Genomic DNA, 280,334 nt, shown 5'->3' on the forward strand with positions numbered 1-280,334 from the left:
ATTGTAGTTCTACATGCGTGGATGAGAAGTATAAACGTTTGCGAGTGTCAAGTATGATAGTTCGCGCGTAAGAAGTATAAACGTTTGCGAGTGTCAAGTATGATAGTTCGCGCGTTAGAAGTATAAACGTTTGCGAGTGTCAAGTATGATAGTTCGCGCGTACGAAGTATAAACGTTTGCGAGTGTCAAGTATGATAGTTCGCGCGTACGAAGTATAAACGTTTGCGAGTGTCAAGTATGATAGTTCGCGCGTTAGAAGTATAAACGTTTGCGAGTGTCAAGTATGATAGTTCGCGCGTACGAAGTATAAACGTTTGCGAGTGTCAAGTATGATAGTTCGCGCGTTAGAAGTATAAACGTTTGCGAGTGTCAAGTATGATAGTTCGCGCGTACGAAGTATAAACGTTTGCGAATGTCAAGTATGATAGCTCGCGCGTTAGAAGTATAAACGTTTGCGAGTGTCAAGTATGATAGTTCGCGGGTACAAAGTATGCTCGTTTGCGTAAAGTATGCTAAGTTGTGAGACAAAAGTATGAGATATAGTAGAAAAGTATACAATAGTGTGAAGTAAGAATTTTGTCCGGTTTGGCGTGCCATAGTCGTGTTGGCCCCATTTCGCATTAATTCCAAGTTTTTCCTATTTGGCCCATAGAAATAGAAATTAGACTAGAAGCACGATTGGATTGGGCGGGGACGTACCAGCTAGAAGGCTGCCATCAGAGTGGAATCGCGATAGTCGCGCCATCTCATAGAAACAATTTAAACTAAATAAGTAAATATGGTCACGTGGAATAACATAAAACAGATCGTAGGCAAAGAATTAAAAACTTTTTTTTATTTATCTGACATTATATTAAGTTATTTAAACAGCTTTAGGAAAATCATAAAAATCTCAAGAATCTACTATATCTACCGTGTCACCCTTAAAGTCACACGTTAACTTTGCGCAATCATTGTAAGTCTGAAATACCACAAATCATCACAGTTTAACTTAATTTTAATTATTTCAGTGTGATTCCAAAATCTTGGTTTCAGTGTCTTTTAAACTATCATCAGTATTAGCAAAAGTAGCATAAGACCCAAAAGTGTGTCAGAACGGTATAGTAGTTAATGAGAGTTTGTCGCAAAGTAAAAAAGGGAAACGAAGGGGGGTCGGAAAAAACGTCATCAAAATCGAGGTGCTCCAGCGCCGCCGAGTGAGGCGGTTTAGAACGTATGTATACGGGCGAGCAAAGATAATATAACCTAGGAAGATGAAGACTACGCATCATGGAATAGAAAATTGTATTACCCCAATACGGGCTCCCCCGATCTCTCTAAGGCGACTCAAAACCTTGGACACACGACTTTTAGCGCCATCCCATGACAGCCAGAGCAATTACTTTTCTTTTGGTTCTAGTTGTTCTAAACTTTGATAATTGCCATAGTGATTATAAGAATATAACTTTTTACCCAGTTCCTGGACCCTCGTTGGAATAATAAAAATTTAAGTGTAACCAAAAAATGGCTTGAAATTATTAACCGTGTGACTATTACTGTGCAAATTGCATCATTACGTTTGCAATAGGCGCTTCAATAAAAAATCTTCAAGGAAATTGCCAATAAGTAATATATCCGAGAGCCAGGACCTGCAAGTCACTGTTTATATAGTGCTTGTTAAAATAATAGAAACTTTGCACGAGCACAACGCTCAAATTAATAATCCTTTAAAAACAAATAAACATTCCCAGCCCAATTAAAAGAACCGAAGCAAAAAAGTTGTAAAATTTTTACTTATGTCCAAGAGTTTAAGGTTGGCATTCATGCTGCACCCCGATTCCACTCCAGAAGTCCACTTTCATCCTCCTAGATATAACTACGTACCCTAGATTCGAAATCAATCTCCTTGCACGTAAACGCAGGCTCTTACTGAGTTCCCGGCGGAAGTCGGAAAAAACTGCCTCCATGGAGTGAAAATTGCACCGTGGTTTTTGACTCGCGGTTTTCAAGATACCAGGTATTTTTGCGTTATATTGTTTTAAAACAAAAATGTTTCTAAACGAAAGAAAACTAAAGGTGAGTAATATAATCTTGGGTTATCTATTGAAATTCCTTATTTCTCACCCTGCTATGGAGCCCGATTTTTCCGACTTCCGGCGCGAACTCAGTAAAAGCCTCAAGAGAAAACGCGCTATCGAGAAACGCCGTAATTTCGAATCTGGGGTACGTAGTTATATTATCTTTGGGGCGAGTAAATCGAAGAGAGATAATCGCGCCAGACTATAGACTAAATATAATGTTGCTAGTACTATTCCAACTAGTAGATTATGTAGTCTATAGTGTGACTAGGTCTCACTAGAAATTTTAATAGGCGCGAAGGTACAGCTGACACACTTTTGGGTCTTATGCTACTTTTGGTATTAGTCAAGTCAAATTGAGTGGTTTCCGGTAGTTCACTTTTGCCGTAAGTTTTCTGAAATAACCTCTGATAAATAGGGAAACTAAATAACAATTACTAAAATCAATCAATTGCATGGCATACTCTAGAAGATGTAAATATGCTTTGTTCTGGAATAGATATTTTTGGGAGCTCTTTAAAATTCTTGTTTTAATAAAGAAATTATTCATATTTCAGTTAGTTTTTTATTTAAGAATGTATAGGGTAATTTTTACTTGTGTAGGTACTGCATTTGCTTTCAAATGGTGCCTTCCATTTTGAAAGTAAATTTCATCCGGCAGAAAATGTTTACTACACACAAAGTCATATCAAGTAGTTGAAGATGGAGTCCAGTTTTCGCGATTTACCGCTAAAACCCATTTTGCTAGTAATTCAGCATTTCTCAGAGGAAATCTTAGTGTAAAAAAATCTCTTATTCCGAGATTATTATAAAATATTTACTATAATATTACATACTTATCTTTCCCAGATCTCTCTTTACAAGCGCAGTTTTTAACCATTTTTGCGGATATGCTTTTAGACGCAAAAATTTAAACACGAAAAGACCGCCGCTGCACACGACGTGATGCGCAGTGGATCGCCTTTTTTCCCCCTCTTCGAAATTCGCGTCGTAACCATGGCGACAATGTTTAATGCGTTTGTCAGATGGCGCGTACATCGCGATTCCACCATAATGTCAGCCTTCTAGCTCGCCTATTTCCCTTGGGATTGGCGGAAAGGGCAGTGCTTCTAGTCTAATTTCTATTTCTATGATTTGGCCCCCAATTTGAGTTGGCCCCGACCTGACCGGCGATCGCCGGTTAGCCGCCCGGGCCGGTCCGGGCCTGTGAGTAGCGACACGAAATTTAACAGAACATTTCAAAGAAGAGCAGGCATAGACCGAATATCAACAAACCTAACTCAAGACGTTAAATCGACCGATAGGTAGATTTAGAAAGCCAGTGGGTGAGAATTTGCGTGAAGTGAAGTCCAACTTCCCCTCTCAGGCCCGGAATTAGTGAGTGTGGGGCCCTAAGTAGTGAGTAGGGGCCCCTTCTCTCAACGCAATTGAAGGAAAAGAGAACGGGCACACCAATAAGTGCCGCTAAGTACGGGGGGAACCAAAAACCCCTGCTAAGTGCGGTATACCAATAAGTGTCGCAAACTGCGGGATCCCAAAACATGTCGCTAAGAACGGGGGAAACCAAAAACCCCTGCTAAGTGCGGTATACCAATAAGTGTCGCTAACTGCGGGATCCCAAAACATGTCGCTAAGTATGGGGGAACCAAACACCGCCGCTAAGTGCGGGATACCAATAAGTGTCGCTAACTGCGGGATCCCAAAACATGTCGCTAAGTATGGGGGAACCAAACACCGCCGCTAAGTGCGGTATACCAATAAGTGTCGATAACTGCGGGATCCCAAAACATGTCGCTAAGTATGGGGGAACCAAACACCGCCGCTAAGTGCGGTATACCAATAAGTGTCGCTAACTGCGGGATCCCAAAACATGTCGCTAAGTATGGGGGAACCAAACACCGCCGCTAAGTGCGGGATACCAATAAGTGTCGCTAACTGCGGGATCCCAAAACATGTCGCTAAGTATGGGGGAACCAAACACCGCCGCTAAGTGCGGTATACCAATAAGTGTCGCTAACTGCGGGATCCCAAAACATGTCGCTAAGTATGGGGGAACCAAACACCGCCGCTAAGTGCGGGATACCAATAAGTGTCGCTAACTGCGGGATCCCAAAACATGTCGCTAAGTATGGGGGAACCAAACACCGCCGCTAAGTGCGGGATACCAATAAGTGTCGCTAACTGCGGGATCCCAAAACATGTCGCTAAGTATGGGGGAACCAAACACCGCCGCTAAGTGCGGGATACCAATAAGTGTTGCTAACTGCGGGATCCCAAAACATGTCGCTAAGTGCGGGCAAGTGGCGTAGACCAGGGGGGTTCCGGGTCCAGACTTCGGCCACCCCCCTGGCCTTGACGGATTTATGCTGGCCCCCAATAAGTGCCGCTGAGTGCGACGCTCTAGGCGGTCGCCTTTGTCGCCATGCCCTAGCGCCGACCTTACTTCCCCTACGTCATATCGTCGACTGCTTCGTCGTCTTCCTTTATGATAGGATAGTAGCGGAAAGATGGAGAAACACTTAACTCAGTGGTAGTCACCATACTTTCCGTATTAATATAGTACCGACACATTTATGCGAAATACTAATTAAATTACATTCATGACGGCAAACGACGATGTCCGTCATGTTAAGAGTAGGTGTTTCTTTTAAAGTCTGACAAGGGGTGGATTGGGCCGGTGGGCTGGTGAGCGTTATTTCACGGGGCCTCGACCAAAATTACCCTTTAGTTCGACTGGGGACCGCTTGAAAAGTGATTTGGGGGGGGGGGGGGCGCAAGCCTACAGTACCCACTTCACGAAAAAGGCGCCTGTCCACCCCTGAGTCTGACTCTAGCGCTACAAACGTTAATAATGCTCAGTGTTTCTCTCAGAAACGTAACCTCGGGGGAAGGTAACTAGGCTCAGGGTGGTTTTTACCAGACAAACGTGTGTGTGATGTCCATTAGCAAGCTCTTAACGCCCGGGAGGTAGACATTCCCCCCGAAGAGGTGCCTGATAGAAACCCAGATAATGCTTATTCAAACTAAAAACATAATTACGTTCGTTTTCACTCTTTGTACCTGGTACATGTTTTTATCGATGTATTAAAATATAACTACCAAAACAAGAAAGATACATATAAGGAACGTCGCAGATATAGCCCCTCAAAAAAGATAGATACCGAAGGACAATAATTTAGATACATAAGATACATTCTTTGCAAACAGATACGGAAAAAAGGTATGTGTAAGAGATTTTTATATATCTGTGTTCGCCTGAAAATAAATTAGTATCTTTTACCCACAATAGTATCTTGTACCTAAAAAAAAAGTACCTAAAAACGTAGCTAGATCCGTATCTAGATCATATCGTGTATCTAGATATCGCTGCACACTGTGACGCATTGAACCCCCATTCCCTCTTCCAGAGTGGCCAGATGTACGATCTGGGTCGTATTTGTACGATATTTAGGCGGTCGGTACGATATACGTTCGAAAAGTACGATCCGAGAATCAGGCTCGTATATCCGCTTAGGCATATTTAGTAATATATCAGCAGAGCTCCGACTTCTACCGGAGAATTAGAGAAATTCAGGCATAGCCTAGTTCCAGGGATCGGAGTAAGTGCAGCTCGTGAAAGGTAGCCCGGTAGTCGTTGGTTTATAATTAAACTAATAAAACGATTGATATATCTATCTCGAAAACTGATTGTATATTTATTGTACATATAGGAAAATTAAAATATTGTAATTTAAAGTGTCATTGCTAATTTGCGTTTTTTATAGAGGAAATACACGACGTATGAATTCAGTTATTGTGAATACTAATAAAAGTCGTTTTTACTCTGTGTAGCCGCGGAGCGAGTGAAGCGAGCTCGGTTACTATTATAGACCTCAAAATATGCCCTACCATGGCCGCACCTAATTTTTTGGGCTGGTTCATGCAGTTCAGTTTATGCTTAAAAACAGGGTGCCTCGTCGAATTTATTCTTAGGTCCAGGGGGCTTTTCGTAGTAAAACGTCATCGATACGTCACCAGTGACGCAACAGCAACATCAAAACAAGAAGGCCAATATTAGTTTATAGAAAGGCCTATTCCTATTAGCGTATTTATGAACCTTGGGCCTATTCAACGTCGCAGTGAAGCGTTGAAAGAGCTTGGAGGAGAGAAAGAGCGTTGAGCTTGATTTTCAATTGGGTTTTGTCGTCTGTCAAAGCGTCTAATCCATAAAAATGTCGGCACAAGAGAAAATTTAGACGTCACGATTCTCAACGCTGGAGCGTTCCGTTCAACAACTGATGACGTCACGATTCTCAACTAGTTACTGAACGTACCTAGTGTGTTTAAGTGTGTTAGGTTAACTCACTTAAACAAAGTCATTCTCCATAAACATAAATAAATATATTCTTTTAAAATACTTACTTTGACGAAGTTTAGCACGAATATTCCGACAAAATTAAATTTTACTTTCATTCGCAAGATAACTTTTTTAAATCGATACTATTTCTAGTCTTGATTTTCGGTACAGGGTACCTCATCATGCTCACACTGTCTCACAGCCAAAGACTATATAGTCTTCGCTCGAATCGCTCATAGCACGGATTCTTTGCACAGTTAATAGGACGGTATAAGCGGCCGTAATAAAAAAATTACTAATGTCGGTATTATTTAGTGGCGAAGAATCCTCGGTAATTAATAGGAAAATTAATGTCAATGTGTTTAAAACTGATAGCTCTAAAATACGTGAAAAATACGAACTTTCGAGATGTTGCAAGTGGATTGAATTAATGAAGTTTTCAAGGGTAAATGTTTGCCCCTAAGCCCCCTATGCATGACAAGCTCAGGCTTAATTAACTGGAATCACTGTTATTTCTTCCAGATTGCCCTGCAATTTCCCGATGAACTCTTGCCAGACTCATTTGATATTGCCAATTTTATTGAAAACGAAACAGGGAGCATAGTTTTCGTCTTAGGTGATACCTCATATGGAAGGTAAAAACTGTTAGGTAGTTTATATAATTTAAAACTAATTACATCTTTGGTCCAGTTGTTGTGTGGATGAGATTGCAGCGCAACATGGGTCCGCGGATGCTCTTATCCATTTTGGACGGGCTTGTTTAAGTCCAAATATTCGTCTGCCAGTTTTATATGTTTTTGGATCCAAACCTATTTCATGCCAAAAAGCAGCCGAAGCGTGTATAAAATTTTGCAAAGATAAAACTGAAACCATTCTGTTATTTTACGATGTGGTTTACTCGTATTCAATGGGTAATTATTTTTTATAATAGATATGAGAGACACATTCATCTGAACATTTAACCTTCTCAGGCTTAACAAACTGCATACATTACCTCACGGCTTAAAATTTGACTCTAGTATTACACTTCCAAATTAAGTAAAATTTACAACGTGTAGCAAAATTTATTTATGTACTATATTTTTCAGGTTAAATGTTTTTAGTAAATCAGTATAACAAATTTTTACTAAACGTTTATTGTAAAATTATCGCGAGTTTGAGAAGGCATTTGTAATGCTCAAATAATTAGCAGTATGGGAAGATGAATACTTCTCTCTTAAGTTGCAAAGAAGTATATGTAAATTACCTAATTGTCATACTTTTCTTTTAAATGCAGATGAAGTGGCCCAGTTTTTAAAAACTCACTTCACAAACGTAATAGTATCGCAATTAGACATTCCCAAAAGGCCCGAGGAGCTTGAAAAGTATAATGAAAACCATGATAATAAGAAAATTAAAAAATGCGGGAGAGTATTCAAATTGCCAGATGGTGTTTCTTTAAAAGACTGTTACCTTTTTTACATTGGTGAAGAGAGCCTGACTCAAGCCAATCTGTTCCTAACATTCAATAGTTGCAATTTGTTTAGTTTTGATCCTGTCAGGGAAGTGGTGAATCAAGACTCTATAGATATCAACCGAACTTTAGGAAGACGTTATTATTTGGTTGAAAAAACTAAAGATGCAAAAATAATTGGCATTATAGTTGGTACTTTGGGCATAAACCATTACCTCGCGGTTATCAAACATTTAAAAGGGCTGATAAAATCATGTGGAAAAAGATCCTACACTCTAGTATTCGGAAAACCAAATCCAGCTAAATTGGCCAACTTTTCTGAAATTGACGTTTTTGTATTAGTCGCTTGCCCTGAAAATTCTCTGCTAGATTCCAGAGAATACTTTAAACCTATAATCACTCCCTTTGAATTGGAAGTAGCTCTCAATAAAGCAAGAATTTGGGATGGCCAATACATAACCAATTTTGCCGAAATTCTTTGTGGTAAATTTTATCTATGATTTTAAAGTAGGTATTAGGAATTAAAAATAATGATATTTCTAGGCGGTTCCAACTATATGGCCCATGAAGTATGGGATGTGGAGGTCATGGACATGTCTTTAGTCTCTGGAAAGATGAGGAAAATGGGTACTGATGATGTTCAAGATAATGAGTCACCTACTACATTGGATCTTAGAAATTCTATGACTGTTGCTCCTATACATCAAAGAGGAGCTGGTAATTTACTAACTAAAACAATCCTGAAAAATTAATTTGGAATTGTTTAATATGTATTTGTAGGAGTACATTTATCTGAAAGAAGTTGGAAAGGCTTGGAGCAAAAGCTGGGTGAAACACCAGTTGAGATTGCTAAGGAAGGACAACAAGGTGTTGCTGCTGGTTACGAAGGAGAAGGCAGATGATCTTAGTCTCAACATTATTGAGTAGAGTTCATACTCTAATAACTAGTTGTAAAAAACTTCGCCATTATCATGTTTTTGTACTCATCTTTTCCAAAATAAATGTCATGGTTGTTTTACTATGATGTAAAAAACTAAAAATCTCAAAAGTTTGTCAACTCATTGAAAAGAGTAAAAAATAGAAAAGTACAGCAAATAGATGAAAGAAAGTGATGGAAAATAAAGAAAAAAAGGCCCATAGTTTTAATATTCAAGAGATAACTACAATAGACTAGCAAAAGACAAAACAACAGCGTATAAAGAGAAAAAGGCTGGAAGGTTGTACCTTGTGAAAAGGAAAAAAAATGACAACTAAAGAATGATAAAAATTAAATTTGAGAAAGTTTTTGAGAGAATAGAGAGGGGATAGGCTAGAAAATACACTTATACAATAGGAATCATATGAAAAGGCTATTTTTTAAGAAGTATACAAAGTAGTCGCACGTATAGGGTTTGATTTGGCAACGTTAAGTATTTTTTTAAAGGTATTCCTTAATTTTGTTACTTTTCATCGAACCACTTACAAATTTTCGAGTCTTTGTATTTTTTTAATTTTAAGTTTGTATAAAAAGTTTATTCTAAACTATTATCGTTGATGTTTTTTATCTTTACATTTGTTTCTTTGCTAGGTTTTGCCATTGGCAAGTTGAACAATTTTTTTTAATATATATAAAACTGATGGAGGTAAAATATCTACCTCTTTGTTTGACCATTTTTCTGGTGGTTTTCGTGTTAAGTCTCAACAATACTTTCTCCTTTCTTATGTTCAGAACAAAGGCACAAATTGTACAAATGGACAAGTTGATATGTGGTCCTTAATTTTAACATTAGGGGTTCAGAGATCTAATATTAAATACATGAACACTTGATTTTGACTTATTCCCCCGACAATCAGCAAAAATTTGAATTTGTTTTTGAAACAGTAAATACAGCAACTACATTTGTGGCCTCTTATGATTTTTTATAATTTGTTTTGTTTTTAAGGCTTTCGGACGTAAAAAACATTTGTTCTAGCCCTAAGTTTTATAAATACCCTCTCTGATACAAAGGTTTTTTTTTAAAAGATTAGAAAAAAATATGGGACTTCCTTTTAACTGGTTACGTTAGCAAAAAACATTGATGAACACGAATAAACACTAAATGACAGAAAAGTGTTGGCTATGAAAATTGTTTTAAGATTGGTTTCCTTTTCTTTCTGGTCAAGGCACAGACAGTATAGATAGAATTAAGAATGATATACATGAGCTCGTTAAACTTTTCCATTTTTTAAAATTTACCCAAAGAAAAATACATTAATGCAATTTTTGTTTAAATATTTCTTCCTCCTTTGCAAAAAGTTGACATTAATATATAGTAGGAATAACAGTACAAAATAGTATATGCTCTAAAATTCTCAAGAATACTGCTTCACATTTTTATAATTTTTTATATCCTTCTTACCGAGGAGGTGTCAATTGGTTTCAAAAAGTGCCAAAGTTATCAGGAGGGGAGAGCCAAAGGTTTTCCATAATAGAAATGATAAATCTTTTATGATTTAGTGCCTCTTTAAAGATTTAGTTATACCACGCAAAACAAAAGAACCAAATATACAGAAAAAAAGCTACGTGGAATGTCACAGGAAAATGTTACAAACTGCCCTTCCCAACAAAATGCAGTTTTCTACTTTTCATAATGGACTATAAAAAGTTCCCAATCTTTCACATAAAACGTTGTTTTACATTATAATTACTGAGATTATTCAAATTAGTAGAAAAATTAGGAAGGGCAGTTTTCTCTAGGAACACAAGCAGCGTGAATGATGATAATAATAATATTAACAGATCTTTGTTCTAATCTAATTCCAAATACCCTAAGCCACAAAAAAAAAGAACGAGGTCCAAATACCACTAACCTATTTAGAAGCACTTTATATGGAAAAATAGACTTTTATAAACACCTGCAATTTTACATCTATTTGAAGCCATATTATGGCGTGTTAAAAAAATGGGCAGGGCATTGTGAAAGATTAAACAACGATTAAAAAAGGGAATATACTGGAAATAATGCAGTTTAAAAACCAAGAAAAATATGGACATACACAACTATACCTAAAAAATAAGAACTAGTAATATCAAACGAAATAATGAAATTTTGTGGTTTCTCAAAAAAAAAAAACTTGCCCAAAGTATTTTTTATATAGACCATCCTTAAGATTGTTTTTTACTCCAAAAGGGCCAGTCTTCATTACATTTTTGGAAACCAAATTTTTACCACTTTTAAAAGCTAACTATCTAGAATTTCTAGATCTAATTAAGTCTACTCTTTATTACTGTATTCTTAAATATCTTTGGTACAAAATTACCAAAATAAATGTTTATAGATCCAACTAGATATACGTTGTGCTTTAAAAAGTGGTAAATTAATTTGTATCATTGTAGAGTAAAATGGATAATAATTAAAAAATAGTTATGGCCCCATAAAAGGAAAAAAACTTTAAATCTCTAGGAGAGAAAAATTAATCTATATAAAGCGATAACACAAAAATTTCAAAATCAGGGTGGTTTTCAATTTTTGCCAGTTCAAAATGCGGGATTCTTTACCTTCTTTTTTGGATAATTAAAGTGAAAAAAAATGAGAAAATACGAACACTTCTGTTATCTTTTTAAAAACAACTTTCGGTTTCACTAAATGCAAATGTTCAATAGGTTCCATTTTTGGCATTGATTTTTTCTTCAGTTCATTGAAACTGAAGCTCACATCCAATAATCTGAGAAATATTCTCATGAAATAGGATGTAGCTTGCGTAAAAAAGTTAATTTTCAATGGAGTTTTCTTTTGTTAGATTGTCGATTTTGAGAAAGAAACTCTCAAATGGCTGGAATCACTCAGCTGGTAGTTGTGCATGTTCTGGTCAAACAAACATACGTATATACCCACACTCAAGACATGTTTAATAAAATGTATAAAAAATAAACTCACTATCAAGGCTACGACAGCTTCTTCCACAGATCCCATCTGTATCAGGGCCATTTTTCTGTCTTTTCTGTTACAAGAATAATTATATTAAAAAAAAAATTCAATTGCATATACAAAAGGAAATTTGAAATACATACGGGAAAAATTTGAAATTGACAACATTGTTGCCATTAGCAGTGAAGGCTTCTTTGATTTGTTCTTCCGTTACACTTGGCCTTTTAATTGTTTTAAAGGAATTGATATAAATTTTGAGTTTTTGGTTTAAAAAAACTAACAAATAAGCTCTTACGGTATATTAGACAAATGCAATGTGGACGAAGGTGGATAAATATTCTGGTAGTTTTTGGAGCCTGGTTTTTTAAACCGATGAAGTGGAGAGTTTGAGTAATCTTTGGTAAGGCCCGCGTCCTAGTAAAGTTAGTCAGTTTTAAAATAAGCTCTAAACCTATATTAACAAGCTAAAACTATATGCTTACAGGTTGTCCTTCCTTTGGCATTTGAACAACTTGATGTTTGGAAGGTGTGACACGAATTTGTTTGTTGAAAAGCTTCACTTTATCCAGGTGCGTTAACGCTGCAAACGTTATTCAAAAAGAGTTGTATAAATGAGAAGTTTCCAAGAAATTCTTAAACAAAAGCTTACCTAGCTGAGCTTGCTGGGGTTCGGCCATCTGAATCAAGGCATTGTCCTTTTTGTTATACAGAATTTTAACCCTGATAACATCTCCGTAAACACCTAATTATAATAAAGAAAACCAAAAAGGGTTTTCACGCACCATGTTTGCATTTTGATGTTTCAAATAAGTTTTTTTAATAAATTAAAACGTTAAATTACTTTAGACAATTCTAAAAATCTAATCTTTATAGGTAACAATATTAAGATTACTCGAAAACAAACACAAAAACACACACAAATATATAAGTAAAAGGTTAAACAAATGAAGCTCAAAATTAAAATTAAAAATTGAGGGGATAAAAATTAAAAAATTCATTCCCTCCAAATAAAGTCAAGTGCTTTTTTTGAAAAAAACATACCAAAAAGGGTAAAGAGAGCATCGGGCGTGACCGTCTGTTTTAGATTGTTTATATGGTTTAATTTTCAGAGCGGAGAGGTGTGATGGTAGCACAGCAGAGGCAGAAGTACGGAAGAAGGAATATTCAAAGTGAGAAAAAATATGAAAAAATTCAAAAATAGAACAAAAACAAAACAATCAGTCAAGGTTTGGCTCAATTAATCAATGAAAGTATTTAAAATACTATATAAAATTGAATAAAAACTAGTCTACTATTACGTAAGCTTTTCAAGTTACTTTAAAAATTGGCCACTGCCATATTTTAAAGCTTAATTATTTTCAAGCCCTAATTAATTAAGGGCTGTCTTACGCGATTATCTATAAACATTAATTTCTGAAAATAGGGATACATTTAAATATTTGAAAGTGGGTATAAAAATAGCAAGCTTAGTAGTCAATAAGGATTAAACAAAAAGTTAAAACCAACAAAAGAAATATAATGAATGGAAATAGACGTACCGATACCCGCATTTTAGTTAAAAATGAAAATTTCGTAGTCTTTAAATGCAATATTTATCATAAATTAAAACTTTTCCCTTTCTTCCAAAATTTAAAAAAATTATTTATGAGCAAGTAATTACGTATGTATCATATTTTGCGATGTAGCGCAAACTTGAAAATAGTTTGCAAATACACAAACACAACAATACATAAAATTTACAAAATATTTTTAAAATTAAAATAATAGAAATTAATCCCTTAAAATGTCAAAAAGGATTGAAGAAATTAAAGCAGTAGCAGTAAAGACTAGGACAGACATAAAAATAAGTTACGTCATTGCCAGAAACTCTGAGTTAGATCAGCTCTGCTTTTGACAAACGCTTGTCCTAATTACTACTTCTCTGGGAGTTTGAGTGTGTCCAACATTACATTATGGGGTGATGAAATTTAAAAGTAACAAAATTAAATATGACCAAATAATCACCTGCTCGTTCAAATTGCTGACCAATAAGACACATCCGATGAAGCTCTGACCAGGTAATCTGATTCCAGCAACACCCAAAGCTGCCGTTGACCCACCGGCAGACGGAGGTAGAGCAAAACCTCCAATTGGCAGTGCTAAATGATAGCCAGAAAAGGAGGAATGGAGAAAACCAAAAATAAATCTACCTAGACTACACAATTGTCTTAACAATAGTAATTAAGAGTGATTAATCTTTTTGCAATATAAACGCACACGCTTAAAAACAGATCTAGGAAATAATTAAACAATTTTGGAGCTAATATTATAGAATGATTATCTATCGAAAGAGGGGATGGACAAATATTTTATCATTTTAATAAATTGAAAACCTCCGGTATGGATGATACACAAATAAATTAATTCATTTAACTCCATAATTGTTATAATTATAATTTAATTGAAGAAGTGAACCAGAGAAAAGTACTAGAGACCAATTAAGAAGCAAGGATTATCAAAATGAAAAAAGCATTTTTAATATTGTGTGACCCCTACCTCCAGCAGCATAGGCAGCAGTTAGTGGCGATCCCAGGCTTTGGGGAGCACTGGCAAATGGGGAGGCCAACATTCCCATGGAACCTTTAGTGGTTTTCGCAATTGATTAGGGAAAGGTGGAAAAGTTGGGGTAGATTTTATTAAAAGGTTATATATTACACGAAAATTAGATATGAGACAGGAAAAAATTAAGATCCTAAATCTATACCATGATTTAAAAAATTCAATCTTTTATATAGCTAACATTTCCTGTGGGTTAACATTCGTTAGTTACATAAGTAGGACTGATAGTCAAGGACAAGTACTCACCAGAAAGCCCTAGCGATTCTAAAGATGTCAAATCACCAGTTGGTAGATTAGGATTTGTAAAGTCTCGACTTTTGTCATTGTTGTACTTGACATTTAAGTTGTTCATTTTCGAATATTCTATCCTTAATGTACAGCATGCATTGTAAATGTTTTGACCATCGAGAGACTAAGTAGAAAAGTTTTTTTTTATTAAAAATCAAACAAATATCAGACAAACTATTACCACAAATATTTAAAATTATTTACTAACCAATTTGGCAGCCTGAGCAGTTATGACATCTGGGTATTGTATCAGTGCCTGGAATGTGCCATTTTTTTGAAATGTTACAATTTTTAATACTTTTCCAACCCGAGAAAAGATCTAAAAAGCCATGAAAAGTCATTTATTTAATTAGTTGACCTTTTTTGCTTTGAAATAGCTATAAAACAGACCTGAAAAAGTACGTCTAAACCAACTGGGTAGAGCTGATTATCTACAATAACTCTGAGTACAGTATTGGGGCCTCCCTGAGTCTCAGTTTGGTTGACCAAAGCTTGGGCTGCCTGGAGAGCTGCCTGTGTTGTGGCCTGCTACACCAAAAACATAATTCATCATGTAACTAGATACTTGGGAAACCAAATCAAGCGATTCCAGCAAAATTAAATAAATCTTTTTGGAATTTTAAATATACTTTTAATGCAAAACATTGTTGAATTTCTTAAAAACCGAGATCAATTGTGAATAATATTTAATTAAAAATATCATAGAGACAGACGTAGTAAAATATAAAAAAAAAGTTGAGACAAAAAGTAGTGGCATTATAAAACTTGTCCTTGGGATTTTTTTCTCAATTCTGGTTAAAGAGGAGAGGAAGCCAAACTGGTTTTCTTAGTCAGTGAAGCATCTCGAAATGTAAAGGAAAAGAGAAAAAAATACTAAAGGGGCCCATCTACATCCACTTGAAAACCACACAAGCATGTTATACTAGTACATTCGCTTTTTCCATACAACTCCAGGGGCAAGGAGGGAGAGAGAGGGTGGATAAAAGTTACAAAACGTGACATTTAAATCGCAGACGCCATCGACGAGTGCGTTAAACCAAAATTATTCGCTATGAAACCATTACGTACTGCGTTGGAGTGAGTGCTGTCTGTTTTTAATTCCTTGTGGTTAGAATACTGAACATAGACAGTTCTTCCCCTGACCAAAGGCGCCCCGGAGTTTCCAAAGTAGTTGACCATTGATGTCGCCGCAACTTCATCTACCATCTCCAAAAATGCCTACAAAAATAAATTTATGTTAAGCAAAAAGTGACATGTACATACTAAAGTTCAAAATAAATAGAAATTTATTTAAGAGTCAACAAAAACAATACAGCTATGGTCTTCAACATATCAACCTAGACCCACGCTTACGCCCATAAGAAATTAAATTTAATTTTATTCACAAAGGATTGGCTAATTTACTTCCATTAAAATTTACTATAATAAGATTAATATTCTCAATTCAAAGACGAAACTCCCAATTAATATTGTATTCAGATTTTTTTGTCCATCAGCTGAATAACTATTAAACACTTCGAAGTCATGATTGAAATTTGGAATATTTAATTTATAATATAAATATAATTTGGCCATAAATAGAGTAAATTCAATTTACGGACTGTTTTTTTAAATGTATTACAGATAATGTTTTGTACAATGTAATATGCAAAATATTTGTGGCGCAATATATAAGAATGGCAAAAATTCATAAATTTCTAGTCTACCCTTGAACCAAAAGCCCTCTATTAACTTCTCATTTTAACTATAGTAGACAGTAGCTATGGTAACAACGGCTAAGACTATTGAGATAAAAAGGTTTACTAGCCTTCGTTATAGGTAACAGGTAGGATTTGTTTCATGATATCTAACAACTGGATTTATTTATTATCTTTGATTTTTATGTTAATAAAACCCATATGAACGGTTTAGTAACTGATCAAAATAGTGTTAGAATTCTTATATAAAATCTGTGAAAAATGAATCCTAGCATATGAACAACATTTTAAAAAATGCATTTCTATAGGGGTCAATGAAGCTATAACAAATTCAGGCATAAAAAAAATCGGGTAAAAAGGGGAGCGAATGGATGCAAAACCCTATTGAATGAACGCAAAAAATATCTTATTTTGGGTCTGGAATGGGCGGACGCAGTCATCCAAATAGGGCTATAGAAAAATGAGCATGAGATCCTAATACGTTGAAATTATAGCAAACATCTTGAAAAGAGGTATACGCGGACAAATATCCAAGAGCCGGGTTCAAATATACGCGGCAAAGAGAGGGCGAGAGAGCAAAGGAATGTAGGCAATATTTTTTCCTTTCCGCCGAACATGATTCCAAGGAGCGATGGGGAGAAACGAAATGGGCCGAAATGTCTGGAGAGGAAACGGAATTGGGGGTGAGGGGTGTTGGAAAACCGGGAGAGAAAAACATGAAAAGGGAGGGACACGTGATCGAAGATGGGGGACGGAAGAGGCTAGATCTAACGCCGGTGAATCATCGTTCCTCCAACAAGGTCAACTGGGATTCGAAGCGGGGCAATCCCAACTAACGATAACCACCGCGTCAAATACTAAACCCTTTCCCCCTCAATGTGGAGCGAATGGATTTAACATAACTGACGCGTTGGCGAACTAAATTAAGTAGAAACACGAAGGACGAAAAATATGTTCGGGGAGAATGAGCTTGTAATTGTCTAAAACGAAATATACGCGAGATAAAGATCTAAGAGTACACGAGGTGGCTGTACGCGCGTAGTAAAATAATGAAAAACGGCTGAAAAAAATTAGTTCGTAGCTGACAGAAGTCAACGATGGGGAACGCGTCACGATAACTTAGTAGCGCGTATTTCCTTTCGGAGAAAAATGCCAACATTCATTCGTTCAAAGCAAAGACACCGAAAGCCCCATATTACACGTCGCCAAGAAAACGGAAGAGGTCCTCCACTCTCATTATACTTCAATAAACAACGCGTACACCCCGAAATAGGCCTCTTAAGTCGAGACAAACGAACTAACGTTAAATTTCCATCGGACAATGAAACACTGTAGGGTTCAGATACTCCCCACCATTTATACGGAGCTAATTCCCCCCCGAGCATCTACAACGAGTGCTTTATGGATTAAAGCTAAGAGTGTGAGACAGACAGAAGGGGACAATTATGGGAATTCCTTCCCCGAGTCAGTCCGCCGACGATTATTTCTAATTACCAAAAATAAAGAAACGACTCCAATTAGGAAAACTTTTGGCCTACCAGAGTTTCTTCGCGTACTTATTTTCTGGTTATAAAAGGACAGGGTTTATATTCGTGGAACCTACTCTTCTCTCTGGCTCGCTTCGGAGGGATCATTATTTCTAAGAGGGTGGTGGCACCAGCGAGTCGCCGGCGAATTTGTTGGCCTTTCCCCCTCCCACTCCACTATATATATATTCCAGATCTTTCCGCTTCGAAAACTACCCATTGACCAGACCACCCGCTCGACGAAAGACTGAAAGAGGGCAGAGAGAGGAAAAGCTGAAAAAAATAGCTCTCAAAGCTAAAGGCCATCTGGTCCTTATACTAAAAACTGGCGAAGAGAAAAACAGCACCTATCAGAAAGGAATTCTCTCTCGGAGAGGCTTGGCAGAAATTTGGCCTTTGTGCCTCTTATCGAGAGGGAGCTAATATAAAGGAATCAAATAACGCGGCTGGAAAAGAAGAGCCGGCAATTAAAAGAATTCCGCTTGTCTTTGGAATTGACGTTGTTTCGGAGCGTCAATTCCAGACTAAGATTGATGTACGCGTATAAGAAAGAATGAGATTAATTCGGGGGAAAGAGAGAAAACGAAATTCAAGACCATTTGACATTTAGTCGCGTCAAAGAATTCAAAGTTCCAATAATATTTAATTACTTCGACTATGTAATTTATTTTAATTATTTCACATCTACCTCAAAAATAAGCTATTTCAATTACATTAATAGGTTAAACTCACATCTATCTCAAAAATAGGCCAAAACTCAAGTAGAGTGTAGGTGTTCATATAACCTTTACAGACGGGTCTCAGAAAAATCGGGTTAAATAAACCCAGTTTTATTGTTTGATAGTATATTTTCGTATAGAAAGTTAGCTTTGGTTTTTTAAGTCTCGTCTGAAAAGTGAATAATGGGCTAAATCCAACAGCGATATCTGTATCGTAGGCTAATGAATACGTTAATTTGTTTCATGTTTTATTCCATGTTTTAACGTAGTACTATCGAAGGTGTAAATTTAAAAGAAAATACGCACCTGCTTGTAGATTTAATAGCGCATTTTTTTCATGGCCAAGATGGCCGCGCTTTCGAGTACCAGCGAAATTTAAAAATGACAGCGTGAAAAAAACACGCTATCATTAAAATGCACCCGCCCAACCAGTTTCTGCCGGGATTTGAACTTGCCGGGAATAAACTCTTTCTATTTTTTGGAATCTTCTAAAACATTCTTTTTCTATCTTCGAACATCCAATCTTAAGGGTGAAGAGAAACGCGGGGAAGTGGCGGGGAGGAAATGTTGCATTCCCTCCCGACAACGCCACATAGAAAACGTCTGCGTCGAGTCTGATTTTGCCAGCCGAGAAAGTTCGGGCAGAAATGCTGAAAAAAAACGCGGTAGCTTCGTAGTTGCTTAATAGAAATTTTTCGGTGAAACCCTGACGCTCTAGCAATAACATTTAAATATTATCTATTGGCCCGGGGTCGTTCTCTAATTTAAACGTTACGATGTTAATGTCATTACGGAAATGAAGCTATTTACCTGATTTTTGCCCTTCAGGAGGAGAGCGTTGGTGACTCGTCCGAAAGGGATGCCCAGGTGGATGACGTCCGTCTCCGTCGCGTCATTGGGAATGTTACGGATGTGCACGACTCGCGAAGGCTTGCCAACTTGGCCCTTCTCGATTTTGTCCAATTTGACCTGGAATCGGCGAAAAACTATTTTAATACATATATATTGAATGATTTGTATAGTCGGAAGATGGCGCTGGGAAACACGCCCGTTTACCTTCTTGGCATCGTTATTGTTCTCAGAGTGATTTGATTGAGGGCTTAAAACCGCTCCGTTGCTCACAGCTCCAGTTTGAGCTAAAAGCTCGTCTGACCCACGCTAGAAATAAATACACAATATTTAGTTGAGCGTTTTTGTTCGTATAACCAGAAGTATATATAATGTAATACATTTAGAACGGAAAATTAAACTTGAGACAATTTTCAACGACGTAAAGTGGGAAATTATACCGCTTAGAGATATTTACTTATGTACAAACCATATTTTTGTAAAAAAATTAAATAAAATTATAATTATGTATTTTCTTCGAAATTAACGTATCTTAGGGTTGCCACAGTTTTCACATTCAAATTACCCTGACTTTTCCAGGTTTTCCCTAACCATCTGACCATCTCCGGAGATTTTCCTATAGTTATTTTGTGCCAATTTTTTTATATTTTAGGGAAGGTTTCTTATTTGCCACCAAAATGAAATTTACTGATATTTAGACTAATTTTAAAATTTCTTGAATTATCCAGGTACCGGGGCAGCTCTGTATTTTGAAAAAGCAGCGTCAGTTTATCAAGGTTTCGCGAATAATTTTAGCAGAATAGGTAAATGAATAATATTCTTTGAGAAAAATATTAGATACGTCTGATATAAGCAATAGATAGTAACGATAAATGCGGAAATTAATAACGATAGAAATAAAAGGAGCCCACGTACTGAACAAAATTAATTAGGTAAATAGCTTCGCGGTAAAACGTAATAGCCCGCCGATAATGACTCCTCATAAAACGAGACAACTTAATTAAAGAATTACCAAATGAAGGAAACTAATAAACTCTTTCCTGGACCAGCTCGGCCCGACACCATAAAGGACAGCGGGAGGTCGTAATTCGTAAACTCGCGCCTAGTGAGAGGGCGATTTTAGGGCGAAAATCGCCGGTCGAAGTCATAAGCGATAAAAGGTCCACGCGAGCATCCGAGACAAAAATAAACGGGCACGAAAGAAAATTGGACGGACGGAAGTGGATAAACGCAGCAACGACTCCTATTTTCACTGGCTACGGATTACGTCATTTCGCTTCTTCAGGGTTGCCACAATAATTTCAGATTCAAATTCCCTGTTTTCCCAGACTTTTTAAAACCAAAATTAGACAATTTTTAGCTTTATATTTTACTTTTATCAGAAGTTTATAAATTGAAATCAACCTACATTTCAGTACAAAAGTATTATTGCAACGTTAAAAAAGTTAGCAAAACTTTAAAGGAAATAAATAATAATCATAGAATTTGTCAGATAACTAGAGTAAAATTAACTTCAAAAAGTGTCAAGATAAAATTGAATTCCGTGACTTTTTAGGCTCATTTTTAAATTCCCTGACGTGTGGCAACCCTGTTCTTTTCCAAGGTCTATATAATTCGCCAAACGAACGTTTTCGCGGTGTTTAAGTTGATTCAGGTTAAGTTTGTGTAGATTAAATTTGGTAACTACTAAGATCTTTTTCTTGATCAAATACTTTTTAAACAGATCAATGAAAATTTAGGAATCGTTGCTACGTTTAGTCACGCGTCGGGTGAATTCGGTATTATTATTATTAGTAGCAAATATTAGACGTTATTGAGTTTTCCTTGGGCAAAATATCTAAAATGTGGGGCGATTACAAATGGAATTCGGGCTGTATTTTTCGTAACTAGAGAGAGATGAGAGAAATATTATAGAAGTAATATAATTTGAGCGTACGCACGCGAGAGAACAAAAGAACTCATTGCCTTTATTTGGGAAAACTAATTAAAATACTAGGCACGCTAATGACGAATACGGGTTCCGAAAAAGGCGGCCCAAGAAGTTGGTTTTCTCAAACAAAATTATAAAGGTAATGAACGCGTTTTAATACGTCGCGCTAGGAATTGCTCGAAATACTATTTAATGACACTCTCGAATTCAATTAAAATTGATTATCAAACGTCATACGGAAAAAAAATGTTTCAACAGGTTGCCGCTAAAACCACATTAATTCGATATTTTAATTAAATTAAATGTCGAGACAGTTAAAAAGAAAATACCGAACTAAACAACGTATCGAAAACGCTGAACGTATTGGCTGACGATTTGTAGCCGGCTTACGTAACGCGGTGATAATAATATACTTTTAAATTTAATAAAGAATACGTTATTGTTTCGGACCCCCGCGGTTTCTTTACGTCCGCAAATCATTCTCAAATTGGAGGCGGGGTCCTTTCACCCTTCGAGAAGGCTTAGCCAGAGGGGGTAGGCAACGGGTAGGATTTAAAAGCGATAACAATGAGATGACATCACCATCGCGGGTTGAACGTGCCGATTCATTGCCAAAAGAATGTACGCTTTTTCGTTTCCCCGCAAAAAATAAACGACAATCAGTCACGTACGCGTTACATACATATATATCCCACTACATCACATGGCCCGGACCGATTCGCGGGTTTTTCGGAAATGATCGGAAGGTTCCCGAAAGAAAAGGTTTCGGAGGGAGCGAATTTACACGACGCCCGCGTGGGTGTCAAGGCTGTCTATTTGACACCTGTTCGCGCGTACAACCTTTCTCTCCTTCCGCCGTTCCAAGTTTTCAATTCGAATGAGATAGATTCCGTACAAAGAAATCCGGCCAGAAATGCGACGGGAAATCGAGAAATTGCAAAAAAACGACGAGAAATCCCAAATCCAACAAGAAATCTAGAAATCCAGCGTGAAACCGCGGATTTCAAAAGCACTTATCACATTTTTTACGAACGTCTGACCCCATAAGCGTGTTTTATTGGCCGTGAAGGGCTTGCCACCACCCTCCTACGCGTTGTAACCCGGCCACCTAATATTATTGGCTTTATAAGTCGCTTGATGACTTAGGCCTAAGGTCGTGCCTTGGGCATTAGCCTAGCTAATTATTATTTATTTATTTACTTACTTACTTAAAGGCAGTGTCGTTTTAAGACCTTCGTAGGCCATCGAAGACTATATATACGCTTCGCTTACTAGACAGGCATGTTCCTAGGAAAAGCCTGTTAACACCTCTGTAGCACTGTAAAAGCTGGGTTAATATTTAGACCCGCGGCTGGAGGCGCCACTAGTAACACAACACAGCTCAAGCTAGGGGAAAATTTTGACCAGCGTCGAGATGGAGCCACAATCGGTATGCAAGTTGAGCCATAGAACACGCCTGTCTAGTAAGCGAAGCGTATATATAGTCTTTGGTCAGCCATATTTCTAAGAAAACATCTTTTAATCGGATTTTTTCTTTCTCATAAACTTTCGTAGGCCCCTTTGAACCTTTCTGGCAGATGGTGACCATTGGATAAAAGGGCCCTGGGGAAAGGCGAATGACACGAGCCTTACATTATAAAGAAGACGAGAGGGGTCGGACTAGGCCAAAATCCGGTTAAAAATTTTGCTAAAAATCAATCAATCCAAGATTTTATACGGAAAATCCTTGATATAAAATCGCGGATTTGGTTAAAAATTGCGTAGGCCCAAATACAAATGTCCGACCCCTAGAGAAGACGTCATCCCGCGAAAGCGACCTGTACAGTGGGAACCCATTTCAAATGAAGTAATTAATCAGGGTTCGTACAAAATTTCCTGACATTTCCAGGTTTTCCCTGACGAAATTGCCAAATTTCGCTGACCATTTTTGTAGAATAAATTAATGCTTGAGGTAAAATCTTGAAAAATATTTATTGTTTTTTAAAGGGAATATAACCTCAGGTATTTGGTGTGGAACACCAACGCTTGCAGCTCTGGCCGCTCTTGCCTTTGGCTTTAAAAATGTTTGGCGCCACTGTACAGGGACATTTGAAAAATTGAAGGGGTCTTCCGTAAAGATTGCTTTGCAGGTTATATTCCCTTTAATACATCTTTCAAAAATTTATTTGCCGGATTTTTTGGGATATTTTAAAATTCCCTTTCTTTTTAGACCATTTTCAAATTCCCTGAAGACCCTGACTATTCCCTGACCATTTGGAATCATTTTCAAATTCCCTGACCTTTTGGAAAATTTTCAAATTCCCTGACTGTTTGCATTCTTATAAAATGTATTCGAAACCGAAGAATTTTCACGCAGAACGTTTTTTTTTAAATATAAATTAAGGTCCACGATTTAGTCAACTTATTCTAACCGTAACTACAGCATAGTATCGATAACTTTCCTGACATTTTTACAAAACTTTTCTTCGAACGCATTCGAAAATTCAATTAGACGCAACTCGGTGATTCGACTACGCGATTAATATTTTAATCGGGAGCTCTTCCATCCATTCCATAAATACTAATGAGAAATTTTAGGGATTCTAATAACGCGCGTCGCGAACCAGTCAACGGTAGCCGCAATCAACGCGTTCGCCGAAGGCTTTCGATAATTCGAGTTACGGCCGGCGCGGCTCGATAACTCCCAGTCCAATCGCGTTACGAAGTCGCGTCGGGCGAATAGCTAAGGACAACGAATGCGCTAATCGAAATGACGTTGTCCGGAGCAGCGTTGCCAACCGTACTATAATTATAGTACATTTCGATAATTTTACCTTTCGAAATTTTCCGTACTATAATTTCAATCGCCTACTATATAGTACGCTTTTTACGATAATTGTACTATAATTTTACTATATTTCCGATATTTAGGCGATAATTTACAAAGTTCCTATCTGTTAACATAAGAACGGCGTTTCCAGTTTATTTTGTTATTCCTAGTAGGCTAAGAATTGAAATATTGTACTCCTTGGAGTGTTTATTTTGTACTCTAAAATACGGCTGACTTGATCAAACGTGCTGTAACCTAACGAAAATGAAATATGTTAGTAACGGCCTACTATGATAAAGTGCTAACACGCTCTAGCGAGTAATCAAAGTTGGCCGTACTTGTGTACTATAATTTTCTAGAAAATTCGATAATTTTTCGGCTTCGATACCATAATTTCAGTTTTGGGACCTGGCAACGCTGGTCCGGAGTCCGACGGCGCGTCCGTTAAACCGACTCGAAGGGGGCGGGGCCTCAATCGATCAGATAAGCTTTTAGACCACGTTGTCTTCGGCGGATAAGCCTCGGCTACGGAATGAAAACGGACGAAGAACCACTACTTTAAGCCTCGTCTCAACAAGTTTCAACGCCTACGCCGACGATAATTATTATTGGGAAGCGAGCGAGACGGGTGGGTGGAGCGAGAGCGTATACGCTAATCGGGCCTTGGACGAGCCAAAGGGGGATTCAATTAAGAAAGCCCTCCATTAGCGGCGAAAGGAGCGACAGCCGATGGCGATGTAGGGAATAGACAGAATTTCCCCATTAAAGCGCCAGTTCCCTCAAGGAAAAGTGAAAAAACTGGATGAAAGCGCGAGGGCCGTCCGGAACGCGGGGAGTCCGCGTCACGCCACCACGAAGGTCACCCGCTCCTACCCTCTGTACGCGTACATTCAACAACAATCAGCTGGTATTCGCGCGCGCAACAGGTTGACCCGTGAACGGCGTTTACTTAATCAACTCGAACACTATACAAAATCGCTCGCTGAAACAAAAAACGAAACCCTAAACAAATTAACAAATTGAGTGGATGCGCGAAAAAATAGGTCACCACTGTCACTTACAAGCAGAAGACCCGAGGTGATAATCACCGATTTTGTTCCAACTCGGGTATAATGTACACCTCCATGTACGTTAAAAAACCTGCGAGGGAAAAGCCGCGACGGGCTTTCGTTTTGCCATGGCAACCGAAGACGTTTTTGACAACATGATTTCGAAATTTTTCAATTGAAAATAACATGGGAATCTGAAGGATTTTTAACCTTTTAATAAAAGAAAAAAAATTGAAATTTTTAAAAACGTTAAAAATACATTTAAATTGATTTTAAAAATTAAATTTGATCAAGTTTAAATGCAATTTGGTTAATTGGGGGACCCTTAAAATCCTTCAGAATCCCATGTTATTTTCAATGGAAAAAATCCAAATCATGTTGTCAAAAACGTTTTCGGTTGCCATGGCAATACGAAAGCCCGTCGCAACTTTTCCCTCGCAGCTTTTTCAAGTTACATAGAGGTGTACATTATACCCGAGTTTGAACAAAATTGGTGATTGTTAGTCGAGAAGCGAAATGAATTATCAAAACTAAATCTTTAATATTATTATCAAATCATACTTTTATTTGAAACAAGATGTCACGGACATTTAAGTACACACAATTCCCCGATGTTTTCACTATATTTTAAATATTAAATTTAAATTCGAAATATTTTTCAATCATTTTGTACATTAACTTAACAAACCCAAGAGGAATTTTATCGAAAATTAATTCATCGAATTACCTGGTTTAGGATATGAAGTAGCGAAACGCGAACACGTTAATCTAAATTAATTTTTTTACAAACCTTCGAGTTACCTGGTTTTGGAAATAAAGTAGCGAAACGGGAACACGTTAATTTAATTTTTAGACAAACCGAATTTTTCGAATTGCCTGGTTTTGGAAATAAGGTAGCGAAACGCGAACGAGATAGATAACGCCTGTATCAATTGGTACGAAATTCAAAGATCACAATAGGGTGTACGCGGGTTGTGGGGTACCGCGAATTGGCCAGAAATCTCACTTAAAATTAAAATTTCTTATTGCAACAGAAACCTTAGTTCAGAAATAATCAGTACTAACTAAAAATATATTTTTCAACCAAGTCGGTCTTAATTTAAAAAATGTATGTATATTTAAGTCGAATATCGCAAAAAAGCATTAAAATGGGCAGATGACCAACTTGCGGGCCCCCGATCTCCAAACTTCATAGCGGGCTACCGAGGGCATATTTCCTTTCGATTTAGATATCCAAGGCCCTTCTAAGCTTAACTTAGCTCACTTTGCTCACTCCTATAGAAATAAACAAGTGCGTCGAGAGGGGCAAACGAATTTCAGTGAGCAGAAATCGAATTTTACTCACTACAGGGTTGCCACAAAATTTTCAGATTCAAATTCCCTGACTATTCCCTGTTTTCCTTGACTATTTTAACAGATTTTCCCTGACTTATTCAGTGCAAAATTTTTCTTTTTTATTTTACTTTTATCAGAAGTTAATAAAATTAGATGAAATTATATTTCAGTTAAAAGGTCATTGCAATGTTGAAAAAATTAGCCAAACATTCAAGGAAATAAATGATAATCGTGGAATTTGTCATAGATCTAGTGCCAAGATAAAATTGAATTCCCTGACTTTTCCCTGAATTTTTACCAATTCTTAAAATTCCCTGACATTTCCCTGACTTTTTGGCCCATTTTTAAATTGCCTGACTTTTCCCTGTTTTCCCTGACTTGTGGCAACCCTGCACTAGTAAAATAATAAACAAGTGCATCGAGAGGGGCAAACGAATTTCAGTGAGCAAAATCGAATTTTTCTCACTAAAAAATTGGATTTTACTCACTGGGCTATGTGGGAAAGCTACCTTGCGGGGGAAGTGAGCAAAATCGAATTGGGGTGGTTTTTCAAATGTACCAATTCCGACCAATCAGAGAAATCCTCTTTTTCGCAGGTTAACGCGGGGGAAGTACTGATGGAAGTCTCCTCGTAGTATAATATTTTTATAGGCCTATTAGGATCCCCCAATTAAAACTACACCAAAATAGCAGTTTTTAATTACAAATATATTTTCAACACCATTATTATTATAAACCAAGAAAAAACCAGTCGCGAGTATCAACCGCTCTCCAAAATAATACGGGCCCCTAGAAGTTCGCTGCTCCCTGATCCCGAGTACTCCGGTCGCGCCGAACCATCTACAAACATCCGTAGGGATTCGCGCTAAAAAAAGGGCATCGATTTTGTTACATTTCGTAATATAACACGGAACCATTACCGCATTTCCAAACTAGGCCTAACGGAAATTTAGCAACGTTGACTCCAAAGATAGAAGGAAGAAAAATAAATTGCGCAAAACGTTGTTTACAAATTGTTCCGAGCGCGCGGGAACGCGTCGCCAGAGAACAAAGATAAAACTTTCGCATTATACCGTATATAAAAAAACTTGAAGGGGGGGGGGGTGGTAAATATATTTTATAACGTACAAGGGTCCGCGTAGGCGCTTCCAACTAAAACAGTATACGCTCTTTTTTGCTCTAAAAGCGCGTACTCCGGCGAGAAAACAAGAGGGAAAAGTAGAATAATAAGCCTAAAATATAGCCCAGATATCCTTATTTTACGAGTAATTGCGCTTTTACGACTCTCCACGGAAGAGAAAAAAATACGATGGAAAAGCGTCGCGTAACGATATGGAACTCGAAACGACTTCGGCTAAGGGGTAAAGCCGGGCCAGCGGGTGAAGTCAACGGGTGGGAATGACGGCCCCGAATCCAGAAGAGAGACTGCGCTGTCAATTCGAGTACAATCTGGCGAACACATGGGCATTTCGAACGCTTCTCGATATAACGCGGAATAAATAGCGAGCTCTCCTCGTTTCGAAGCGCCAGGCCGTTCCGGACCATCCGAAAAAACGATCCACAAACCAGCGTGAAAAAGATGATATTTCCGGAGAGTATTTCGGGGTGAAAAGGCGCGCTGGTCAACATCTCGACTCCGCCCCTTCTTTACACGTCAAAAGCCTCTTTTACGCGTTGATTGTAAAATTAAGAATTTACCCTGACCATTTTATGAGATTTTCCCTGACTTATTAAGGCCAAAAAATTTTCTTTTATATTTTACTATCAGAAGTTAATAAATTTATACGGACTTATATTTCAGTTAAAAGGGTTATTGCAATGTTGAAAAAATTAGCCAAACATTCAAGGAAATAAATGATAATCGTGGAATTTGTCATACATCTAGAGTTAAATTACCTTCAAAAAGTGCCCAGATAAAATTGAATTTCCTGACTTTTCCCTGAATTTTTACCAATTCTTAAAATTCCCTGAAATTTCCCTGACGTGTGGCGACCCTGTATTATCAACGAGCCCGAGATTGATAGAATGTAGCCTGTTCTTTGCACCTGGTCTCTCACTCTCTCGGGGCTCATCGTATTAGCGAGAAAAGAATAGGAAACGGGGAATAATATCCATTTCCGATAGAATAGTTCTTGACTGGTGATCAATTTAACTACGGGGATTTTAGGGACTACCCCCAAATAATAATAATAATACGCTGGACGTTAGAAGCGCATCTCGCAGCTGCTTCACGCTAAATCAAAGTGATACGAGAAGTCACTACGAAAACGCGTTACCTTAGTTTAAAATAATCCTCACGCAAGCTTTACAGCAGCCCAAGTTTCGACGTTATTTAACTCGGGTAACGAAACGTCGTTCGATTTGTAAATCCTCGCGTGATTCGTAGTATTATTCACACTATTCAACCGGAAAAAACACTAACAATAGAGGGGAAATAAATAGGCAGGGGAAGTATGGGAATAGCCGTACCGTGGACCACACAACGTCAAAAAAAACCTCGTGGTTTTGCGAAATTCGTTGACACCATCACCGCTCAATAATCGGCCTTGAAAATTGGGTAAACGGGTTTTCCTAACTGACGCGAACGCCACTTGGTAATATTGGATTCCTCGTACGAGCCATTGATTCAATTATTAGGTACACTGCCATTAAAATTATTTACAAAAATTTCGATCACTAATTCTCGGAAATTTCATTAATGACGGAAAAGATAACCAGGGTTGCCACAAAATTTTCAGATTCAAATTCCCTGTTTTCCCTGACCATTTTAACAGATTTTCCCTAACTTATTAAGGCCAAAATTTTTCTTTTATATTTTACTTTGATCAGAAGTTAATAAATTTAGACTAACTTATATTTCAGTATAAAGGTTATTGCAATGTTGAAAAAAATTGCCAAACATTCATGGAAATAAATGATTATCGTGGAATTTGTCATAGATCTAGAGTTAAATTACCTTCCAAAAGTGCCAAGATAAAATTGAATTCCCTGACTTTTCCCTGAATTTTTAGTCCCATTTTTAAATTCCCTGATTTCCCTGACGTGTGGCAACCCTGATAACGTTCCAAATGACAAATTCGAACGCGCCCAAAACGAAACGTGCTTTATCAACAATTCGAAATACCCAGAAAATTTACCTACTACTAAATACGTGGCGAAAAAACAGCGTCGCGTTCATTTTTCCGAAATTCTGTTGATTTAACCAAAATGAAACGCATTAACCGCTAATTCAGCGGTGAAGAAAAACTTTAAGGGTGGCTAAGGTACTCTCTCTGAGTGACGAGAGAATCCGCGGATTAGTTACAAATTAACATAATGGAAGGGATACATCGTTGATGGGTGGCTGGCTGACCGCCTGCTTGATAGGCGTAATCAATAGGAGTGCGTGTCTCTATTAACCGGCGATCCCCCCCTACGTATTGATTAAGCATTAGCCCGAGAAGCGTGTACATACACTAGGCTCAAGAGGCGCGATCGTTAGGCCAAAGAAAAAGCCCCGTAATGTAACGGCTAGTTAAACATCACTCAAGTAAAAGTTAGCGAAATTTAATATACTTTCAAATACACTTTTTTTATCGCTTAATTGAGTATACATACGACTGAAAATCACTATAAATCAACGAAATTCGCGTGATAAAATCAGTTATCTGATTTCCAAGATTTTCCCGAGCGGTTAGCCCCTCGGTTTACGACGCGTAACGTGGCACGAAATCGTCCATCTGTCAATGTCACTTCAGCGCGAGTTGCACCGTTTCCGAGCGAAGAAATATCGTTGGGAAGTGGCAGTGGGAGGTGGTCTCGATCGCGCATCTCGCGAAAAAAAACATCGCTCGGCCGAACAAAGTCCTTCAAAACGAATCGAGAATAGCAAACGCTTAACGTGACATTTGACCTTACTCACCCGCGATAGATCAACTCGGTATATATATATAAAAAAGGATGGGCCGAACCTTTAACGTTCGACGCTTTGTCCAAATAACAAAGAGCTCATGGTGGGTTGGGGTAGTCGATGGTCAGCTGGATGAGCCGCTCCGAGATTTGCCACATCGGAAGAATTTGTTCGCTCGCGTAAAATACAGCTCATTACCGTAAATGCAGGGCCCCCCCACTCAAATTTTAAAAAAGTTATAGGAAAAATAGGATTATATTTCTAAAAATGTAGGACTATTTTAACAAAATTATAGGATTTTATAAGACTATATATGCTATTTAATTTACTAACTTTATGCATTTAAAAACAAAAATATATATTTAGATAAATAAATCTTTGATTTTCACTTAAAAAATAGAAACTATTTAACCATTTTAACACAAAAATATACTAGTAACTAACCGTGTTAACAATAACAAAAGTATAGACTATTTTTATTTGTATAGGAATTTATCCTATAGCTAAATCTAGAAATTTAACTAAGTGGCGAGATTTGAAATGGGCAAAATATCAAAATTATAGGATTTCATAGGACTTTTGGGGATTTTGCTAAAAGTATAGGATGTTATAGGACATTTTTGAGAATATAGGATTTTATAGGACCTCTGGAGGCCCTGCCGTATATGGATGGCGGGGGGGGAGACACACGACTCTTAATCGGAGTAGCCCACATTTGGGAAAGCGCGAGCCATACCCTCGTTCCTATTTCCCAGGCAAAACCTAATTGGAATAAAAGGAATTTTAAGAGCACGCGCCCACTGTGGCACTTTACGGCGAAATTAGGGTTAATGGATGCCACGATAACGATTGCCGGGGGAAAAAACAAACACGAAATGTCTACTAATCATATCTGTACATTTCTGTTTCGTAAAAAAAAAATGTTCCGAGGCAATATTAGTACAAATCGTTATTTCCCGGAAGGTAGAGAGGAACGGTACGGAACAGATGTCAAATACGGGCGTAACTATGGTAACCGTATCTCGCCTCTCAATTACCTCGAACCCCTAAACTTAGAAAGAGGTTGGACTATTGTTTTTCTCGTGTCCTCGACATTTTCTCATGTTTAAAGTCGCAATTTGACGAATACATCTCGCAGAACGACCCGCCTCCACTTGGCCACCGTAGATCTCCCCAACCATTAAAAATAACTTTAAATTAAATAAAAATTCGTAAAGAATAGAAATTTCAAAAATCGTAAGCCTTAAACGGAGTTTTAATTCATACGAATGTAAACGAGAATGTAAGGATGAAAACGCGGTGGCCATCGTTAAATCCCACATCGCAAATTACCATTTAACTCGTTTTTTATACTAAGTTCAATCCGGTTTTAAGAGGGTGCTGGGTGGAGCGAATAAAAATGGTCCGAGTGGGCTCGTATCACGTCACACGAAACGGAAAACGTTTCGAGGTTTTGACAGAACAAAGAATTTCCTCAGTACCGTATAAAAATTAAAAAAACACGACCTAAACTTAACGAAACTCATTGTAAGAAAACAAGCTTCCACCATTTTGACTGTTCATTATCAAGTATCGCGTAACGGACAAAAAAAAGGGTTCTTAGAAAATTAATATAACCATCAAGGTTGGCTGATTTAAATCAATTTTTATATAGTATATTTGAAAAAGAAAAAATCTCGCCAATTGCTATAATTTAGGTTTAAATATAATCTTTCGTGTACTCCCCCCTAATGTTGCATTGGATTCGCTGATTTGTTTTTGTAAAGTACCAAAATAGGTTTTAAAAATAAAAACTTCTATATGATTATTAGCTTAAATTGAATAAATTCATTATACATATGTATAGATTTAGTCTTTAAAAAATAAAACATTTGTTTTAGGTAAAATTAAGATACTAAATTATATTAAACTTTGAAATTTTAATTAAAAAAACCATAAAAATAAAAAAAATCAATAAAAATCCGATTTTTTAAAATCTAAAAATTTGTCAACCCTGATAACCATATGAAAAAATATCCCCAGTCACGAGAATCAAGACGCACGCGACCGTGTCACGAGGTTTTTCGTGATAATGAAATATCTCGCTCAATTTAATCTCTCCCGCGATTTTAACACGAACTGGCATAACGTCATCAGCCGAATTCCTCCCCTAAAGATAAAGATTAAACGACTAATCGGAAAAAATACAAGCGGCTAAAATACACCTTGGGATGAACAAAAAATAGAATCTGACTAGTAACCGATTATTCATCACCCATAAAAACTAACGACTATTACCGAAAAACGTCCAAAGGGGAAAAAAAAGCTCATTTCAAGGTTAAACGTATTAAACGACTATAACCTCAGAATCCGACTTCGCCCACGGTAGAAACCCAGGCGATCAGCGAGAGGCGGTATAAGGCGAAACCTATCATTAAGGGGCATAGAGAAGAAAAAAAAATTAGAAGTAGCCGAGTAGAGAGAGCGAAATCACAATGGCAGAAAAGCGTAAAAAATTAAGCCGAAAAAAAGCAACAATGGACGGAATCGAAAGAGTAGAGAGAGAAAATCCGCCATTAAGGGCCTCCTTTCGCCATTAATAACGACGCGGAAGAAAAAAATGGAACGAGATTCCCTGCGACGTTATTGTTTTCGCGTTGGAAGTCTAGCGGAGATGGGATTTGTTGATGGAGCGAAAAACGAATAGAAGCATTACGCTGTCAAGCCCAAGTACGCGAAATTTTCAAAGCTACGTTTATCAACGGCTACGAGCGACTATTACTATTACTTTTTCGTTAGCCGCTTTTCACGACGAAATAACGCTAATCCCTCAGTTGACAATAGGCCGCTGATAGGGGTCGGCGCGACGCGATAACGTATTCTGGCACTCGAGACAAAGTCGAAGGGATATAGCGCCAGAGGAGGCTGAGAGGAACCGAGAAGCGTAATACCGCGGGGATACCGCTTTGAAACTGAATACTGATATTGGCGGAAAGGCCGTAAGCCGCGCCTCGGGGTCAGAAATTGTTCGCCAGTACGCCCAAAAAGACGCCACGATTAGCTCCATCGAAGACGCGAAAATTCAAAAGAGGCCCGTTGAGGGGGACCGCCCCTTCCCCGGATGAAAACCTAGGGCCCCATATGGGCTTAGCCGCTTTTGAAAGACCATCCACCCCCTCTTGTTACTTCTTGTTGATCTTCGGCGTCCCATTCCGCGACCTGACGCGGGACCCCGCTCGGATGACCTCAGCCGGTACAAAAGATGGTTTTTTTCGTAGCGAATGTGTCCGTTTCGAACCCAGCCCGGAGGAAGAGGCCAGCACGGTGGTGCGCGAAGGAGCCCCGTGGCTTTTATTCCGAGGGCTCAGCGGGAAATAACGCGTACGTTAAAAAACAGTCGAAATATAATTCGATAGGCGCGTAACCCGAGGAATGCAACCACTACGCCGGCCTTTGCTTTTTACAGTTACGCGATTTTCAACTCGACTATAGACGTAACTTTATTTCCACACTTATTTTGGCGCTTAAAAATGCCCCCCCCCCCTCATTACATATACGAGCGACTATACAGGAAACCGGCACCCCTCCCACCCCCTTCCATTTCCCTCTCCGCCCCCCTCTCTCTCTCTCTCTAAGGTCGAACGGGGACCATCCATTCAGTTTAGAGCGCGTTTACGTCAATTCCTAAAATATTACGTTACTGTATCAATTTAAGGTAATTCAACGTAAGATATAACCTTAAAATATTCAATATTGCTCCGCGTGAAGGTTTGGTTGTTCAATCCCTGCCAACATCCCGGCAGACGACGTCATATTTCTCTCTCAAACACGCACCGATGCCCCAAAGCTAAAGATGGAGAATTCGTTTTCTTTTCTTGACCTATTTTTGGGGAGCGTTTAAAAGTCGGCTACAGGATGAGACAAGGATGCCCGCTATGTACCAGACGTTCGCGTTGGAGTTTTTAAAAAATTATGTAAAACGTATTTAGGTTTTAAAAAGAAATGTTTTTCAAAAATGGCCACGTATATATTTCGTTCCCAAAAATCTAGTCAGACGCGTTTGTTTTTTCTATTTTGAAAACTTCCTCGAATTAGGGATGACGTGTTTAAAGGGTGGAAATTACATGGCGGGTACAGTTTCGCCGCAAAGACAACCAAAATGAGAATGCGCGGGATTACGAAAACATTTTTCTCGTTGAAATGTACATACCTCAACGACCAACAAAGAAATTATATATTTTACAACGAATTGACAGGCAAAACTAGAATTTCAGACGCAAGTTTATAATCCGCGTATCGTAGTTATTTAATTTCGAAAAATAATAACCCTCGGTTATCAAAGTTCGAACTTTAACTACGAAATCGGCCGGCACGTTGACTCAGCAATCGGCGCTTAGAACATTCGTTACACCGAGTGTCGGTGGCGTTATTTCAACTTTCTAAACCATTTAAGCCTCGGTTGACGCGTTTCTACCCGCCGAAGGATGTGACAGCTTGTCAGATAACAAAAAACAAGACTACCCTATCGCGTACGCCCCAACAAACGCAATCTAATCTAAAACACCTCCAACTTTCTTTTATATATATATATATAAAAAAATAAACTCACCATTTGTAATTTGATTAAAGATTCCAATTTGACGATTTAAATAAGCCGACCCGACGACGTAGTTTCAAAAACTCGGAACAATTTTAACTCGCGTTAAAAAAAACTTGTAAAATATTTAAATAAAAAAATTAAAAACTGGTGGTCGAAACAAAAACCGACATTAACAAATATTTAACAAATAACACTTTTTTCTAAACTCCACCAAATGTTTTATAAAGCGTATAAATTAAAAAACACGCGGGTTTTAAATTAATTTTATTTAAACCCGATTAGGATGAATGAAATAAATTACGATTTTTTTTAAGTTAGCGATGGTGATTATTTAAAACGATTGGGAAAAGTGGCTGGTTCGAATCCCAATAAACGATAAAATAGTCTTAAAAAATAGTAAAATTCGCGGGATGACGAGCAAAAACAGTTCGCACCGCGACACAAAACCAAAATGAACGCGACAAATACCCGATTTTTGGGCGATTGAAGCGAGAAATATCCCGAGTCCTCTTCGATATTTAGTAACGTTCCGTCCGTCGTCCGAATCGTGGTATATCGAAGCACAAACAAACGCGCGGCCGAGCGAGTCAGAAACTCCCGAAGAGAGTCGCGAGAGAAAAAATCAAATCTTCGTATAGTCCGTAGAAAAATAAAATAAAGGAAAAATAAGAAGGGGATATAGGGGAAAAGAGAGAGAAAAGAAAAACGCAGGACAGCCCTTTTGGATGGCAGTAGCGTTCGGAATCCGCTCCCCGACTGAAACGGCGCACCGCCGAGAGGCTGCCTCGCCTCCCTCCGCGGCCCCCCCCCCCCCCGCGCCGCCGTCAACACGCCGCCTCATCCACGACGGAGAGCCCCTTCGACGCTCTCTTCCCCTCCCCGCTCTTTTCATTTCTCGTTTTAAGTGGCGAAAATTAATCCCCGCTTCGGGTAGAGTGTAGCTGCGGGTTTGGAGGAGGCTGCTCCGAAGGTAATGATCGCTCGAACGAAACAGGTGGTCTTCGCCGTACGACAAGGACCGCGAGAGAATGGCGAAACAAAAACGTTAATTTGTTGTTGTCGAAAATTAAACGCGGTGACGCCATTATTAGATTGTATTCGTTAATTCGTGGAAGGCAAACGATTTATATTCCCGTCACGAGTTCTTTAACGAAAATCGAAAGATTGGACGGGGAAAAAACTACATTTTACGAATTTGACGGTATATTCCATACGTCCGAATAAGTCGGCTTCCGGGTGATACGCTAGCGTCGCGCGGGTGGAACACTTCTACAGGCGTCGATAGGTCAAAAATAGACGGGCTGACTTCGCGTATTTTCACTTCGAGCTTCGGCGCAGTATAAAGCTAATCTTGGAAACGGAAATTGGAGGTACAATAAAACGCCGCTACCCTTCCTTATCGAATTTCGTCTTTTACGACTTTCGATCAAACCGCGGCCCAGTTGAGATAAACTAGCGAAGAGACGACTTCTTAGCTAACTTCGTTAATACTTCCAAGTAACGTTAAGGACGGGATTATAAACATTGTCACGTCTTATCCGTCATTTCGCCTTCGACAAGCGATATCACTAATTGAGGATTTTTTACATAGAGAATGAGAAACGTTTAACACTTGATAATTCTAGTCCATACATCGATAAAAATATAAAATAACGAATGAAGAGGACATACTTCGAGTCGTAACTGGCAAAAGCAATCACGTTAATAAGGTCATTTTGAAAACAAATAGGAGTAGCAAACAAACTGAGACGAAACCATGGCAACTAAGCCCTAATGAAAATACGAGAGAGTGACTGACGAGTAATCCTACATCGATATTAGAAACGCGGAACCCAAAATTAAGAATTTCTCAGAAACGTTTTGATACGATTCAAATCAAGACGTACACGCGAGTGTAGCCAATTAGCTAGAGAGGGAAAGGGCGTTCTATACCATCCGACAGAACTGCCAACAAGACGGATGAGTGGCGTGACAATCGCCTATCATTTATTCAAAGTCGCGACCCGAAAGTTCTTGTGACGTTTGAAAACAGAGCGCGGTTAATATTAGGGTAGAGGCGGGTTAAGCGTCGTATTACGAGTCGAATATCCCGGAGGAAATAGCGTGTATCGTGGAAATTGACGAAAAAGCGCTTCTTCGTTCAAAGTTTCATCATGGTCGCGATACGAAAGCGATACCCCCGGGGAATACGCGCGAAATACAAAACACTGAATAATAGTTAATATTTAAAAATGAAGACACTCATTATATACAACGAACGGAAAAAAACGACGCGAACGTTGTAATAAATTCGTCTCTACTGAAATATTTAAGCCCGACCGTTTTCAAGCACTCAAATATTCCAACTTTGATTAGGCCTACTGCTTTATTATTACCAACGAACATTCTCGATATATACGTGTCAAAATAAATTTATTCTTACTCGTTATTTCGCGTAAAAAGTTTGAATTGCCATAGATGTTTTGATATTCTAATAATCTAGCACTTTAGGTAGAGCTAAACGGCCTTTAACGCCATACGTTTCGTCCTCGTATCAGGCAGATTTACAAAAATACTGGGCGGATATTACACACTTATATTTCCACCGATTATAAAAAATCGCGAAGTATCTTCCTATAAACAATCATTGCGGGGGCATCTTTGACTGGATCCTTGGAAAAAGCGAGATTTCGAAAGAGAATAAAAGGTGTAACTATATAAGTATTCTACGGGGTGATGATGATGATGATGATGAAAAGAGAAAAAGGCGGGAAGATCCTAGCGAAAACGATAAATAAAAGGAGAAAGAAAACTTGATATTTCAGGTTTTAAGAAAAAAACGTGAACATTAGCAGCCAGGAGCGAAGAGGCAAAAAAAAAAAGAGGTGGATGCGGTGGAAGGCAGGCGCAGACCCAGCCCAAATGAATATTCAAATAAACCCTCGCGCTTCAACTGACAGTTCGCGGCAAACCACGAAGAGGGTACGGTCCGTTCCCGTCACTTCGTACAGTCGACTATCACGTAACGCTTCGATCTCGGAACAAATTTATACGATCGGCGAAGGGAGAAGGTAGAAAAAATTAACCTTGAATTTCTACCGGTACTATAGTCGGGTTGATGGCCACTCGATACCGGCGCCAAAGGCGAAGGCAACGAAATGTCAGCGGGGAAACGAACGGACGTCTCCCGCCGTTCGCTCCGCCGCTACTTTACAGTCAAACTATCAGGGAGGGAAGGCATTACTTACATCAGTAACGCGTAAAAAGCATCGGTTCCACGAGGCATGCCAGCATCCCGCCTTCGTCAAATACGCGCGGAAAAGAGCCGCCGTGATTTCGCCACTCGCTCCTGCCCGGCCAGTCACTAGAGCCTTCTTAATTGGTTCCATCTCCCCCCACCTCTGTACGTATTGATAGAGAGATAGAGAAAGCTAGGTATGGGGGTCCATTATTATTACGCTCTATAGAGCGAGCGGATCTGCCAAATAATTCGCCTTTGTATAGCATCGTACAATGACGCGGGACTGATCAAAGCGGCGGGGAGACGGGAAAAACACGCGTACCTATATAATGGGATCCGTCTAAGTTTCCAAGAGCCGCCATCATTGTCATAAGGAGCCGAGAGACAAACGTACGGGCCAACTTAGCCGGCTTCGTGAGCGCCTGTTTCTGTCAATGGACAACTACAAATTACATTCACTTCGATAGAAGATTTCATTTCGCAATTTTGCCGCAGCAAAACGATAATAAGCGATAGCTCATTGCCATTAAATTACAATTAATTTTAATAATTTATTAACTTAAAAGGATATTTCGTATATCTGACTATCTTGGATTTCTAAGTAAACAGGGTTCGTACTAAATTTCCGGAATTAAATTCCCTGGCATTTCCAGGTTTTCCCTGGCCAAATTGCCAAATTTTCCCTAACCATTTTTGTAGAATAAATGAATGGTTTGAGGTAAAATCTTGAAAAATATTTTATTTCAAAAATTTATTTGCCTGATTTTTTGGGGTCATTTTAAAATTTCCTTACTTGTTGGGACCATTTTCAAATTCCTTGACTTTTCCCTGACATTTTGGTATTATTTTAAAATTCCTTGACCTTTTAGAATTTTTTTCAAATTCCCTGACTTTTCCAGGTTATCTAGGTAGTGTTAAGAGCCCTGGTATATCTGACTATCCGTCATCAAAAATCTCAGCAGCAGCTAATCTTATTCGAATTGAATAGCGCGACGACTCTGGTATTGAGAGGGTGACACGTAGGGTTCGGCGTTCGGAAAAGAAATTTTCCGTTCATTTCTTTTATATCCATATCCGAAAATTATCCGAATAAAAACTTATTTGTTGCCTATTAAATCGTATAATAGTCGCGAATAATATCCATAAATAAACAGTTAATAATTTTTTTTATGATTAATTGAAATTTTGGCGGTTAATTTATCCGTTTCCCCGAGCTCTAGTGCCTCGGAATCTAAGGAATTATTAAGAAAAATATCCGGTAGCAGGCGAGTGTTCTTAATATAGAAAGAAACTCTTGGAAATACACTTTCTCTCTCGATTTTCAGGGTTACGCAAACATCGTTATTTCTCCACCATTGAAGTCTTCAAGATCCCACTCGTGGCCCTTCTCCGTCGGCACCCCCCCCCCCCCCTCGAAATTGTATAAACTATCGAAAGAACTAAGAGGATTCATCCCTTTACGGGAAAAAAAACTGCCCTATTTGCAACGATCTCCCGAACGCCTCAAGTACAATCAAAATAAAACAAAATAGTTAGAACGGAAAATCTAATCAAATTTACACGTACGAGTATAGTCTAGCCTTCGATACTATTTCAGGATTGACACGATAGTTTCAGATTCAAATTCCCGGACCATTTTCACGTCAAAATTAGACAGGGTTCGTATAAAATTTCCGGAATTAAATTCCCTGACATTACCAGGTTTTCCCTGACCAAATTGCCAAATATTCCCCGACCATTTTTATAGAATAAATCAATGTTTTGAGGTAAAAATCTTATTATCTTTCTAAAATTTATTTGCCTGATTTTTTTGGGGTCGTTTTCAAATTCCCATACTTTTTGGAACCATTTTCAAATTCCTTGACTTTTCCCTGACATTTTGGAATCATTTTCAAATTAACTGACTTTCCCTGACATTTTGGAAACATTTTCAAATTCCCTGACCTTTTGTAAACATTTTCAAATTCCCTGACTTTTCCCGGTTTTCCAGGTCGTGTACGAACCCTGTTAGACTAATTGTTTACTTTATATTTTACTTTTATCAGAAGTTGGCAAACTTCTTTTAGCTTATATTTTAACGTAAAGGTTGGTATTACAACGTTAAAAAGATCTGAACAATAATCACAGAATTTATCACCGAACTAAAATAAAATTTAATTAATCCAAAATTTCCAGATAGATTTTAATTCCCTGACCTTTACAAACGCTTAAATTTCCCTGACTCTTTGGGCTTATTTTCAAATTCTGACTTCCCCCCGAGCAGTGGCAACGTAGTAGTAGCGATTAAGGTTTATTTACAATAAAATATTTAAATATTTTCCCATGGAACAGCAGATTAGGAAACCTAATATAATAAATTAGAAACGTTTTGGAAACATCGTTGTCAAGACGACCAAAAAATACACAAATTCGAATTCGCTAGAGCGTCTAAATTTGCATACTTTTTAAGATTTATACCGTCAAAATTTTAGAACAGTTTGGGAAAACACGGTCGAAAATGTGTTACTAACTGTCCAAAACACTGTCAATTTACGTCCGTGGTTTCATTAACGATTCTGGTCACTAGCTGGCCGGGACGAAAGCAAAAAGCTAATATTATGCGGAAATGTATATTTTTTAAACAACTAAACTAAAGTTAAAACGAGCAAACAGGGCTGTTTTATTAGTTTTCGTCGCTCAATATTTTGCGAACTGTCATTTGCTTTCTTCACTAATGGAAACGAACGCGGAAAACTCGAACATATTTTTACTAATTTAAAGGGACAAAATACACAATAATCGCGTGCGACCGAAAATGAGATTTTGGTCGAAAATAAATGATGGCCGAATCGATATAGGAAGCCTTTTCCAACGTATCATCTTTACGAGAATGGATTTGCGTACTAGCACAAAGTATAACATTGACGAAAGTAATTTTAATATACAACTTTCGAAGGACACGTTTAAAAATAACAAAATCCTAGCTACAAAATAGAGCAGCGGTTCAGCGTTAGGCCTGTCCATTGTACATGGTCCATAATCCCGCGTCATACAAAACTGAAATTCCTAAAAACCTTCTTAAGATAGTAAAAATATCCAAATCTTAGACCAAAAAAAAATTCAATACAAGAATTTTTTCTTTGTTAAAGTGGGCGAGAAAAGTTTCACCAAGCGTGAAGGTCAGCCCTAAAACGACAGAAAAAAATCCTCCTGAAAAAATCCATTAATATTTGGATAAAAAAAGTTCCCAGTCAAAAATAAAAAGAGAACCACTTCCTTTTCTCAAAGAACTATAAGCATTGGACATCATACATCAAAAATGAGATTTCTTTTTATAGTTCTCCCGTTCTTCGGACTTTCTCTCCGGAGCAAGCGCGAATGAAGAGATAAAGAGAAAACCATTTTCGGTAAGCCTACATTGCATTTTTTTAGCGCGCAGTTATCGATTCTGGCGACGTAAAACTACTTGTTGCTCTCGACGCGACCTGTTGAGTCTTTTCCCGACGGAATATCGCCAAACAAAAGCATTGAACAATCCGACTGCGACAATGTTTCTAACAAAATGAATATGTAGTGGTATTCATTGGGATAATTACAAAACCCATCAACCGATCCAATAACTGTTTACTTACTTCGTTTACAGCAGGGTGTCACCGTTTTTCGGATTAAAATTCCCTGATCAGTTCCGCAGATTTTTCCTCAACTTTTTACCTATATTTTAGTAACAGCTTTCCGAAATTAAATTCCCAACCTTTCCCAGACTTTTTTTACTTAATTTCTGATTTTCCTTGACTTTTTTACTAATTCTTAAAAATTTCTCATTTTACCTTTTTTACTATTCTTAAAAATATCTCATTTTACCTTTTTTACTATTCTTAAAAATTTCTCATTTTACCTTTTTTACTATTCTTAAAAATTTCTCATTTTACCTTTTTTACTATTCTTAAAAATTTCTCATTTTACCTTTTTTACTATTCTTAAAAATTTCTCATTTTACCTTTTTTACTAATTCTTAAAAATTTCTCATTTTACCTTTTTTACTAATTCTTAAAAATTTCATTTTACCTGACTTTATTTACTAATTCTCAAATTTCTGATTTTTACTGACTTATTACTAATTCTTAAATTTCTGATTGTCCCTGACTTTATTTACTAATTCTTAAAAATGTCTGATTTTCCCTGACTTTATTTACTAATTCTTAAAAATGTCTGATTTTCCCTGACTTTGATTACTAATTTTTAAAAATGTCTTATTTTCCCTGACTTTTGATTACTAATTTTTAAAAATGTCTTATTTTCCCTGACTTTTGATTACTAATTTTTAAAAATGTCTTATTTTCCCTGACTTTTGATTACTAATTTTTAAAAATGTCTTATTTTCCCTGACTTTTGATTACTAATTTTTAAAAATGTCTTATTTTCCCTGACTTTTGATTACTAATTCTTAAAAATTTCTGACTTTCCCTCACTTTTCGACCCTTGGTCAAATTTCCTTTAGTCCGACTTTTCCAGGCAGCCCTGTACAGGCTGTAAGCGCAGCATTCGAGGCACGTATTCAGGATCGTGCAGCCTTTTCCGGGACAAAGGAGGTAATAGAGGGGTCTACTGCTTGATATCCCCAATGGACAGACAATGTCCATATAAAAATATGGACAACATCCTAACGGGCCCCTAGATCAGGGTTCATACAACTATTGCCCAACGATTTCCCAGATATTTCAAAATTTTCCACTGATATTTCCAGGTGCAAGGGCGCCTAATGTTGTAAGATAATAAGAAAAAATCTTAGTTTTTATTGGTGTTAAAAACCGTGTTATGTCGCAAACACTTTCCTAGTATAAATCTACGCGTTCTTGCTAACTTAACAAATTTGGACAAAAACGTGGTTTTCGTCATGTTAACGATTTTGCAACGTGTAGTGAAATAGCTAACGGGATAATTCGGAATCTGAATCTGCCACTTTCGCTGTATCGCCCCCTTAAAGTCTGCTTATAGCAAAGCGGATACAATATCTAATGAAACCTAGGAGCAACAAACACCCGTTAAAAGTCGCGCATTTCCTTGCGTACATTTTTCATTGGTTAGACGCATTAACGCCTGCCGCCGTCGGAAGGGGGAAATTAAAAATTGTCTCCCCCCCTTTCCGTAAAACGTTCGGCTTTGAGGCTCGTCCAATGAAATTTGTACACAACACTGCGTTCTCCATGTGTTTGTTGCTCCTAGATGAAACGAAGCGAGGCTCTCGTGAAATTGGCAATTTAGTTTAGATTTTTAATAATTCCAAATCTATGAGAATAACGCTTCATTAGATTTATTTTAGAAAGAAAGCTAGGAAAACGCGGATAGTGAAGCCAAAGGCGGGGGAATAATAAAGCTATACTTTTCCTCCCAAGTCAGCTTTCGGCACCGAAGGGTCGGACATTCGAAGAAATATCGTACACTTTCTAAAAAATCCGAAATTCCGCCTGGATTTCTTATAAATAACGAGATTTTTAAAGATCTCAAAATCCCGACGAATAATCTCAAAATCCCGACGAATAATCTCAAAATCCCGACGAATAATCTCAAAATCCCGACGAATAATCTCAAAATCCCGACGAATAATCTCAAAATCCCGACGAATAATCTCAAAATCCCGACGAATAATCTCAAAATCCCGACGAATAATCTCAAAATCCCGACGAATAATCTCAAAATCCCGACGAATAATCTCAAAATCCCGACGAATAATCTCAAAATCCCGACGAATAATCTCAAAATCCCGACGAGTAATCTCAAAATCCCGACGAGTAATCTCAAAATCCCGACGAATAATCTCAAAATCCCGACGAATAATCTCAAAATCCCGACGAATAATCTCAAAATCCCGACGAATAATCTCAAAATCCCGACGAATAATCTCAAAATCCCGTACACATTTTTGGTGAACGTTCGGCACGCTATAGATGTATAGATAATAAAAGTCAAATCTTTAATAAAAAAACAAATTTTAGGTGTAAGTATCGTGTCTCTTGCATAGAATTTTATATACAATTCCCTGATATTTCCAGGTCTGTACGAGCCCTGGGTCCTGCAGGTTCTCCCCGCACGGTGTATCCAAACGCCGCACTGACTAGAACCATCATCTAAATAATAGTCATTCGTTTTTGATGCGAATACGCGATCGAAACATAGGCGTCGTGTAACAAGCATTATTTTCTTTTCTGCAAAATCAACTCTCTCTCTCTCTCTCTCCTGCATCGGGCTCGGGGCTGATCGAAAAACACTTTTGTAGAGGGCGAATGCGGGCTTGGTTAACGAACCTAAATCACGCGAATGTACCATCCGGGATATACAAGGGGGGTGAAAAGTAATTAAAAAAAACATAAACATCCTGAATTTCAAGTGGATCGCGCTTTTACCCCCAAGACGCTGGAATTTAAAACGCGTTTCTAATTCAATCGTCAATTTTTAATTTGGCAAAGATGCAGTCAACGGCTTAAATCGATCCCACGGTCCGCGCCACTTCGACCTTAGAAGCGATAAAAACACTCGTGTCGCGTGCGAAACGAGTGTTTGACGTTTCGAAAAGATCTTAGTCTAATTGGCCTTTCTATAAATTCATCTACGCTTGCCGAACTTGTTTTTATGTTGCTCCTACGTCACGATGTCCTAGCTTTATTAGAAAAGTTTTGACACGCGCGGTTTGCACGCGCACGTGAAAATCCGAGGTTTCTCGCGCCTTAAGCGCGCGCTCTTAATATTACCGAAGTTAAAGCAGTGACGTAGTAGCTAAGTTAAAACAAGAAGGCCACGTTAATTTATAGAAACATCTATTAAATTATTTAATTATTATTGGATGTACGCCACTGTCAAGTTGATCTAACCTAGGAGCAACAAACAAAAGGAGAACGCAGCTAGCCATTAAACACGCTAACGCGGTGTTGCGTACAAATTTCATTGGACGAGCCCTTACCGTAAAGATTTTAAGGAAAGGGGGAAGACAATTTCCGGATTTCCCCCTTCCGACGGCAGCAGGCGCTAAAGCGTTTAGCCAATGAAAAATGTACGCGAGAAAATCCACGACTTTTGACGGGTTGCGTTGTCCTTGTGTGGGGTGCTGTGTTTGTTGCTCCTAGATCTAATAATGGAGAAAATAACGAATAGTCTTTATTTAAACTTCATGGAAAAAAATAAGCTACGGCACACCTTTTAAAAGCGGGTCTCTTAGAAGTTTTAAGGATTATTAAAAGATTCTTTAACGTGACAGGCATTTTGTAAATTCCAGAAGAGCGAGAAACTCCGGAATTCGCCGCTCTAGTGTTACGTATGGCGTCAAGGAAAATGAAACTCGCCCTTGACAACTAAAGCGAAAAAGCCAAGGACTAGTCGCCAGTAGAAACAAAGGCGGAAATTGGGTAAAATACGAATAGGAACGGTTAATATCGAAACCTCGGTTTCTCCTTTAAAAACAAATATCAAATTCCGAATATTTATTCCAAAGGGCGACTGAAAGAAAAACCAAAGTTTTTTTTTTTCAAAGCGGGCCGGCCGATTCTTGGAATATTTTAAAAAGCCCGGTTGTGTGGTTTTTTTTCAATCAAAATATCAAATTGCTTTAATACGCGTGGACTCTTTTTTTGGAAGTTTTGTTTGAGCGGTTTCGGAGTCTGCTTATTTTCCGGCCAAAAAAAAAAAGCTTTGACGTCAATGGCGCGAGGAGAAAGCGCGGAGAATTCGAATAATTGGATACTTTAAAATTTGATCTTTACAAAGAACAATATCCGAGTGAAAATAGCAATGAGAGTGGCGTACTTTTGGGAAAAGGATCAAGGTCTGGAGACCTCGCGGGGGGCTAGAGGGGGATAAAACTGGCGAAGGTGCGAAACAAAAGTACGCTTTGATAATTGTCCTGGCAAAAGCGGGTTCGCGGCAGATAAAAAGGAACTTCTTTCATACGCTTTTCCACCGGAATCGGATACGTATCCTGTTTTTTTAATACAATTTGGACAGTTTTTTTTCTAGATTATTGTTATCCGAATTTATTTTTAAACATCTTTTTTCACAAACCCAGTTGGTTTTTTAAAGATAACCGAGGTGTTTGTTACAATATTTTCAGAATGAAATTCCCATCACTTTCCCCGTTGACCTTTTCAAGGTCAAAATGGGAGAATATTTATCTAAAAAACCTTTTGTCGCAACGTTCCATGGAGTACAGAAGGTTTTAGGGAATTAAATAATTACTGACTTTATCACGGGAGCTATAGTAAATTTACATACATAAAATTTCAACCTATTGGGGCCTATTTCAAAATTCCCTGACTAGTAAGTAGTAACCTTGTTTTAATACGGGTAGTTATCTAGCCAAAATTAAGCCATTTAAAATAGCTAATTATCTACGCGCGACCAAGTTCTCGTCTTAAAAAAAGAAAGCAATGCAGGGTTGGCAAAGTGGATACCAGTCCTGTTTAATCCACCCGGTTAAATACGGTTTAAACCACTTTAAAAAATCCGGATTTTACTAAAATTTCGGCCACTTCTGCCAACAATTTCCCGGACAAATATTTCTATTCGGTGGCTTATACCCTGGGCGCAATTGCTTTATCATTTCCGTAAAATAGGCATTATGATGTCACTGGCATACTAATAAAATACTGAGAACAAAAATCTCTGAAAGAGAAGTAGTGAGCTAAGCCTAATTTCAACCAAAAATATGTTTCAACTGAGTGTAAAACGAGCGCGAAAATTCCCGAAACGTTCTCTCAGGCGGTCTAGAGATAGGAACTATAAGCAGACGACGATTCACTAGTTTTACGTGCTTAAAAGGGCTAGAAATAAGTTAAAAAACGCATATATTATTTTTTTTGGAAAAATCCCGATTAATCCTATAAAACCCGGTTTTATCTAGCAAAACACCATACCAGAGGATTTTTCTTGAAAAAACCGGTTTTTTGCCAACCCTGAAGCAATGTTTTCGGAAACAATCAAATCAGTTGTTCGCGAGTGTGAAAGCGAAAAAAATATATGTGATTCCTCTAATCGAAATAAAAAAGTTTCGCTTCGTAACCGTGGAATCGAATCTCAGTCACGATTCGTAATTTCTTGGCATTGGAAAGAAAGCGGCCAAACGCCACTGACCCGTAATTCCTCGCCGAAACAGATTTTCCGAACCTTGAAAAAGAAAAAGCTAGACTTTGAAATTTTACTTCTGTTTGAATTTTACGCGATGCTTCTTTCGTGTTATTTTTTTTTTCGTTTTCAATATAGTCGTCACGCCCGAGGAAGTTCGATATCGTGTTTCCACGTTGCGAACGACTAGATTCGCAGTAAATTTCGGAGCGAGCCCCGCCGCAGACTCGATTCTTGATTTGAAGGGTTCATTTGGTGACTACGATCAAACGAAACCGATCGTCTGCTCGGACACTTTCTTTCGCAAAAACCTAAATCAGTTTCGCCCTCCCGACGCGTTCGTTAATTGTCGAAAGAAGAAAAATATTTCCAAGGAGCGCTTGGAACACCACCGTCCGGAACGAACTGGGATAATTCGAGCGGACAAACGCCCAACTATAGCCGCGTTCACACTAGACACTTTGGAAACGTTTTAAAACGGTTTCGAAAGATCAAAAAATTTTGGTGTCGAATTGTATTTATCGTACGCCTGTTGATACAGCCGATAATAACAAAGTTATCTATCATAACACTAGTTTATATGATAAAATCATTGTAAAAGACGGTTCAGTACACTGTTATACCATTTCATTCTAATTTTTCATTTCATTTTACGTGATACATATTTTCTATCACAAATCGAATATCGTTGTTTTTTATTTGCTTACACTCGTAACCCCCTGTCTAAAAAAGTATGATCGATAATTTTCTTATTTTTAAATGTTTTTCTGAAAATATTTTTCTAATACCGGTATCGTCCAATATCGACTTCGCTTAAGCCGATATTGGACGATACCGATATTAGGAAAATAAGCCGATATATCGGTGCATCCCTAGTTGACACCGAAAATGTTCAATTTGATTTTTCGAAACCGTTGTCTAGTGTGAACGCGGCTTATATGTTTGTTGTTCGGATTTGAAGGCGAAGTCGCTTTTGTTATTCGATTTCGTTGTTAACGAGCGACGCGAACGCGGACAAAAAAAATTGCGGAGTTTTAATCAGAAAATGTACGGGATAACGCGAAATTTGTAAATATTTTATTAACCTATTTTCCAAAACGAAATCAAAATATTTGATCGGTTCAACTGGCGATAGGTTGTTATTTTACGTTAGGTTCATTTCAAATTCGTGGTTATAGTTCATACAAAATTTCGAGGATAAATTTCGCTGACTTTTTCAGGTTTTCACAACCATGTTTGTAGAATAAATGAATAGTTAGTTAGAAGTCAAATCTTGCAAAAGGTATGAATTCTATTTGATTGACTTTTTGGGGCCATTCTCAAATTCGCTAATTTTTTAGGGCCATTCTCAAAATCGCTAACTTTTTAGGGCCATTCTCAAATTCGCTAACTTTTTAGGGCCATTCTCAAATTCGCTAACTTTTTAGGGCCATTCTCAAATTCGCTAACTTTTTAGGGCCATTCTCAAATTCGCTAACTTTTTAGGGCCATTCTCAAATTCCCCGACTTTTTAAAGTTACGCAGTTCGTGTACGAACCCTGTACGTATCGAGATTCCAACTTCTCATTTTGGTCGAATAAATGACTTAAATCCCAAACAACATTAGGGAAAACGTCACGAACAAAATATTTGGATCACGAAGCTCCAATTTCCGAGACATAAAGCGTTTCATTCCGTCCATTAATAGCCCCATTTACAATGATATAAAAGGAGGACAGAGGCGGAAATGTCCAATCGATGCGGAACAATTAGAAACTTCGCCGAGCGATTGGTCGACGCTCGCGTTGAGCGCGATTCTCGACCAATGGCCGAAAAGGCCACGACCTTCGAAACTATATATTCGTCAAATTAGAAGGAATAAATTTACATAATGAAGTTATCTCTGGAGAAATTATCGATATTAACGCGTTTCGTAAACTAAGGTGGACCGAAGTAGAGGTAATAGACGCTACTGTAGCGGGCTTTTTTGGCTCGACAATTTAAACCTTTCTGGCGATAAGTATCCGAGATTAGATAAAACTTCGACGTCATTACCAGGCTCAAGCTTCGTCAAACAACTCGAGTTAATCGCGCCATCTGGTCAATATACAATACCCTAAAAATACGCGACGGGACGAGCTTATTTCCAACGTTACGCAACCTCAACGAGCGCGAGTGAAAACGCCAAGTACGCCAACCCACGACGAAAACGAAACGAATCTTCCCCGTCAAACGCCATATTTTCCTTCAAATTTACGGTCTCTCGTGACCTCTTAATTACGCTCGGCTGGAATTTACGCCTAAGGCTAGGAAACGGTAAAGTCGACGCGCGACTAACTATGGAAAATATCCCCCTATAATTGGAGTAAAAAGCGCAATTTATTAACGCGGTAATTTATGATTAAAATTCCGAACGCTTTGAGAAGCGATACGCGTTTAAAAAGAAAGCGAGAGCGACTGTTTCCGCAGCTTTTCAAACTCTGGACTTTTGAATAAACTAAAGCTAAACAAAGTTGGCTTAATACCGACAATTCGTATCCACTTCGACAGACGAAATATGTCAATGAACGTCCAATAGAAACCTTCCTTTTCCCTTCATCGCCTATAGGCTAGTCCAAGAGGAATCGAAAGCGCAGTCTGGGCCCGATACGAAACGGGACACGGCCACGAGCCTCTCCCTTCTCGAAAACAGGGACGCGGACGTTGTCGAAATACGGGCTATAGTCTCTTTTTCATGGAAATAGCGGGCCCGTCAAGAGACGAGGAGAGAAAAGAAAAGAGAGGATAAACCCTGACCAGATGGCTTCCCCATCCGCGGCGTCCCAAATTTAGCCTTTGGGGAGAATCCGAAACCGCCCCGTCCGGGAGCCGTCTCCTTTTGAAAAGCGCCGGGTGCGAAAGGGACGCCGTGACCCAAATGTTGCCCGTTTCGTACGCCAGATTCCCATTGGAAAAATAGAAGGCACGGGCGAGGGGGCCGAATACCCCCCCCCGCGCCGTTCGAAAGAGAAAAACAACCTTTTTTTTACGATCGGGGGAAGAAGTAAGATAACAAACGATCCCAGCGCAAACAAATCCAAAAACCGTTGATGTATGAATCCAAAGGGACCATACGCGTACGTTCGTTCCTACGTATACGTGTATTATCCGCGTCCCCGGCGAGAAACACTTCACCTCGCAGCGCCAAATATGACATTCCGATCCCGAGCCGCCATTTTCCTAAAACTCGCGAAGTTCGAAACTATGTTTATAAACGATTCTCGGAGGGGCTTTCCCTCCCAGTGGAATACCCCGGCTTACAAACCCTCACTCACACTCTCGCTCGTTTTGCAAAAATCGCCTCGGAAACTTTAACAAACAACGTGTGCGAAAATTCAGTGTTTACTCAAAATATATTAATTGGAAAGATTCTTCGCCTAAATTGCATTTTTAAATAGTTTTTTCACTTTTGCTTTTTCCACCTATTACAGTTAGGTTTTCAACCTGGGGTTCCGCGGAAGCATTTAAGGAAAAATATAAAAAAGTTTAAAAACTTAAAAAACAAATTTCTACTCTAAATTATCTAGTCTAATCGAGGGGTAAGACACTGCGAACTCGGTGTACACTGCCGTACCTTTGACAGTGCTAAATGGAACTCGCGAACTCTTGAAAATATGTACCTTTAACAGTGCTAAATGCACGAACTCAATGTACAGATTATCTGAGACTGTCTTACCCCTAAAGTCTAATCTACTTCACATTTGCGATGTTTTGATTAATAAATTTATAATTCTACAGTTTTGTTTATAAAGAATAATTTTATTTCTATATAATTAAAAAAAAATCATATTTGAAATCTGGGGCGATTTGATTTTCAAAAATTGGTTTTCCAAACACTGAACCCACCAACCCCTTTGATAATATTTAATTAATAAAATTACAGGGCTTGCGCGGATTTTGATTCCGAAATCAAAATCCAGAAATCTAATCGTCTAAGAAATCTAAGTGAATTTTAAAAGCCAAGTTAAGAAATAGGGAATCCCGAAAAGAAATCAAGAAATCCAACTGAAAAGTGAAGCATTCGAATGTATTTCGTAGTATCCTATCCTGTCTTACGTCCGACCAAATGTCGATATAAATCTCCATACAGAAAAAGCGGGAGCAATCAACGAATTTTTCAAGCTTCTAAATATCGCCGTGAACTTATGGATTCTTCAGCGAGCGTCCGTTTAGAGCGAAATAGGTCGTCCCGGCAGGCAAAATTTTCACTGAGTTGAGAAAAGTTTCAAAACTTTTAAATAATCAAACGGAGCCTTGTAATGATCCGGCCTAATGATGCAGCGGGGAGATTTCGGGAGGGAAATTCTGGAAAACACAATCTGCCGCTGGTACATACCGAAAATAGAAGACGCGTACGTTCAAACAACATATTTTGCCATTATATACCTTATTATTCAGCGCGTACCAGTCGACCGATTAATAAAAGCAATAACTATTATCAACTGAAAATATTCACCAGAATTAAACAGTAGCGACATCTGTCGGGGGTGTGTTTAAAATGTTTTTTGACACAATTTATAACTTACTATTTTGATATTTATGATGAACAAATAATGAAAACTAAATTCAATGATTTAATTTAAGTTCAACCATCTAAATTTAAGAGTGAACTTAGCTTTTGGGTTACTAATTGCACACGGTTTGTGGAAAGAAAGCAAATTTCTAACGACAGATACAAGATGGCGCTATACAAGAGTTAACATTAAATAAAACAAAAAAAATTAAAATCATATGTTTTTCTCAGCGCCACGAGCAAGGTTGGACATAAGGCACTAGTCACGGCATCTGACTACTAAAATTAATCGAAATCTGGGGGCTCACTAGTCAATTTGCCTAGTAAAAAAATTTACCTAAATATTCATGGCGAATATGGCGTATCATAAATTCATCATCCATCAATCCCATTGTTTTACTGTTAGGCTGTAACGAACTTTGACCCTTCCCAGAATTAAATTCGTCGTTTGAAGCTTGCGAAATAGTTCAACCAACATTCTTGTAGAGTAGAGCTAGTAGAAAACCAAGAGTTCAGAGTCCACTGCACCTCATACAAGTTCTGATTCAGAATATCAATCTCAAATAATGCGTCATTTGATGATATTATCAATGCAAATATTTTTAACTAGATCGTGAAAAAATTGGGATAGGCCAAACTCCTATTTTAATTCTGATGGGTAAATCAAAATGTTGCCTGTCCTTGTTTTTATACCACTGACTACTACAAAAAAATATCCTTATGTCCAATACTGGTTACGAGCTTAAAGGCCTAGGTTTTCTTCTGCCTGTCCCCCTTTAAATTAGGCCAACATGTTCAGCGGTTGGCCTACCACCAGGGTATTTGTACTCCACTAACAATGTAAGTTAATTTAAAGGGGCACAGGCAGAAAAAAACCTAGGCCTTTAAGCTTTATAGTACTTAATTGTCACGAGCGTTTCGCCCGTGGACTTCAAATTCCCAAACCTTTGTCGACTCGAGCGAGCGCTCTCTATCTTTAATAACTATAGATAGTGACGTAGCAAAAAAAATTACGTGATCTCCCGTATTTTATAGAAACACCTATAGCGTAATTTCACCTCGTAACTTTGGCTATGGCCGCCATTTTGTGCGGGTTTTTTTTTTACGCTAAAAAGCATGACTGAAATCACTGAATTGCCCGTGAATTGGAAAAATGGATAATAATAAGGCACCATCTTAGGCCTAAGTCATCAAGCGACTTTTAAAGCCATAATCTCAGTCCGAGGGAGTCTCGTAAGTTCTTAATAACCTAAATACAATCTTGATGTTATAAGTAGCTAAGCTACGTTATTCGGGTATCTCTGCACACTTTTTTTCCGTGAAATATTAACAAAATAATCGTCATTAAATAGGGAAAATTAATGACTAAAACAAAGCCGAATGCCGTGCGCGTTTGCCCTCGTTTCAGGGGAACGTTATTCTTATGACTAGATTTCCTAAAATGCCTGTAGCGATGGCATTTTCTATAGTTTACCAAATATTAAAGATTAAGAAAACAAAAATCAATGAAATATGGAATGTTTGCTCTATTTGAAATACCCATATCACAGTCTGCGAAAATTTCAGTTGAATTTCGTGTAATAACACCAAGACAAATCGCGAATTTAAGGACGCAGGGAGGGATGAAAACGAAGGGGCAGGGGGGAGCGATTCGGGTAAATACTTAAAAATTATTCAACGCTAGAACCGGCGATCCAACAAAACCACCTTCATACCGGTATTGGGGATAGAAAATGTTGCAGCTTATTAAAGGGAGATGAGTCTAGACTGCATTTTTTCTCTTAAAGAAACGCGAAGAATTGAAAATAAAGCAAAAACTTGCAAAGCATGAAAAATACCAACAACTTTGGTTCGGTGGTTGAATATATATAAAAGAGTATAACCTAGTCTCGATTGACGGTGAACGCGAAGGCGGGGAGACTGCGCGGTTGGCGCGTCAGACGGTACTTTAGTCTTACCTTCGACTACGAGCCATAAACTCGATCTCTAACGACGCGAGTATTTATTTTATAAACACCGCCGAGTGAGGGTCCTCTCTTCCTCCGGTTAGCAACACGATGTTTTTTCAAGGCCAACGAAACCTTGAACTCGGCTTGAACTGAGACAATGGCGGAGGAAAATCACGTGATCATCTCGAAAAATCCGCCCATTTAAACGCGAAGGGAACGGCGGGGGAAAAAACCCAAAAAAATGGTATATATTGGAATGAAGGGGCTGCGGAGGAAAGCGAAGGTAGATAGATCTTCGGCGGAGGGGGTCGCCAAAAGCGCGGGAATGTAGGAGGGCCGCGAAGAGAGAAAAGAGAACCTTTTTATGACGAGAGAAGCTCCTCTTAGTTCCGCCAGTGCGAAAAAAAGGGACACGAAAAACGCGTTTTCTGCCTGTCTTGTTTTTATCCGATAAATCTCGGCGGTAAATCGAGATTTACCAGTATGGAGGGGTTCTTCGCTAGTTTCGTTTTACATGCCATTTTCCCCTCCTCATTTATCTCGCAATCCGAGAGAGATCATTTTTTCGTTCGAAGGCCGAGCGAAGAAAGTGAATATCTTAAAACCCCCGACGTACCTTTGCAAGCAGAAATTACAGCCTTCATAAACACGTTTTACCATCGTTTGAAAAGCCGCTCATCGACGGTGCGCCTAGGACAAAATTCTTCTAATCAGATATCTCTCGCTCGAAATTATTTACTTAATTTACATAAACAAAGCGTTGTTGATATTTATAAAAAGTAAAATCTTGTGTGAAAATTACAGACAGACGCGATGGGCGTCCGTAAATCGCGTTTAAAACCCGCGCGTAAAAAAGGAAAAGAGCGTCTAAAGGTGGAGTCTAGAAATGATTTTTCGAGGCAGTGGCGCCATCTATCTTACAATATACCAACTATAATTTCTTAGCGTAAAGAAAATTTAGATAGAAATTAAAATAGTAAGAAATTAAATTTAAAAATTAAGTTTTTAAACCGTATTAAATACTTTATAACAGCAATACATTTTAAGTGCTTCATCGATTTTATGATAGGTGGCGGCACTTCCCATTCTATTCTTTCGATCCCCCCTCTTCGTGAAAATCGATAAGGACATTTGAGATGGCCTTCAAAAACGCAAAATAACGAATGCAATCGCGCAAAACAAAGGTGTAAAATTAATAAGCGTATAAAAGTAATTGATATTTCCTTTCTCGGATAAAAACAACGGTAAATTAATTCTTGTCGGGTGAATTCGATGAACAAGCTCTGAAACATCCGGAATGTTTCAATACGTCACACTTTTCTGATTTCATTTCCCGACGGAAATAGTTCGTGGAACGTAAAAGGCGGGGATAACAAACTGGACTTGTTTGATAAGACGAAACAAGTTCACATTATCTATAAATGACTAAATGAGTGTAAGCAAATCAGGGCCTAACAGGGGCGCTGGGAGGAAGTTCAAATGCGAAATAAAATTATTACATTATACGAGGGGCATTGTGTCCAGGGCCTACGAAGGTTTTTGAGTACGAAAAAGTTCAATAAAACATTTCTTAGTAGAACGTCTTAAAACGGCACTGAAAGTACATCGACATTGCAAAAAACAACTCCACGTAATATAACTTAAGTATAATTGAAATAGCTAAAGAAACAATAAAACGTTAAAAAAGAAACGAATCCGATTAAATTTAATATTAGATAATCGATTTAAATTATAAAATTAAAAAACTGCAATATTTTAATTAATAACCAAGATGGCCCCTCCCATGACCGTGTTTTACCGTATAAAACTTAAATCTTCAACCCTGTGTGTTAAATTTTTTATATATGTTTTATGTCGCAACATATTGCCTTGACTAATCAGTTGGTATTCGCCTGACGACGAACAACAACGCCGCCAGCAGGGTTCGTACAAAATTTTCGGATTTCAAATCCCTAACTTCTCAGCGATTAATTTTGGGCAATATCCCATACCTTTTTGGCAATATCCCTGCTAATTTTAATCATTTTCGGTTTTCACGTGTAAAATTACAAAAGTAAAACAATATATTTTGAATATCACAAACTGAATTATATTTAATAAAATCATAATGCTCCTCTCTCGATAAAAGGTGCCAGGCATGAGCGCGCAATATAACGGACTTCATTTTTTTCTGGGATGCAAAGTTTTTTTTGACTAAGAAAATCCCCGACTTTTTACGATATTAATTAAATCCCTGATTTAGCCCTGACTTTTTTCACCAATTTGGAAATCCCCGACTTATCCAGGTACGAACCCTGTAAAGCGTCGAAACAGCAGTAGCGTTTTAAATAGTAAATTATATTTTATTGTACAATAGTGTTTTATTTGAAGTTAGTCAATAAAACATTAGTTAATTAATATATTCAAAGCCAATGTTTATTTTATAAACCCGACCAAATAGAAGTGGCAGCAAAATAATAATCAATTCCATAACGTCCAGAAGCAAACGACACCACACGCTCGGAGAGGGTATAAAATGTTCGATAGGGGCGGCAACCATTTACCACAGTATTCAACACCGCTCGCAATCAGCGAGGCTGATCTCATTTGTCGGGGCGAGCCGTCGCAGGCAGCAGCGCCGGAGGAGGATGGAAGGGACGAAATGAAAAGGAAGATCATCTCGAGCGAGGAGATAGTAGAGAGCCGGGCCGACATGACAGGGGAGGGATGGCTCCAAATGACGAACGCGCGGGGAAGCGCGAGAGCGAAGGATGAGGACGGATAAGGATCATCCCTCGACGGCGCCCCGAGAAATCATATTTTATTACCCGTGGCCCCGATTTCGTAGGGCCCGCGTGTCTGTCGCGGGATATTGACGTTCGACTAAATGTCTGTCTGGACAACAGATCTACAAATTGGTGATGTCCGCGGCGTGCTAGCTTATTACGCTAAAGCGAAACTAGCGCTACTTACCTTAGTCGAGAAAACGAAATCCGAAATATATTATTAGGTTAAAAGGCTATCTTTGCCGCGAGAAAGGATTAAAAAGCTTCGAAGAATAAACACTAGTGGCGCTGTTACGGGTCCGGAGCTACTTTTATCAAATATAATCCGAGCCACGGTCTAAATGGCGCGATTTCCTTTAGGCAGAGAGCGCGGGGGGGAGTTCAAAACTCATTTATATAAAAGGAGTAATCCGAGCGGAATCGCCACGAAATCGAATCAAATCTCATCAGCCGACGCTTTTTTCTCCGGGCTTTCAATATAAGGAATGTAACGCTCAAATAATAGTACAGACGGAAGCCCGAGACGTTTTCCGAGTCGGGCGCGCTTATAATACGGTACAACGGGGCGAAAATCACTCTTACTATAAATTAGTATGTCGCGGATCGAACAGGCGTGGGAAGAAATACATTCTATCAAAAAATTGGATTTTCGAGGGACTCCGAATATTCAAGCGCCCACGGAACTGGATTTGTTCGATTGGATTTTTTACCTTCTCCAACGCCGAAAATATAAACTACAAGATCTTTTTTTTCTCAAGAAACTACGCTCTATATAAATAGATAAATCTGTAGAGCTGTAGAATGTTATCGTATACAGGATGTTTCAAAAGGTTATGTAAAACTTTGAAGGAGTTGTAAGGGGCGAGTTGAAAAGTATGCCTGTTTTTCCACTGGGAAAAACAAGCAGCAGGGACTTTAAATACTGTTCAAGTTTACTTTTATACGCTGGTTACCTCGATTGGTTTACAAAGTCCTTTTTAACCTATCACACGAACCCAAACCTTCATGTTAGCGTTTCCCTTGGTTTTGCGCTTGTTGCAGCCTACTTCCAGGGGCTAGTAGGCCACACTTCGAAGCTCTCTGGCGCTCTTTTAACTCATCGTAGGAAAATGGGGAAAAAACAGGCACACTTTTCAACTCACCCCCTACAACCCCTTCAAATTTTTGCATAAACTTTTGAAACACCCTGTAAAATTTAGCTCAGTCACGAATTTTCAGCTTTTATAGATTTAGAAGACGAAATGAGAACTCTAGAAAGGTTTGTTTCGTCTGAGGGATTAAATTTAAAAGCGACTGCTCAAAAGTAAAAAACGTAATTTTCACAAAAGATGGCAGGCCATTAAGGGTATTAACAATGGGAAACGCTTGACGACAAAAAAATCCACTTCCACGGAAAGAGGTTTCGCTTGTTTGAATTTAAGTAAGAACGGAAATTCGAAGTACCTTTCGAACCAAAACGAAATCAAGTCTGAATTCTAATTCTGTCTATAAACAACCGCGATTTTATTTAAGGACCAAATAACTTGATTCCGTGGGAACCCAAAGGCACAGCGCCTTCCACTGATCACTAATTAAAAGGAAAAATGATTTCCATTGACGCGTAAAAAGGAAGGCGGTAACGAGTGACGGGGTGGCGCGTACGCTTTGGAAGGGGGGGGGGGGGGCGTTGATGGAGGGAAATGGAAGATGGTTACCACGGTAACAGATGGATTTCACCTACATCTCCCGATTCCCCCTTCCTCTTTTCCAGTTGAGGAGGAATAATTAAGGATGAGCTGGCCAAAGGTTTCCGATAACTGGGCAGAACTGGCGGGCTTAGTTTTCTGGCAAAGCTCGTTAACTTTAATATCCCAAAACTCCTTTTCCGATTCGTTTTTCTCGGAAGCCAGATTCTCTATGATCAATTTTTAATTCGATACTCGCGGGCTTTTCCCATTTGGAAAATCATAACACCCGAAAGGTTTTATATTTCCCGCGTTACAGGTTGTTGGGGGCAGATTAGACGAGAAGAAAGAACTCCAAGTTCCCCAAGAATGTAAAATTCCATTATCGAGTTCCTTCGTTGGAAAATATTGGGATCATATTTCGTTTTTTTTATCAAGATAGGGAATATAAAAAAACGAATTCTAGTTTAACAAATTATTTCGCAAAATTGCCAAATGAAAAATTTTATATTTAATTTGAAAATTTTACGTTTTACTAGAAATATATAACCTCTCTCTTACGCGAGATCTTAAAAAAAAGTTGGTCCTTTTTACAACCAAATAGGGATGAATGTAAAACAAAATGAGATCTTTATTGGAACTAAATTCCAAAACTAACTTGCTATTTATTTATATTTTTTAATTTTCCAAGATAACAGGGAGGCTCTGCCCTACAATTCAATAATGTTACCAAGATTGCGGCGCTACCGTCCTTATGTACTATGTTCGAACTATTTTATCGTTATACCTAGGGTTGTTAATTTTCCGGAAAAATAAAATGCGGAAACATTTCCAGAAAATTTTCCGAATTGCGGAATATTTTCCGCAAATCGGAAAAATAAAAAATTTAAACATATATTACTTTTCAAGGGTTTTTAATGTTTTAAACTTTTTATCGATTTAAAATGACTAATATCAGTAAACATACTACAAAACATTAATAGTGTTACATTTCAACCAGTTTAAACTAGTCTATAGGTTTAGTTTTACTTTTAGATTAGAAAAAATGAGGTGAAAATGCCGCTTTATTTAAATTTGCAAACAATATATTAGACAAATCATGGAATGAAAACGTTTTTAATATTTTTCGGAAAAATACGGAAAATTTTCCGGAAAAAAGGCCTCGGTAATTTTCCGACTTACAACACTAGTTATACCTCAGATAAACAGTCCTTGAGCAGATGTATAAAAATATTTTCAGCCTACGAAAATTGTGTACTTTAGAGACCAAATCCCGATTTTAGGGTAGATTAGGGACCTTGGAAGAAAATAAGGACTTTCGGGTATTTTAGGGACATGGTGGGAACGTTTCAAAAATTATACGTTTTTAATGACCACGTTGTCTCGCCTCAAGCTGTATTATTCCACCACAATTTACAAACGAATTAAAGGGAATATAACCTCAAGTCTTTTTTAAGGTTTTTATGTTTTTTATGTTAACAATATGGGCGGGAAATCACTAACCAGCGCCAAAAATTTCTGAAGCCATAGGAGGGAGCGGAAAATGGTCGAAGTGTTGGTGTTCCACACCAAAAAACCTGAGGTTATATTCCCTTTAAATTAACTATATCCCGATTGAATACTATCTCTACGATACGTTATAAAATTTTGGTGTTACCAATTGTTATTTATAAGGGTAATAAGTTTGAGAAATATAATGAAATGATAACAACGGTACTACGAAATCAACCAATTTGGCAAAGGAATAAAACCTAGGATTGAATAATAAAATTTATTAAATGGCATTATAATAGTTTATACGCGATTGTAGAAAACGGTCCAATTTGATAGGGTTAGACTGAGGCGCACTATTTCGCCGAGGGGGGGGGCGGACAAGATGACGCCTAGAAGGTTGAGAGGCCGTCATTTATGGCTAATAACGTTTGAGGAGTTCTTGCAGGGGCCCGCTAAGTAGATGGGACCGTCTCTTCCAGGTCCACTCCTCTTCGTTCTCGAGGGACGGGGACGGAGACGGGACGAACAACCCCGGAATAAGTCTCCCTAATTCTCGGAAAAGGCTCTCGTCGTCATGGCAACCCCCCAGTCTCGCCGTTCTAAAGCTCTCCGGGGACCGCCGCCGCCGAGAAGAATAATAAGAGACGAGGCTTGTTTGAAATTAGTTACGACTCACCCGACATTAGGATCGTAGTTTCGGCGACGGTAAAGTCCCACTCTTTCGACACGCAACGGCCCCTAGCGGGTCAAGCATCCCTCCAACCGTATTGTTTACCGAGGGATGTATTTAGTAACTCGTGTAAAGCGAAACGCGCCGGAGGGAGGGGAGATAAACATCGGTTCGCTCCTATAAATAAACAAACAAGCTCTTGTCGAAGCACGCGGTGCTAATGAAATAATCTCAAGGACTTTAAAATTGCCTAATACGACCAAGGTCTACCGATATTCAATTTTAACCTCATATATCAATATTTACCTTTAATTTTGATTGATGAAAGTTACATACAAACCAAATTAGCCGTTCAATTGAACGTTTATAAATCGGATGCAATAAAGCAATAATTACACTAAAGATATTTCGGTGAATTACCTACCGCTGGCCAATAAAGAGCTATTTTCCGCCAATCTACGGTTGGCACTTTTCTCGACGTTACGCCTTTTCACGCAATCCTATTTTCGGCAAATCTACGGTTTGCGCTTTTCTCGACGTTAAGCCTTTTCACGCAATCCTATTTTCCGCCAATCTACGGTTGGCGCTTTTCTCGACGTTACGCCTTTTCACGCAATCCTATTTTCCGCCAATCTACGGTTGGCGCTTTTCTCGACGTTACGCCTTTTCACGCAATCCTATTTTCCGCCAATCTACGGTTGGCGCTTTTCTCGACGTTAAGCCTTTTCACGCAATCCTCTTTTCCGCCAATCTACGGTTGGCGCTTTTCTCGACGTTACGCCTTTTCACGAAATCCTATTTTCCAAAATCTACGGTTTGCGCTTTTTTTCCGGCGTTATGCGGAATTTTTATGTCCTCGGAAGATGGAATTCGCAAAATATGAGTAAGATGAAAAACCCAACAATAGGCAAACCCTTATCGTTCTGAAAAACCAACCCAATCTAGATAAAAAATTTACAATATAAAAAAAGGCCAACTTATTACGGAAAATAACCGATACATTACGTTACTAAATTGATAAAACCAAACTTGTAAAAAGAGCCGCTAGTGCATTAAAAAAATTTAGATATTTTTTACTTTCAAAGACGCTTATAGCTTTTACAATACAGAAAAGATAAAAAGGCTCGTAAAATTCAAAATTTAAAGGCATTTTATACAGCGTATCGGATTTAAAAATGTACACAATTTAACGGCCCTGTACACCAGGTAATTTAGGCTATCCCGCAGGCACGTTACCGCGTTTTATCTTTGCGAACTCTGAAAAAATGAATGTTTTGGTTTCATCAATTTTAAATTACTAGCGAAATAGGAGTATCTTCAGGGTTGCCACAGTTTTTTCTCATTCAAATTCCCTGACTTTTCCAGGTTTTCCCTGACTATCTCCGGAGATTTTCCCTGACTTATTTTGTGGCTAAATTTTCTATTTGTTTACCCTAAATTTTAGTAAAGGTTTCGTATTTGCAACAGAAATTAAATTCCCTGACATTTCCCTGATTTTTGACTAATTTTGGAAATTCCCTGACTTTTAGACCAATATTGAAATTCCCTGACTTTTCCAGGAATTCCAGGTTTTCCAGGTACCGTGGCAACCATGATCTTACAAAGAGAATCTAAAAATCAACGATAAATACCTTACCAATTAACTTTTAAAATTATTTTTTTAAATTAAAAAATACCCAACATAACTCGAAGATCCGTTTAACGTTGGCAGGGCTTGGCAGATACATTTCGGGTCCCGGGGCTAATTATACCCTTCTAACCGTAATTTCCAACGAGGGGGTTGCTGGTGAAGAGCTAGGCGACGGATCCCTATCGTACCGGGCTCCCAAACAAGCACGATTTTGGGGGCCCTTTTCAACCGGGCCCCGGGGATTTTGTCCCCTCTCTGTACGGCCCCGAATGTTAGATAACTCCACGCGAAATTTACCGGTATCTACAGTAACAATTTTGGAGGAAATGGATCTAAACAAAAGTCCAACCCGAAAGATATATTACGGAAACAAAAGGAAATTTAACATATCTACCTCCCACCCTCGTACGCTTATCGTTATTTTTCAGAGTAAATAGCCGCGAAACGGAAATCGGGTAATTCCAGAGGGAGAAGGTAGCGTGCGCTGGACGGCGTCATATCAGCCCTGATATTACCTACAATACTAATATCATACTAGATGACTAAGGTCTATTGTCACCTCGTAGCACGCTATCGCGGCGTCAGCGCTCGCGGCGAGCTAAAGATGAAAGGGGGACAGCGGACCCCCGAAAATAAGGAACGCATCCATCCCTAGACTTACACCCCTCCCCCCCCCCCGCATTGACCCCAAAAATCAGACTCGAAGCCCCCGGTCTATTCTTCGCCAAAGTCGATTGCGAGATGACAGTTCGAGACCGCTGAGATGAAGTAAACTCTACAATGCGGCGCCCTTTCGGTAACACTGTCGGGTTAGGTACGAGGATCCCGAGCGCGGACGCAGATGGTCTATTGAAATGAATGGCGTTTTATTTTGGAAGATCCTTCCGCCGAATGGTTTTCTGCAACATCCTCTCGCCAAACTTTGTCCCCTTGTTAAGATTGCCTCGTATTTAGGTTAGGAGTGAACGCACCCCGGGAGAGTTAACGGCTATGCGCATTTTCTACGCGTAAGAGCCGCAGACACCGAAAAAGTAGGGATGTCGCAATACGGAATTAAATTAATACGTGACATTAAACCCCAGTGGTAAGCGCCCCCCCCCCCCGCGGATGCCCTGCCCGCCACCAAAAAAACTATTCCATCTTCCTCCTCCAATTTAGAATTTTACGCGTAAGCCGGGCCCCGGGAGAGCCCCGTTAATCAATAACCTCTGGCCCCCTGACACCCGTTTCGCCGCGCGTTATACGCGGGAACGAATTTACGAACATAATTAAAAGCAACCAATTTAAATAACGGCCTTAGAAAATAAGAGTTACATTTTTACGTTTAAATATCAGTCTACGCTATAAAAATTAGCCGTTTCCAATGGGTGGGATTTTCACGGCCCCACTATAGTATTTTCTCCCTATGAATCAAAAGATTTACGTTTAATATAAAGCACTTTTTTTAATAAAAATCAAATTAAACGATCTTAAATAAATGTAATTTCTTTTATATATTTTAGTTTGCTCAGATTTTCTATGTATTTTAAATATTTAAGAACCTTTTTTTGGCATATTTTATTTCTCCATTGAAATACATTGAGTGATTTAAATCAATGATATTTAATAAAAAACACTATTTAAATCAGCCAACCCTGAGAAATATATACTTCCGTAATAACCCATCAACCAGTGTTTCCACTCTGCGGTCGAGATTTTCGCCTATTTTAGGGGAAATTTTACCAGTTTTCGCCGTTTGTATAGTCGATTTTCGCCACAATTTCCCTCCATAGATTTACCTTAATTTCCTTTAGTGTCGCTGCATATATTTCTTCTCTTTATTTCCAATCTTAGATTTAGGCAATATATATATATTTTTTTTTACAAAAGGTAACTATTTGTTTTAGATAAAGTTTACCTCTGCCAAAAAATTTAATGAGTTGCCATTATGGACACAGTAGGGGGACTACAGATACGATGATTTTTTAGTTTTTCTGACTGGAAATATTTTCGCCACAAATTTCGCCGTTTTCAATGGTTTTAAAATTTCTGGTGCTCACCGAGACAGTTTTCTCCGAAAACGCCATTTTTGTGGAAACACTGCCATCAACATATATATTGATTTATCTAAATCGTTTAAGAGGAATAAACCCAGTATTTTAAGCGGGTCGTCAGGGACTATTCACTCTTAATAAATAGATGATAAACTTCTGGTATTATTGTAAATGATGAGACTTGATAAATACTTCAATGGCAACCTTGGGAAGATGCAATTCTTAGTACGAAGCCAGTAGAGTTTATTAATCGCGGTTGAAACAAGGGTAGTAATCAAGTGTAGATTCCCCGAGAGATGGGCCCGATAATTCGCAGTTTAACATTTCAAAGGGACGCTTCGCCCGCCGAGATCAATAGCCTTATTAAAGTCTCCCTTTTCGAAATTTCTCCCGAGCATTAAATTAAACGGCGGAACTTAGGCAAACATCCGCGGGTGAAAGCGAGGATTAACGAAGACCATTTTAAAGGCTGTCAATTCCAGTTTAAAACAAATAAAGCGGCTTTAAACCAAGAAAATAATTATTTTTAGAAACTGGCCGAAACTTTTATCATTTTACTTTCTTACAAAAAGGGCCAATTTCACCCGATTAAACAAAGACAATAAAGCGACTCTCTAATTATAATTACGAATTAAGGGGGTCTTTCGGTTTTAGGGAATAGGCGAGAGGCGGAAGCTAAACGAGAACCCCCCCCCCCCCCCCCACACACACACACACCAAATAAACGTCATTAAAAACGAGGTCTTCGCATTTTGAGAATGGCAAAAATTTGCCGGCGCGCCGAAGCCACCGTCGATTTGGACTGTTACCACGCTCGTCATTAAAAGATCGTTAGGCCTCGGTATTTTTCGGAGCTTCACAGATAATTAAGCGGCAACAACAGCACCCCCTTGGAAAAAAGAGGGGGCCCCCTTCGCCAGACTACAAAAACCAAATCGACTACGCGGCATCGCGCTTAGACGGGCATTTTTCGTCCCGCGAAAGAAATATCCGCTAGTTAGCCCTAATAACGGGGAAGCGGGCGTGGAGCCTCTTAAGAGGAGACCCACCCGAGTCGTATGTTTGTTTCGGTTTTTCAGCGTCGATGCTACTCCGCGAAGGTCGTTAGAAAAGCTTTCAAATAAATTAGGAAGCATTTTTTGGGGATTTAGGTCATCTTACCAACCAACAAGCCGAAAGTCATTGGAGGTCGGAGGAATCCATTTTCTAAAATACGATACGATTCTCGGGGGGTGTTGTACCAACGGGAGGAAGGGAATTGTTTACGGTACGGTACCGCCATCTATTTGCGCCTTTTCGAACTAGGCGATTTCGAGTCGGAAAGTTTTCCGGAAAATTACCGAGGTCTTTTTTCCGGAAACTTTTCATTCCATGATTAGTGTAATATATTGTTTGCAAATTTGAATAAAGCGGAATTTTCGCCTCATTTTTTCGAATCTAAAAGTAAAACTAAACCTCTAGACTAGCTTTAAACTGATTAACAATGTAACACTATTATTGTTTTGTAGTAGGTTTACTGATATTAGACGAAATATCGGGAACTTTTTCCGCATTGTTAATTTTTACGGAAAGCGAGCTTCGAGGGGCCCCACTCACTATAAAAAATTTGAAAAGGGGGGCCCCATTGTGATTTTGGGGGGGGGCTCTGATTTCTCAGCTACGCCACTGACTATGATTTCGAGATAAACGTTCCTAGACGTGCTAGGTCTCCCGAAGCGAACAGCCAAGGCCATTTTATCCAACGGGCACAATGTGCACTGTGCCTACGAAATTATGTGTATGAAAAACTTCAATTTTAATACATTTCTTCGTAGAAATAGGGCCTCCGAAAGTCTTAAAACAGCACTGAGCGAGCTTACTTAAAATTAAATTAAAAACTTTCAAATTGAAAAGTTCTCGAAAGATGATGCTCAGGGTAAAATGACGCTACTCGAAATTGACCTTTACAAGTGGTCTGGAACAAGAAGTTCGCTAATTAATAACAAGATGTCACGGACTTAATCCCCCCGATGTATTAAATATATTTCATTATATATCGAAACAATTTTCCGAGATACCTGGTTTTGAAAATGAGGTAGCGACACGCGTACAAATTTTTTTGGGAGTTAGGGGGCGCCTGTATCAATTGGTACGAAATTCAAATATCACAATAGCGCGTACGCGGGTTGTGGGGTCCCGCGAATTGGCCAGAAATCTCACCTAAAATTAAATTTGTTAACGGAACCGAAAAAGTATAATTTACAACAAAGTCGGTCTTAATTTAAAAAATTACGTGCATTTTAAGTCGAAATTTAAATCGCTAACAATTACTAAAATGGGCAAATGCCCCACTTGCGGGGGCCCAATCTCGGGCATTATATTTGCAATTAATTAACTTATTGCGTCTTTGCACCACTTACGTACCGCGAGACATCGACAGCGGCGGCGGCGGACCCTATACGTAGTAATACACACAAATCCTCTAGGATTGGGTGTAAAAAGCGCGCTTCGGAAAAAGGAAGTCCGCTCAATCTCGAGCGTGGCCCGTAAGGTGTCGCTACGAGCGTTCGCGCGAAGCGGAGCTAGCGACTGCCCAAAATACGATTACCTACGACCGAAATCACTCGACAGTTCTGTTAAAGTAGGGCCAGCCTTTCTCATACCTTACCATCCGCAAAAACCTTCGGTGAACTTTGATCAAGGGAAGTAACTAAGCATTGAATAAGCGTGTCCACTCCCCCCCCCCCCCGCCGTCATTTTTATCTGTAAACCAAAGGGGGGGATCCTGGCGTTGATAAACTAATTCGTTCGAGAGACTTGATTTAAAATTGCCGCTTGGCAAGGCGCCATTAACGAACAAAAGGGGAGGGGGGGGGCAATGCCTTTGAGGCAGACGTCCTTCTAGCCATTTGCTGGACATTCTCTTTTCATCGCGAAGCTCGTGACATTAGCATTACAATCGAATCAATTTTGTGGAAAAAGGGCCCACTCAGCCGAGGAAATACCGCTTCGAAAGAAAAAGCCATTGTAGTTTCGAAATAAAAGATTCGTTAGACGATGACTGCACCCCCCCCCCCCCCTCAACCAACTACGGAGTACGCGGAAGCAAGGAAATGTAATTTCGTAAAACCAAATTAAGCTTAGCCAAAATAGGTTAAAAACATCCCACGATTTTGGCCCAAAAAAACCCCGTAGAAGTATTCTTCAAGAGGTACTTCGGTGTTCGGGGAGAAACCAACATTGGGCCTCAATGCCATTTTAACGGAGCCCCCGTAAAGGTGGCACGTACGCGATACACCTGCCCAAGAGAGGGCGGATAAAGTCAATTCGAAAGAAAATAACGAGGGGTCGGACACTTGCCGTTATTTTGTACGGGATTTCGTAGAGATTTTGGCGATTTTATCAGTACTTTTTGAAGTGATTTTGGGATTTCAATGTTAGTTTACCATAGAGTTAAAAGATTTCGCGATTTTAGACAAAGTGTAGGGGCTTTTGATAAATGTCCGACCCCTCGGAAAATAATCTTTAGAATCGTTAAATCCATAAAAATGGGCGATATTTAGCGAACAATAAAAATAATGATCAAAGCCATAAAGAAATATTGAAATTGAACGATCTAAGGGTTATTATCCGCGATTAAGATAAAGGCGGAGGGGTATAGGGCTTCTCGTAGCGTACATCTCGGGTAATAAGATGTAAACAAGAGGAAGGGAGATTCGAAGGCAATGCCTAATGAAATTCCAAAGGCTGACATAAATAGAAAAATATATAGTTCCTTTTACGAGGAAGCGCGCTAGGGAGGGAGAGGCCAAAATAGTACTTTCATAGACCAGTTGCGGTACAAACGCGCGTAGGGATCCCGATCGAATCTAGCCGACATTTTAATCAAAGGCTGGAAAGCGGGTTAAGTCTATACGGTCGAACTAAGAACCGAATTACCAGATTGAGCGGAAAACTTGGAGTAGAGCTTAGAGAGTAACAGCGTTTACCGTTACCGATAGACAAAGATGACGGCGGCCTCGGTAGAGTCGCGCAATGGGTCGTGCGAGAATTGCAAGATCAGGAGGCCCCGAATTTCCAATTTTGGGTCGGCGTACGTGCCGGCTGGCCGCGAATAAAACTCGTGAACTGTTTCCGAAAGAGGAAATCAGGGGAAGTGGATTTCTCCTGGCGGGAGGGGTCAGACGTGGGCCAGACGGTTCCACGTACGATGCGCCAATATCAGCGCCCAATCTCGACAAAATCAAACGCGCGTGGGAAAGGAAATAGGCTTACCAAAAGCTTCTTCTTAATACCGAATTCCTTTTACCGCTCTCAGAGTGCTCCGAAATCACTCTCGGATCGCTCTCGTAATGTAATGGAAATTAGAAATGGAGAACGAACACCGATTCAAGATCGCTCAAAGAACGTTAAATGGAAGAAATCGCCAAATTAAAAAAAATACCGAAAACTTCACTTAAACGCGAAATATTTCCCGACACACTGTTGTTTTGATCGGGAAGCTTAAATCCAAAATAACCGGTCTCACCAGATTCCGTTAGCCGAACAGTAATCTAACTAATAAATTAAGTACATATATTTATATAAATTAATTAAAATTAATTTTATCGAACATTTCCTCACACAATCCCCCCGATGTTATAACTATATTTTAAATGTTAAATTTAAATTTGAACCAATTTCCAATCATCTTGTACATCAACTTAATAAGTCCAAGAGTTATTTTATCGAAAATGAATTTTTCGAGTTACCTGGTTGTGGAAATAAGGTAGTGAAACTCGAACACGCTAATTTAAATTTATTTTTAGGAACGCCGAATTTTTCGAGTTACCTGGTTTTGACTTAGATGGTACGAAATTCAAATATCACAATAGTGCGTACGCGTTTTATAAAATGTATTTACGCTTGCCCAACTTGTTGAAATGTTGCCCTGGAATAGTTCAGCCAATGTTTAAGAATGAGTTCATAAGCTCTTTAGTGGGAGAGAAAACGGATCCACAGCTGAAGCGAGGAGGCAACATTTCAACAAGATGGCCAAGGTTATTTTATAAAAAGAACTATTCGCCAGAAATCTCACTTAAAATTAAAATTTCTTAATGAAACCGAAAACTTAGTTCAGAAATGATCAATACTAACTAACAATAGAATTTTCAACCAAGTCGGTCTTAATTTAAAAAAAGTATGTAGATTTTAAGTAAAAAATTGCGGAAAACCGCTTAAATGGAAAAATGATTAACTTATTGGGCTCAGATTTAAAAAATATATTGGGATACCGAAGCCGGTAAATGTAGCGTCGAACTACAACCCTAACTGGTGAAGAGTTATTACACTGTACGTGAAACCAATCCCTTGGATTGTCACGCGCTACCTTAGAGCAAGAGTCAAGCAAGTCTGAAAATCCCTATTTGAGATAAACCAGTTTAAGTTCGAAAATCTAATAATTAAAATTGATAAAAATAAAGTGTTACTTATTGAAAATTTTGTACCGAGTCATCTTAATTCAAAAACACTCGAGGATTCTTATTTTGAATTTATTTCAATAGTCACGTACTTGATTTTTGCTCTCAGGTAGCGTGTGTGTAAAAATTGGTGGAAAGCAGTAAATTTGAAAAAGACAGTTTTTTATTTTTATTTTGCTGGTAACGTTACTAGGGAAATTAAGGGGCCAAGTTCATCCCGATAAATTAAAAAATGTAACCCCCCTCCAAAAAAAAAGCCGTCAGAATCCGGTCATAGTATGGCAATAAAATATGGATGAAAAAAACTTGGGGTTCGAAGATGGAAAATATTTCAACTTTCAGCGCCGACGGATTTCCGAAATCCGATTGTGAAAAGTCGCGCAAAAAGTTGGGAAGCGAGCGTAAAAGTAGGATAGAAATGTACGTGAAACTAGTCGCTAGAGCGGAATGGGGGAAAGGCGATTTACGGCTGGACATGTAGAGATGGAACGGCCGGGTTTGGCCAAGGAGGAAAGGCTTCGACGACAAATATTAAATCACCCAAGAAGGAATAATAAAATGTGGCGCAAATGGGCCGCTCGCCTTCGTTCGCTGGAAATGTCATCTCGGACGAAGACTAAATCCTTTTCCCTCCCCTCAACATATTTTCACGACTTTCGTGGTAGACGTAAAAGACCTTAAGAAAAGATGGAGATAGAGAGAGAAAAGCTAGACTAAAGGGACACGCGCTCAAAAGAAGGTCAATGAACTTGTGTCGAAAACAAAGAAAAGCCTCGACGCGCTAGAGAGGGTGACACCGGATAGAGAAAAAACCCAATGGACGTGTCATAAAGGCGGCCGCGCCAGACCACCAGCCGCAATTGACCCTTTCGACCCCTCTCCGACTCTGGTTCCGTTCGCAAATTAATAAAATGAAGAGACCAACATCCCATACCAGCATCCAACGTAAGGGACTTTACGCTTCTAATTAAAAACGCGGTCAAACTAATATAACGGACAATCAACGGCGAAAACGTTAAAGCGCGGATTAACTTTGATCTCCTAAATTCACTTTATTCAGAATCCTCGCGATTTCGCCGTTTAGTAGTTCAAAGATTGCGTATCAATAAACTGGCATTAGCAAAAGTATAATAAGCAATTTAAATAAGTCATTTGATTTACATCGCCATTTAAATCAGACAATCGCTCTTGTAATAATAATGAAAAACTTGTCAAACGAAAATTTTGCGGTTTAGTGATCTTCGCATCGTCCGCTAGATGGCTTTACGATTACTCAAAAAGGTCAATTCAATAAAGCTAACGAAAAGAATGACGAACAATTATCAGAAACGAAATCCAACAATCGTGACGCGGGGATCAAAAGTCCCGGGTTGACTAAGCCACAGAGGAAAGTTACAAAAAACCTTCAAAGGCTACTGCGGGTCAAGATCGAATTTAAGCATTTTCCTCGAGCGTCAAATCAACTGGCAAGGTTCTTGGGAAATGAGTGGACACGCGAGGTACAGTGTTGCCAGATGTACGATCCGGATCGTATTTGTACGAATATTGAACCCGCGGTACGATATACGATACGAAGGCTGGATCGTACGGCAAAAATACGATCTTACGAGAAAATACGATCCGTGTAAAAACTGTTTTCTTTAGAGCGGAAAACTTTATATATCTTTAAATATTGCATCTTTAGCAAAGGTTATCTCCCAGATTCCAGACTCGAACTTCCAAACACGCTCTCGCGATTAGTTGGGGGCGTTATAATTGTTGCCACGAATCGGAAATATTCTCAAAATATTTTCTAACGTGTTTTTTCGTACATAAAAGTGAGCGAAATTAATAGGTTTAACAAACTTTTTTTTATCTTTAAATATCTTTGTTTTCAGCCGTACGATCCTTATTTAAATTAATCTAGTACGATCCAAATCGAAACTGTACGATAATCCCGCGCTTGGAATCTGGCAACCCTGCGCGAGGAGTCGTTAGTTCGTGACTCAACGCTGTCCGTCGCCCGTGACCGAATAAAAATCCCCCCGTCATTACGCTCGCAACAATTTGGGCTCCGATGACGGCGCTCAGGTGCGAACTACGAGCGGCGGCAATATTAAATCGATACCAGACGTAAATACGGCGGCGTGGACGGCAAAAAAGAACAGGAAATCGTGACACAGGCTGCCCCGCGGATGACTCAAAAACGCGAACACGTCCGTCAAAAACCCAAACAAAAAGGGATGAACAGGGCGACACGGGCCACGCTCGATAACCTCGTATTACCGCCAACGGCGGGCGCGGGGTGAAATCTTCACGCGGCGACAATATGCCACCGTAGAGGATCCAGATGAGAATATACAGATCGTAAAACGGAATGAGATTCACGTGGGGGGGGGGGGGTCCGAAATGAAGGGAATTTATGATCGCGTAATACGCGAAAGAGAGCGCAGCTACACAATCGAGGATGGCTCTCTAAATCAATTTTCTCCTCTCTCCCCCCTGGCCATCCTGCCATTCCACCCCCGTTCATTGTAAAGATGGGGACAAAAAGGGGTGACGAAACGACCCGGGGAAAAGGAATCGATGGATATTTATTGCGCAAGAGTCCCTCTCTATTTCTATAAGCGGATAAAATACCCCAAAAATTGATTATAAAGGGAGGAGGGGGAGGATAGTTTGGCCCGTGGAATGCCAGCTTTGATTCAGTCCCGTTCCCCAACAGATCCAAGGGGGGGGGGGGGGTGCTATATCACGTTGACAGCCTATTTAGGGTAGTTTATTTTTATGAAGAGACTATTATAAAAGGAAAAGGTTGAGTAAGTTTGGTTTCGTCATGCCCAAAGACTGCTTGGGATTGCAACGACGTCCGGATTCTCTCATTTTGGACGCGATTGGTTCACATCGGGAATGTGCCCAGGCAACAAAATATGTATAACGAAAATACGGATTTTTTTCATTTGTTTTACAAAAATAAAGGAAAATAGGTGAGAATTTCAGTTAAACGGGGTTCGTACGTATTTAAAATCCCTGACGTTTCCAGGATATCCCAGACCTTTGTTGGTAATATCTCTGGCAATTTTATTTAACTAATCAGCTAGGCTAAAAGTAAAAACTTATCAAGCGACTTCTAATGCCATTAATAGGGTGACCAGGGAAAGGCTTGGAAAATTTTATAGGAAAAATAGGAATTTTAGAGGTGAATTATAGGAAAATATAGGTATAGAAATAAGCGAATTATAGGAAAATATAGGTATAGAAATAAGCGAATTATAGGGAAATATAGGTATAGAAATAAGCGAATTATAGGAAAATAATAAGGTAATTACTGCATATCGGTATACTTTGACTCGAATCACCTAGAATATTGATAATGGTTTGTACACAATGCTTTCTTGCATTATTGGATCACTTAGCGGATTTCAAGATTGTGTTCGAAAGGGGGTTTTTTCACTACATGTTCTATGACACGTACTTCAAAATATATATCATTTTCAAAAGATCGTGAAATTATAGGAAAATAGGTGAAAATAAAGGAATTTATAGGAAGGCATTAAAAATATAGGAAATATAGTTAGTCTGGTGACCCTGCAATAATTTAGGTGGACGGGATAAATTGCGTAGGAAGGTGGTGACGAGCAAGCCCTTCGTGGCACGCGAGTCAACAGCTCTCTACACCTACTATCACCATTAAGCTTAACAAGTTTCTATGGAAAGCGGAAACCAAAAACTAGGGGGAAAACACCTTTAAGAGGGAAGAATACAATAAAAGCCTCTTTTTCGTTCAAGTTGAACGTTTGTTTTAACAATTACATAATTGAATATTTTTCTTAAGCTGAACCTTCCTCTAGTGCTTAAAATAATTTTGATAATTCTGATATTAATAGTTAACGAGATATAAGGTCCTAACTGAACGGTAGTTTGGGCACTTGCCCAACTTGTTTAGCTGCGGGGGTCCGAATTAAAACGTAAAAACTTTATTACTTTTAAATTTAAAATTGTCAAAATTATTTTGATCACTAAACAAGAGGCTTGTTCTACACTTAAATATTAATTTCATAAGTTAAAATACGAAATTAAAAGAGTTCAGCTTGAAATAGCGCGAAAGTAGACAATGGCCACAGTAGTCTTCCCCCGTAACTTTCAAATTCATCGCGGAAGGAGTTTTCACCCAGTGCCACAAGCTCGGATACTTATCCAGGTTTTACAGATGGCGCGCTCAGCCCTATTAAAACTAACGCTTTAGAGGGAAATTTGTTTCGATAATTCTTTCCTACTAGTGTTAAATAATTTAACTTTACCAAGAATTGGAAAATTTTAAACAAAATGTTTAAAACCAGTGTTTTAATCCAACCTTTTAAACAAAACACCATATGTTTAAATCGTTTTAAACAAAAACAAACTGTTTTAAACATTATTTTATCCAAGGAAGATTTTTACATACTCTTAGAAGTTTTTTTTAAGTAATGAAAAAATTGCTATTGTGACAAGTAAGGTAAAGCACTTGATAATAAAGGACTTGATAATAAAGGGTTTGATTCAAAGGTCCGCTATGAAATTGGCTCTCGTTTAAAGCCTATATATATTGTTTTATTGAACTCCAGGGATTCTGGGTTTTGTTAGAATAAAATTCATGAAGTCTTTCGTAATGTTGTGAAGTAATATAGTTTTCTATACGCCACATGTTGGTGCACTTCGATAGTCACATTGTGTAGAATATTCCTGACGCCATAAAATATTAAAATTATAGACACTAGCAGAAGCTTCTAGCTAGGAGCAACAAACCCAAGGAGAACGCAGCTAGCCTTTAAACACGCTAACGCAGTGTTCTGTACAAATTCCATTGGACGAACCTTTACGCTGACAATTTCCGAATTTTCCCTTCCGACGGCAGCAGGCGCTAAAGCGTCTAACCAATGAAAAATGTATCCAAGAAAATGCATGACTTTTGACGGGTTGCCTTCTCCTTGTGTGGGGTGCTGTGTTTGTTGCTCCTAGCTTGTAGCACATGCATTTCGGGTGGGAGTAAGTATCTAATTTAACTACTCGTTTTTCATTAAACATCCTTTTGACGAGTTGTGACTCGCAGTTGTCCAACTTTGACCAAATAAAATTAGTAAAAAATAGTGGGTCCCTAAATAAAAAAATTCTTTATCCAGCGCATTTAAGTCATGATTAATTCCAAAAGGAGAATTATATAAAAACTTAAAAAGGTCCCGATTCAGATAAAACGTCAAGACTAGCAATCAACAGTAGGATCTACGTTTACAAAAACCAACAAAGAAAACTACTCCTCCTAGAGTGAGTTCGAGACTTTTCTCGCAGCTGGATATACTTATCGAACTTAGATGCTTCTATGATTTTTCATTAATTCAGATTATTTACGGATTTGATTTGTCTTATTCTGGTCCATTTACTTATAAAACGTGTCAGGCTTTGATTAAATTGAACAATATCTTTTTCAACGTTTTTCCTGATATCTCCTACTACGCTTATATAAGCAAGGTCCGTACAAAATTTCCAGGTTTTCCCTGACCATTTTTGTAGAATAAGTTAATGTTTTGAGGTAAAATCTTGAAAAATATTTATTATATATTTTTAAAACATCTTTCAAAAATTTATTTGCCGGATTTACCTGTTGGAAACATTTTCAAATTCCCTGACCTGTTGGAAACATTTTCAAATTCCCTGACCTGTTGGAAACATTTTCAAATTCCCTGACCTTTTGGAAACATTTTCAAATTCCCTGACCTTTTGGAAACATTTTCAAATTCCCTGACCTTTTGGAAACATTTTCAAATTCCCTGACCTTTTGGAAACATTTTCAAATTCCCTGACCTTTTGGAAACATTTTAAAATTCCCCGACTTGTACGACTAATTTTTAAAATTCCCCGACTTGTACGACTAATTTTTAAAATTCCCCGACTTGTACGACTAATTTTTAAAATTACCCGACTTGTACGACTAATTTTTAAAATTCCCCGACTTGTACGACTAATTTTTAAAATTCCCCGACTTGTACGACTAATTTTTAAAATTCCCCGACTTGTACGACTAATTTTTAAAATTCCCCGACTTGTACGACTAATTTTTAAAATTCCCCGACTTGTACGACTAATTTTTAAAATTCCCCGACTTGTACGACTAATTTTTAAAATTCCCCGACTTGTACGACTAATTTTTAAAATTCCCCGACTTGTACGACTAATTTTTAAAATTCCCCGACTTGTACGACTAATTTTTAAAATTCCCCGACTTGTACGACTAATTTTTAAAATTCCCCGACTTGTACGACTAATTTTTAAAATTCCCCGACTTGTACGACTAATTTTTAAAATTCCCCGACTTGTACGACTAATTTTTAAAATTCCCCGACTTGTACGACTAATTTTTAAAATTCCCCGACTTGTACGACTAATTTTTAAAATTCCCCGACTTTTTAACTAATTTTTAAAATTCCCCGACTTGTACGACTAATTTTTAAAATTCCCCGACTTGTACGACTAATTTTTAAAATTCCCCGACTTGTACGACTAATTTTTAAAATTCCCCGACTTGTACGACTAATTTTTAAAATTCCCCGACTTGTACGACTAATTTTTAAAATTCCAGGACTTTTTAACTAATTTTTAAAAATCCCCGACTTTTTAACTAATTTTTAAAATTCCCCGACTTTTACGACTAATTTTTAAAAATCCCCGACTTTTACGACTAATTTTTAAAAATCCCCGAATTTTTAAAATTCCCCGACTTTTTAACTAATTTTTAAAATTCCCCGACTTTTAGACACATTAAATTTCTTGACTTTTTCCAGGTACTGGAAACACCTGAAGTAAGAAAACACGCGTAATTAATCTAATTTTTTAAAATTACAGGACGACACTAAAAACATGGGAAAAATGATAAAATATGGAAGTTGCGGTGGGCCTACAAGTAAGCGGAACGTCAAATTCGATTATTAAGTGCAATTTATAATGCACGCTTCGCCTTAAGACACGCGATCATTCGCGGCACGATTGTGTCAATGCAACAAGTGTACGCTGGCCCTTCTATTGATATTTTTTGCACATTTTATCGCCAAAGAACACGTAAAAATGAAATAAAGCGCGCCGTATGAAGGAAGTGTCGACTATAAAAGAAATATTCATTTTCAGCCCAAATACCTGTAAGGCCGTCGAACACTTTCACCAGCGCCTGTAAAGCCGTTTCAACCGTCGAACATTTGTCAGGGGAGAAAAACCAACAAAGGGTTTATTCGAAGTGACAGAGCGGCCTCCAACTAGATATAATTCAGCCCAGCTCATCGATATTAAACTAGTCTAATAATAGGTTAATAAGAAAATATCCGAATCAATAACGTCAAAAATAAATTGATAAAACGTGTATTTTCTTCCATAATGGAGAGTTACAAAACGTTTTTTTTTTTTAAGTTAAAAAATTCAGTATGGTTTAAACGGTTAAAACCACTAATAAAAAATTGCGCATTACTTCGAAAATACCGATTTCAAAATTACGTTTTTGCGCATGACAGTACCTTTACATTGTGAGGTATACAGGGTTCGTACAAAATTTCCGGAATAAATTCCCTGGCATTTCCAGGTTTTCCCTGACCAAATTGCCAAATATTCCCTGACCATTTTTGTAGAATAAAGAATGTTTTCAAGTAAAATCTTGAAAAATATTTTCTTCCAAAAATTCATTTGCCTTATTTTTTTTAGGTAATTTTGAAAATCCCTTACTTTTTGGAACCATTTTAAAATTCCCTGACTTTCCCCGAACCTTTTGGAAACATTTTAAAATTCCCAGACTTTTCCAGGTCGTGTACGAACCCTGAGTATATCAGTCTTTTTTACTTGCTATTAGACCCTAACATGACAGCGTATTTTCACGCGTAAAATTAATTTTAAGATCTCCCAATTGCTTATATCTAGCTCTCATTACTTACGACAAAAAGTGAAGGTTAAGTTTTAGTTTCGTTTTGGAATAAAAAATTCTGCATCTCTTTTATTTGAAATATTTAAAATTTTCAATATGTCTAATTCATTTCGATATTTTTTTAATTAAAAAAGCGGTTTTAACTATGGATTTTTTCGGTGGTTAAAACCGGTCTGGTTCTTACCAACACTGATTCAAGGGGGAGGAACCATGGACAGTAAATTAAGAGGACAGGTTTATGATAGCCTTCCACAGTGCATTTTATTTCTCCCCGCGTATCAATCAGCTCGAGGAACTCCGAGGGAGTCTTGCAAGGTCGTTTGTACCACGTGATCTTAAAATTTAAAAATGGCAATCTAATGCGGTTGATATTGTTACGTAATTTTGTACGCTTTATATTTTAGTAATTTTTAATTTGGGTTTTTTAATTCAATAAAAACTATCAACTGATATTTAGTATATCATATTTAATCTATAAAAACAGGAAAAAATACCTTTTGGCGTAAAAATGTACTTTGTTTATCTTTTTCTTTTTTCGAACAGTATCGTCCACTCTTAGCGATACTTGTTTTTTTTAAATAACCTTGGCCGACTCCCTTAGTGTGATTAGTTTACGGGGGCTAAAAACCAGGCTTTTTACCGATCCTGTAAAATCTACTATCCATGGAGGAACCAGCCTCTATCACTAAAACGTCTACGCTCCGAGACGAAACTTGTAAAAAAGCCTCGCCAAAGCGTACACTTTGTTATCGCTAAATAGAGAGGTTAAGCACTTTAAGAAGAAAAAAACGGGCGTGTCGTTTAGGGCGTACGCGCCAAGGCGACCTCCGCACTCCTACCCGTTGCTTAACCTCACTCCCGAGACAAAGGTGAGCATTCGTTTAATTTTGACATCTCATTACAAACATGACTATCATCGGAAGAACACACGTACGTCAACATTGAAAACTAAGATTCCAACAAGGAATTAATTGTTTCCAGGGACTTGGCAAGATATAATGACCACCTTTCTGTCAAATACATTACGTACCCAACTAGGCGTTCGCAAATAGATGAAAAGGAGCCAAGAAATAGCGAAACAAATACCCCCGCCTCTCTTTTCGAGGAAATAAAAAAAGGCGTTGAAAATTAGAAATGTTTCGGCGCGGGAAAACTAGCAAAAAATAAAATAAAGTATCATCGAGTTAGGTGAGATCTACGTTTAATATTTCTTAGCAAATTGCTTTCTTTCCCAGCGAACAAAAGGAAAAAATGGCGAAACCTTTCCATCATTTTTATATTAGTAAAATAAAACAGAAACAGCGATTTCTGTCAGCCGGTTCTTAGTGACTATTTTCCCACCCTTTATTTTGGGTTGACTGCAGTTTTTTTTTTCCATACGCGTACCCCGTCAAAGAAAGAAAAAGCTTAAAGAAAAAAGGCGAGGGTTTCAATGTTCCAGTTGCCGCCTACCGTGACAGCTTCGATATTTTTTTAAATAATTTAAAAAGGCCCCTTACTTTACGCTTAGGAGAGTTAAAGGCGGGGAAGTCACCCACGCGGGGCATTCTATAAGCGAGCAACGAACGCCACTTCCGCTAGAAGGCGCCACGTGTATCAAATGATGAAAATAGCGCGTGCCTTCGAAACTAATCGTGGAATTTTATCTGACACGGAGAGTTAGCGATACTCCGCGGCTGAAAGAGAACTTTTTGAAAAAACGCTACTTCGACAAAAGTATCAGGTTAGGTCCCTTCCAATTTAAAAGGCGAGACGTTTCTTGTTTTTGGATTCGTGGCTGCTTCATTGTCTCTATCCAAGCGCCCAAAACGACATTGTCGAATGATGATCGCGTAGTTCGCGACTACTGATGGGTTAATAGAGTTGATTCGTACGCGAGTTTTTACAAACAATTAGTGGCGTAGTAATACGGACCAAATGACGTAGACGTGTAACCTAACGTCATACGATGACGTCATCGTATAGGGATTCCGGGTGGCATAGCGGTAATTATCCGCATTACCGAAATGTTTAAGTAGGGTTTCGCCTGGAATGACTAGAAATTTCGACATCGATTCAAAACGTTTCGAAGGAATAGGCGCTTCAATAAATTCCGCTCTTTTTTTCTCCTACCCTACGCGCACGCGCGAGTCACTGAATAAAATAGTCACGTGTTTATGTTAGTTTAGTAAGGCTAAAGTTGATAGCGCGCGGGCAATGTTGTGTACAAATTTCATTGGACGAACCTTTTCGCTGAACGTTTTACGGGCAGGGGGGGGAAGACAATTTCCGAATTTTCCCCTTCCGACGGCAGCAAGCGCTAATGCGTCTAACCAATGGAAAATGTACGCGAGAAAATTGACGACTTTTGACGGGTTGCGTTTTCCTTGGGTGGGGTTCTGTGTTTGTTGCTCCTAGCTGCCACTACTTAGAATTGAACACAATCGATAGTTTGATAATTGCCATTTGTGACGGATCGACATTTTTTGATTTTTAAATAATAGCCTTCCAGTAGGGCCTAGCGCCGCCGATCCAAAGCCGCCGTCGCCGAGTTATTTACTATTCGGCGCGCCGCCGTCATCGCCGATAAATTTTGTTCAAGCCGTTGAAATGTTTATAGTTTTCCTTCGTAACTTCATTTTTTTTCTTTCACTTTTGGAATTTTTTCTTAAATTTACAAAAACGGGGGTAATTTTTCCCCTTACCACCGCCGCCGAAGATTTTTGAAAAATCGGCGCTATGCTTTACCTTCCAGACCCCCCTAAAAAATATTAGCATAAACGATTCTTAAAAATCACCAAATAATTTATTTTCCTTCTCTCTGGCTAATTCGAAGTGATATCAAAACAAAAATGGAAGAGAACCAAAAAAAATGGGGGGGGGGTATATATTTTTTCCTTCATTCGAGGTCCTCCCCCTCAAAGTACAACCATTAATTTAAAGGAAAAAAGAGAGAGGGAAGCTACACCCAACTTCAATTGGCAATTTCGTCCGCTTTGAGGCTTTTTGACTTTTCGGATATATCTACCCACGCCGAATAAGAGTAAAAAACTTTTCAGAATTCCTTTCGTTTCTCCTATCCAGCGCGCGTTTTTTCGCCAAAGCCGTTGCCCCCGTTACTGCAAATCCGTGGACGGCGGAGATATCTCAAATTCAAAGGGAGAAAATACACTTTTAACGTAACGACCGTTTCCGAGGATTTGGCGCATCCGTTTTAAATAAATTTGGAATAGATCGTCGTATAAATCCTATTAGTCGCTCCGATGGATCGAAAACGAGGACAGTTTCGGATATTTTTACGAAATGTCCCGCGAGTTATAACAGAGCCGGCTTTAGCCCATCATTTATCGTAATAAGGAGATTCTAAAGGGAGCCCTCCCCTCCGGCCCCTTATTAAATTTTAGCTGGGAAACCTTTGTTAAGAGATCCAGCTGTTCTTTTCATTTAAGAAGAAAGATAACGCGACTCCGAGATTATTAATTATAAAGCGGGAGGGGGTGGCGAGGACAAACCGGAAGCAGACTGGTTATCCCTCGAAAGGTGGCATTCTTTTCAAGGGAGGGAGAAGACAAAAACACACCGCCGAATAATGTAGTCGCTAGATGATGATAAAACCTAGGAGGATTCAAGTGTACAATATTTCCCCATAATTAAATTTAAAACTTGACATTCATTGCAACTTTCTTTGAAATTATATAGTTTTCGGGCAAATTTCTTCGACGTGGCCTAAGCTAAAAACCGTTAAAGTTCGAAATACTGTCTAGCAGACGAATGTTTTGGTAGCTCCTAGGTTACTTTGAAGCTTTGTAGGTGGCGCTAAAAACGTTATGTCCAAGTATTTGACACACCAGGCGACAGCTGTAGCCAAGCCGCGAGGCATTGGTCGGGGGAATAAAAATTTCTTCTCCAGGTACACTTGAATCCTCCTAGATAAAACCAACTAAACCTTCAGCGTTGCCAACCGTACTATAATTATAGTACATTTCGATAATTTTACCTTTCGAAATTTTCCGTACTATAATTTCAATCGCGTACTATATAGTACGCTTTTTACGATAATTGTACTATAATTTTACTATATTTCCGATATTTAGGCGATAATTTACAAAGTTCCTATCTGTTAACATAAGAACGGCGTTTCCAGTTTCTTTTGTTATTCCTAGTAGGCTAAGAATTGAAATATTGTACTCCTTGGAGTGTTTATTTTGTACTCTAAAATACGGCTGACTTGATCAAACGTGTTGTAACCTAACGAAAATGAAATATGTTAGTAACGGCCAACTATGATTAAGTGCTAACACGCTCTAGCGAGTAATCAAAGTTGGCCGTACTTGTGTACTATAATTTTCTAGAAAATTCGATAATTTTTCGGCTTCGATACTATAATTTCAGTTTTGGGACCTGGCAACGCTGTAAACCTTTAAAGACAACCGAGACGAACATTTGAGCAGACGGACGAAAAATAGGAAAACAGAATAGGAACGGAAAACAACGACCAAAATTATTGTTCCAAAGCTCAGTTCTGTTATAATGGAAAATATAAATTTTGGATTTTGAGAAGGAAAAAGAATATCTTTTATCTCTGGAAATATTCGAACCCTTACTAATCTAAATTGATAAAATGTCTCAACGCGAGACGTCTTATATACTTTATTTCTTTCAGAATCTATAGCAGTCTTTAAAAACTGACGTTCCCCGTCGAATATTCTTCGAATGTCAAAATATGTTTGCGTGAAAAACGAAATTTTTCCAGAGAGGCGAACAAACTCGTAGTCTAGACCCATTATCGAAATAAAGCAAATTTTACGAAATACGTCAACAACATTATATAAATCCGGATTAGAGCGTAATTACCGCATCTACCGCTTATAAACGGGGGAGGGAAGCGTCATAATGAGGTTCTTGAAATGTTTTTAGATAAAAGGGGGCGCTGCGCAACATTAGGGGAGCGAATCTGCCTTCTGGTTTGTATAAACCGCACGAAACATCGCGCGCTGATTTTTTATTTATTTATTACACGCGCTGTATCGCGCGCGAGTGGCATAAAATAGCGAAGGTTGAATCCCCCTTTAATCTAAAAACATTTCAAGAACCTCATACGTACATCTAGAGAGAAAAGTTTCTAATTTCCAGCGTTAGTTTCCCTGTAGGCATTTATCATACTGGTCTACATTCAGTCACAATGGTCTCTAAAGTAGCGGCGAAAGACAGAAACCTTGGTTTTTTTCTCTCCACGAGGGGCGCAAAAAACGTAGGAAATAAGCTTTTGGCAAAAGGATCGTAAGTCGTCTTTGGGGGGCAAACGAAAAGCCTTGAAAGTTCTTAACCCAGAGGGAAAGGGGAGCGTACATCTACCAAAGACCCTTGAAAATTTCCACCGAACTTTTCGAGAAAGGGACCAAACGGGTTTTTTTTTCTCGTTGGTTGGCAAGGTAATCTAAAACCTTCCGCATCAATGGGGCCGTAGTCGGAATAAACATTCGATACCGCAGTGAGTGACCACGGATCCCCTAGAAACAGGTTTAAGTAATAATACTCGTACGGAAGATTAATCTAATGAAGGCGTAATGTAATTATCAACGCTCGCCAATTGTAATGAATGATTAATCAACTTCCATTAAAGATACGGAACTATCATTATTGAGAATGCGCGATGGGATCTTTGCTTGACTTGAGTCGTTTCCGAGGTGACGAGGGACAAATTCTTCCCAAGATACGGGACCGTGCCCTACATTTTTAATTTATTTTTTTGTTAGATAAAAATGGGGTAGAGATATCGCCCTTGACCATTTATAATGAATTTCCTTCTTTTTTGTATGATAAAAAATGTTTCATTGAAAGTAAAGAAGGTAATACCAGAGGTGGTTTTCCTATCAAATATAAGTAGAGTATATTTAAAAATAAGAGTGAAAAATGCCTTATATGGAGGCAGGAAGTTAAAAGCCTGTCGCTAAAACAGCCAGCTGTTTAGCAAAGGGAGTAAAGGAGTTCCAAAAACAACGATTTCTCGCAATTTCATTTAAGACTAACTCGCAAGATAAAGAAATTGGCTCAATCAACTAGTATATTTAATACCTAAATATTTGCATTTGCGTAAAATTGGGCTGGGTGTTGGCAAATTTTTTTATAGTGTCTCGTGACATTTCATTGGTTGAAATTTTCATTATCTGGCCCTTCCAACCATTGAAAGGGTTGGTTTCATGAAATTAAGCTGCCAAGCGTTTAGAGAGATAAATACTATAACCACTTTATAAGTAAGTCATACGGTAATTGTTTACAATAACTCTTCTTGGGAAATTGCCACACTGTCTAAAAAAATTAGGACTTAATTCTTTGAAGTTTTACCCCCACTACCCTTCGTTAGGCGCAACGAAGAAATTGTCTCTGTAAGTTCCCTTTATTTAACAAATTTAATAAAAAGAATGGTGTGGTACTCACTTTAATCCCCGTGGTGACGATATCCCTGTAAAAAAATAATAATTTATTGAACATTCAATGTTTGAGTTTAATCACATTTAAAAAGAAATATTTCAGTCTTAGCTAATTGAGTACTACAAATCAAGTTATAAAATAAGTAAAATGAAATTTGATTTAAAAAAAATTATGTAAATCCATCCAAAACAAAACAAAAAATTACGGCTCGGTAAAAATACTTTAATGGTTTCAGACTTTAGCGAGAAATCATTGCTTATAGAGTAAAGAATCAGAGCGATAGGAGTTTTGCAGGCCATAAAGAGAAGTGAAAAATAAACATTTTAAGAGAAGCGCAGATGCAAAAACAGCAAGTATGTATCCTAACAAGAAGGAGATACTCAAAGTCAAGATGTTGAAATTTATAAGAAGTTAAATATCTTTGGCAAAAAACAAAAAGTATGCTGTGCATTAGAAATTTCATTTAAAGGTTCAGGATAAAAACTTTATATAGAAGAATAATCAACAAAACTTATAGTGATAGACTGAAGTGTGGAGGTTTAAAAAAACTTATAGTGATAGACTGAAGTGTGGAGGTTTAAAAAAACTTAGGAAAATGATTAAAAAAAAAGATTAATGCATGTAAAGAAACAGTTATAAGTTGTATATAAATTATATGACCAAAGCTGGATAGGGGATGATTCAGAAGAGAGAGAGATTGAAATACTAAATGAAACCATCAACAGAGAAATATAATAGAACTCTTAATAAAGCCGATTATGCGTAAAGACAAATTTAAACATACATAAAAGATGTCATAGAACTGTTGAGATTCATGAGAGAGCCCAAAATACACAAAAAAATGATGTCAGATCATAATATCAATTCGTTATTAAAAGGCAACAAAAATGCCCAAATCTCAGTCTTAAAGTTTAGGACGGATTAAAACCTACCGAGACAAATATGCTGCGGCAGATGTTTTAGGAAGCCTCGTTTCTACTTTCCAAAAATGTGGGCTAACGTTGGGAATGAGTGTTGGGACTCGGTAATCCACGAGTCTAAAAAGATAAACACAAATCATGTAGACGCAGATCCAGGAAATTCAAACTAATTTAAAACTTTTATACAAGATTTAAATATAATATTCGCCTTCCCCATAAATAGCTATGAAATCGAATTGACAATTCACAAGTTGATAATAAGCATGACCACGTGACACCCAGTTGGGGTATTTTTTTTATCGCATCTTGTGACATTTCATCGCTACCCCAGCCCAGTGATAATGAAATGGAATATATATCTTTTCATATATTTATCTAATGTTACTGACAGCCTTTGGTTTAACGGAACAAATATTCCCCCGCAAAAAATGCTCTATAAAAACTATCCAATAACTAAGAAAGAACGTTTAAAATAAAAGAAAACCATCTTACCCGTTCATTGTCCTCGACGATGTTGTTATAACAGACCAAGGCTTAAGTTTTCGTACGGGCACGCGTTAGGCTTAGTCACTTTCGCGCTTCTACATAGATCAGAGCCCGCCGTGGCATTAACCACCATTCAGCAAGGTGGTTGAAGTTGTTATGACTTAATATTATTCAATTTAACTACTTATCTTTTGGCGCAAAAACGTACGCTTTACACCAATTCCGCTTATTTATGTAAGGAAACTAGACAATCAAATAAATAGATACCGCGAAAACATAGAAGGAACAAAATGTTGTAACAACAAAGAGTCAAAGGAGAGATCGTACGTTTGAAATGCTTTCTGGTGAAACTCATTCGTGGACTTCACTTTCAAAACATGTACTGCCATCTATATATGAACTATCCGAAAAGTCGATACGTTTTGAATAATTTTGGATAAGTAAATCAATGAAAGGAAGTTTTAAATAAAACAGTTTTTCGATTATTAATTTTTGTATTTAATAAAGTTTATTCTTTTTAAAATTGGTTTAATTCAACCTAGGAATCCTCCTAGATTCAACAAACACATATAGGTGGCGGCTAACGCGTTTTATAATGGCGACTTCATTGTAATGATTATAAAATGCGATCGACATTTTTAAGGTTAGTAAATTGTTTAATGGTGTTATATTAGATTAATTGAAATTACACTGCACATAAAACTTTCCTAATAAAGTGAGTTATATTTATAAGATAAAAATGAGTAAAGATGTTCATAAAACAGCGGCTTTGGCCAGCTTAACGGAGACTTATACAGATTCAGAAGGCAGTGCTGTTGAATATTCAGATGAGGAAGATGATTCTCGAAGTGTTAATAATAATACTAATAATGCATCAAATCGATATTCTCTAACAGTTCCAGACGTTTCAGATGAAAAATCAAGTAGAGAAAGTACGCCCCAAACCAAATGTAAACTTAAAATAAAATAATCTACCTCAAATGTCCATCTAATTGGGTTTCAATATTTTAGCATATTCTATCGCTTCTCTCGAGAATAAAAGACCAGCTTTATTGGTTTCATACTCAACTAATGAAGGGATTGAAGATGGGGATAAAGAAGTCAACATCAGTACAAGCTTTGACAATGAGCCTATGGATGAAAGCCCCGTAATGCACTCTTAATTTCTTACCATTACATTCTGGTTACATTTTTATTGATTGCATCTTAATTTCAGCCATCAGAAAGTAAAAAGAATGAAAATGAATATAAAAGAGCAGTTTCACCAAGTAGGACTACCAATCCCCCCCATTTACAACTGTAAAAATTTATAATGTTTCCTTCTTAGTAACATTCCACCGTAGTTTGCTTTTGACAAAAACTGACGAAATAGAGCTACCTCCTGACTATCCTGGGCGGTGTTCCAACGCATTACAAGAAAAGTTTGCAAAGCATTATGAGAAGAAGGTAAAAGAGGGCAAAAACATGAACGACTCTATACAAAGAAGGAAAGACTTCAGGAATCCCAGGTGAACTGGTGTCAAAGATACGTCATAATTATCCAAACTACATTTTCTTGTTATTTATAGCATTTACGAAAAACTCATTGCGTATTGTGGGATTGACGAGATGGGCACAAACTATCCTCCAGAGATCTACGACCCTCACTGCTGGGGAGCCCAATCTTTCTACGATGAACTCGCAAAGAGGCAAAAAGAAGAAATGGATAAGAAGGAAAAAGAGCGTAAGGAAAAAACTAAAGTTGAATTCATCTCTGGAACTGCTAAGAAACCTCAGACTGATTCCGCTAATTCGGCAATAGGTAAAAGGCACCACGTTCACAAATCAAAACTGTTTGAAAATATCTATACATTCTTTCTAGAAATAGCGATGAAACGTAGAAGTAAATGGGACATGGGTGCGACTCAAGGAACCGCTTTACCAGTCCCTGTGAAGCCCGCAACACTCGTAACACCTAGCGTTGTTCCTATCGCTACAGGAACAAAACCTACCATTATTAGCGCTTTTGGCACAATAACCAAGAAGAAGGTTTAATATTTAAGTATTTCCTTTTGTAAATACGTTATTCTTACTATGAATTCAGTACTTCCATTTCTGTAATCATAAATACTTTGTTTGTTTTACTTTAAAAAATTTTCATTGCCCGCAAATTAAAAAAATGAAGTGGAAAAAATTTGATAATTTTTAAGATCATTCATTGCTGGTGAAACAGTAGTAAAACGTCAGGAATAAAATATTTTTAAACAATATTTATGTATTTGATTATTTAATTTTAAGCATAAAAAAATAGATCTTAATTATGAGAACAATGATTTACAAGCTAGCGCGCGCGTCGAAACGTTTCAGCAAGATACTTGCTACTCTCTCGAGGGACTGGCGCTTATACATAAAAGGAGGGGTACAAACGCGAACCAGCCGCGTTAAATCGTGTATCTGGCCGACAAAAGCGTATAAAAATAACCTATTCGGCTGCTTTTCTTAATGTACCTTTTAAAGGCTTAAAGCTTTTGCATAGTTTTTTTTCTTCTGGTGGCCGCTTTTCACCAACGAATCTTTATTTATCGCGTTCGCACTGGCTTCATGGGTGCCAAGAACTTAGTCGGTGGCCTCTCAACGTCTTCGTCAAACTCTTCAAGTCCAAATAAAATCGCTACAATTAGATATTTTATCGTTAATTACCAACCACCGCAGTTTTTGCCAGAGATAAAGAGAACGGCAAATAAAAAAGGATGTACCAATGATTCACCCTTTTCCTAGCTCTTTCGCGACTACATCATCTACTACACGCTGTTCCTGTTCCTATTTAAAACACGACGCTAACCCTAAATAATCCCATAAACAGATTTCCAATGCTGATAATATAGGACCACAAATCCTCATTGAACGTAATAATCTATATAGGGACCTAATATCGCTATTTAAATATATTTCAGTCGTATTAGTTTACCATTCTATTTGGTAATATCATATCGATTCTTCAAAAACTTTATAACATTTTAGAGATAAAGCAACGAGCTAATTAACCTTTATCTGAGTGTTCAACGAGAGTTATAAAACCATAAGTATATAATACAATCTTAGAGAGAGAGATTTATCTCCATGTACTGGTAATGTTCTTCAGTTGTAACACGTACTTTCGCAGGCTCCCGCTAATGTTTCCAAACTATTACATCGGGGAAATATAGTTTATAAATAGGTAATAAGACATTGTACACTGTTAGGCGGAGTAATATCGGCGGTAAATGTTTAACCGTGATGTTTTGGGCGCATTCGGCTACATGTTTCTTTGTTACATCGTAGAATAATACTTATAGAAGAATATATATTATATACTGCTGATAAAACGCGTGTAACACCAGGGAAATGGATGAATCATTATTTGCATACGCCGTAGAAGGGTGTTAAAATAATTAGGAGCTTATTATTTATACTCACAAGACAACGTTCGACTTCCAGGTTTGACAGAGGAAACCGGGAATTTGAAACTCGACTTGTACGCTGCTTGCCAAACTATTTTTGGATAAAAAAAATAAGAAAGCGGAAACAGATAAAGAAATGAGGCTTCGTAAATATTCATATACTACGAAATAACATTAGAAAATATAGAGAAACAACTCTACTATTTTCTAGAACTCTACAATAGCGTTAGTAAAATTTACCAAAATATTTTCTTTCTTGGAGTTTTGCCGCTTTAACGTTTAAGAAAACTACCAAAAGAATCACTACAATATGATTTAATAGAACGAAACTGGCTAGTTAAGCAATACTCCCAAGTGTGAAGGAATCGTTATAATATTGACACTTAAGAATTTGTAAATTTCTGGGGATTCGCAGATAATGCGGTATGAAATAATCGTACTTGTTTGCAAGCTCTCTTTTTGGTAAGGATCCAACTGTTCGAGGTTTTTATCGCTTTGGTTCATGAGACTCGATACTCCGTAGAGCATCATGACTTTTCTACAGTCTATAAAAATACAAAACAAGAATAAAACGTTATTTTCATCACGAAATAATAAACAATAATTTTCAAGGGCGTGTTTTTTTCACGCGAAGAATAATATTCGTATTCGCCACTTCGCGGTAGCGGTTCGAAGATGAAGAGAATGCGTAGAAAACGTTGCGTCATTTTATTCAGTGAGGTGTAAAAATTTAATTGAATTTAGTTCAACGTAAACTTTAATACAAAAGGATTCGTGCTTCGAATTCGGATCCATACAAATCATAAATGCCATAATTTCAGAAGCTATTGAGATACCGAGGTAGAATAAAACTAGAGCAGCCTTTATAGAAACGAATGGGATGGATGGAAAATAGGTTCCCTTTAATAAATAAATTATAAATTTCTGTAAATATTAGAAGTGAGGAATTTCCCCAGATGTATAATGCAGACTAATTTTAAAATATCTTTTTGCTGGACTTTATTTTTCTCTCAATTTTTCCTCGAGTTGTAGCGGCAGAAGATGTTACTTTGGCGCCGCGTTCCCTTCTGACCTCGATTGATTTCTGCCCGTGGACAATTCCTTTATTCGTTTATGTTCGCAGACTCCTATTTATCTTCATTTAAAATTGGGATTACAGAGAGGCTAAGCAACCGACGTTCAGAATTCGAGCGTTTAGGCTTCTTAAAGGTATCGTTGACGTTTCGTCAAATTAGCTAGGCAGTACTATCAAAACCGTTCTACTTCGCTTTGCTTAACTTCTATATCGCATCGGCTTCTATTTGGGAATTGTTACGGGCTTCGCTGTAAGGTACTAATAAAGGTCGATTTTTTTTTAATTTTCTAGTCCGATTATATTCAAAATTTTACAACTCGCTACCCAAACGACAGAATAAAAACCATGAACGTAATAACTATAAAACACTTTTCAAATATTTCGCTGTCAAAATTCTAGGGGTCGTTGTATGAAAAAGAAAAATTTAAAAAAGATGCTATAATATTACAGAATGCGAGGCGCCCCTATATGACGTAACTTGGGTAAAACTATAAACGCCTTAAATTAAAAAAAACCTACAAATTCCATTGCCATTTCTCCCCGATGTTGATAATTACCTGGAATTTCGGAATTCCTGCAGTAATCTCCGACTAAATGCATCAAGGAATAGAGAATGCGGCCCATCTAAAAATAAATTAATAAAAGCCGATTTTAATTAAGCATATCCTGTTATTTTTTTCTATTCGAATCAAATTTAAGATTGTTGGATTGATTTATGGCAAAATACCGCGCGCGTGCCATTAGTTTTTCATAAATTATTATCAGGCTATTAATATTCGAGCGGTTTTTTTTACAGCTCGAGAATTATTTTCCATCGAAAAATAACGCGATTTTAATCGTAAGAAATTTTTCGGTAATTACTTCCTAAAGTAATTATGGGTTTTTATATATAGTTAGTCAAGGGTAATTTGCGTAAAAACCTAATTCAGGTATCGAAATTTCATTGACTAAAATTTGTAGAAACACTGTAAATGTGATAACGAATAAAACGAACTTATGGATATTTAAATTTTGGACGATCTGACTCCGTAAGTAAAAAAAAAGGATTTGAAAGAAAAAACCCCGCAACGTCGAAATTAGGACAAAAGGATGATAATTATTCGTTGCATTTTCTCCAGCTAAAAATGAAGTTTTCGTCCCCTTCGTTGCTCAATTTCCAATTTTCGTCGATACCCGGCGAGACACGCGTCGTAGTCAGGGTCTTCTTTCTTTCAATGCGATTTCCGTTTGCTCACATTGCAATGACCCAAATTGAAATTAAAAGAAATATTACTCGTTTTAGAGCCTCTCTCTCTTGGCGCAAAAAAAAACACCTCAAACTTTTTAAATATTCGCTTCCCAAGTTCAACGCGAAAAAACTTGGCAAGTTACGAAATTCCTCGCCAGGATAATTATTATCCAGTTAACCTTCTTGGATTCGATGAACGGGGAGGGGAGATTGTGACAAAATGTCTTATCTTCGGCATAATTTACCACTCAAAAATACTCGCGCAATAATAAAATCTTAACGTTACTCTTTTTAACGTAATGTAACGTTTCACCCGATTTTATTAGCTATTATTCGCCCTTTAGCAACATTTGATAAAATAATTAACGATTAATTTCCTATAGCGGGTATACTATCTCGTACGCCTAATATTTGATTTGCTAGTCCTAGAATTTCCTCAAGAAATATATTTAAAAACTGTATAATTACGTTATTTAATTTTTGATAATAAGAAATAAAATTATTTAATATTAATATCGCCAAGTGTTACAATAAAAATATTTAAAAGGCATAATATTTCGTGATACAAAAAGTTTTCAAAACGGAAAACATCGTAAAAATTCGTCGTACCGGTATAGTCTTACAAAGTAACGTGGAACCGACGACGCGTGAAATTATGGAATAAAAGAAGGAAATGAAATTACCCTTGAAACTAAAATCGACAATAATTTAGCACCGCTTGAAATGTGGAAGTAATCTTCCATTGTGATAATTTTCACATTCTATTTCTTTTAAAAGCCAATTCCTATACTTCACCAGCACTCCACCCCCTCCCCCGGGGGATTATCTAATCTACAACAAATTCCGCGCCCGCTAACTAAACATTGACATAAATAAACACGTAGAAAGACCACAGGAAACTCTCGTAAGCTAGTCAAAAGATAAGAAGTGATAGTTAACAATAACGACGTATTCAATAGCCTATCTAAGCGTTTTTAGGGGGCCTGTCATAATATGAAAAAGTTGTCAAGTGCAGTGTACCTTTTCTTCGTAGGTGAGCATCTCCCAGATGGGCATGGCGCTTCCGCGTGAGACGGTCGCTAAGCAACAAGCCGCCAAAAACAAACCGAACATTTTCGCGTTCGCGGGCATTTTTGAAACAATTTTATCGATTTATGTTTTCTTTCGAATTAAAAAAAAAATACTTAGAACATTTAATTAATATCCGCGATAAAATTGAGAAATTAAAACGCCTCTTATTAAAGTAGTGGCAAATTTAGGCGCGTTTCCTTTTCGGAATCCAGAGAGAAGGAGGCGAGACGCTTCTTCCAAACGCCAAACCAAAATTCGTACAAAATACGTATTTGTATATTTATCTGTGAACTTTAGCGAAGCGTTTCGGGGTTCAAACTGCCGCGCTTAAGTCGGTCACGCTTTTATATCTCGCTTCAAAAATACGTGTACGCAGCGAGAGAGGCGCGATGGGGGGACGAAACGCCGACGCCGGATTGGCCCGCGCAACTGGAGAGAGGAAAAAAATACGCGATGAGCGGGGTGAGGGGGACATATCCACAGGGGGACATCATTCAACAAGACCGTTTTACTACACGACGCTACCGGTTTCAAGCACCGCGAAGCCCAATGCCTCTAATTACCCGTTATATCTCGGTATCAGCGTTACTTAAATATATATATGGTTAACATCATTAGGTCAATTTTAGACTGAACACGAATAAAAATTAAAAGTGCCCCAATGAATTAATGAATTTTTATATGCCAAATTCCTTTTCGAGCAGGAAGGAGCAAAGCTCACAGGCTATAATTATACAAGTTAGAAATATATATCTTTATGTTGGAACATATATTGAAATTGTAAAAAAAAAATTATGTATATTATATATACAAATTAATTACAAATGTTTCTATATATGGCGGTTTATTGTTAGTTGGCCCGCTAGATGTCATTTCTTTGAAACCACCACCGCTTCGGGAGGTACTTCGTGTTTTCAATTAGATGGCGATCTCCCACATTGTCGAAGGCAAATAGGGTCACCATGGGTAACAAATAAGGTTCGACAACTCTTTCCTCGTCGAACGCTGGACATTCACGAACGATATGGCACAGGTCTTCGTTGGGTTCCCCACATAAGAGGCACGCTGGATCATTTCCAAAGATTTCACGGAGACGTTTTCACAAGCTACCGGTGTTCCGGGAGAAGCGACTTTCCAGGGGTAACTTTCGAATTTGCCTAATACTTTAGACCAAGTCTATAATATTGTTCCATAAGTTTGTCACTTTGGGGAATATTTTACTGAGCGCTAGTAACGAAGTGAGGTCATCACCAGAAGAAAATCTCCCCCTAGCGAGGCGCGGTCAAAGGCTACGTGTGACGCGGGAGCAAGCAAAACCGCAACGAAGCCAGTAATGCAGTCTGTCTCGCGAATAGCTCTCAGTAAAACTTTTTCATGGGAAGTGTCACACTTATGTTACAAAATTATACACTTATGTAATGCGAGGAAAACCAGCGTTAAGGGTGGGATTAATCATTTCATCAATGCGCTTAGCTTTCGCTGATTACGTCTTCGACAGATATAATTTTATTTCGGAAATGTGGAGAATTGGTAGTTCAATAAATACGTTAGGCGTTTTCAAAATCATTTTGTTTTTTGTTGAAAGTTTCATAAAAATAGGAATAAAACTGAATGCGGGCTGCCAGATCATAGTGGTCGAAATTGTGCGTAAATTTCGCAATATCTGTCGGCGCGTAATTCGCAAAATGCTCGAAAGGCTTTTCCAATCGACGTAAAAAAAGCCCGAAAAACGTTGGAGCCAGTAAAAGCCCGCGTGGTTATATCTTCTCGATGACTGTAGTGGAAAAATAAAAATTCGCGTTTAAAAGTCTAACCGGTTCTGATTTGACGTTCCCTGTGTATATCTTCTACGTCCCCAACCCTCTTCCGTATTCGTCTAAAGAAGCGGCGGACTATATTCCTAACCAGAGTTGCCACATGGGCGGTTTTCCCGCCTGATTGTGCTCCTTTTCAAAGCGCTTGGCGGGGAAAAAAGGCTTGGGCGGGAGGCTGATTTTTGGGCCTTTTTTTATGGTTATCAGTTATCACCAAATAGCGATTGCCTAGCTGTTTAGGGAATAATTTTACCGTAAAATGTGTAAAACGGAGGGAAAGTTGAACGAAAACGAGGTGATAACGGAATCGCGGAAGTCCAGGGGGTAAATATTACGCGTGACTATACCTAATATTAGACAGCAAATCTGCTAAAAACAAAAATTATATTTTTTTGGTTTGGTTATTGTTTATATATAGTAATTATTTCACCGAAAATTCGCGCTTAGAACTATAAAAATTCCTAATCTATTTTGTGAAAATTTGACCATAAAATGGTCAAAAATTTGGGCTATTTTTCGGAAAAACATTTTTTATGGTGGGGGCTTTTTTGGGTTAGTTTTAGTGGCGTAAACAAGGGGAGGGTTTCCACGTCAACTCCCGTCCCCTCTTGGTCGTATCTTTGACCAAAGAATATAAAGCCCCAGGAATGGAAGGATTGATATTATTGGCCGTGTGTTTTGGCTGCGCTAGAAACTTCCGGCAAAGCAAATCAGAGTAACCGGAAACGGTTACCGCAACCCGGTCTCTCTTTAAAAACGAGAGGCGCAAAAGTTCCACTAGACGGAGCTACACTTTATATTCTTTGCTTTGGCTGTACTAAAATTTCATCCCCTTCTCGACCCCTCTCAGGGGTTTTACATAGTTTGAACCTCTCCCTGGAAGGATTTCTGGCTAGTTTAGTTTTCGATTGGGCTGCCAGACGTCATTTAAACCCGGCAACACTGCGCCTAACCTGCCTTTTCCTAGTGCTCGGCATTCGATTAATTTTTATTCATGAATAAAATAAGCTCGGTGATATTTAAATAATATTTATTTAAATAACCAATAGTTGAATAAAAATTGTAAAATGTTAAAATAATCGAAAGTGAATAAGCCTATTATTTAAATAAAACAAACAATTATTTAAATAAATACCACTTTTATTCAAATAAATGCTTGGTTGCGTAAAAAAAACATAATTAAATAAGTTAAAATGATATTCTTTTTACCAACGTTTTTTAAATAAATCGGAAAATTTGTGGATAATGAATAAACAATTCCGAGCACTACCTTTCCCGGAACTATCAGGCTAGAACTGATCCTGAAAACGAGAGGCCTCCCAAGTAAATTATTCGAGAGAAGCTTCTTAATTAACGCTAGATTGAGATGGTCGATCGTTTAATTCTTCCTCAAAAAGCAACGGCTTTTTGCGTGGGAATCTATGACGTCATTAGCTTTCGCCATTAAAAAACGTAATTACGTCAGTATGTTATTTTACCACTACGCGAGAAACTGTGAATGAAAGTTTCGCACGAAAAGGAATACTCGGTAAGCGTCTAATTATCGAGAAAGCGTATTATTCCACCGCGAAATAATGAATCTAAATTATCTGTTATTTTCTTCCACTAATCAATTTAATTTAACGAGTTTTATAGTCAAGGACAATTTTAAGGAACGATCGAATAAAAATGACTAGCGACGCTATTGCCTGAAGTTTTCGCCTCGACGCTACCTTAGAGCAAGAGTCAAGCGAGTCTAAAAACCCCTATTTGAGAAAAACCAGTTTTAAGTTCGAAATCTAGCATGATAACAATGATAATCTACTAATGAAAATTGATAAAGATAGAGTGAAAATATATATTGAAAATTTTGTACAGAGTCACTTTAATTGAAAAACACTCGAGGATTCTTATTTTGAATTTCTTTCAATAGTCACGTATCTCGACTTACTTGACTTTTTCTCTCAGGTAGCGTCGAGTACAAATTGACATTTCTCTCTAGATAAACGAAATTTTCCGCCCTCGTATTTTTCATTTTATTGTTATTTTAATTTACATTTTCTATATCCTGGAAGCCGAAGTAGCCCTACAAAGAAACCTCAATTTATCCAATCAACCCAATAATATTTTAAATAAATACTCTTAATACGAGTGGCTGCCACGTACGAAGAAGGGGTTTCAGCAAGGAGTTTTAAAATATTTCAGGAATTTCCAACTCGGGAATTTTGGAAAGTTGATCGTGTTGGGAAAGGCGTCTGGAAGACGTCGTCCCTGATCCGAGCCCTCCTCTTGACCCCCGAAAGTGAAATCGAAACTGCCAGTGACACGCGATACAATTTTACTGGGTATCAAAAAAAAAAAACCCCGAATCTCCGATATCTATCGGTTGATAAATCATCCAGCATCCTTTCTCTTTCTTTTGAATCTGTCGAACGAAGTTTCTAGTATACGTCAACTTCAATTGGCTAAATGAGAATACGAAGAGAAAAATTTCGTCCAGTTGAAGTTGGGAGAAGACGTCATTGATAAGTCAAGTGGATGGATGCTATAATCATATTTTGATTGTTTTAAATAGCTGAATATATGTCTCGGGATTTCCTTCAATAAAATGGGGTCATACATTCTATTCGCGTGACGAAGTCTTCGGAGACCAACACAACGCGTCAAAATAACGGTATTGGTTGTCGCAATTGACGGATTTTAAAATTCATTTTGCACTTGAAAATACCTCTACATGTTATGGTCAAAAAAGCACGCAAAGAAGGTTGTGTCATCTAGGAGCAACAAACACAAGGAGAACGCAGCTAGCCTTTAAACACGCTAACGAAGGGTTGTGTACGAATTTCATTGGACGAGCGTCACGAGCCTTTACGCTGAACGTTTTACGGGCGGGGGGGTAGACAAATTCCAAATTTTCCCCTTCCGAAAAACGTACGCAAGAAAATCCACGACTTTTGACGGGTTGCGTTCTCCTTGTGTGGGGTGTTGTGTTTGTTGCTCCTAGGTGTCGTAGACTAAGAAAGGTTTCACCTTTACTTTCTTAGTCTATGGTTGTGTGCCCAAGACAGTGTCGCGCGCTAAAACGTCATTTAAAACTACGTCAATAGTTGATTTTATAAAATAAAAAGTGGTCTCGCTCAACTTGTTAAAATGTTGCTCTTACGTCACGAGACCCGGCTTTATTAGTATATTCTTCGCACGAGCTATTTGCACGTGCGCTAGAAAAAGTAACGTTCCTCTGGCGACTGTAGCGCGCGTTCGTAGACTTGTAAAAGCACGACCAACTTTGATCACGCGCTGTTCGCGCTACAGCGGCGAACACATTCGTCGAAATTCCGCGAGCAATGATTTCCCCCTATAAACTGTACTATAACGTGTAGGAGTTCAGCGCCACGCTCGGTTTTTATATTGGCTTCAATGTAAAAGCTATTCTAAAAATAATAATCCGCTAGGGGCGCTCACGTCATACACATCTTTTGCTCATAGGTTAACACAGAAACGTCCACGAATGAGATAGCCGCTGTAGCGCGAGAGATCAAAGTTGGCTGTGATAAAAGCAAGAGACTATGACGTAAGACCCAAATTTAAACAATAAGGCCACGTTACTTTATAAAAAGAACTATCGCGTTGAAAGATCGAAGAAAAATTGGTTTAGGAAAACCCTGAAATTCTAAACAGAATACACCAATCTTATCAGGGGTAGCCGAGTATAGGTACCCCATCCTCTTTATATAGTAAGATATCACGTAATAACTTCGGAATATATCCCGAATAAAAAGAAAATATATAGACGAAATTCCGATCATTCTTTGGTCGCTGACGTCATTAGGTGGGCCAATCGTAAATTAGAAGAAGCGAGTTTTCTTTAGCTACACTAATTCGCGACAAGAAGGCAATGTTTAAAAGAGAATCGGTTTCGGGGAAATTTCAAATCCTGTCGAAGGGGTGGAGGTTGTCGGAGGGGCGGCGAATCTGGTTCTCGACCTGCCTTGAACCCGTCTTGACCTTACGTTGACGTCCTTGTCGACATTCAGACGCGACAAAAACGAGCTTTCCTACAGAGGTTGAATGTTTACCAAAAGAAACCCTTTTTTTTCTTTGACTCGTAAGCTCGTCCATGATGTCAACCGCCTCGAACCGGCTTTATTAGCATCGAGACCGAGAAAACCCCGGGAAATTCCGATATTATTGAAAGGGGGGGGGGGGGGCATTAAAATGGATTTATCTAGACCCGGCCGAACAAACTGTTGGATAATATTGGGCTGCACGTGAAACAGATGGCGGATGCCGTGAAGACCTCGGCTAATTTCGATTTGCGAACTGCGTTACGTCACTGCACGTTATCAGCGGAAAATAGAATTCGAGAAGTCGCGAGTTTAAACGACACGTTTTTCGGTTTCCGAGCGCTTAGTTATTTTATAACTTTATTCATAATGGAGTTTTGGAAACGCAACGTCTCCGACGCGAGTTTCGATACTCATTAAAAATATTATCCTTGGCCCACTGAAACTCCGCGCAGTTAGATTTGCATATTAAAGTATTCTGCCTTATTGGTATCGGTGTTTTAATAGCCACAGACTTACATTATTAAGTCTAAAAACCTTCTATATGTTTTATAGAAATAATGCGAAGGGTTATGTTGGTTAATCCTAGTCAAATATCCAAAGTTCGTAATAAATATCTTACGAAAGCGGTATTCACCAAGGCTAGTAAAATGAAACACGTAAGTATAATTATAATTAGCTAAGCACACAGGCCTAAGTCAACTAGTGACTTGGGAAGCCAATTACCGATGACCAGAATAAATTGCGCAAGAGGGTGGCGGCAAGCCTTTCAAGCCACACGAGTCAACAGCTGCCTACACTTACTATTGGGTCATTCCATGACAAATCGTCCAAAGGTATCCACCCTACCTTTTTAGATTTGGATAAAAATTTGCCTTAAGGGTTATTTTGGTCGTAAAAGCCGATTTACAAATTATTTTTAATGTGCGATAAGCGGTTTTTGAGATATTCGCTATAGAACTTTAGCAAAAAAGGCCAAAAAGGCCTCAACACCAAAAACTTGGAAATTGATATCTCCGTCAATAAAAGTCTGATTTTAATGGGATAAAGCTTATTGTAAAGCATTTTTCTTATACAAACCAGCATAAAATTTTAAAAATTCTATATTGATTTTCTTAGTCTCAAAAAACAGTTTAAATTGTATGACCTTTGACCTTTACCTGTTACCCCAATTTTAGTGAAATATAAATATTTTTTTTCGAATTCCCCGTTTATGATTTAGTCGGAAAGATCAAAATCCCAAAGTAGTATTTTTAGTTCTTTAGAAATAAATTATTTTGTACAACCCCTCGTGCAGTTTTAGAGACATGGAACTTGGTAAACATATCTTGTTAGTCCAGTCGATTTAAATTAAAAAAGGGAAGTAACTAAAAAAAAATTGAATAGAATTTTTCTCTTTTGCAATGTGTTCCTAAAATCGGTCTGAACAGCCCCTGAAAAATTTCCATGAATCCCACCATGGGAAAGTGGTCAAAAGTGGTCACCGGTGGTCAAGGTAGATTTTATTTGGAAAATACGGTCGGGGAAAGTTTAAAAAAGTTATTCTGACTTCATGCTTTGAGATAAAAGGCTGAAATTTGGTGAATATACTTCATATAGCAACCCATCAAAAGTCACGCATTTGCTTGCGTACAGTTTTCATTGGTTAGATGGCTTAGCGCCTGTCTTCCCCCTTTCCGTAAAACGTTCAGCGTAAAGGCTCGTCCAATAAAATATGTACACAACACTGCGTTAGCGTGTTTAAAGGCTAGCTGCGTTCTCCTTGCGTTTGTTGCTCCTTGATGGCACAAACGTAACTGCGCGTTCCACTTTGTCTGGCATTGTAAAACGTAAAGATTTCTCTGTCTTCGAATAATTAATTAATTATTAACTACATTTATATGTAATAATTTTAGAAACTCATTAAATTTGTAATTCTTAACAACATTTTTAAAAAATAATGGGAGCCTGCGAATGTACGAGTTTCAAGCGAATCACATTAGCACTAAAAGGAGATACTTCTGTTACTGGTATTTAGATATGTAGAAGATAATCAGATTATTTTCCGGGGATTTCTCGAGTCAACAAACAAAGTTCGATAACCGAAACGTTAGTAAATATCCTATAAATTTTTCCATTTTGTCGCTGTCAACCAAAATCTAGCTAAAACGTCACAGTCGAATATTTGACCTAGACCTACATTTCCTTAGAAAAAAATTATCTTTCAAATTATGTATCGAAATCTAGATAAGGCTTTAAGATGTGGAAAAACAAAACTGATCCGATGATGTGAAGTGCATATTTTATATAACTAAATCGCGGAGCGCACTGTTGAAAACCATCCTGCAATCAATCCACGACCCATATCACGGTATTATAAAGCTTATCTTTAGCTGATATTTTCGTAATCCTAGGGTTTCCCTTTCGATAACGCAATCGTCACCGTTATGACGATCCTCCGTTGGGCCAAAGAGCCCAATGCGAGTACGAGCGAACTCCGCTTCAAGGTTCGGATTCGCCCAATATCAGATCACACCCCCCACCAACGAAAATTATTCGCTAATAACCGTCATTTTCGAGAAAGCCAAATGAAATGAGTTTGAAAAACACTCGACTATCGAAGAGATTCAAGGTTCCTACGTATCATTTCCCCACCCCCGAATACGCCGATATGATCACCAAACAATAAATATTTCGCGAATAAATGAAAGGAAACTTTCAAAAGCTTATCATTTCTAATACTCTCTCCTAACGAACTCTATAAATAAGGGTTTCGTGTACAGTATCCGCGCATTTAGGATAAGGGTACCATCCAATAGCATCGCTGTTGGTTTTTAATAGTGTAAATATATATTTTTTTAAAACAAGTAGTAATATACAAATATTATACAACATGACGGGGAATTTAGTATTCGCAATTTTCACCATTTGTTTCATCGGAGTAAATTCGTCCATTTTGAACGATTTGAACGTTTTTACTGGACCGTTATTTGGGAATAATTTTATCAACGATATGAATAATCCATTTTTAAGAGAATTAAAAGGTAATGTAAATATTTATAATTTATCTACATAGATAAAACTATTCAATGCCCAGCAAGTCACACAGCCTCGTCGTATCAAACTATTACTTTTGATAGTTCGTTAAATCTCAAAAAGAAAATTAGAGCTTTTTTGAAACCGATTCTTACGAGCTTTACGAATGAATTGTTAATGGCATATTTTAATCATTTATATCTCAGCTTCCGAAATTATTTGTATGGATGAACTGGGATGTTTTTCAACGATAGACGAAGGGTTTTTCCACCCGGAAAACCGACCAATCAACGTCCTCCCTTTTCATCGTAACAAGATCAACAGTAGGTTTCTGCTTTACACGCGTATGAATCCGGAGGAACCCTTCCTGTTGAGCGCCAAGAACTCTTTCAGCCTCACCAAATCGACCTTCAACGCGGGCAGGAAGACCAAGTTCATCATCCACGGTCTTTTCGATAGCATCTACCTCGTCGATTGGATGATGGTATAAGAGCTTTCGAGAACTTCAAATCAAAGTTTATTTTCTAAAGATCTCAAATAAAATTTAAGTTTTTAATAATGTTTTAGAAAATGAAAGACGCTTTCCTACAACGTGGTGACTATAACGTAATCGTGGTGGATTGGAGCTGTGGTAACCAATTCCCGTACACGCAAGCCACGGCTAATACTAGGGTGTTGGGAGCGGAGATAGCTTTGTTAATCAGGCTTTTGGAGGTATATCGCAAAGTTACAAATATTGCAACAAAAACCAAAGTGCGAGTGAATCACAAAAATACTTATCTATTTATGACAGAAACGAATGGGCATTACGCAAGAATCGGTTCATTTAATCGGTCACAGTTTGGGAGCGCACGTTGCGGGATATGCCGGAGAAAGATTGGAAAAGCTGGGAAGAATTTCAGGTCAGTATTTCGCAATTATTTCTAAGCCACGCGACCCATATAACCAACTTGTTGTTCTTCTCTCTAATCAGGGCTGGATCCAGCTGGTCCGTACTTCATAAACATGCCCCCCAATGTTCGATTGGACCCGAGTGACGCCTTGTTCGTCGACGTTTGGCACACGGATGCGGACACTATCCTCACTTTAGGTATATATGTTTTCGCTGACTAACAGCCGCGGAACTCGTCACATTCTCTACTGATAATGAGAAGTGTCATTTAAATATCGCGTCATGTTTTTCTTTGCGCAGCCTTGGGATCCACTGACTCATTGGGACACGTTGATTTCTTCCCCAACGATGGACACAACCAACCCGGATGCGCTAAGACCGATCCCAAAACGATAGAGGGAAACGTGATAAACGGTACTTGTAATATTTAAGTATCAATTTGAATTTAGCCAGTGCCATCCGTAGTGAGACTTTCCCGAACTCTGGTAAATGAGTTATTTGAAAGAAGCGTTGGCCGCACGAGAATGGTTCCCCCGAGCCCTTTTTTGGGTTAGGCTAAAAAATTGTTGAACTAATATTCAAACCCATACGGGTTCCGGACCGTGGTTCGCCTGTACCATCTTAGACCACGGTTCATACGCTACTGGTAGATGGCTCTGGTTTCTGTTAGTAGTTATTTCTCGGTTACGGGGTGTCTTAAGTTCTTTCTTTCTCTTTGTTTTTCTTTTTTGCCGTGGCCTTTTTTGCACGTTGGTTCTCTCTTTTGCTCCTACACTTCAAGTAGATTGGTTGGGGATATTTTCATGGGGTTTCATTATCTCAGGAATAAGGACGTTGATCGTTTGCAACCACGATCGGGCCATAACACTTTTCATCGAGTCCATCAACCGAAAAGCGGGACGGTGTAAACAAATGGCCTACGCGTGTCCCGATTATTCCGCCTTCCTCTCGGGGAAATGCGCGGATTGCGGTTCGGACGGCAAAGGCTGCGCCCTCATGAGCTACGACATGGAAGACACGCGAGATAGACTCTTGCAAAGGAGGCTCTACACCCAGTACGGAGGTGTCGTTGAAGGAAACCGCACAGTTTCCCAAAAGTACTTCATCTCAACGGCAGCTAGTGAACCATTTTGTCGTAAGTATTCGAGCGCGTGTACCACCCTCCATGCAAAGGAAAATTTAAGTTTTATTTCCCCCCCGCTTATAGTGTATCACTATCAAGTGGCGATCGAACTTCAGGGTCAAACGATCGAAGAAGGGACATTATCTACGCGTATCGTCACGACGGACGGCCAAATTCTCGATTTGGGCCTTAGGAAAGGGTAGGTTCGAATCCAAATCCGTTTTTCATGATAGATTTGATAAATTATTATCAGAGCGTGATAGAAGGAAATTATTATCTCGTTTACAGAGTTGAAACGTTCATTCCGGGCTCGACACAATTATACTTGATAACGAGTCCCTCGAAACTGACTCCCTACAACGTCGTGTTGGCCTCTTTGAGTTGGACTCCGGCTTATCAATGGTCGGCGATTGAAAGGAGGCTGCACATCCGGAACGTCAAAATTGTTCCCATGGAATACTCAAACAGAAGGTGCGTTGCAAATCTATACGACACTTCCGATAGCATTCGAATTATTTGAGTGTTCTAATTATAATTTCGTCCTACAGCGCTCAGAGTTTCAATACGATCGTTTTTGGCGGAAGTGGTCCCGCTGGCCATCCTCCCGGACAACAATTGTTGGTCAACAAGAAGACTACTAGTTACTAATTTAGTAATATCCTTAAATTTATCTACCGTAAAAGCTCGTTTGTGATAAGAACAATTATAAGTATTTCGGCGTGGACAGCACGATTCTGCCTTTATTATTCAATACAATCTCGACAGTGGACTTAGTCATTTTTGCCCTGTTTAATACTCGTGTTTCTGCTCGTGGAATCTTTGTAATATAATGTACATAATCATTATCAAATACATACGTATTCACTCAATCATCGTGTACATTCATTCGTTCAAATGAAATTAATTTAAAAGAATGCGCAACTGAAATTCGATTCTAACATAAAAGGATGAAAATGGTAATAAAACTGAGATCCAAAAGTAGTCTAAAGATGCAAATTAATCTATTTTGAAGGTAAATTGCGCGATGCCTCTTACCCAAATTACAAAATGGCATTTCGGCTAGAGCAATAGTTCCTTTCGGAATATATTTCAATGTGATCATTAAATGGTTTAAAGTGACCAAAAGACATGCTGAAAACCAGCATATGGTTTTTAAAATGCATAAAGTAACATTTTCTCTCAAAGTGCGACGAGGTTCACAAATTACTTAACACTGTAACAAGGAAGGGGTGTTCATACAAACACGATTAAAGGTTACAGGGGGTAGGAGCAGGGGTCGCTGACATGTACTCCGGAACGTAGATTATCAACAATTGTAAGGTACATTACTAATTAAATTTCTAATTAAATTTCTAGAGGTAAAACAATAAATAATTCTAAAATAAATTTCATAATTATAAGGCTCGTGGCGCTATTTTAATTCAGGGGTCTTACCAAATGTCACTCGTCGTTACGAGAGGTAGGGGTGGTGTCGAAAAGGTTGTTTTTTTTGGTATTACAGATAATACAGAATCTTCTACATTGTCGATGGTAAAGCTACCACGTCTCTTTTTTTATTCTCAAAGATCTCTGAGTGCGCTATAGGCGCATCAATAATATCATTCCCCGACTGTCTTGCCCCCCTCACCAGCATACTGCCAGACCTTTGATAGGTAAAATTCTCAACTTTGCCAGAACTAAGAGAAACCACAAACAAACCAGTTGTTCGTCCAGTCCCCGTAGCACAAACCCTACATTTGACTTTGAAGGGAATTGTATAAAATCACCTATAGGGTATTCATCTGAAAAACAATGGAATACAACAACATACGCTAACAGACACACTTAAAGAACATATTAGGTACTTATGGTAGTACTTTTACAAGAGCAAATAGTTTGAATTCGGTGCCTAGTAGGCCTAGTCCTTAATTCGGCACTGGGAAACGAGACTGGTGAATTTCAAAATACAATACGTTAACATGAAAATATTTAACTTTAATTACAAAAGGTCATTCCTTTCCATTTTTACACACAGTCAATAAAGGATTTGTGGGTACAGTGTGGCCCTCGGTAGCCCGTTATGATTTTTTTAGATCGGGGGGCCACAATTTGGTCATTTGCTATATGGCGATTTTCGACTTTAAATCTAGATACTTTTTTATATTAAGACCGACCTTGGTTATCGGTTCCATTAAGAAATTTTAATTTTAAGTGAGATTTCTGGCCACTTCGCGGGACCATAGAGGCCGCGTACGCACTAGTACCAATTGATACAGGAGCCATATAACTCCAAAAAACATTTGAGTTTCACTACCTTAATTCCAAAACCAGCTAACTTTAAAAATTCGGTTTGTCTAAAAATTAATTTAAATAAAAGCAGAAATCGCGCTTTGCTAATTTATTTCCAAAACCAGGTAACTCAAAAAATACGTAAAAGATGAGATGGAAATTAGTTCAAATTTAAATTTAATATCTAAAATATATTTAATACATCGGGGGGATTGTGTGTACTCAAACGTCCGTGACATTTTGTTAAATACTACAAACTATTTTCAGTACCGTTGGAGAGGCTGCCATTTTTTTTTTATTTCCCCTCCGCTCGAGTAGGGTTGAGAAAGTGTAGCACTAAAGTTACACTTTTTAACAAGATTTTTGATTTTTGTTTTGCAATCGAAAAAAACATTTATTTAATTGAAATCAGAATTTTATTTATTTATTTTCATTGTTTTTGAATTTTATTGATTTTAATGTACGTGTAAATAACGATATTCTTATACCAGTTTGACAAATTATTTAAAAAAAGGTTTTTTTCGAGATAAAGTAAGACTTGAGATAAAGGAAATACAATTGTAGATTAAATTAAACCCAATAAATATAAATATAAAATATCTGTACATTTTTGTTCACTCAACGGCGTGGAGTCAGAAATTGGACACTTCCTCACAAAAGTGCGGCTGCGGGCCTTTACTAAATGTTTCACTCAACGCGAGCCAAATAAAAATACCGGTGGTTAACAAAAGTGTTTGGATATTACTGGTTAATTTTTTTACACACTTCATCAGCACCTTTTACCGTTAGGTGGAGTAAAGTTAATATCCAATAGTGGAGCCTGGATGTTATTAGGGACTGCGTGTTGGACGAGTCAAGTCTAGTCGCACAAAAAAATAATCAAATTTAACAAGCCTTGGCCCAGTTCACTTTGTCCTGAAATCTAGGTCAAGGGGTGCACTTTCTGGGGCGCTTAAACAGGTTGTTGGAAATTGGCACTTGTTAAGCTCAAAATTGGTTTGGAGATCAACCGGTGAGTTCCGGCTCCAGCTGCGCTGCAGTGTGCCCGTCAGAACGTTTTTTTAGGTACTTTCTCTAGCGGGCGATGACTCTTTTGGGCTGGGTGTTTGTCGATGATGAGACATCAACCATCCTTGAACCCTCCATGAAAATCCGGCTGTGTGCGAAGCTCGGAGTGGTCGTCACATTGCTGCACCTTTCGCAGGGTTAGATGGCTCGCGTAAGGGGTGCGCCTGGCAGCACTGGTATTCTACCGCGGCCTATAGCTGTTGGCCACCCGTCCTGGCAATATAATTAGAAAACTGGTGATATGGGTTGATTGATATACAAGGTGTACCGGTATATAAGTTCTGACCTGAAATCCAAGCATTTCTATAAACGCTGTCACTTATATCTTGGAATTATAGCAATAGGTTATACAGGGTGTTTTTTTTTTCGCTCGAAAAAGTGATGATTTTCAAAAACTATGTTTTCTAGAAAGTTGAAATTTGTACTGTACATTATACGTACCGGGGGACACTTTCTACCAAAATTGCATCTAAATCGAAAATTATTTTCACGTTTTTTGAAAATTTAAATTTTAACCGCTAGGTGCTATAAGAAAATTGTCAATGAGAAAATTGTAGAACGTCACCGAAAACGCACAAATAGCGTTGGCGGACAAAATACGACTTGAAAAAGTGACAAGTTGGGCAAGCTAAAATAACTTTTTTTGAATTCCATTGGGAGAGTAGTGTAACTTTATGAAAGTCAGAAATTTTTTAATCTGGTGTTTAATGCAATAAACACCGCTGAAAAATCGAGGAGACAATGGCGAAGAAATTAAATTAATTAATTAAATTATTAATGGCGATTTAAATTACGTAAGATCTGGCGACCTTGCTTGCCAATGTGCCGAACGGTTTCACCCTATTCATCGTTTTGAAATACAGTATTTCACATTTCGGGGGTCATGAGGCGTGGCCGAGGGGCTAACCACTCTTAGAAAATCTGTACACCGAATACGCCGGATTACGCTTAGATTAGCACTGCCAAAGGCAGGGACTTCAAAGATTACGCATAATCCCATTAGTACAGTCAAAGGTACGGCTCTGTACACCGATTACACGGAGTGATCAGCCCCTCGGGCGTGGCACTCTTTTTGAACCACAATCTGGCTCATTAACTGTTGACTTTTCCTATTATTTTTTTAATCTAATAGGCCTGTGTTTGCATGTAGTCGTATTCGAAACCTATTTTAACCCTGATAGGCGAGAAGATAAATAGACCACAGGTTTAAAGGTCAGTAAAAACCTTAAATTTATTTAGTATTTAAATAACTGTAATACATACTGTGTAACATTATTGTCGTAATCAATCTTAACAATCATGCCTCAATATTCCAGAGCTGATCGTACGGAACTAGTGGCCATTTACTACGCGGAAGGTGGAAGAAATCTACGACGAGTGAGTGAGATCTTTGAGCAACTACATCCAGATAGAAGACCATCCATAACTACTGTAAGGCGAGCTGTAAACAGGCCCGGACTGGCCAGGTCGGCTGATAGGCGATCACCGAGGGCCCCCGGCTCAAGGGGGCCCCAAATTGCTTATAATAAATTTTCCTAAAGGTCCGTTAGACGCGTTTGACTTTTCAAATTAATGTGCACGTAGAATATAGTACACTTTAAACGTTTTTTGTTGTCCTATAAATAACCTTTAGATTTTTATTCCATACCCCCACACCGCCCGATAAGGGGGCCCCTCTTCAGTCTCTAGCCGAGGGCCCCCAAAGGAGCCAGTCCGGGCCTGGCTGTAAATGACTTTCACCAGTATGGTAACGTACAACCTCGATTTCGTGGACCTGGTCAGTGGGATTTGGACTTTGAAAACACCGTTTTAGCCTATTTTGCCGCATACCCACGTAGTAGTTGTGCCGCGGCGAGTAAGGATTTGGCTTTCAGTAAAACTCGCATTTGGGAAATTTTACATAGGCATAAGTACCATCCTTACAGAGCAACGCTTCACCACGGCTTACGAGATGGAGACGCTCAACAACGGCTGGATTTTTGCAACTGGCTGCTAAATTCCGTGCACGACGACCCACAATTCCTCCGCAACATGCTATTCTCGGATGAATCCTCGTTTGCAAGAGACGGCCCTTACAATCACCAAAATAATCATGTTTGGGAAGACACAAATCCACACTGGGGATATGAACACCGTCACCAATTTCAAATTGGGCGCTTGAGTGTTTGGATTGGTCTTGTTGGAAACCGGTGGATTGGTCCAGTATTCTTACCGCAAAATCTAAATGGCGAGAGTTATTTATATTTCTTGAGAAATGAGCTAGAACAACAACTTGACGAACTGCCGTTGGCGCAACGAGCAAGACTGTGGTTTCAGCAAGACGGTGCCCCGCCTCATTACCACAGAGCCGTGAGAGATTACCTAAACAACGAATTTCCGCAACGATGGATAGGGAGAAACGGTCCCGTACACTGGCCAGTAAGGTCGCCCGATCTGACTCCGTTGGATTTCTTTCTTTGGGGCTTCATCAAGGACAAGGTGTACGCCACTCCGGTTGAGACCCTTGAAGAGCTGCGTCAACGAATTGTAAGCGCTTGCCGGGAAGTAGCCCCGGAAATGATTCAAGCCGCCTTCGACAATATGATTGTTCGAGTCCAAGCCTGCATCGCAGCCGAAGGTGGTATTTTCGAAACGTACTTCGCATTTTTCATCCTACGAAATTAAATCGTGTAATACCTTCTTCGCCATTGTCTCCTTGATTTTTCAGCGGTGTTTATTGCATTAAACACCAGATTAACAAATTTCTGACTTTCATAAAGTTACACTACTCTCCCAATGGAATTCAAAAAAGGTATTTTAGCTTGCCCAACTTGTCACTCTTTCAAGTCGTTTTTTTTCAGTGAAAAAGACGTCTATTTTTTCGCGCAAACGCTATTTGTACGTTTTCGGTGACGCTCTACAATTTTTTCATTGGCAATTTTCTTATAGCACCTAGCGGTTAAAATTAAAATTTTCAAAAAACGTGAAAATATTTTTTCGATTTAGATGCAATTTTGGCAGAAAGTGTCCCCCGGCACGGATAATGTACAGTACAAATTTCAACTTTCTAGAAAACATAGTTTTTGAAAAAAAAATCACTTTTTCGAGCAAAAAAAAGCACCCTGTATAGTAATCTTATTCAGAGCTGTAGTGAAGTTTACTGGGGCAGCTTTGGAGTAAATAATTATCTGATTAAAATATTTAAAAAGGAAAAGACCTATGTAATTGTTTTTATTCTATATCCAAATACTAGGGAACCCTTAATTTCACCCCCTCTAGGACAGTGATAAACAAGACGTACGACGGTCAGAATACACAATCCTTCTAATGTGTTAAGTTTGTTTGAGCTATTCACAGCAACCTGCAACGCCGGTATCGCAACCAAAATATATCCACGGTCACACATACATACATATTTACACTTATTTGTTACTTCTAGTCATACTTTGAAAGCATCGAAGATTCCTTCGATCAGTGTCGCTTATTAGTTACTTCTGATCACACTTATTTGTTACTTCTGGTCATACGCCGAAGACTAGGCCGATCAGTGTCATACTTAATTGTTACTTCTGCTCATACGTTGAAAGCGCGGCCCACTCTGAACGGCCTTGAAAAACGCCAGAGGGAAACACGCGGATTTACAATGTTGGAAATTGCGGGGGTCCGTATACGCTGCCCAAAAAACCTTACTTAGAATTAAATTTAAGGAAAGTATTTGCAATTCCAGGTTAAATGTAAACCACAGCTATTCAAAAATATAACTTTCATGAAAATCGGACTTAAATTAAGGAACGTTATGTCGACTTTCAGGCGGAAATATAAAACCACGAACATTGGGGTCCGGTAAATAACCCCGAAAACTATACTTAAATTTAATATTTACTGATATAACCGAAGTTGTAGTTTAACTGAATCCTAACCTATCCAATAATATATTTTTTTAACGTTATCGGAAATCACCGAAAATAGTAAATTGGGCAAATGCCCAACTTTTTGGGCTCCGATTTGAAAACTTTATGAAAGGTTATCAATGGCGATGTCTGTACATTCGAACGAGATATCATTGACTCTTCTAGCCCTAACCGTTGAAGAGGTATGCGTGACACGGCGCCATCGGTGGCATCGGCGGCATCGGCGGCATCGGCAACGGCTACACTGTACGTGAGGCTAATACACACAAATCCTTAGGATTGTGTGTAAAAAGAAGCATGTGCAATTATTTTAGGACAAAATCACCAATTATTATCTTATAGTGTTTCTCCAACTACACATTGCAAGGGCATATTTAAAGGGACACACCCGTGTTTGAATTTAACCAGTTTCCCATGCTTCTTTTCAGAATATGATTGGTCGTATCTGCTACCACGTGGTAAATCCTTTCTGAATTTTTTCAAACGCACTTTAAGTGTCAAAGCGGTTGCAAAATGAAGGTGACACAATTTGTATTAGACAGGTTGAATATTAGTTTATGAGCTTCTCTCGTTGGTCGCTACGTGGTTCGGCGTCAACTAAAAATGCCAATTGAGCGATGTACAGTGTTATTTTCATTGTAAAACTTAGTTTCCTCCATAGTTGTCCTTTTATACTTACAATTGTTTGATCAAACAGATTGTATAAATAGTAGTTACAATGGAAATTTTGTGTATATCGATAAAAAAACCTATATTTTACAATCTTGCTAATTAAAAATCGATTGTCACAAAGTAAGCTTTCGCTCCAACCACTTCAGCCTTCCTAATATAAATTAATTATATTCAATAGTATCGGCTCCGAGTCAGGCACAAAATGCTCGTCAATGATGTTTAATCTCAAATATTTGTCTTAAAATAACAATTAATTTCAATTTGATAAAATGTCAACCTTTCAACTAGTCAACAATAGATAAAGCTCGTGTCTTTGCGTTTAAAGATGAGGAAGAAATCGAACAACGATATATTTTGGCGAGGGGATCGTGAGGAACTAGAACGGCGACATTTCTCTGAAATAGGACTTTTAAACCTTAGTAATTATGTATTTTGGGGCTATATTGTTAATTAGTTTGACGGAGATAATTTCATCTCTACCAAAAGGTAACAAAGGTATCGTAGGGTCTATAAGCGAATCAATAAGTCATCAAGTCAACTCAATAAATCATCAAGTCAACTCAATAAATCATCAAGTCAACTCAGTGAGTCACCAAGCTGGGTCACTCTTAACTCAGCAGTGGGATGTAAAAAAATTGTACCCCGGAACAAAGGGTCAAAACATAAAGGATCTGGAAAAAGGTAAGCACGTGTTTACAAAATTTAAATTCAATTTCAAATGATTCAAATGAATATTAGCGGCTCCACTCTCAAAATGTTACGAGGGGCTGGGTTGCTTTACAAACGACAAGGACTTTTTTGACTGGGTCAATCGGCCCATCAATCTCATGCCACAGGACAGGGGCACTATCAACACAAAATTCTTGCTGTTTACCCGTTCCAACAGCCTAATGGAGAGAGTCTTGAGGGCGGACGACCCCGATAGCATTGCCACGTCGTTCTTCGACCACACTTTGGAAACCAAATTTATCGTTCACGGTTACGTGGACAATCAAATGTTTGGCAAATGGATGAAGGTGTGGGTTGTTGTTCAGAATTAATCTTATTATTGCGGTCACAGTTAAATTTTATTGATCCATTTATAGGACATGAAAGACGCGTTTTTGGCTTACGGAACCTTCAACGTGATAATTGTGGATTGGAGCGGAGGAAACAAACCACCATACGCTCAAGCTACGGCTAATACTAGAATAGTGGGCGCCGAAATCGCCCTTTTGTGCAAAGTTCTTATCGTAAGTTCTAAAATATTGGTATTTGACCTCCTTAAGTTGATCACGCGTTTCTATGTATAGTCCAAATACGGAATGAAACCCGAAAATTTCCATATATTGGGCCACAGCTTAGGATCTCATATCGCCGGATACGCTGGCAACCGAATTGAAAATCTGGGACGGATTACTGGTGAGTCAAAAATTCCGGTCCACTCAGCAATTTTTATCGAACAGTACCTTAAACTTCTTTGAACTCGTAGCTATGGACCCCGCTGACCCTCTCTTTGGTGGAATGCCGATTAAAGTCAGGATAGACCCAACTGACGCCAAGTTTGTGGACGTGGTTCACTCGGATGCCAAATCCATTCTTCTTTTAGGTTTGTTTCAAAAGAAAACAGTTAATTCCAAATACAGATATATTTTATTGTTCGATGTAGGGTTCGGCATGAGTCAAGAAGTGGGTCACGTCGATTTCTTCCCCAACGGAGGCCGAGATCAGCCGGGCTGCGGAAGGATCGAATCGGGAGTAGTTTCGACGGTATTCGACGGAATCGGAGAAGGTAATACAAAATTAACTGCTAAAGATACTAATAACCAATGTGACTTTCTCTGATTATAAGGCGTTAGACGTTTCGTGTCTTGCAATCATCATCGTGCCGTCGATTTAGTGATCGAATCAATTAAGCAAAAAGAGTGCCAAATGGTGGGTTTCGCCTGCACCGATTACAAGACATTTCTCGAGGGAAGTTGCCACGATTGTGGGTCGAGTAACGAGAAATGTGCCACGATGGGACCGAGAGCCATCGAGTATAGAGACAGGGTTCAAAAAACCATAAATGAGAGCGCTGTACCCACGAAAATGTTTTTCAAAACGTCTAATAAATCGCCTTTCTGTCGTAAGTAAAGAAATTCCAAAGAAGGGTGTTTTCAAAGAAACATTGGAATCAATAAAGTTAGTTCCCGCTTTCTAGTTTTTCACTATCACGTGGCTTTGAAACTCAAGAGCGAAGGAGCGAATCAAACTGGAGAATTATATCTGAAACTACTAGGATGTAGACAAAGTAGCGACCGGATACAACTCGGAGTAGGGTATGTTTAATTGCCACTTAAGACAAGAGTCTTCAACTCACTTAATTTTAATTCGTTAAGAATGCTGCACTTCGTCACCGGACAAACTCTCCATTTTGTGGCAACAACCGAGAAAAATTTGGGAGATTTAAAGTCGGTGACGCTGGAATTCATCGGCAAGTTCTTTAAGGTCCTGTCCAAAAAAAAAGATACGATCAATGTTGAATCACTCAAAGTTATTCCGATGTTAACCGACGACAAAACGTAATAATAAAAATAATTATATTTTTGTGTAGTAAAAAAGCCATAGTTCGCTGTTCGTTATGCCAAAATAACTTTTGAAAAATCTAAAATTAATCTTTCTTCAAAGGACGCAAAATTCGACCACTAAAATATTTTGCCAGAAGGTATCCAGTCTCTTGACGTCGCGAAAAGAACAGGTCTTTGAAAGTTTGGGGCAATGCAACTAAAATAAGGGTTATTTAATTAATTTACTTTGAACAAATGAATCCAACTTTTAATAAAGAATCATACCCATTATGTGGTTAATTATTTTATAACATACAAATGATATTCTATATACAAATGAAACTCTATATACCAATGAAACTCTATATACAAATGAAACTCTATATACCAATGAAACTCTATATACAAATGAAACTCTATATACCAATGAAACTCTATATACAAATGAAACTCTATATACCAATGAAACTCTATATACAATTGAAACTCTATATACTAATGAAAATCTATGTAAAAATGAAATTCTATATACCAATGAAATTCTTTATACAAATGAAATTCTATATACCAATGAAATTATATATACAAATGAAATTCTGTATACAAATGAAATTCTATACACAAATGATATTCTATATACCAATGAAATTCTATATACCAATGAAATTCTATATACAAATGAAATTCTATATACAAATGAAATTTTATATACAAATGAAATTCTATACGCAAATGAAATTCTATATACAAATGAATTTATGAAACTCTATTTACAAATGAAATTTTATATGCAAATGATATTCTATATGCAAATGAAATTCTGTAAACATATGAAATTCTATATATAAATGTAATTCTATATACAAATGAAATTCTTATACAAATGAAATACTTGATAACATACAAAGTAAATATTTTATAACATACAAAGTAAATATTTTCTAACATACAAAGTAAATATTTTCTAACATACAAAGTAAATATTTTCTAACATACAAAGTAAATATTTTATAACATACAAATAAAATACTTTATAACATACAAACAAATGAAATATTTTATAACATACAAATTAAATACTTAATAACATACAAATAAATTAAATACTTAATAACATACAAATATTATGGAATATTTTATAACATAAAAATTTTATATTTTATAACACAAAAATTTAATATTTTATAACACAAACATTTAATTTTTCATATCATACAAATGTGATTATTGTACTGTCTTCCATAAGAAACCTGAAACTTTATAGTTATCGACGAAATGATTTTCGCCGAAAAAGCAGTGATAAACTAAATCCTAGTCATCGTTTTCAGAATATATAACATCGCTATTAAAGATATTTAAGAACATCGTAAATTTCTTCGAAGGGACACCACAATGTTTTTCGGGTTTGTATGCACCATTCTACTTGGTTACCATAATCAAGAGTTGTTGCCTCAAAAAACACCCTTGTTCAAAAATGGTTCATCCTCCACAACCCCGTTATATTTAGGACCGTCTGTCGAAGAACATTTCCCTGCCAAGTTACCGCTGGTCGATTACATTCCTGGCTTACAGCAAGTGGGATCCTATATACCCCTGCATTTAGATGTAAAAACATTGTACCCCGGAGCTACGGGTCAAAGCATATTGGATCTCGAGAATGGTAAGAGCCTATAAAGGTCTAAAAAGATAGCTTCCAACAATAAAATGTTCTCAATGAATATTAGCGGCTCCACTCTCAAAATGTTACGAGGGGCTGGGTTGCTTTACAAACGACAAGGACTTTTTTGACTGGGTCAATCGGCCCATCAACCTTTTGCCACAAGACAGGGGCACTATCAACACTAAATTCTTGCTGTATACGCGTTCCAACAACCAAATAGAAAGAGTCTTGAGGGCAGACGACCACGATAGCATTGTCACGTCGTTCTTCGACCACACTTTGGAAACCAAATTTATCATTCACGGTTACGTGGACAATCAAATGTTTGTAAAATGGATGAGAGTGAGGATGGTTATCCCGAATTAATCTTGTTATTCCTATCAGAGTGAAATTTTATTGATTCATTTATAGGAGATGAAAGACGCGTTTTTGGCTAACGGAGACTTCAACGTGATAATTGTGGATTGGAGCGGAGGAAACAAACCACCATACGCTCAAGCTACGGCTAATACTAGAATAGTGGGCGCCGAAATCGCCCTTTTGTGCAAAGTTCTTATCGTAAGTTCTAAAATATTGGTATTTGAAATTTTTAAAATGATCACGCGTTTATATGTATATTTTGTATAGTCAGAATACGGAATGAAAGCGGAAATGATCCATATATTGGGCCACAGTTTAGGATCTCATATCGCCGGATACGCTGGCAACCAAATAGAAAATCTGGGACGGATTACTGGTGAGTAAAATGCCCAGTCCGTTCAGCAATGTTTATCGAACAGTACCTTGAATTCATAGCTATGGACCCCGCTGACCCTCTCTTTGGTGGAATGCCGACTAAAGTCAGGATAGACCCAACTGACGCCAAGTTTGTGGACGTGGTTCACTCGGATGCTAAATCCATTCTACTTTTAGGTTTGTTTCAAAAGAAAACAGTTAATTCCAAATACAGATATTTTTTATTGTTCAATGTAGGGTTCGGCATGAGTCAAGAAGTGGGTCACGTCGATTTCTTCCCCAACGGAGGCCGAGATCAGCCGGGCTGCGGAAGGATCGAATCGGGAGTAGTGTCGACGGTATTCGACGGAATGGGAGAAGGTAATGGATAATTAATCGACAAAGAGAACAGTAAACTAAGATGACTCTCTCACTCATTTTAAGGTGGAAGACGATTTGTGGCTTGCAACCATCAGCGCGCCATCGACTATATGACCGAATCTATCAAACAAAAAGAGTGCCAAATGGTGGGTTTCGCCTGCACCGATTACAAGAAATTTATCGCGGGAAGTTGCCACGATTGCGGGTCAAGTAACGAGAAATGTGCCACGATGGGACCGAGAGCCATCGAGTATAGAGACAGGGTTCAAAAAACCATAAATGGGAGCGCTGTACCCACGAAAATGTTTTTCAAAACGTCTAATAAATCGCCTTTCTGTCGTAAGTAAAGTAATTCCCAAAGAAGGGTGTTTTCAAAAAAACATTGGAATCAATAAAGTCAGTTCCCACTTTCTAGTTTTCCACTATCACGTGACTTTGCAACTCAAGGACGAAGGAGCGAAACGAACTGGAAAATTACATATAACACTACGAGGAAGTAGACAAAGCAGTGACTGTATCCAACTCGGAGACGGGTAGACGTTTTAGCTACTTAGTACGCAACCCTTCTATTCACTTAATTATAATTGGTACAGAATCCTAAGCTTGGCACCCGGACAAACCCTCAATTTTGTGGCAACCACCGGGAAAGATTTGGGAAATTTACAGACGGTGACGCTGGAATACGTCAGCCAGTTCTTTGCGATCTTCTCCTCTAGCAAAGACGCGATCAATATAGAATGGCTCAAAATTATCCCGATGTTAACCGACGGCAGAAGGTAATTATAGATAGAATGAGGTTTTAAAGATTTCGTTCCTGGTTTCATATCAAAGAAAACGTTTTCTTCAAAGTGCTCAATTGCCGACAATATTTTGTCAAGACGTGGACAATCCCTTGACGTCGCGAAGTGAAGTGGTTCTTGAGAAATGCAACTAAAGGCGCAGTTATTTAGAGGACCTCAACAACGTTTTAATATTATTAACTTCGCGCCAATTGAAATAACGATAGACACTTTCCGCTCACTCCAGATTGTCGACCCATTGAATTGGGGGAAAACCTAAAATTGTATCGTTCAGATCTCATAAAAGGTAATATCGTGCCAAAATTAAACAAAATTGTTGAAACGTTGATGAAGCCCTTTAATTGGATTACTCCATAATGTAAATTAACGAGTTAATTAAAGATTAAACACATTACGTTGTCAATTTTGCAAGTTATCGGCGATATAAATTTATTTGAAGTGGCAGAGATAATTAAACCTTAGTCATCGTTTTTTCCAATACATATATCTCGATTAAAGATTGTTAGGAACCACACACATTTCGGAAAAGTTCTCTCGAAAAGAGAGTGCGCGCGACAATGTTTATCGGGCTTTTATACCCAATTCTAATTTTGCCATCGGTTTTAGTTCCACACCCCAAGCCACATTACATTTATAACGAAGATTTATTACCCTCAAAGATAATACAGTCCGACGATAGTTTCTCTCGCGCAATCCTATCCGACTTAGCGCCGCAAAACATACCCACCGAGGAAGACCATTTTCCAGGCATACGTCCCTCCGCCAATGCTCGTAATTTCAACTTAGTCGGAATAAGAAAGGAAAATGGTGAGATTAAATATAATTTAGAGCTGAAAAAATTTAACGGAAGTTACAATTTGGTTCCTTGCGCAGGTAGCTCATTCAAAGATTTCGGAGATCTAGGCATCATACGGAACGACGAAGATTTCTTCGACCCGACGCGAAGACCAATCAACCTGCTTCCCTACGACAGGGAAATGATCAACACGACATTCAAGCTGTTTACGAGAAAAAATATCAAACTGAAACATTTACTGGTAGCCAAAAACCGTCACAGCATCGAGGCGTCGAATTTCGATCCCGAAAAGGAGACGAAAATTATCGTTCACGGTTTCGTGGATAATATATTATACGCGCAATGGATGGTGGTACGTACGCCTTTACTTTCGAAGGTCGATACATTTAAATACAACGTAGTTAATACTCTTCAGAGAATGAAAAATGAATTGCTGTACCAAGACTTGAACGTTATCATCGTAGACTGGAGTGGGAACGGGTTCCCGTATACCCAAGCCACGGCCAATACCAGGGTGGTTGGAGCGGAATTAGCCCTTTTGATCAATTACCTTAAGGTAAATTTAATGGAAGAATTTCGACAACGATAGTTTTATCGAATATATTGTTTATTTGAAGGACGAGTTCGGATTAGATCCTGGTAAAGTGCATATTATAGGACACAGTTTGGGCGCTCATATTGGAGGATACGCCGGGGAAAGAATAGACAAGTTGGGAAGAATTACCGGTAAATCATAAATAACAGCCGTAAGGATAACATTTGTTGTCCATGCATTTTTAAAGGGAGTATAACCTCACTTGTTGGGTAGGGTGCGCTTAGACTATATCGAGTAGCTTCCACAAGCCTTCCTAGCGACGGGTGGCAAAGAGTTAGTTTGATGGGGTTTTACCCCCAGATTCCGAAAACATGTATACACCCTAACTAAACTAACTCCTTGCCACCTCTCGCTAGGAAGGCTTGTGGAAGCTACTCGTTATAGTCTAAGCGCACCCTACCAAACAAGAAGGGTTATACTCCCTTTAATAGATTATCTCTTTACCACCGACAAATTAGGAAATTTGAGGGTTGCTTTTTCCTATTGGTCCGAAAAATATTACTTGCAAAAACTAAGCGAGTGTTTTAAATAATTGTGTTCTGCTCAGGGGCGTATTTACTTAATTGGCGAAGTAGGCGTTTTGTGGGGTGCTTTGGATTTCAATATATTCCCTAAGCGAAAAGGTCTAACAGACATTGAATGTGAGTACGCCAAAAAAGCAGTATTTTACGCCGCAACAAACGCCCACAAAAGACCTTCTAGTAGGGTAAGTTCCTATATGTATACGGATATACTTTAGGTTAGGTTAATGATCTAAAAGTGATTGGTGACAAAACACGGGTACATATCTGACCAGTGCTTACTACTGGTATAATTTTGTAATTTTATTGGTATAAAGGTGGGGGGAGTGTCAAAATTTTCTTCACCTATATGCGCGCCCAAAGTCTAAATGCGCCACTGATTCTGATTTCATAATTCCAAGAGCTAAAATAAGGATTTTTTAGAAGTGCAAAAACAATATACAAAATTAATGCCAAAAACATAATTTCAAAGAGCTAAAGCGGTTGGAATTCAGAATTTGTAGCAGACGAATATTTTAACAAAATTATGAGAGAAAAAGGGGCTGTAAATAAGTAACTTAATTCAGCAAAATTGGCTGCGTTTGTCGATATGTACCGGAAAGACCAGTCGACCGGTGGGGTGGCGGAGTGGTTAGCACTTTCGCCTCGCAGCAAGAGGAGCCGGGTTCGATCCCAGCTTGTGTATTGGAGTTTTAAATCCAATGTTAATCAGCAAAGCTACCCTACACTAACTAACTAATGAAACTAGTAAGAAAATCATAACGTAGTGATTTAAAAAAAAAACAAACGTTTATTAAGAATGAGTACTTTACAAGATGAACGACATATTAGGAGTGACGGTAATAATAAACGCTGTAAGCGAATATATATACACATAAGGTTAAAAAATAGTAAGATAAGATTAGTGATTAAAAATATATCTTATTTACAATAAACATTTTTTAACCTATTAAAAAAACTAAACGAGAAAAGCCGATAACGTTTTTTATCTTCAACACTCGCCCTCGTTGACGACTTTCTCGTACTGCCGTAAACTGAGATTCTGACGGTGGCGGGTGAAGACTTCTTTAGGTAGTGGCTTAGTGAAAATGTCGGCCAGCTGTTCTTCACTCGGGACATACATAACGTCGATGACACCCTCTTCGACCAGTTCACGAATGTAGTACTGACGAATACTGATATGTTTCGTTCGGCGATGAAACTCAGGATTTCTGATGAGTTTAATGGCCCCTGCATTGTCGACTCGGAGTACGGGTACATCATCGTCTACGTTGAGACCCAGGAAAGACTTGATTCGTTCAATCCAGACGACATCTTTCGCCGCTTCAGTGGCAGCTACCAGTTCAGCCTCCGTGGTTGACAAAGCAACAGATTGTTGCTTTCTGCTCGCCCAAGTAACTGGAGTTGAACCAATTAGGCATACGATCCCAGACGTTGAACGTCTTGTTTTCTCACAACCACCGTAATCAGCGTTGCTGTAGGGGATGGTTGTCATGGAATTCTCGGACTTGAATAAGAGACCCAGTGACTTGGTCCCTCTGAGATAACGAAAAATTCGTTTAACTCCATTCCAGTCAGCGACCTTTGGATTCGCCATTGCTTGGGACGCTCGATTGACTGCGTATTCGATGTCAGGTCGTGTTCCTGTCGCTGCGTATCTGAGACTTCCAATGGCCGAGGCATATATGGTCGTTGACTCGAAACTCTCCTGACTTTGGTTGGTCGTGTCTGGACTGCCGATAGGAGTGCTCACTGGTTTACAGTCTTCCATGTTGAACCTTTCAAGAACCTTCTCGATGTAGGCGCTTTGGTGTAAGAATACGGAGCCGTCGCTTAACTGATCGATTTTAAGTCCAAGATACGTTGACGCTTTTCCGGTTATGATTTCGAATTCATCGCTGAAGTCGTGAAGAAAGTCATCAACTGCTTTGGTGGTACTGCCGGCAACCAATCCATCATCGACGTAGAGGATCAAGACCAAGAAAACGTCATTGGTTGAGTAAATATATAAACAGTGATCTCCATCAGCACTCTTGAAGCCATGGTTCTGAAGCGATTTGTCAATTCGTTCATTCCAACATCGTGGAGACTGTTTAAGACCGTAGAGACTTTTCTTTAACTTCCAGACTTGTCCACTACTATTGTCGAAACCTTCAGGTTGACGCAGATAAATTTCTTCGGATAGCTTCCCATGAAGGAATGCGGTCTTTACGTCGAATTGCCTGAGGTTGAGATTTTTCTGGGCAACTAGGTTGAGAAAGATTCGTAGTGTCTCAAATCGGCCAACTGGAGCGAAAGTCTCATTGAAGTCGATTCCCTCTCGTTGCGTAAAGCCTTTTGCGACAAGCCGGGCTTTGTGCTTGACGATCGTCCCATCTTCATCATTCTTTGTACGAAAGACCCAACGATTTCCGATTATCTTGCGACCAGGTGGAGGATCAACCATTTCGTAGACGTCGTGTCTTTTCATTGCCGAAAGTTCATCTACCATCGCTTTCTCCCACTCGGCGGATTCGTTGCTTGAACGTGCTTCTCGTGCCGTTTGTGGTAACATGTCGCAGATGAGCTAGGAATGCTTTATTTGCTAGCTGGCAGCTCTGACATGGTTGGACTTTCCTTAGTGTTGAACGATCTCTAAGGACTGGTCCACTCTTCTCAGAGCGGTTGTCTGACATTTCGTCAGAGACTGTTGCCTCATTGCGTCCGGTAGCCACGTCTTCCGACGCTTCGACGGATTTGGTTGTCTCGTCGTTTGAGTAGTCGGCAGCTCTGGTTGGCATGCCCGATGTTACATTAGTGGCTCTGGCTGGTCCGTCTTTTGATGAGTTGGTGGCTCTGGTTGGCCGGTTTTCGCAAACGAAATCGTCCCTACACTAACTAACTAATGAAACTAGTAAGAAAATCATAACGTAGTGATTTAAAAAAAAAAACAAACGTTTATTAAGAATGAGTACTTTACAAGATGAACGACAAATAATGAGTGACGGTAATAATAAACGCTGTAAGCGAATATATATACACATAAGGTTAAAAAATAGTAAGATAAGATTAGTGATTAAAAATATATCTTATTTACAATAAACATTTTTTAACCTATTAAAAAAACTAAACGAGAAAAGCCGATAACGTTTTTTATCTTCAACATTGTGGCACTGGGTGAAAACTCGGAACAACTCCTTCTGCGTTGAGTTTGCAAGTTCTCTCCCCACTGGTTTAAGGGGTTTTCCAACGAGTTCTTCGGTTTCCCCTTCCATAAAAACTTGTCTAGGTTAACGGTAATATTTAGTGTAGGGAGCTGTTGGCTCGATCTCGTGGCATGCAGGGCTTGCCACCACCCTCCTACGCATTGTAACCCGGCCACCTGAATTAAGGGCTTCAAAAGTCGCATGATGACTTAGGCCTAAGGTGGTGCCTTGGGTATTAGCCTAGCTGATTATTTTTTATTTATTTTACATCTCCCATGATGAGGTAATCAGCTATTTTACATTTTTCATTTTTTTGCGTTAAATTCGCGATAAATAGCACTGCCCAAATACGATTTTAGAACTGCAAATCGGAGTTTTAGAACTACCCAAAGCTGCCAGAACTGCCCACTATTTTAGGGCCTGCATAATTCTTCACTATTTTGACAAAATAAGATATAGTTTTCATCTTGAAAGCATTTTAAAGTTTGCAATGTCCAAAGGCAGGGTGTCGCCATTTCGATAATTTTAATCCGCACTGTGAAGAAAGCATGTATTTAAAAAATGTAAAAGTGTCATACGTATGGGTAATTATGGGGAAATATATGGTATTTTCCGGTAAAGCTTTGGATCCGGCTGAGCCCTACTTCGAAAGAATGCCACCCAGGGTAAGGATAGACCCGACGGATGCCGAATTCGTCGATGTCATCCATACCAATTCTAAGAGCATTTTTTCAGGAGGTAAGCGCCTCCGTGATTCCAGAATAATAATCAATTTACGATATTAATCTGACGCGCACGAAAACTATAAAAAGGATTTGGAATGAGCGACCTGGTAGGTCATGTCGACTTCTTCCCAAACAACGGGAACGATCAACCTGGTTGCGGCAGGTTAGAGTCTGGAATGGTGGCCGCGGTTCTAGATGGCTTAAACGAAGGTACGACCATTAGATTTCGTATAATTTTGATACTGCAGACAACTCGACACTAACCGTTCTTAAATGAAAGCCGTTAAAAGATTCGTATCTTGCGACCACCAACGAGCGGTGGACTTCATGATGGATTCCATCAACAACGAACAGTGCCAGATGGTGGGATTTACTTGCAAGGACTACAACACCTTCCTTTCGGGGGCTTGCTATGACTGCGGAAATAACTCTGAAAATTGCGCCATTTTTGGAATGAAAGCCATCAACTACAAGCCGAGATTGAAGACGGATATCGACGGTTCCACGAGGCCCGTGAAACTCTACTTTAAGACTTCCAAAGAGTCGCCTTTCTGTGGTAAGTCAATTATAATACAGCCTGACATTAAAGAGAGTACAGTATATATGAGAATTTCGTACAGAATTTCACTTCCGAGTAACGTTGAGTGTTAACGGTCGTAGTGACGAGACTGGGGCGTTGTTTTTCCTCACTCTCCGCGGAGACAAAAGGAATCAAACCTTTCAGTTGAATGAAAAGTGAGTGATTTGTTAGACCACTAACAATTACTAGGCATTGGTGAACAGCAACTCGCATTTTCAGACAAATATGGCTGACAAAATATATGGGAGGGAGGTTCAGTTTTCTCATAACCACCGCGCAGGATCTAGGCGAAATCAATTGCGTTACACTACTGTGGAAGAAAGAGTGGACAATCTGGAATACGTATAATTACTACACCAATAGGAAGCTTTACATGGACTGGATAGAAATAAAGCCCATGAACAGCGACCTCAAGCGGTAAGAAAAGTAGCTAAACTCCGAACTACGCTGTGTCTTATTAATTCATTCATTTTGTAGCGAACAACTCGAAAAGACCAGAACATACTGCGATAGCTCAAAGCCCACGCTAGTAGTCGACTCTCGAAAACGGAATTTGCCCAGAAAATCAGATGAAGAATGCTACTATTTTCTTTAAACGCTTATGTATTACGTGGTCATAAAATTAAAATAAATAAACATCCGCGATGTATTAGATTATTTTTGTCAATTTAAAAAAATCGGTGATAAAGCCCCGTATTATTTCTGAATATAACTATCAGATGATCCAACTTGGAAACTTCATATCGAAATATCTATAGCGCAGATGATGCCATTTTGATAAATCGCGTTTATACAGTCGCAATTAACTAACAGTTCTTTGTTCATCTGCATATTTCTCACATAAGAAACAACGGATGCGTTTTTAATCTGGCATAATTGCGTTATTGTGGGTGGTTTATCTCGAGGCCCGTTATCTACCGTTTATAACCAAGGTGCAGAAGCGATGGAAATGACAGAAGCGAAAACGTATAAATTATCCGGGTTAACGTTCGCGACTTTCTTTGCGAAAATACCTCTAAACAGTACAAGATGTTGGCCCAAATCTTGGGCTTCACGATCCTTCTGATCGCCCACTCGGCCGGGGAGGACGAAAAATTCCTCTACAACGAAGAAGATCTGGTTAATGCCAACAATTATCCAGAATTGTTTCGAGGAGCCGAAGTGAAGCATTACAATCAAAAAAGCGAGTTTAAAAATTTCCTAACCGTAATTAAAACTAAAGGTACAACGTTTACATTTTCTAGGGGCGCTGGCAAAGTGCTACGAAGATCTTGGTTGCTTTGAAAACGACAAGGATTTCTTCGACATCCTGAAGAGACCCTTCAAATTGTACCCCCAAGACAGGGAGAAAATTAACACTAAATTCCTCCTCTACACCCGCAAGAACATCAAACAGCACCACGAACTGAAGGCGAAAAACCCCAAAAGTATCGAAAGCTCCGATTTCAACCCCGAGTTGGACACGAAAATTATAGCTCACGGATACCTTGACAACCAACTCTTTGGAGAATGGATGAGGGTAAAAAAATATTCGTCTTTAGCATAAATGTTGTATCGAATAGCTTCCCTGATGATGGTGACTCTTTAACAGCAAATGAAAAACGAATTCTTGATGCACGGAGACTACAATGTTATTCTGGTCGATTGGAGTGGTGGTAACGGACTGCCCTATGCCCAAGCCACAACCAATACTCGAATTGTAGGTGCGGAAGTGGCTCTCTTGGTCAACTACTTAAAGGTAGGAATACTTCGCCATTTATGGTCGTAAGACAATCTGGGATTTTATATCTATCTCGAGATAAATTTATTAAACTCGACAGTCAATTAACAACGTAATAATGAAAATAAAACTTATAATACCTCACTTTGATACAGGATAACTACAAGTTAAATCCAGAGAAGGTGCATATTCTGGGACACAGTTTAGGATCACACATTGCCGGATACGCCGGAGAAAGAATTAAGAATTTGGCGCGAATTACAGGTGAAACATCGAAATCGTATATTACCGAAAGAATAGTAAATTAAAGCTGTCCGTATATGTTAAAACAGCGATGGATCCTGCCGAACCTTTCTTCCAAGGATTGGCACCGCGAGTTAGAATCGACCCAACCGACGCCCAATTCGTTGATGTCATTCACTCGGACTCAAAAAGCATCTTGCTCCTAGGTAAAACAAACAGAAAACGGCACGGAGTGCACCATTTTTAAATTAATTATATTTCCTAGGTTTTGGTATGAGTGACTTGGTAGGCCACGTAGACTTCTTCCCAAACGATGGCAAAGAGCATCCTGGTTGCAAAAGGGTCTCTTCGGGTCTCATATCTATCGTCGTGGGTGGACTTGGGGAAGGTAAGTACGTTCACGCCCAAACCATAAGTGGAATCTGACAAACTGTCATACTCCTTTAGCCGCCCGACGATTTGTGGCTTGCAACCATCAGCGATCCATCGACTTCATGACCGACTCCATCAACAATTTGCAGTGTAAAATGGTTGGTTTCGAGTGTAAAGACTACTCTTCTTTTCAAACGGGCGTCTGTTACGACTGCGGAAAGAGCTCGGAGAAATGCGCCACTCTGGGTCTGAGCGCCATCAACTACAAACCCCGGTTACAAACGCTGACTGACGGCACTACCAGCCCCGTCAAACTGTACTTCTCCACTTCGGACAAATCACCCTTCTGTTGTAAGAATCCGTGCCTGAATTATTTATTATTAATTAATTAATAGCCCAAACCACATTCATATTATGGTGTTTAAGTGTTCCACTACCACATGTCGCTCAAATTGAAGAAAGGAGAAGGCATAACAAGAAACGGAGCGCTGCACGTCACCCTCAGGGGCAAGAAAAAAGACGAAACTTTTAACGAAGTGGGAGGCGAAGAGTAAGTTAGATAATCAGAAAAGTCGAAGAATATTTTAACGTACCATGCCATCCCGCAGCAAAATAACTTTGACACCTGGTGCAACGTACACTTTCTTATTGACAACTACTAAAGAATTGGGTGACATAGAAGCCGTCACATTCGGATGGAAAACCAAGAAAATCTCCATCATAACCAAACACACCATCTTCCTAGAGTGGATAAAGATTATCCCCATGAACACCGAAGACAGAGGGTCAGTTCTAAGTCCTTCTTAGACAAAACTGGATTAGCGAAATAATATTTATTTTCGATCAACAGGTTACAAACGTCGATGAGCAAATCATTCTGCTCGGCGTCATTAAACCCGATTACCTCCGGAAAAGACGTCAACATCGTAGCCTCCCAAAAATGCTAAACTAATATTACTATTTTATTTCATGTAAATTTGTAGAATAATCACGTTTGTCAAATAAATCTTTCCTTGAAATTACTCGATTTTTTTTTTTAAATTTGATCTATCTATTGTAAAAAGCTATCGTATTTTGAACATGTGTCTCTATACTCACACAAAGCGGTTGTATTGGCAATAAATATGCCAATTGACGTAGATATGAAAAGTTGACATGTTTAAATTTTCCCGAGAATTGGAGGTTGAATATCGACTGATCAGTAACCTTGAAATTTCATAATCTCTACCTGGAAATTATCAGACACTCCCGCTTAGGCAATAATAATACTAATATGTACCCACGTAAGCGTACTCAAAATAACGAAACCTAACATAATTTTCCACGTACGCCTAACCAGGATGTAGGCTTAATTACAAATAACGAATTAACGTTAAGATCGTTGACAATCGAACACCTATGCATTTTCCCACGCTGTTAGACTAGTTATCGGTGATATTGTATATCACTAAAATAGTAAAACAATAACATTTATACTCTGGCGTTAATACATAAAATGTTGGTGCTCAAAGGGCCACATTCAATAAACGCGATACTTCAATCAACATGTCTCCGCAAAGGATTCTGCTACTTGCGGGATTTCTGTGGATCCTGGCCGTGTGCGCCCACAGCCGAGCGGTAATCAATGATTCCGAAATTTTAGAGGTCCACCACCTCGGGAAAAGTAACGTTCTTGACATGGTAATTTTAAACTCTTCGTAAACTAATATCGTGAATTGTTAGGGGCCAGTGAGAAATGTATGGGAGAATTAGGATGCTTCAAAATCACAAAGGATTTCTTCCACCCTTTGTACCGGCCCCTCAACCTGTTGCCCGCAGACCGGGAATCCATAAACACCAAATTCATGCTGTACACTAAGAAGAGCGTCAAACAGCCAGAATATATCAAGGCCAACAAAAAAGACATTGATAAATCCTACTTCAACGGGGAAAGGGACACCAAAATGATGGTTCACGGCTGGATCGATAACCAGTTTATTGGAGCGTGGATGAGGGTCGGTGCTTTTTTACAATTACTCTGTTCATTACCATAAGTGCAATAAGAAATGAATGGATTTTTAAAGGAAATGGCCAAGGAGTTTCTTTTGCACGGTGACTACAACGTAATCGTCGTTGACTGGACGGGTGGAAATTCTCTTCCCTACACTCAAGCCACCGCTAACACTCGAGTCGTTGGAGCGGAAATCGCCCATCTAGTCAATTTTCTAAAGGTGGTTTTTCTTTAACTACCAAAATTTCTCTGGGTTGCTACTTTTTTTGGGTAATAATGTTAATTTGGTGCGATTCTCTATTGTATATAGGAAAATTACTCTTTGAACCCAAAGGCGGTGCATATAATAGGCCACAGTTTGGGAGGTCAAATCATAGGGTACGCCGGTGAAAGGATTAATAATTTAGGCAGAATTACTTGTAAGCCCGCGTTTTATATAACGAATACGGAACGTTACTTTACTCACGAAATTTGACGCGTACAGCTTTGGATCCAGCGGAGCCGTACTTCCAGAACATGCCACCATCAGTTCGTATTGATCCCACTGACGCCCTTTTTGTAGATGTCATCCACTCAGACTCTAAATCCATTTTACAACTCGGTAAGACAATCCTGAAACGAAGTCAAGGTCAGCGCCGTACCATTGAATTTGCGGGACTAGTACAAGATTGGTAACCCGGCCCCTATTTTTCAATCAGGTTAAAATGTGCTAAGCTAATTTACAAACGAACTTGAAGGTAAGGGCATTTACCATTAGGAACTGCCCGCCCGGTAGTATACTAGTCCCGGACACTGGTGCGACAGAAAGACCTTACCAACTGTTCGTACGCTACTGGTCAAGGCTTAAAACGATATAGAAAATAGACACCTCAAAGAGTACGCATTCGGAACTATTGAAAACACGTGGATCGTTCCTACAGGTCTTGGAATGAGCCAACTTGCTGGGCACGCTGACTTTTTCCCCAATGACGGGCATAGTCACCCTGGTTGCACGATCGGTCAAGGAGGACTTAAAATTCTGACAGAGGGCTTGATCGAAGGTAAAAAATACAAGTTAGAGAGTGAACTTTTCTTACTAGTAAAACATTTCGCTCCTTAGGAGTCAGATCATTCGCAGTTTGTAATCATCAAAGAGCCGTGGATTTTCTTATGGTAACTATAATAGTTAAACCGAAAATAGTAAATTCTAGACATTGAAGTTCCTATAACTACATCGATACCACTTAAACGTGTCTAATAGGATTCCATCAACGAGCACCAATGTCGTCCACTGGCCTTTGCCTGTTCCGACTGGGAAAGTTTTAAAGCCGGACTTTGCACCTCTTGCGGTGCGGAAGGTGAGAAATGCGCCGCGATGGGTATACACGCCATCGACTACAAACCTTTGGTCAAAAGAAAAGAATCCGTTAAATTTTACACCATCACCGGACCCAAGTCGCCTTTTTGCAGTAACTATTTCCACTTTGTTTTTCTTGTCGTTTCCACCTTCTAATTAAGACTCCATTTTCTCCTTAGTGTTCATGTACCAAGTTCAAATAAAACTACAAAACGGAAAGGGCCAAAACCGTAAAGGAAGCGTGAAATTGACTATCAGGGGAGAGAGAAAAACTGAAACTTTTAACGTTGCTGGAGGGTAATGGACAAGTTTAACGTTTTTCTGTCAAACACGTGCGCCAACTTGGCTAAATCGTAGCATTCCTTACTTGTTAATTTAAAGAAACATAGATCTCTACCCGGGAGCAACCTACATCTATTTGCTGACAACCAATCAAAATCTGGGAGGAATCGAGAGCGCCTCTTTCAGTTGGGACAGATCAACCTGGATCATCGGATCAATTTTCAAGCATTCCATTTTCGTCGAAGACATCAAAATCACTCCACTCAACGAACCGGATGCCAAGTAAGTACCAACATTGCGCGGATCATTTTTCTAGAGTGTGAAGTGATTATTCAATAGCGCTCTACAAAAGAGTTAACTATCCTCTAAAACCACGATCATGCTAGACTTTATGTCAGCTTTGACGAACAAAATTGGGTCTCATGCATAGAATAAATGTTTTGTTACACCAGTGAAAAATGTAAAAAGGGTCAGAAACTACGTAACGCATTAAGGGGGAATGAGGTACTTGCGCATCTGAGCATTACTAAATGTTACAGGGAGGGAGAAGGTCATTGAACTATGTTATAGGACACAGATCATAATACTACATCGGAACCTAAGTTATCAATTATTTTAACGGACACTAGTAATTAAATACTTGTTTTATTAATATCCATCCAGGGTACCCTATGTATATCAGGTTTTCTGATATAGGCAGGTTTCCGAGGGAAGCCAGAGTTCCTAAACAGTACTGAAGAGCCCCAAAATGGCGAAACCGGTCTACCCTTGAATTCTCTGGCTGAAAATTTAACTTTTGATATTGTGTAATTACTTATAACGGTATGATTAGACGCAAATCCAAAAATAGGTGGGGTGGCGGAGGGGTTAGCACTTTCGCCTCGCAGCAAGAGGAGCCGGGTTCGATTTCAGCTTGTCACACTGAATGAAAACTCGGAAACACTCCTTCTGCGTAGAGTTTGCAAGTTCTCTCCCCACTGGTTAAACGGGTTTTCATCGCTGTCTTCGGTTTCCGCTTTCCATAAAAACTTGTAGAGGTTAAGGGTAATAGTTAGTGTAGAGAGCTGTTGGCTCGTGTGGCATGAAGGGCTTGCCACCACCCTCCTACGCATTGTAACACGGCCACCTGTTTAAGGCATAGAAAGTCTCTAGATGACTTGGGTATTAGTCTAGCTTATTATTATTGTTATTATTATTATTATTATTATTATTATTATTATTAAATATAATGAATTATGAATATAATTTATCCAATTTTAGGTTAATGATTCTACTATAATATAATGAGTGCAGAGTATTTGTTACGTAATTTAGGGGGCGGGATAATCACAATTGTTACTTTCGGTTTCGAGGAGGTAGGGGAAGTCTAAATAGTAGCTTTTGCGTTACGTAATTTGTGAACATCCCCCAAGCCACTCGGTTTTTGTCTGCTCACACAAAACTGACAAATCAGGCAATAATACTGAGTCAAACAGACGAATTCAATGCATTTGGTTCAATTTTATAGATTAACGATAAAAGTAATTACAATTTACTGGTCTTATAATAATAATATTTAGGCTTAACTGTTAAATATAACGATTTATACACGAGCGTTTTCAGCACTCTTAACCTTATTTCGTGTCATTACAAAGGCTTCGGGAGGAAATGAGCAGGAAATTCTGCGCTAAGGAAAAAGGCGAATTGCAATCGGGGAAATCGTTCAATCTGTTGCCAAGCGCTAAAGCCTGTTAAGTAATTGAGCCCTTACAAGAGCTACACTGTTTAAACTCTGTAAAACAATATATAAATTTGTTTGATACGAAAGTCGTCGTTCATTTCTAATCCGTTATAAGCTTACATTCGTTGAAATTAACGGGGACTCGAAAGAGCCTTGAAGTTAAATAACTTTAAGAGGAACATATTGTCAGCTGATTTAACAAAATAATATAATACTAGTGGAGATAAAATAGCTCCGATTCTTGGTAAACTAATTCGTTTTCCCTTCATTTCGAGTTCTAATGTATGTTCAATGCATTTTGAAAGATTTTTGAAACACGTACAATCTGAAGCAAAACCTAACATAACCTATTTTTCCGAGATATCGCCAATAAGCAAGCTTTCGAGGCGACTAGACGTTTTTTAGCATTTGGAAGCTTTATTAACCTTCGGCTTTCAAATAAGCGCGGAGTATTTTAAACTAAAGACGCGGCTTTATCACCATATTTCTTTTAAGGTCTAAAGTACGGGGTAGTGTAAATCAGTAAACAGATGATGATTTAAAGGCAACCCAAAAGCGGAGCACTAAAATGGTATTTTTCTCTTTGTAATACGTAATAGAATATGATATATGAATAAAGTTTAAAAAAGTGTATATCAATAATGCACACTATAGATTAAAGTTTTACACATACGTAAACACTTTCACCGGGAAAACTTTAGCAGTTGTGGCTTTTTTTTCCGGGAAGCAAGCATTGTCCCATCTGCCGTTTATTTAAATTTACACACACGTCTATTTGTGTAGCGCAGATTCTCAAAAACAAGCGTTTTAAATTCCAAAAGAAAGAGCTAGGTGTCGCGGTGAGAGAAGATTGTACCTTAAAAACGTGGCTACGAATGTCAGGGTCTTTTGGAATTGTCCCGGTTCGCCAACCTTGACGAACAAAAAAACTCTCGAAGGGAATACAACAGAGGTTTCCATTCTCAAGATGTAAAGAGTTTAGATTAGATTATAGCTATTCCTTTAGCTTCGCCGAGGGACTCCGCTTAACGGAACCAACAAGCGCCTTATAAAGGGAAAAGTTACGGATTATAAATTACACTTATCGATTGGGCGTCCGGCGCGAACGAAAACAGCGTTTCACCCATATTCAAGTTCAAAAAACTTGATATTGCGCTCGGGATGAAGGGAGTTATCGCTCTGCTGTGCGCTTTGGGTTTAGCGATCACGTTGGCCCATTCGTACAGTCTTGAGAAAAATGGGAAAAGAAAACTCTACCTTTCTCTCTCAAATTCGACCAAGAAGTACAAATGTACGATATTCGAAAACTTTAAACGATTAAACGGAATAGTTTACATATTGTTTCTTTGAAAAATAGTTGGGGTCTCCGAAGATAAGATGGAGAAATGCATCAAGGATTTAGGTTGCTTCCGAATTGACGGTGAGTTCTACGATCCCGTAAACAGACCCATCAACTTATTACCTTACGACCGCGAGTTCATCAACGTCAAGTACCGCATCTACACGCCTAAGAACACTACCAATTACTTCTTGTTATCGGCCATCGATGTGAAGAAATACAACTTCAGTAAAACGGACATCAACCCGAACTACAAGACCAAGATCATCACACACGGATTCATAGATAACCAGCTTTTCGGGGAATGGATGAAGGTATGTGAAATCCAAGCGAGACCACTTACAAACTGGTTAAATCCATATATTTAAAAACAGCAAATGAAAGACCAATACTTCAAGAAGGGCAATTACAACGTTATTATTGTGGACTGGAGCGGAGGTAACGCACCACCTTACACTCAAGCTGTTGCAAATACTAGAGTAGTTGGTGCTGAAATAGCTCTGCTAGTCAACACAATGAAGGTACATTGTTAGGATGTAACGCGCCAAACTTTCGTCTGGCGTAACAAAATTATTCTTTCAGAGAAAAATAGGAATCAAAACCAAAATGGTTCATATTCTAGGACACAGTTTGGGTGGTCAAATCGTAGGATACGCCGGAGAACGTATTAGAAATTTGGGGAAAATTACCAGTATGTTTAATTGTCGCGACTGTGGTTAATTTCTACTTCAAACTGACTCTTTGAAATTCAGGTTTCGACCCGGCCCAACCATTTTATCAGGGAATGCCACCATCAGTGAGAATCGACCCAACCGACGCCAAGTACGTCGAAATTATTCATACGGATTCCAAACCGATTATCTTTCTTGGTATAGTCGTGAAGTCAAAGACACCAGGCTCTGAGAACTCATAATTAAAACCCATTATTCAACAGGTTTGGGTATGAGCCAACTGGCTGGTCACGTGGATTTTTTCCCCAACAATGGACAGGAGCAACCCGGTTGTTCTGTAGATAGATTTTTCAAAGTAATCACGGATGGGCTCGTGGAGGGTAAAACTATATGACGCTGAAAATAGACCAATGGTTAAATGAAGTCAAACCTTTTAACTTTAGGTCTTAGAAGAATAGCCGCTTGCGACCATCAGAGGGCTGTGGACTATTTCATGGTACTATCAGAAATTACTGTGATAGATAATTCGAAGAACCTAATTGCAATTATCGTTAACAGGAATCAATCAATAGCAAATGCAAGTTTATAGGCTACCCGTGCGAGGATTGGGAATCATTTGTCGAGGGGAAATGCTCCGATTGTGGAGAAAATGGGAAGAAATGCGCCATTCTTGGGTCAGGATCTCATCCGCTTCAAAAGGAAATCAATGAAACGAATTCTTTGAAACTATTTATGAAGACTCATCACAGTGCTCCTTACTGCTGTAAGCTGGAAAATACCCAAAATAAGACGAAGGCTTAACTTATTCACTCTTTAATAGCGTACCACTACCACGTAGAAATGAAAATGCACCCAAATGCAACTAAAAAGCAAAGGGGAACACTGTTCTTGACATTGAACGGCTCCAAAAACAAAGAAACACTGAAAATGGGAAAAGTGTACATAAAGTTATCACCCAAATGATCAGATATAAGATGATATTAAATTTGGGTTATTCATTGGGTATAGGTACGAAAATTTAGAGCCCGGAGCGGTCTATGATTTCCTGGTAACAACTCCGAAACTTATCGGAGCTATAGAAAGCATTGATTTCAAATGGAGATCTTCAGATATATTCAGTATTTTCACCACTGATACGTTACTAGTGGATTCCATTACAATATTTCCAATGTTTGAACTTAATCAAAAGTAAGATTTCAAAGCAAATTCCAATCATTTTCTGCATTTTTTGCGCAGTTTTATGGTAAAGATAATTTATTTTTTTAGGAAACGAGAAGTTGCTACGTTAGAATTCTGCCTCAAAGGTTTTGGAAATATTGAATCAGGGAAATCAGTTACGGCTAATTCCACAGCATGTTAATATAAAACACCCCAACTGGATTAAATTTATTTATGGTTCCTTTTAACACTTTAAAAAATAAGTTATTGATATTTGAAATACTGTTGGCTTTTACAAAATGTTGATAAACAAAATTTTGTAATAATTAGTCTACCTACAGTTGGATATGATCGATTTTAATAACACTTAAATCCTAGATTTAATAAAAGATTCCCAAGAATAGAAATTGAAAGTTCGTGGTTTTGAATCCTCGCGTTATTGCGCGTTTTAATTGTATCGTGAGAGATACATGTAATTAATGTTATTTTTAAGCAAAACACTATTAATGACCTTTTAGCAATATTACAGCACCGCATTTCCATCTCTGAAAGTTGCGCTAGACCTTTTAATTTGGGTTCGCCCAACTCATGATTTGTAGGACACCCAATAACATCGTTATTTGCCATGCTGCGCGCAAATATTTTCCCTATAGAATAACATGTGTGACATACAACCACACACTATTATATCGCTTACATTGTTAGTGTAATTAAGGCTAAAATTTGTTTCCTGGGGCAAAAAGCTATACAGCGACGGGCAAAGCTACCTTCCTACAGCGAAAGAATTAGGAATAGACCGATACGCTGACTGAGTAAGAAGATCCTTTCACAGGCACATTTTGGTGTTTATTTTTAAGCCGAATTTTTACGAGTTGATCTTTCATATATAGTTCTTATATAAAACTTCGCTTAAAATAGTATTAAAAGTTGTCTTTGCGATAAATCGGCAAGTATTTATTAACCTTCATGGTATAACATTTAAGTTGGCTAATACAGCTAAAAACATTAAAATGGTACCTCTAAGGACCTTCGCCATAATGTTTGTTTCTCTGTAAACAATTATTCGAATCTTTCTATAACTTACCTCGAAGTTTCGATTAAAGCATGGACGAATTACTGCAATTCGTCCATGATTAAATTAAGTGTTCAACATTGTTGATACGCAATATATAATAATAATAATAATAATCAGCTAGGCTAATACCCAAGGCACCACCTTAGGCCTAAGTCATCTAGCGACTTTTGAAGCCGTTAATTCAGTTGTCTTCATCTAATGTCATCTACCCTCGCAACTTTTGTACAACATACGAAGATTGAATTGAGGTAGAGTCTAGCGCCGATTTGATTTTTGTCGTCGGCGGCGGCGTTTGGCGAGAAATACGCGGCGAAATTTTTCAAAATTCCTCGGCGGCAAAGATTTTCTCCTTTTTGATAAAAAATTCCAAAATGTTTTTGATAGAAAACAATTACGTAGAAAAACTCAAAAACTTCTCGGAACGGGATCATGGCGGGATGAAATTTTTACGGCGGGGGCGGCGGTCGAGAGCTTCAGCCTAGAGACTTTTCAATCCAATTTAGTTGACGGTTATTAAGGCAGATGGTGCAATATTTAACAAGCTCTTTCGAAGAATTATTGTAAATTAGTAGCGGAAGAAGGCGATAGAGCTATTGTTCCAAATTATTTGACCTATAAATTGTATTTATTATTAATTTTGCCAATTAAAGAGGCTTCGTCACGATGAAGCGCCTAAAATAATTAAAAGTTGTATAAAAGACTGATACTTTAACGAGCATCAGTCTTTTATAAAACTTTTAATTATTTCAAAATAACCATGGATCAGAATTTTAAAATTTATAATGAAGCGCCTAAAAGTTTAAGAAATATGTTATTCTAGTTCTAGGGCAAGGTTCATGACGGAATCGCTTTACAGGAACCCGCGCCACCAATATAATATTATTATTATTACTAAATCTAAAACATTATATATAAAATTCTTTTAAATATCCAAATTGCTTAACAGTGATTATTTTTATCTGTGAAAATTATAGGTCTTAGGGTTAATATCAAAATATATTCAAAATGATTTTATAATTTCAATGCAGTTCTACTCTGGAACTTATAAATCTACAATAATTGTTTATATTCATCTATTCAAAATCAAATATGATTATCATAAAGTTGTTTATATCGGTATCAAAATAGAAAATTACGCCTGCACAAATAAAGTGTCTCGTGATTAACTTTATACAGGAATCCAAACCTTTACTTGAAATGCTTATCCTGCCGTATCGCGTATGGTAAGATCACTCGGACGGCTTTGGCCCCGCCTACGAGAGTAAAAATCCCCTTTGTGGGCGCTCCCCTCTCACGTTGTTGTTTGTTAAATTAATATAGTGACGTCAAAAAAACCGTCAGCCACATCGAGACGAAAATCTGCCGCGATAAGCATTCCAAGTAGAGTTATAGAAATAGTAATCTATATGCTACGCTCAGAAAAAAAGGAGCTATCTTGGGAACCGCTTGTCACTTCACTGCGCCCGAGAAGAAACCGTTATTTGATAATCTGAAAGGATAGTAAATAGAATTTTAAGAGGAAAAAATCTGGATCAGTTATTTGCTTCACATTCGAATGATTTACTATAATTGTATTAAAGTTTCAATTCAGTTTACAAGACCAGTTAATCCAATGTATTAGTGCGCGTGATATATGCATGCTTAAGAATGAATTTAAATTAATACTGAACTTGAGTAGGAAACTTACACAAAAGCGTAAAGGAGTGTGTTTAAATGTTACCGTACATCTATTTTGATTTTCATTAATAAAAGAGAATCGACGAAAGGCAGGGTGTAGCCTAGAAAGCCAAGCTGAAATACCAAGAATTTAGACTGTGACCATAGATAAAATAACTTCGTATATAGATAGGAAACTTCAATGGGGCAAACTGACTCTCACGAGATTGCCCTGACACCTAGTGATTGCCCCAGTTGGCTGTGTTCTCAAGAGCGCAGAACGTATTGAGGAATTTGAGGTCGGAGTTTTGGGAATAAACGTATTTTGCAATTAAATGTCTTCAAATATACCAGAAATAGCGTTTAAAACAAACTTGAAATCTTTACCGAATGCTATTTCTTTAAATTTGCTCTCAGTACGAGAAAAAGTACTTTTAATACATATAGCTCGCTTAAGCCTTTGCAATTGGGATTGCGTTACACCAAGGTTCTAGTACGGACTTCGAGTAGTGCGAACTTCACCAAATAATATTATTCGGGTGCCGCCGAAAGATGTCGGCCAAAACACTGGCGTCACTTCTACAACATGAAGTTTCCTATCTATATACGAAGTTATTTTATCTATGACTGTGACGTTTTACACTCCCCCTCCTATCCCCTAACTGAAAACTAGACCATTATCGTCGAGGATCGTCTCAAGATAGTCCTTCTTCTTAAACATAAATAAATACATTCCTGGGAATACAAAAGGAACTATTGATGCTTAATACAGTTTTAGTAAATCGTTTGAATCTAAAGCGAAAAACTCATACATATCGAAATTTGTTTCCTCTAAAAACTCAATTTACTATCCTCTCAAATAAATTTCCCTTCTTGGGCACAATGAAATCAAACGGTTCCCTTCACATCTTATTTTTTTTATCAGAGGTACACAGACTTTGCCTGTACTTGGTTATAACACGCATAATCTTATACCACGGTATAAAACGCTATTTTGATAAATATAATATTAATATAATAATTTTATACTAAAATATAAGTATATATTATATAGTAATATTTTAGCGCTAAATTTTAGAATATAATAAGTCCTTTAAAAACGATATAAGTTCAATTTAATTAGTGGCGACAAGTTGGTAAACTCATCCAAATATGAAGCTTAAAGTAAGACTTGTAGCAGGAGTATTGTAGAAAACGGCTGAACTATATGGAAGGCTGTAGCATAACCAAAGCCCACTTTTTTAGGGCTGCAGATTAATCCAATAACGTTTGCTGTTTTAAAAAGAGAGTATGTTAGATAAAGCAAACAAAACCGTCTCCAGTAGTTTACCGCGTGATTTAAAGCTTGATTCAAATCATCAAGCAGATCTTGCTCTGATTCTAAACCCACAGAAAGTCTAATTAAGGAGTCAGAAATTCCCAATGTCTTCCTCTGTTCTGCGGGAACGGTCGAGTGCGTCATAATTCCCCTGAGACATATAAACACTATTTTGTACGTAATCGGAAATATAATTTAGCTAGCCAATTTTCATTATAAAACACCACTTACGGTAATTCAGCCAGACTTTCAACGCCCCCTAAGCTTTCAGCTAGCATAAATACATTTAATTTCTTGAGGAATTCTTCAGCTTCCTTAAGTCCGCCCTTCAAATAACAGCTGACCATGCCACTAAAGCCAGAGCATTGTCTAAGGGCTAGTTCGTGTTGAGGGTGGCTTGGAAGCCCTTAAATGAAAAGACTAGTTAGAATCTTTACTCAGATGTACGGAATATCATTTCCTCAATTAATTACCCGGATGCAAGACGGATTCCACCATGGGATGTTGCTCCAAAAATCGGGCTACTGCTAATCCATTACTCATGTGCCTGTCCATTCTAACGTGAAGTGTTTTAAGGCCGCGATTGACTAGAAAACAATCAAAAGACGAAGGAATGGCGCCGATAACTATTAAAAACCAATTACATAGGTTAGTATATATATAAATTATTTCAGGAATCCATAACGCTACTTGGAATGAGTATCTCCCCATATCCCCTGTGGTATTTTGTGGCGGAACATTGTGGGAGGGGCTAAAAACACTTATACCGCCTTAAATGACGTCAAATTCAGTGACAAACAAAGGCTTATAAGCTCCGCCTACTATGTTCCGCCACAACGGCGGGGAATCGAAGCCGTTATTCATTCCAAGTAGCGTTATGGATTCCTGATTATTTCTATAACTCAACGTACTGTGTTGGAAAAATACAACTTTTTTGGATAATTCTGAATTATTAGTAACTGCGGCACCCATCACGACGTCCGAGTGTCCTGGAAAGAGTTGTTGCTGAGTTAAAAGATCCTCCACTTTGTGTTTCAACAATTTAAAACCCACCATTCATGTATTTGGTAAGAGAATGCATCACAATATCAGCACCCAATGTCAAAGGTTTCTATGTCAGGCAAACAATTATTTAGATCGACGTGTCCGTAGAGCGTTTAAAAATCCCGACAACATTATGTTTGTTCAAATAGGGTTGCCACACATTATTTCAATTCAAATTCCCTGACTTTTCCAGGTTATCTAGAGTTTTTACCCTGACCTTTATAAGCTAAATTTTTTTAATTTTTAATTTATCACTTACAAATACGTTTCCCGCCCAAATAACTTTCGTGGCTTTCTTAACAGTCTTTCAAAGCGTTTCCAATTTTACTGCTCGAGATTCGCTCTGAGTCCGTCTCTGACCAGGTCAGGCCCATATATAAGGGGGCGCCATGGGACGCTCAGCATCCTCAAGTGCCGACTTGGGCATCCACAACTCGTCCGACCAAAGAGGTACTTCGAAGAAAAATATTAGACGATATTTGCTAATTTCTTGAGCTAAGTTATTAGAATTTGTTAAGAATAAAAAAACTTCTTTAAATTTGCATATATGAAATTTTTAATTAAAAAGGCATTAAGCCTTGTCTTACTCGGTTTCGATCTGCTTAGCAGATCATCTTCTATCTAATTTTATTCCTACTACATGTAAGTTATTAGAGCATCGCCCAGTTTCAGTCACTGGATATGGGCCTGTACCAGGTGGTTTCTTTTCACCTGTTCTCGGACTAAAAGTGTACTCTTTTTTACCCTAAACCGTCCCCAGTAGCAATTGTCGCCTGCCCGACGGCGCCGATTTTCGGTTGGGCCGACTGTCTGACGGCGACTATTTCGTGGCCAAAATACAGTCGGGCAACTACTCTTTTGACTGGTACTATGTCCGACCGAATTAGAGTCGGGGAAACTATTTTTACGGCAAAGAAATTACTTTCCGACTAACAATGGTATAGGTATTACGACTCAATATTGCAATGATACCCAACTTCATTTCGGATTCGTAACCGACCCCGTTTCGGATTCATAACCGACCCCGTTTCGGATTCAAACCTGACCCCGTTTCGGATTCATACCTGACCCCGATTCAGATTAATACCCGACCACGTTTCGGATATCCACCCGACCCAGTTTCGGATACCCACCCGACCCCGTTTCGGAATCATACCCGACCCCGTTTCGGAGTCATACCCAACACGAATTCTTTGGAATATTAAGATGTCTCTAGACGTATAATTCTGGTATGAACCTTTAAAAACGTATTATATTAATACATCCAGAATTTAAACAGTTCAATATTATCAAAATTCAAAATTTTAGCCAGAGCTTCCAACAGTAGACCGCTTTCGCCCTTTTTGGGGCTCAGCAGTACTGTGCAGGAACTCTGGCTGAACTAGGAAATCTGCCGATATCAGTAAAACTAATATACATTCAGAGTGCCCTATATTTGAGCAGTCCATTGCAATTTATAGTGAAATTCTTCACCAATTATTGCATGGCGGTCGCTATTCAGCAGACATCTTTTACGCTCGTGCTTCCGTTGAATTCCAACGTTAAGATATTTATATCAAAATTAATTTTTTTTTAATTTTTTAATTATGTTCAGATTTCCAACATTTCGGTAATCAGGCCCGAAACTAGTATACCACCGATAGTTATTTGAACAGTCGGCCAATTGTACTTTTTACCGTCTAGAAACTTTGGACTCTTACCCCAAGGGGAGCGCATTCACGTTTTTGCCCGGCGTTCCTTTTGAGAAAACTCGCTAGCTCTCTTTCTACCGCGCGAGTGACGTAGCTGGTTGACGGTTTTCCCGTAGACACGGAGAGTAGGGTGTCTTATAAGTACCGTGTAGTTTGTCTGTCATGGGTAAAAAAAATATGTGCAAAAATGTGGTGAAATTGCATAATCTTGGGAGAATGTGAAGAATATAAATACGTTGGAATTATTTTTGGGTTTTTCAATTATTGTGGTCGGACGTGGTCAGAAGAAAGAACTATATTTTTTAATAAAACTTTTATTAAAATAAAAAATAGGAACATTTTAATATTGAAAAGGCACATTTTTAAATTCATTTAAAAAGAATTATATTGTTCCGTTTAAATCTGTCAACTGAACAAAAAGGCAGCTTATTTTTAAAACTTAACTACTAAATTTTTTAGTTTTCTTATATTTTTTCCTGTCTTGGGCCTCAGTAATACTTTTTGAATTTAAATATTTAATTCTAGTTCTCTATTTTAAATAAAAAAAAACTATCTTGGATATTTTTAAAATAATGGCATACGTTCATTAGTTTGGTTATTGAAAAAAATTTAAATCTTAATTTCCTTTCCAACTTTACCTTAAAACTATCACTTTTACAATTTCACTATTAATTTATAATAATATTAGGCCTAGGCCCTATGCTATAAGCTTATAAAAGTTCTGGGTTTAATGTCAGCTAATACTGGAAGTTTTAATAATTTAGAGAATATAATACTTACAGAAATTTATATAAAGTGCCAAAAACAAGTGTAAAATTGAAGGGAAAACGACTGCACGTATTTATTTTCTATACCGCATTTTTTCTGGTTTCTTTTATTAGGAATTAGACTGATTTCTCTAGTCTCTCCTCTCTTCGCGCTCTACTACCCTCCCCGCGGCTTGTTTCTGGTTTCCTGTCAACCAGCGACGTCACTGAAGGTGGGCCGGTAGTTGCCAAGCCCCCCAACGTACCCGCTGAAGCGCTTCTCTACAGACCCCGTCGAAAGAGCTAACCTTATTATACGCAGTATTTTACCAACCTTGCTCTTACCCGACACATGGACTCTTAGCCAACTGTATTTCGGCGCCTATGTGCTACTGGGGGTTTTATTCGCCTGTTCCGGGGTTGAGAATTACTACGCCCCATAAACTATTCGCTTGTTCCGGAGTATAGGGCTACTCTTTTTACTCCTTTTGAAAAGGAGGTGTAAATGAGTAAATCGGATTTGGTCGTCTGCTAGCGAGAATTTATCTGTTAAAAAGGCTACAGGCAGCCAATTTGGACTCACTATTCGCCAGCACAGAATAGCCTTACTCTTCTTACCCTACTCCGAAATATCGGAACAATCGAAAAAAAAACCACCTAGAGAGAGAAATCGAACACACGTAAAATAATCAGAGCAGATCCGAGCACCCAAATGAAATATGAAATGTTTATCATCTTGACCACCTGACAGCAGTCAAATGAAAAACGCAAACAATTCCTGAACTTATTAGGCTTATTAATTTACATATTTCTCCTCCAAAAACCTGTCTGTTTTCATTGGTCTGTGACAACGCTGTCAAAGGTGTTTTATAGATATTATTTTTAATAACACGGTGCGCCTAAACAGTTCTACTACAAACAGAAATCTACTTCGGTTTATAGGTTTATTTTTCACACGAACCTGAAAATAGGCGGACATAAATGTGTTGTCCACCACCAAAAGGGCATCTCCCTTGATATCGGCTACAGCTCGAATGTCAATCAGTTTCAACGTTGGATTTGACGGGGTTTCCATCCAAATCATCTATAGATAATTAAATTTACTTGAAATTTCCCTAAGCACAATGCAATATCTGTAAATCAAATGGTCTAAATACCTTAGTATTTGGCTTAATGGCAGTAACTACATTAGTTACGTCTCTGGCATCGACGAAGGTCGTTTTAATGCCCATTTTAGACGCGCAAGTTCGGAAAAATTCATTAGTACCTAAATAAGGAAATCGGATTTTTAATTTAATTACAACTTCAATTACTTTTTTCTTGGTCATTAGGGACCTCTAGAGTAGGAATACTATACATTATTTAGTCAAGAATGAATGAATAAATTTATTTATTTATTTATATATATAGAGATAATGAATATGTCGAGCACACCATGCTCTAGTTTCCCGCCGTCACGAGAGGGCGGGACGGAAAAAAGGAGGCTCAGCTCCATTGGATTCCCAATTCGATTTTCTATCTGGAAATTTGTTTTTCAGAAAATTCCGCTACAATTCTCAGTAGTCATTGCACATGGAGAAAGGTATGATTGCACAGAAGACCAAACTTTGGGAACCCTCTACCACCATCTCTATATTCCATACTTTGAAGAAAAAAAAATGTCAAAAACATAAATAGGTTGGTATTACCTAGACTATCATGATTAATCATAATATTGATTATTAGTACAATCTGTAACTAAGTAATTTGCCCCTGAGTCAATCGCGTTGGAAGATGAGTACGTTTTAGGTAACTTATGATTTAACGGGCCGATCAGGAAAGTCAGCGGGTGAACGTTTCATTCCCCCAAGCTCGCTAACACCGACTTCCCATTTTGGTAGAGTGGAAGATAATGCGACGGAACATACGACGTTGTGACATAGGAGAAGTGAGTCTTCACTCGAAATTTTCACCGAGCTACTGACTGAAAAATATATCAAGTTACAAAATAACGGGAATAATGTCAATGTAAGAATTATAACTCTCGGCGACAGTTGCATCGGCATATTTCGAACTCTCTGCCGTTTATGCACGTACTAATATAATTAATAAAGAATAAATCGGTTTCGATAGTACTCTATTTGCAACCGCTGTATCTAGATAAGGTCTTTCGAAGCTAACGTCTTCAAAGCTTTATTGACGCCTAGCTTCAAAAGACCTTGGACCCCATTCTATAAACAATCGAATGAGATTCCGATTTCGATAGCTCTGCTGAATTATGATCAATCGCCATTTTAACAGAATTTCATTAACCGAGTTCTTGAATTTCAAAATCTTGATGTGCTTACGGAATAGGGCTCCTTCGGTTTACGCGTGTCAAGGATCAAACTTATCAACGCATAATCTACAATATATCCAAGAGGAAATTATCTTTATCTTGTAAAACACTTAATGGGCCAAAAAGGCATTTCAATTTCAGCTTCCCACGTGAGTTCCTTAAATAGGGCTGGAAAATCCCAAAACATAATTGTCCAGATCACGAGGTACCGAAGAGGAGGAACTCGATTTTCAATCAAATTTTTCAAACGCCGGTATGGCCCATTAAGCGAATTATGCCAAGTTGAAGAAGTGCGATAACCCTTTTAATTTCATTGTACCGTTGAGACTTTAACTACGCATTAACTGAATGTAGGTCAATGGTGAAATAGGCATTGTTACCTCCGTAGACGTCATCGCAGCAAACGATGTGATCTCCGGACTGGAGCAAGTAGGTGAGAGAAGCGGTGACGGCCGAGCCGGATGCGAAACAGGTGGCTGCAAAATGGATCGACATAAATTCAGAGCGTTCAAGTTATAAACTTCAATATAGTTAACGAATATTTCGCAGTCTTTACCATATTTGGCCCCTTCCAAGGACGCTATGCACTCTTCCAAGCAATTTCTTGTTGGGTTTCCACATCGTGAATAATCGAAACCCTTTTAATTAGAGTGTAAAATTATTTACTTATTTAAAAACTGTATAGTTGTCAATACATTTCCCTTCAAATTGCAATGCCCCGGGGTCGCCACTACCCTATCCCCAAGTACGTGACTGTCAAAACACCAGAAGATCTGAAAACACTGCACTATAAGCGCTTCGATAAACGTCCGGAGGTTACTCAAAGAGTCAAAAATCTCAATTCTTGAGTTCAAAGTACAAAAATTAACTATGTCACCAAGAACACTGAACTAAAATTGTTTTGCTACCGGTTCTAGTGACGCCGATTCATTCCACATTTCAAATTATTGCGTCCATTTTTATTAAAATAATGTAATAAACCGACAAAATGTACTTGAGAAAATTTGGAGTAATCATTGTGAAGCAAATAAAATCCTTCACAAATTTGACCAATCAATGGAAACACTAGCAAGGTATAACCATGGGGTAGGTACATTTGTTCGAATTTCAATCGTCCGAACGGTGGAACAAATGTTCGAATTTCATTCGTGCGAACCGCCGAAATAACAAATGTTTCAATTGTTCGAATTGGACAACTTGATTCTTTCATTCGTCCGAATCGGACAACTTGATTGTTTCATTCGTCCGAATCGGTAGCATCTCTTGTCCGAATTCTGTCGCTTAATTAGTATTTCTTATTGCTGTTTTTTCTGGTCCGGACTATTTTTTGGCCGATATAGTAAGTGAGAATTGCGTTGAATGTTGTGGATATTTTAGGTTAGGTTATGTTAGGTTAACGTTAATGTTACTATTTTATTAACACTATTTTATACTAACAATATTTAAAAAAAAACAATTCCTAATGTTCGAAAAAACGGACAAACGATTATTCGCCAGTAAAGTTAACATAAATTGAACGACTAAATCACCAACAAAAGTTGTGATAAATTTTTCGGGCAAACGAAATACGTTTTCGGACATACGATCCTGTTTTCCGGCATTCGGACATTTGTACCACCGTTCGGACGAATGTACCCAAATCATAACCATAATTAGCATAATTGGCTTAAAGAGTAAGTTGCAAATAGATTTTAGGAATAGAAATCCAACTATTTTTTCTTGTTCATTTGATCATGGGATTTCCGAAAATGTCACTCACTTGATGAAATACCGTCGTTAAGTTTATTTAATATTAAAATTAAATTAAATTTATTTTGAACGATAGTTTTATCACGCCTAGTTTGTGACGTCCTTGACTATGATTTTGTCTTAATTATTCCCACTGCATCTGGTAGATTATATAGTTATCACTATCACACCAGGGACCTACCTAGATCTTGCAATATCATTGGGAAATATGGCGATGTCAATTAAGCGCGCCGTTTTTTAAACTATGTAAGCACTAAATTCAGTAGTAGAATCCCATGGTTCTACATGTATATGAGATTTTTCTGTTTCGGTCACGGAATCAGTAGCATCTACATTTTATACGCAAGCCTAAACCAATGGTGGGGATAGTGGCCAATGAGAAATAACGTGTAGTCAATGACGTCAATCACCACGCTAAAATTGGAAATTGTTTTGGCTTTCTACTAAATATTTCCAATTAACCATGGAAAGGAAAGCAACGAAACATTATATTTGGGTATTTTAAACGTAAGTGCTTCATTAAATAACAAAATCAAGGCGGTAACAAATAATTTGCAACTTACTCTTTAGTTAATTACACTGACTAATTTCGATTAAAAACAGCTTGTCTATTGCGCAATCGGGAGTTTCGAAAGAGGAAACTCATCACTATGGTGATAAATACTATCAAAATTAGCTCTCAAATTTTAAAATATCTACCTTCAGAAACGAAACGATTGTTTAAAATAGTCAAGTTTATGTTTTTATTAGGTAATTCATGATTATTTTGCTAAAGTAAAAGTTATTTTACTTTTGAAACCATTTAATTTTTCATTGTGCCTTGTCTAATCCGGCAAAAAGGCTATAGCGGCAGCGATTTTTCGGGCGCAGTTACCTGGCACCTAGGAGCAACAAACACAACACCCCACACAAGGAGAACCCAACCCGTCAAAAGTCGTGGATTTTCGTGTGTACGTTTCTCATTGGCTAGACGCTTTAGCGCCTGCTGCCGTCGGAAGGGGAAAATTCGGAAATTGTCTTTCCCCCGCCCGTAAAACGTTCATCGTAAAGGCTCGTGACGCTCGTCCAATGAAATTCGTACACAACCCTTCGTTAGCGTGTTTAAAGGCTAGCTGCGTTCTCCTTGTGTTTGTTGCTCCTAGCTGGCACCTACAAAGACTAGTAACAGCTCACGTTGTCAGTTCTTTGTCACGTAATAATTTGTATGATTATTGGCGAAACAGACTATGAATTAAATAATTAGCGTCAGAGAGCAGTTCCATAATGGTATAAATGATAAAAAGAAGTTATGGTATAAATGATAAAAATAAGTTATGGTATAAATGATAAAAATAAGTTATGGTATAAATGATAAAAATAAGTTATGGTATAAATGATAAAAATAAGTTGTGTATTTATGTTTTTAATTATATTTCAGGTATAAGTGTCACAGTTCTTTATCTTTATATGTTGCCATTGTATTCATTTCAACCATGAATATCGAACTATAGCATTACACTTTATCGGGGCGCCACTGGCGCGTTAGCTCTAGGGGCGCCTAATATCATTTTTCTATAATGATTGGTTTGAGCTCTTAGGTTGGCGGAAAAGGGGGACTTCCATCTCCGATTACATTGAAGCCTTTGGCAAAGGGAAAACAAGGTTGCAATTAGAGACAATCTGTAATGTATGTTTACCTTTGGCACTACTTGCCAATACATATTAGAATATTACCAATAAAAATGGTCAATTTTCAAAACGTTGCCCGTCGAAACAACTTTTGAACGGCAGGCGTGACGTGACCAACGTCAGAATAATGAAGCCACTCCCATCCCCGCGACCGAGTGGAGTCTACCTAAGGCTGTTCGCAGGCCTGACAAGAGAGGGGGGAAGCCGGTACAAATTACCGGGGCCCGGACAAGGCCCCGCGTTTGAGCCCTTCTACTATACTTCTCCCGCGAAACATTGTTAATTAGAAAAATAAGGTAGCTCTTGGGGCCCGAAAGTATTGTTTTGCCAGGGCCCAGGCCCGCTCTCGACGGCCCTGGCTATTCGATATTCATGGTAGGGCCGGGTGGGCCATGACCCGACCTAAAATTTATCTGAGGAAATGGTTTAATGGTATATAGGGGGAGCATTGGCTAGAAGGCGCACATAACTATCAGGAATTATTTTGACTAATTGACATACTACTACTACTAAATGAACACACCTATATAGACTAATTTAAAAAAACAGGCCTATAGATCCTTTTTGTCAAATGTTTTTACTGGAAAATATCTGTTTTTTTTTAAATACAAAAATGTTGCATTACCGAATTTTTTCCCGGTGCGTCTTGTAGGAAGGTTGTTGACATAGAAATGGGTGGAATAACAGCTTGGGATTTCCATTTCCGGGGAGACTGACCATCGTGAATCGCTCTCGTTCCGAAGCTTCTTGAATCGGTGAATCGATCTTCAACTTCTACACGGTTCGGCATGATTCGTACTTAGTTCAAATCGGCGATAGAATAGCACGAAGAGGTTAACGCTTTCCTCCCAACCGACTGACAAAATGAGAGAATACACGAGCCGAAAGCCGACTTTTATCATAAAAAATATAGAAGAGGTAAAGCAACTCGGACAGTTTATCGCCTCGGAGTACTTTAAGCCTATTAACTTTTGGTAATGTTATATTTCCGCCACTTCTAGAATATATATTAACCAGAAGTACCTCTGTGCAAACCGTTAATTTTAGAACCTGGAGATATATTTTAAACTCTTGTCAAAGTGTTGCTATTCCTATGCTACATTTTCTACGAGTTTATCGATGAGAAAGTCACGGAAATCAGAGTAGCCATATCTGATTTCTATGGAGAAGGTCGCGTTTTGGACAAATCCAGACATGCATCATATTTATAGCTCGGTGTACCGGTAAGATTGAAACCACACCACCACAAATCCAGAGCGCATAGAGGAAGAGACTAAAAAACAAAACCTCTGTTCAACGTAAAATTGTCTAGTTATAGGCTTCGAGTATAGTAAAAATAGCGCCATCTACTATAATACCGGTCAACTACATGTTGACGACCTTTGGATTTAAATGTTTTTAGGCTGCTGTTGTACAGATAAAATTTTGAATGAGCAGCTAGCTTTCACACATTCAATTTAAAATTCAGTCGGTATGCAGCGATAATTCTGTCCAAAATTTAAATTATGCAAGCACGAAGCATATACAGAGACATGGGCGCTCGCAGGTTGGCAAACATGGGAAATACCCCCCTTTGACAAGCAATGAATAAACTAATTGGAGTTTGAGATGAAAACTGGTTTACAGGTTTATTGGCTGCCGTAGAAAGTTAGCAACTACACTCTTTTGCGAAAAGAGCGGCTCCTTTCGGAGCTTCATAAAAATGGACGTGACTATGAGCATTGTGAAGAGTCCTGCTTAATTCATCGCTTTAACTGAATGTGTGATGAATCGCCAAAATTTACTTTGTTAAAGCTAGGAGCAACAAACACAGCACTGCCCACACAAGGAGAACGCAACCCGTCAAAAGTCGTGGATTTTCTTGTGTACGTTTTTCATTGGCTAGACGCTTTAGCGCCTCCTGCCGTCGGAAGGGGAAAATTCGGAAATTGTCTCCCCCCCCGCCCGTAAAACGTTCAGCGTAAAGGCTCGTGACGCTCGTCCAATGAAATTCGTACACAACCCTTCGTTAGCGTGTTTAAAGGCTAGCTGCGTTCTCCTTGTGTTTGTTGCTCCTAGGTTAAAGCATGGAGAAAAGGGTTAAAGGTTAAAGCATGGGCAAAAAGTATGAGGTGAGCCCATAGAAATCTCATAGGTAACTAGAATGCTGCCGTGTAACTGGCAAATGTACCAAACGCCGTGGCAGACGATAGCCAGATCTCAGCCAATCAGAGCTCAAAGAGAGGTTCTGCCAAGAATTTAATATCACCAGAGAGAATGACGTCACCTAGCTCCCGCGATAGTAGCGGAACCAAGGAGGATTATTATCCTCTTTGGCGGAATCACTCTACGGCCTCTCAATGGTTGGCTGAATGTTTAAAACGAACTGGCGACAAGCTCGGCCGTAGGCGGCAGCATTCTAGTTACCTACAGTGTTGCCAATGTGTGGGATAAATCCCACATTGTGGGATTTTTGGCGATTTTTTGGGCTGTGTGGGATAAAGGGATTTTTAAGCGAAAATCGTTGATTTGGTGGGATTTTTGGCCTGCATTTTTGAAAAAGCACTATTTCCAGAAATTCATAAACCGAAAGTATCAGACTTCTATAATCACAATAACCATAATATTAAATCTCTTGTAATTTTAAAAATACTGCTCATTTAAGCGTACGTTTCAATCAAAGAAGATGGTAAAATGACTTAACAAAAGATTTCCTAAAGATTTTTTTTATAAAAATTATTAGTAATTTTTATTTAATTTTTTTCCCGCTCTGGCTTGAAAATATATTTGGCATGTTTTCCGCTGAGTTTTGGGAGGGGGCGTGGCTAAAAACGTGTAGGGGGTTTGGCTGGAAATTTTGGAACTATACTGTGGGATTTTCGCTCGTCAAACATTGGCAACACTGGTTACCGATGAGATATGGGTGAGCCCATAGATATAAGAAATGTATATAAAGGTCTAGATAAATTTCGGGGCGTCTAAGCCTAACATAAAATACGGAATTGACACCTAGCAGACACCGAGGAAGGCACGTGACCAAGAGCGCGAGCTCTCTTAGCATTTTAGTACTAAGTGCTTGACCTTTCCGCAGGCCGTAGTCTTTAGACACCATCTGTTGGTGACTTTTGGTAACATTTTTAAGCAGGAGACAATGGCTCTCGCGACGATAGCACGAGCTTTCTTACTGATAGATAGCGCCTTATAAGGATAGCCTGCAGAAATTACGCGTTTCTGCTAGCTGTCAACTCCGTATTCACTCCCTTTGAAATATTTTATCTAGACCTTTATATACGTTTCCTATATCTATGGGTGAGCCCGAAAGACCTAAAAGCTTGGAGGAATAAAACAAGTATACAGGAGTTGCGGAGAGCTGCGAAATCGGTTTCGTCAGTGACCGTGAACTCGCGCGAGACGGAGGGGTTCAAACGCGACTAGCGCCAACTGCATACGGAATTTTGCAACTATTATCGTTTTATATCATTGTTTTCGCGTCGTCTGGTTTGTTTTATTCCTCCAAACATATACGAGTCATTTTGGAAAAAGGCGCAAAGAATTTAGAAATGTTTCAAAACAAACCAGACGACGTGAAAACAATGCTATAAAATGATAATAGTTGCAAAATTCCGTATGCAGTTGGCGCTAGTCGCGTTTGAACCCCTCCGTCTCGCTCGAGTTCACGGTCACTGACGTAACCGATTTCGCAGCTCTCCGCAACTCCTGTATACTTGTTTTATTCCTCCAAGCTAAAAGTACGAGATGACCAATTTTTTGAAGTACTACCGCCCTCTAACAGCGGTTTTCTAGAACTTTATATTTTAATTCTCAAATTCTCAATGTAAATAATGGATGATGATGAAATTGATATATTGGGGAATGATGATGGGTAATATTCAACTTTTATTAAAAAAATAAACAATTCCATGTTTAAAATATAACAAAAATGTAGGGATTGTCCTACCCAAATTTTCACCAACTTTCCAGTAGCAGTGGAGACAAATGAGTGGTGTTTTGAAGAAAAACAGCTGTTTCAAATTGGCTATGTAAATATATATCGTAAACATATCTAAAAGACATTTACATGTAGTGATATCAAATTATTAAACCATCTTATAGGAAGAGTTTGGTAGTAAGTGGAGCAAAATTGCTAATTTGATCCAGTCAAAATCGGCAAATGAAATTCAAATTTATGCCAAAAACTATCTAAGAACGGAGCCACAACATGTTAGTAAATACGTGTTACCTAAAATTTAACCAATAACATTATGCAGATCTTATTTGGCTTATCCTTCAGACTACTGTAGATGATCAGAAAGAATCCTTATTCTCTACTAGTGAAATAATGAGGATTAAAAAAATAGATGATGATCAAGAGATAGACATTGGCTTTGATATTGGTTGCTCAAGCTCAAATAATTTGCCAGAGAACATCATTATTGAAAGTTTAGATCCTTCCAATAGTATTTCAGATGAAGAAAAACAGATTCATACAGAATTTTTCTCCGGAAATACAAAAAAATCTCCAGAAAGGTATGTTAGCCCATAATTATATTTGAGCTTATTTCATGTAACTTTTTTTTATGTTATTAGATACATAAGAATCAAATCACACATTTTAAAAGCCTGGGATAAATGTAAACCTCAGTACTTATCAAAATTAGCGGCCCGAAGTGGTTTGCGTAATTGTGGTGACATCAATTCTGTGGGGAAAATACATTCTTACCTCGAAAATATTGGTGTAATCAATATAAACTGTAAACAGTTACACATAATTGAAGGAAACCTAAACAATCAATAAAACAGTTCATTTAAATATTAAGGTGACTTACTAAAAAGGAAAACCAGTACTAAAAAGAAGTCTGCTACGCTAAGTCCCAAAACCATGTCATTAAGAAAAAGAAACCCCGCTGGTAATAAATATATTTTTGTGACAAATCTTAATATATTAAATAAACTTGCTATTGCCTTAACAGAAAATAAATTAGAAAATATGGAAATGAAGGATAAAGGAGTAACAATAGAGCATGGAGAAGATGGAAGTGAAATTAATAGGATGATTCACATAGAAAAAAGAATTAAAATCAGTTCATCTAAGAAAAATCCTTTCCAACTTGTGTCTTGCTACACTTATAATGAATTAAAACCCGTAAATATCAATACTAAATGATGTACCATTATTGTTAAATAATGTTACTGGTACTTTTTAGCCACCTTTTGAGCTATCAGTTGACCTACAAGCTCAAATACTAGCTGAAACTCATTCTTATCTCTTTGCAAGTGAAGTTATTGGCTTATTTGGAGGTAGATATAACCCCGATATTTGTCAACTTGAAATTCAGTTTGCTGTACCCTGTAAAAGCTTAAGTACTGGAGTAGAATGTGAAATGGACCCTGGTATGAAACTATCTAAGAGTACATTTATATTGAATTTTAATAGCATTTCTGCCATAGTGTCCCAGAGTGAAGCCAGCGAATTAATTCAGTCTATGGGCTTAATAGTGGTGGGATGGTATCATTCTCACCCCACTGTCCCACCAACTCCCTCATTGAGAGATTTGGAAACGCAACTAAAATATCAAGAGATGTTTGAAGCACAAAAACAGCAGCCATTCATTAGTTTGATAATTAGCCCTTTCATTGAGAAAGCTCCCTTTTCAAAACTATGCTGGTGGTTTTTAGAACCTAAATCTAAAGGTACAGACAGAGAACCTTATGAAATCAATGGTACTTTTACAAATACACAAAAACTGAACATAGTGGTAGATGAAATTGAAAAATTGGCACATATTGAAAAGGATTCCAGGCAAAGAATAAAGAAGGTTAAGACAGAAAAGGTGCGTATTAAAATTCGAACATTTCAATTAATACTGATTCAATGTCATCTTTTTAGTTGTTAAATAGTCTCAGAATGTATTCTGCTAAGGCAGGCGTTGATGAAAGGATATTTGAGCAAATAGAAAAAAAAATTAAACAGATTTTAACAAGACATTAAAGATATTTTTACCATTACACCTGAAAAATGCATGTATTTTATGAAAAGCCAATTTACGCTGTCATTGTAAATAAATATTTTATTTAAACATTTATTAAGAACGTTTATTTATTTTAGGGCATAATAAAACCACAAATGTCAAAAATTTTATGGATAGTAGTCAAATACTGATAGACTATATAGGAATTTACATTACTAACGCGTGCAGGTTAAAACAATTAGAAATGAATTGTACACCGTCCCTAACCAGTAAAAACTAATTATTTAAGACTATAAATTAGTCCCGTATGGGGGTGAAGTTAACTACAGCGGCCTCATTGACTTATTATTATTATTCAAAGAAGAAAGGGCTGATTGAGTCTGAGAAGACCGCGAGCCCGGCGAAGACACCATCTGATTAATCAGGGGGAGGTATGTGTAACGGCCACGCCAACGGGGGGATACGTGGGGACAACCGTGGCCGAAGTATTCCGACCACCCGTTGGGGGATTGGTGGTCGTCCTCACACGGCCATCCACAAACTCTGCCTCCCGGACGCCTGGGATAACAGGAGTGAGCCATGTAAAAACTCTGACCAGTTTTCAATTAAATCTGATGTTTAATAATTAATGTTAAATTTAGTGTAAAATGATTTGTTTAATTTAGTCCTTTAAAATTATGTTTATATAATTTTGTGTATGTGTGTATTTTGAAATGTGTCCCTTTTTAGAGTTGAAAGACGGAAAATCCAATTTGTAAATAGCTATTGTAAATATCTTGGGTTATTTTTAGTGCAGGTGGTGGAAAATTTGTTCGAATGTATTGTATAGCCTGCAAGAGCCGGGTTGAGGAATGCGTGACGTAGGTGGAAAATCCCTCGCTCGCTCTCGCGCGCGGTTCCCGACAGCCCGGCTCTGGCAGGCGCGGCCAGGGGCAAGACCCCCTGGACCGAGGTTTCCTGAGAAGAAGACCGATAATAAACGGTCAAATGAGCAGATCACCCTTTTCCTCTATCAAGAAAGGTAGAATTTGTAAGCGCCCAAATGGCGACAGTTTTTTAGTGGTTTAGCACGCTGCCAAATGCAGCATTTCAAGTCCAATAAATGAAATTTGTTATTGTTGATTTTATCTACGTCGTAATTTCTCTTAAAGTAAGACAAATTCCAAACTAGCTAGCATGTTTCAGTCCGTGTTAGTTAGTAAACACAGCTCTCCCAATTAAAACCAGAGAAAGGCCAAGTCCCCTATCCACCATATTCTTCAAGCCACTTCTCCCGGCGGCCTCATTGACTTTTATTTTTATTTTGCTTGCGGCTGATAGACCTTGTCACGTAGATAGCGAGGGTATTTTTATTTTGACCGCAAATGATTATTTAATTTTTTAATTTAACGTTTTTTGTTGTAGTTATTTTCATCGTGTGTTCGCCGACAGCACATGTTTTTCAGTCCTAATAATTTCCGTGATATTCCGGTAGTTTATAAAATAAATTAAAAGTTTTGTTAATATTGGGAAATTTCTAGGTGTTTTGTATTTTTTGGCCGCAAACGCTTATTTCATTTTTTAATTTAATTTAAAATTTTGCACTTTTTTTGGCCTTTCCACGTTTTTTGTTGTTATTATTTAGATAATTTAAAATTATATACTTGATGCGTAAGGCTTGGTACTGTCCTCTAGGTCGTGTTATAGATGGCCCATAGCTTTTTTTAGTATGGGGTTGGGGAGGCGCCGGGCGCCAATTGGTGGATTTTAAAATTCATTTTGCGCGTGAAAATACGCCGCCATGTTAGGGTATAAAAGCAAGTAAATAAGCCTGCTATACCTCATAATGTAAAGGTATTGTCGCGTAATTTTGAAATCGGTCAATACGGGGAATTTGAAAGTTCGTCAGGCGCCAATACGGGGAATTTTAAAGTTTTGTAAATTCTTCGAATTTAGTAACGTCTTTTACGTGTTTTGGATGTAATTATCTTCGTCGTGTTGTCGCCTACACCGCGGCTTCTTACTAACCGTTTGTTTCGTTTTCCACTCTTTGTTTCAGTACGTAGACTAGATTATCTTTGGTTTCAGTCTAGGAGCAACAAACACAAGGAGAACGCAGCTAGCCTTTAAACACGCTAACGAAGGGTTGTGTACGAATTTCATTTAACGAGCGTCACGAGCCTTTACGCTGAACGTTTTACGGGCGGGGGGGGGGGAAGACAATTTCCGAATTTTCCCTTTCCGACGGCAGCAGGCGCTAAAGCGTCTAGCCAATGAAAAACGTACACAACAAAATCCACGACTTTTGACGGGTTGCGTTCTCCTTGTGTGAGGTGTTGGGTTTGTTGCTCCTAGGTTTCAGTTAGTGTTACTTTTACACGTCTTAGTTTTGAGTACGTGTTACTTTTCAGCAAAATAAAATTGGAAGTTTTCACTCTTTGTTTCAGTTCGTGTTAGTTTTACACGTCTGAGTTTTGAGTCCTCATTTTTGTTACTATTTCAGTTGATACGATTTCACTAATTACTTTTTTTTTCAAAAATAAGAAAGACTTTATTGGTGTATATGGCAGCGGAGGCCTTCACACCATGTACATCATACAGAATTAGATAACAAATTTAAAGTAAATACAAACAGCGATAAGAAGAGAAATAAACAAACAAAAAAAAACTATTGGACTCGGTAAAGTTAACGAATGCCAAAGGCGCGAAGCAGAGTACACACGTCCGAAATAATCGGTAATACACCTCGAGAAAAGGCCAAACGGAGACCCGATACAGAATGGAGAAAGTCACCTGCAGTAAGCGACGCCAAAAACGAATGGCGGGGACCTCTAGAATCCCGACAGTCAAAAAGAATGTGGTGAAGCGTCTCTATCGCCGCGCACTGACCGGAGCGACACACTGAAGACGTTCTTAAGCGAAAACGGAAAAGAACCGCAGCAGTTGGAAGCCGTTCACAGTTAACACGTGCTACTAACGAGTCTTGCCAACGTGGCAACCGAAGACCCGCAATACAGTCCCGTGACGGATCAGTCTTGTACCACCCGACGCCCCGAGCCGAAACAAAGTGGTTCCATGAAACCTGCCAAGATTCCGTAACCAGAACCGAAACCCGTGCTTTAAGGTAGCTTTTGGTGCGAGGCAAAAAAACCATAGGCCGCGCTGGATGGTCTATAGCCGCTACTGTGGCACATTTGTCCGCCATCTCGTTCCCCGGGATACCGGCATGAGCCGGACACCACAATAGTTTAACACGCCCGGGGTAACCGTGACAGAGGCTCCGGAAACGTAGCACTTGAGGGTCAGGGCCGTCCCCCAAAATCATAGCCAAGGCCGATTGTGAGTCGGAGCATACGACAATGTTCCCGAGACCTTCACTGCGAGCGAAAGCCACCGCTTGATTAATGGCAAAGAGCTCCACCGTGTTAATCGGGTGGCCCGGATCCACAACGAACGGACGAGTGACATCGCGATCAGGAATGCAGAAGCTGGCGCCGGCACAGCTGGAGACACCCTGGAGGGAGCCGTCGGTATATATGACCACGGAATCGCCGGCCATTGCATGGAGTTCGAAAAAGAAGAGCTGGCGCAACTCGACATCCGAGAACTCGGACTTTGAAGAGCTCAGCCAGCGACAGTTGACGTCCGCCTGGACAGGGGTCCAAGAAGGAGGGGAAATCAGGCTGGGAGAAGGAACCAGATCATGAAGCCAGTCAAGATTAAGAGCGACAAGTTGACGCCAGTATTTGAGGATCGTTGGAGTATTATGGATCGTCCAGATGTGTTCAAAGTGACTGAGAGTGGCCACCGAGCCATTTATGTAGTGCCTGTAGTAGTCGGGAGCATCGGCGGCGGCGGCCAGGTTGACAAACTGCATACCCAGCAGATCTCTACGGTGGGAAAGCGGCATGATCGCCGCTTCAGCTTCCATTAACTGAATACTTGTTGACTTGGGAACACCCAAGATGACACGAAGTGCAGCATTTTGGAGACGGTCCAAGCGCCGTAAGTGGGTGACAGCCGCGGAGTTATAGACGATGCTAGAATAATCGATCCGGGAGCGAATAAACTGCAAATACAACACCTTGAGGGCGCGGCGAGAGGCTCCCCAGTATGTACCAGAAACCGCCGTTGCATGGACGATCGATATAAGGCATCAATGTGGGCGCGCCAGGTCAGTTTATGATCGAGGGTAACACCGAGGTAGACAAACTGTTCCACCCTCGCCAACGGAGAGGTCCCGAGTGAAAAGTAGATATCATCGTAAAAGGCCGCGCTTCGTTTGCGGGAGAAGACCATGTATTTGCACTTAGACGGTTGAAAAGTGAGGCCCCATTCGCTACAATACTCCACCATATTGTCAAGTGCAATCTGTAAGTGCTCCTGCAGAGTGACGGCATGAAGACCAGTAACCCAGAGCGCCAGATCATCGGCATGCTCACCGTGTAAAACGCCCACTGGGCAAGAGTCCGTGATGTCCCCGAGAATGACGTTGAAAAGCGTTGGGCTAAGTGAACTCCCCTGCGGCGCGCCTCGATTGACCTCAAAAGTGTCCGATACCATCTCCCCAACACGTATCGCCGCCGTTCGTTCGCGTAGAAAATCTGCCAGCCAATGGAAAAGGGAGCCGGACAAACCCTTCGCCCGAAGTTTTTCCAACAGGGCATCATGGTGAATGCTTCCAAAAGCGTCTTTCAGATCCAAAAAGATAGCCACACAAGAGTGTCCCCTGGCAAGGGCCAATTGAGTATCCTGCACGAGGCGCACTAAGTTATCCGTGGGCCGCCTGCCCTTACAAAAGCCGGATTGGGAAGCCGGGATGACAGCGTTGTCGTCCAAGAACCAAGTCAAACGACTCAGCCCCAGTTTATCGAAGACCTTGCCAAGTGTCGGAAGCAACGAAATTTCTCGGTAGGAAGACGCCTTTTGGGGATCTTTGCCCGGCTTGCAGATCGGGTGCAAGATAGCGTATTTCCAAGCCTTTGGGTAGGAGCCCGCTTCCCACAAGGAGTTATATAGCTTCAAGAGGGATTCGCGGAAGAGCGAGGGAGTGTTCGTCAACATCAGATTGGAGATATCGTCGGCGCCTGGAGCTGTGTTCTTGAGGGACGACAAGACCGTAGCAAGTTCCGCAAACGAAAAGGGTGCGTTATACTGGGCCCCCTGAGGGAGGTCAACGACCGAAGGCTCGGCTAAAAAACGGCGGGTTGGTGGAAGATGACCAGCGGCCTGGGCGGAGGTGGCCAAAATTCTCGCTACATCAACCGCATTGTTGTAGGTGTGTCCACCATCAACCAACGTGATGGCTCTAGGCGAGGTGGATCCTTTCATGAACCATTTTACTTGTTTCCAGACTTGCGTCAGGGACGAGTGACCATTCAACCTATGACAGTACTCTTGCCAGCTTTTCCGCTTAAGCGATTTCACGTGGCGCCGAAACTCGGCTGAAGCCTTACGGAATTTGATGTATACTGCTGTGTCTTTGCTGCGAATAGCCCTCCGCCTCAGAGCCGTCACCTGGTTAGCCCGCGTAGCGCATGAGGCATCCCACCACTGTGGAGAACGAGGCTGTGAGGCGGGGCCAACCACCCTCTTCGGAATATGCGCCTTGGCCGCGCTCTGGAGAAGAGACGTAGTCCCTATAGGTACGATTCTAGATGGCGCACCGTCAATTATCAGAATGGGGCTGGGGGGCGCCAAAAATGTGGTGTCGGCGGATACACGACGCAACTATTTTCCAGAAAAACGTTACTAATCCCCTAAAATTTCCCCTTTTTTAAAATTAAGTTAATTAAAAAAATTATCACTTCGTAATCTACGCGTCAAGTAAAAGACAAAAAAAAACATGAGGCCGCTGTAGTTTAATTTTGCCCAGTAGGGTATGCTGTTAAAAAAACTATTTTAGATAAACAAATTAAAGATGACTTCTGTAGCTTACAGCATATTTCAAGTCATCAAGCAGATCTTCGTCAATTCTGGCACTTCCAACTTACAATTGTTAGTGTTGGTGCCTTAATTTAACGGTATAAGGATGAATTCACACAATTGGTTATGTAAGGAGTTCGACCTAAACGAAAAGGTTGTTGGGGGAACGAGGCTTTTTTCAGTGACCTGTCGAAACCTTTTAAGGTCCCTCTCCTTCTAAGGCGTTTTCAAACCTTCAACGGGGCACTAAACACCAACTGTTGGAAAGCTATCGGCAAGGTAGAGGAACCGACTACCATCCGTTGGATTTTCCAAATGGATGGAGAGTCTGTCAACACCCCTTAAGGTGGAAGGTCTGGACAGGGGTATCTTTAAGATACTCAACAATCCAAACCAAACAAAAATTGTAAATGTTGCAGAGTGTAATAAAAAATTGTACCCAAGCCTAACCAAACAACTCGGAAATTTCAGGATTATAGGACTTAGGGCCTCTGTTAAGTGATGACTAGGAAGAGGACACACTGACAGGACCTCAAGTTTAGTCTTCACCCTATCGGACCCTGAAGAGGACCATGATAAAGTGGCTCAACCAGATGGGGCAATAGTGAAGGAGACTGGTGGAACTAATCAAACCAGCAGGAGTGGTGTGGTATCCACACTCCCCGCTGGGAAGGGCGGTTACACCGGTCAACCTCCAAACTAAGGTGCCTCCGCTGTACTCTGTAGAAGGCTTGCTAAGGAGCAAATTGAAGTTGCTCTTATTCAGGAACCCTGGATTGCCAATGGGAAAATCCATGGTCTTAATAGTGCCGATAATGTCTATTATGACTATAATTCCGTTTTACCCAGAATTTGTGTATTGGTACGCAAGGACATTCATGCCCTTCCGCTTTCAATCTATCACTTATAGCCGCCTTACTCTAGAAGGTTGGGTAACGTGCCTTCGAAAGCCTTAGAACGGACTACACAATAATTATCCTATTATAATAAGAGACTAATACTTCTTAGATATTCCCACCAAGAGAAAGGAATGCAACCTTGCAGCCACTGGGGGAAATACTATAACTGACAAGCAGGCTAGCTTGGAGTTAATCACTCCCCTACTAACTCCTGACTTCTACTTTTCTGTTTCTCTCTGCTCTGATTATCTCCTTTTATACTAACCCCACTCTGGCGCCACCACCGGTGCCCTTGGGAGTTAGGCGTGATAAGATAAGGGCCTGGCCATTTGGCCTACAAACCATATGGCTGCCACTGACCATGTTGGCTACACACTTTAGGGGCAACGCCGTGGTTAAAATCATCTCCTATATACTACTGACGGGAATGAAGAACTCACGCTGGCATCCACTTACTTCCCTTACGATGATGCTCTGCCCCCACCATCACAGGAGGTGACCAAATTGGTTAGCCACTGTGAGCGGTCGGGAAAAAAACTCCTATTTTATTGTGATGCGAACGCTCACCATGTTATTTGGGGCAGCAGTGACTGGCATTATCGTGGTGATAAACTAATGGAATACGTGGCTATAATAGCAAACTTCATATTCTGAATATTAAAAATGATCCCACTTTTGTTACGTAGTTGTGTACAGAAAATGTCGCAGCTCTAATTTCTGATTGGCATGTGTCAAGTGAACCGTCATTATCAGATCACGGACACTTTTGCTACACCTTCGAGATGACACTGGTTCAGGTTAATACTGAACTTCGGCTTCGTAATCCCAGGTGACACAAATTGACCTGGTTATAGGGAAGATCTAAATCGGTGTTATTCTAGACAGCAAAGTAACTTGTAAGCCTCATCTTAACTTCATAGTTAAGAAGGCTAAGATGTTACTTTGGAGAACCCGAAGTGCAGTAAGCAGGTCATGGGGACTTAGCCCCAAAGTGACCTACTGGCTGTACAGCATGATCATCTTACCGTTGCTTTCTTATGCTGCTGTGGTCTGGCGGCCTAGAGTACGAATAATCGAATTAAGACTGCGCAGTGTGATCTTCCCACCCCACAAAGGCTTGCTTGTGTCAGCATCACAGGAGCTATGAGAACAGCCCCAATTAAGCACACTTCTCTAAACATTCTTCCTGGTCATCTTTTTATAGTGGAAGCTGCTGCTTTGGGCGCCTATAGGCTCAACCAGAATGGTTGGTCGAGGGCTAATATTTGGGATAATAGCCACACCAAGATTTACCGTGAAATCTCCAGTCAGTTACCTGTCTTTTTAATGCGTTCTGATATTATAGCTACTTAATTACATTTTAGTAAAACTTTCGATAGTTATTTCCCAATCCGCACAGAGTATTCTAATCCGAAAACCCTCGGTCTTACTAGTAATCTCGGCATTTAAGAAAGACCTCGTGTTTATGGTAGCGTTTTTCAGTCAGAAATTGCCACCATTTGCTTCTATGTTGACTTTGTGTTAAAATGAAGCTTCATGGCAAGGTTATCCAAATCTATTCGGATAGTCTAGCGGCCCTCAAGGCTCTCAATCAATTTAACATTTTTTCTAAATTGGTTTATAGCTGCTTGAATCTCCTCTCGGAGATAGGCTCCAACAATTAAGTTCAGCTTTATTGGGTTCCTGGTCATAGGGGGTTCTATGGTAATGAGAAGGCTGATGTTTTGGACAAGAAGGGGGCAGAGGCTTGGTTCTTTGGTCCTGAACCTGCCCTTCCTATTCCCTCTAGCATAGTGAGCGGACTTAACTCAGATTCCATGACTGGCTGTCAAATCAAGCCTTGGCTTGAGATGGATGGTCAATTGGCCAAAGGCAGGCTAAAGAGTTTATCTCGGGCCCCTCTAGGCAGACAGCAAAAGAGTTGCTCTCGCTCTCCAAGTCCAACAGGTTGGTCGTTGGCCTACTTAACAGACATCTTTACTTGATTGGAATCAATCTGTAAGGCTTGTCAGGTTTAGGGGGAAACGTCCTCTCATGTACTTTGTAGGTACGATTATTACGTGGTGCAAAGGTTCGAGCGTCTTGGTATGATTTCTTTAACATGTAGGCCAAGCGGATTCGCCGTTTTTTTGTCAGAAATTGGACTTTTTAAGTCGTAAGTTCTAGGGTTTCACAATGAACCACTGGTCAAAGTGCTCGAATGGGCATATCTCTTGCCCTTCTACCCACTCAATATTAAGAATAATAATAATACCATTACACCTGAAAAACGCGTGTATTTTATGAAAAGCCAATTTACGCTGTCATTGTAAATAAATATTTTATTTAAACATTTGTTAAGAACGTTTCTTATTTATTTTAGTGCATAATAAAACCACAAATGTCCAAAATTTTATGGTTATTAGTCAAATACTGATAGACTATAGGAATTTACATTACTAAAGCGTGCAGTTTAAAACAATTAGAAATGAATTGTACACCCTAACCAGTAAAAACAAATTATTTAAGACTATAAATTAGTCCAGCAGCGTTTGCTGGTAAAAAGAAAACTATGTTAGATTAAGCAATTAAAGATGACTTCAGTAACTTACAGCATATTTCAAAGCTTGGCTCAAGTCATCAAGCAGATCTTGCTCGGATTCTAAACCCACAGAAAGCCTAATTAAGGAGTCAGAAATTCCTAATGTCTTCCTCTGTTCTGCGGGAACGGACGCGTGCGTCATAACAGATCTAAAACAAAAAATATACGTAAAAGAAATATAATTTATGTTGCCCATTTTTATTATACATCGAAACTTACGGTAATTCAACCAGACTTTCAACGCTCCCTAAACTTTCAGCTAGCATAAATATATTTAATTTTTTGAGGAATCCTTCAGCTTCCTTAAGTCCACCCTTCAAATAACAGCTGACCATGCCACTAAAGCCAGAGCATTGTCTAAGGGCTAATTCGTGTTGAGGATGGCTTGGTAGACCTTAAATGAAAAGACTAGTTAGAATCTTTACTCAGATGTACGGAATATCATTTCCTCAATTAATTACCCGGATGCAAGACGGATTCCACCATGGGATGTTGCTCCAAAAACCTGGCTACTGCTAATCCATTACTCATGTGCCTGTCCATTCTAACGTGAAGTGTTTTAAGGCCGCGATTGACTAGAAAACAATCAAAAGGCGAAGGGACTGCGCCGATAGCTAGTTGAAAAAAATATGTATAAAATTGAAAGTATAAATATATAATTATATTCATGTACCATTTTGGTAAAAAACTAATTTTTCCGATAATTCTGCACTGTTAGTAACTGCAGCACCCATCACGACGTCAGAGTGTCCTGGAAAGAATTGTTGTAGAGATAAATGATCCTTCTTTTTGAGTTTTAAAAATTATAGACCCACCATTCATGTATTTGGTAAGAGAATGTATCACAATATCGGCACCCAGTGTCAAAGGTTTCTATGGAAGACAATGAATTATTTAGAACGTTTGAATATCCCGCCGGCTTAAAAGGCCACACCGACGTCAGGGTTATTTCCACGAGGCAACTATATTCTTATTTCTGTATTAGTATAACGCCTAGAGATGGCGTGGGACGAAAATAATCCCGATTCCGAGGGCGAAGCTTCAGGAGCCCTTCTACCACTAATAATACCGAACGCCCCACCATTTTTTGGATTATAAGTTTCTTAATCAAAAAACGATATTCTACGGTTAGATGTTTTTCCCAAATCGTCGCCCACTAACATAGGGTTTTCTTTTATGTAGTTAGTAATCGAAAGTATGGCCAGATTTGAAAGTCTGTCCTCGCCCATTGTTGTCCGAAGACTCGTTTCAATTCTGTTGAGAGTACTAAAACATCTTTCTGAAATTGTATTTTCCACGGGAATGCGCAGGACAATTTTATAGTACTTGACTAAATCTGGAAAGCCATCTTCCAACGTCAATTAAATACAGAAAGCAGTCGGTAACGGTGCTCAGGTTTTTGGATTTAATCAAATTTCTGGCTATTCCGATCTGACCTTTTAATGCATGTATATCAAAATTGATCCGCTTGTATGTTTTACAATGAGATATAACGTCATTTTCGTCAATGAAGGTTTGAGGGTCAGACGCGATTATTCCTTTGAAAAGGCCAGTGTTTTCAAAAAATCTAGATTTCATTTCTGATATAAATTTATCAATTAACTCGTAGTAGGTAGATCTCATCTTATCGATTTAGTTTTTGACTTCCATTTCTCGACTCCCTGTCGGGCACGTAATGACACTATGATTAGCCTCTTGTTAGGAATTATCTTCAGTTTTCGTAAACTTAAAGGTTCGCTGTTGCGCTCAGCCCCGGCGATAAGGGTGGATTCTGCCATCTTTGAAGCTTCTTGCCAAATGTTTTCAAATCGTTCAGAGTTTCTTACATTTTCTAACCTAGCTACTGTAGCTTCACAAATAGCAACCGCTTCCGTGAAAATGACTTTTGGACTTTGCAAATATTCCGAAAGAAAATTGGTAGCACCTAATACTTCATCTAGAACCACAATCAAGTTGCTAAAGTTTTGTAATTGAGTAATATACCCACGACTTTCAGCAAGCTGCCTCCTCAGATTTCCCGTTTTCAACCAAATTCTCTAATGCCAAAACTACCGAATTCAACCTATTTCTAAAATAATGGAGGCCCTTTTTTTTGCTCCACCACCTTGTGTTGTAGCTTTGTGGTATTTTAAGAACGACGTCATAATCCAGATCTTTCTGGGAGTTCTCAAAATATTCACTAATAACTGAGTTGCTTTGAAAGTTGTAGATGTCTTGAACTAAACCTAGCAATTCCCGAACTGGCAATATTTTGGAGCAACAGTCAACCAAAACTAAATTTAAACGGTGAGCGTTTCTATTATCACCCTGACCCCACTTACATGTCCACTGATTACGCTAGCCCCATCATATGTCTGCGCGACAAAATTTAGAAACCACTCTCCCTTAGAACACTAATTATAGCCTAACTAATGGCTTCAGAATCAAACTTGTACAAATCTGTATATCCTAAAAATCTTTCTACGACGCCTTTTTCTTTTCTAGAATACCTTATAGCATAAGTAACATAATAACAATAAGTATGACAATTAACGATATTTACAAACAAACTGATTTTCATAGTTATTGCGTAATCAAGATTTTTTCTCAGCACAGAGCCCTCTAGTGTCTAAAATACGCGAGACTTCCGCTAAGCCGAAATATCTGGTTTCCGATAGATAGGCTAAAATGATAAAAATTCAAAAAGTTTTTCTCGGCGCCACGAACTTATTTTTTTTATCACACGTAATTCGCACGCGGGCTTCAAAACAAAGCCAAAGCCCAAGCCCCACGCGAATCCAGAACGTGCTCTCCGATATTAGTCATCCAAAACGGTAAGTCGCGAGTCCAAGTCACAGCTTGAAGAGAGTATCAGTGCCGAAAAAAGGTTCGGTTAGAGAATTAGCATTAAAGCAATAGGAAGTGTCATACTTATTGTTATTATGTTACTTATGCTTATACAAACACTTAATTGTTCCACCCCTGAATTGTCTCTAGTTTCATCTGCAATTACTGAATAAAACCCACCAGATTCATTGACCTCTTGTACAATCATCCTCCTCACTAAATTTCCACTTACATTGATCAGTTCATTTTGAATTTTGCCATGAGTATATTTGGCATTGTTGGGCATGCTATCGCACTTGGCTTTCAAATCAGGACATTTTCTTTTTAGTAGATCTAAAATTTCAGCGAAGTTCCCCCTATTTCTATTTTCTTCATTAGATCTATGACCCCTAAGCGCTAGGTCTTGTTGAGCGCAGATAATTATGATTTCCACGTGTGCAGATAATACATCTCTATTTCTAATTACGTCAAGCCTATGATGGTCATTGACCTGAGACACAATTGAACCACGTGATTTAGTAGATTCTAAATAATCTAAGTATTTCTTATAGGATTGTTGGTGAAAAGATTTACGTGAACTAAAATGCTCTCAAATTTTTTCCAATCCGAAAACCCATCTACAAAACCCGTGTTTCTACTACTCAAAAAAATGGCAGCAACAAAAACAATAAACTATCCTTTACTACGGAGTATTCGAACATTTTATATTTCTCATACCAAGAAGAATTGAAACCTCGGTTTTTACCACCAATTAAAGTTTTGGAAAAGAAGTGATTTTAAGCTGAATGGGCAGACAATCCTTACTCAAACTAATATCAATCACTAAGATATCGGAGATCTCGCAAGCTTTAACGATTTCCTTAGTAGGACTAAAGTTTCCCTTAGTAGGACTAAAGTTTCCCACTATTTCAACTTCACTCAGTGCATAATGGTTTTCTGCAATACCTTGATTATAAGGTTCATCCCCTAGATCACCGATATCCCCTAAGGTGGTGCCGTGGGTATTAGCCTAGCTGATTATTATTATCTGATGATTGCAAGAAACGTTTCATTGCATCTTTCTGAATGCTATCTTCTAAGATTTCTCTTTTACGTTTTTGCCGTTTTTGAGCCCTCGAAATATGTTTTTTGCCGCTCATTGCTCAACTATTTTACTCTTTATTCAGTAAAATTTGCTTATAATTTATCGGTTTGATTTGTTTTGTCGATAAAAATTAAAAACGTAAAAACTTCTGACCAGATAAACCAAAATTAGATCACAATGAAGATTTTCGTGAATTGAGACTATTATCCTTTAAAAATGCTGTTTCAGTGGTAATTTTAACTAAATACTAACTGAAACTTTTTACTTTGTTTATATTTTAAGCAAGCGCATTAAGGCCTGTTTAAACTTCGATGACGAACAAGTCCGCTCTTCTCGCAAAAAAAAATCAAAACAAAATAGACTATAGCCTAAAATTAATTGACACATAGCTCGTTCTAACGCTCAATACGAAATGAAATGAAAATATGAAACTATTTAATATACTAGCTTGACTATTGACACATAGCGGCCAACGTTTGAGATTCTTATCTCAAAGAGTCAAAGTACGATCCCGCCTACTCACCCTCCTCCCTAAAATTGCAGGTGTCAACCTACCAGGTTCATGGTATATAATATAATATTGAGAAATATTTTATACAATGGAAAAGTATACTAGAGTTCGAGATGACCTTTGGCATGTACTCTAAACACACAGTAAACCTTCCTTTTCTTAAAAAAAACCAGGTTATTTTCCAAAAAAAATTAAGACCCAGGCTTTAAATAGGCACATTATTAACACATTTTGAGGGCCCTATTGGAAAGTTTTTTGAAATTTTGGGGCCCCCAAGTAGGCCCAAAATATTTCATCGTAGGCACGTGCCTACATGCGCCTATTGCTGATGACACTACCACTGAGTTGGGAATATTAATCTAGAGATTCAATCAATACGTCGGATTTCAGTATTTCGCGAAACAAGTTTTTAAAAATAAGAATACTGAAAACTTTATCATTCTACCCGTGGCGCCGTCTATCTCTCAATGGTTCGTTCAAATAAGACGTGTTTTCCGGCAAAAAAGATTTTTTTTTCAAAAATAATGGATGGCGCCACGGGTCATATGATAACGTTTTCTCGTCATTTTAGAGGAGACGGCACATTCGTAATTTTCAAAAACTTGTTTCGCGGGAAGCAGATCTCTAGATCTATATTCCCAACTCAATGGACGCTACTGTGCAGGGTTGCCACAGTTTTTTCACTTTCAAATTCCCTGACTTTTCCAGGTTTTCCCTGACCATCTCCGGAGGTTTTCCCTGACTTATTGTGTGCCATGATTTTGTATTTTTTAACCTATATTTCCCGGATTTTTAAACCCATAATCAAATTCCCTGACTTTTCCAGGAATTCCAGGTACCGTGGCACCAATATTTCGGATTAAGATGTCCCGAGTTTTCCATGTCTACTCTGACCATATCCAGAGGTTTTCAATTTTGAACTTATATTTCATCAATAATGTATCTTTTTAGTCTTGGGAATTACGACTATGTTGAGATGATTTTGAGCGTTGCTCCCAATCACCCACACGCTCGAAGAGGAAAGCTCCTGCCCACCATAAAGATAAATCGGCATTGAAGCGCACGCCGCGCCTGCGACGTTTTCCTCGCCCCTCTAGTGACGGCGGAAAATTCGACCAACATAATCATTCTCCCCAAATATAAATAAATACACTTTAAAAAATTTTCCCGGCTCAAATTAAATTTTCAGAGCGTTTTTAACAGCTTTAGCGTTTCCGATTCGGGACCCAAAAACTAATTTCGCGGATGGGCCCCAACCACCTGATCACTTGGAACGTCGGAGATCAAATACGTTGGGGTCCGTCGTCATTGATCTCAACCCGATCGATCGATAGAGCGAGGTAAATGGAACTATTAAGAGTCAAAAATGACATCGTTTGGTTCAAACGTACAGACTGAGAGCGTTGAAGAGCGGTTTCGACCCGTTGAAATCACGTGACTAAAAGTAGCAACAGTTCCCTATTTTCAATTTTCAAAATCCACGAGCCACCCAGAAGTAATTTTTCAACCAAGAAACCTTAGTATTCATAAAATAACCTAATTTTACCGAAGCTAAATTAATCAAAACAGCGTGAAAAACTGGACATAGATATTAATTCGCGAATTTGATAGACTACTTAAAAATAAACTAGATCACATAATACGCTACCAATGAATTGAGAGCCGCTGTCCGTAACTGCTCTCAACTCCCACTCAGATCAAGTAAATTTTACCCGTGATGTCATCATTTATGCGACAAACACTATTTTAAAGAGCATTATTTCGGAAGCTTTCGATCCAAAATTAGAAATAGAAGTTTTGTAATCTTTTCCTGACACCGGGTTATGCGCGATCTCGGACCACACGAGAGTCGAAATGGAACACGCTAAAAATAACACGGACAGATTCGAGTAAGCAAATGGAACATGAAATGTGATCGTAGATATCTCTAGCAATCGAGAGCCGATTCCAAAAGAGCCGTTATTATTCAAGAGAAGGGGCAAACCCCAAGCCCGACAAGGGCTCTGGTAATTTTTACAGGCTTTTGCCCCTATCTCGTTGGAGTGGCGGACCAGCTCGAGATTGGTCAAATTGAAAACACTTTTAGAACCCATTAATTTTCCAATTCTTTGACATTTAAAGCTAATTATTTTTTTAATTCCTTGACTTTTGTCTGTTTTCCTGGCCTGTGGCAACCCTGTCAAAAGGCGATTCACCGAGAAATTTGATTTTCGAAACGACCGTGCGCCTAAACATTTCTACTATAAACCAAAAACTACTTTGGTTTCGGGTGATTTTTTCGCACAAACCTGGAAATAGGCGGACATAAATGTGTTGTCCACCACCAAAAGGGCATCTCCCTTGATATCGGCTACAGCTCGAATGTCAATCAGTTTCAACGTTGGATTTGTCGGGGTTTCCATCCAAATCATCTAGATTAATAAAATAACTTTTATTTCGCCAAATTCTACACAATTTCCGTAAATCAAATGGTCTAAATACCTTAGTATTTGGCTTAACGGCATTAACTACATTAGCTACGTCTCTGGCATCGACGAAAGTTGTTTCAATTCCCATTTTAGACGCGCAAGTTCGAAAAAAACGATTGGTTCCTAAACATGGAAAAACGGTATTTTAATTTAATTAGAACCTCAATTACTCTTAACTTGGTCAAGGTTGACTTTATAATAGGAATAATATTCATTATATAGTATATTCACGAAATTTTCGTGACGCTCAACGCAACTCCCAACCCAGTTAGTGTTAATTGGAAAGGCATCACGTTTTGGCGTTCTGTAGTCGCGACTGTCTTTGGAATCAAGTATTAATTGAAAAATTCCAAAAGGTATATCGACCTTGATAATGGGCATAAAGTCAAGGTAGGAATGGTAGCCCTCCGCGACAGTTGAAACGCCATAGGAAATATTAATCTTTCGAACGCTCTTCCGATTACCCACGTACAAATATCATTTATATCGAGAAAAGTCGCTTATAACAGGTGAGGCTGATAAATGGGTTGCTATAGAGTAGCTTTATTAGACACTGTAGCAATCGATTTATCTAGTTTAAGTCTCAAGGTCTTTCGAAGCCAGCCATTCTAAAGGTTAGGTTCGAGAGACCTTGAGACTTATCTAGATTTACGCGGGTATTACTCCTTTCGGTTTAGGTGTGGCGTGGATCAAACTTATCTACAATATCTCCGAGCGGAATTTTTCTTTTCTAGTAAAACATTTTGAAAATTATGGCAAGTTGAAGAAGTGCGATAACCCTTTTAATTTCATTGTACCGTTGAGACTTTAAGAACGCATTAACTGAATGTAGGTCAAGGGAGAAATAGGCATTGTTACCTCCGTAGACGTCATCGCAGCAAACGATGTGATCTCCGGACTGGAGCAAGTAGGTGAGAGAAGCGGTGACGGCCGAGCCGGATGCGAAACAGGTGGCTGCAAAATGGATCGACATAAATTCAGAGCGTTCAAGTTATAAACTTCAATATAGTTAACGAATATTTCGCAGTCTTTACCATATTTGGCCCCTTCCAAGGACGCTATGCACTCTTCCAAGCAATTTCTTGTAGGGTTTCCACTTCGTGAATACTCGAAACCCTTTTAATTAGAGCTTAAAGTTATTTATTTTAAAACCAGGGGGGTCCTCCCCCCCCAAGCTTAGAAAAGTTGACAAATCTATAGAAGCCTAGTGAGCAAAATAAAAGTGCGTCCTACCTTAGAGTTTTGACTGAGAGCCTTCACCCCCCCCCCCCCCGGTCGAAATTTAGAAGTTCCAAAGCCTTGCCAGGTTAAAATCTGGGATAGGGTTGATAAATAATCATCCGACCGCCTCGGTACGCCACTGTTTCAAACAGGTTCTGACGGTTTCAATATGTGTCCCTTCAATTTTTATTTTAAATTACACGGGCTAAGTTCGTTTTTACACACAATCCCCAAGGTATTTGTGTGTACTAGGCTCACGTACAGTGTAGCCGATGCCGATGCCGCCGTATTCCACATAACTCTTTAGAAGAGTCAGTAATACGTCAATCATATGCCCGTTATATATTTTTGAAATCGAAGGCCGAGAAGTTTATAATTTTTCAATTTTAGTGGTTTTCGCCTTAAAAACTATATACTTTTTTTTAAATAAGAGCGACTTGTTTGAAAATAATATTTCTGAACTACGATTTTGGTTGCATTAAGAAATTTTAATTTTAAGTGAGATTTCTGGCCAATTCGCGGGACCACATAGCCCGCGGACGCACTATCGTCATATTTGAATTTCGTACCAATTAATAGAGGCGCCATCTCCAACACCAGGTAACTCAAAAAATTCATTTTCGATCAAATTAACTTAATGTGCAAGATTATTGAAATTTGTTCAAATTTAATATCTAAAATATGGTTAATAAATCGGGGGGGATTGTGTGTACTTTATGTCCGTGACATCTTGTTTATTATATTCTACAAATTGACAAATAAATAATGTAGAAAGTACTAGTAACCCATGTAGACACTTAAACTTGATTAAAAATGAGCAGGTTCAACCAGGACCGCCGAGAGCGGACACCCAGGTAAAACCATAATTCTGGGACCAACGGTTTAATGCATTAATAGGATGGGTTAAGGGGGCCCCTGCCGCAGGGTACGCCACTCAGTGGCGGACTGAGTCTAATATTTTGGGCTGCCAGAAGACAAAGGGCCCCAGCTTTAACAACTATAACGCTATCATTTGAGGGGCCTACTTCATGAACGGTCCGTGGGGCCCACCTGCCATCGGGCAGGTTCACTCTATGGCCAGTCCGCCACTGACGCCACTGCCCTCCCCCAAAGTTCGGCAATGTCAAAAAGATATTCGGGTTTCGATAAAGGTTCGAAGGTTGATCAAAGGTGTCAATTGAAATATTATAAAAAAATTTTTTCGCGAGGCACTACACCTTTGGCAAAAAGCCCTGTTTTAACGAGGTAAAGAATTTTAAAATCCTCTAATCTCGAGTTCAATGTACGAAAATTGAATATCGTTGAATCGCGCGAAACCTTTAAATGTGTCACTTTGAACGTTGGGTAACAGGTGTTTTGCTAAGGTTTCTGACGAAACCGAGATTCATTCAACATTTCCAATTATTGCGTCAGTTTTTAAACAAAACAACATAATTTTCCGCCACAAACCAGAAAATTAAACGAGAACACTATCAAGATAGCTGTATATAGTAATCTATTATCTACACAATTGAATTTTGAAAAACGAAACTCATGAATCTCGTTCGTCAGATTGATCTATTGAATCGGAACTTGATATTTTTAAATACAAAAATGGCGCCATACCGAATGTTTTCCCGGTGCGTCTTGTAGGAAGGTGGTTGCCATGGAAATGGGTGGAATAACTGCTTGGGATTTCCATTGGCGCGGAGACTGACCATCGTGGATAGTTCTCGTTTCGAAGCCTCTTGAATTGAACGCTAATTTTGATGGTGTCCCATTAATTTCGACACCGTTTTCCGAATGATTGGAGAATCCGTTAACGTCTACGCGGTTCGGCATGATTCGTACTTGGATGAAAGGTAGTTCTCGTGGCGATAGAACGGTAGAAAGAGGTGAACGCTTTTCTCCAAGCCGACTGATAAAATGAGAGAGTGCACGAGCCGAAGGCCGACTTTTTATATACGCGCGCCGCATTCTCCTCCCCCCCTCCCCCACGTCACAATGACGCAACGCTAGGTAATCGATGGGAAGAGCTGCCGGAGGATGATTAGGCGCTTTATACTAGCTTTTCCAGAAAAGACAACTCGGACGCGAGGAAAACCGGTTAAGAAAGCTAAATGATGTTCTTTGGGATGCGGGAGTATACGGTAAAAATATCATTACGTCGATTCTAGATAATTATATATTGTCGAAATTAAAATTAATATAATATTCTGTCTAATATGACGATGCACTTTTCGATGTCGATGTAGCTTATTAAACTGGTAGCTTCGATAACTTCTTATCAACTTGAATCAAACATTTTGTAAGAAAGCGGCTAGCTTGAAATTTGGCTAGCAATGCTGAAACTATTATTAGACTGCCTCCCAAAGTTACAGATTAAGTATGACTCTATGAGTGACAAAAATAACGCTATATTCAAGCGTACGAAACGCATAGCATGTACTATTCCATTAACAAAACTTAATTATTTAAATTCTATAGGCCTAAATGTTTTCATCAATTACTCTTAATTTTGCCTTGGAACATAAGTGCAGGTTTTGGCGAAATTTTGAAGACTTACCAAAAAAAACATTAAATACGAAGAAAAATCAAAATAAAACGTAGTATTTAAAAGTTAATTGCATGTAATTTGAATCTTGCCGAGTCACTTTGGGCCCCAGGCATAACCGTAACACTTTCAAATTCTGAAATGCAAAATACGCTAACATATATCAAGGCGGTCTAAGGGGGAAGGGGGGGGGAGGTGATTGTAATGAGAGTGCGAAAATGAGTACAAACACTGCGCATCGAACATTTTTTAATACAATCTACAGATCCATATTTTCAATCAGATTAACGTATTTACATATGGTTATAAAATGTACATGGGTGCCTACGTTTTGCAGGTGTAAAATACATACATACTCCAGAGCGGTATGGTTTACTTAAAAAGTGCTTCAGAAACATAATTTTTTCTCTTTTATTTCGTTCTTCGCATTAATAAACCTTATTTTTTCAAGCCCCGTTTTTCGTCATATATTTACCAAACCACTCCTACGTTATATAAAGGGATTAACTTTCAACGTGATATTTACTGCTTCTACTAAAACATTTATTACATGTTTTTTTATTTGAATTACTTTTTACAATATCCTTTGTCTAGGGCCTATATTATAAAACTGATCTATGTTTCTTTTATTATTATGTGAGACGTAATCGAAGGATTCTTGAGTACCATTATGGGGCTATGACACTACGCGTAACTAATAAACTTTGCGTAATATGCAAATTTCTATATTGACGCCTTTAACCTTGGCCAACCATAAAGTCAACTGGTGAAAATGGCCCCTAGAAGTTGTGCTTCTCGCAAGCTATATTGATGGATCTCTATTTAATCATCCATCCCCAGTAATTTAAACGTATATGAATCCTTAAGATTTTTTCAGGTACAGAATTAAACTAATATTACATGGGCTTTCGCTACAATCTTCACAATTAGGTCATATACTATTAAACGGAGTGTTAAAATCATTTACTTTTTTATATGAACAATCATTTATTGACAACTATCAGGGCCTATTTTGAGGAAAATTAACTCGCCACTGAAAAAACAAATCTTACATTGAGAAAACTAAGTTGGGCGACAAACTTACTATTATCTGGGCAAGGGAAATTTTTACATTTATTTATATTAACCAATAAAACAGCACCTTTTATAACTAAATGTGAAGTTTCCAGTTGCTTATTTCTAGTATATTATTTTTGGCATTAAGCTATCGGCGGGCCATTTAAGTTCATACACAACTTTATTCATTTAAAGGAACTTAATTTCAACGTACAGAAAACATTACAGAAGTCAATTTAGTTAACAACAGAAGTTCTTTGTATTATATTATTATACTGTATGTGATAATGTTTCTTTATACTGAAACCTGTCAAAACATAACTTACCAATAAATCTTATTTTTAAGAAAATAAGACAAAGTAGTCCCTAAGCAAGCTGCTCCGAATTTTATACCTTTTCTCATTATTCAATAAGTCCCTTTAAACGAACTAAATTTCAATTTAACATATGTGTTTTACAAGTTGCAAAAATAACCTATTAAAGATGAGGTTAAAAAGGGGTCAAATGACACTAAAACAATGGGGATTTTTTTTTATCTGAAACCAATCATCATTTGACAACCTAAAACTAAATCCCCTTTATTTTGTATGAAGTAAATGGTATTATTTCAGTCACAGAAACGGGGAGGGGAAGAAGCACCACTTGTATATTGGATTAATGTTCCTCTCACTCTAAATTCACGCTTAGGAGAGGGCAAAAACTCCATTATTTCAAAATCACACTGACATTTTAATCACAAAATAAAAATTGTTCTCCATTAATCCATCTAGGCCTAGAGGATTTGGCATTTTACATTGTTCTAAAGGGATAAAATATCTTTCATATGAGGCTGATATTATTAGTTGCCAAAATCTTTTATATTATTTATCTGTGGAAAGCAAACACTTTTTCTTTTTTCTATATGGATAAATTATGAAGTTTGGTTTGTTTTGCATAGTAAAATTTTTTATTTCTCTTTAACCAGTACGTAAATGGTCTGACCATAAATTTGAAATTCCTATACGTCGAACTTTAAAAAAAAACCACAGATAAAAACCCCAAAGAGTTGAATAAAAATAGTCCAATTAATTATTCGTAAATATGTATACATAAATTAGGAAGAAGTTGATATTTGACTAGTTTTTCTCTTGGCTAAACACAAAATTATGTGACCTTTCATTTAAAACTATAATTCAAAGATTAGAGGGGCTGTTTACCATATAAAACAGTGTGTTACTACACTAAAACAGTCAAAGCTGCATAACGTTTCACCAGGAATATTTAACACAAGAGCTGAGCGGAAATTTAGTGAAAGGGTGGGTAGTCCATTGCTTTCCTAGTCCTTCACTAAATTATTATCAGCTAAGCTACCAAACAGCCCCTATCAGACAAAAAACTTTGGACATAATTTTTACAACTAATATTTTCAGTCAAACAGTAAAAGAAGAAAAAACTTAATAGAACTCTTTAACTACTTATAAACAAATTGCTCCAGCAATTAAGGTCATACTCAAACATTGTAATATTTAAAAGTCTTTGGCCCTTAATATAACACAAATTCATTACATATATACTACTATTTCACAACTATTTCAAACATATTTGTTGTTGTTTGGTCCCATTTTGCTAGTTACCAGAGCAAAATGGTTCTTTTTATACTGAAACTATCATTTAAGATATTATTGCTTCTTTCGCAATGGAAAATGCACTGACATGAAATGAAATTATAGTTTTATCTGTTGCCCCACATTTTCATTTATAAAAGATTGGAAACAGAAAAAATTTCCTCCAAACACAAAATTAGTATTGCAATTCAGCAATAATTAATTTTTATTTAAAATGTTATATAAATGAAAAGCTTATTATAATATTTGAGAACTATGTAGTAATTAAAATACTGTATTTAAAATATGAGATTTAACTATCCGAGATATTTCTTCTTTCAAATATACGGCAGTATTTAGTAGAATATGGATGAAACATAGCTTCCTTTTCTTTCAATTTTGGTATAACCCCATAAGTTAAAGTAGTTACTGTCTCAAAGTCTCAAGTGAAAATCAGAAAATTTATGTAAGTTGAAATATATGATGTGTGTTCTAAAATACAAGATATATAAACCTTTTTTTGTTTATGTATAAAAAACTTTCATTACTTCTTTGGGCATGAAGAATATTGATATATATTTTTTTCCATAGATAAGCGCTAAATTTAACCGGCTACTATAATTTATTTTGATCAACCTAAGATAAATATTAATTTCTTTTTTATACATATATTTAGAAAAGAAATTTAACAGTTTTATCCCCGTCATTTTATCATAATTAAAAACAATTTGTACAATACACTGGACTATTCCCCTACGTTCTATCATTGTATGAAGTGAACCCATTATTCATAAATAAATTATACAAGGATTGTTTGATAAAAAAGGGGAACAAAAATTGTTCGAAATTGGTCCTAAAAAAACTAAATAGTAAATGACTATCACAAAATTGGAGAGAATTGTTAAGAGGAAACGTACGAAATAGGATAATGAAAGGAAATGTTTTTACCTTTCGATAAAGAATGTTATGGAGGATGAGTACAGGCTTCCACAACCAAATGATAGAGGGGCTTCAAAGGCAATGTTGATCAAGTTGGGGTCAATGTGATTGGGTCGCTGCCAAGATGTGCAATTTCCTATTGAATTTCTTCTTAATTGTTCAACGGAGACGTAAATGGAGGAGCCAGCGCTATGAGACTTCCACGGTTGTTGCTGGTGAGAATAGTGATGATAATGGAGGTGTTGCCAATGAACTTGCTCCTCCAAAGATAACAAGGTTAGATCTGTTAAGCATCATAAGTCGGGGAAACGATTAGGATCTTCTTGATAGTCTGCGGGAATTTCGAAGAGGGATTCTGGGATGTCATTGCGAAATTCAAATTCCTGGAATGTAATTCTTGCAGTAACAGTTGGTAAGACGGGTATATCTATACGAGTAAAAGGTTTATTTTTCATTTTGTAGAAATGTTTTAATAATAATAAAACACATTAAAGGTGACGCTAACCAATTTTCACTGGAAAACCTGGAGGCAGCTTCATTTGGACAAACTCCCTAAGCTTATTAAAATGTTTAAACGGTGATATGACTTCTAAAACATTTAATAGGCTACAAAAATTAAAGTCATATTAATAATTATTAATCAAATTTTTTTAAACAATGAGCATCATCTTACGCTTCTACAGTCAATGGAAATTCTTCACTCTATAAAAACCCAGATATTAAAAATAAATTATACTAAAAAAAGGTCAAATAATGGGTGCTTACCATGGCTAATGTCGCTTTGAAAGCCTTATTAGTTTCTTTACAAATCATTGGCCGGCCCAAATGCGGCACTTGACTAACTTGAGAACCAATATACTCTTCAAACGTTACGTGTTCAACCATTGGTGGTGTTAGAGTCTTCCTCCTTTGGGGTTCTGGGTTATCTAAAGTTAAATTTCCACCCTTTGTCAGAGTTTCAATAATTGCTTTGTTCTTCTGTACATCTTCTTCTGATAAATGTTCCCTCCTTTAAACAAAAGAGTGAGTTTTTTTAACTGACTATGTAAGAACTTATTTTTTCTACCTTTTTCTTGACTCTAAAACGAGTCCATTTATAGAGTAGAAATCTGCTACAAATGGGCCAACCATTTCCTTAAATAAAAGTGTGTATATATTTGTTTTTAATAGAACCTTTAAGAGTAAAATTATTAAGACATTTACCGTTCTATCCTCCCTAAAAAGCCACCCCGACTGCGCTCTAGTGAATGTTATGGACTTGGTAGACATATGAGCCGCTACAATGTCGCTGCTCATTAAAATATCCACCTCATCTTCTATCTCAGCTTCTGTTTCTTCATATCGAACTTTCTGAAAGACCTTTAGTTTGTTGTCTAATACCGTAAGTGCCTGAGACGGCTTTGAATCACCCGTAAATAAAAAACTGATATCTCCTCTTTCCCATTTCATATCGTTACAATCAACCAATGTTGTATCTAGCCTGAATGTAAATGATACCTTTTTAGAACCTTTATTCAAGGATTAATTTCACTTAAAAAGTCACAACCTTATATTTGAGCGCTTTTTATGAATCCTACAAATATCAGACGGCAATATCCTAGATACGAGAGGAACTGAAAGACTTTGAATCTAAGTATAGGTTCAAAGACTACGAATGTAAGTCGTTAATTTTTACCCCAGCTTTGAAAATCCCATTTCAGCTCCATGAAAAAGTCCCCAATTTGGTTTAATGCTCGAATAAGATCTGGGCTTCTTTCTTCCATAGCTTCTCTTGACTGCTGTTTAAGCTTACGTAACAATGATACAACTACAGGCCAAAAAATACAATTTGTAATGCAGAATAGATATAATTTACATGCTATTACTTGTTTGCCTATCTCCGTAGCTTATAGCTTCAGCTAAAGGGCTCCATCCTTGATTATTCTTTAACCTAACTGGAGCTCCATGAGCTAGCAATAGCTGGACACATTCTACATAGAGAAAAATTTAAAAATTATATAAAATATTGACATGAAAAAAAAAACTCAGTACCTTTGTGTCCCAGCATAATTGCAATATGTAAAGCGGTATTTCCTAAAGGAATAAAACAGAAAGACATAATAAAAACGTAATTAGAACAAAACGTCATTAAATGACCTATTATTATAAGGTAGTTGAATAATATTAGTCCTATACAATGATTAGATTTTAAATATCCAAGGCTTAACAGAAATGACGTTTTAAATAGTATCTGTCCTACAAATTGTACTTTACATATTAAAAAATATATTTAATACCGTGGACATCTTTCTGGGCAACATCTCTTGTTCTTAAAAGACGGGCAAGTTTTCTAACATTACCAGTAAATACAGCTTCGTGTAGCGGATACTTTTCAGTGAGCTCCGCCATTACGTTTGTCTACATATACAATTACATGTTTTATACGTAACGGATACGATCCAAATCCATTGTATACTTCGGGGTTGAGCGGAAAGGCTAGCCACCTATAGTTATTTCACAACACTAACACAAAATTGTCAATTTGTTGAAAATCGTTTGCTAAACCAAAAGTTTGAAAACTAGACAATACACAATGTCACTAGAAAGATAGCTCGGAAATAGGGGTGATTTTGAGATCATAAACCACTTTATTAATCGTTTGGACCACTTTATCTGGACAAACACTGAGGGTCAGTGACCATAGAAATCGGAGAGATAACTAGAATGATTTTTATAATATTTCGGTGTGCGCCCATTAGAACCATACCTTTGATCTGTGCTTTTCGTTGGCTGGCGTACGACAGTAACGCCATCTCCACAGCGTCTAACTAAAAACTATCTCCAAAAATATCAAAATAAAATGGCGCTCTCAAGCTCGTCGCTAGACGCGGTTTTAAAAGTTGAGCCATGGTTCAAAACTGTGTTATTTAATTTTGTGAGAATAATATTATTATTCAAACCAAAATATATCGTTTCATAGGTTAGTGTTAGAAATTATAAATAAAACCCCGACGCCGCCGACGCCGATTTTTTTTCAACGCCGCCGCCGATTTGAAATTTTAGTCGGCGCGCCGCCGATTAATTATGTCTAAAATGCTGCCACGCGGTTTTTGGGGTTTTCAGCAGTAGCGAAGCTTGGAATTACTTTGGACAATTGCAACGTTATGAAGACGGAATTATTATATGCGGTTAACATATGTAACATAATTACTCATACGTATGCCACTAGCTCTATTTCTTCACTAACGGTTTGTTTCACAGATATTGCGTCATCCGTATCCAACGTCATATTTGACGTCATCGAATCTCAAATGCCGATTATGTCGTCGCACAATTAGCTCTACGTTTGATAAACCGACTACCATTATTTTATAATTTATATGCCATATCCTTATCTGCTTTAATTTTTTTTCACTCATTTTGAACACTTATAATATATCATCAAAAACTTTGATATTTCATATGATATTTGTGATAATATGTGATATGATACATGTATGTGATACAATGTATGATATATGCCAAATAGACCACGCTTCCTCAGGTTTGGTGAGCCGCCCTGTTGCAATTGGGTTGTAATTTTACAGGTCAATAAAGAAATCTTGAATCTTGACAAACAGGTTTGAAAAGCCATGGCTTAAGAGCTAAAATGAATTACAATATACTATCAATTAATATGCAAATTAATGCACTTTTCGGAAACTCAGGTTCTAAAATAAATTTGCATTGTCAAATCTGGGATTAATAATCCAAGGTCAAATAAAAGAAGCAGGTTTACTGGAAAAAATAGTTAAAATTCAGGTTGGGCTTTTCTGGGGCATCTACAAGGATTGCGGTCTTTGCAGATTGTTTTGAGCCTAGACCTAACTTTTCTAGGCTTTGTATGGGTTCTAATAACGCTGGTTGAATATCCATCCCACTTCGACATCGACTTGATCCATTTTCGGAAAGCTCTGAACCGTATTGGTCATTTTCCAAAACCTTTTCTTTTTCTAAACTACTCATATAAATTTCAATAAAGCTACATTGGGCTGACTAAAATTCGGATACAAAAAATTCCTTCTCAATTTAGAGGTTTTCCATTGGCTTAAATACATATGTCAGTAGCCAATAGTGTGACTCCCAAAATTACTAGGATGAATAAAAAGGTTAAAATCTAACGTAGTCCACCTTTTTACTGGTTCGTGGTGAAACAAACCGTTAGTGAAGATTTTTGAATGGAATAAAGGTACAGTGGCATACTTATAAGTAATTATGTTACATATGCTGTTATTAAACTAGCGTAAATAAAAAAAGCCTATACTCGGAATAAATTAAACCAGGAGCAGGACCACAGGTAGGTTGATTTCTACTTTATAGTATAAAAATATTTTTTTATAAAGAAACGGCGGCTCACGCCGCCGCCGCCGATGTATTTTAATTCAACGCCGCCGCCGACAAAAAAATCGGCGCACGCCGTTCGCGCCGCCGCCGCCGTCTAAAATTGACCGGCTCGCCGCCGCCGTCAAAAATTTCGCGGCGTCGGGGTCTATTTAAAATCTCTGCTTCCTTATTGCTATATACAACCAACTTCGAACGCGAGTACCGCGCTTTAACGGCCACGTCAATCACCCGAATTTAACGAGTATATATTTTCCCGCCAGGTGTCCGCTACGACCAAAATTTTACGTTAATCACGTAGGAAAAATTAACAAAAAACAAGTTTTTTTTAAATAAATGAAATAAAAATTTTAACGGTGTTTATAAATTATAAAATAATTAAACCAAAACCAAGAACCATAGAAATCTCATAGGTAACTAGAATGCTGCCGTCTACGGCCGAGCTTGACGCCAGGTCGCCTTGAACCTTCAGCCAATGAGAGGCCATAGAGTGGTTCCGCCAAGGAGGATATAATTCTCCTTTGTTCCGCTACTATAGCGGGAGATAGGTGACGTCATTCTCTCTGGTGACATTAAATTCTTGGCAGAACCACTCTTTGAGCTCTGATTGGCTGAGATCTGGCTATCGTCTGCCACGGCGTTTGGTACATTTGCCAGTTACACGGCAGCATTCTAGTTACCTATGAGATTTCTATGCCAAGAACTTTCGCTAGATGCTGCTAGAATAATATTGTCTATTTAGTAAGGGTTTGTAATTTTATCTGACTGAAAATAAAGGTACAAACCTGAACTGAAATCATCCTCCTTGAAATGCAGGCTGTAGACCTTCTATGTATATTTCAAAATCATCCGGAGTAATGTTTTTTAACCATAAACTTCTAAGGCTTTCTTCGTTAAGAAACTCGTGAAAAGATAGGTCTATCCTATTTACATGATTGATGTACAATATGGTACGCAACACGAAGGCAGTGGCGTAGCTAGGAAAATTGGGCCCCAATGCAAGATATGAAAATGGGCCCTTGTGACATGTCAATTTTTGTGCGTTCCAATGTACGCGATTGGGTGCGTTGGCCTATTTACGTCACTGGTTTCCAATATCGTGATAATGACATCACGGTAATACTCTTTATAAACGGGGTGGTCCCATAGAAATCGGATAACAAACTAGAACGATTTTTGAAATTTTGTCGCGGGTTCCGATTAGAACTTTTAAAAACCCTGCCTTTGGCCCATGCTTTTCGTTTGGCTGGCAACGAAAGTTACGCCATCGGTGCCAAACTGGTGAACTAACACTCTATTTCGCCTTAAATTAAATGGCCGACTTTAGCTCGACGCTAACGCGGTTTTTTTTAATCCTTAAAGTAACTTATGTTTAATTAAAGCTGAAGAATGGCTCAAAACTGCGTAATCAAATCGTATAAGAGTACATACTCAAAAGAAAACATATCTTTTCACAGGTTAGTGTTAGAAATAGTTTTCTTTTTACCATAATTTCCAATCGCTAAGAACGCACTAGAAAACGCGTTTCTTTCAAATCATAGAAAGCTAGTTTCTTTTAATAAAAAATGAAGAATGGTTCAAAATTCCATAATTAAATATTTTAGGAGTAATTACTCAAACAAAAACATATCTTTTCACAGGTTACTGTTAGAAATAGTTGTTTTACGAGCAATGGTTATGGGGGAAACCGGTGCACAGTAATGGTTTATCGCGAATATCTACCCGATTATGAACATTAGGGTCTGGCTATTTCCCACAAAAAATGTTCTATGAACATTTTGCATACGAGCAATCGTTGTGTCGTATTCGCGGTTTTAACGTTGTACCCGAAACGCGTCTTACAATTTTGCGCCTTCATTGACTTAAAACGCATCCGCCGCTCTTCATGTAACCGCGTTTAAAATTTACCACCCAGCTAACTCTTGTTATTTTTGCAATAAATCGCTTGAAAATGAAGCTATTGTGAAGGTTGTGTGAGACAAAATGATAGGAAAGTCGGAATAATGGGTCACTTCAATTTAAGTTCATATTGATTGCCGTAAAGAATAAATCCAAAAGACCAGTATCAATGCTTTGAAAAGAAAACACGACACCGATGAGACTGTTCGACATGTAGAACGCGAGCGAATCAACCTACCAAATGATATAAGAAATATTCAACATACAATTTTTCCAGTTTATATGAACTTAAATGTAATATAAAATCGTTTATTGCTTTATAACATTCAAAAATAATATTTTTAATGAGCCATGTAGATAATCAAACATCTGCTCGTCTAGGTAAAGTTTGCGTTGTCAACGCGCGTATTAGAAAGCAAAATCAGTGAATTATAAATATAACTTTAAATAAGTTTCAAGGTTTATTTAAAAGCTAGTTTCATAACTTTTCATCCATTGGTTCGTTCAGAATTATTCTTTAAAGTAGACGAAAATTTTAAGGCGGTGAATCTTTCCCAGTCTTAAGCCTCGGTTTAATCTACTGCGTATTTTGAAACGGAAAAACCTGATTACTATCGTTAAATCTTGGATTAATAATATGATATTTTTAATACGAAACAAATAACGAAATACGTGGAATTTTTGGCGTTAAATAAGCTTAGAACGTATTTCATTATTTGTTTCTTATTACAAGGAGCAATCGCCATCATTTAACCAAGATTTAACGATAGTAATCGGGATTATCGGGTTTTTCCGTTTCAAAATACGCAGTATATTAAACCAAGGCTTAAGACTGGGCAAGATTCAGCGCTTTAAAATTTTCTACTTTAAAGATACATTCTGAACGAACCAATGGATGAAAGTTATGAAACAAAATTCGTGAAAAGTATTAAACTCGTTCCGAATTACAACCTACATTCTAATTTTACGCCAATGCACGAAAGCATTAATATTTCTTTTTACCTATTTAGTTCCAAAAGATGTACCTAAGTATCTTTTATCTTCAATAAGATATCTAATTATTTTTTATTAGGATATATATATATATATATATATATATATATATATATATATATATATATATATATATATATATATATATATATATATATATTATATACCTGATCTCTGGTACATATAATTTTCATCACGACCTTCATGTTTATGTCTAAACTCTTTCGACGTGTTATTGGTCAAATAAGGAAGGAATTATTTACACCTAAAATGTGAAGGGAAACACTTTTCTAATTCAAACCAACTTTGTATCTCTAATGGTTCTCGAGATAAATTTTAAATGACCTCTAAGACATGGTTCAAGGTCTTGAAAGACTCAAATTCCTAGCTTAAATAAATTTGGAGTTAATGGCCTTGTATCGTTTTTAGTTAACACCCTGTATATATATTATTAATATAGATTTATAAAGTTTAAGAGAGACATAATTTACACATCAAAACGCTCTAAACACCTCTACAGCCTTCAATGTGTTCGAATATGGCGCCCTCCCGTAAAAATCGCGTATGTATCCCCCGCCTTTGGCGATAGTAGGCTTTTGGTCGTACGTAGGGACCCTAGCGGTATTTTTAACACACGCAAATTAACATTAGATGCGAGGCGATTTACACGGCCGCTATAGCGCGGTACGCGCGTTCGAAGTTGGCCGTGTTATTACAAAGGATAAAAATTAACTTAAAGGGGAACGGTCAAGCTTTAACCAGTTAGATAGCCCTATAGCTCATTAAAAATATTAAGTGGTTAATTTTTAATAAAATAAAAAATTTCGGGAAATCGAAAAGCGCACGTCCGCCGCGACACCTGGTGAGAAGTCGGTGAGACAGAAAAACAACGTAAAAGCGCGCGCTGCTGAAGACGCAAAAAAAAATGTTTTGCACGCGCCGCGTTCCAGTTATAAGAGACCTAAGCCTAAATTGCGCGATTTTAAAAGTTTGGATAGTTCGCAAATCGCTCATACGGGGTTAGGGGCGCTGGCGGCAGCCCCTAAGATGGCGGCGAAAATTCAAACCCAAACATCTGGCGTTATTTTTCGTTTTAACATTTTGGGCCAAAAGCTATTTTTTGAACCGTTTGAACGTCTTGTTAATCTTTTGATACGGAAATAAGGCCATATTTGGAAAAGCTTGGCCGTTCCCCTTTAAGAATTTTATTTATTTACTATATTTTTCAATTGCCCGGTTTTTAAATAGTTGATTTAAGCCAGCTTTAATAGTTTTGAGAGGGTGAATTGAGATTCAAAAGGATTAACATATTTTATATATTAAACGAAAACCCAATTAGAGCAATATAATTTAGCAGCCTGTAGCCCCGGTTTTCTGAATTAGAAGATGGAAATTCAAATTACTTTAACTATATGCACAATTAACTTACTAAAACAGAGACCTGCGAGGCGGCGACGCAAAAACTGTATAAGCGTGGCAGGCCTAGGCCTAAAGGAACGTTGCCGCGATCATCCAAGATTTTAACTTTTCACATTCAAGAAACAGTATGCTCAGTAAAATACGTTCGGAGTGGCCGTATCCCACCTTGGACTAATAGGCGCTTAAATAAAACATGTTCCCAGAAATTACCAAGAAGTAATATTTCCGACAGCCAGGACTCATAAGTTACTATTTATATCAGTGGCGTAGCCAGGGGGGCACATGCCCCCCCCCCGAAACGTATGGTCGTACGTACAAATATTTTTATTTTTTTACTTTTTTTTCAATGGTGTGCCCCCCCCCCCCCCCGAAACAAAATCCTGGCTACGCTACTGATTTATATAGTGCTTGTTGAAATATTAGAAAGCTGGAAACTTTTCTCGAACATAACATCGGATTTTTTGCTAAGCCTTAACATGCCAAAAAAGTTACCTGGTTAAAAGGATAATAATAATAATATTATCTTCTTATACTTAGTTTTTGTAACATTATATATTTTACCTTAAAATATATTATCGAAAATTAACATTAGTCTGTTCCTTATACACGTGAGCCGACGCGTTTCTTATCTGACGCAAAATTCTCATGAGGGCAAAAACGCGTCTCCCATTGGCTTATATACGACTTTTTGTCTAGCCATTCTAACCGTTTAACCGACCGACCGGAAATAGCTCCTTCCCAGATGAATTTGGAGAGGGGAGTAAAAACCGAGTATCTTTTATTGAAGCGTCCAAATAGCAAAAATTGTTTTCTCTAACTTTTTTCGTCGAATTTACTTTGCGAAATAATTAATTGATTTTTTTAAGCACGCGTCTTATAGACATTAAAATTATAAAACATCAAATAACCGACTACGACTTTTTCTGTTTTAGGGCTTAAAGTAAAATTAAAATTTACCTAATTTAGTTCATAACGAGTGTTAAAAAAATTAATTAAGAATTGAGCCATTTCGAACAGGTTAATTATGGAATTACTCCAATAGTTAATAATTATGTTTTAGTAATGGTTACTAAAATAACAAAATATTTCATTCAAAAATTACAATTGGCTGTAATGAAACAAGTATTAAGTTTCAAAGGCAAGATACAAACAAGCTCATTCAATCAGTAATTAATTTAACTAGGTTGTTTACCAATATTTAATTAACTTCAAAACACATATGTAGTCACTTACTTAACGCGTTTTATATAACTGAAGTCATAAATTATTTTTTAATTAATTAGTTTTCAATAATTTATATCTTAAATAATTATAAACAGTTACTTTAAGGGGGTTGGTCGGAGGGGGCGGAAATTAACGGCACTGCGTGCGCGTCAAAGAGTTCTATCGAATGAAACCAACTTGTTTTTTTCGGTCACTCGCCCTTTAAGGGGGTTGGTCGGAGGGGGCGGAAATTAACGGCACTGCGTGCGCGTCAAAGAGTTCTATCGAATGAGACCAACTGTTTTTTTCGGTCACTCTCCCTTTAAGGGGGTTGGTCGGAGGGGGCGGAAATTAACGGCCCTGCGTGCGCGTCAAAGAGTTCTATCGAATGAGACCAACTTGTTTTTTTCCGGTCACTCTCCCTTTAAGGGGGTTGGTCGGAGGGGGCGGAAATTAACGGCACGCGTGAGGGGGCGGAAAATATCTGGACAAACTATAAAAGTGTTCAAGGCTAAAAGTTCAAGCATGAGATTCGTAGAGTACGGCGTGACTTGCTTGGTAAAGTCGTCGGTTTTGGAGATTACGCGGTCAGAAATCTGGGATCGAATACCGGTGTCGTCAATAATATATATACAGGGTATATCGTAAATGGTGGTAGGACCGAGCGTCTAGGGGTTCTACAGATAATTTTAAGACGAAAATGTTCTATGGCATTTTTCCGATTTAGGCCACCATTTCGAAGTTACGAAACGATTAATGTATGGACGACCCCTTCATTTAACTTTGCATTTTAATACCTTAACGTAACAAAAAAAAAATAGCGCGTTCGCGTCCCAACAAAATTATTTTGTAGTGAGCGCGTGAATATTTTATTCATTCATTAAAAGTTGCCTTCGCCGAGAAAGATTTTTTATTTCGGCCGCGTGCCGATGTTTATGAATGAAACCGCTAATTTGCGTTAAGGTTTTAAAATGTTAAGTTAAATGAAGGGGTCGTCCATTCATCAATCGTTTCGTAACTGCGAAATGGTGGCCTAAATCGGAAAAATGCCATCGAACATTTTCGTCTTAAAATAATCTGTAGAACCCGTAGACGCTCGGTCCTACCATCATTTACGATACACCCTGTATAAATTATTTTTCCAAAATGTTTCTGAAAGAGAAAAACATCAAGTTACGTAGAAAAAATTTAAATGACTCGGCGACTGATAAAATATCGTCGACGGCGGCGTTGGATCGGCGCTATGTTCTACCTTGTTAAATGCCCCAACTAATATCGCGCCGCGAACGGGGTAGGCACTACGGATAGGGGATAAAGTAGTTTTTCAAATTACATGGCCCCTCGCTCAGGTTAAAATTAGAGACTTTTTGTGTATGTCTATTTACTTTTGCAGTTACTCACCATATTTAAATAAATTATTTTTCACATGACAATGTTTAGCGAATTCTTATCGGGGGAATAATTATTTAATAAACATTTATTTTATTAGTTATAAAAGTAAATAAATTTTATTAACTTATTTTCATAACTAACCAACCCCACTGTTGTTTTTTTATTTTTTTCAGGAGCTTTTGTTTATTTTAATAGAAGGCGCTATTGACAAATCAACATAAAATCCTCCTCTTTCACACAGGGAAGAAAGTCTATTACTAGTAATCCAAACTTCTAAAAGTTGAGTAACCAGGCTCCACCCCAAAATTCAATCTGTGGCTCTTAGGGTGTGCCAAAAATGCATTTTCTTCAGCACCACCTATTTGAAATTTCAGTCGGAAGGGCCCACGGCCACATAATTGGCATCTGCACGGCCCCGACTTCCAACTCCGTCAACTCCTATTAACTTTATAGATGGGGAACGGAAGTTAGACGTAGAACAAATTTAAGGCCAATTTATCTCTATTTTATTGGTGAAAACTGGCATTCGAAAAGACATAAACTGGGAGAATTGACGTGCAATAGTGACCAAGCCAGATGTGTGACTTGGAAAAATAAATGTTAGTAAGCGGCTTCTCCAGCTTAGCCTCTAGTTCGGCCAGGGAGAAACAGACGGAATATGGGAGCATTGATATTCAGGGTTGGTCGATAATTATCGATGGATAATTATCAGGAACGTCATTTCAGGATTTTACAGGAGGGGGCAGAACTATAGAGCTCCGGAAAACCAGTTTTTTAAAAGGACAAAAACCCATCAAATTTCATATTTTTGGGATTTTTAATCGAAATAGTTATTGCATATTTGCTATTGATTTTCAGGATAATAGCGAGAACCAAAAATTTCCCAAGATATGCATGAACATTTTAAGATCATAGAAATCCAGGGGGGGGGGCAATGCCCCCCCTTGCCCTACCCAAATGACGTCCCTGATAATTATCAATGATAATTATCACGATAATTATCGATATTTATCCGATGAAAAAATCATGATAATTATCGAATTAAATTAAAATATATGAAAACAGTTTTTAAAGTTAAATTTAATAATTTTGAAAGCAATATCCAGCAGTATTAAGTATTTATGACATTTATGCTCGCATTTATGTAATGTTTACTATCCAAAATGAATTTTATCAAATTTTAAACTTTAAAATTTGAAAATTTTTTGTAACTTGAAAAGGCAATGTTGTTAATTCATCGGAATCATCGTTAAATTTTACAACTTAAATTCCAAATATTCATAATTATCAAAAAAATCCGATATTTATCCAATAATCGGATTATTATCAAATAATCGGATAATTATCAAAAAATCCAATAATTATCGTATAAATCGGATTTTTTGATTTTTTCCGAAAAAATCCGATTTTTTGCCAACCCTTTTGATATTATTTATTTATTTCCGATTGAAGTCTTACGATATTTCTAAATTTGGGAACTTGGTAATTGAAATTCTTTCAATATTTCAAGACATGGCTGGGGTATAGAAAATCGAAATCTCGTGTTATTATTTACACAATAGTGGCCCTGGTTAGTAGCTAGTGGGTTGGCAAAATCTGTGTTTTTTCAAAAAGAACAAAAACACTGTTTTTTATTTATTATTTATACGTTGTTTTAAATTTAAACTAAAAAATAAAAAACATTTCAAAAACATTGTTTAAAACTCTTCCTTGTCAATAGAAGGATACACTTTTAGAGAAAGTAGTATTTTAAGGCGGGCTATAGCAATAGATTTATTAGCCTCCTACGTCGTCATAGCTGTCAGATACCTTATATAATCGTAATAGAGGGCAAAAATATACTTCTGGTATTGGGTGGACACGTTTTATAAGTAAATGGACTAGGATAAGAACGAATAATAAGACAAATCAATTCCGTAAATTTAATATTCTGAATTAATGAGAAATAATAGAAGCATCTAAGTTCAATAAGTATATCAAGAAGTTTATAATGAACTCCAGGTGCAGGAGTAGTAGTTTTCATTGTTGGTTTTGTAAACGTAGATCCTACTGTCGTTTGCTAGTCTTGACGTATTATCTGAATCAGGACGTTTTTATATAACTTTCCTTTTTGAATTAATTATCACCATAAGTAACATAATACCCTAAGTATGATATTAGGAAAATGATCTACTACATCCTTTCTTCACAGTGACGTCAAAATATTTTCGAAATAGCGCCACTCGGTAGCGGCGGCATGAACTAATCTAACCCAACTTCCGGGAACGTGATTCCCGCGGTTTTGAAAATAGTCGTTTTTAGGCTTAAGGCGTATAGCCGCACAGGGCCGGACTCGCTAGTAGTTGGCCCCACCTGCTATGCAATCGTGTGAGCCCCATTTCCCATTAATACTAAATTTTTCCTCTTTGGCCCCAATTTGAGTTGGCCCCGATCTGATCGGTGATCGCCGGTTAGCCGCCCGGGCCAGTCCGGGCCTGTAGCCGCACTAATTTCGTTTTCGCCACGGAAACTTTAACAACGGAAGAAATTAAAGAAATTGTATGTATTTTCCCCAACAATATTAAATATTTATATCGGGCAAATCTATATAAATAAAATATTCGCACGAAATTTGGCCTGTGGCATTGTGGCCCCTGCCGTCAGGTTTTAGGGGCGTCTTGAGATTGCTAACCTTCGTAGTTTTTGACCACGGGACCAATAACCGGTGACCGCAAGACCGAAACCCCTGACCTCGCGCTGTTAAGAGACGCTGGCATTCAGGCGCTGTCAAGAAAGAGACACGGGAGTTTATCTCTCTCTGTTTGCCTCTCTGCATGGCACCTCCTTCGACCCTTTTCGATTGCGTTCGTTCTCTTTTCTCAGTCCCCCCCCTCCCCTCCCTCACTCTATCTGTGTCACTTAAAACTGCGAGAATTAATTAAGAAAACCCATGCGAACTACAAATACTGTGTACAAAAACGCTTTATCATAATTACATCTTAAACTAATCAAAGAAAACAAATATATGTTAATATTACAAGATATGATATTTTGCACTATTAAATGTTTGCAATTTAAAAAATGGCCATTTTCTAATTAAAAATAATTTTATTTGCATATTTAAAGTATAATGCATGTTGAAATAATTTTATTTGCATATTTAAAGTATAGTGCATGTTGAAATAATTTTATTTGCATATTTAAAGTATAGTGCATGTTGTTTCCGTTTTCTAAACCCCAATTTACTCAACTAGCTGAGAAGCCCTGCCGGAGGCCGGGCTTCTCAGCTAGTCCTATTATATTAGAAATTCACCAACAACTCGAAATTTGTGGATCACTAGTGTAGTTTATTGAGAAGATCAATCTCATTGATCGATGTTATGCACCAAATACTGTAGACGTTAAAAAACCTTCAGCTTGTTTCGTTTTTAATGTAAAAAGGTTTCTCATTTAGTTTACGAATATTTTATTACAATTTCTTCCAGATTTCTACTATTATAATTTGAATATACTTGTATTTTGTACCTGGATGAATGCCTGGTTTTGTCCGCTGTGATCAAAATAAAAATGAATTGATGAATGAAAATGTAAGAATTAACCTTTTTCAAACTTCTGGAATAACTTTTACAATTGCTAATTACCCAATAAAAATATTTTTTTCAGTTCAAACTTTGAAAATGACCCTAATAATATTTAGTATTTAGGTACAATTTTCCGATAGAGTTAGGCCTAATAAGCCGACTACCATAACGGCCATTTTATTTCTTACATTTCGTTCCTCATAATATTTTGTAGCACTACATGATTGGCTAAATTTGAACTCTGACTCCTTTTCGATGACCAATAAAAAAAATCAAATCCCAAAGAGTATTAAACTTCCGGGTTACAGAGTTGCTAGTCGTTTTTCGGATTTATCGTTGGTGAAGAAAGGATGTAGTAATAAAAAATGCACGAGCAAGGCTACAAGTGTCATACTTAGGGGTATTATGTTACTTATGTTATCAGGTAAATGCGCTGAAAAAAGGAAAAAGTTTGTTTATCGACGTACTACTTTTGACTTATTTTATTTGATCTATTCAAACATTCACGATTGCGAGTCGCAACTCGTCAAAAGGATGTTCAATGAAAAAAAGAGTAGTTAAATTAGATACTCCCTCCCACCCAAAATGCTTAACCTATAAGCTTCTGCTAGTGTCTATAATTTTAAAATTTTATGATGTCAGGAATATTCTACACAATGTGACTATCGAAACGCACCAACATGTGGCGTATCGAAAACTATATTACTTCACAACATTACGAAAGACTCAATGATTGTTATTCTAACAAAACCCAGAATCTCTGGAGTTCAATAAAACAATATATATAGGCTTTAAACGAGAGCCAATTTCATAGCGGACCTTTGAATCAAACTCTTTATTATTCTTGTCACAATAGCAATTCATCAACCGAGCAATTTTTTCTTTAACTAACCTCATTACTTAAAAATAACTTCTAAGAGTATGTAAAATCTTCCTTGAATAAAATCATGTTTAAAACAGTTTGTTCAAACCGTTTTAAACATATGGTGTTTTGTTTAAAAGGTTGGTTTAAAACATGTTTAAAACACTTGTTTTAAACATTTTGTTTAAAATTTGCCAACCCTGGCTAGCTACATATGCGGCTTCGGTAATGAGAGTTTCGAGGAAAACTGAAGGTATAAAATTATGAACGGACGGAAAATCAGCTTTATCGTTAAAGGGAATAAAACCTATAGTATTTCAATCGCGCCCAATTTCTTTCATTATTGATTGCTTTCTAATATATGTTTGTGTTTACAAGGAGACTACCCGAGGTGGTTATCACCGATTTTGTTGAAACTCGGGGGTTAAGGAGACCTTATGGTAGTATGAAAATTGCCAAAGGGAAAAGTTGCCACGGGCTTTGGTTTTCCTATGGCAACCGAAAATGTTTTTGATCTATCAAAACAAAAAAACTCCATTTAAAAAAGCATGGGATTTTCTCGGTTTCACAGGGTACTTACTTACTTCAAAAAATTATATTTTCAAAACCTATTTTGGATAAAATCGATCAAGGATTTTGGGTAAAATTGATCAATGTTGATTAAATTTTAACAAAATTTGGGTAACCGAGAAAATCCCATGCTTTTTTAAATATAAAGGTCAAACATTTTCGGTTGCCATAGAGAAACAAAGCCCATTGAAACTTTTCCCTTTTGTAATTGGCATACTACCATAAGGTCTACTTAACCCCCGAGTTCCTAATTGTTAGTGGTTGGTTAGGTAACTCCTAAAATTGTCGGTCTTCCGCAAATTTGTTGGAGGTTATATTCCCTTAAATTATTTTTTCCCTATTGACTTATTGACCACAAGCGGTAGATATGTCATTTTGGTACCATACATTTCTGGGCGAAAAATTCATTCTTATCGTTTATGATTTTCTTATAGACTTAACATTGCGTGACATGTGAACACAAATAGCCAGGTCAGAGGTTAAATATAAACTAGAAAACTCGTTCGGGAAACTTGTAGGAGTATAGACGTAGCTTTATTGTACGCGCGAGTTTAACTTTCTTTACTCTATAATTAAATTTTCTGTGAACTTTGTACGGACAATTCGACCTCAGGGGGCAGGTCAGGTACACCATGGCCCTCCTTGATCTTTGAGAGGAAAGCAAAAAATCCCTCTAAAATAACTAAAAATTAAAACTTTTTACTTTCCGAAAATTACATTTACTTTTTTATTACAAGAACAACATTTAAATTTCGAGGTGTAATGACCATATTTTGTTAGCTTTCGGAAAACAAAATTATTCTCATTGGCCCAAAAAATAAAATTAGGGAGCCCCACCTACTTTGTCTACCTTGGTTGAGCTCGGGCCAAATTTTAAAATTCTGACTTCATCACGTCACGCGGGGCATTTTATTTTATAACAAGTTGGCAAGCCAAAATATACCTCTCCTCGGAAGAGTTTTTAATTTTCAGTGAGGCGTAACTGTATCCGTGGTTCTGCGGTAGAACTCTCACCTGTCGTTCAAGAGGGCTCGGGTTCGAATCCCGGCCGATTAAAAAATTATACTAAACCCAATGACAAAAAGAGGGCGCTTTTGGAAAAACCTTTTCCCTGATTCTAAGAAACTGGGTACGCAGTGATTACCCTTTGCCCCGAAAATGTGAACGCAGGCCTGACAGACAGACCCACAGACAGACACGGTGGTTGTATAACCCCTCCTAGGGTACAAAGTCCCCTCGGAGAGGTAAAAAGGTCATACAAATCGGTCAAGTAATTGTTTAGAAATAGCGTTGGCAACGCAATAGTCATTCCACTTTTTCTCGCTCCCAAAAAATCTATACTCACTTCACTCGCTCCGCTTTAATCAATATCCTATAAGTAAAAATTAAAATTAGACATCCGGCGTTAAGATCAGGAATAGCCGAAAGTCTTAGTGCTCTGTAGCTAGCTTGGCAATGTTACGAAGTTTCCAGAAGCTCCCGTTAACGCGTCTCCTTACTTACGGGGAACTTCTAGGAGTGTAGATTTTATATAATAAAGCTACGTCTACACTCACCTACAAGTTTCCCGTTCACGGTTTCGAGCAGTGGCTTAACCTGTCTAATCTCTTTAACACTACATTATCGTTGAGAAATATGATTTGCCAAATGAATATTCGACAAATCGGCACAAACGTATTTTGGTGCGCTTAATGACTAATTTCCAAGAAAGAAAATGTGAGATATTGGCAAAAAAAAAAGACTTTAGGTACGGGGGTAGAAACCTTCCACGGAATATGGTTCTAGAATATTTGAATGTAGAGGCTAAAGTCAAGTGGTTAATACTTTATAAAATAGTCATTGTATCATTAATTTCTTGATTATTTTTCGCTGACATTAAGGTTATAGGCTAAGGACTTTTCGAATCTACGCCAATTTAGCTGAAATGAAATTCTTTATCTGCCTTATTTACTTTGGGCTCACATTCTACATTTCTTCGTTCATAAGAGAAAATGAGAGCTATTGCCAACTGAATTTTTGAAGCGGAGGTCTTTTTAGTATATGTAGAATATAGTACCATATTTATGGGGCTTGTAGAATAAATTTTGTATTATCCACAGTACAAGCTAACTAACTTATAATCTTACACGTACTACTCGTATCAAAGTTTTTTAATTAAAATTACAGTAAATAAGATTTAATACTTTAGGAGTAATTACATTTCCTGTAGTTAAATTGTGTGGGTTACATTTAAATCAAAAACTAGTTATCACATAATTGGCGTATTACACTAAAATTTGGAATCTACTTTGGCCACGGTACTGTTTAATATCATCGCTCTATGATATAAGCTTACAACCCTTTTAAAGGGAATATGAACTTCCACGTTTCTGGTGGATCAACGAATTTGACATATCTGTCACCAGGCTTAACAGAAACGAAAGGGCTGATTAGAGATATAGTTAAAAGCAAGTAGTAGCGCGTGTTATCAGACCATTTTTCGATTTGGTTTCCACTCCCTTTAAGAAAAATGTTTAAATAATTGTTCTGAATTGCGCTTAAAACCAGAGTTAATGATATGCGACAGCAGACGATGAGGACCTAACAGGTAGCAAAGTTCAACCGCCTATTTTTCATAATAAAGATTAGTTTATTACCCTAATGGGTAGCTCTTTTTTTAATTTATTTGCGTTATTTAAGTTCTGCGCACCAGAAAACGGTAGATTTGTACGTCGAGACCATAAAAAATTTCCACAAACCAACTCGCTAGAGTAAGCCACGATATTTTTGTGAAATATTTACATCACCTTGAAAAGTCTAGAAAGTTTAGAAATTATTTTCAAAGTTATTCAAATGGGCTTTCCAGTTAGCTTGATACCGTCACTAGTGAAGTGTGGACCCTCAGAAGGGGTGACTCGTCATAATTAATTTACATTTTATCTTTCCCTGTATTAATGTTGTTTATGGTCTAGTAAGTGAAGAGGGTGACACCGTGAACTACCACGCCGAATGTCACCGACCTTAGTGCCGCCACTGGCTAGCTCCATGGGTGTTTTCGTCATTGCTATCGAAATGCACATTTGGTCAGCCAGCTATGTTGTGGCATCCGTTTTAGATCAGTTTTTTAAATTAACCGGAAACGACAGCGAAAGCGTCAAGGTCACGGCAAATATCAGTAGCATTTAGGAGCCCTCAATGGGAAACGTTTCGACCAAATTTTAGCAACCCCATCAGAGAACAACGAAAATGTCAAGTACCATTTCAAGTACCTAGTGAGAATGACCACGTAGAATTTAGCTATAGGAAGACGGTCCTAACATTTATTTGTGAAGATAAAAAACGTGAAATGTAAGCTCGTTGAGAAAGAGCTAGAGTCTTCTGAAAAACGCCTTATCGTATTTTGATTTCGTATTGCTAACGACAACATAATATTATCAATACTGACTCCAGAGTATAAAAGCGTTCCGCGCCTCAGGTAGCGTCATCACTGTGGCTCTCGGTCCAAGCAAACATGGAGCTGAGAACATTGGTGGTGGCGTGCCTTGTGGGAGCTGCTTTAGCAGGTTAGTTATATTCGCTTCCGCCTGTAGGCAAACCTTAGAGGGAAAGTGCGGGATCTACCAACAGCCATAATTTTTTATCAATAGAAAGTGATATTTCGCGTCAGGTTTATTAAAATGGGATGACTTCCAGGAATACTAACGCGTTTAACCTTTCATTACAGGCCCAATATCTCGGGACGACTCCAAATGCTCCCAAAAATGTACTTCACCAAGTAAGTACTTGCTAAAATAAAAGTTCAATAATTCATATTTAAAATGCGAGGACAGAATTTGACCAAAATAAATCCTCGAGCCATTCTACACTGTAACGTCTTTAATATAATTTAAAGCCTTATCTCTAAGATTGTATCTTGAGAAATTCTAAGAACGAACGAGTATGAGATTGGAGTGGCACGAATAGATTTGATAAAGTTTCGACCGAGGAATCGGATTGCTTCGGTATGCAAATTGAACAAAGTAAATAAAAGCATTTGATTGACGCTTGAGTACGTATGTTACACTAGATTAATTGAACAGTCGAATATCTTAACGATTCTTCAAATTGGGCGATATTAACTTATCGATTTTCGTTCTTCACGATTCTGTCCACGATGACTAACTTTCCATAATGGGCGATAGTAACGTCATTTGTTATATATTAATCTAGAATCAACCAAATTGCACTTCCCGGAGGGAAAGACTCACGTTTACCACTATCAAAGTGACACCACCATCGGACAGCAGTTGGAAAATCAACTATTCGGTCATTACAAGATGTCAGCTGAGGTGCACGTGGGATCCCTCGAAGGATGCGACATGGTCATGCAGGTACGAGCTCGATGATGTAATTGGCTGAGATTATCTCTCTAACATTGGCTATCTCACTTAGCTGAGAGACGTCCAATTCCATAGCGACTCGTCTCGAAGCTTCGCTGCCGTGAAGCGACAACTCGAAAGGAACCCCTTGGTTTTCAGCTACGACGATGGTCAAATCGAAGAGATTTGCCCTTCGCCCGAGGACCAAGATGGCGGAATGACCGAACAAGCTCAAAACATACGACGAGGAATTCTGTCGCTCTTCATCAACAACGCCGAGAGTTTGGAAGAACCTAGCACCGTTCAAGAGGTCTATTACATTTAGATTAAATGAAATATTTGGGGAGACTAATTTCTATTCTCGAAACAGACGACAATTTTGGGAACGTGCCAAGCCGTTTACGAACCTAGCAACAGCTGGGGATCATTGGTTATAAAGAAAAAGAAGGACCTTAGATCTTGTCAACAGGGACAACGCAACTCCGTTCACCACCTTGCCACGCCGTACCTGTCACCCGACTCTGTAATTAATCTCGCCTGATATGTCACGTTGGATCTTCTTTACATTTCAGCTTTAATAATTTTACACTATTCATTTAAAGGAAGTGCAAAGCGCTAGAATTACCAACGGAGAAGTGACTTGCGAACATACCATCAATAAGAAGCAATTATTGCAGAGCGCCAGATGCAAGCAAGTGGAAACATTGCAACCCTTCTCGCAAGAATCTAGTGGAATCGAAATTGTTACCGAAACCAGACTCCGATACGTTTCAGAACGAAATGGCGTCGAAGAAGATGGTTAGATTCAAGACATTAATATATCACTCTTAAATTACATCAAAGTGTCTTTCGGGAATAGCCGATGCCGGAGAACCGACTACCCTCCTATTTGCCAGCGCCCCTCAAAACAAAGAACAAGGAGATGCCAGCGATGCCCGCCATGTATTGGAGAAACTTTGTCAAAGTACCCAAGATGGTGTCCAGCCACGTACCCCGTACCATCTTAGCATGTTGGTGGAAGCCCTCAGAGATCTAAATCAACAACAAATCAGAGACATTTATGACGATCTGCAAAGAGATAATCCTTGCCCGGGAGATTTTATCGAGTAAGGAGAGAAATGTCATCTCCTAAGTCTTTTCCTAAATATAATCGACTTATGATTATTTGACAGAGACCTCTTCCTTGACGCTTTGGCCATGGCCAAAACCAAGGGTCCCTTGAAATTTTTAGCTAAGCTTATCCTAGAAGGTCATCTTTCCGATTTCCGCGTAGATATTTTCTTTACCGCCTTGGCGTACAATTCATACGTCGACGAAATGGTTATCGAGGAATTCATCGTAAGACATTTCAAACGACGTGGAAATTGAAAAGATGCCTAATTTGAAATTTGCCTTTTATAGCCGTTTCTGAAAGACCCATCGAAAGCTGGCCGACAATCTCTTTTCGGAATTTCATCCATGATCGGAAACTTCTGTAACCAAAAACGATTCCAGAATAACCCTCAAGACTGCCGCGACGTTCCAGCCGTTCAACGGGCCATAGAAGCGCTGAAACAACACCTGGGAAGGAGCTGTCAAGCCGACACCAGAGAAGAGGAAGATCTTCAAATCTCAACTCTGATCGCCTTTAAGAATCTGGGTCGTCTGGGCTCTGCCAGAGATGTCGTCGCTCAATGTTTCCTTCGAAAAGACAACAGTCCCGCCGTCCGAGTGGAAGCTCTAAAGGCCCACGTTCGCGTGCCAAAGAACCAGGAATCGTTCAACAAAATGATTAAGGTTTTCAAGGATTCCTCTGACGATCAAGAGGTCAGAATTCACGCCTTCCTAGTAGTTATTACAAAGATCACTCGCGACAACGTCCCGGAAATAAGGAGCATGCTTGAGAACGAACGCGATAGCAGTCAAGGTAATTGATAACATATATACGCTACGCCAAATAACAAAAAGTAAACTTATTCGTCGTAATATTTAGCTGGCTATTTTATTTGGTCCTACTTGAAAAACGTGAAGGAAAGTTCGACGCCCTTCAACCAGGAACTCAGAAAAATTCTCAGCGATACGACAATTTCTAAGAAATTTGCGAACAAAAGTATGCTGAAGTACTCGCAACATCGGCTGTGGGGCTTCTTTTCCGATAAAATGAACATGGGTGGGGACGCGGAGCTGAGCGTTATTCATAAAGATCAGGGAGTTGTTCCTAGTGCCGCTCAAGTTAACTTCACTGCCTATCTTTTTGGTGAAGCTTACAACCCCTTGGCTCTCCACATGAGGGCTGATGGTTTTGAGGAACACATTCAACGCAAATTTGGACCGAAGGGGATCTCCTGGAATGGAGTGAAGAAGATACTAGGTCTCCAATCCAACAACCCAAACCAAGACGACGACGAAGATGAGAGCGAAAGCGACGAAGACAGCGAACAAGAATTTGCACGTAGTTCCAGGAGGAACAAGAAGCAAAATAAATACAGCTTTTTGCGAGAAAGGGTTAGGACACTTTCATCCTTCGAAACGATTATTAGCCCTTCTTAAAAATTAATAAATTCCATTACATAGCAATCGAGCCCCAAAAAACAACAAACGACCAGCGCATCTGCTGATGTCACCATCATGGGAAAGACCATCGGTAGATTTACCTTGAAAGACTTCAAATCTCTACTTAGCGTTCACGAAGCATTCAGCCTAATGGAACTCGTGGAAGAAGTAAGATAGGTTTGGGGAGTACGCGTATATTTGAAAACCTTTTAACCGAGGCCAAATTGCCGTTTTAGTTGTCCAAACAGCAAGAGGTAGAACGAAGTTACAGCGCCCAGATTATGGAGGGAGAAACAATGATCCCCACCATCAGCGGTCTTACAGTACAAATTGCCATGAACGCCACTCTTGTGGCCGGAATTAAAGCCCAAGGCCAATTCGATATCAGGGGTATCGTTGAGGAAGAAAAGAGACTAAATGTCGACATCCACGGAAAATTCGCTCCCAGGTAAAGGCTGAATCTAGCATCTTCGCATTTTTTGTCATCCACCCCTGATGCATGCTAAGACTAAAAACACCCTTTTTTGTACAGCGCCGCAGTAGAAGTCGTAGCCGTCCTGACCCTTCAGACCGGAGATAACACACCCGGAGTCAAGGCCGTCTTCCAGTCTCACACAGCTCAATACATCCAAGGAAAGATTCAAATAAAAGACGGAAGGCTCGCTACGATCCAAATCGACACTCCAAAACAACAGATCCCATTGGCCACAGTCAGGTATTTCTAATAACAACGAATCTTGTAGTAACTGGGTTCCAAACCACAATATTACATTTAATTTCTAACTTAGACTCGAACTTTACAAACTGAAACAATCGGGAGAGGAAGAACCTATTCGTTCCAGGGACTCTTACAGTACCAACGACTGCACCGAATCTTTGAGCCGGCCCTTAGGAATTGAACTTTGCATGAAAGCTAAAGCACCAAAACCGATCTTTCAAAAGACGAACCCCATTCTGCCTTTGGCTGGAGGATTGTCCCTTGAAATCTCTCTGAAGAAAACCGACCAATCTATGCAAGGATACGAAGCTACTATTGAAGTGCCAAAGCCCCAAGTAAGATCCCCTATTTTTAAGCCCAGCTAATAAAAACAGGGTACTAAAAACGTGGCTTTTAGGAAAAAAAACAGTCAATCAAGATTACATTTGACACTCCTAAATCCCAAATCAATCGAAAATTCGCTTTACAAGTTCAAGCCGAATGCTCCCCTGAAAAACACTCCCTTAACGCCAAGCTCGTGTCACCCTTCAAGCAACTCGAAGCTGAAGGTAATGATCGTTATTGAAAAAAAACAAAGCTGAAACTAAACTCGGCGTTATATTCTTCCAGTCTCCGTACGAGAAAGTAGACAGCAAAAGAGTGCTAAGGCTTCTCTGGTAGTCGATGGGTCGCAGCGATACTCCGCCGAAGCCCAGTTTCAAATATCCCAAAAAGGAAACCAAGAGGAATTCAAGCCGAGAGTAACCATATCTCTTCACAGACGCCAAAATTTTACCGTCGAAGGTACCATCTCCAGAATCGTTAAGGACCGGAAGGAACAAATTAAAATCGATTTGCAGGCCAACCGTCCCGCCAACAAACCGTCCTATATCCGAGGTAAGTAAAGAATTTACATACTTTAAATGCATGCGTCATTATACCATATATCTACCATGCACAGGAACTATCTCCAAGGATGGAGAGTTTAGTTTAGACCACCCAGACAGACCAATGAGAATATCCGCCGATATCTCCGCCAGCACTCCATTTGGGGAGGCGCGCTTACATCAGCTGGTTGAAAAAACAAAAGCAACTTTCGCAATGGATACTAGCCTCAAGAGCAAACTTCCACGTTCTCAAGAAGAAACAACCCGCTTCACCGTGAAGGTGCAAAATTTGGGAACTGCCTCTTTCCAAAAATTGAGCACCGTCGCCGATTTCGAAAGTACCCAATTCCCGAGCAAAAGCGCCCACTTTGCTTGGAAAAGCACGAGAAAGGGTTTGGAACATATCGAAAACGAAATGAGCCTGAAGTACGGACAACGCAGCCAAGAGCCCCAATACCAAATCCACCAGGTTAGCAAACTACAAGGCGCTCAAAACCATTTCCGAAAAGGCGCAAGCGACAACACCTTAGAATTCAACACCCCCTACCAAAGGCAGTCTGCCCGACTCGCGATTAAAACGCAATGGGAATTGACCGACAACGATTCTCCATCGGTTTCCGTGCAGACCAGCTACAGCCATGGCCAGAAACAACTGCTATCCGGATCAGTAGAGTACAGCGCCGAATTAAAATCACCCATGTCTCTGGAATTCGAAGCCGTACTAAACACTCCATCACGACAAATGAAATATCACGATTCCATCAAAGAGAAAGCCCGCGGCGAATTTGACGGACACTGCACCATGCAATGGCAAAAGGGTCAAAGCGCTACTTTTGATTACAATTACCGCATTAAGAGCGACCAATACAAGACTCATCACGAAGTGCAGTTGAAAATGATGACCCCATCCATGAAAATCCCAATGACGCACAGAGGTTTACTTAGAGTAACCAGAGACACGCTAGAAGCCAAAAGTCACACTCAATCCGAGGGCAAACCCGTATACAGCGTTGAACTTAAACTCGACCCTCAAAGTCAATCAAAATTAGATATTGAATACCAAGGTATTGACGTTAAAGTTAGGGCCCAGAACGACGAAGACAACAAGAAGTTTAATTATCTTATTCAAAAGGTAGGCATAGAAGATCAATATACGGGATCATTGCAGTTCGAAAAACAACCAAACTTTGAAGATACCCACTTGCAAATTGCCGCTTCTTGGGGAAAGCCTCAAGATACCTCCAAGCAAATCCAGGCCACCGCTAAATTATCTAGAAGCGACGACCGTTCATCTCCAAAGTACCAACTTAAATCAAGCTTAGAGATGGGACAAGACGAACTTAAATTGGAAGCGGAAGCAGAGGTGAGCGATGATTTGGTTAGTGGACCACACGAGCTGACCATTACCGTGGACGGTAAGCGAGTTCCGAAGAAGATGCAAATTAATCTGAACCATGAAATCGCCGATGATAATACTGTCAATTGCGCCTTTGCCTACTCACAGGACGATGAAGAGAAACTCCGGGTTCAAACCGTCGCTAAATACCAAAAGAACTCTTCGTCGATGGAAGCTTCATGGGCTTTGAGTACTACATCACGAATCCATTACTTAAACGGTAAAGAACTTTCCATGCGTTACAAGAAAGAAGGTGCTCCCTTGTCCAAAGTGGTTTTAAATTTGCGGGCTCAGGGAACCCCCGGAAAGCCATACGGATTGAGCATTCAATCAGCCGAAACTGGCCGCAACAAGAACAGATTTCACGTCATATTAACAACTCCGATCGAAAGTCACAAATCGCAAGATTTCACAATCGCTTACCAGAGGAACAGAAAACAACTGAAAATCGACGCTGATGCTACCGCCGCCGACGGCTCCAAAATTCAAGGAATTTTGTCTCTAAAGACAGAAGGCAGCAAATCTATCGCTAGCTTGGAATTCAGGTCTCCATATGAACAGCTCAAACATATCGCTCTAGATGGAGAAGTTGACACCAAAAGCGGATACGATGTTCGATCCAGCCTGACGGTCAACGACAACAAGAAATTGGGTTACAGCGCACGATTCGCCAATGATAACCACTTGGACGCTCTTCTGGATATCGAGACCAACATTGAAAACCAATACAGTCTAAAACTGGCCGTATTTTCTGATAACCAGAGAAGTAATTTCGAGTACTCATTGTTGCAAGCCAACGACGAAATCATGGCTTCCAAATTATCTTGGCAAAAGCAAGCAAAGGGTCAGTACAACGGACAACTTCAACTGAAAAAAGACGATTTCAACTGGATCGTAGAAGCCTCGAGTCAGAGACAAGGAAGAGATAAACAACAGGTCAGCATTTCTTCTAGCGGTTTCGGCTCTCCTGTTCGCGCCACCCTAAAATTGAAACGAGACCAGGTAGAAATTGCGCCCGAATTAAAGATTTGCTCTCCACCCGGTTCCGACAAATGCTTCTGGGTTCAAGCGTCCTATAAAGATCAAGACCGACGTGGACAATTCAAACGATCGGTAGAAATGCAGGTCACACACCAGCCTCACCTGGATATTAAAGTAGAAGCTGAGTTAGAGTCGGCCCAAGATTACTTCAAACATAACACCGAGATGAGTATCGCCAAGAAGGTCTATCGATACGAAGCCAAATATGACAATAGGAAAAACGACGAAGCCGAAATTATTCTTAACGCTATTACTCCATCCCGTAAGGCCTCAGCCGAAGCTCAATTCCGAAGAGAAGATGACACCGTTCGCATCAACGCCGTGGTTGTCCCTGACGCCACAAGACAACCATCCAAGAAACTGGTTATAGTATACACCCAAAAAGAAGGGAGAGAACAAAGCCATTATTCCATCGTCATAAATCATCCCGAAATGGACTCGGTAAGATTGCCTTCTTTCGCAATCATCTTAAAGGGGTACTAATTAACTCATCCATTCACAGCCCAAGAGAGCGTCATTGGACGTTCAAACTAGACAAGGAAGTACCAGGCCATTCGACGCCAAATTAACCATTGAACTTTCTCCACAAGCGCAAGATCAATACGTAGGACGCATCGCTATCGAAGCCCAGACCCCAAAGAAACAAAACTTGACTTTGACTTTCGACGTAAGCGACCAAGGTAAGAAGCACGTGGGCAAATAATAAATAAGGTTAAAAAATACCAAACGCGAGCTTTATTTCTAGCCAAACAAAGATTTGACTTTAAGTTGAAGGCCCATCTTGCTAAGATTGGTGAGCACATGAGCGTCGGGGCTCAATGGAACGTGCAACAGAAAAAGAAAAATTGGCCATCCAGCGTGTTTATCGAACTCGACACCGAAGAGCAGGAATACCACGCCTACGTAACATTTCAATTTACTCCTCGAGTCAATTAGATTTATTACTAAACCGTTGCCTTTCGTTTAAAGTATCGAGAACCAAAGCACAACGCTGAAGCTCACGGCTCTTGGCATTCACAACCCGGCAAACTCTTCGTATTCGAAGAGAGCACCAACGTCAACGGAGACGAAAACTCCTTAAAAATGAGCGTCGACCTCAAAACCAGTTGCGCCGAAATCTCCTTTTTCGACGAAGCCCCGAGCCGTAAGAGTTCGCACCCAACCATCTTGGTGAGATTAATTAATTTAATTAATTCGCAGAGACTCCGAGTAGCCGCTTACACGGTTGCGTGGATATTCAATCGAACGATCTCATGTCTCTAACCGCCGAATCGTACCAAAATGGAGAGAAAACTACTGACGCCAACGTTGCCATCCGTCGTCAATCCGGAGATAAGACCCTTAGCTTACACCTCCATTGGTCACCCGAGAAGGCCGGTGAACTGGCTGTGAGTATGGATAGAGCTGAAGCTTGAGATAAAACGGGTACTGACTGCGCTTGTGCTTGGTTTCCCCGTATGTAGTATCAGCTGATGGAATGGAGCGAACAAAATACCGTCGACAGTATCGACGTGTCTGACACTCTCCAAAGCGCCGCCGAGAAAGCTCAAGAATACTACGAAGTCTTGCAAGAAAACGTTATCGAACCAGCCGCTCTTTACGTCGCCCAAGAGGGTTCCCAATTCGCTCGAGAATTACAACAGGATGCCAAACATATCAGGAAGAGCATGAACAAATACTACGCTAACTTACCGTAAGATCAACACACATTCCCTATTTTAGTAAATTTCAAGAGGAAAAAAATGTAGTTAAAAAAATAAAAAATCTATTACAGAGATCTTCAAGAACCTTTGGAGAAAATGTCTTCAGCAGTCAGCGAGATGTACGAACAAACCACCGAGTTTATTGAAGAACACACGCCGAAGGTCGTTCAGAAATTCTGTCAAGACACCGCTGATTACGCCAGTGACGTAGCGCGAAGCTTTTGTCAATACGGATCTTACTGCTACCAAATACAATACGCCTACAATCGTCACGGCCTCGAAGGAGTTGGAGAACTCGCCTATAGCACCTTTGCCAACATGCCCGAAGCCTATTACAAATTTATCGTCGCCATCAAGAACGCCGCCGAAAGTAATGCAACTCAATTTCCTTTGTTAAGTTAACGACATAGACCCTAAATTTCAATCGCGCTTTTGCAGTGGAAATCGACTTTCCAGAAATGAGGCTCGAACCAGTCGTACATCTTTGGCAGTACATGTCCGAGGCATGGGAAGAAGTTAAAGATCGCGTTGACGAAGTACTAGAACCTATTACTTCCAGCGAATGGTACACCGCCATGTGGGAAAGCATTCAAGAACAATATGATGAAGCTAGAAAACAATGGGAGCAGGCCTACGAAAAAGCCGAGGAATACGCGAGAGAAATCACCCAGCGAGTCCGTCAAAACCCGCAAATCTCTGTCATCACTGACCTCATTAACGAAATTTTGCTAGAAGTGAGATAAATAAAATACTTAAGTTAATTCTCGTTTAGGCCTATTTATTGGATATTTGTCCTTCCCCCGCAGATTAAAAAGGCCCTCAAGGACGCTAAGCTTGGCAAAGCTGCCGACAACGTTTCGGAATTCATCGACGAGTTGGTTGATACGGATCCATTGAGGGACTCTGTTCAAGTGATCATGATGGACCCCGAAGGCGGAAACGTCGAAGTCAAAGTTCGCTACCCCGAACCGCAACGAGTGCACTCTGCTTTGAAAGCAATCAACTCTTTCTCCGTTTCATCCAAGAGACAGATTGAAGATTACGACGAACAGGAAGAAGAAGAAAGCTGGAGCCGATCAGTCACCGCGGCCGTGTCCAAAGGAATGCCTCAATTCAGCGAAATTCTAAGCTACGGTTTAAGGAAGATACGGGTTGCTTAAGTAGGAAAATAAAACGGAACTTTCACTGTGTTTAATGGAAAATAAAGTTAAAATTAAATTAAAAAATCATATATTTTAAAAAAATTGTAATGTTCCTACGATTTCGCGAAAAATTTAAACTTATAAATAAATAATATTTTGGGATTCACGAAGTCCGAAAAATTTACGATTTCTGCGATTTCATTGTATAAGCTTTTCACTCTATAGTTTCGTGCTGTATAATTCTAACATCGTCCATCCGTATATTATTCTCTATATATAATATAAAAGGCGGTCTAACTGAACAGCTCAGTTCTTATAAATAAAATGCTTATGATTGCTGTAAATAAAAATAAAAGTTAATTTAAATTTAAATTACGCAAATGGAAATACTGATCCCTTTTTTAGCCAAAAAACACGACGATTAATCCGTTTCAGCTTTAACTACATTTAAGCACACTTCGTATAGAAAAATGGCATTTTGAACAAATAAAGATAAGCATAATTTTAACCAATCAGAAACTTTGTTCTTTCACTTGTTAATTAGCTGCGCTAGACCATTTAACAACTACAGAGGTAGAAGACGCATTGGAACGGGCAAATTCGGAAATTAAAATATTAAAGGGTGGGCCTGAGACTCCCAGCCATGATATCTATTTTTGGAGACAAAGAGCAATTTTGCGCGAATAGGAGCTTCGATAATAGACCCTTTCTTTTCACTCTCCTCCCGGGAAGAAAAGGTTATCTCGGAATGAAATATTTCCGGTTGGTCAGTTACCAGATTTGTCTGGCTAGCCAAAGAAGCCGACTACGATCCATACTCAAATCAAACCAAGTCCATAGGTTCAACAAACACTTTTTTAAATGCCATCTTTTCCTTGTCGCTGATTTAGTTTTTCACAATGCAAAAACGACGCGATGGCGGTCATTGACTCAATAAAAGTCCGTTAGGCCTAACACAAGTTTTTGTCCTTTTGAAAAGCAGCACTCACTAGCATTATATAAGAAATAGCCAGCTCATCCAAGCTCCATGTATTAAAACTTCCTAGCGAATCGCTTAATGGGTATTAGTGAAGCGACTTTGATCGAGTCGTTAACGGAAGTGATTGACGCTCTCATCTTATTTTTCGCGGGTTTTTGTAATTTTGGGCGTAATGTAGCGGTAAATTATCGTTGGAAATGGAAATGAGAAGAGCGCCGAATTCGTATCTCAAATAAGCGCGAAAATAGAGCAACATTGATTTTGTTGCCCAAACGAGTGGGAAGAGAAAGAGCAACAATATCGTTTCTCAAATGAGCGACAAAAGGAAGGTGATCCACTCCTCCTATTTTCTGAAAATTGTGTTGTGTATATATATAGTATATAAACACGAAACTTTACGCTGAACGTTGTAACGATTTTTGTTAACATTAACATAAATACATGACCCCGACAATTATAATCATAAGTACATAACCCCGACAATTATAATCATAAATACATAACCCCGACAATTATAATCATAAATACATGACCCCGACAATTATAATCATAAATACATAACCCCGACAATTATAATCATAAATACATGACCCCGACAATTTTAATCATAAATACATGACCCCGACAACTATAATCATAAATACATAACCCCGACAATTATAATCATAAATACATAACCCCGACAATTATAATCATAAATACCAGGAATTCATACCTCGAACTTGGAATGGTTATCTCGCCCGATTTCCGTCTCTATCTAGGGGACCGTTTTTTTTCATCATTTTGACGTCAGAGCATACGTGTTTTCTCATACGATTTTCAATGGTATTAAATCCTAGTTTCAGATAATTTCATTCCCAGTGTCGAAAAAGGGTTCAAACATCTTTTTGCTTTTCCCTTCGCTATCGCTCTATCGATAGCGACGGTCCCCTCGTAATTCGGACTTCGCGGTTCTCAAGGGCATTGTAACTGCTGACAATTTTGACAGCGCTAACAATGCCGGACTTAATCCTTCCACATGGAGAGGTCGGGAGAGCGAGCTGACCCGTCGCTATCAATGGTGGGGTTTCAAACCCTAAATTTCGAAATGGCCGGGGAGTCGAACAACAGTTGTAAAAACGGGAGGTTGCGCGGGGTAAAAACTCCTAAAGAGGGGAGACGCGTGCGAGTGGGAGATTTTTTTCTCATACACGTTACCGAAAACGGTCCCCGAGGGAATACGGCCGGATAACCATTCCAAGTTTGAGGTATGAATTCCTGTAAATACATAACCCGAAATAAATACATGCAACACACTACAACGAAGGAATATACTACAATGAAACTAAATGTATTATTTTCCAGATGGATGCCCGAATAAAATTAAAGTTAAACGATACCATATGTCGACCCTTATTATTAAGTACTTATCAATTTTATGTACACATGATGCAAGTCCAAGTCTCGATGAAACGGAAGGACGGAAGAGTTGATGAAAAGATGTTGGTTGGCGCCAAATAGGAAGACTATAGATAAGACGAGTTGTTGACCATGGCGAAGACACTGAATACGACCATACTTGTGGTCTGTTGATACGCGGGTTGATATGTTCCGCTGCGAACTATAATATATTTATTTTATTTTTACCCCCGGTATGTATACAACTTACGGTACGGGGGTATAAAAATAAAGATAACGAATGTTACTACTATTTATTTTTAGTTTCGGCGATTTGAAATTACATCGAGTCGCGATTAACTCTACGACGACCTGCACCGGAACTTTTTATTTTATGGAGATCTCCTACATGAAACTTCTTTTTCAAAAACCAAGTTCTTCTCCTTATTTTTCTCCATGTTCCTTGGTTTTGTTTAGAAGTAACATCCTGGAACTCTACTACACCCCAATCAGTGACCAGGGGTGGTGCTTGCTGACCAATGGAAAAAAATAAGTTTACCGATGTTATTTCCCAAAATATAGAAGAAATAGTACAATTTTAACTAGGTGGAATATTCCCAGGAATTGCTCATGACATCAATATATTAAGGGTTTGGGTTTGACACGGATGGTATCTACGTATCTGGCTTTTTCTATTCAAAAAGAGTTCGGCATCCCTAAATTGGCTTTTCTCCGATTAACCTCCAAAAAAATGTCAAAATATCACACATGCACCGCGAATCGATAACCAAACGAAAACACACACGAAAGCAGCCCTATAGCGGCGCTTCAAATAAAATATGGAAAAGTAAGGGTTAAATAAAATTTAAATTCCGGGCCCCCAAGAGTCTAGAGAGCCGTTACTACTGAAAATAGCAATTCTTTTTTCGGAGAGAAACCCGGTATAAGTACACCTTTATTGTTCAAACCCGGCCCCCAAGGCTGCACGGGCCCGGGGCCCAGTAAATTTTCAATTCCGGGCCCCCAAGAATCTAGAGAGCCGTTACTACTGAAGATAGCCATTATTTTTTCGGAGAAAAACCCGGTATAAGTACACCTTTATTGTTCAAACCCGAGGCCCAAGGCTGCACGGGCCACGGTAATTTTTACCTGCTTCCCCCTCTCTTGTCAGGCCTGATTAGAATCTCTACCACTTTGCTCGAAACAGCCAAATTCTGGATAAATCAATCTTTTCCACGAAAAAGAAGTCGCTCCAAATCGGAATTCAATGCCTACATAAATGATTTACTTTCTATCTAACATATCTATCAATATGCATTAAAAAATTAGTTACAACGTTTTACGGAATGGGGGAAGACAATTTCCGAATTTTCTCCTTCCGACAGCAGCACGCGAAAAAGCATCTAACCAATGAAAACTGTAACTGTATACGGGTTGCGTTCTCCTTGTGTGGGGTGCTGTGTTTGTTGCTCCTAGCTCGCAGTAGCTGTTCCGCAACAAGTGATGATTTGTTTTGTAGCATAAGTTAATTAATTACTAGCTCCTATGGTTGTAGTAAATCTCGTATTTGGAAAATATTACGCAAAAATCACTACCATCCTTAAAGAGCTACGCTGCACCAAGGCTTAGGAGATGGAGATCTCGAAAGAAGATTCGACTTCCGCAATCATCAAAACAATCAACTATGGCAGGACGAAAACCCTCACTGGGGATGTCCACACCATCACCAAGTGCAGTTTGAACGTATAATTTCTTTAAATTATAACTCTAGGGGCTCTAGTCTACTCTTATCATACTCTAATGTAAATTTAAATAATAGGGCTCTTGAATTAAATGAAATCCAGCTGAAGTGAAAAACATACTTTATTTTTGTCTCTACATGCGTTCTCTTTCAACTCTATAAAACCTCTGCCCGTTTTTCGGGGCTTTTTTTTTATTCAAAGAAGAAAGGGCTGATTGAGTCTGAGAAGACCGCGAGCCCGGCGAAGACACCATCTGATTAATCAGGGCGAGAGATGTGGAACGGCCACGCCAACGGGGGGATACGTGGGAACAGGGGTGGGGACACCCGTGGCGGAAGTATTCCGACCACCCGTTGGGGGATTGGTGGTCGTCCTCACACGGTCATCCACAAACTCTGCCTCCCGGACGCCTGGGATTACAGGAGTGAGCCACTACTCCCGACAGTTTTTTGGGGCTCTTCTTATTTCCTCTCTCTCTTTCAGCCAATTCAAACACGTACTTTAGACCGTGGTTTTGCTGACCTTAACGAGGAGAGGGACATGTTATACAAATTACGTTTTTTTTTACTAAAGTTATGTTTAACAATTCTTTTTCTTATATTCATATAAAGGTTTAAATGCAAACAAAATAAACAAACTAAAATAAAATACAACAGAACGCTTAAATGTTAGGGTTGGCCTTGTGGAAAATTACCTCATTGGTCCAGTGTTATAGCCTAAAAAATCTCAACGGTCAGAACAACTTGCTTTTCTTATATAGAACGAACTTGCCGAAGAAATCGACGACCTTCCTTTAGCTCAGCGGCGAAGACTTTGGTTTCAACAAGATGATGCGCCGCCTCATTATCACAGAGACGTGACCAACTTCCTAAACCACGAGTAAGAAGGCTGTGCAAAGTATTCGTCATTATTCGATTTGACCAAATTATTTGGTCATTTTTAGGCCAAACTATTCGCACCGACAAATCGAATTCTAGTTTTTAAAATTCTAGAATACCAAATAGTGAGCTTTGAAAAACCGACTATTCTAATTAAAAAAAATTAATTTGATTTTGTCGAGTTTAATCCAAATTTATCAAATTATTTGGTATTTGCATCAAATTTATACCGCCAGAAGGAGACATCCCGCGACAAGGAGACATCCCGAAGTGTAACCCACCAATTTTGTTCAAACATTTTCAATGGGAAAATTTCAATTTTTTTTGTCAAAAACATTTTTCTTTGCCATGGCAAAACGGTTGCCTATTGAAAAAATTCCCTATAGGATTTTTCAAGTTACATAAAGGTCTACCAATCCCCCGAGTTTGAACAAAATCGGTGGGGTTACACTTCGGGATGTCTCCTTGTAAGTTAGTAAACAAAAAAACCTAGCGTTCTTTTCTGCGCGACGAAACCGAAGGTCACGAGTGACGAAGCAAACAAAATTTAAACTTTCAAGTTATCTTGACGTTTGTAAGTAGGAATGAATTGTATGGGCACAAGATATCTATGAAGTAGAGTGGAAGAAACCATTTTTGGAGGGTTGATTCCATAATATCTAGAATAGTTGGAAAGATAATTATACAGCATTTAGACCAGTGAGGCGAGTGAGCCTCTTTCTCCACTGGATATATGGAGGTAAATGTTCTATTTTGGGAAGATAGGTCAAACGGCAGCTACTACAAGGTAGTGGGTAGATACTAGAGTACTAGGTAAGCTGCAACTGGCGCGTGGTTGTTTGTGGGGAAAAATCGAGATGTTGTTTATTTTCTGAAGCTGTTTTGTAATCGTTTTACTCATTAGCGATATTAGCGAAAGGCAGAAGCGACGTATTTTCTAAGCTTGGTAAAACCTACTAAATCGTACGCAACGGTAATACCAGAGATACTGACAATATAGAGATATGAAACTCCCTATACATCGCTGCGACCCCCTTTTTTTTCGTTAACGTCGGCGCCATCTATCAGCCGGGAGAAATCTTTTTCTTCCCGTGCTTATTTGTAGTAGGTTTACGTTTTGAATGAAATTCAATGAATCATATGTGCAGCTTTAATAAAGAAATACGATTGCTTAGAGGATTTTCAATATAATTTATTAAGATAAGATTAAAAGTAAGTTTTTAATTAATTATATTTAATTATTTTAAGAAAGTTCATGAATTAACTATTTTTTATGTTATTTTAGACCTTTGTTACTTGAATCATGGCCAGAGGTTAAATTAATGATCATTAATCCAAGGGTATTTCTGGGATCCAAGATTAATCCAAGTATATGTTTTCGAAATAGTTAACGGCTAAAATTTTTGGTAAGTATTTGTTAATGTTGAACCTTAAGTAATTTGCAATCTAGATGTTTCGGGGTTTTGTCATACTTGTGGTTTAAATTATGTTTTACCAATGTACTACGAATGGAAAGTTGTACAAAAAAATTGATTATTTCTTTCAAGTAATCAACACATGGAACATGCTGATGCATCTCATCTTTTGAAATAAACCAAGATTGATCGATTGTTCTTGAAATAATTCTGGTAATCCTCTCTTTGACTTTATTCATTTGTATTACCATTGGGAAAAGTTTATCAAACTTGTCCTTGATCTCAGATACGTAGCTCTAGAATCTTTCAGTTGGTATTGTCAAGCCACTGAATGTTGATGTATCACGAGACTTAAATTATGCTAATATATTTGACTGGTTGAGTGTTTGTTTTTCATCTACAAGTTTGGTTTTGCATGATTCACAATTGTGGTTTTTATTACAACGAGATAAGACATATCCTGAAATGTAAGATAGTGTGTTTTGTTTTTCAGGCCCTTGGCTTTCAAGTGAACTTTTACAAATTTGAAAGTCTTCCTCCGAACATGCCCAGGGATAATAATTATTTGCTGATTGAAGACTTTCATCATAATCATCTGGAATTATTATATGGGTCTTATATAAGTCAATGTTAAGAAGGAATTAGTCTCGATATTAGGTTTAGTAGCCTGCTGAATTTCAATTGTAGGAATTTCCACAGATAAAGAAAATCATGTTAAAATTTAATAGAGTTGTTTTGAATGAAACTGTTAACAATCCTGTTCTGTAAATAAAGTTTCGCTGGAACTTGCTGCAACTGAAACACAGGTCCTTTTTGTAGGTCTATTGTTGCGCTCTTCAGGGGCGTAGGAACGTTCTAGAAGTTGGAGGGGGCAAAGTGAAACCAAAAGGGGTCTGGAGAAGGGTTTTGAATTTTTAATGGAGTGTAGCTTTTCCAAATGCATTTGTACATTTTTCTACTATATACATTGGCGGGAAAAGACTGAAATTTAAACACAGTTGAGGTTCTATAAGCTTTATATGCTTTTAAAATGATAATTTGAGCCTTGCGAAGATTTCAACTGACAAAAATGTTGGAGGGGGCAATAACATTAGTTGCCACTCCCAGTAAAATTCTAGGGAGGGGCATTGCCCCCCTTGCCCCCCGCCTGGTTCCTACGCTCTTCCACCATTTCTACAGACCGTTTACTAGATTCTATTCGAAAATTGAGTTTTAACTTATGACCCCGTTACCAATGTATAAATTTCATCGTACCAGTTGTTTTATGATAGTCCTTGATATCATTTTCTACTAAGTTCTCCGGAACCTTTACGTTTGAGCAACTAGCTAAATTATCATTCCCTTGGGAAATATGTTTCATTTAAATTAACTTATAAATAAACAATACTTAAAACTCAATCTTTACTTGTTGGCTTAAATTCATTTGAAAATATTGTTGGAATAGCGTTTGATGTCAATCTGTTTTTGGTTTTTACTATTCCTAAAACAAGAATCCTCAAAATGTAGGGCGCATATTTTATTATGATGTAAATGTATCGCATCTTTCAAATAAAGATAGCTCTGAGAAATGGCTGATAATGTCGGAAGAAGCTAAGTTTCTTGAAAAACCACATATTAAAGATAGGCCTAACAAAAGCTATTAATTAATTTTTCCCACCGTTCTTGCTCTTTTGGAAACTTAAACAAGGAGATCCTTTGCTTTTCTTTGGAACTGTTACAAAATTTTACAGAACAAATACTTCCAGGCATATTTCTTTATTGATACAAACCCTCAAGATGATAATTTCTAAGACAAAACGTGTATATAAATTTTTGCGTCTGAAATCCGCTGTTTGGGATTTCGAAAAATACGCTTTCTCCCGGCCGTTAGGCGTCGCTCCGCTCAGGATTTTTTTAAAATTCCGGGGGTCGCTTTTCAGGCGGAGTTTCATATCTCTATATTGTCAGTATCTCTGGTAATACTACTAACTATAAATCCTTTTCAAACTAAAATTTGTTATAATAAAAAATTAATTGGGTCCAAATTTTTAAACGTCGAGCTATTTGGTTCACAAAAACCGACGTAATTGGTATTCGCCAATTACCTTGAAAAAACACGAGTTTGCTCAACGTTGAATCGGCAGAAACGGTGCCGTTCATTGTCCACCAAGATCCCCATCTTACGCTTCTCGATTTTTTTCGTTGGGGATTTATCAAAGAAAGGGTTTACGCAACTCCGGTTCAAAGTCAAGAGGAACTTCGTCAACGAATTATAAATACTGGCCGTGAAGTAACCCCAGAAATGATTGAATTAACGTGCGCTTGATAACATGATTGTTCGAGCTCAAGCCTGTGTGGCGAGTTCATCAATCGGCAAATTCTCTGGGCTCTATTTAAGTACACGCATCGTCTACTAGATTCGTGATCTTTTTAGAAAAATTCTGCAATTACCGTCCGGCAAGAATGTATTCATTTCCATCGAAGATTTAAGTTTATTCTTCGCTTATATTAAAGAAGTACTTATGCCTCTAAATTTCTTAGTCTAGAGCGAGGAGGCGGTGGGTCGATTGTAAAACACTAGCCTGTTAATATAAAGACTCTGGTTCAATTCTCGATCAATTAATTATTTACAAAAAATTTATTTCGTTTTCGCGTATGCGCTCCTATTCACGTCCGGCATGAATGTATTCTTTTACACTCAAGGAGTCAAGGTAAATTTATTTTTCGTTTACATTCAATCGGTTCGTATTCCTGAATTCTTGTACTGAATAATAAGCTTCGGTGGTTTAATGGTTGAGCGGGCGCCTGCCATGCAGCTGACCCGGCCTCAAGTCCCACCCGATGATATTGGCCTTCAAAATAAGACGTATACCGTAAACAATTGGTGGAAGCCCTGCCATTTGGATGATGAGACGTTTCTCGTAACCCTCGGCAATCGGCTCGTCAAAAATATAAACTAACACACCATTATAAACCAAGCACACACACCAACGCACACTGCACCGCAGCACACGCACAATACAAGCGACCCAAAAACAACACAAGCAACCTCCAACACATCACAAATACACACGTATACACCCAAGGCGACTGCAATCACGGGTCACTTAATTTGGCCCCCCAGTATCACCAAAATCGGGCAAAAACCTATAAACGAATTGTACCGACCTTTCACCACCAAAATAAAAGCTTGCACCAGAGGCGGTGCATAGCAGGAGGAAAACAAAACTCGGGGGCCAACTTAAGTACTGGCCCCCCAGATCTGACCAATTCTGATTTTGGTGATTTAAACCAAATGCACCGACCTTGCACCATCTTGCACCGTCAAAATAAAAGCTTGCACCGCTTTAGTTTCAAAGTTTCGTCAAAACCCAACTTGGGGCTTACTTAATAGGCAGCCCCCCAGGTAACCGATCGTCAAATTAACACGCGATTCTATGCGCACCGACCTTGCATGTGCAATTCGTTTATAGGCTTTTGCGCGATTTTTGTGATACTGGGGGGGCCAACTTAAGTGACCCGGCAATCACGGTTCTCGTAACTCAGATCTCGCAATTGTAGCTGTAATAAAGTTGCGTTTTCTACGTCTCTGGAAACTGCGAACACTGTAGGTGAAAACTATTCGTAAGTCCGGAAACGTTCGAAGAGCTGATTCGGACTAAGCTATGACGTGACAAAAAGTCCCGGACAGTCCAGAACTTGTTGTACGAATAGTCTAAAATTCCATCTTAAAAGCACGTATAGACTAGTCTAAGCAACTATTTCAGACGAATTTAAGAGAGCTCAGCCTTCGGTTTTTGATGGTACCTGCTCTCGAGCAAGTACTGCTTGAACAGTTCAAAAGGTCCGAGAATCGGTTTCCGCGAGCAAATAGTTTGCCTTAGAACGGTTCGATAATTTTGTTTTCGGCGAATAGTTTGCACGAGGACTCAACGAACGGTTCCGGACTGGCATCATAATATAACAGTAGGGTATATGATAAAATCATTGTAAAAGACGGTTCAGTGTACTGTTATACCATTTTATTCTAATTTTTCATTAAAAACGTTTACAAGAGCCTATCCGAATGTTTCCTTTCATTTTACTTGATACATATTTTATATCACAAAACTGAATATCGTTGTTTTTATTTGTTTACACTAGTAACCCCGTGTCTAAAATAGGTATGATCTAGCTTCTGAAGTCCGGCGTCCTATCAAATAAAATATTATCATTATTTAATCGATAATTTTCTTAGTTTTAAAAGCATTTTCTGAAAATATTTTTCTGATACCGCTATCGGCCAATATCGGCTTCTTTTAATCAGATACAGATATTAGAAAAATAGGTGGATATAGCAAACTTCACGTGTAAGAAAATGTTCAAGCATACACATAGTTTAAGCCCACGAATGAGACTCGAATGTTCTTAACGATATATTCAATTGAAAACAGTTGTTTTCTGGGATAGTTTAGGTCGAGCCGTAATTTTTCTGGTCCAGCTCTTGGACATTGATGATTTCGGAACCAACTGATCGTTTCCCACGTCAACTTGATATTTAAACAAAAAGTGATCAAAGTTTGAAGACGATCACCTTTCCAGTGGTTGGGTATATCTCAATAAACTCTGTTCACTTACTCAGGCGAAGTGAAAATAGATGTTCAGTTCGAGTTTAAAGGTAGATGGCGAATTTTAACTTCTAGATTTGAATCTCACAAGAGGAGGTTTATTTTGAAAACCCAGAAAATTGGCAGCCTTGTGAGGAATAATCCTTTAAAGAAGATTGGTTTGGGAATAAATACAGGACGAGCATCTTGCAATTGAACATCAAATTTAATAGTACAATATTACTCAGAGATAATATTGTAGTCCAAAGAAAGAACCAAATCAATTAAAGCGGGAAAATCAATTAACTGAGAAACAGAATTATCCAAGATACAATCAAGGAGAGCCTTGGTGTAACGGAATGCTGAAGGGGCAGGGCAAAGAGAATCCCACAAAGTTCGCGGGTAGCTAAAATTTCCAACGATAAGAAGCCGATAATGGTGCTGTATACAAAATTTATTAATTGCACTAATAAAGGTAGTCAAAAGTTCATGATTGTATAGTAACAATTAAAGGGGAGTTACAATTAAATCATGATAACTGGTTTTTATCTTTATTATTAGTACACTCTGTAACCAGGGTTGGACATAAGGATATTTTTTAAGTAGTCAGCCTGACTAGTGAGCGTCCTATCTTAATTTTTTTACTAGTCACCGACTAGTGGCGGTATAAAAAAAAGGACAGCCAACATTTTGCTTTAACCGTCAGAATTAAAATAGGAGTTTATTATCACTTAAGTTACATGATGTGATTTTTTTAAATAAAATAGAATTGATGAATGATGAATTTATGATACGCCATATTCGCCATTATTTATGAATATTTAGGTACATGAATCGAAATCTGACTAGTGAGCCCCCAGATTTCGATTCTGTGGAGATTATTTGGAAATAAGTAGGCCCTCTCATTTTTGTTATTCTTATAGGAAATATAACCTCTTGTATTTCTGTCGCCCTCCAAGGGTTCCGCTGTTGGCCGTTCCCTCCCTTGGCTTTAAACTTTTCAGCGTTGCTAAGTGATTTACTGGAGAGGTAATCCGATAAATTAGGGGGTCTTCCATAAAGAACGTCTTGGAGGTTATATTCCCTTTAAAGCTTAATATGGCGAGTCACCGTCTACATTTCAATTTCTTTGTAAATTAGGAAAATGTCAATTATTTTAAGGGAATTTAAAAGTTTTAAAATGCTAGTTTCATTTTTTTGGCCGCCTTACAAATTACAAATTAAGACGTCACTGAAAATCAACTGGACCACTTAGGGTTCTATAGTAATAGGATATGAAGCTAAATTTTTTGAGACAAAATTTAATATCCAAACATTTTCAAATATTTGAAAGGGAATATAACCTCAATGCGTTATTTATGGAAGACCCCGTCACAATTTGAGCAAGAATTCACGAATTAGCGCCAAAATATCTAAACCCATACGAGGAAGCGGCCAATGTTGGAAATGTTGGTGATCCACACCAAATAAATGAGGTTCTATTCCCTTTAAAGCGATAAATTACATATCATGTAATTTACGACTCACAATGTTCAGGTAACACAGCAAATTAAGATCTGGATTAGACATAATTAAGCCCTTGATTATTTCCTTCGATTAAATAACACTTTTCTACGCTGCTGATGGTCATCTTAGTTTTTTCCTATGCTAAAAATTTCAATGAATTTTAAGCAAACTAAATTAACTGTGGCTATTAAAGTGTAACGCTGTCGTTTGAATTTTAGAGGTTTCCGAGATGCAGGCCACTCTGTTGCAGGGTTTCCTAATAATCATGATTTCAAATTTAATAATGTATTAATAATTTTTATTTTTTGTACAGCCAAAGCTAAAGATTTTATTTTAACTATATTTAATCATTTATTCATGTGAGGGTGTCCTAATAATCAAGGAAGTGATCTGCTCGCCGAATTTCCCTTGGGAAATAGTACTGAAAAAGTGCGAAAATACTCGAGAGGAGTTACTGAATTTTTACCCAGATTTTTGTAAACATCGGTGTGGCCCTTGAAAATCAATTATGAATATTATTTAAGCCTAACACCTCGCTCCCTCGGCCAATAAACTTCAAATATTTACTAAATTCAGTAAATATCCAAAAACGGCAATGAAATTAGTAAATGGAAATATTACCCTCTATAATTTGAATTTATAGACGCCAAATGACCTGGATCTCGGTTAAAAATTACATTACAATTTAAAATATGTATGCATAGAACCACCATTATTCTCACAAAATTGTACCATAAAATTTCAGATCTTAATTATTTTCCCTGCACAATTCGTTCTGTTTTTGTCTTATTAATTTACCCAAAAAAATTGTACTTAGCACGGGGCCCAAGACCGTGACTAGTGCCTTATGTCCAACCCGGTCTGTAACCATAGACAAAGTAGAATACCCTTACTTGGTCTATGCACTAACCCGCTTCTCGGCTGAAACTGCCTAACGAACGGAAAAAATCCGAGCGATCTTGAGCAATCGAATGGAAAACATTGAAACACTGGAGCCTTCTATCGGAGTACACCGAACTAAAATCAGCTGTTTAGTTTCTGCTGATGACATGGTTTGACAAGTAGGCCTTTGGTAAACTATAATGCAATATTTTCGGCTAATTTTTTACTAATGGAATAATTTACTAATGAATTTACCATATGTAAATCGAATGCATAAGATAGGTATCATTCTAGTCGCAAATTTAGACAAGTAACTAACATTTTCTCTAATATACTGTTTATTTGGATGCGTTTTAACCCTTTACCTCTAAAATATATAGATAATTTCAAGGTTAAATTCCATTTCACCCTTTAATTTATGGACTTGCACGACCGCCAGCTTTAGTATTAATTATGGAACAGGTAATTTATTTTGCTATTTTCATAGCTCTTAATGGTTACTGCTACTATTTTATACAAAAAAATAATACTATTTTCGTAGAAATTTATACCAGATAGAGTAGAAACATTAATGAGGAGGATTTTGGAAGAAAACTTAAAAGATAAAATGTACGATCCCCAATTGTGTAGCACCTTAACTAAAGAACTCTCGGAAACTGTGCTCCGAGAAGTCAAAACAATGGGTTTTCTACGGTATGTCAAGAATATGACAACCCATTAAAAAAATTGAATAAAACTCACCACTTTCCAGGTACAAGTTTGTTTGTCTCATAACAATTGGCCAAAAACGGGATCAAGGTAAAATTGGCTCATTGTCATAAAACACTGAAATAATTATTTAGTAATACATTTGTTAATTAATTTATGGTTGTTATGTTCTTTTAAGGCATACACATGCTATCTAGATTTTTATGGGATGCAGAAAATGATAATTTTGCTACAGTTACGTACGAAAATACTCAATTTTACGCAGTTTGTACCCTTTATGCCACATATTTTGAATAGATTTAAGCCATGCAAAGTTACATGTAGGGAGAACATGTACGACGTGAAGATTTATAATATTACGCAGTCTACTCTTAGTACTTTGTATCAATACGTGTTTCTGCAAACGGATTAATATCTCTAATAATGATAACCTATTTTTTATACACTTAACTATTGAAACCCTAACATTTATAATTTCTCAAAGATGCTATTAACCCAAAGAGATTTAATTTATATTTTTTATAACCCAAATTAAGAGCTTTGTTAGATTTTTTTAGTGCCAAAAAGGTTTTTAAATGCGTAATATTTACTTTGTTAACACTAGTTTGTATTTATTCAAATCTAAGCATTTTTATTTATATACCTCTGATAGTAATAAATGGTTTTGCAAATATTTAATTTGATCTTTTGCAAATACTTGAAATATATAATAAATAATAAAGCTTTTGTCATTTGGTTGCCACAATTGGAAAATGCATTTTGTTAAATAAAGTTACAACAATGATTAGAATATCACTTTCTTAACAAGTTAAGTAGTTTAGCAATACTCGCAGAGGACTATAAAAATAGCAACAAATATCTCAATATTCACACACAAAATAGTCAGTAATCACAATGTTATTACTACTGGTACATAAAAAATTTGGCGATTGCATCAACAATGAAAGCAGGAATATTTTTAAGAGTTAAGACTTTGAAGATTGTTAATCTCAGATTCAATATTAAGCCTAGCTTGTTTTTCATAAAGATCTCGGAAGATTTGAGTAGAAAATATATTTGGTATAAGAAGAAAGAGTTTTAGTATCTAGAAGACAAATGTTATAAGAATATTAATGAAAGGAAGAACCAAGCATAGATAACCCAAAAAATGATTTACCCTTGTCCTTAGCAATTGATAGCCAGAGTCCGGTAAAAAGCTGTATTCTTCTCTAATGCGATCAGCGTACAAATTATACTCTAGAATTAAATTAAAAAATTGAAATGTATTAAATAATTTTAATAATGGAGAACTTTAATTTGTACCAGAAGGAGAGCTCCCTAAAATGCTCGTATCAAAGTCTAAAAAGTAGTGCTTGTCTTCCATTCCTATTGCACCCACAGTCTTATGCTCCTCCGTGCTGTGGGTAACTGTGAGGGTTATAAGTTCTTTCACTTTTTTGTAAGTTTCTTTATCTTTTGGTGCATCTGTTTCCTTTGCATACTCTTCAAACATCTTTATACTTTGAATTTCATTTTCACTAGATTTTGGGTCATAGCTAATACTGAAAACATTTAAGATTAAAATGAATTTATTAAGCTTAACAAATATTTCAATTTCATACTTGTAGAAAAATATTGCATAAAGCACAGCTTCTTTACACGATAAATGTTCCGCGTATTTTTCATAGTTATATAACATGGAACACAACATGCTCATGTTGTAATGCTTTCTGTGGGGTTCATTGTAGCAATCTACTATGATTTTGAACCACTTTGATTTCAAATCTTCTTTTACATCTGCATTTAATTTGTCCCAATTTTCCTGTACAAAATCGGAACTGAAAAACAAATTGGTATTTTAACAATCACTGCAAGCTCAAAATAATTTTTTTTTTAAATTAATAAAAGAATGATGATTCCAACAAATTTGACGTTTTAAACCAAAATCGCGATTTTTCTATACCTTGATTTGTTATCTTCAGTCATAACGTTAGGCTTAATGTCACCTACACCTTTTCTATCTTCACTCTTGAATAATAAATAACACTTTTTAAGTAATATAAAATGCAATATAAATATGTTTAATTTAAACCTTAATGATATCTATTTTACCAAGATTTATGCAGTATATTTGGTAAAGAATTCAGAACAATGAAACAAACTGCAGACGCGAAAATTTTGAAGTTATCGGGTCCGCTGTGTGTTTCTATGGAAACAACACAGACTGCGGTGTGACGAATTTAGAAATACCGCGAAATTTCAAACGAATAATGTAAAAGTGAAATTAATATAGGTGTTTTAACGGAAAAACAAAACGATAGCGATTAGGCCTAAATAACTATAAAATTTATTTATAAAGGTTATAAAAATATTTAAAAATAAATAATATTTTTTGTTTTATATATTTGATGTGCTTGGAACGTCAGGATCTTCAGACATATCAAAAGCAAACGTTTCTTTGACATATTCATATGGGGCAGCGTCACCGTATCGTAAAATCCATCTATTAGATTTTAGTGTAAAATGTGGTTATTCATTAAGAAAAAAAAAGAGTTGATAACGTACATAAAAACGCCTATAGGTGCAAACAGAAGAACAGCCGAAACACAAAATGTTAAACCAGGGAAGAAACCCACGGACAAATTATATAATTGTGCAAAAAGAGTTAATCCAATGACTGGAGTTAGCGATTCGCAAAGTGTTAGTACCGAAAACACACTACCTATAATAAAAAGTTAAATAGGATAAAATAATATTATTTTATTAGTCAAAGAAATCATGTTTACCAGCTTCATCCTTCGGAACTAATTTAGATAATCGAGACCTAACTCCAATGCCTATATATTTAAGATCGTTAATTTATATTTATATTTCTTTCATTCTGTTTGTGAAGTACCTGTGAGTCCACTAAACAAACCAGTGACGCTTGCGTAATAAAATAGCCAAGGTTGGTAGGCAACTGCCTTCAGTAGATTCATGGCTAACGTGGACAAAATACCAATAAGCGCCAGCATTACGTCAGAAATCTTCAACTTCTGACTCAACAATGGCACGGATAGGATAGCGGTTGCGCCCTTTAGGATACTCGTCGCCATACTGACCATGGACAGCTTAAAGTTGCTCCAAGCGTACATTTTGTTCACGAAGAGAAACTCCACAGTCACCGTCCCCATCAAGTTGAGAATAGAAAAGCAAAGAGCTATCACGATAAGCCTAGTAATAAAATAACGGGAAAATTAATCGTAACTCCGATTTGATAGAATCTTCCCTTACTAACCAGATTTCCTTGCGGATGGAGCCTGTTCTTTTCTTGGTACACGTTCTTAAGTTAACTTTGACGTTTTCGAAAGAGAAGAGAGAACGCGCGGCTTCCTTGAAGTCCCTCAATCTCTTCTTGCGCTTCTCCTTCAAACGGACAATCAGGAAGATGAGACCGAAGACTGTCACGGCGAGACAAACGGAGAAGACCCTGACATATTCACCATCTCCGTACAAGACCCCACAGACTGCCGTACCAATGGGTCCGGCTAAGATAAAGGCCACTTCGAACATGGCGAATCGAAGAATGCGAGTGGTGGAGTCACTTACGTCGCTGATGTAACTAACGCTGGCAGTCATAACGACCATGATACTTCCGGATAATCCACTTGGTATGGATGGCAAAACTAAGCACCACATGGGCAAATCAAATTGAGCGGCGTTCCAAATCAAGCCAATCATTTCAATAATGAAACCAATGGAACCAATGATCATGGGGATTTTTCGACCGTAAGAATCCGACCAGGAACTCAAGAAAATGTTTGTGACGATGGCGGGTAATAGGCCAATTAGCGTCGAGGCCGTGTGGTAATTGTTCGTCATCCTTTGCACCTGGATTTCAATGTCCTTGTAGTGAGTAAGGTTTTGGCAAATGTCCCGACTGTACCCTAGTCCTATCTCGCAAGACTTGTCTTTGAAGAAGGACGCCGTGATGATGCTCCGACCCATGTAGGCGAACATAAAAAACATCAGGTAGGGCTCGATGACGGCCGTCTTTAAAAGATAAGTGCTGGTTGGTGTAAAAGCAATTTGATATTTCGAAAGACCAAATAGGAACGTGGCAGAAGCGCGTCAACAAACTGCCTTCAGAATTGATAATTAAAGGGAATATAACCTCAGGTATTTGGTGTGCAACACCAAAGTTTGCAGATCTCGCCACTCTTGCCTTTGGCTTTAGAAACGTTTGACGCGACTGTACAGGGTAATTTGAAAAATTGAAGGAGTCTTCCATAAAGATTGCTTTGCAGGTTATATTCCCTTTAACGAAGGTGTGATAAGGGATGTACCAATGACAAGACCATAAGGAACCATTTTTATATATAAAAAAGACTGCCACATATCTATAGTTCAATGTAAAACATAATTTTTCAAACTTTTAAGTAGTTGATAACCACAGATGTGGTAATCTTGACCGGAGCCTCAGAAGGACGTTCCGGAGTTGGTTCTTGGGGCTTTCCATCTTCTTCCTCCTTGACAATTACTTCTCGGTCACCTTTGGTCATGGCGGATAGTGTTGAGTTGAATTGTATGATCTAACCCCGTCAATATTTCATTTTAAAAATGGGAGTTCTACGAAAAGAAAAGGAGAAAACCTTGATTATATCACCGTTGACCTGTTCGCGATATTTAAACGATTTTGAGTAAATATACGCCCCTCATTCTAGCTTAAAAGCAAACTGATATTTTTACAACGTGTTAGATAAGATTCAAATAGGAAGACAGATTATTTACGAAGTCATCTTTTCGCGTGATCAAAAGTTTGTTCGATGTAGGTGATTTTCCTGAAATCGTGAAACCTTCTGCTATCGCAATTAAGGCAACGGCTGAGTAAACTTACGTTTTTCCACTTCGAAATTGGCGCCTATTTTTAAGTTTTCGAATGACGTATGAAACCCAGCAGTTTAAACAAAGTAATTTTTGTTCAACTTTAAACTCATTTTAAAAATTGATCTGTAAGAAATTCTAGACAGACCTTTACATCAAAAATAAAACCGCCATTTCATATTTTATTGGTTATGGAGTGGTCTATAATGGAGTACCGGTTGACTTTAATACCCCAATGAAAGCTGGGGAAACGAAAAAGCGGCTTTTACCTCTTCCTAGCTTATCAGACTGCATCATATTACATTATACTACGACTACAGATGAATGAGGTCATAGAAAGAGAGGCGTACCGCTTTCAATTTCTAACTGTCTCGATGAAAGCTTTTCATCACTTATAAACCTATAAAAGCCTTAAAACACTGCTGAAAGGTAACAATGGAAAGCAAGCGGGTCTTTTTCACGTTTAACGCTTAAAACTTGCCATTCGTATTAACTCTCTACCTTAGTGAATCGACGCGTGAAATAGACTGCGATTTTGAAACGAATCCAACAGACGGCGAGGTACGAAATAAACGAGTTTCATGACCGAATTTCAGGGTTTATTTTATAGCTAGGAAGATGATTTTAGAAGTCACATTGTGAAATCGTAACTGTACTTTGTTTCACGAGGCTTTCAAAATAATTTTTGGGCACGAAACTTTCAAGGTAGGCCTATATATACCTCATTATAATGATCTTTCGTGGTGGCTGTATTACCGCTAATTGGACATCGTATTTCCTTTAACAAATACAGGGGGCCGCCGTCTCAATACGCGGGTTCTCAAAATAAAAAATTTCGTCAAATCACATGACGGAAATCTAACAATGTAATGAACAAATATAATGCGATTCGTCTTTTGCGTGCAATTATTATAGTAATCGGTCTTAAAAATAATGCCGCCTTTCTAGTTGTTGTTATCTATACGTATTTGATAGATTAGATTTATAGTTGCGCGTTTAGAGATATATCGGGAAGAGGAGTTCTCAAACGCGATTGTTATAATGGAGTAAACGGTTATAAAAGGTCGTCGATAATTACCAGTAGGTGCCAACAGTTCAAAGATGGCCACTAGTGAAGAAAACATCCCCCAAATTAACGTTACCCACGATGAAATTACGCCGGTTTCTGGTAACGGCGGGGGACCGACTGAAGTACCCAAATTGAAGATAGTTATCCCGAAACCAGTGGAAGAAACTCCGGAGGTCGTCGCGAAAGCGGAAGAGCCGGAACCTGTGGTGAAATGGTGGAAGAATATGAACGTGGAGATCTTTATGTTTCTTTACATGTTCGGAAGCACATTAGAGCTAACCACAAACGGGAATTTCTTTATGGACCGAGTTTGCCTCGTCAATATGAATATGTCTGAGGAGATATGCGGCAACCTGACGGCTCATCAAGACGTTTTGAATCGGGTTCAGGCACATTCCAACAACATGACCCTGTACGTTACCTTAATCGCGATGGTACCGGGAGCGTTTTACGCCATGTTCGCCGGGACTTGGAGCGATAAATACGGTCGAAAACCTCTCTTGTACTCCGCGTTAATTGGAACTATCGTTCACGACGTTATTTATCTCCTGTTTGTGTATTTCGACCAGTTGCGCGTCGAGTACTGTCTCATTACTTTCTTGCCTGTATCAATGTCTGGAGGACTAATTGTCGTCATGGGGATGGTTTACAGTATGACCTCGGATAAAAGTCGCCTCTCAAAACGTACTATTAAGTACGCCATCCTGGAAGCTTGTATCTTTATGGCTATTCCAGTTGCCGGACTGGCAGCCGGACAGATATTCAAATATTACGGTTACCTTCCGGTTTACGGCGCGGCTCTGATATTCCATCTCTTGACCTTGCTCTTCTTGACCTTCGTTTTAACCGAAAAACATCGAGGAGCCACTGGAATCCACTTTGCAAATAAGTTGGCCGATTTCTTCACATTGGATGCCGTCAAAGACAACTTTAGGACGTGTTGGAAAAAGCGGGAGAATTACGGAAGAACCCAAATATTGTTACTAATGCCCGTAGGCTGCTGCCTTCTGTTAAACTATATATGTAAGTATGGTAAATCAATTAATGCCATATAAGGGAAATAATTAAGGGGAAAAGGGACTTCTCACGATAAAATATGGTAAAGATAAATAAATTTTTATTTAAAAGAGGAACCAAATATGTTAAAAAATATTAAATATTATCCTAAATTTACCTTCTTTAAAATTATGGTATCCCAGAAATTGGTTTAGTTTTTTATTATCCCAAAACTAACTTGCAACTGTACACACAGTACAAGTCAAAGCTATATATTAATTGAAAATAGGGTACTTTAGGGAACCAATCTAGGTTTTAAGTTATTTAGGGGTCATGACCAAAAATAGGGATTTTCAGATATTCTAAGGACCTAGTGAGAGTCCTGCGATAGCTATATATGTATAACGGTTATCGCTCAACTCAGAATTATAAGTGTGGTTTTCCTCATAATTGATGATAATGACAATTGAAAAATAATTTACAGCTTTGTCCAGTATGTCGTATTTTTACGCTAATAAGATGTACGGCTGGGACCTTCCTCACTACACGACCGTTTCAACCACTTTTAGTATAGCGAGCATGGCCGTGATGATATTCGCCGTTCCGCTGACGACCAAGCTCATGAAACTGGATGACGCAACTTTGGGCTTGATCGGATGCGTTTCCATGGCCGGCCAAAATGTAACCAAAGCCTTTAGCTACGAGCCATGGATATTTTATCTCTGTGAGAACCTCTGCTTTTCTCATTTTATAAATTGTCACTTTAATAATTTTGATTAGCCTATGTTTTTGGACTACTGACCGGTATGTCTCCACTGTCATTCAGGTCGAAGCTTTCTAAGACTGTTCAGAATAACGAATTGGGTAAGCGATAAAAGAAGAAAAAAATATAAAATCTATGATTTTCAAGAACCATTATCCCCCGTCTGAAAACAGGGAAAATTTTCGCCGTGTTGGCCATCTTTGAATCATTGGCTCCCACAGCCGGAAATGTGTTGTTTACTCAAATCTACAATAATACCTTGGAAACATTTCCCGGGTTGGTTTTCCTAGTGGGTTCACTTCTGTTATTGTTTCCGATAGGGGTTTTCATGTAAGCTTCATTTCTTTGACTTTAATCATCTACCCCCAAAAGATGATCGAAGGAACAATTACCATTTTATTTGTTTTAGCTGGCTTATTCGATTACCGAAAACGTCGAACTACGGAAGACTGAACGGTCAACCCTACCTTGAACCCGAGGAGACAGCTACGATCCAGGCGAAGACGTAGAGACGTTATCTGACTTGTTGACAATTTTAGACCTTCTAGTCTTCTTGTATATACGAAATGGAAGTTATTTTAACTTGTTTAAAAATTAAAAGTTTTAAAAATAAAAAAGTTTAATTTTTTTGTTAAATATAAAAGATTAAAAACCTGAGCAAATCTCTAGACGAAAAAATGCTTAAAATTAGGTAAACTGTGGAAATGCTCAACTAACGCGTATGAAAAAATATTAACTTGTAGAATACGTGATATAAGAGTAGCGAAAGTTTGAATCTTGCTTTAAGCCTAGAAACTATTAACTGTTATAAAAGTGTTTCTCACGACTCGTTTACGGTAGGACGAACGCAATGAAAATTTCATTTCTCAATAGCGTACAATATCGGAATAACACTAGAGCCTGTGATTGCATCTTAGAAAGAAGTCTGCAAAATCCCAGTTTCACCACTGAACTAGCGAATATCGCGAAACACGTTGCCAATCATTTGATAATCAAGCAAGTGATTATAAGCTATAGAAAATTTTAAAATACAAATAATGAAAGAGCGTTTGTAACCAATGAAATAGTGACTTTTGAATATCGAGTATTATTACTTTGAAATAAAGCTAATTTTCGGAAAAATTAACATTCATGAAATGAGTTGCACATTCTTACTCTACCAGTACGGGAAGGAAGAGTACCGTAACGCGTGCTTTGGACACTTGTCAATCATTGGCGGCAATGCACCTGCTAAACGTAATCACGGTAAAATACTCGTAGGCTTATATCAGAAGTCTGTAATTATGTTCATAAGTGTGTCAGCTAGGAGCAACAAACGCAGCTAGCCTTTATACACAGTAACGCAGTGTTGTGTTCAAATTTCATTGGACGAACCTTTACATAATCCCCTTCCGACGGCAGCAGGCGCTAAAGCGTTTAACCAATGAATAATGTACACAAGAAAATCCACCACTTTTGCCGAGTTGCGTTCTCCTTGTAGGGGTGCTGTGTTTGTTGCTCCTAGGTGTCAGTTAGTCGAAATAATTACTGATTTATGGAGTGACGCAAAATTTACGACATACTAAAAAAGATGAGCGCCTCTAGCGAAAAAAATACGCAACTTAAACACAAATTATAATGTGCCGGTTCTACGTAACGGCACGACTCCCTGCAAAGAGCGTTATTCGATAAATAGCTAGTTCTCAGTAAAAATTTTACCACTTATAGCTAGACGACTAACAACCTTATCTGGCACTTATGCGTATATGTATGGAGCGCTATAAATAAAAAAATTAAACGAGGTTTTGAAAATTATGTGTTTGTAAGATGGATAAGAGTCCAGAAATGCGGTTGTAAGCAATCGACTACTCTTCCTAATTAAAAGTAAAGATACGTTTTTCACTTATTACCGTACGCCACCGTTTGTGGATCGTCAACGTATTACGCAACGCTGTGTTTTTACCCAGACTTTCAAGGTAAGTACTGAAAATACGCTACGTACGAGTACTACAGCCTAGCGCCGCCGATCCAACGCCGCCGTCACCGATATTTTCTCTGGCGCCGAACCGCCGCCACCGCCGCCGACGATTTGTTTTCTAAATTTTCAAAGGGAGGATAAACTTTTGTCAACGCCGCCGGGTGATTTTCACGAAACGACGCCGCCGCCCCAAATCAAAACGGCACTATGCTCTAACCTTGGAGAAGAGAAGGAGTAGAGAAGTTGACTTCTCTACTCCAAGCTTTAACGAGAACGTTAGCGTCTGTAGCTGACAAATAGGTGAAATAAATCGCGATTTATTCGGTTCTTTGTAAAAAATGGAAAGGGAAGAACTACTCGATACGCGTGCACATCGGGAAAGGCCAGAAGAGAAATGGTGGAAAACTTTGAAAGTAGAGTGTTTCTTGGTGCTTTGTATAATTTCCACGGAATTGGGAAACACGCCTTTACTCAATCTGTACATGGACAGAGCGTGTTTAGTCAACTACAATTACACCGAGGAGGAATGCACCAATCGGACTGCCAATCCAAAGATATTGCACCAAGTTCAAGAAATGGCCAACGACATGAGTCTTTACAGTAAATTAATCGTATTGGTACCAGGCGTCTTGATGTCTCTTTTTATGGGTCCTTTCAGCGACAAGTACGGACGCAAAAAAGCCTTGGTTTTTTCGATGATTGGCAGCCTGTCAAATATCGTCAGCATTTTGTTGTTTACTTACTTTTCGCAACTTCCGGTGCAATACTTTTTGCTGTCATCGCTTCCCACCGCATTCACGGGTCAAAGCATGACTATGATGGGAAGCGTCCACGCATTGCTTTCGGACAAAACGAAGCAATCTCGCAGATCCTTTCGGTTCGCCGTTTTAGAATTGTCTATACTACTAGCCAAACCGACGGCGTCTCTGACCGCCGGTCAATTGTACAACTATTTCGGTTACTTACCACTGTTCGTCGCTTCGGTACTACTCAATGTCGCGGCTTTCATTTTCTTGGTAATTTTTATCACCGATGACAGGGTGGACTTGGCCAAGGGGTCCTGGAAAATTATGTTCGCGGATTTCTTTTCGTTGGACAGCGTCAAGGATAACATACGAGTTGGTTTTAAAGAACGCGAGAACGATGGAAGAAGGCAAATTTGGGTAATAATAGCGACGAAACTCTTCTTGCATTTAGCGAAAGAAGGTTAGTTCCTATTTGTTTAGAATTTCTGAGCGTTCGTAAAGAATAAATTTGGAACGTTTTAAGGTTTCTATCACAAACTGTATCTCTTCTGCAACAAGACGTACGGATGGGAATTACCCAAGTTCAACCTGATTTCAAATTGTTTCACGTTCGCAAATTTGGGACTGATAGCGATAATAATACCATTACTGATGAAAGTAATAAAAATTGAGGATTCCACTTTGGGACTCGTCTCGACGGTAACCTTGACGATCCAAAGTTGCGCGAAGGCATTTGCGACGAAACCTTGGATATACTACGCGAGTAAAGTTGAACCACTAAATATATAAAACCGATACACATTTTACAAAGGAGAAGATACTTTAACGGGGGTAACGTCATTAGAGGCCGGTTTTTAAATAGCCGAAGTCTTACCAGATGGCACCAGCATATTGTGAAACGTACACATTTTTAAGAAATCCCAAAACCGCGAAAAAATTTTCTTGGTTTGCGCTTTGTAAAGTTATAGTTTTTACATAAAACCACGCTTAAAATAGAGTTAGAAACTATTTTTTTTTAAAAAATCAGTTCCCTTCTCTACCAAAGACTTAAATTGGCGCCATCTAGTAAAAGCATTAAAATACAAGCTCTAATGGCTTGGCCCCAAATTTTTATTTCCCGGTAAGCAATAAATCTACGAACCCAGTCTGACTATTTCATGCTTTTTAAAACGTGACAGCATCCGTTCTTGACGCGTCAGTTCTTCCGAGTGTTTGTTACACCGTGCTAAAATCGAAGATGTCCAGTCTCCTTCAGCAAAACGAACAAGGTAATATTTGGTTGTCGAATTGAGCCCGGGAATTGGATTTTCTCTATTTTCCAGGTAAGGTGTTCGCTCTAATGTATACGCTGGAAGAGATACTGCCGTCACCCGTAACCGCCATGTACACCGAAATTTACAACGCCACACTGGATTCCTTTGCCGGAACCATATTTCTAGTAGGAGCAACGTTCCAAATTGTACCCATCGCGTCTTTCGCGTAAATATAACAGGGTTTTTTTTTTAGAAAATAGGAATACATACGTCCGCTTAGTTATCAACAACAACCTATTTTATTTAGATGGTTTTTGAATACACGACACGGCCCAAGCACCACGAACGAGAGTGCAACGGACGCTACGCAACAAGAAGAATCCAGTAGCGACCAAAGTCATTTAGTTAAGGCGTAATAAGTTCATATTTGTATAAAATACAAAATAAAATATTTTATCAAAAAAAATATATATTTTTTAAATTAATCTGATATAAATAAATAATCTACTATTTAATGCAGGCGTAGGTCTCATTATAAATAGTGCAAAGGTTAACAATCGTTTTATTTCGTTCAATGCCATGTTCAACATTTCAGTTCCGCTGGCATCAGGAAATTCCGGAGACGTTTGTCGACATATTGACCCTTTCTTCCGCGTGCTAGTTACCTTATTACTATTAATCAGCCTAGTTTTGTTGGTATTCTTAGTATGTTTAGTACATTTGAAACTTCACCATCGAGACGCGATTTCTTCGAAGAATTGGAACTTTCGATTTTGCGTTCAATGCGCGAGACGGTTGAACGGCGATTCCTCGCGCCGAAGAGGGACTTTCGACGTAACGTTCCGACCTCCCACGAGTCTAGATCCAATTAATAGGGACAACCATAGCTGTATACGAGAGGTAGGGCTAGAGCTATATGACGAAGAAGTTCAAGAAGTAGGCTTGTACGCCGGAAAACAAGATTTTATCAATGCCACGATAAGCTACCCAACTACCAGACACGATTTCGTGAAAACCTATAGTCCAGTAAGTATATTCAAAGGGGATTAATAAGATCTAGTCATTTTATTATTTAACTACCTCCTTCTTCGAAACGTAGGTACGATTAACCTACGCGGGTGCAGCATCTTCACTTTCCGTAATGGTCAACGTGGGTTCACAAACCACTATAGAATCTGGTGTTTCACGGAAGAAATGTGGCAGTGAACCAAGTTTAAACATTGGATTCTACCACCGTTTTCAACCAAATCGAGTGTCAAACAGTATTTTGACGAATAATCTATGCCTTCCCGACATTAAAAAATGCAAGTGGGCCTCCTTTCCCAGGGTGGATAAGTTCAAAAGCGGAAGCACGCTGGTCTCTTGGTACTCTACCGAATCGCGCTTTCATCAGAGTTCTTGGGCATTGGATAAAGCGGAATATTCTAATTAGAACGTTTAATTCTAAAGAATAAAAATAAAATAATTTCATCAAAACCACGAATCTTTTTATATATTGGATAAATTAGAATGGGAGATTGGTTGGGTTACATAAAATTCCACAGATTTCTGTAACTTTAATCATGAAATACACTATGAACTTTCCAGATATAAACCGGGGAGGCACCAGGAACTTTTGGAAGGGTAGACCAGGTAGGTAGAGCCCTCTATTATTATTTTTGGACCCCTGCAAACACTTTTGGAACTACTTTTATTTTCTAAAGCTGCAAAAATATAGTAATCAACCAAACAAAATTAAATTTTAATTCTATATACTTTTCAGTTGATTTTTATTAAGGAATTTAAAAGTTTCTTCAAGACTCAAGATTAATATTGATTTATATATTCGTACTCTTATTTTTTAATGGAGGAACATCACTTAAAGGTTGAAAAGTTTTTACTTTCCCTACCGAAACAGAGCTGATTCCTGGAGAGGAGTGCAGCAGGTTTTTTTTTTCTTATTTCCGTCTGAAAGACACCCTTTTGTAGAAGGTCGGCCACGAAGAGCTCAGCGAATACATCTCGTAATATTTATAACATTATACATCGACTTGATAGATAAGTATACATAAATATATTTTTTTGAATATATTTTTTTCCTTCAAAAACATTATGAATTTTTTTTACAAATTTTCAAATGGGGGGTAAACTTTTTCCCCTTAACGCCTCCGCCGCCGAAAACCATCAACGACGCCGGGTGATTTTCGCGAAACGCTGCCGCCGACCTAACCTAAATCAAATCGGCGCTATGCTCTAACTATCGCCATCTATACGGCTATGCCTATGGTGGAAACTAACTACATAAGCTCGCTTTTGAAAAGCCGCCCTGTTTCAGTGTCTTTCTGAACACTGCCTTCTATAATACTAGGCCTAGAAATCGTAGCTACGTCGATTTTTAAGTGACATTTTCAAACTGACATGATTTTCGCTCTAGATGTCGCTCTCTTGGGTTTTTTTTTGGTTTAGGGTAAAAAAGGTTAACCGGTTGCGGCCAATCAGCAGTCTCCTGTCACTGGTGGCTTCAAAACAATAAATGTATTTTTTAATGGATTAAAAAACCTGTAGAAGATCCAAGCTTATTTTTAAATAATTTTTTTTACTAAATCTATTTCTTTATTTGTTAAGAGAAATTAAAGTCCTATAAATTGAATGTTGACATTATTAAAGTGTATTTTCGCTATTAATATTTAAATTTTTCGGGTACGTTTGAATTTCCCCCACTTTCCCTACCCAAAAAAGCGACCTCTATCGGATATTTCAAAATCGTTACCGCCACCCCCTTTTTTTCTTACTTCTAGGCCTAGTATTATAGAAGGAAGTGTTCTGAAACTCCAATAAAATTTAAAAAAAAACTTTAAAATAGTACAGAAATGTCTGTTATAGAGCAATGTCATTTGGGATGGTTGATTAGTCACGAAAAATATGTGAATTGCAAGCTTAACAAAAATAATCCTAATGAAACCAAAGTGAAAATAAAGAGTAGCCTTTTTCAAGTGAAAACCACCTTTATCATGGATAGTCAAGCTACAAAAATTGCTCAACAGTTACTAAATGCAGATGGTACTAGTCAAGATGATAATCAACTTAAAACGAAAGTAATGGTAATGCCCATAAGATTATTAAACGGTTTTATTAAAATTATTTTTATTTTTTCATAGAAACGAAAACGCAAAAAGAATAACACTCTGTATCAGGTAAAAAATCAGTAGGAATTATTCATACAAATGAAATTCATAAATTAATTTTTTTCTACAAGAACAGAATAACCCTACCATTATCAGTGCAGCAAAAAAAATTTCAGAACTATCAAAGACTTTATTTTACACAACACCAATAACCCGTCAGGAAATTGAAGACAATAACAGAACAGCGAGAAATGAAGTAGCTAGATTACACCCAAATGACAACCTTTCAGAAATATGTGAAAAACACATATTGGAAGAAAACCAACTAATGAAGGTTATATTGAGCAAAGACGCTGACGTTGGCAATGTTATGCCCGCTCTAATTATAAATAATCAGAATAATATAATTCCAATTAAACTAAAAAATCAGGAATACCTAATTCCACCAAATTCTTCATTTATATTGGGCAATTTAGACAATACTGAGAAAATTCTACTGCTCCTTGGTACTAAATTATCCTTATATAGAGTATAATAAATATTTTGTACTTACATTTTTAAATTATGTAGAAAGAAAATATGACGTAATTCTGTTAGACCCTCCATGGCAAAATAAATCTATAAAAAGATTAAAAAAGTGAGTAAAATGTAATTTAACTTCGGTTGGTTATTTTAATGGTTAATTTTTTTAGGTATGCTACACTATCTAATGAAAGATTGTTGAAAATACCTATCAAGTCTTTAGCTAATAAAAGTTGCCTATTATTGGTTTGGACTACAAATAACCTAGACCAAAATAGTTTTGTTAAAGACACGCTTTTCCCACATTGGGATGTAAAACATGTGGCTACTTGGCACTGGGTTAAAGTTAATTTAATATCAATTATGTAACTAGACCAAATTTAATATTCGTTATTTTTAAGGTAACCAAATACGGAGATTTTGCAGTTCCGCTAAACAGTCCAAACAAAAACATTTATGAGAATCTGATTTTAGGACAATATGAGCCTAGCATAGAAATGGATGGTGGAAAACATATTGAAACTGGTAAAGTAATTGTTAGCGTACCAAGCCTGGTTCATTCGCACAAACCCCCTTTAACAGGTAAAAAAATTCAAATCAATTTAGAATTTCATGTAACTAATATACTACTATTTCTTGAGGAAATAGACATTCTGAAACCGTATATTAAGGAGAATTCACAATGTCTGGAATTATTTGCCAGATATTTATTGCCAAATTGCAATTGGACAAGTTGCGGTAATGAGGTAAATAAAAGTATTATTTACCAAGAACTAAAAAGTAAAAGAAAGTTTTCACTAGGTGCTTAAATTACAGAATAGCAACTATTACGACTATTAGGATTTCATATCACATTTTCAAGTCATATTAAAAATATATTTTTTAAATTTGCCTAAAAAGATTTATTAACTTTTATGAATATATATTTAATGAAGCCAAACATAATTAATGCGGGGTTGGTTTATGACCATCAACATAAAAATTTCGAGTTGCTTGAGGAAGCGTCAATTCTATTCCATTAATTTCTTTTGATAAAATAATTTGGCACCCTGAAATGAATGAAATAGAATTGACATTTACCATATTTATTCCCTATTAATAAGATAAAACTGTTTACCCAATCGAGAATTTGGTTTTAAGAAAGGTGCCATATCTAATAAGTCTTCTTCCCTAAACAAAAAAATTACATCAACCACCTTTCATATAATCTCATTTCAATCTCTGATCATACTTCTCTTCTGCTTGGGGTAATTGATCAAAATATTTGTCTTTTACGTAAACATGACAAGTGGTGCAAGCGAGTGAAGCTTCACACGCACCCTCCATTTCAATTCCAAGTCTTTGAGCCAAGAATAAGGCATTTTCACCTTCTTTACCTTGTACTTCAATGCGCTTCCCATCCTTTGTAACGAATATTACAGTAACTCTAGTAAATAATACATACATTATCACACATGATTTCAGTTATGTTATCATAAGTATGTAGCATAATTACAGTTGTTTTTGATCTGTGCAGAAGAAAACTGGTACATATCCTTTAAGCCAGTTACTGGCCATAGCTTTAAAGATATTTACTCTTTTAACATTCCGCGTACATGACGAAATACAACTGAACTGATTTACATTTTTTATTAAATTTGTTGCTACTAAGATTTTCGCATTACAAGAGAATTTAAATAGTACTTTTTTCAATATAACATTTAGTGAGTTGTTCATAATAACTTATAGACCTCGGGTCCCTCACATGCGACGTTGGTCACGTTACTACCGGTCCACACCATAGACATATGAAATAAAATAGACGCTCGATTTTACACCAAAGACTATATATACGCTTCGCTTACTAGACAGGCGTGTTCCTAGGAAAAACCTGTTAACACCTCTGTAGCACTGTAAAAGCTGGGTTAATATTTTGACCCGCGGCTAGAGGCGCCACTAGTAACACAGCTCAAGCTAGGGGAAAATTTTGACCAGCGTCAAGATGGAGCCACAATCGGTATGCAAGTTGAGCCATAGAACACGCCTGTCTAGTAAGCGAAGCGTTATATAGTCTTTGATTTTACACGGAGCTCCTGTACCAGCAAGACCTAGCAGAAGTGAGGTAAAAATTGCGGAAAGCGCCTTCTATCGGTGACACGATTAAATAAGAAGTTACAGAATCCCACGTGATTTCCCGAAGGTCACGGGTATCGAGAAAATAGCAAAAGATTAATTTTATTTCATCTGTAATGTGTGGTAGGTTTAATTTAAACTTCTTAGGGGGTAGCCTCGGCTGTGACCAGTTCATTTTTAACTGAATCTTAGGCCGAATCGGCCGAATTCACAATTTAAAGGAAAAAAAGTAATTTATATGTATAGTCAGGAGTGGTTCTTTGAAAGATTTTCAAATAATAACCCTAAGACAATATTACTTTTATCTACGTATACAATCACAAAACTAAATACTCAACGGCTCATGTTTCTCACTTCGTAAAACTCACCTTTTTATATCTGCTGGAAGAGATGATTTTATATTATGATTTTTGAGGCACCAGTTTAAAATTATTAACAATAAGGTCAACGTTAAAATAATTAGTAATAGACGAAATTTAATGAAACTAACATTACGTAAATTCTGAAGTACTAGCAATTTTTAAAACTAAGGATGTTTTTAAATGATTGTGTACCTTCCTATACACTCCTTTTCGACCCCTCTTTTTGGCCGCCCGCTAGTCGGCCATTACCTGGAACCATCGATGGGGGTCTAGGCTCGGGCCTTTGGTCCCAGGATATGGAGAATGGGGGTTAAGGGGGGTAAACTCAACATGGACGCGCCCAGCAAAATTCCCAAAAAAAAGAGTGTATAATTTGCACAACAAATAAGTTAATAACAGTTAGACTTACATCAAAAAGTTTATTACACTTAAATTAATTAAAATAATTACAATTTTTTCCAAAATAATTCATTATGAATTTGCATTTTGGTATGTAAACTGTGCATGTGCCAGTCATGGAAAATAAACATTTATAAGAGGAATTGGTATTTATTGCATACATTAACAAAGGCTGCTTGTGTGTAAAATAAAAACTAGTGTGAAGAAATATATAGTTCAGGTTGTTATTCCTTTCATGTTGGAACAACAGTAATTTAAAATTTACTGTTAATTGTACTTTATATTTCTCGTGTCTAGAACACGTTTTTACTTGCAGCCTCACTACTCTCTGCTCGCTACGTTTACAGGAAAAAAATACCTGTAATTTTACAGGAATTTTCCTAGTAATTTTGTACACCTCCGTTATTAGTGACACTATAGTAGAATCCTACTATAGTTTATCATGTTCTGAGATTTTGCGATGTGCCGCTTTGTCATCTAATTTTACAAACTAGAAAAACTCCCACCATAATGAGTTTGTCTAGCAAATTTCGATGTAACCCGAATTGGTTTCGAGTTATGTGCGTTTTCTTTCAATTTTAATTTTAACGACCTTTGTGATTTTGAAAAACAGTACCTCGACTTCCTATTGGTCAAATTCGATCAAATCAAATCTAATTAGACCTACAATGTGACGTGGAACACTCATCTAATTGTTACCAACTTTCTAACACTTACGGTTCTCGCCTTAGTTTTTGGATGACATTGAAGACATAGTTCAAGGTCATTGAAATTTTTAAACTAAAGACCCTAAATCCTGATGTGGATGTGTAGCATTATTTCAGTACTCTCACACGAGTATCTTTAGTTATCAGCTCCCGAACCTCGCTTTCGACATGTTATCAACTTAACGACGTTCTTGTTTTTCATCTAGCATTTCTCGGCTTCCTATTGGTCAAATCCGATCAGGTCAAACCTACTTGTCCTTAAAAAGTCACGTGGAGCACTTTTCTAATGGGAACCTACTTTGTAACACTTACGGTTCTCGAGTTAGTTTTTGGATGACCTTGAAGACATGGTTCAAGGTCATCGACATTTTCGCAGTAGGTTTTCCCCTACATCTTGTTTACGACTTCAAAATTTCAAAATCGTACCTAAAACGGATTTGAGATATTCGCCCTGGTTCATTTTTTAGTGGACACCCTGTATAGGGCAAACAAAAAGAAAATTTAGCACTCGTAAAGAAGAACATAAACAAGTTGGCAAGCCAAAATATACCTCTCCTCGGAAGAATGGTCCCTAGTGGTATTAATTTCTCGACACGACCCCCAAAGATATGTTATTTACGAAAAACATATTCTCGGTTCAAACCCTGCCCGGTATAAAATTTTTATTTTAATTTAAATAATTGAGACGAAACAATCGAGTTTAATTTATTCAGAATATTATAAATTAAACAGTTACAACAGCGAGTTAGACTTATTAAAACAATGCACAATTGAATTTAACCCTTTTTACAGTACATGTTTATCAGTTGAATATAATACTAAGCAAATTTTAATGAAAGAAATATCTACAGATGGTAATTGTATTTTTCTCGCTTACGAAATACTAACGCTCATTTTATTTCAACACTCGTAGACTTCCAGTTGACGTTGTGACACATACCGCATGAAAAAGACCAATGCCGTCCAATTTCCAATATCATATAATGACTCGCACACCCAGGAAATCATTGACTGCGTTAGATATCATAGATATCCAAATATCCACACCAAATATATTTACAAGAAGCAAAAACCTTACCATCAACAAAGCACAGAGAGCCACTTGACTAACCGCCAGCTCTTAAAGCAATAAACGTTAAATTATCGTCTTTGAATTAACACAACTATATATAGGTCGTTAATAATACCCGTAAATAAATAACAAAAAACTAACAAAGTGGACCACCCACAGGGTCTACCCTTTAACCCTCTAATCTCGGCTGACTGCGCTAAAACAAGATTTAACCTTTAAAATTTCATTCGTAAAAAAACCAGATTAGGCCTTCATAAATTCATTAATAAAAAAAGACTTTATTACCTATTATGCTTACGATGCGTGTCTTAATTTCAGTGAACCTAAGCAGCTATCGGTGGTTCTGTGGTAGAGCGCTCGACTGCCAAGCCGAATGGTCTGGGTTCGAAACCTGGGTGGCGCATTTGTTTTTAATCAATAGAGAAACGCTAAATTAGAATTTCTTCGATGCAATAATTTCAATTTCAATTCTATTTCAATTAAACCAAAATTTCGTACTCTATTAAATACGCTTCCGATAAAGCTGAAGGTCTAATTTTCAATAAGGCGTATCAAGTGTTGGTGGTTCTGTGGTAGAACGTCCGCCTGTCAAGCAGGAGGTCTCGGGTTCAAATCCCGTCCGATGCGATCGCAAATTGATACTAAGACGAATACCGTGTACAACTGGTGGAAACCCTGCCATTGGACGTTGAGAGGTAGCATTACACTCAGCACTCGGTCTTTCCCAAAGTCATTAAGAAGAAGTTGGAGAGAAAACGCCCATAAAAACACAACAGACTCAACATGCACAACCATCAGAACACAAACACAACAAATTCAACACTCACAACCTACGCATAAACATTACAAAAACGTAATACACCTAACCGTCACGACGGTGAGCGAAAAAACACCATCCAAACCAAACCGCAAATGAATCCGTTAACGCTCACCGTCACACGGTGGTTTTGCCAACCCCTCGAGAAACTGCGTACGCAGTGATTACACTTGGCACCGAAAATGCGAACGCGTTCGCAGGCCTGACAGACAGACCCACAGACAGACACGGTGGTTGTATAACCCCTCCTAGGGGACTTTGTTTTTATTTGGTTAAAAAGGTTAATTTAATAACAAGTAAAACAATATCGGAAAAGGTTTCATTCCATAAGTAGGATTAAATTATCATATTATTTTTATGAATATTCATTCTTATTTAAAATCTTTTTATAACGAAACCTACAATACTTTCTCAATGGACAATTGCTGTAAATCGCGACACATTCAAATCATGATTTAATTTGTAATGATCACTTTTTAGAACGGGATATACAAATTGTAAATGGCAAAAGGTGGGTCACACCAAAAGCCATTCCAACTCTGGTTTGGTTTCCATCGAACATCATCATTAAGAAAGTTATTAATTTATATTGCAAGCTCAGACTCCACAAATTAGCGAAGGACAAAAATCTAGAAATGAAGGGTCAAGCCATCAAACTTAAATTGTCAAAGCTAATTTTATTTCAAGGACAATAGCTACATACCTTTAGTAGAATCATTATTAATCCAAGGTAGAATCATCCTTTTCATCAAAATTCCATTTACTTTTGTTTACAATTTAGAATCTCAGAATATTCCCATAACAAGCCATAACCACAACAAACCGGATAGATACTTAAGCCTTTGACAAAATATCATTTCGCAATTAGAATGTTTTTGTTTTTAATTATAAGATCGGCAAAATTGCACTACAGCGGCCTCATGTAATTTCGTGTTTTTTTTTGGTGGAGAATGTAGCACTTGACGCGTAGATTACGAAACTAATTTTTTTTGGGGCCGCAAATGATAATTAAATTAATTAACTTAATGTTAAAAATGTACTAATTTTAGGGAATTACCGTGTTTTTGTATTTGTGGGTGGCGGAGAATGTAGCACTTGACGCGTAGATTACGAAACTAATTTTTTTTTGGGCCGCAAATGATAATTAAATTAATTAACTTAATGTTAAAAATGTACTAATTTTAGGGAATTACCGTGTTTTTGTATTTGTGGGTGGCGGAGAATGTAGCACTTGACGCGTATATTACGAAACTAATTTTTTTGGGCCGCAAATGATAATTAAATTAATTAACTTAATGTTAAAAATGTACTAATTTTAGGGAATTACCGTGGTTTTGTATTTTTGGGTGGCGGAGAATGTAGCACTTGACGCGTGACGCGCAGATTACGAAACAATTTTTTTGGGCCGCAAATGATAATTAAATTAATTAACTTAATGTTAAAAATGTACTAATTGTAGGAAATTACCGTGTTTTTGTATTTTTGGGTGGCGGAGAATGTAGCACTTGACGCGTTGATTACGAAACTTTTGTTTTTGGGTCGAAAATGATAATTAAATTAATTAACTTAATGTTAAAAAGTTAGTAGAGTGGAAACCTAAACAAACAGTAACAAGCCGTGGTGTAGGCCACAACCCGACGAAGATAATTACTTCCAAAACACGTAAAAGACGTTACTAAACTCCCCGTATTGGCGCCTGACGGCGCCGCGCACTCGCTTCGCTCAAGCGCTGGGGGCGCTCAGCGCCTCCCCAACCCCATACTAAAAAAAGCGATGGGCCATCTATAACGCGACCTAGAGGACAGTACCAAGCCTTACGCATCAAGTATATACTTTTAATCTCAACCAGAAACAAAGTGGCCCAATAATAGAAAACACCGAGAAAATGAACAAAAACTGTAAAAGATTTGATAAAGTATGGGAATATCACTTTGTGGCCCAAAAATACAAAACACCGAGAAAATGAACAAAAACTGTAACTGATTTTATACAAAAAGGGAATATCACGTGGAATTCATTAGGACACCGAAACTGTGTTGCCGGCGAACACACGACGGAAATAAGTACAACAAAACACGTGCAAATGCCCAAAAATTAGAAATTTAAAATTACATTAAAAAATTAAATAATCATTTGCGGCCAAAATAAAAATTACCCTCGGCATCTACGTGACAAGGTCTATCAGGCGCAACCAAAATTAATATAAAATTCAATGAAAATGAGAAATTTTAAAATTAAAAAAATTAAGTTAAACAATTAAATAATCATTTGCGGCCAAAATACAAATTACCCTCGACATCTACGTGACAATATCTATCAGGCGCAACCAAAATTAATATAAAATTCAATGAAAATGAGAAATTTTTTAAATTAAAAAAATTAAATTAAACAATTAAATACTCATTTGCGGCCAAAATAAAAATTACCCTCGGCATCTACGTGACAAGGTCTATCAGGCGCAACCAAAATTAATATAAAATTCAATGAAAATGAGAAATTTTTAAAATTAAAAAAATTAAGTTAAACAATTAAATAATCATTTGCGGCCAAAATAAAAATTACCCTCGACATCTCCGTGATAATGTCTATCAGGCGCAACCAAAATTAATATAAAATTCAATGAAAATGAGAAATTTTTAAAATTAAAATAATTAAGTTAAACAATTAAATAATCACTTGCGGCCAAAATAAAAAATACCCTCGACATCTACGTGACAAGGTCTATCAGGCGCAACTAAAATTAATATCAAATTCGATGAGGCCGCTGTACTACACTTCACCCATAAGGGCATCTGCTGCTTTTTATTTGGGTTTTGAAAGAATTAATTGACTTATTTAAAAATTATAATAAAAATTTACCTTATTTTAAATTCTCACGGCCAAAATATTCGCGAATCACGTCAGAGTACCTAAAAGATTACAAACACGAACATGTGTGACGTGTCACGTGATGATTTTGTATTTTCTCGCCTAATCGACAGGCGTCGCTTAAACGTGGTACCACAGGAATACGGAACAAATACCGGTTGTCTGCTAGTTATCGCTCCCGTATATTTTTGGCAAATCAAACTCCGCGTAAGGTGTCTATTTCTTTATTATGTCTATGGTTTGTATATAAAATTGGGGGTTATTAAAATTTAAAAAAACTGTAAATCAGAAACTAGGTTTGTTTTGTGTTTAAAAAATGATATACTGATAAGAGGAATGGAACCGGTAAAATGTATTAATAAGCATTTATACAATTAATTGTGTATCGACAAGACGCTTGAAAGGGGGCTACGGCCCGAAAGCTCGCGTAGTTTTAAATATTTTAATAAAAATAATACTATGAAGTATCCGCCGTTGTGAAAATTTTATTACTTTTAAGGTAGGCCTATATTTCTAAAAGGTAGCCGTATATTTCTAAAGGTAGGCCTATATTTCTAAAAGGTAGCCGTATATTTCTAAAGGTAGGCCTATATTTCTAAAAGGTAGCCATATATTTCTAAAGGTAGGCCTATATTTCTAAAAGGTAGCCGTATATTTCTAAAGGTAGGCCTATATTTCTAAAAGGTAGCCGTATATTTCTAAAGGTAGGCCTATATTTCTAAAAGGTATCCGTATATTTCTGAGGGTAGGCCTATATTTCTAAAAGGTTGCCCTATATTTTCGGCGAATTTTGTCCTGAATGGCGTGCCATAGTAGACGTGAGGAGGAAGTTCACAAATTTCGAATTCCGCGCTTGTTCTTTTTTTGTGTAGTTTTTAGCCATCAGTAGATGTCGCAAAATAAGTTTTGATAATTTTGAATTGTTATTTCAGATGGCGCTTTTTACTGAATTTACCTCAAGAGTGCTAGTTTTTTTTTTGTTATTTGCTAATTGTGGCATCAGGTCTCAGGTGACCCTTAGATGCCAGTATGCTAGTTATTACATATATATAATTGTTTTTTTTTCCCAATAAGATAGGGGTGCACGAGATATTCGAGTGTCCGTTCAACCGCATATTATTTTAAATTTCACAGGGTTTGCTATATGCAGCATTATAGTTTCCATACTTATGCTATAGTCATTTATATATATTTTCCTTTTTTTCTTTTAACAAACGTTTGTGACTTTTATAAAAAAAAAAAACAAAAACACACAGTCCTATAGCTGGTGTAAAAATGACAAAATAAGGTATCTGTTCTATATGTTCTTATATAGAAATAAACTCATAAATAGTTCAAAAGTATCATATAATATTATATTCCAGAAGAGCTAAAGCTCATTGCACCACGACTGGTAGGATCGAGATCTGTTGACATGTACAGTTCGTAATGTTCGGGTAGTCGAGCAATTATTAGTTGGGCAATAGCATCTGATGTGTTGATAATAACCGGGTTATCCGATAAATTAAAAGGGAGCACTCCTATGTTCCCCCGAAAGTCCGCGTCAATGACACCAGCTGCAACATGAATTCCTTTCACTAAAAGTGACTGCTTTCCCGATAAACGTCCATAGTGATTGGAAGGTATTGCCAGTGCAATATCTAGGAGAACCAACTCCTTAGATTTTGATGGGATAGTTACGGTACGAGGGCTGTATACATCAAAGCCAGCAGCAACCGTAGAACGTCTGCGAGGTAGCCTTGCGCTGTGAGATAGCAGTTTGCATTGCATGGTGGAGGTATGTCTCAAGAAGTCTACAAGATCTTTAAGTATACATAAGTTAGTAGTTCAGGCTTTATCCTAAAAGGCCCCTATGTCAAATAAAGTCCCAACAATTAGTATAAAGTTAGTTATAAACTGTCACACATACGTCTAAGAAGGTGATAAGAGGTCGCGCAGACTAAGACTATAAAGCAGAATAGCAAGCACACGCAGGAGCAGCCTCTCTAGCTGCCTAGGGAGGCCGTTGAATGCTAAAACATGAGTCAAGGAGCGGTTCTCGATCAATAGGCGTCGCTGTAAGGATCCCCGAAGGGAACCATAATTGGGACAGTGGAAGACGTAGTGTTCAAGGTCACCAGTGACTCCAGAATTCCGACAAAGAGGGGAAGGAGACCGTTTGAAGCGGTGCAATACTGCCGGAGTGGGAAATCGATCAATTAATGCCAGAAACAAAGGGCGTTCCATGGGGTGGCGGAGGTGGAGGTACCAAACAGCGGGATAGTAGGGCGACGGATGGACTGCATAGAGCCACCGACCTACCAGGAGCGAGTCCAAGTGTAGTTGCCAGGAATCGACCAGAGCTTTGCGTAGGCCCCTCCAACACTGAGGGGAATCTACCGGGGAAAACACATACGAAGCAGTCCGCGATGCTATAGCCGCACGAGCAGCTTGGTTCGCCAATTCATTCCCGGGTACCCCTACATGCGCAGGAACCCAGAGAAAAGAATAGTTTACAATGGGGAAATTCCGGAGGCGATTCCAAACTGCTAAAAGTGATGGGTCAGTTTGGTCAGAGCGACAGAGTAACGCTAAGGCAGAGCGAGAATCGGAACATATCACTGCCTCGTTACCCTCGTAGACTCGATGATCAATGAGCCATAACAAAGCTTGGACAATGGCGGTGATTTCAACACGACATATCGAAAGCTCCGAAGAGGTGCGAAAGGATTGGGTAACACCCAAACTGGGAATATGAAATGCCAAACCAACACAGTTGGCTAGATCGTCACGAGACCCATCAGTGTAAACAACACACCTCGCACTTGCATGTGAGTTCAACCTAAGCGCAAAGTCAGAGGCTAATTCAATGTTAGTACTATCCGCTTTAGCGGCACGACACCACACAGAGTCGACCACAAACGGAACAGAGGACCACGGGGCCCCAAACGGGGCCGGAGACTGTCGCAGCAGTGATAAGTACAAGTCATCCACCTTGTGGACGATACGCAAATGAGCCAAGGTGCCACGCAAGGAGGCAGACGTAACATTGGTAGGAGCCATCCACACCGCTAGAAAATGGGTAACCGGGCAAGTAAGACAGTGCACGACATAACGCAGCAGAAGAAAATCTCAGTGTACGGATAAGGGAGGCACATACGTTATCAACTCCAGCGCCCCTATTGCCGAAGAGCGAGGTGCCCCAACAATAGCGCGAAGACAGGCATTCTGGAGTGTATCCAGTAGAGAAAGAGTTGTAGCTGAAGCGGAGTGATAAACCACAGCTGTGTAGTCAATCCGAGAGCGGATTAAACCTAGATACAACATCCTGAGGTACTTGCTAGATAGACCCCATCTGGAGCTGACCATAGAACGCAGCAGGCTTAGGATACGTAGGCATCGTGTGCGCAACGCAACAACATAAGGCCGCCAAGTAAGATGGCTATCGAAAAGCACGCCCAGATAACGAGCCGTACGGGCTAGTGGTAGATCGTGGCCTTCCATACTGAGAGTAAAGTATGCTTGCGGATTATGTTTGCGGGTAAAACACAGCGCTACGCTTTTGGGCGGAGACAGAGGGAGGCCTCGGCGCCGGAGGTAGGCTGACGTCACCTGAAGAGCCTCTTGCATATGGATATTTAGCAAACCCAAGGAGTGCCCAGTGAGAAATAATACTATGTCAGCCGCAAACATCGCCACTTGAATACCAGGAGGCAGGACCGCACGTAAATCGTCGAGTAGCAGACTGAACAGCAACGGGCTGAGAACAGTGCCTTGGGGGACCCCCCGGAGAAGAGAGAGAAGGATGTGGACAGTGACGTGCGGACCCTAACACACGCTGTGCGGCCCGCCAGATAGGACCGAAAGAAACGAATTACCCCAGCATCAAAACCCAACTTTGTCAATTTGCGGAGAAGAAAATCATGATTGACATTGCCGAACGCATCTTTAATGTCAAGAAAGACAGCTATACACGAAATTTTGGTTAATAACGCATGTCGGGCAACACCATTCCGCAGAACCACGTTGTCGATACTCCGACGAGCTCGACGAAACCCACACTGGTAGGGGGAGCGCTTCCCTGACGATTCGAGCCACCAATCAAGGCGGCGAAGTATTAAACGCTCAAACAGCTTGCCAAGCACTGACAATAGTGTGATTGGACGATACGAGGTAGGTGAATTTGGGTTTTTGCCTAGTTTTAGAAAAGCACAAATAATGCCGGATTTCCAGGACGACGGCATAAAGCCAGTGGTCCAACAATCATTATAAAGACTGAGCAGAATCGTAAGGGCTTTATGGGGGAGATTCTTTATAAGCAGTGTGGAAATACGATCAGCACCGTGCAGAGTATTTTTGGACCGGGAAATGCCATGGTGCAGCTCGTCCCATCGAAATCTCATAGGTAACTAGAATGCTGCCGCCTACGGCCGAGCTTGTCGCCAGTTCGTTTTGAACCTTCAGCCAATGAGAGGCCGTAGAGTGGTTCCGCCAAAGAGGATAATAATCCTCCTAGATTCAGCTACTATCGCGGGAGCTAGATGATGGCATTCTCTCTGGTGACATTAAATTCTTGGCAGAACCACTCTTTGAGCTCTGATTGGCTGAGATCTGGCTATCGTCTGCCATGGCGTTTGGTCCAGTTGCCAGTTACACGGCAGCATTCTAGTTAACTATGAGATTTCTATGGAAGTAACAGGCTTGGGAGCTGTGAAGTTCGTTCTTGCCATAGCAGCCGCCGAGAAATGGGAAGCAAGAACCTCTGCGGCTTCCGTCGCTGAAGAGACAGGGCTATCCGGTGTGCTTAGTGGAGGAATCGAGGACATAGTTGGAACCGTTTCGAACCAACGAACCTTACTCCAGAGGGAAGGAATCGGAGTAGACCCCGACAAGGTAGAACTGAAGCGTTGCCAGGAAGCTTTTCGGTTACGTTGAACAAGAAGTTTAGCATTGGCTGTTAGCCGGCGGGCAGAGAGAGCATTATCTGGTCAACGAGTGCGAGAGGCTCGACGCCGCGCAGTGGCTGCTGCCTTCAGAGCAATGGAACACGATGTAGTCCACCACGGTGGGGGAGATGGACGACCACCCACTGGACAGTGGACCCGCACCCCGAATAGGAATGGAGGAATGAGTGGCCGTTAATAACATTTCAGAAAAGAGATCCACCATGTCATCAAGTGAATCACCTGAAACCCAGTGATCGAAGGATCGATCGAGAAGAGCACGGTAGCGGGCCCAGTCTGCCTTAGCATAATCCCATTGCGGGGGTGAATCAACTGCTGTGTGAACCACAAGATTACAATGAATTCTCATAGGAAGGTGATCGCTACCATCATCGGAAAGTGTAGTCCAATGGCATACCGGGGCTAGATTCGTACTGACAAAAGTTAGATCAATAGCGGAGTCGATCTGGACCCTATTACCCTTCCGGGTAGGAGTCTAGAGAGCCATCATTAAGCAACACAAGATTATCCAGCATTTCATACCACTCGGTGACCATGTCACGACTGCTAGTTCTTGCTTGCATTTTTATATTTAGCCAAGGATTCTATATTCGCCGGGGGTCTATTTTATTTCATATGTCTATGGTCCACCACACGGGGTCGGTTATTTACGAAAAAGATACACGTTTGTTCTAATTGGTCACAGCAGAATTGGCGGTTCTGTTAAATTCTGTTGCCATGTTAACACAAAATTTAAAAAAGTGTATGCTTTCGGCTTTAAAATTAAAAAGAATCTCCAACGTATAATCATTAAAAAAAGGACTTGTTTAATATTTTTTTCAAATCGAATTTCAACAGAAGTAGTACATTAAAATTAAAGATCTAGGCCTAACTTGATTGATAAATGATAATAACGTTAGGCCTTTGAAATCAAGTTAGCACTTAATTTGCAAATTTTGTTCCTGGTGTGTGATTGGCTGTATGCCGTATGTTTAAATCGCTTTCAAATTTCACGGTTCACTCTGAGGAAGTCGAGATGGCGGATCACTCTTTTGATGTTTCCTCAGACTCTTCTGTCTTTTTTGTAAAATGTAATGACATATCATCAGGAACCTTTTGTAACCAAAATAATATAGATCATTGTCTTGCTTATTTATCCAAGGTAATCAGTTTTCACATGTTCTAATGATTGATGAGTTAATAGTTATTTTCTGCTTGAACTTTTCATTTTCATGCTTTTCACTGTAGGAAGTGGAAGCCTTGGGATTTTCGCCATTGCCAGCCAATCTTGCACAATGCGAATATCCATCACTTCTCAATGCCATTTACGGAGTCTTAGGACTGCATCGCAAAAATATCAAGCAACGAGAAGAATATGATGACCGGTACTTGAGAAACCCTTTTGAAAACCCTTTTTAAGATTTTGAAGAAAATCTTCTTCTGCAGAATTTCACGTTTACTAAGTGACTTAGAACTGCAAAGATCTGCAAATGGAAGATTAAAAGATAAACTAGAACAGGCTGAGAGAACTCTTCAGTCTACTGTTGAGTCGAACAGACAAACAGCGCTCAAATTAAAAGCTCTTCAAAGTGATCTGAAGGCAGAGAGAGATGAGGTTAACACTTTTTTTTTACTTTTCTGAGAGTATAATCCTTTTACATCTTTTTAAATTGTTAATCTTTTTGTCAGACAAAACGCTTGCAGTCTTTAATCCAACAACGAGATGCTCAGTATCATCACGAGAAAAGGCGGAAGGAAGTGGAATACAATAGCATTAAAGAACGTCTACATCATGCAATAAATGATAAGAAATTAGAGAAGAAACTCGGATTTGACATTGCCAACACTCTACCAAGGGCTGATGGCAAAAGAGGAAAGTGGAATACCTCTGTTGTTTCGACTAGGTAAATATTATTCGATAGTTTTTGGTTCAAAATGTGCTAATTTCCTTTACAATGTAGAAATGAAGAGGATTTGCAAAGTAAAATAATGGCTGGGTATGAGAATCGTAATAAAATTCTTTTGGATGAAAATATTTTATTGAGAGAAACATTATACCACATGTACAAAAATCTAATGTCCATTTCCTCCTGTGATAATCAGGTTTAAACAAAAAAATTTGGGTATTTACTTTTTACCTCCATTTACTGACGTTTTACTTTTAATTTATAAGGAAAATGCTTCCTCATTAGAAACTGCTCAAAATATTCGCGTAGTTGACACCAGCTGTGCCTTACAAAGCAGCAACCACCTCTCATCACCCATTTTTCAAATGCCTTATCAACAAGTTGTAAAGAAAATTCAAAATCAATTTGAAGAGAAGTTTAAAGCTGTAAAGCAAAAGCTGTGTTTATTTGATGAACTTCTAGGTAAGTTTGGACAACAGAGTTGGTTGAATACTCCGAAAACTTTATACTTCTGAGTTTTTTTGTAGAAAAAGAATGGAATTCCAGAAAACAAACGTACGAAGACCAAATAAACAAGCTTAATTCCAAGATAGAAGAATTGGAAGAGACTGTTGAACGACAAAGCATTTTTCTCAATGTATTCAGTTTAGTTTAGTAACCTTTTGTTATTTAATTCATCAATATGAATTTTTTGTAGGCCTCAATAAATATCAATGGAAGTCCAAATTCAATTACCAAAGATATTGTTGAAGAAAAAGAAACTTTTGAAGAGCAGCGCAATATGTTTATGGAAATGAAGCACAATTTTGAGAAGGAAAGGGAAATTTATACGGATGCGGTTTTACGCCTTGCCAGAGAAGTAAATTAAGAAATGACGTATTTTGCAATATTTTAACTGTCTTAATTCTGCTTATTTGTGACACAGAGACGTGCCTTTTACAAAGAAAAAACAGAATTTTTTCAACAACAGCTAGTATTATCACCCATTTCGCCCAACCAAAATCATCAAGAAAACACCCATATTTTAAATGATCCTGAAGAAACTAACTTGCTTATGAGTAAACTCAACTTTGATTAGTAAGTATTCGTGTTTTTTTAGTCTTGCTTCTCATCATATCTAATCTGGGACTTCTGAATTATTATAGTACTGCTGAGAAGTCTGACATTTCATTGAATAGTGCAGAGATTTTAACTAAGAGCTAGTTGTTCATCTTGTCAGTTCAAATTATTTTATTTTAATTTTTCTCTTTAGAAATATGACTGAGGTAGCTGTTAAATTAACAGCCAATTTTAATGTTAATTTACATTTCATTTTGTCTATAATTGTCTTCCACATATAAACTCAACGAATCTTCTCCTTATATTTAAGACTGAAAATTTCGATTATCTTTTCTATGGCTAGTCACGCCTTTTTAGGATTATTGTTTTAGTTATTTTGTGCTTGTTTTAAATGATTTTATTATTGGTATATACATTTTGTTTGAACTTTATTAAAAGTGCCTTGACGAAGAAGAAACAAATTTTACAGAATAAATATGCTAAATTTTTTAAAAAGCTTAGCTTTTTTTACAAATCAATGTAAACATTTTAGCTATCAAAGGTCCATAACATTACTGTCACTTTTTGGCAAGGCACTTAAAAAAATTGTATAAAGACATTGAGACTGGTTTTAAAAGTGTAATTATAAACAAGTATTAAACTCTTGGCTCTAAATGTGTTTTTGTTTGCATCAGTGGAAAAACTTGGGATAAAAAGGCATTTGGAAAAAAATGGTATTGTCTTAGCTGGCAGATCCAAGTTTGCTAAATATTGGTGGCAATAGAGAAATATTAAAGGTTTCTTTACAAAAAGAAATTTTACAATGCATTGTTATTTTAAAATACGCGCATTTTCCTATCAAAAGGCTGTTTTGAAAAGAGGAATGTAGATGGCGATAGCATCTCGAGCGCCTCATTTTTCATTTCGAAGAGAGAAATGGGGAAGCCCAGAGGAAAAAATAATAGAGACTGAAATTTTTGGCTTTAGTCAGTGTTTTGGAAGTCGCTACGCGAGCTCGTCGCAGTCGCGTGGTGGATATTTTCTGCTATTTAACATCTTCGTGATTCGAATAAACCAGCTTGAAATGTATAGTTGTACGTTAAGTTAAGTAATCTACTATTACAATGTTGAATAAGGAATAAAACGGATGCAAAAAGTTCCAAAATTATGGCAAAGGTGAGGTGGATGTGGACCATCGTCTTGGTGTGCCAAGGTTTAGGATTGACCGTTTCATACGGAAGAAACGCGTTGAACGCGAAAAACGATTTGAACGAGACCGAACTCACCTTGAATGTGAAAAGTGCGGAAGATGATGATAGTTTTATTAATACGAACAGTAGACTTAACCCCCTTCTAAATACGGGCTTTATCCCTCAAACCTTCACCGACTTTAAAAGGACAGTCGACGCGTATTTAACCCCGGTGCCAAAATCTCACAATGACAGTCGCGAATACCTCCTAAATAATGCCAGAAAAATTGGGTATCACCTCAGGGAGATTAGTAACGAGGAATTGGGAGTTACAGCTATGCAGGTAATACAAAAATCCGCCGTCAACCACCTTTTTAACCTATATTTGCATAAATTGTCTCTCTTTTTAGAGAAATGTTTTGTGTTGTTAACCATTTTCCTGGTTGTAACACGTTTAGGCATATGTTATTATCTCGTCTCATGTTAAGCTAATCGGAGAAACAATCTTAAGAGGTTATTTAATAGGTATACAGCTGAAAAATTTATCTTTTTACGTACTTGAGAAAGAAGATGATCTTCTAATAAAGAGATATTAAAAGAACGTGTAACCCCTCTGAAAGCTATTGTTTATTTCTGGGTAACTGATTAGGATAAAGAGAAGAAACCTATTCGAGAGATAAAAATCTTTTGTTCAAGTTATATCACTCTTAACGAGCTATTGTGTTTTTCTATCTCTTAACACGAATAAGACCCTTGAAAATCTTCTTCAACAAGCCTAATAAAAATGATATTTCTTCGCAGGCTGCATTTGACAACAGTCAATTTCCACCTACATACACCGAACCGTCGGAGGAGGTGAAAAAGGTGAGTTGATATTCGTCATATTCTCATCCCGCCGAAACTGAATAGAAAAATAGATCAAAATTAGTTGATAAGAGTGGGAAACAAATGGGCACTTAAAATATTGAGGTACATCAACTCGAATCTGTCAATTTTTAAGATGGATCTTATCATTGGCAGGCCAATTGAGAGCATTTGGTAATTTCGATTCGTGTAGGTATTTCAATTAGCGTCCCTCTTCTATCATTCCTCATTTAACAGCGCTTTCAGTGGGTGTACGAAACGGGTGTCTTTCTGTGATGTTTCACCGCGCCGAGGGAGGCTGGCGCTTAAGAGGGGATTGAATTTATAGATGCTGGAATATTTGGGCTTTGTAAGCATCCGTGTCCTTTGTCCTCTCCTCTGGTTTCACCAGTATAAATAATACGCCGCGTTTCCGATACCACTTTTAGCCCCCCCCCTCCCCCTTCTTTCTCGCCGTCGAGCGGCGAAGATAAAAGGCCCCAAAAACTCCCCGTTGCACCCCTCCATGTAAATCGCCCCCTATCTTTTATGACCCCCCCCTTCCCTCTGAAACTAACTCCGAGAGGGAGAAATAAAAACCCTCAAAATGATGATAAGAACACGCCGTCTTCAAAGAAGTGACGAATAATTTTGGTAGATATCCTCTTCCGTTTGACAAGTTTTTTCCTCCCGCGCCTCTCCACGCGCATTCACACCCACCGCTTTCTCTCTCTCTCTCAACATCGTCTAAAGGCCCTGTTTCTCAATTTTATTGATAGGATTTCGCGGAGTGATGAAGCCTAATTTAGGCGTGTTTTTCTTAAACTATTTTTATTTCGCTCCGTCTCTTAGATGGTACCGCGCGCTGGGTGTCATTTTTCTGGGTTTATCGCGATTTCTAACGAAGCGAGGGGTACTCTTGCCTCCATCTGACAATCCGTACGGCTCGGAATTCTTCCCCTCGGTGCCACGTTAAATTGACGTTGTATTAAACCGTGATTCCTTCGCAGATATGGAATTTATTTCTTTAAGTTTAATATTGTCCCATCCACCGACCGAGAAAGTTTGTAGCCATTTGGCTCGGTGTTCGCGTAGCTTAGAAATTAGCTTAGCTCTTATCCATTTCAAAATAGCCAATTGGCGCCAGTCTTTTAGCGTGGGATAGGCCCTTGTTTGTTTTTCTTCGGAGCGAGTGGCTTCGAAAATGAAAGAGCCGACGTATTTCGTTATCTCGCCATTTTTATGGTACCAATATTTCTTTCCGGATAAACGGGATTAAGTTCTCTCCTCCCTCCCTCGTCGTATTTCCACAGGTTATTATGGTTTCTGCCCGTCACCAAATGCGCCCCCCCCCCCCCCCGAAATGGGGCCCTTCTTTTTTTATAATCCCAGATTTTCCTATCCATAAAAAATATTTTACTTTTTGTAATTTTTCGTGATAGAGAAGTAGTAATTTTGTGATTTCTGCCGAAATACAGGGTTCATACAAACCTTGAAAACCTGGAAATATCAGTGAAACAGATTCTTTACAAAAAAAATCAGGGAGATGTCAGGGAAATTTTAAATATTTAACCAAAACCTGGATATATCCAGAGCCGTACCTAGCCCAAATGGCGCCCTGGGCAAAAAAACAAAACAAAAAACACACAATAGCGCCCCCAGAACCTTACGTAGAAATTTTTAATTTTTCAATGTCCAATTTAAATGAAAATCTTTGATTTTGCGCCCCTAAAACTTCGGTGCCCTGGGCCACTGCCCCGCTCGCCCTACTCGAGGGACGGTTCTGATGATATATCAGGGAAATTCGTTTGAGTCTGGAAGCGCCTCAATAATTATATATAATTTTCTTCGATTAAACGAAAACATACGGTGCTTTATCACCTGGAAATATCAGGGAAATTTCCAGGAGAAAACCTGGAAATATCAGGGAAATTAATTTTCCAAATGTTGTATGAACCCTGAAATATGACGACTAAATTAATACGACACGTTATTTTAATGAAACTGCACATTAATTTAAATAAACAAATATATTAATGAAATATTAAAAAGATCAATAAGATATCGTGATTTCACTATAGACAATTGTTTGTTTAAAAGATTTCACCGATAAATGTATTTAAAATCTGTTCAAACCTTGGGCTCTTCAAAAATTGTACTTTTAAGCTTGTCCTTAACAGCCCAATGTAGAACCTTGGAGGAGAGAAGGGGTTCCTGGAGGGGAAAATATGAAAACCATAGCGTGGAACCCCTTCTCTCCTCCAAGGTAGAACCCACTCTTGCAGAAGCGTGTAGCAGGGTTGCCACGGGTCAGGGAATTTTAAAATAGGCGTATAAGTCGGGGAATTTTAAGAAGTTGTAAAAAGTCAGGGAATTGAATTTTATCTTTCAACATATTGCAAGGCAATTTTACTATTGTTCTTTGACGAATTTTGTGATCATTATTTAGTCCCTTCGGAAGTTCTGGCCATTATTTAACGTTGTAATAAAACGGGATTTTTTTTTATAAAAATAACTTTTATACTAAAAATTAAGTTGAATTTAATTTATTAATTTCCGTTATTTATTATTATTAATATACAAAGTTTAAAATTGTGTTAAAAATTGTCCAATTTTGTCCTGAAAATCGACTAGGAATTTGATCTGAAATTATTGTGACAACCCTGTGTAGTTCGAATGCAACGTGAATATTATTTTCCAAGATCACTACCCTTGGCGACACACTCGTTTTGCCCGCAAACCAAGTCCATAGGATGGCATTATAAACAATTTTTATATTTTCCAATTTATATAAGAGTGCTTACGACCTCTAAAGCTCTGAACGCGGTCTGTTGAAAATGGAGTAGAAATTTAAATCTGAAGCCGCGTTTCATATTCTCACATTTTAGTTTTTATTAAAAAATCAAAATCGCGGCAACTTTCCGGGTGTATAATTCTTTCTCACACGATGCGGTGGGAACGATTTTTTTTTTTGTAATTCGCGGGCCAACTTGTCCAGTAATTTTTTAAATACCTCCGGTCTAGTTGGCTTCCTCGGCGAAGCAATTTGATGGCATTTTTCGTCAAAAAGAAAGTGGCTTGTTTCTCTTGAGCTCCCTCTTCCGCGATGCGGCGCTGAGGCCAGGGGAGGACCCCTTCGAGAGGTTTCGCGAGTCGAGAACAGTAAGCGTTTGTTATATTCAGCAGCACCCGCATTGTAATGGCGGAAAACATTCCCATCCGCTTCTTGAAAATACTACGTCACCTTTGTTCTTTTTTAAACGATTTTACGAGGGTTTTTCTATTTTTTTTCCCTCGTTCGACTCTCTCTGTCGCGGAGACATTGGCTTCTGGTGTTTGGAGGGATAACTTTCCGACATGGTCCGCTAATCACGCCCGGGGTTGCTCCAGACTTAAAGACGCTCCTTAAACGCCGTTTACAACCTTCATTGCTAAAAATACTGCGAAAATTAGCTCGAGTATTGTATTTGGTTTCGTTTCAACCATTTGGCTAGTGAGAAGACCCTTTCGCGGGGATACCACCATTAGAGGCCAAATTTTAAATTCACGAAGTCTTACTAGATGGCGCCAACAGTCTGAAATATATAAATTTTCAATTATCCAAAAATTGCGATAAATATTTATATATTCCTGGGTTTTTTTTTTATAAACTCTTGTTTATAGTTTTTACATATCACTTAAAATCGCATTTAAGATTTTGTTTTTATAACTCGGTATTGGCGACACTAGGCAGGGGCGGATCCATAGGGGGGCGATCGCCCCCCTTAGAATACTTGAAAAAACATAACAATTTTTGAAGTTATTAAAATATATTTATAGAAACTAGAGTATACTAGACTTTCTAGTTGTAGAAAGTACTTTGTTTAAGCAAACGAAAATGAGAGCTCTACGTTACATTTTCACCCCCCATATAGGCTTCGAGTTTAGAAACGATAGCGCCATCTACTTTAATACCTGCCAACTAAATTTGTGAAGAAATAGCAGACGACTTTTGAATGCCCATGATCGCCCCTCCTTACTTGATGGCCTGGATCCGCTCCTGACACTAGGTTGAAAAGGAACGTGCTCGGAGAAAGTGCGTTTCTAATTTCCAGATTGCGAAGTTTACTCGTTCGAAGCGAGCTAAAGAGGGAGTTCTGTAGAAATAAAAATCACCATCTTTTAAGTGGACAAAGTTCGGGGAAACTTAGGGATATAACTAATTACTTACTACGCGTGTATAGGCGTAACGTTTTCGCTCGAAATACGTCTCGCTGGCTGACGGCCGCCGCTGCTCGTCGTCGTTCGGGTAGGCCTATCATTTATTTCATTTGGGATAAAAGGTCGAGAATATTTCTTCGCGACTTTTTTAAGGAGTGACGGTAAATCGATTATCTTCGATTACGTGTCGGACCTCTGGCTTTTGGTCGGGCGAGACGCCGACGAGCGTCTCTTGACAGTCCCGGAGACTATACTCTCTCCCCGCGCTTGACCTCGCTGTCAATTGAACTCGTCGGGTCTCGTAACTGGCGAACCTGATTTCGATACTCGCGAAGGGAGACTGTCTCGGCACGAAGCCGCAAAGCTCCCGAGATCTCTTTCCCTCAAGAGTTATTCGCCGGCTTACATTATTGACCACTGTCCCCCTTTTGCTAGCCGAACCAGCGCGTTTTTTTCCTTGGCTGGGGTCCAGTAGAACTTACTAGGTATACCTATTTTAGACCTACCAGAAGTATAACTCTGACTGTGTTGCTCCCGCCGAATTTCCGAAACAGATTCGCGAGACAAATAGCAGCGCCTGAAATACATCATGTCGTGAGTTTCTAAATCCATTGCATCGACAAAATATAAAGAAGCGCGTATCTACTACGTGGTGTAATTATTACATTTTACATCGTACATTTAGATAAAAATCAATTACTCGAATTTTTAAAATCCAAAAAACCGATCAAATTTCAAAAAAGATTTCTAAATCGGAAAAAATTCGTTGAATTTTAAAAAAATGTCCAAAATCATCTTAGAAAATCCAAATAATCTGAAAAATAGGGACAGGGTTCATACAAACCTGGAGAACCTGGAAAACCTGGAATTCTCAGTGAAACCGATTATTTCGAAAAAAATCAGGGATATATCAGGGAAATTTTAAACATTTAACCCAAACCTGGATATATCAGGGAAATTCGTTTGTCTGGAAGCCTTAATATATATATATATATATATATATATATATTTTTTTTTTTCCGATTAAACGAAAACATACGGTGCTTTAGCACCTGGAAATATCAGGGAAATTAATTTTCCAAATGTTGTATGAAATCTTTAATGCATATATTAAAAATCAAAATATTATTTTAGAAATCACAAAATCATTGGGAATCGGGATAAATCTGAGGTAATAAAAAAAATCCAGGAAAGCATGACTTAGACAAAAGAACTTTGTAAATCTGAAAAATTCAAAACTTTTCATAGCGGTCAGATATCTGGTGTAGAATTTTTACTTAAGTGACCGGCCTCTAGGAAATACACGCGGTAAATATTGCCCATTGGAATCCGTGAAGAAACGAACGTGTTTCGTTTGAATGGCCTAGCACGGTTTCCACACGTCAGGAAAAAGTCAGGGAATTTTAAAATGGGCCTGAAAGGTTAGGGAAATTTAAGAATTTGTAAAAAGTTAGGAAATTAAATTTTATCTGGACAAATTCTATGATTATTATTTAGTTTCTTGAAAGTTGGGCGAATTTTTTTCACATTGCAATAACCTTTTTACTGAAATATATAAGTCGATTTAAATGTATTAGCTTCTGATAAAAGTAAAATATATAGTTAAAAATTTTGCCCTTAAAGGGTCAGTGAAAATCTCTTAAAATGGTCAGGGAATTTAAATCTGAAATGTTTTTGGTAACACTGACTTTGGATACAAGATGCACTCGCGCACATATAAACAAGTGGTTTTAATATCTCGAATAACTATCAGTCACCAATAGATTTATAAAAAGCCGAACGTATTTCAAAGAATGATTTTGGTTGTTTTTTTCAGTTTCAAATATCTGGAGCGTTAAATTGATTTGACTAATTCGTTTAAAATTTGGAGGGAAATGTAATGACGCTATTTTTTAAAGTTTTATTTGCCATTAATCAAAGTTAAAAGAACAAGAAGCGTTATAATATGGGCTGCAATGAAAATGGGCTTTATTTTTTTCAGGGTGGTCCCCGAAATAAGATTTTTTCTTCACTTTTTCTCTCTCATTTTCTTTGAAAACTCCCGCGATTCCAAAATGTCTGCCAGCTTCCAGTTACTTTTTTTCTTCTCTTTTTGGCGCCACTATCTCCAAGTCGGCTCAAATTGAAGCCATTTACCCGTAACTGAGCCCGTGCTCTCGAGTCGCGGGTTACGTGCTAGTACATATCAAAGCTGGGAAACGGGTAGGGTTTATACTGGTCTTATTCCTAATGATCTGTCAGCTAGTGAGTTTTATAAAGCTCGCTCAGGCGTTAGGGGAAAAAAAATCTGCACTGCAGAGAGAGAACCCCTAAAGAAGAGAGGCATTTTTTGGTTCGAAAGTTGTAATAAAGGGGGCGTTTCAAACGTACATCCGGAGCGGCAAGGTTTTTGAGCCTTCCTTCCACGCTCCATTCCGCAGAATCCACAAAAGATTTGCCCTTTTTGATTTCACCTGGAGACGCTAATGAAGGGGAAGCCACTGCGAACTATTTGCCTCGAGACTCGAGAGACGCTGAAAATATACATTTACTTGTTTAGCGAAAAACATCCCGAAGATTAGAAGTCTGATTTTAGTAGAACAACTGGATAGAGTTATATATAAGAAAGTGTCCCTTTAATTTAATCTCGGGGTTATCCAAGCCTTCAGGCAAACTTAAGAGTACTTTTCAAAGTCTTTCATTTAACTTTTACACCCTGAAACATTTCTATTACGTAGAGATCTTAGTTAATTAATTTACGAGATATGTCAAGAGTTAAGACTATTTCCGCCGATAGCTTTTGCTTAGTCTTTCAACTATTTAATTTAAAATAATCAAACCTGTGTAGTTTACAGTTTAGTCTATACGATAAAATTATCTTAGGAATATAAATTGATTTATGTTGTTTAGGGCGGTAATATCTGACGATATATCGGCGAATATTAACAGACTTATGTATCATAACAGTAGTGTATATGATAAAATCATGGTAAAAAACTGTTCAGTGCCCTGCCATACCATTTTATTCTAATTTTTCATGAAAAACGTTTGCAAGAGCATATTCGAATATGCTTCTTTTACGTGATACACATTTATCACAAATTGAATATCGTTGTTTTTTATTTGTTACTCGTAACCCCCTGTCTAAAATAGGTATGATCTAGCTTCTGAGGTCTGGCGTACGTCGCGCCCAATCAAATAAAAATTATCAATAGTTAGTTATTCGAAAATTTTCTTATTTTTAAATGTTTTTCTGAAAATATTTTTTTCGACTTAAACGAAGCCGATATTGGCCGATACCGGTATGATAAAAATACGCCGATATATCCGGTGCATCCCTAATATTGTTGGAATATGAGACGCTATTGTTATCTATAACCCCCCGCGCGCGCGTATTTCCCACGTTTCACACTTTTATAAAAGCGAAAAAGAATGCGCGTTTTGGACTTTTTTGTTACGGTCGTGAAGAAAGAGAAAACACGAATAGAAAAAAATTGCGTAATGGAAATACTCCCAAGTGAACATTTCAAGGTGTTAAAGTCCCCCTCCTCGCGCCTTCCAAATTACAACTTTGGGATCCACCGAACTTGGCTCCCAGACCTGTTTCTCTCTCTCTCTCTATCCTTCACCCTACTTTTTTAATTCTGTTCTCTTCCAGCCTCCAAATACCACGCTTTTTTACGAATATCATGGGTTCCTACACCTATGGTTATTCGACCCCTGATATCTTCATCCCCCTCTTCACCGTGGCGAATCACTCTACCGAACTTATTTTTCTTTCATAGCGGAGATGGCTACTTTGGTGCCCAAATCCAGAGTCAAGTGGAAAGCTGAGTAAATTCTGCGCCTTTTAGATTTAGTTTTTAAAGCTAATTCAATTTGCGAACAAATGGTATTTTTTTTTAAAAGCTCGCCGCGTTTTTTTCTAGGAATTAATGCGTGTACTAATTCAATTTGGTAGCCGAATGTACGCTAGTCCTATATACCTGATTGGATACCATCATAGAAATACCTTTATTCAAAATTCTTAACATATTATTTAAAGTTTATTTGATCATATCTCGTATGATTTTATTTAAACATGTATATATTTTTTAAATTTATACTCTTCTTATTTTGTTTTTAAATTATTTGCAATTTGTATTTGTGTTGGTAACCGCTCCGAATATACTTTACCTCAATGCTTTCCAGCAAAGCTTCGTTCCTTTGCGAAATTAATATTACAGGGCTCCCAGCGATCCTATATTACCCTATAATTGTGAAATGGTCCTATAAAATCCTATAATTGCAATTTTTCTCCTAGATACTTTTTTATGCTAATTTTTAGCATATTCGGTTAAATTCGAACTGATCAACTTTAATATATTAACATAAAAACAAAAAAATATTAAATTTATAATTTTTCACGTAAAGCAATGAAAATTCAAATGATGGAGCATATTCGAAACTAATAATTTAGTCCTATCATTATCCTATAATTTTTACATTTTTATCCTTTAATTATCCTATATTTTTGAAAATTTTATCCCGCAATTCCTATTATTTATCAGGTAGATGCTACGTTCTATTAAAAAAATTTCTTAAAATAAACTAAATATTTAAACGATACCCTAAAAAAGAAGGATTTTGAGTAAATATAAATAGTAAAAGAAATTCGAAGAAACGACCACCTTACAACGTTATCTCGAGCATCCGCAGTTTGAACTATCATTGAGGGGTTTTTTTTTCGAGAAACGATAAGAATTTTTATTACAAACTGTACACAAGCGGACCGGTATGTTCAGAGAGGAAAATTTCTGGAAACAGGTTTTCTTTATATCCCTCGAAGCCATTTTCTTTGTTAAGTTAATGTTCTTAGGTTGAAGTAGTAAGCTGGAGATGGCGGAGGTAGGGGGGGGGGGATAAATTAAGGGATTTTTCTTTTACACTTGTTTTTTTTTTCTTAGAGACCCCCCCTCGGAGTTTTTTTTTATTTTTGAACTCATTACGCCATGTTGGGGTCATTCCCGCGATAGGCCGGCTCACTGGTCCCCCCCCCCAACGACCTCCCCCCCTCCTGCCACTTTTTCTCTCGCAAAACGCGTCTCTTTCTCGCCTCTTAATAACTTTAATGACTTTTTCTTTATGTAAGATGCAGCTATTTTTGCTTGCCTTTTTCGTAGGAGTTTTTTTGGGGGGTGGTGTAATTCTGTCGCATCCACTGTGGGGCTTCGAGGCGAAATGTTTAGCACTTCAAAAAGGACCCGGAATATTCGGAACTATCGAAGTTTTTGGGGCAGCGATAAGGCTCAAATGACCCGAGCGGATATTATGCAAATTTAAATGGCTGTTCTGTTTTAGGCTTAGCGGTATTCATTTTTATTGGTCGTAAATATACTAGTATCGCTCCCTTTATGTGACCGGTCACGTTAGGTGGCGCTGCTCCTTTTTGGTTGGAAATTAACATATAAATGACGGTATAAGCACTTACAAACTTTAGACCTCACAATTTAAATTCTACGATTTATTTATCCCTTAGTGGTAGACGAAAAATGTCAATAAGCAAGTTGTAGAGCATACTCGAAAACCTTTAATGGAATTGGTATGGTGGAAATCGGACATTTCATCACTGAAATAATTGGTCGTGAAAAACCAAAACAAAATTGAAACTTTTCGTCTACCACACCTCTAAAGCCATGAAAAATTTCACGATTTTTCAGAAATTTACAGACAACAACGATCTCCCCCGGGAGAGTACATACTGAAAATAGCACATTTCTAGAAAGTATTGTTTTTGATAAAAATGCCTGGGCCGATCAAATTAAGACACCCTGTATATATAGCATCAATAGATAACTTTTTGTGCAAAAAATAATAATTTTAATAAATTGAAACCCATTAATAATTGTCGGAAGATAAATAAAAAGTTTAATTTATTTTCGACAATTATTAAAGGGTTTTAACTTATTAAAATTCATTTTTAGTGCAAAAATTAATTTAATGGTTCTATTTATTTTAAACTTCATCTTATCTTTGAAAAGGTATAAAAGTAGTTTCTATAGCAATGGCAATTCAAAGCAAACTAAATTTTTAGTTTTTATTAATCCATTTTGCAAGAAAAAGAGGCGTACAATAATTTAAAATAAATCAATGAAAATAATAAATCTTATATAAATCCAATATATTTTTTAGATTTGAAAAAATAAACAACAACCCCGACCGTATTATCATAAAAACAACTAGGAATGGACAAATTCTCTATGGTCTGTTTCTCGATCGATAATGTTAAATTGAAGAATTTAAAATTTTTATTTAAACGCCACCTAGACTTGAAAAAAAACCTTTGATATTAGAGCGCAACATATTTTGGCGCTCTCGGCCGAGTAGAGAAGCTCAGTATCCGCGAAAGACATCGGTCTTTCTTAATGAAGGGGAGGTTGGTAGAGCGCCCCTCCCTCTTCGCTTCTATCTCGCCGAGAATATTATCATAAGTATGCGTGCGTGCGAGCGCCGCCAATCTTTTTGATGTTTTTCTTCCTATAAAAGCCACAAAATTTTTATCTCTCACGCGAACATTTACGCTATGGGAAGGTAATTACCTTTTTCCTAAATTAGTCATGGATTATAACCGGGGGATACGAAAAAACTTATTTTGCGTATATCACGTAATAGCAAACGCATTTGAGAATATTTCGGGTTTTTCTTCCCCAAAAAGTAGAGAATCATTTCTTTAAATTTAAATCGTGACTTCGGACGACGCGAAAAACTGAAATTTATTATTATTATTTATAAAAAATTAATGAAAAATTCCTAAAATTCCGTCCATATTGTTTGTTTTTAAATGAAACTTTCAATATGTTTAAAAAGAGATCGTCTCGAATCTAGTATGGCTCTATAGGCTGATTTTAAAGTTTTCACCGTAAGACAAATATACTCAAATTATTTTATTACATGTATTTCAATTGCGAGATATTATGGTACCAGAAAATATAAATTACAACACTAGAAGTGTACGTCCTAAACTATATAATAGAACGGATATAAATATTAAAAAATGTGAATCGGTTTTAAAATTTAAAAAGTTGATAAAGGCCTGGTTAATTGAATTGGGAATTTGTGAGTTATATAATTTTATGGATTTCTGATTCTGTTTTTCTCTCCACTACTAAAATTTCAAATGTTTATATAAAAAATGTAATAATGTAAAATTGTTTTTTTTTTATTCCCCGGCCACGCACGAGCAATATTGATCATGTGACCTATGGGGAGATGCGTAAAGTTTGTCTATAATTGTAATATTATATAAAGCATCAATAAAATAATAAAAAAATCTCAATAATGAAAATCGGTAGGCTTTCGATAATATGAAGGAAGTGTCAAGAAGATTTTTCTATTCCCAAATTCTATCACATTTTTTATGTTTCCTCTTTTTAAATCGACGTAGGCAGAATATGTAATGACAAATTTTTCGCGGGGAAAATTGGATTTTTTTTTTTGCTCAAAAATGCGTTGATAATTTGGTCGTTCCCTCCCCGCTAATTCCAACGCGCGGCGAAGGTGAAAGATTTGATCGTTTTCGTGATATTGTTTTATTCCCTCCATATACGCTTCTAATCCCAATTTCTTTAAAAGCTTCGAATCGCGTTATGGAACTGTTGGAGTTACTTTTCATTCCCACACGATTTCTCGGTGGTGTTGCGCTCATCGTCCCTCAAAACACAGGTTCTTATTAGGCGGGTTTGAGTCAACTCTACGAAACGTGTAGAGTAAACCCACAGTCTGCGCGCCATAAAGCTACGCCTACACATTTTCTAGCGCGCTCTTCCCGGCGTTTGAGAGGAACGAAAAATGAATTCTTATTAAAGGGGTGGGGTGTCTTTAAAATCTCTTCGCTTAATTCGATAATTATTTTATTGAATTTCAGTTCAATTACGATCGCATTCGCAGCACGCCGGTGTACAGGGATAACGTAATGATAATTATTAGTAATCAGCTTGGCTAATATCCAAGGCACCACCCTAGCTTGCGATTTTGAATGCCATTCATTCAGGTGGCGGGGTGAAATTGGCACACTCACTTTTACCCTTAACCATAAAAACTTGTTAAGATCTTCAAGCCGAAGAACTCGGCGGAAAACCCCTTAAACCAGTGGGAAGAGAACTTGAAAACTATACGCGGAAATAGTAGCTGTGCCGAGTTTTCACACAGTGCCACGAGCTGGGATCTCGAACCCGGCTTCTCTCGCTGCGAGCTGAAAATGCTAATTAACACTTTTGGGACTAGAAGTCGGGGACGGTTAATCATTCTCCATGTTTAAATTGATTTTTTTCGGAAAAAAATGTAATGAAAGAAATTTACCGGTTAATATTTTGGAAAATGATTAAAAAACATGTGTTATTCGTAAAATTTGAGCTTTTTATCGAAAAAAACGTCGTTTTTCCGATTAATTTTACAAATTTATCAAAAAATTAATCGGATAATACCGAAATATAAATTACTTGATCAAAACGTTTTACGAATAATTTTGAGAGCTTTATCTATTGAATAAAAGTTAACCATCCCCGACCTCTATTTGGGACTTATATTTATTCATACACCAAGAATCATAAGTAACATAATGATAAGTAAGAAACCAAACCATATCGGTTAATGACAGAGTTTGCACGCGAGTATAATCGGAATTTCGTACTGACAATGAGATAACTTTGTTTCTTAATTGGTCAAACTATTGCAAGCTCTTTTAGGTCTCAATTTCTAAAATTTTATCATTAATTTTGTTCCGAATTAGAAATTCATCAATATTTTGCCAAAGTAAGAGCTTTTTTTACCTTTGAAAGCGTTTTAATTTTAACTGTTATTTAAAAACATCTGGTGACGAAAATTAGCGTTGGGGGGATAGAACTCTTTACTTGACACGCGAGAACGTATTTAGGTTTTACTGCCTATGCCAAAAATCTATTCGTTTACGTTCACAAAATATGGGAAATATCTATTCCGTTATACGCAAAACGCGAATAATTTCAATATTCCATAAAAGATAGCGTCGTCCGAATCTTGAGAATCTAAGCAGGAATCTTGAGAATCTAAGCAGGAATCTTGAGAATCTAAGCAGGAACCTTGAGAATCTAATCCGGAATTTTGCGAATCTCGAGAATCTAATTCGGAATCTTGCGAATCTCGAGAATCTAATTCGGAATCTTGCGAATCTCGAGAATCTAATCCGGAATCTTGCGAATCTCGAGAATCTAATCCGGAATCTTGCGAATCTCGAGAATCTAATCCGGAATCTTGCGAATCTCGAGAATCTAATCCGGAATCTTGCGAATCTCGAGAATCTAATCCGGAATCTTGCGAATCTCGAGAATCTAATTCGGAATCTTGCGAATCTCGAGAATCTAATTCGGAATCTTGCGAATCTCGAGAATCTAATTCGGAATCTTGCGAATCTCGAGAATCTAATTCGGAATCTTGCAAATCTCGAGAATCTAATCCGGAATCTTGCGAATCTCGAGAATCTAATATTATAATAACGTAGGCAACGATCCATTTAAAAGGTTTTCAACCAATTTTAGGGTGGTGACATTTCCCCATTAAATAGCTTTATCCTTCCTCTCGGGATTCTCCTCTAATGACGGTGGTCCAAAGTTCATTTCGAAGTCGCTTCTTCACTCTGGAGGATCGTTTCATTAACCTCGGGGAAAGTCCGCTTTTTAATCGCTTTCCGCGAACCAAAACGCCGCGAGAGACGTCGAAGAAGCTATTCTATTGAAAGTGTGTTCTAGTCCGTTCCACCAGTGCTCCATTGTCGCCTCTTTCTAATTGTCGGCCCGCACATCTTCCTCGTCCTAATGAGTGTGGAAACTGTCCGGAATGGCGCTTCTCCGAGACGACCTTTGGTTTTCCGTAATTAAAGGGAACAGCCGATCCGGCCAATTGTCCCGCCAATGTCACCGTCTTCGATTCGCCATTTAGAGGTTACGAAACCGTATAGTCGCTTCGTACGAGGCGTCTTTTTCAAATTAATATGATCATACACTTTTAATTACGGTTTTCGTCTTTACGCTTTATGGTTATGTTTAATAATAGCCGGGGGAAGCCGTACCTTTTGGCAACGCGTAGGGGGGAACTTTAAGGATCGTAGTTTCTACGCGATAAAGACGCGAGTTTCGACTATACGTTTTCGAGGAGTAGTGGCTTCACCCGTCTATCGAAACGTTTGTATTTAACGCGGTGGTTTTTGTTTAAGTTCTAGCGGGAGGCTTACGGGTAAATTCTTATCTAAAAATATTTCACTTCAGTATTTATTGTGGCGCCAGATAAAATCATTAATACTGAACCAAGACTGACTCGTGTACGTCATTGTTCTTGAATTCTTCATCAGTTTAAGTTGAAATTAACTAAAGACCGGTTTTTAAATTGTTCATTTAACCGTGGTCGCGCTGCTGCCACTTTCGTGAAAATTAAAATCCCCATTGGTTGATGAATAATTTTGAATGTTGGGCCAGTTGGGAACTAATTTTTTTTACATTCTCCCGTAGCCACTACTCTGAGATTTCAAATAGACTAATACTTTTTTACTATTAATTACGTCTACGGTGATTAATTTTAATTAAAAATTCATTTTTAATATAAAATATAATTAAGAGGTGAAAGCTTTTTGTCCTAAAAAACAATTTATACATATTCCGTAGTCTTAATAAACATATTATTATTCTTATTATTATTACTAAATTTAGGTGCTCCGTGGCTTTGTTATCATGGTTTATAACTTTATAGTCTATAAACCCTGGTTTGATAGAGCGTTAAATCAGTATAAAATTTCTAAACGGGAGGAAGGAGTGACCGAATGAACTATTTGTACGATGTAACTCGTTTCCTCCACAGCCGAAGATTGCGCGACTGTATATTTACAAAAGATTTAAAGTTAATTTTCACGTTAATAATTAAATTTAACTCTGGATGTATGAACATTTTCTAAATCAGAAAATTAAACAATTGTAATAAATTAGGAAGCTGTAGTGATCACGCGTAACAACTGAATGTATCCCCTTTAATTTTGGTGAAAACGGGACGATTAGAAATTACGGAATTACATTTCACTTTTCTGGTGTATTTGCCGGCTACCTAAGTGTGTGACCCCTATTTTGACCCTCCAAGATGCTTTTCCGCCTCCCCTCTTTATTTGGAGAAGAGTTTTTTCTGAAGACTTTCGATTGGCGCACTGGTGTCACGAATTATGTTTGCGTGACGGGGTTTTTGGGGGGAGGGGGCAAATTGTCGGCGCAAATTCTTTAATTAAAATAGGACATAAGCGCAACTGGACAGAGAGTGTCATATTGAAAAGGAGAGAGAGAGCCCACGCCGAAATGGCTATGCCGAGGTGAAATTGATGAAGAGGAGGGTTTAATTACAACCTTGACTTATCTGAAAGAAGCCCCCTCCGTTTCTGTTTCTTACTCAAATGAACTTTTAATATATTTATAAATTGAACCTTGTGAGAAGAGATTTTATGCTTGTTCTTATTTAAGTGTTTTTACACACACTCCTAAGGGATTTGTCCGAATCTGACATAACGCTTCAAGCATAAGGTGGGTCATTCGATAGAAAAACTCAGATCCTCAATAGCCCAATATTCATTTTGCCACTAGGGGGCCTACAATTTGGTAATTTGCTCATTTAATAATTTTCTACTTAAAATGTACATACATTTTTTAAATTAAGACCGACTTGTTTGAAAATTATAATAATAATAATAATTAGTTAGTATAAATCATTTCTGGACTACTTATTTACTTTTTAAACAAATGAAATCTTTTTAAAATAAATGAAATCTTTTTAAAATAAATGAAATCTTTTTAAAATAAATGAAATCTTTTTAAAATAAATGAAATCTTTTTAAAATAAATGAAATCTTTTTAAAATAAATGAAATCTTTTTAAAATAAATGAAATCTTTTTAAAATAAATGAAATCTTTTTAAAATAAATGAAATCTTTTTAAAATAAATGAAATCTTTTTAAAATAAATGAAATCTTTTTAAAATAAATGAAATCTTTTTAAAATAAATGAAATCTTTTTAAAATAAATGAAATCTTTTTAAAATAAATGAAATCTTTTTAAAATAAATGAAATCTTTTTAAAATAAATGAAATCTTTTTTAAATAAATGAAATCTTTTTTAAATAAATGAAATCTTTTTTAAATAAATGAAATCTTTTTTAAATAAATGAAATCTTTTTTAAATAAATGAAATCTTTTTTAAATAAATGAAATCTTTTTTAAATAAATGAAATCTTTTTTAAATAAATGAAATCTTTTTTAAATAAATGAAATCTTTTTTAAATAAATGAAATCTTTTTTAAATAAATGAAATCTTTTTTAAATAAATGAAATCTTTTTTAAATAAATGAAATCTTTTTTAAATAAATGAAATCTTTTTTAAATAAATGAAATCTTTTTTAAATAAATGAAATCTTTTTTAAATAAATGAAATCTTTTTTAAATAAATGAAATCTTTTTTAAATAAATGAAATCTTTTTTAAATAAATGAAATCTTTTTTAAATAAATGAAATCTTTTTTAAATAAATGAAATCTTTTTTAAATAAATGAAATCTTTTTTAAATAAATGAAATCTTTTTTAAATAAATGAAATCTTTTTTAAATAAATGAAATCTTTTTTAAATAAATGAAATCTTTTTTAAATAAATGAAATCTTTTTTAAATAAATGAAATCTTTTTTAAATAAATGAAATCTTTTTTAAATAAATGAAATCTTATTTAAATTTAATTGTCATTTAGAATTTTATTTAGTTAAGATTTGCTTTGCATCGGAATTGTTGAACCCATTGTTTTATTTTTATTCTTCCACTGAAATCGAGGGGTAAGACACTCTGCGAACTCGGTGTACACTGCCGTACCTTTGACAGTGCTAAATGGAACTCGCGAACTCTTGATAATTTGTACCTTTAACAGTGCTAAATGCACGAACTCGGTGTACAGATTATCTGAGACTGTCTTACCCTTCGACTGAAATACATGATTTCAATCAATGCTTTTATTTACTTGATTTGAATCGGCCAACACTGAATCTGAATGGTGGAACAAAATGTCGCAATTAAGGGCTCTTTTATACGAAGCTTGGGTAGGATTATGTGTTCTTTGTTTCTAGGGCCCCCGGACCTTCATTGAGTGAATTTGCAATGATGTTTTGTCTTATGCTTTTTTTGACAATCTAACGCGTAAAGAAATTTTAACTTTGGGCCCCAAAATGTTCCTGGGCTGGGCTGAAATAATACAATTTCTTAAACTGAACAAAATGTGAGATATTTCTAGGGTTACTTTTTGAAGAATTTAAACGGCTTGAAAAATCGAAGATTTGCCTTCTTTAGTGCCGTTTGTCGCGCGAAATTGAAAAAAGAAATCGTCTTGTGCCCACGGGAATTTTCAAGTTAGGGGATAAGAAGGAAGTTTTTTTCTCATTCTCCCTCTTTTCTTCGAGGCTGCTGGTCCTAAAAACGTATTTCTCTCTCCGTTTTGTATTTATATTCGAGCCTCTGAGACAAAATCTGGCAAGGGAAAAAAGCAAAAAGAGAGCCGGGATTCGGTAAATATTTCGCTTCTGGGGGCTTATTAGGACCCCCCAAAAAGCTAAAAGAAAGTCGTAAAAAAATTCTTACCAAGTCGGGCGCGTATGGCCACGAAGAATGGTGTCCATTGTTTTGGAGCGCCCCACCGAAACTTCCCTTTAGGGGACAGTTCACTCTACAACCCCGAAACGTTGGAAGCGAGGTGCCAGAATGGTAATAAAACGTCCTTCCTCCTTCGGCGCTATCCTATCTCTCTATCAGCGGGCTTTTCCAGCGTGGGCCCCGGCCTTTTCACCGAAGAGGGGGACATCTTCCTTCTACTCGCCGCTTTAAAGTTGCTTCGAGGATGCCCCGACCGCTGATAGCTCCGACAATAGCGTGGATGGGGGACAAACCTATACCGACTTCTGCAGTTGGTTTGATTTTTCGGTCGGCCTAACTCAAAGAAAATTCCAGGTGCATCTTCTTAGTTATTTCGGGGCGCGGGAAGATCAAAGAGAAACTAATTAGGCGAACTTTCTTTATTGGGCTCCTATCCATTTTTATTATAAAAGCTTTGGCCCTACCCAGTGCGCCCGTGTATATCCACTTTTAGTTCCACATTGAAATATATTTCGATAAAAGTGGAACTATTGGTTTCTTTGAAGCGTAGTAGTAGTAGTAGTAGTACTTTGCAACCCCTTTCGTAACTTTTTATCCGGGCTTCATATCAACATCATTCTTTTTCAAAGAACTTATAAGGCAACCTGCAAAGCCAAGATTCGTCAGCTTAAACTATTTAATTTCAATAGGTGTTTCTATAAAATATACAATAAAAAATTAGAAGTATAAAATGTTTTTATCCGCGTCACGAGCGCAAGTTATTTAAATGCTTTACTCGCGCGCGGGTTTCAGATTGCGAAGGGTCTAGTTACTGCAGCTCGTGCTCTCTACCTTCAAGCGCTACGGCTAAGTAAAGTAGGCCGAGGGGCTAACCACTCTGAAAATCTGTACACCGATTGCATAATTATGAAAATGAGTACAGCCTTTGGTAGTGCTAAATCTGTACTCACTTACGTAATCATTTTAGTGCAGTCAAAGCTACAGGCCTGTACACCGATTACGAGGAGTGATCAGCCCTCGACGTAGGCAAAACATTGTCACATGACCTCCCGTATTTTATAGAAACACCTATTTAGGCAGAGCGTTTAATTTTATCCCTCCTGAAGTTTCAGGGATTTTCTACGCACCAAGAGCTATTTCCCAGAACTACTAATCAATGTCGTTCCTTTTTAATACCATTTTCCTGAATCGTTTCTACCGTTCAAACGTAGTCCCGTCATTTTAAACGAATTACCTTATTTCTATCACGATACCCATTGGGGCCCGTAACTTTTGGGCCCTTGATTTCTCAGCAACCGCTGAGGCCACAAATCGAGGGGTCCGTCACTTAAGGAAAATGTGTACAAGATTCGGAATCAAGGAATCTTATAGAGTTTATTCCAAAGATTCGCGATTCCATCTGGATTCCGTGATTCCACGCTGATTGGGTATGATTCCACGCTGATTGGGTATGATTCCACGCTGATTGGGTATGATTCCACGCTGATTGGGTATGATTCCACGCTGATTGGGTATGATTCCACGCTGATTGGGTATGATTCCACGCTGATTGGGTATGATTCCACGCTGATTGGGTATGATTCCACGCTGATTGGGTATGATTCCACGCTGATTGGGGATGATTCCACGCTGATTGGGGATGATTCCACGCTGATTGGGGATGATTCCACGCTGATTGGGGATGATTCCACGCTGATTGGGGATGATTCCACGCTGATTGGGGATGATTCCACGCTGATTGGGGATGATTCCACGCTGATTGGGGATGATTCCACGCTGATTGGGGATGATTCCACGCTGATTGGGGATGATTCCACGCTGATTGGGGATGATTCCACGCTGATTGGGGATGATTCCACGCTGATTGGGGATGATTCCACGCTGATTGGGGATGATTCCACGCTGATTGGGGATGATTCCACGCTGATTGGGGATGATTCCACGCTGATTGGGGATGATTCCACGCTGATTGGGGATGATTCCACGCTGATTGGGGATGATTCCACGCTGATTGGGGATGATTCCACGCTGATTGGGGATGATTCCACGCTGATTGGGGATGATTCCACGCTGATTAGGGATGATTCCACGCTGATTGGGGATGATTCCACGCTGATTGGGGATGATTCCACGCTGATTGGGGATGATTCCACGCTGATTGGGGATGATTCCCTTATGATTCCGTGATTCGAAGTTGATTCCCTTATGATTCCGTGATTCGAAGTTGATTCCCTTATGATTCCGTGATTCGAAGTTGATTCCCTTATGATTCCGTGATTCGAAGTTGATTCCCTTATGATTCCGTGATTCGAAGTTGATTCCCTTATGATTCCGTGATTCGAAGTTGATTCCCTTATGATTCCGTGATTCGAAGTTGATTCCCTTATGATTCCGTGATTCGAAGTTGATTCCCTTATGATTCCGTGATTCGAAGTTGATTCCCTTATGATTCCGTGATTCGAAGTTGATTCCCTTATGATTCCGTGATTCGAAGTTGATTCCCTTATGATTCCGTGATTCGAAGTTGATTCCCTTATGATTCCGTGATTCGAAGTTGATTCCCTTATGATTCCGTGATTCGAAGTTGATTCCCTTATGATTCCGTGATTCGAAGTTGATTCCCTTATGATTCCGTGATTCGAAGTTGATTCCCTTATGATTCCGTGATTCGAAGTTGATTCCCTTATGATTCCGTGATTCGAAGTTGATTCCCTTATGATTCCGTGATTCGAAGTTGATTCCCTTATGATTCCGTGATTCGAAGTTGATTCCCTTATGATTCCGTGATTCGAAGTTGATTTCCTTATGATTCCGTGATTCGAAGTTGATTTCCTTATGATTCCGTGATTCGAAGTTGATTCCCTTATGATTCCGTGATTCGAAGTTGATTCCCTTATGATTCCGTGATTCGAAGTTGATTTCCTTATGATTCCGTGATTCGAAGTTGATTTCCTTATGATTCCGTGATTCGAAGTTGATTTCCTTATGATTCCGTGATTCGAAGTTGATTTCCTTATGATTCCGTGATTCGAAGTTGATTTCCTTATGATTCCGTGAGAAGTTGATTTCCTTATGATTCCGTGATTCGAAGTTGATTTCCTTATGAGTCCGTGATTCGAAGTTGATTTCCTTATGAGTCCGTGATTCGAAGTTGATTTCCTTATGAGTCCGTGATTCGAAGTTGATTTCCTTATGATTCCGTGATTCGAAGTTGATTTCCTTATGATTCCGTGATTCGAAGTTGATTTCCTTATGATTCCGTGATTGGAACACGATTTTTTGATTCTGAATAATGTATGATTCCCGCCTATAGATTCGGGCGATTCGGAATCAAGGAATCATAGCCTGTACATGATTCCTTGAAGTGACGGACCCCTCGCCACAAATATAAACGATACGTCCATTAAATTTTCTCTCGATCGCGATACCAATTTGGGGCCCTTAAATTTGGGAAATTGTTTTCTTGAAAACCGCTGAGACCACATATGTAAACGAATACGTCGGTTCTAAGGTATAAAATTTGATCTCGATAGCGATGCCCGTTGGGGGCCCATACATTTGACTGATATGGAACGAATATCACGGCGGGGCCGACTTGTTATGGAATTGCTTTTACAGTTCCGCGGGGAAAAAAGGAAAGAACTTAAGAACTTGATCTCTTCTTTTCACTAGTTTCTCTTCTCTTTTATCATCTTCTGTTTTCTTCTAAAACAGTCCTCAGAGTATCGTTTGAACTTTTCTAAAACGCCCTTGCATTATTGTAGTTTAACATTTGCGTGTAAGTAACGTCGCGATTTGAGTGATAAAATTAGCGGTAAATTATTGGCCTTTCGGTAGCTTTAAGAACGGTTTTGAAGATGCGCTTTCTCTTTTCAAACCTGATAATAAAACCCTTTGATGTAAAATTTTAGCTTCACTGGCTATAAAAAGTGAATAGAGGGATTGGGAAAAATCTCGTTAAATGTTGGGTTGGACAATAGGTATACAGCCCGCGCGTTTGTAGCTTTTACTATCATGTTTCATACAAACGTAGAAAACCAGGAAATTTTATTTTCACAAAAAAGTCTGGGAAATATCAGAAATCTTGAAATAATTATTATAAATCCGGGAAACTTAAAATAGACTGCTTTTATGTTTTAAAGTCTATGCTCTTGGGCCTGCAAAAATCGGGGAAATGAGTTTTCCATATTTTATATAGAAGCTCTAGCTTTTTTAATCTCTTACAATATGCGTGTTTTAATGACTTTTTTTTATTAAAAATATTTTAATATCATGCATTCCTTATGAAATATTACTTATTTTAGTTATTAAATTGAAAATGTGACTTAAAATAAATTTTTTTATAGATCTCAAAACGCCTCCGAGACAAAATGGAGCGTTACTTAAATATACTCAATAAAAATAAGATGGCTGTTGAAAGTTTACATCAACATCACTTAGAAAATCCTTTAACTGAGATAAATCAGTGCTGTAAAATGAATTTTCTTAATTTAAAGTATGTTACAAATATCCTCCTTTAAAAGGAAATCAAATTGGAAAAAATTATTTAATTATTTTTATCATTCAAGATACGACGATCATTTTGGCATTCCTATTTCAAAGGATTCTACTTGCGATTCCTTTTCTGGAACTCATCCCCTAAGCTTACCATATGATGCCTTTTTACCTGGAGTTAATTTGTCCAAAGGTTTTTATATTAACTATTATTGGTTGACATCCTGTTCTAAATGATAGTAAAATAACTTTTGGTTTATTTCAGTGTTCAAACAAAATCTACAAGATAACCCATCTTTAAAGTGGCAATACTTTATTTCTACAACGGGTGTGCATTCAGAATTTCCCGCATACAATTTAGAAACTGAGCTGGGCTGCAAATTGGAAACTGAAGCCAGGCATCGAAACGTGTATTTTCGAACCGTCCAACCTTATACCAAACACGTTGTTATTGTGATTGATCATGGGAATTCTATGAGTCCTTTTCAGTTGGCCACTGCTAAAACTATTGGAAAATATATTTTGTCTAGTCTGTCTCATCATGATAAGGTATCATTTAGCAAAAGTAGCACAGACACAGTGGCATATAAGGGGCATAGTTTTGATTGTACTGGCAACCTCTTCTCAAACGCGCACACACACACCACCACCCCTACCCCTCCCCTTGGAATTTCTAACTATGCCACTGCACCAAGAGATAATTTTTTAAAGTTATGCTTAACTTGTTTGTTCATTATTAAATTTAAGGTGGGGTTAATAGGACTGGCAGCTGAAGCCCAATTTCCACAAAGTGGGGGCTGTCATGCCCAACAAATGGCTCATGCAACTTACGAAACTAAATATCAGTTTAGTCGTTTCATAGATGGACTTCAGAAAACATCTGGTTGGTCAATATAAATAACTATTTCTTATGGCAATTGATATTTTTATTATTATTCTTTTTAAGAATTATGGTAACTTTATTTTTAATAGATGGAGTTAATCATCTTATGGGTTTCAAAAAAGCTTTCAAAATGATACAGAATACATTAGATTTCAGTTCGAACTCGACCAATATCAACTCTGAAGCTTTAATTGTGTATATAAGCCGAGGGCTGCTCTCTTCTATTGCTGATGCTAAGGTCATAATGGAAAACATTGCTCATGAAAACTATAAAACATTGAACAGAGTTATTATTAATACTTACACAATATTGGAAGGTTTGTTTTTTTAAACAATTTTGATGAAAAAAGTATTTATTTAGTAAATGTTTATTTATTATAGAGGGAAAACCAGTCACATTTGAGAAAACGTTCCTCCAAGATGTAGCGGAACAAAATTACAAGCAGTATCACATAAGTGACATAGCTAGCGACAGGAAAATAAAACCAGGGGTCATGGTTGCTGTAAATTCCAGCGAGAATATTACTACCATGATAGGCAACTTCCTATCAGTATTGTCATCAGAATATAACCCTACCATCCATTTCTCCTTACCGCATTGGGACACCATTGGCAAAGGTAATTAGAAAAGTTAACTCACTTTGATATATTTTCTAATGCCATTTTATAACTACTTGGTCTTAGGTCTCGTTGTGAGCATTACTCAACCTGTTTATGGAAGTTGTCTTCTGGGTGTTGTGGGCATTGATATTCCAGTTGCTGATTTGGCCGATGGAGTGACTTATTATGGCCATCTACCCCACTCGTACGCATTCCTTATGGAAGAAACTGGTGTTGCCATTATGCACCCTTCATTTCCCAGACCCGCTTACACAAGTGGTCAACCTATGCACACTGATATTTGGCATTTGGAGCAAAGAGGAGATACCAGACGTATTAGAAGGGACATTATCAAACAGACCTTTGGCGAAGAAAAAGTTCCTACCAATAGTTCAAATACTCCACTTTGGAGGTATGGTTTTCACATAGAAACAAATGAATCACTTTTACTTCAATACAACTGGCACAAGGTTAGCTTTCTAATTGTATTTTGTAATAAAAGGCAAAAATTTATTTGGTGAGGAATCTTTAACAGGTTGAGGGCACACCATACACCGTTTGCATTGTCACTTCAACACGTAAAGATTGGAAGAAAGGAAAACTTGGCAAAGGAAGTCATCGCCCTGCGGTTTTTACTTACCACCGTTTAGATCTAATTCTTCCACCAACATCAGTTAAGCTATGCAGGCACTTGAAACAACTCTCAACGACAGATGTCAGCACCATCTTCTTATCTGCAGCTACGTTTGAGTCTCCCTTTGAGTATTTATTGAAAGAAGAAACCCCAGAAATGGCAGATAGATATTTGTCCTACTTACACGACATGACTGGTACCATCACAAATCCTGGGTTGAAGGACTCCGTTAGAAAAGATGTTTTAACAGTGGCCATCATTACAGACCACTGGAAAAAAAAGTTGGACAATGAATTTTCAAAATATACTGTCAGAAAGTAAGAACAAAGCTTTAGTTAAGATCTCATTCTCTGCCCTACCCATTCTTACATATCTTTTTTTTTTTGTTACAGATTTGTAGCTACCCAAGGGGGGGTGTTTTTGACATACCCAGGCACTGTAATTGACAAAACGTATGATCCTACCAAAAGGGAATGGTTTACTAGAGCCATAGAGTTCCCAGGACGTGTGATAGTTTCAGCTCCTTATTTAGATGTTGGTGGTGCTGGCTACATTGTTACTATTTCTTCAGTCATATTGGAGGGAAAGTGCGTGTTTTAAATTATTTTCTGTATTAGTAGAAATGTTCAAGTATCTCTAACGCAACAAAAAATTAGGTACGCCTCAATGCACAGTACTAGTGATCCCGTTACAGCTGTAATTGGAATGGACTTGACTCTGGGCTATTTTTACAAGATTATTACTGAAGTTATTTCCATTTGCCAAGAAGATAGAATCACTTGTTTTCTTTTGGATGACCGTGGATATTTAATATCACATCCAAGTTTTATTGAACCCAATTCTAGGGCCACTGCCGAACAACAGCATATAACTCACAAAGAACCCCTTGTCGCTGGCGATGTTTTGAACCATAAGTACTTTGCAGAGAAGAAATTATGCAATAGTTTCAGTGATAGAACCATTCAGAGATTTTATCAAGTATGTTCTAAGACTTGCGATAAATTTTGTCTGTCAAAATGTAATTTTTTTAATATATTTTTAGTTTAACACCAGCTTTCCTTTTTTGACAAATTTGGTTCAAGGAGAATCATGTGCTAAATATATGGTAATATAATTAATTAATATTAGCATATTGAGTTCCATTTTTGTGGCGTTGACAATTTATTATTCAGATGACTCCGGTTCCTGGAACAAACATTTTTGTAGGCATAGTCAATCAAACTTGTCATGACGTTATAACTACATTTTGTCCTTGTTCCACTGTGAGTAAAATGGTTTCTGTTTTTGTCCTGGTAGGCTATAAATAAATCTATTTGCCTCTAAATTTTAACTTCAGACTGATCGGCTTTGTTTAAATTGTCATCGTATGGAACAAACTGAATGTGAATGCCCTTGTGAATGTCCCCTTGAAGTGAATCTG

General features: G+C 38.1%; 28 protein-coding genes across 51 annotated transcripts in view; 19 read left to right on the top strand and 9 right to left on the bottom strand.

Moving 5' to 3' along the window:
* The first annotated feature begins 6,529 nt into the window (after nt 1-6,529).
* On the top strand, nt 6,530-8,889 carry Dph2 (Diphthamide biosynthesis 2). Its single transcript, XM_090177426.1, has 6 exons — nt 6,530-6,838; nt 6,916-7,028; nt 7,084-7,304; nt 7,670-8,329; nt 8,390-8,563; nt 8,627-8,889. Exons 1-6 carry the CDS (start codon nt 6,692-6,694, stop codon nt 8,746-8,748), a joined length of 1,437 nt encoding a protein of 478 aa, XP_090033552.1. The 5' UTR covers nt 6,530-6,691; the 3' UTR covers nt 8,749-8,889.
* Nucleotides 8,890-8,973: 84 nt separating this feature from the next.
* Nucleotides 8,974-85,616, bottom strand: heph (polypyrimidine tract-binding protein 1 heph). Of its 5 annotated transcripts, none has more exons than XM_090177419.1 (18): nt 85,221-85,616; nt 84,741-84,845; nt 83,815-83,839; nt 19,618-19,719; nt 19,372-19,530; nt 15,688-15,837; nt 15,010-15,147; nt 14,828-14,938; nt 14,578-14,743; nt 14,268-14,352; nt 13,738-13,882; nt 12,775-12,808; nt 12,383-12,475; nt 12,216-12,313; nt 12,029-12,147; nt 11,877-11,954; nt 11,743-11,806; nt 8,974-11,670 (listed from the first exon to the last, which is right to left on the bottom strand). In XM_090177419.1, exons 1-18 carry the CDS (start codon nt 85,226-85,228, stop codon nt 11,602-11,604), a joined length of 1,749 nt encoding a protein of 582 aa, XP_090033545.1. In that variant the 5' UTR covers nt 85,229-85,616; the 3' UTR covers nt 8,974-11,601. The 5 variants fall into 5 exon arrangements, with proteins under 5 accessions (XP_090033545.1, XP_090033547.1, XP_090033548.1 ...); XM_090177421.1 differs by having other exon boundaries at nt 13,738-13,871; nt 14,269-14,352; nt 85,221-85,615; XM_090177420.1 differs by having other exon boundaries at nt 8,975-11,670; nt 15,010-15,144; nt 85,221-85,612.
* A 142-nt stretch (nt 85,617-85,758) lies between these two features.
* LOC149941166 (SAP30-binding protein) lies at nt 85,759-87,451 on the top strand. Of its 3 annotated transcripts, none has more exons than XM_090177427.1 (7): nt 85,759-85,857; nt 85,931-86,164; nt 86,226-86,362; nt 86,431-86,482; nt 86,542-86,722; nt 86,783-87,015; nt 87,076-87,449. In XM_090177427.1, the coding sequence occupies exons 2-7, from the start codon at nt 85,954-85,956 to the stop codon at nt 87,246-87,248; spliced, it is 987 nt and encodes a 328-aa protein (XP_090033553.1). In that variant the 5' UTR covers nt 85,759-85,857; nt 85,931-85,953; the 3' UTR covers nt 87,249-87,449. The 3 variants fall into 3 exon arrangements, with proteins under 3 accessions (XP_090033553.1, XP_090033554.1, XP_090033555.1); XM_090177428.1 differs by having other exon boundaries at nt 85,764-85,857; nt 85,948-86,164; XM_090177429.1 differs by having other exon boundaries at nt 85,765-86,164; nt 87,082-87,451.
* On the bottom strand, nt 87,444-128,848 carry Reg-5 (Rhythmically expressed gene 5). 2 transcript variants are annotated; one of them, XM_090177431.1, is made up of 6 exons: nt 128,418-128,848; nt 128,069-128,214; nt 90,266-90,332; nt 89,074-89,178; nt 88,650-88,724; nt 87,444-87,864 (listed from the first exon to the last, which is right to left on the bottom strand). In XM_090177431.1, the coding sequence occupies exons 2-6, from the start codon at nt 128,126-128,128 to the stop codon at nt 87,773-87,775; spliced, it is 399 nt and encodes a 132-aa protein (XP_090033557.1). In that variant the 5' UTR covers nt 128,129-128,214; nt 128,418-128,848; the 3' UTR covers nt 87,444-87,772. The 2 variants fall into 2 exon arrangements, with proteins under 2 accessions (XP_090033557.1, XP_090033556.1); XM_090177430.1 differs by lacking the exons at nt 128,069-128,214; nt 128,418-128,848 and adding an exon at nt 91,957-92,337.
* On the top strand, nt 100,566-103,760 carry LOC149941168 (pancreatic lipase-related protein 2-like). Of its 3 annotated transcripts, none has more exons than XM_090177472.1 (10): nt 100,566-100,887; nt 101,086-101,363; nt 101,447-101,593; nt 101,673-101,781; nt 101,853-101,969; nt 102,072-102,185; nt 102,553-102,906; nt 102,979-103,093; nt 103,183-103,365; nt 103,443-103,760. In XM_090177472.1, exons 1-10 carry the CDS (start codon nt 100,737-100,739, stop codon nt 103,540-103,542), a joined length of 1,668 nt encoding a protein of 555 aa, XP_090033598.1. In that variant the 5' UTR covers nt 100,566-100,736; the 3' UTR covers nt 103,543-103,760. The 3 variants fall into 3 exon arrangements, with proteins under 3 accessions (XP_090033598.1, XP_090033600.1, XP_090033599.1); XM_090177474.1 differs by having other exon boundaries at nt 100,567-100,887; nt 102,595-102,906; XM_090177473.1 differs by having other exon boundaries at nt 100,567-100,887; nt 102,556-102,906; nt 103,443-103,759.
* On the top strand, nt 111,118-113,339 carry LOC149941169 (pancreatic triacylglycerol lipase-like). Its single transcript, XM_090177498.1, has 10 exons — nt 111,118-111,211; nt 111,279-111,473; nt 111,531-111,808; nt 111,878-112,024; nt 112,085-112,193; nt 112,264-112,380; nt 112,441-112,563; nt 112,624-112,899; nt 112,975-113,092; nt 113,153-113,339. The coding sequence occupies exons 1-10, from the start codon at nt 111,118-111,120 to the stop codon at nt 113,337-113,339; spliced, it is 1,644 nt and encodes a 547-aa protein (XP_090033624.1).
* LOC149941170 (pancreatic lipase-related protein 2-like) lies at nt 114,713-117,009 on the top strand. The gene is made up of 10 exons (XM_090177499.1): nt 114,713-114,980; nt 115,045-115,322; nt 115,392-115,538; nt 115,608-115,716; nt 115,776-115,892; nt 115,953-116,021; nt 116,139-116,414; nt 116,491-116,608; nt 116,669-116,851; nt 116,907-117,009. The coding sequence occupies exons 1-10, from the start codon at nt 114,713-114,715 to the stop codon at nt 117,007-117,009; spliced, it is 1,668 nt and encodes a 555-aa protein (XP_090033625.1).
* Nucleotides 117,433-123,884, top strand: LOC149941171 (pancreatic lipase-related protein 2-like). Its single transcript, XM_090177501.1, has 10 exons — nt 117,433-117,682; nt 117,749-118,023; nt 118,087-118,227; nt 118,289-118,397; nt 122,594-122,710; nt 122,785-122,944; nt 122,988-123,253; nt 123,318-123,432; nt 123,497-123,694; nt 123,755-123,884. Exons 1-10 carry the CDS (start codon nt 117,433-117,435, stop codon nt 123,870-123,872), a joined length of 1,749 nt encoding a protein of 582 aa, XP_090033627.1. The 3' UTR covers nt 123,873-123,884.
* LOC149941172 (pancreatic triacylglycerol lipase-like) lies at nt 124,265-126,634 on the top strand. Its single transcript, XM_090178483.1, has 10 exons — nt 124,265-124,460; nt 124,522-124,796; nt 124,869-125,015; nt 125,153-125,261; nt 125,330-125,446; nt 125,506-125,628; nt 125,688-125,963; nt 126,039-126,162; nt 126,221-126,397; nt 126,463-126,634. Exons 1-10 carry the CDS (start codon nt 124,307-124,309, stop codon nt 126,557-126,559), a joined length of 1,599 nt encoding a protein of 532 aa, XP_090034609.1. The 5' UTR covers nt 124,265-124,306; the 3' UTR covers nt 126,560-126,634.
* Nucleotides 127,103-131,026, top strand: LOC149941173 (pancreatic triacylglycerol lipase-like). The gene is made up of 11 exons (XM_090177424.1): nt 127,103-127,275; nt 127,335-127,606; nt 127,676-127,822; nt 127,913-128,021; nt 128,087-128,203; nt 128,523-128,642; nt 128,702-128,754; nt 128,843-129,050; nt 129,118-129,235; nt 129,320-129,502; nt 130,855-131,026. The coding sequence occupies exons 1-11, from the start codon at nt 127,158-127,160 to the stop codon at nt 130,952-130,954; spliced, it is 1,545 nt and encodes a 514-aa protein (XP_090033550.1). The 5' UTR covers nt 127,103-127,157; the 3' UTR covers nt 130,955-131,026.
* Nucleotides 131,027-132,004: 978 nt separating this feature from the next.
* On the top strand, nt 132,005-134,521 carry LOC149941174 (pancreatic lipase-related protein 2-like). The gene is made up of 11 exons (XM_090178782.1): nt 132,005-132,231; nt 132,298-132,593; nt 132,654-132,800; nt 132,862-132,970; nt 133,032-133,148; nt 133,214-133,330; nt 133,394-133,446; nt 133,509-133,713; nt 133,771-133,888; nt 133,959-134,138; nt 134,217-134,521. The coding sequence occupies exons 1-11, from the start codon at nt 132,102-132,104 to the stop codon at nt 134,308-134,310; spliced, it is 1,566 nt and encodes a 521-aa protein (XP_090034908.1). The 5' UTR covers nt 132,005-132,101; the 3' UTR covers nt 134,311-134,521.
* A 1,677-nt stretch (nt 134,522-136,198) lies between these two features.
* LOC149941175 (cystathionine gamma-lyase-like) lies at nt 136,199-148,215 on the bottom strand. The gene is made up of 11 exons (XM_090178778.1): nt 147,998-148,215; nt 144,512-144,593; nt 144,336-144,431; nt 142,796-142,905; nt 142,600-142,722; nt 139,211-139,268; nt 139,069-139,146; nt 138,631-138,783; nt 138,389-138,563; nt 138,170-138,308; nt 136,199-138,111 (listed from the first exon to the last, which is right to left on the bottom strand). Exons 1-11 carry the CDS (start codon nt 148,160-148,162, stop codon nt 138,094-138,096), a joined length of 1,197 nt encoding a protein of 398 aa, XP_090034904.1. The 5' UTR covers nt 148,163-148,215; the 3' UTR covers nt 136,199-138,093.
* Nucleotides 148,216-151,100: 2,885 nt separating this feature from the next.
* LOC149941176 (histone H2A deubiquitinase MYSM1-like) lies at nt 151,101-153,404 on the top strand. 2 transcript variants are annotated; one of them, XM_090177811.1, is made up of 10 exons: nt 151,101-151,234; nt 151,298-151,391; nt 151,465-151,572; nt 151,643-151,878; nt 151,939-152,102; nt 152,169-152,258; nt 152,322-152,494; nt 152,556-152,742; nt 152,800-153,182; nt 153,239-153,404. In XM_090177811.1, the coding sequence occupies exons 1-10, from the start codon at nt 151,194-151,196 to the stop codon at nt 153,338-153,340; spliced, it is 1,578 nt and encodes a 525-aa protein (XP_090033937.1). In that variant the 5' UTR covers nt 151,101-151,193; the 3' UTR covers nt 153,341-153,404. The 2 variants fall into 2 exon arrangements, with proteins under 2 accessions (XP_090033937.1, XP_090033938.1); XM_090177812.1 differs by having other exon boundaries at nt 152,800-153,167.
* A 2,581-nt stretch (nt 153,405-155,985) lies between these two features.
* LOC149941177 (uncharacterized) lies at nt 155,986-160,020 on the bottom strand. The gene is made up of 3 exons (XM_090179426.1): nt 159,815-160,020; nt 157,384-158,682; nt 155,986-157,339 (listed from the first exon to the last, which is right to left on the bottom strand). The coding sequence occupies exons 1-3, from the start codon at nt 160,018-160,020 to the stop codon at nt 155,986-155,988; spliced, it is 2,859 nt and encodes a 952-aa protein (XP_090035552.1).
* A 2,406-nt stretch (nt 160,021-162,426) lies between these two features.
* LOC149941178 (cystathionine gamma-lyase-like) lies at nt 162,427-172,729 on the bottom strand. The gene is made up of 11 exons (XM_090177481.1): nt 172,420-172,729; nt 170,628-170,709; nt 170,452-170,547; nt 169,607-169,716; nt 169,414-169,536; nt 163,520-163,577; nt 163,378-163,455; nt 163,166-163,318; nt 162,924-163,098; nt 162,715-162,853; nt 162,427-162,657 (listed from the first exon to the last, which is right to left on the bottom strand). Exons 1-11 carry the CDS (start codon nt 172,633-172,635, stop codon nt 162,640-162,642), a joined length of 1,248 nt encoding a protein of 415 aa, XP_090033607.1. The 5' UTR covers nt 172,636-172,729; the 3' UTR covers nt 162,427-162,639.
* Nucleotides 172,730-173,586: 857 nt separating this feature from the next.
* Nucleotides 173,587-179,417, bottom strand: LOC149941179 (ankyrin repeat domain-containing protein 13C). 5 transcript variants are annotated; one of them, XR_016481130.1, is made up of 13 exons: nt 179,202-179,417; nt 178,957-178,998; nt 178,791-178,895; nt 178,601-178,732; nt 178,472-178,538; nt 178,129-178,405; nt 177,992-178,059; nt 177,691-177,934; nt 177,599-177,627; nt 177,431-177,531; nt 176,935-177,352; nt 176,535-176,839; nt 173,587-176,478 (listed from the first exon to the last, which is right to left on the bottom strand). XR_016481130.1 is itself a non-coding variant. In XM_090177247.1 (11 exons), the coding sequence occupies exons 1-11, from the start codon at nt 179,311-179,313 to the stop codon at nt 177,219-177,221; spliced, it is 1,311 nt and encodes a 436-aa protein (XP_090033373.1). In that variant the 5' UTR covers nt 179,314-179,417; the 3' UTR covers nt 176,485-177,218. The 5 variants fall into 5 exon arrangements, 1 of the variants encoding a protein (XP_090033373.1); XR_016481132.1 differs by lacking the exon at nt 176,535-176,839; XR_016481129.1 differs by lacking the exon at nt 173,587-176,478 and having other exon boundaries at nt 176,485-176,839.
* Nucleotides 179,418-196,621: 17,204 nt separating this feature from the next.
* LOC149941180 (uncharacterized) lies at nt 196,622-207,289 on the top strand. The gene is made up of 25 exons (XM_090180077.1): nt 196,622-196,724; nt 196,886-196,936; nt 197,371-197,531; nt 197,593-197,829; nt 197,890-198,042; nt 198,122-198,317; nt 198,379-198,625; nt 198,692-198,857; nt 198,921-199,425; nt 199,492-200,003; nt 200,073-200,219; nt 200,288-200,499; nt 200,584-200,766; nt 200,840-201,104; nt 201,167-201,317; nt 201,379-201,645; nt 201,710-204,513; nt 204,575-204,752; nt 204,818-204,975; nt 205,042-205,216; nt 205,273-205,460; nt 205,536-205,765; nt 205,847-206,145; nt 206,214-206,509; nt 206,582-207,289. The coding sequence occupies exons 1-25, from the start codon at nt 196,673-196,675 to the stop codon at nt 206,933-206,935; spliced, it is 8,187 nt and encodes a 2,728-aa protein (XP_090036203.1). The 5' UTR covers nt 196,622-196,672; the 3' UTR covers nt 206,936-207,289.
* A 13,004-nt stretch (nt 207,290-220,293) lies between these two features.
* Nucleotides 220,294-221,686, top strand: LOC149941181 (dynein light chain Tctex-type 5-like). Its single transcript, XM_090177597.1, has 5 exons — nt 220,294-220,571; nt 220,642-220,723; nt 220,803-220,954; nt 221,013-221,059; nt 221,148-221,686. Exons 2-5 carry the CDS (start codon nt 220,715-220,717, stop codon nt 221,264-221,266), a joined length of 327 nt encoding a protein of 108 aa, XP_090033723.1. The 5' UTR covers nt 220,294-220,571; nt 220,642-220,714; the 3' UTR covers nt 221,267-221,686.
* LOC149941182 (uncharacterized) lies at nt 221,555-223,164 on the bottom strand. Of its 3 annotated transcripts, none has more exons than XM_090177594.1 (6): nt 223,061-223,164; nt 222,912-222,994; nt 222,571-222,786; nt 222,272-222,510; nt 222,126-222,205; nt 221,555-222,053 (listed from the first exon to the last, which is right to left on the bottom strand). In XM_090177594.1, exons 2-6 carry the CDS (start codon nt 222,932-222,934, stop codon nt 221,928-221,930), a joined length of 684 nt encoding a protein of 227 aa, XP_090033720.1. In that variant the 5' UTR covers nt 222,935-222,994; nt 223,061-223,164; the 3' UTR covers nt 221,555-221,927. The 3 variants fall into 3 exon arrangements, with proteins under 3 accessions (XP_090033720.1, XP_090033721.1, XP_090033722.1); XM_090177595.1 differs by having other exon boundaries at nt 222,912-222,976; nt 223,041-223,157; XM_090177596.1 differs by having other exon boundaries at nt 222,912-222,976; nt 223,061-223,079.
* A 124-nt stretch (nt 223,165-223,288) lies between these two features.
* On the bottom strand, nt 223,289-232,564 carry LOC149941183 (putative peptidoglycan muropeptide transporter SLC46). 2 transcript variants are annotated; one of them, XM_090177591.1, is made up of 7 exons: nt 232,484-232,564; nt 225,361-225,556; nt 224,226-224,980; nt 223,845-224,161; nt 223,735-223,785; nt 223,514-223,670; nt 223,289-223,451 (listed from the first exon to the last, which is right to left on the bottom strand). In XM_090177591.1, the coding sequence occupies exons 2-7, from the start codon at nt 225,487-225,489 to the stop codon at nt 223,346-223,348; spliced, it is 1,515 nt and encodes a 504-aa protein (XP_090033717.1). In that variant the 5' UTR covers nt 225,490-225,556; nt 232,484-232,564; the 3' UTR covers nt 223,289-223,345. The 2 variants fall into 2 exon arrangements, with proteins under 2 accessions (XP_090033717.1, XP_090033718.1); XM_090177592.1 differs by lacking the exon at nt 232,484-232,564 and adding an exon at nt 226,568-226,584.
* On the top strand, nt 226,801-229,765 carry LOC149941184 (proton-coupled folate transporter-like). Of its 2 annotated transcripts, none has more exons than XM_090177452.1 (5): nt 226,801-227,903; nt 228,361-228,600; nt 228,703-228,740; nt 228,813-228,969; nt 229,049-229,137. In XM_090177452.1, exons 1-4 carry the CDS (start codon nt 226,913-226,915, stop codon nt 228,927-228,929), a joined length of 1,386 nt encoding a protein of 461 aa, XP_090033578.1. In that variant the 5' UTR covers nt 226,801-226,912; the 3' UTR covers nt 228,930-228,969; nt 229,049-229,137. The 2 variants fall into 2 exon arrangements, with proteins under 2 accessions (XP_090033578.1, XP_090033577.1); XM_090177451.1 differs by having other exon boundaries at nt 226,809-227,903; nt 228,657-228,740; nt 229,049-229,765.
* LOC149941185 (proton-coupled folate transporter-like) lies at nt 230,935-231,707 on the top strand. Its single transcript, XM_090179428.1, has 2 exons — nt 230,935-231,612; nt 231,696-231,707. Exons 1-2 carry the CDS (start codon nt 230,935-230,937, stop codon nt 231,705-231,707), a joined length of 690 nt encoding a protein of 229 aa, XP_090035554.1.
* On the top strand, nt 232,477-233,049 carry LOC149941186 (lysosomal proton-coupled steroid conjugate and bile acid symporter SLC46A3-like). The gene is made up of 3 exons (XM_090177598.1): nt 232,477-232,610; nt 232,665-232,821; nt 232,903-233,049. The coding sequence occupies exons 1-3, from the start codon at nt 232,580-232,582 to the stop codon at nt 233,009-233,011; spliced, it is 297 nt and encodes a 98-aa protein (XP_090033724.1). The 5' UTR covers nt 232,477-232,579; the 3' UTR covers nt 233,012-233,049.
* An 80-nt stretch (nt 233,050-233,129) lies between these two features.
* LOC149941187 (uncharacterized) lies at nt 233,130-234,074 on the top strand. Its single transcript, XM_090177996.1, has 2 exons — nt 233,130-233,621; nt 233,695-234,074. Exons 1-2 carry the CDS (start codon nt 233,175-233,177, stop codon nt 234,025-234,027), a joined length of 780 nt encoding a protein of 259 aa, XP_090034122.1. The 5' UTR covers nt 233,130-233,174; the 3' UTR covers nt 234,028-234,074.
* Nucleotides 234,075-234,078: 4 nt separating this feature from the next.
* Nucleotides 234,079-238,172, bottom strand: Fdx1 (Adrenodoxin-like protein 1, mitochondrial Ferredoxin 1). Of its 5 annotated transcripts, XR_016481216.1 has the most exons (6): nt 237,717-238,172; nt 237,453-237,647; nt 237,339-237,391; nt 236,253-236,317; nt 234,485-234,542; nt 234,079-234,298 (listed from the first exon to the last, which is right to left on the bottom strand). XR_016481216.1 is itself a non-coding variant. In XM_090177999.1 (5 exons), the coding sequence occupies exons 1-4, from the start codon at nt 237,935-237,937 to the stop codon at nt 236,262-236,264; spliced, it is 525 nt and encodes a 174-aa protein (XP_090034125.1). In that variant the 5' UTR covers nt 237,938-238,172; the 3' UTR covers nt 234,079-234,542; nt 236,253-236,261. The 5 variants fall into 5 exon arrangements, 4 of the variants coding, with proteins under 4 accessions (XP_090034125.1, XP_090034124.1, XP_090034127.1 ...); XM_090177999.1 differs by having other exon boundaries at nt 234,079-234,542; XM_090177998.1 differs by having other exon boundaries at nt 234,079-234,595.
* Mettl4 (Methyltransferase like 4) lies at nt 234,856-237,105 on the top strand. 2 transcript variants are annotated; one of them, XR_016481215.1, is made up of 9 exons: nt 234,856-234,923; nt 235,405-235,669; nt 235,733-235,768; nt 235,836-236,205; nt 236,270-236,336; nt 236,392-236,566; nt 236,623-236,803; nt 236,863-236,967; nt 237,023-237,069. XR_016481215.1 is itself a non-coding variant. In XM_090177995.1 (9 exons), exons 2-9 carry the CDS (start codon nt 235,445-235,447, stop codon nt 237,059-237,061), a joined length of 1,191 nt encoding a protein of 396 aa, XP_090034121.1. In that variant the 5' UTR covers nt 234,856-234,923; nt 235,405-235,444; the 3' UTR covers nt 237,062-237,105. The 2 variants fall into 2 exon arrangements, 1 of the variants encoding a protein (XP_090034121.1); XM_090177995.1 differs by having other exon boundaries at nt 236,870-236,967; nt 237,023-237,105.
* Nucleotides 238,173-250,291: 12,119 nt separating the features above from the next.
* LOC149941190 (afadin- and alpha-actinin-binding protein A-like) lies at nt 250,292-253,063 on the top strand. Its single transcript, XM_090177742.1, has 10 exons — nt 250,292-250,642; nt 250,729-250,865; nt 250,927-251,095; nt 251,170-251,384; nt 251,442-251,583; nt 251,654-251,849; nt 251,915-252,024; nt 252,085-252,246; nt 252,313-252,464; nt 252,533-253,063. The coding sequence occupies exons 1-10, from the start codon at nt 250,469-250,471 to the stop codon at nt 252,588-252,590; spliced, it is 1,515 nt and encodes a 504-aa protein (XP_090033868.1). The 5' UTR covers nt 250,292-250,468; the 3' UTR covers nt 252,591-253,063.
* Nucleotides 253,064-253,427: 364 nt separating this feature from the next.
* LOC149941191 (VWFA and cache domain-containing protein 1) overlaps nt 253,428-280,334 on the top strand; it is a 29,118-nt gene continuing 2,211 nt past the window's right edge. Inside the window, exons 1-15 of the mRNA XM_090180200.1 lie at nt 253,428-253,958; nt 254,417-254,479; nt 276,650-276,798; nt 276,872-276,990; nt 277,063-277,346; nt 277,545-277,680; nt 277,770-277,997; nt 278,062-278,298; nt 278,365-278,750; nt 278,816-279,231; nt 279,307-279,501; nt 279,571-279,892; nt 279,957-280,019; nt 280,087-280,176; nt 280,251-280,334. The exon at nt 280,251-280,334 is cut by the window's right edge and continues 32 nt beyond it. Coding sequence (XP_090036326.1) covers nt 253,593-253,958; nt 254,417-254,479; nt 276,650-276,798; nt 276,872-276,990; nt 277,063-277,346; nt 277,545-277,680; nt 277,770-277,997; nt 278,062-278,298; nt 278,365-278,750; nt 278,816-279,231; nt 279,307-279,501; nt 279,571-279,892; nt 279,957-280,019; nt 280,087-280,176; nt 280,251-280,334 — 3,138 coding nt within the window. The 5' untranslated portion in view covers nt 253,428-253,592. The remainder of the gene's footprint in view (nt 253,959-254,416; nt 254,480-276,649; nt 276,799-276,871; nt 276,991-277,062; nt 277,347-277,544; nt 277,681-277,769; nt 277,998-278,061; nt 278,299-278,364; nt 278,751-278,815; nt 279,232-279,306; nt 279,502-279,570; nt 279,893-279,956; nt 280,020-280,086; nt 280,177-280,250) is intronic.

This window comes from Leiobunum rupestre, chromosome 6 (genome assembly GCF_980474605.1).
Source record: "Leiobunum rupestre chromosome 6, qqLeiRupe1.1.hap1, whole genome shotgun sequence".
NCBI classification, from domain to species: domain Eukaryota; kingdom Metazoa; phylum Arthropoda; class Arachnida; order Opiliones; family Sclerosomatidae; genus Leiobunum; species Leiobunum rupestre.

Excerpts from the sequence above, each read along its gene's own strand:
- LOC149941178 (XM_090177481.1), bottom strand. The coding sequence starts at position 172,635 with ATGCCGAACCGCGTAGACGTTAACGGATTCTCCAATCATTCGGAAAAC. Across the intron at positions 170,710-172,419 it reads ACGCACCGGGAAAACATTCG|GGTTTCGAGTATTCACGAAG; the intron begins GTATGGCGCCAT and ends TCTAATTAAAAG. Across the intron at positions 169,537-169,606 it reads CCGTTAAGCCAAATACTAAG|ATGATTTGGATGGAAACCCC; the intron begins GTATTTAGACCA and ends TTATTAATCTAG.
- LOC149941166 (XM_090177427.1), top strand. The coding sequence starts at position 85,954 with ATGAGTAAAGATGTTCATAAAACAGCGGCTTTGGCCAGCTTAACGGAG. Across the intron at positions 86,483-86,541 it reads TAAAAGAGCAGTTTCACCAA|TAACATTCCACCGTAGTTTG; the intron begins GTAGGACTACCA and ends TTTCCTTCTTAG. Across the intron at positions 86,723-86,782 it reads AAAGACTTCAGGAATCCCAG|CATTTACGAAAAACTCATTG; the intron begins GTGAACTGGTGT and ends TGTTATTTATAG.
- LOC149941183 (XM_090177591.1), bottom strand. The coding sequence starts at position 225,489 with ATGACCAAAGGTGACCGAGAAGTAATTGTCAAGGAGGAAGAAGATGGA. Across the intron at positions 223,786-223,844 it reads TTTGTTTAGTGGACTCACAG|GCATTGGAGTTAGGTCTCGA; the intron begins GTACTTCACAAA and ends TTAAATATATAG. Across the intron at positions 223,452-223,513 it reads GCACCTATAGGCGTTTTTAT|ATGGATTTTACGATACGGTG; the intron begins GTACGTTATCAA and ends AAAATCTAATAG.
- Mettl4 (XM_090177995.1), top strand. The coding sequence starts at position 235,445 with ATGTCTGTTATAGAGCAATGTCATTTGGGATGGTTGATTAGTCACGAA. Across the intron at positions 235,670-235,732 it reads ATAATCAACTTAAAACGAAA|AAACGAAAACGCAAAAAGAA; the intron begins GTAATGGTAATG and ends ATTTTTTCATAG. Across the intron at positions 236,567-236,622 it reads CTACTTGGCACTGGGTTAAA|GTAACCAAATACGGAGATTT; the intron begins GTTAATTTAATA and ends GTTATTTTTAAG.
- LOC149941171 (XM_090177501.1), top strand. The coding sequence starts at position 117,433 with ATGTTTATCGGGCTTTTATACCCAATTCTAATTTTGCCATCGGTTTTA. Across the intron at positions 117,683-117,748 it reads CGGAATAAGAAAGGAAAATG|GTAGCTCATTCAAAGATTTC; the intron begins GTGAGATTAAAT and ends TTCCTTGCGCAG. Across the intron at positions 122,711-122,784 it reads TAAGAGCATTTTTTCAGGAG|GATTTGGAATGAGCGACCTG; the intron begins GTAAGCGCCTCC and ends AACTATAAAAAG.
- heph (XM_090177419.1), bottom strand. Across the intron at positions 14,353-14,577 it reads AGAATCGCTAGGGCTTTCTG|GTTCCATGGGAATGTTGGCC; the intron begins GTGAGTACTTGT and ends AAACCACTAAAG. Across the intron at positions 12,314-12,382 it reads ACCCCAGCAAGCTCAGCTAG|CGTTAACGCACCTGGATAAA; the intron begins GTAAGCTTTTGT and ends TAACGTTTGCAG.
- LOC149941180 (XM_090180077.1), top strand. The coding sequence starts at position 196,673 with ATGGAGCTGAGAACATTGGTGGTGGCGTGCCTTGTGGGAGCTGCTTTA. Across the intron at positions 198,858-198,920 it reads TGGTTATCGAGGAATTCATC|CCGTTTCTGAAAGACCCATC; the intron begins GTAAGACATTTC and ends TGCCTTTTATAG. Across the intron at positions 200,004-200,072 it reads ACAGCTTTTTGCGAGAAAGG|CAATCGAGCCCCAAAAAACA; the intron begins GTTAGGACACTT and ends TCCATTACATAG.
- LOC149941173 (XM_090177424.1), top strand. The coding sequence starts at position 127,158 with ATGTCTCCGCAAAGGATTCTGCTACTTGCGGGATTTCTGTGGATCCTG. Across the intron at positions 127,276-127,334 it reads GGTCCACCACCTCGGGAAAA|GGGCCAGTGAGAAATGTATG; the intron begins GTAACGTTCTTG and ends GTGAATTGTTAG. Across the intron at positions 129,236-129,319 it reads ACTTTTAACGTTGCTGGAGG|AAACATAGATCTCTACCCGG; the intron begins GTAATGGACAAG and ends GTTAATTTAAAG.
- LOC149941185 (XM_090179428.1), top strand. The coding sequence starts at position 230,935 with ATGGAAAGGGAAGAACTACTCGATACGCGTGCACATCGGGAAAGGCCA.
- LOC149941177 (XM_090179426.1), bottom strand. The coding sequence starts at position 160,020 with ATGGATTTTCCCATTGGCAATCCAGGGTTCCTGAATAAGAGCAACTTC. Across the intron at positions 158,683-159,814 it reads CTTCACTATTGCCCCATCTG|GTTGAATGGTCACTCGTCCC; the intron begins GTTGAGCCACTT and ends GTACTGTCATAG. Across the intron at positions 157,340-157,383 it reads CCTCTCGCCGCGCCCTCAAG|CATCGTCTATAACTCCGCGG; the intron begins GTGTTGTATTTG and ends CGATTATTCTAG.
- LOC149941187 (XM_090177996.1), top strand. The coding sequence starts at position 233,175 with ATGTTCAACATTTCAGTTCCGCTGGCATCAGGAAATTCCGGAGACGTT. Across the intron at positions 233,622-233,694 it reads TCGTGAAAACCTATAGTCCA|GTACGATTAACCTACGCGGG; the intron begins GTAAGTATATTC and ends TTCGAAACGTAG.
- LOC149941176 (XM_090177811.1), top strand. The coding sequence starts at position 151,194 with ATGGATGATGATGAAATTGATATATTGGGGAATGATGATGG. Across the intron at positions 151,573-151,642 it reads TAAGAACGGAGCCACAACAT|ACTACTGTAGATGATCAGAA; the intron begins GTTAGTAAATAC and ends CTTATCCTTCAG. Across the intron at positions 151,879-151,938 it reads ACAAAAAAATCTCCAGAAAG|ATACATAAGAATCAAATCAC; the intron begins GTATGTTAGCCC and ends TTATGTTATTAG.
- LOC149941170 (XM_090177499.1), top strand. The coding sequence starts at position 114,713 with ATGTTTTTCGGGTTTGTATGCACCATTCTACTTGGTTACCATAATCAA. Across the intron at positions 115,323-115,391 it reads TGTTTGTAAAATGGATGAGA|GAGATGAAAGACGCGTTTTT; the intron begins GTGAGGATGGTT and ends ATTCATTTATAG. Across the intron at positions 115,717-115,775 it reads AAATCTGGGACGGATTACTG|CTATGGACCCCGCTGACCCT; the intron begins GTGAGTAAAATG and ends TTGAATTCATAG.
- Dph2 (XM_090177426.1), top strand. The coding sequence starts at position 6,692 with ATGTCGGTATTATTTAGTGGCGAAGAATCCTCGGTAATTAATAGGAAA. Across the intron at positions 7,029-7,083 it reads GGTGATACCTCATATGGAAG|TTGTTGTGTGGATGAGATTG; the intron begins GTAAAAACTGTT and ends TCTTTGGTCCAG. Across the intron at positions 8,564-8,626 it reads TATACATCAAAGAGGAGCTG|GAGTACATTTATCTGAAAGA; the intron begins GTAATTTACTAA and ends ATGTATTTGTAG.
- LOC149941172 (XM_090178483.1), top strand. The coding sequence starts at position 124,307 with ATGTTGGCCCAAATCTTGGGCTTCACGATCCTTCTGATCGCCCACTCG. Across the intron at positions 125,016-125,152 it reads TCTTGGTCAACTACTTAAAG|GATAACTACAAGTTAAATCC; the intron begins GTAGGAATACTT and ends ACTTTGATACAG. Across the intron at positions 125,447-125,505 it reads AAAAAGCATCTTGCTCCTAG|GTTTTGGTATGAGTGACTTG; the intron begins GTAAAACAAACA and ends TATATTTCCTAG.
- LOC149941186 (XM_090177598.1), top strand. The coding sequence starts at position 232,580 with ATGTCCAGTCTCCTTCAGCAAAACGAACAAG. Across the intron at positions 232,611-232,664 it reads CCTTCAGCAAAACGAACAAG|GTAAGGTGTTCGCTCTAATG; the intron begins GTAATATTTGGT and ends TCTATTTTCCAG. Across the intron at positions 232,822-232,902 it reads GTACCCATCGCGTCTTTCGC|ATGGTTTTTGAATACACGAC; the intron begins GTAAATATAACA and ends TATTTTATTTAG.
- LOC149941168 (XM_090177472.1), top strand. The coding sequence starts at position 100,737 with ATGACGGGGAATTTAGTATTCGCAATTTTCACCATTTGTTTCATCGGA. Across the intron at positions 102,186-102,552 it reads AGAGGGAAACGTGATAAACG|TAGATTGGTTGGGGATATTT; the intron begins GTACTTGTAATA and ends CTACACTTCAAG. Across the intron at positions 102,907-102,978 it reads AGCTAGTGAACCATTTTGTC|TGTATCACTATCAAGTGGCG; the intron begins GTAAGTATTCGA and ends CCCCGCTTATAG.
- LOC149941179 (XM_090177247.1), bottom strand. The coding sequence starts at position 179,313 with ATGGCGGAGCTCACTGAAAAGTATCCGCTACACGAAGCTGTATTTACT. Across the intron at positions 178,896-178,956 it reads AATTATGCTGGGACACAAAG|AATGTGTCCAGCTATTGCTA; the intron begins GTACTGAGTTTT and ends TTCTCTATGTAG. Across the intron at positions 178,539-178,600 it reads ATGGGATTTTCAAAGCTGGG|TTCCTCTCGTATCTAGGATA; the intron begins GTAAAAATTAAC and ends AAAGTCTTTCAG.
- LOC149941184 (XM_090177451.1), top strand. The coding sequence starts at position 226,913 with ATGGCCACTAGTGAAGAAAACATCCCCCAAATTAACGTTACCCACGAT. Across the intron at positions 228,741-228,812 it reads TGTTCAGAATAACGAATTGG|GGAAAATTTTCGCCGTGTTG; the intron begins GTAAGCGATAAA and ends GTCTGAAAACAG. Across the intron at positions 228,970-229,048 it reads TTTCCGATAGGGGTTTTCAT|CTGGCTTATTCGATTACCGA; the intron begins GTAAGCTTCATT and ends TATTTGTTTTAG.
- Fdx1 (XM_090177997.1), bottom strand. The coding sequence starts at position 237,937 with ATGAACAACTCACTAAATGTTATATTGAAAAAAGTACTATTTAAATTC. Across the intron at positions 237,648-237,716 it reads TGCACAGATCAAAAACAACT|AGTTACTGTAATATTCGTTA; the intron begins GTAATTATGCTA and ends ATTATTTACTAG. Across the intron at positions 237,392-237,452 it reads TTACCCCAAGCAGAAGAGAA|GGAAGAAGACTTATTAGATA; the intron begins GTATGATCAGAG and ends TTTTTTGTTTAG.
- LOC149941175 (XM_090178778.1), bottom strand. The coding sequence starts at position 148,162 with ATGCCGAACCGTGTAGAAGTTGAAGATCGATTCACCGATTCAAGAAGC. Across the intron at positions 144,594-147,997 it reads ACGCACCGGGAAAAAATTCG|GGTTTCGATTATTCACGATG; the intron begins GTAATGCAACAT and ends TCTAATTAAAAG. Across the intron at positions 139,269-142,599 it reads TTATGTCCGCCTATTTTCAG|AAACCTTTGACATTGGGTGC; the intron begins GTTCGTGTGAAA and ends TGCCTGACATAG.
- LOC149941181 (XM_090177597.1), top strand. Across the intron at positions 220,955-221,012 it reads AAAACAATGGGTTTTCTACG|GTACAAGTTTGTTTGTCTCA; the intron begins GTATGTCAAGAA and ends ACCACTTTCCAG. Across the intron at positions 221,060-221,147 it reads TGGCCAAAAACGGGATCAAG|GCATACACATGCTATCTAGA; the intron begins GTAAAATTGGCT and ends TGTTCTTTTAAG.
- LOC149941169 (XM_090177498.1), top strand. The coding sequence starts at position 111,118 with ATGAGGAAGAAATCGAACAACGATATATTTTGGCGAGGGGATCGTGAG. Across the intron at positions 111,809-111,877 it reads TGTTTGGCAAATGGATGAAG|GACATGAAAGACGCGTTTTT; the intron begins GTGTGGGTTGTT and ends ATCCATTTATAG. Across the intron at positions 112,194-112,263 it reads AAATCTGGGACGGATTACTG|CTATGGACCCCGCTGACCCT; the intron begins GTGAGTCAAAAA and ends TTGAACTCGTAG.
- LOC149941190 (XM_090177742.1), top strand. The coding sequence starts at position 250,469 with ATGTTTAAATCGCTTTCAAATTTCACGGTTCACTCTGAGGAAGTCGAG. Across the intron at positions 251,385-251,441 it reads ACCTCTGTTGTTTCGACTAG|AAATGAAGAGGATTTGCAAA; the intron begins GTAAATATTATT and ends TTTACAATGTAG. Across the intron at positions 252,025-252,084 it reads GACAAAGCATTTTTCTCAAT|GCCTCAATAAATATCAATGG; the intron begins GTATTCAGTTTA and ends AATTTTTTGTAG.
- Reg-5 (XM_090177430.1), bottom strand. The coding sequence starts at position 92,067 with ATGCCCGCGAACGCGAAAATGTTCGGTTTGTTTTTGGCGGCTTGTTGC. Across the intron at positions 89,179-90,265 it reads CAGGAATTCCGAAATTCCAG|ACTGTAGAAAAGTCATGATG; the intron begins GTAATTATCAAC and ends GTATTTTTATAG. Across the intron at positions 88,725-89,073 it reads AAAAGAGAGCTTGCAAACAA|TTTGGCAAGCAGCGTACAAG; the intron begins GTACGATTATTT and ends ATCCAAAAATAG.
- LOC149941174 (XM_090178782.1), top strand. The coding sequence starts at position 132,102 with ATGAAGGGAGTTATCGCTCTGCTGTGCGCTTTGGGTTTAGCGATCACG. Across the intron at positions 132,971-133,031 it reads AAATTTGGGGAAAATTACCA|GTTTCGACCCGGCCCAACCA; the intron begins GTATGTTTAATT and ends TTTGAAATTCAG. Across the intron at positions 133,331-133,393 it reads CACGGATGGGCTCGTGGAGG|GTCTTAGAAGAATAGCCGCT; the intron begins GTAAAACTATAT and ends TTTTAACTTTAG.
- LOC149941182 (XM_090177594.1), bottom strand. The coding sequence starts at position 222,934 with ATGACTGAAGATAACAAATCAAG. Across the intron at positions 222,511-222,570 it reads TATGCAATATTTTTCTACAA|TATTAGCTATGACCCAAAAT; the intron begins GTATGAAATTGA and ends AAATGTTTTCAG. Across the intron at positions 222,206-222,271 it reads TTTAGGGAGCTCTCCTTCTG|AGTATAATTTGTACGCTGAT; the intron begins GTACAAATTAAA and ends ATTTAATTCTAG.